Below are 225,892 nucleotides of genomic sequence, written 5' to 3' on the forward strand. Positions count from 1 at the left end.
TATGGACCGGTCCATGGAAATGAACTATGGACCGGTCACGTGCGTCCCGATCAAACTGCGCGTTTTTCCCAGCGTAAAATGATATTAGGCCCTACGCACGCGTTAATGTTTTCACGCGCTATAATTACGCAGAAATCGCAGATTGTAATCTGTGTGCCGTTTGCATTGAAACTATTAATTTCTCTTCCCAAAATCGATGCTTTTAACCAAACAGATGACAAGAATCTTAAGATTTGGTATATAAAACAAATATTGACTGCTTTTTATTCGGGGCATGGTTAACATTATAGGCCCGCGGTGATCTTGACTATCGGCTACGCGGGGCATAGTCATGGTTTTGAGATCACCTTGGGCCTATAATGTTAACCATGCCCCTCATAGCAGTCAATATTTGTATACTATCAGCAGCGCATTGATGATGAACTAAACTGCAATCAGTAGTAATGATGGCGTAGTGAAATTTGCCATCAGCAGCAGATATTTTACACAATAATAGTGTAAAAAGTGATCACCAAAAAGCTTTCATTTGGCGTTCATTTTGAAAATATTTCTAACGACTGAGGCCGATATCAGAAGTTTTTATCAGACACCCCCCGCAAATAACCATTTCTTTTTATAGCTGCATATATACTAGCAACTTAACTCAGTTTCGATGAACAGTGATGAATTAATAATTAATACTAGCATTTCAAGTCAAAGCCGCCGCCGCCCGGGTTGTGTTTCCTTCTTCATGTACCCGGTACTTGTTAGGGACCGTTCACAAACACTTGTAAGGGGGGGGGGGGCTGATGCAAAAACAAATTAAATGCGAAAAATTTTCGGCCCCCCTTTACAGACCTAAAATTTCAGCCCCCCCTTTTTTTACATGAAAATTATGGGTCAACCCCATAGAAAAGCATATAAACTCAATTTTTCCGGGAAAATTTGTGGTCATTTTTTTCAGGGCCCCCCTTAAGGGTTCAAATTTTTCAGGGCCCCCCTTTTTGCATCAGGTCCCCCTTACAAGTGTTTGTGAACGGTCACTTAGGGATTCAATCATGTTTCACCGTTGTTCATCACCGTTTAACAACGATGCAGCCGCGTCGTCTGCGTGGTTTACTTCGCGAGGGCAGCTTTAGCTGCCCGAGCGAAGTAAACCACGCAGACGCGCCGGACGCGAGTTGTTAAACGGTGATGAACAACGGTGAAACATGATTGAATCCTTTCAACAACGAAAAGAAGCTAAAGATCGTATAATTCACGATTATTTCACGGGGAAATGTCACTTAATCATTGTCACTAAGCCTTACAAAAACTTCAATGATTTCTCTGTTAATAGCATCAATAAAAGTACAGAATAAAACGGCAAAATTTAGCCGCTATCTGAAAATACTGAATTCAACTTGTAAGCTTGCATACGCACAAATGTTCCAGGCATGACGAATTTTACGCGCTCTCGCGTAACGCGTAGTCTCGCTCGCGTTCGCGTATACGCTACAGTAAAAGTGTGGATTCATCACGAATTAACAACGGTTGGCTCCTGTACAAAGGTATAGGAGGAGTTGTTGAATTATGGTTCAATATTTTATCATCACACTGTATAAGATACAAGTTTGTTGTAATAAAAATTCGTATAATTTATGGAATTCATTCCAAATCTTCAACTTCATTCACATGATGATAATATAGCATGATATAGCTATCATGAACAGCCTTGTGTTGTAGTGTCTTTGTATTCGTGATGATGTATGACGTCACTTCATTAATATTAATAACCCGCTCTACGTGATGCCAAAAAGTGCTGGCGGTAATTTTTGTAAACAGGCCAAGCAGGGAACGAAAAAAAGTATGGTATGATTTAATTAATGCTTTATTAGCCTTTATTATGCTTCTTCTATCTTTGTTTAATGTTAATATTTCTATCAGTATCAAGACAAGTTTAATGCTAGGGTGCCACAAATTTATGGCAGGCAAAATGGCAAATGATAAAAGTAAACTTTAAAAGTTTAATTTTAAAAGTTTAAGCTTACTGACTCACACTGTCACATCACACATTGTATTGACATTCATGAAATTGCGTGACATGCATTGACATTTATTGATTCACATAGCATGCATAGTGTGTTTCTATTGAGTCCCCTGCATTTTACCCGTAAAACTGTTCGCCGTCAAATAGCGGTGAAAGACGGATAACGGTCAGTTTCCATTGCACGCAGTGCCGTACTATTACGCTGACTTTCGTATTCGGCGAGGAGGACGATTTCGACCTCCTGGTTGTTTGTTTACAAACAGAGAGGTAGACAAAAAACGTTCCGCTTGTCCAAACACTCAAGTATCAGAAGGATGGTCCACAATAGCGTGATTCATGTAACCTGAATAGGGATTAAAAAGCTGTCACGTAGAACCATGTGCTTCTATTGTCCAATTTGCCATCAAGATTTCATATGGAAACAGTTCAGACCCAGTACACGATCATGTCAGAAATTAATATTTTGTTCTGGGTCTGATTATTCGGACTACATTGCACGTTGTTTACCGGTAAACACTCGATGAACAGCGTCGATTGACACGCCTCGAAAGTTTGCCGGCGAAAGGTCATGCACTGGGCACTGGCAGACATGCCAACTAGTATGGTTAAAAACGTGAAAAATACTTTAGTACGCGTACGGTCACCCCCCCCAAAAAAAAAAAATGCGGAATTCCAGATTTTTGACCAAAATAATAAAATGTGACGTGTCATGTCAAAAGGAGACACTTTTTGGGGGGCAGGATCGTAAATGGAAAACTAGCCAAAAATCTGCCCGGGGTGATTTTTTAACAATTTGGGTTTGTTGCAAATTTGTGATTTTATAAAATGTTAAAAATATTGTCTGCTAGTTTCAGACCGGAATATAACTGACGCTTTCGTTGATGACGTCAGCCCGGGGACACACAGTTACTTCCGGGTTTGATTGTAAACACAATGTCCATGCATTACTGTGGCATGCATCGGGCCAATGCACGAATTCACTCATTGGCCGATATCTCAATTTCCAATTTTATAATACCATAGCTTACGAACTCAATATCTTCGCTTAACCTCCAATTTCATTGGGGGAAAATGGTGTTGTGGAGCAAAATATCTCTTTATTTAAGATACATGTAAAAACCTCGAAATTGATAACCTGCCCAAAAGTGTCTCCTTTTGACATGACACGTCACAAATGTTGTGTCTTAAAAAGATAAACAGCTGCAAGATTAGACTACCGACTAAATTACTGGTATCATTTGACCACTTTCTTGGTCTGTTAAGGTGGAATCCCCACCGGTTTGGGTGATCTGGAATCTAAAGCTTGTATGGGTAAACTTAGTGAATGAAACTTCCCAAAACTAGGTGGCATGTATACCTTAAAACAATTTTTATTCAAATCCAATACTCTGATTTTTGGTCATATCACCCGCCATATTGGATTTGGTGAATTTCAAAGGTAGAGACCTTTGGAACATGATATCTCAAAAAGCATTTTATCAATAGAAATGGAATTTTGAAAATGTGTTCTTCATAGACAGGACTCGAATCTGAAGTAGAATTATGATAATCATGTGATGTCTTGAGGGTCTACCGGGAGGTCAAAGGTCAAATTCAAAATTAAATAATTATTGCTGTATGCTATTATGATGTTGCCATAGCAACAACATAGTTCCCAAGCTTGGAATTAAATACTTCTAGTCTAATTTATAGCCCTGCATATCAGCAACACTCAGTTCAAATTTGAAGTCCATACCTCAAATACTTTTTGAGATATTGCGCACCGTGTGGACATACGTTCGCGAAAAAATGTTTTCGAGATATCAGTAATTTAGTGAAATTTAGTCTAGAAACACTGTTTTTAGGATTTTTTTATATTTTAGAAACACTGTTTTACTTTTATTTTGATTTAGAAAAGACACAATTGAATTATCACAAATGATAGTGAAGATTAGAGGTCAAAATTTTGATTATTTTTTAAGATATGAATTTTTAAATGGAAAAACGTTAAAGGTGAACCTCATTGAAAATAAAGTTATATATCAATGGAAAGCTTATGATGTCAGGAAGCAGAAAAGAATATTTTTATTTGCCTAACGTACCAGGCTAGACATAATCTCCATGCAAAGATTGGATATTGGCACCCCCCCCTAAATAACAAAACGAAATCGTTCAAATTGGGCGCTTTCGTTGATGACGTCAACCCGGGACACACAGTTACTTCGGGTTTGATTGTAAACACAATGTCCATGCATTACTGTGGCATGCATCGGGCCAATGCACGAATTCACTCATTGTCAACTTACTTTACATGGAAAATATCTTCAATAAAGTAAGACTGATAACATGAAGGAAACATCATGATCAAATCAAGAATGAAGTTCCTGAATAAAGTGTGTGGATTTAAAAATGGGAAAAGTGCTGGCCGGGGTGATTTGGGATAGGCCAAGCCATCCACGATATCACTGATATGCATAGGGAATATTACAGTAAAGCTCGAAGAGCAAAGATTCGCCGAAGAACCGGAATGAAAACAGATTGCAAAAAATAACTGCTAGTGCTACCAGTTCAGATTGTCACACCAAGTTGAGATGAACTTATCACAATGAGAAAATGAAGGAATAGAATAAGGTACATGTACAGGATTTTTTAATTATTTCTTAGCTTTACAACCGGTCATGTATGATAGGCGAACTCGTGAGATACATACGGGATGAACTCAGTGCGTGACTGACCGAGACTCAGTCGCCGAGTCCGGCGCCGAAAGTGTTCAGTATCCGCGACTGTACTGTACTTGCAGACAAAATGACCGATTTTATATTCACATTCTGATATTTCCAACTTATTGCTACTTCATCAGCAAAATTTATTCCTGTAAATGTTCCAAATATAAGAACGATTGATCAAATCTACTGAAACACACGCAAGCAGGACGAAGCGAGTCACTGTGTTTGTGCATAAACCCTGGAACCACCTGTCGGGTCCTTTCTTCAGCAGCAATTTACGCATCATGTGCGGTAATCCATAAAACATGAATGTTTCACTTTTCAGTACCGTATACTGATTGTACTATCATTAAAGAATCGTGACACAAGTGACAATATTTTAATTTTATTCAGATTTCAGAATTCCATCAAATAATGGTCTATCAAGCCCAAATTGTATTTATTTTATAATAAAATATCTGTTTCTTTCAGTCGCGATTGTGTGGAAAGAATGTGTTACCGCAATGCGCTAAATATGAAAACCAAGTTTATATGGGCTGGATTTAATGAAATCATGCTTTTTGTTAATTTTTGATTACTGCAAAAGCGATATTTTTTTAAATCAGATATTTTAAAATGAATCAAGAATAGGGAATGTCACAAACAAGTATTTAATTTTGATTTTGATTTAAACTTTTGATCCAAACACAAGGAATTAATTCCTACCTCGGAATTTTCAGATGGTACTCCATCTTTCATCAGCGAGTGAGTGACTGTATCACTCGCTGATGAAAGATGGAGTACCATCTGAAAATTCCGAGGTAGGAATTAATTCCTTGTGTTTGGATCAAAAGTTTAAATCAAAATCATGATTTATACCAACACAGATGAACTTTCAAAGTATTTAATTTGTTGTTCGATCATGTTTATTCAGTCCATGACATGAACGGCAGCAGCAAGCATTTGCGCATGGAATTGATCCCAGCGCGAAATTCAAACTCAATTACCCAATTATACCCAGCTAGTTATGACTGATTTTGTCAAAAATTTACGGAAAATTTACGTGTTGACAATAATTCTATTATTTCTAATATATATAGAAGGAACCAGCAACTTGAAGATTCCTCTAATTTCAAGCTTTATTGTGAAAATCAGACTTGCCGGGCAGCTTGCAAAGTACAGGAAGCAAGTCTTGTTTACATGTTTCCGAGCAGGATCACGTGACTCACGAACCCTGAGCTTACGTCACGAGCATTCCCAAGGTCATAGGCGATTGATTTGGGTGCTTTTGGCGCCTTAAAAAGACCAAAAATTCATTCGTTTTTTTAATTTTTCAGCTTTATTGGCCATCAAAAAAATCGGAAAAAATAGTTTTTAGTATCCTGACATCATAAGCTTTCCATTGATATATAACTTTATTTTCAATGAGGTTCACCTTTAAATATCGCAGCTTGAGAAAACAATAAAATACATAAGAATTAATTTTTAAAAAGTTGCCTCACAAAGTTACATTTTTGAATATAACTTTTGAATGAAAGCTCCGATTGTTGTCAAACAAAAAGCAAAAGAAAGGTATTTTTACCTTAATTCCAATTTGTAAAGTTAATTTTTTTGACCACAACCGGGGGGATTCCACCTTAAAGTGGTTGCCTACATCGTTTTTCTTTCGCCTTACGATGACGCATGCACATTAAAAAAACATTATTTAATAGGCCTACAAGATGCTTTCCGAAATACTTTTCTTCTGACTTGCAGATTTTTCATGAGCATTAATATTTTTTATTTTAAAACCACCTAATGCTATGTCTTCTGAAGGTATTTAGCAGGCGGCGGATGACATGATCGAGCCGGCAACTCGTGAAACCGCCCGGCCGTATGGCATTTTCCATATACTCGGTTAGTTTTGTGGGGTTCATTATCGAACCCCAACGGTTTTAGCTTCTATTTATATTATTTATCAACATAGGCCTATTTGTTTGTGATATTTTAAGCGTTTTAAAATTTCAAAATAATCCCATTCAATTACACGGTTGACGATGAAAATTTACTGAATTTAGGGAATGCATGTCATACACCACCTGGTATTTAGTAGCTTTTAGTTAACTATTTAGCTCTATTGGTGCAAATTTGCAAAAGAATAAGCATACAAGAAAGTTTCAGACCTCCAAATCTTTTAATAATTAATTTTTAACTGCATCACATATATCTGAAAATCAGCTTGATCAGTCATGTGATTAAGGACATATGACGATTTTAAGTTGGCTGCTTTCCATGTAAAGTATAGCAAAGTAGCACTTTCAAAGAGTGGTAACTCGTAAAGGAAGCATCTTTTCTGTATTTAATTTATTACTTTAAAATGGAATGGTTCTTTGGTATTGCCAAATTTGATTGCAAATTCATAAGGCGGGCCCCTGGACCCCTGCCGTTACGTGCTCGGTCGCACAAGAGCTCCCTCGCAATTATGTGTTCCACTTTTGGGGTTTCTGGGGTTGGCAGGTCACACATATATAAAAAATACGGTTTTAGGGTGCAAAATACGGATTTTTGTTCTTCTGATTTCAAAGTTGGCATGTCTGTATGTGTAATATTCAGCCAACATTTTAATGCATCAATCAATGTCAATTAAAACACAAAACAGCATTGTCTCATGATAGTGTAGCTCGTTCATGTAGCGGTTTCGTTGTCCCACTGGCCTACTACTTATTGTCAATATTAATATTTTGCGACATTTATAATGAAAACAATTTAGGGGGTACTATACCCCTGCCCATTTTGTGCCTATTTTTGCATTTTTGTCAAAAATTATAGGGCGTTGGTGACAAATAAGATATGTATATCATAGGGCAAGGACTACAACTACTGCACTGGAAATTTTATTTCAACACAGACAACAGTTGTGGAGTTACAGTCAAAAATGAGGAAAACCAATTTTAACTACTTGCCTTGAGTTGCTGAATTTTCAGTGCAGTAAATGTAGTCCTTGCCCCTATAATATACATCTTGTCACCAATGCGCAATACTTTTTGAGAAAAATGCAAAAATAGGCACAAAATTGGCCAGGGGTGTAGTACCCCCTTAACACTAAAGACACCCTATGGCACCTGCTACAACTTGAGAACAAGTCCTCAAACGTTCGAAATTTGTAGTTAAGTCACTGATTGTAGGTATGAAAGGCAAACCTCAGTTAACACATTTGCTAGTCAGCCAAATTGGCCCAAATCAGGGCCCAAACACAATACATATTTTACACAGAAATTTAAAAGACAGGCTTGATGAGATATACTAAGTTATAGTCAAAATATTAAATTCTCGATCATGAGAGCCAACTTAGGTACGCACAGTTATTTGCGTCGAGCGTACTACGCAAAGACCAGCACTTACTGTGCAAACACAGCTTTTGAGAATTGACCAATCCCACGGTAGTTGCTAGGCAAGGTCAAGGTTCGGTCATGCAGGTCGCGCGATCGTGTTATTCTGTGAAAAGAACGCTGACGCAGAAGGTACATCCTCTCATGATCGAGAATTTGTTATTTTATCTATAGTACTTTTATATTATCTACCACCTCCAAAAAATTGGACAATAAAAATATTTTTAGTTTCCGGGCAGAGGACCCCAGAGTATGGTTCAAATGAAAGTTTTTCCATTTTGGGGGCCCTATAACTTTGTTTAGGAGCAAGATATGGATTTTATTTGAGCAAATTTGAAATCTACACACAAAAAAAAACCTGAGTAGAGCATTTGAATGTCCTAGGGGTGTAGTTTGGGAGTTCTGGTCCCTTAAAGTTGGACTTTCGTGTGACGATGCACTTTTCATGCCGACCCCCCTAAAATTGCCGCTGTGCGAAAACAAAATGGAGTTAGAGGCTCAAATTTTTAGGGTTTTCATTTCTCATTGATATCTATCAATAACTAAACTAAGAAAAAAATCCATGAGGTATGGTGTACACCCCTTGTTGAATTGGCATGGAATGACCCTTGTACAATGTAGCCTTCCCATCATGCTTTGCCAACTTTTTCTGTTTATTGTTGATTGGCAATAGAAATTGAATAATTTTGGTGCTCTTTTTTTATTTATCATCTATTACATGTTAACTAAAGCCAAGAATTCTCCACGTTGCGGAAATCACGAAATTAGGAGGTAAAGCGGAAAACGCATTTCTGAGAAAAAAATTTAAAAAATAAGCAAAAATGACCTAGAAAAAGAAAAAAAAATACAATTGAAAAGAAATAAATAAAATACTAAATGAAATGGGTCTTCAAAATTCATCAAAATAAAGTAAAATCCATCATAGATTTACCGTACAACGCCTGTCCTACCTCCCATTGCAGCCATGATACCCAATCACCCATCCCAACTTTGCAACATCGCAATGATCGTCACATTGGCCGGGCTGCAAGCATGCTGCAATGTGTAATTTTCACAGCTCGAGTATCCCACAATCCTTTGCGCGCCTGACTAAAAATAGCTCTTGTGGCTTTCCCGACCTTTTGAACGTGTTTCAACATGACTCAGACATGTGCATTGCGCTGCTGGAAGCAAACTATTTGTACTGCATAGGTTGAAGTTGTACACGGGTCAGCGGAGCGAAGTTACTGACTTTATCGCGGGCTTTTTAATCAGTTTATTCTTGGATTGTTTGCAAACAATTTCAAAATGCCACCGGAACCAAAGCTAAGTGCAAACTTGGGAGGACAGATTATGACGGCCAAGTATCTAGATCATCTGACCCGCAATTTAAAGGTGATTATTATGGTGAAATGTGCTAAAATTACAAAGCGGAATTTAGCATTTGTAAAGCAGAAAATTCTTGGCTTTAATGTAACATCTGAACTTCTTCTTGGTTGAGTCTACAGGGCTGTTATTATTTTATAGCATCGCATCAAATAAACAGGATTTATATAATTCCCGTCGATCATTCCACTGTTTTTCCACATCGCATCAACTTGACCTGGAACCTAGAATTGAGTACAAATATCAGAACCGGGGATGTTCCCCCTTCTCTTTTCAAATAACTCTGTCAGCCTCTGATGAGTCTGACACTTATAAACATGCACAGCATGAACTTCCTCTTCCTGTAAAATAAAAAAATTAAGCCAAAACTATGCTTTTAAATAATTTTGTATTAAAATCCAATTATCTAGGCCCTACTAATACAATGTGTATCAATCACAAATGTTCAATTAACTTTCAGTACCGGTATATTTTGCATCATAAATGTAAATGTCAGAGAAATTCATCCCATATAATTTGAATATATTACAAAATTGCTCTACATTTTGTGATTTTATCTTTCTTCTTAGATCAACAATGGAGGATAGCATGACCTTTGGATTGTCCACTATGGAAGGATCAATAACACCACCAGTGTCCCCTAGAGGAGAGGACTTCTTATTGGATGAAGATAGAACACCTCAGAAAAGAAGCAGACTAGAACTAGATGAAAATATGGGTATGTGGTACTTGATGGCAATGTTATAAACCTCATAGGATGGGCTTCTATTTTGCAGCTCTTGATTCTTAATTATTCCTGTCACTATAGGCCTGGCAAAAAATTAAATTGCACTTTTCACACTGCAAATATGGATTTGCAAGTGCGCTTTTGGACGGAAAAAATTACATTTTGCATTTTTTTGGAGGGAAATAATTGGTTTTCTTGTATTTTAAAAAAGTCCATTTTTTTGGTCCAAAAATAATTGCGTTTTTGGCCAGGCCCTAGCAATTATTCATTATTCAATTTGCTTGTAAACCGTAGTACAACTACCATGCATGTGAAAGCAGATAGACATTCTGTTAGACATCATTATTTGATTATGAAATAAAAGACATCTGTATTATAATTTTGTAAAAGATGAGTTCCTGTGCAAGTGTATCACCAATATTATGAGTATGGTAAACAGGCCTCAAAATTCACATAACAATTTCATACAAACTTAATACATATAAGCAAGAGATTGCACCCTTATTGTAATATGCATATAGGAAAAAACATGTTCTTTAATAATAAATAAGAAAGATATTAGTTACAATGTATAAGGCCAAAAACGAGTGGTTTGAAAACAAATGCGAAATGTGATTTAAAAAAAAAAATTTATTCCCGATTTTACAAATGTGCGCGAGAGCATTGAGACAAACATTTTGTGCGCGAGAGCATTGAGACAAACATTTATTTTGGCCTAATGTAAAAGTATTGGAAAAAGAAATCAAAGACTCTTCCAGGAGAGTCTTTGAAGCTATCCTGATCAAGAAGCAGGGACCTTCATTGAACCGAGACACAGGATTGGAAGTAGATCTTATGTGGGACAGCCTGATCAAACCCAGGGGCACCAAGGGCAGGACTTTTCCGACTTCTGTGACGTCATCTAGTGTGACGTCACCTGATCAGGTTGCTCTCTAGCCGTTTCCAAGAAAAACATCAGAGGAAGTTCCTCAAAAGTGCAAGTGAAATAAACAAGTAGTGTTGACTGTTGAAGTTGAATTTAAATTACTTTCACGATATTAGTTGTCATTTAAACATTTCTAGGGGTGTGATTTTCGGGTAATTTTGTGCCCGGGTACCGGCGCATTTTTCGGGCGGGTAACCGGGTACCAGAAATTGAAAAAAAAAAAGAATTTTTCATAGGTCAACCATGAATGATCCTAGCATTTAGGTCTAGGTCCAGGGACACTACAAAACTAAAAAAATAAATAACTTAACTTTTTTTAAATTTGGGTACACGGGCGGGAATTTCCTGCCCGGGTAGTTTCCTGCCCGGGTAGTAGGCTTCACGGGCGGGACTCGAATTCCCGGGACTCACGCACACCCTAAACATTTCACAATACTCATGTGATGTAATGAATATGACGTGCTTAACATTTGTCTCTTTTTGCAGATCATATAAAGCTTCCAGTTCATTTTGATTGTTCCAAATCACATCGCAGGCAGTCCATTTCATGGTCTCCATCGCCAGAGGGGTTTGTTAACTCGGGATTACTGACAAGGTAATTGCACCAAATATTTAAGAGCATGGAAGTCCGGGATAACACTATTAAAGGGGATCATGTGGTGTAAAAGTTTCAAAAACCATCGCTGTATAGGGACCCTAATACAGTTATCATTTAGCTTGGATTTAAAAAGTTGCATAGACCATCTTGTCTTAGCTAATAGTGGTGCACCACAAAAAATGAATCAAATAAAATAGTAGCCCATGGAATCAGGGGAATATTGATCGGTAGTATCGCAGAGGAAAATGGTCAATATCTGATATGCTCAAATCATACTAGCAGTAAGAGCAATGGGCTATTCCAGTTGAAATCCATACACCCTGGTATGGAAGACATGACCTTAATCCTCCACACAGCATGCACAGGGAGTGTGATACTATGGTCATTAAGGTGGGTGTATGGATTTCAAATGGAATTATGAGGCCACATGAAAAACAAATCGCTGGGTGATCATATACCAAGTTGTAAATTTTTCAACCTTGCATCTCAATCTCATTGTTCATGATTATTTCCCTCTCAGTTTGTTAGGTGATGCTGAGCTGTACCCTGGTCAGTTTGAGGAAGGGACATGTGAATTATTTGGCCATACTTACGTGACTGGGATTGCATTGATGGATAACATGCAACACCTGTTTTCGTTGGCTAGGTGAGTCGTAGGACAACAGTGAATAACAAAAAATGTGTTCTTTATTTTCACATATCATATTGTCTGTAATAAATGCTCCCCCTCTAATAAATGCCCCCCCAATTTTCAATGAAAATGGACAAAATGCAAAAATTTCCATGCCATATCGTGTGAGTAAGCTAAAAACATGCATCAGTTATGTCAGTGACGATGGCTAAATCACATGGACTAAACCTATTATGACTCAAACTTCCATCCAGTTCATTACCTAATAATTATGCCTAATTTCATCAGATTCTTGCTTGATGATGCACTTCTGGGTGTAATTTTGTTCACTGTGGGCGCCGCTATCAGTAGTAGTATCATAAATCCCTCCTTTCTACAGGAGCACCATCGGGAATTTAAACTTGATTTTGAATTTTTTCTCACTAAAAATTCACTTCTAATAAACGCCCCCTTTTGGAAACATGCAACGCCCCGGGTGTTTATTATAGACAATACGGTATTCAATTTATTTTGGCTTGCAAAAAGAGCAAAAGCAGAGTAAATGCCACAAGAAAAAGGTACTTGTAATGTAAGTTCAGTATGATGTTCTTTTTAAATGTATGGGAGACAGTTAGAAGAATGTAAATATAGCTGCCATTTCATAACATACATCATGTTAAGCTTTTTGTTGAGCATATAGCGGAGTAAATCTCAACTTGAAAAAGAGAACTCCATTTTGAAGGTAGCTGCCAAATTTTGAATCAGATGTCAGCAAATACCAATTCTCTGATCAATTACTTTGCTAATGATTGTCCTGGCCTGGTTTACTTAAGGGGTGGGGTATGAACATTTGGACAGTATTTATTGTGGGACATCAGACATATCGAATTGCATTCTGAATCTGAAGAATGTCCTTCTGATATCAAATAATTTTGATTTTTGAAATTAGCAATATAATACACATGTTATTCTAAATGATTAAAAATTGATATTTTTAATATTTAACAGTACTCGAAGTGAACTTTATAAATCTGATGATTTATACTTTTAAGTATACTTTAAAAAGTGTATGTAGGTGGGGTGAAAAGCCGACGATCAATTGAAAATTTTGACCTTTCGTATTGGAGATATGGATTTTTTCCCAAAACACCCAAAAATTAGGTCTTTTGATCTTCAATATGAAAGGTCAAAATTTTCAATTGATCGTCGTCTTCCAGCTACATACACTTAAAGAATATGTTGTTAGATTTACAACATTTACTGTGAGGACTGTTATATATCAAAAAAGTGAAAAGTATCAAATTTTAATAATTTGTCATAAAATGTGTATTAAATTGCGAATTTCAAAAAATCAAAATTATTTGATATCAGAAGGTCATTCTTCGTATTCAAAATGCAATTTGATATGTCTGATGTGCTCTAATGTCCAACAATAAATACTGTCCAAACGTTCATACCCCATCCCTTAAAGTGAACTGTATCCCAGAAGGATGATATTGAAATGGTTTACAAAGTGAATTTTGTCACTACAATGAGTGGCAATGGGCTATTCCAGTTACATTCCATACACCCCTATATGGAAGACATGACTTTAATCTTCCTCACAGGGAGTGTATGTTTCAAATGGAGTCATCCATGCAGGTATACCCCATTTGAAATCCACACACCCTGTGTGGAAGATTAAAGTCATGTTCTCCATAGGGTGTATGCATTGTAACTGGAACAGTCCAATTCTTGAAGTGTATTGAGAGATTGCACATAATGTTCTTTCATTTTTTCTTCACTGTTTCTATGTTTGTACCATCATTGATTGTCATACAGGCAAGCTGTGAGTAAATGTGAGCGTTTGTTGGGTCAAGATAATAGCTGGTCTCCGCTGGGTAAGTTGTGCATATCTGTTTGAATCTGAAAATAGTGAATGCATTATTGGGAAGTATTTCACTCAGTTATGGATACACCAACTGTAGGTTGCCTGATCCCACCACCATCATCCACATAACATCCACAGGGTGGTCTGTTGGATAGTATTATAGTGTCATAGACGGTGCTGGATCCTTGCCAGGGATCATGTTCAAGGAAAAGATATTTGGGTTGGCCTTCAAGCCAGGATAAAAAGCCTATAGATACAAGCATGCTGGCATGCTGAATAATTTTACTGTTAGCCTTTGGGACTTGGGTCAAAAGAGGAAATTCTTATTCCAATATCAACTGCGACAGAAGTAGTCAACTAAATGTTGTAGGGGTGTTTGAGCAAATGTGTGCACAATATCTGTACATGTGGGGGGGGTGGCGATTCACTGGGGCGATTCACGCACCCATGTTCCAACTGGGGAGATTTTTTCACACTAATCTGAAAGTAACCATCATACTGTGCAGGTCATGAAATCAGAAAATGATTCAGAAAATGAATATGGCTCAAAGACCCTGTTTTTGAGGTTATCTCAAACTGTGGAGCTCCACGGTTGCAAGCAGGCCCCACAGTTGGTATGTGGCAAAACATATGCACCTCCACAGTTTGAATGCAGTTACAAATTGCCCCACACTTGGCAGCATTTACAAGAGGGGGGTGTGTACCTGAAAATCTTGAAATATTTTGAAGCATCATGTCCATAACCAACTTTATCCAAATGCTTTAGCACATATTGATGATATTTGAAGATGCTTAATTTAATTTCTTCCCTTGCATATGTTTCAGATCCCATAGCAGTAGAAACAGCCCATCTCAGAGACCAAGTACTAATGTTCTTTGTATATGTGCAAACATTCATACAAAGGTGAGTGTCTTTATAAATGAATTGTCATCAAATTGAATTGTTTTGCATGATTTTCATATAGTATCTAGCAGTGTTGTAGTCAAGACCTCTATGTCCGAGACCAAGACCTGCCCATCCGAGATCGAGACCGAGACCAAACCTTCCGAGACCAAGACCACCCCTTCCGAGACCGAGACCGAGACCTTGGTTTAATCCGGGGAGATACTCAAGTTTGGTTTGGGTAGGGGTGTGCCGCTGAGAATTTGAAAGGGGACCCATCAATGTACCAATTTTTTAAGAAATTTGTCTTAATTTTTACAATTTTTCCTCCAAATTTTGGGAAAATTTCTAAAATGTATGGCTATATTGGAGGCAAAATTGGGCTATTTTCCGCAAACATTTAAAAAAATTTGAAAAAAGGACCCATTCATAGGTCTATACCAAATTTGGCCTAGAAAATGGGGTCATCGATATACCAAAAGGCTGAAAATGCTACCCATGTTTGCGGCACACCCCCCATATCAGTTCGGGGGCACTGCTAATTCAAAGACGTCTCTGATATCAAAGACGGGTCAGTGATTTCACATACGGGGTCTGTGATATCACATATGTCGTGCTTTTTTGACAGTTCGGCGCTAGATGCAGCAATTCGGCACGAAGGTGAATGTATCAGAATATGCTTTCCTATGTTTAGCAAATATCTATCTGTGCAAACATCATATCTATCTGCAAATTCTGACAAATGGTCTCAGAAAATACATAGATTGCAAAATCGAGCCATTTACGGCCCAAATCCAACGTTTTGAAGTAAAAAAAAATCCGAATTCACGGGGAAGGGGTGAATATTTTGGCAAGGAAAACATTCAAAACAATGTGGGGACAAGGAATTTTTTGCCAATCAACGAAGGGGGAGGGGAGCGATATTTGGCACGCATTGGGGCGGCACGCTGGCGGCACCTTTTCAAAAATATGTTCAAATATGTAGGCCCCTATGGAAGCTTATGGAAACATTCAGGCCTAACCTCGTGGCCTGACTCTTCTTGCACACGTGCATGGGGATGAATTCGGATAAATATGGCCACTTGTATTTTATTAATAGGGGTGGGGTTATGTTATGATCAGGTGGCTCAAAATAGATCAACAAATTACGGTAAACGGGTGGGGCTTTGGGGCCTGCAGCCCCGGGGTCTTAAAAAAAGAGGGAGGCAGAGAGAGAGAGAGAGAGAGAAGGGATAGGGAAGAGAGGGAGGGAAGGGGATGGGAGTGTCGGACAGAGAAGTGGCATAGCCAGGCCCGTACGCAGTATTTCTTTTAGGGGTGCTGATTTTAAAAGGTGGACCTTTTTCCAGGGGGTGGTGAGATTTTGTAAAAAGTGGACCTTCTACCCAAAACTTTGGACTTATTTGACTAAAAATCATAAAAACCTATTTGTTTTCTTTTTGCCACACCGCACGCCCTCCCCTTCGTGCGGGCCTGGGCAAAGCCAGTGGGGCAGTAAGGTATATAGACAGTGTCCCCTAAAAAATCGAAGGGGTGGAAAAGGGAGGGAAAAGGAAAAGGTCTAATTTCCCCAAAATTGAAAGAAATATCCCGAAAACTGAAAACAAATATAAAATAATACCATTACCGGGACGAAAATGTTACAAAAATCGGCACAAAATATTAGCAAAACTGGGATGAAAATTTTGTTTTGCCACAGCCACCTAGCCTCATTTCAATGTCCGGGCATTTTTAGGCAAAAGAAAGGCAGAAAAGTGGAAAGAAAACAAGGAAGTAAAGAAGAAGAGTACGTTCTGAGTTGTTGCGCATCATAATTATGTTCATGCTTGAAATTTGTGACACGGAAATCGCATCCACTGGAAATCCGTTCTAAAATACATATTATGCATTATCATGACATGATGATATGGCCTATATGCTATGCTTAATCATGATGGTCGGAAAAATAAGTTAATAATAGGGCCTAATGTAAAATGTTTTTAGTTTGAGGATAATATCCCCCCTCACAACTCGGGTCCGTTGAAATCTATTATGGCGAAAATAATACCAATAAATAAGTGTAAACTTTACACAAAATGACTTTATTGTGCCTTTCATTATTTTTTTTAAATTTCCCCAACTTCTGAGGGAGCACATCCCCCTCAGGTACCCTTGTCCGTCAAAAAGAAAAGGCTAACTTGCAAGTATCCATATGATATAGGCCTAATTGAGTAGGTTCATACCCATAATCGCCGTGGCTTAACAGTAATATTACAAAGCACATGTCGACCCGTGACTTTTTGCATCGAAAAGCTGTACGGTCTGGTGAAAAATCAGACTGGGATGCATACAAGGCTTGCCGTAATAAAGTAACTGCAATGTATGATTTTCTAAAAAGCAGTAATCATACTGTAAGTCAAGGTGCTGGTAATTCTAATAAACTGTGGAAAGCATTGAATGATATCCTTCCATCTAAATCATCTGCAAACCCGTCATCTATTGTTGTAGATGGTAAAGTTTTGTCTTCTAATGATGACATGTGTAATGGTTTTAATACTTACTTTGCCAATATTGCTAATGAATTGATTGACAATGTTGAAATTAAAGATGGAAATGATGATGCTAATTGTGTTAATAATATTGATGATGATATTTCAAACTGTGGTGATGAATTGATTGATAATGAATTGATTGATAATGTTAAAGTTCATGATGTAAATACAAATTGTGTTAATAATATTGATGATGTTCCAAATTGTGGTGATGACATTGAGGTAATAATACCTAAACTCAATTTACCATATATTACTCGTGAGTTTGTTAACAATGAAATTCTTAGTATGAATACTAAGAAGGCAACTGGTCTTGATGATATTAGTTGTAAATTACTTAAACTTGCCAGGCCTGTCATTGTAGACAGTCTAACCTACATTATGAACATGTCTTTGTGTACAGGTATTTTTCCAAATTCTTGGAAGGCTGCTAAAGTTGTGCCTCTTCATAAAAGGGGCGATTTGAATAACACCAACAACTATCGGCCAATTTCCATTTTATCATGTGTTAGTAAAATAATTGAAAAGGCAGTTCATAAGCATGTTTACTCTTATCTCAGTGAGCATAACCTAATTAATCAACATCAATCAGGTTTTAGACCATTTCACTCCACTGAAACTTCTCTCACTGATATGATTGATGGTTGGCTTGGTAATATGAACTCAGGTAAACTGACTGGAGTCGCCTTTATACATGTAGATCTTCGTAAGGCTTTTGACACAGTCATTCACGATATTTTGTTAAATAAATTGCACGGCATTGGTTCTACCGAGAACACTGTTAAGTGGTTTAGATCCTATTTAACGGATTTCTGAATCACTCGCTGTAAATACTGGTGTTCCTCAGGGCAGTATACTCGGTCCTTTGTTGTTCATAATTTTTATCAATAATATGTGTGATGTAATTAAGCATGGTAGCATTTCCATGTACGCTGATGATACCACTTTGTCTGTTGATGGTGATAATGTCAGTGACATTTCTAACAAATTAAGTTCTGATATTGACGCCCTTATAGTGTGGTTGCACAATAATAAGTTAATTCTCAACACTGACAAAACTAAGATTATGTTACTCGGTACAGGTGCTAAACTTAAGAATGTGCAAAGAAGTGACCTTTCTGTTATGATTAATGGTTGTGAACTTGAAAGTGTGCATAATATGAAATGTTTGGGTGTTTTAATTGACAATGAATTAAATTGGCATAAGCAAGTTAAGAATGTTATCCAAAAGGTATTTTGTAAGATTGCTCTTTTACGTCGTGTAAAACCTTACTTGGATGTAAACACTCTAAATGTTCTTTACAAAGCTTTAGTCCAGCCACATTTTGATTACTGTAACATAGCTTGGTATGGTCGCTTTAAAAATGACACTGCTAAACTTGATAATGATATATTACAGAAACGGTGTGCGCGAATTATTTGAGGTGTTGACTTTTTCACTCCTTCAGATTACATGTTTAATGAACTTAGATGGGAGCGGCTTTCAGTCCGCAATCAGTATTTTAAAGCACTTATGGTATATAAATCTTTGCATAATCTAGCACCGCAGTACTTATCTACGAAGTTCAATTTTGTAAGTGATAACCATGATCGTAATACAAGACAAGCTCTTCCACCACTCAATAATGGTTATGATATCGAGTGTTTTAAACATTCTTTTTAGTTATAGTGGTGTTAAAGTATGGAACCATATTGATCTATGTGTTAGAAATTCTCTAAATTTGCATTCTTTTAAGGAGATGTATAAGAGACATCACTTTAAACAGCACTAATTTGTTTTTTTGTATGGTGCTTATGCAGGTTGTCTCAATATATTGAGTTTATTATATTGTTGTTATAATATGAGTTGATATGTCATGTTGATATGGTGGTTGAAGTTAAATATTTTATGATATGTTGTTTTAAATTTGTATATATGTATTATTGCAGGGCCCCGGGTAAGACCAGCGGTTAGCTGATTCGGGCCTACCCTGAATAAAGATTATAAGTAATAATAATAATAAATAACATTTGCGGCCCAGAAGTCAGGTCCGCAGGAAATTTGTATGAATTACAGGCCTATCATTCATAAATATATGCCTATAAGCCTATTATAGCATATCCCCTCAAGCACCCTTTGCGTTAAAACAAAAAAGGCTACACTTAGGCTGAATTGTAGGAGTTATTAAGCACACGTATTCATTTAAAACTAAAATTTGCGGGTCAGTTGGAAATCTGTAAAAAGTACTATATGTTCCGAAAATAACCAATAAACATGTTGCACCAAATGGCTCCATTGGGCCTTCGCATTGAAAAAAATTGTCTAATTCGGAGGGGTGAGGGGGCACATCGCCCCTCAGACAACCCTAGCGGCGCTGCCGTGCCGATGTTCAACATTTTGACATTTTGTTCAGTTCAGCCCCGGCGGTCTCGGAATCTAGAAACGCCCTGTAAATAATAACGATGATAATAATTTTAGGAAATAAAAATGTTTTAATGAAATAGTGAATAAAAATGCTTCTAGTTTCTTCTTGGTATTGGTTGAAATTGTTTCCATGAGTCGGGGCCTGAACAATTAATTTACTACTCCCATATAATGTTGAAGTTCAAGTATAATACTCTATGTAGAAGTTTGGTGCATTCATCACCACATGTTGGGGTTTTGATGTGTACGGAGAATTGAAAGTTTGCAAATTTCGTCAAGGAAGAAAAGTTATTCTGCAACATTTAAGCTCAAGTTATGAAAAAGAGCAACACAATTTTTTTGGCATTCCCCGATTTTTTACGTTTACTATAAATAGTGTACCCTGAGCCTGCGCTTTAATTCATGAATTGGATAGTAAAATTAGCAGGCACTCAACTTGGGCTAGCTACAACCCTGATTAGGCCTACTCGCAAAATTATTCCTGCTGCGCCGGTTCACGTTCACCAACATTGACTAATATCGTTTGCGGCTGGGTTTTGAGACTAGGGAGTATGTGATTTATGAGACGTCTCTGAATTATAATACTGTCAGGTGTCTCGGCAGTGAAGAGTCTTTGATATCAGAGACGTCTTTGAATTAGCAGTGCCCCCGAACTGATATGGGCATTTGTACTGATACCCCCAGGGGCTTAATCAGAGTGGCGGCGGAAGCATTAGAATTGAGGAAGGGGTGGGAGGGGATATTTTGTTCCGGTTTTATTGGAACGTTTTTGCACACGCGAAGCAATTTTGGACTTTTTTGAACCCAAATTAATTATGATGGCCCAGTGCGCTTCGCGCACAAAATTAAGCAATTTTACCATATTTGGGCCAAAACATGGTGTTTTTCGTGCTGAAAAGAAGATACACACAGCACAGAGCAACTATTGCTTTATTTGTTCTTCTATTATGCTTTTTGGAGGATGTCCCCCCGTTGTAAAAGTTTAGTGGGAATGTATCCCCCGCTTCCGCCACCTGTCCAACTATGTTTAATCATGAACTGAAATTTGAAGTTCACATCCGAACATGCTGACTTATGATTCATATAACTCAACCCCATTTATTGTTAAATCCCTAAACTTATACATGTCACTATCATACAAATGATTTCTATTTCTTTATTCTTAACAATTTCTTCAACATTCATTGAAATTTTGGGTAATGAATATAAAGTAATGAACAACAACAGAAAATCATATCTTTTTCTTCAGGTCTCGACAGGTCTCGAGCTAAAAAACGTTCGAGACCGAGACTTTTGAGGTCCGAGACCGAGACTTTTGAGTTCCGAGACCGAGACCTTGACATCCGAGACCGAGACACTCGAGACCGAGACCTGGTCTCGAGACCTACAACACTGGTATCTAGACTTCGAATGACTAAATGCATTAGGTATTTCAAGTCCAATAATATAATTTACTCACGTTTTAGATGTTTCATCTTCCAATTGGAATCATGTATGCGATCAGCTACAACAAAGAACTGCCTTTTTGTGGTCATTTTTATTCTATAAATTCTTTATTTGTGTGCAAATTGAGGATGCTATTTACATAAATATTTTAAGTTGAATTTAGTCCAGTAATATAATATAAGTTATTCCTTTCATTTCATGATAAAAATTTTTAGAAAGTTTCCCTGCTTTTTGTTACTCATTTTTCTCATGTTTTAATGCACTACAAGTGTCTAGCCCTTGTAAAGATGCAAACAAAATTTAAGATAAATAGCGCCATCGGTGTTCAACACTGCTTAGAAATGAATACTGTTCTTCATGTACATGCCATCAAACAACCGTGTGTAATTCACTATAATAGTAATAACCATATAAATGACAACCTATTTTGGATCATCATCCCTATTATTTTTTTACATTTATCCTATAGGTTTGATACTTCATCTATTCAGCAGTCAACCAATAGCAACCAGTCTTCACTGTACATTCAAAAGCTGGTGGAATTTCCCTCTATGCTACTACAAGAACTCAAGACACTTTGCCTGTATGTTGGCAAGTTGTCAGATCGACACAAATCTCTGATTCACCAGTATGCTGCATTGCAACAAAGACAGGTTGGTAGCATGTGTCTAAATGACTGGGACATTTTGTCTCGACTGGCTGAAGGAGAACAAAAATTTATGTATACCTTAAAAACTCGACAGTTAGCATACAAAATGTATACAAAATGCCAGCTTACTTGACGAGCTTCACTGGCTTCCAGTTAAACAAAGGGTTCATTTCAAATTACTTCTGTACATTTTCAAATGCATTAATGCTCAAGTTCCAGGTTACCTGACTGATCTAATTCATCTCTTGAATAGTAGTGTTGCGCTTGGTCTCAGATCTCGGCTTTGTTCCTCATCTGATCTCACCCGCCTTTGTGTTGAACGTTTTTATCAATTCAAATAACAAATAACATGATGTGCTGCATCATGTACAGGCTAACCTCTCTTAATTTAAGTGGCAATGTGGAACTTGTTCTACCCATTTCAAGCAACTACAACAATATTGGCAATAATGCAATAATTTCATTAAGTCAAATATATCGACTGCTCAGTGCCAGAAGTGGGTAAGTGCAATAGCTGCCGTGCGTAGCTGCCATGTGTAGATGATTACAATATACTTTGTGTAATTGCCAAATGTTCACAGGGTAGCTATTGCACTTACCCACTTGCACTGAGCAGTCGATATGTTAATTAAAAAGGTGCGAGAGGAAGAAGGAAAAGGAACAATCCAGCCACTATTTAAAGTTTTACATAAAATACAGTGACTTCCAACTTTTGTTGATTTATGTAAAAATTCATAAGTTGTCATACGTCCCGTAAAGATTCGCCTAATTGTGCACTTGGGCTCCTTTTGCCTGGGGTAAATTTCATGACTGTGTAAATAGAGAGCTCCCTCCTCTAAAATACAAACAAGAATTAAGGTTCCGTGTACTTATTTGCTGGTGGAATTTTACAGGACACTTTTAGGTTGTGCCAAAAATTCCACTTATGTCAAGGGAGCCCATAGCACCATTATCTTTATGGTAGTTTGTCTTGTTTTTGGCCACTTCCCAATTCTTGCTGTTTTTCTTCTCCTGCCCTTTGTTGTCACCAATAGCAGATAGTGCCAATTGTATACTTTTGTCACAGCCTAACAGTAATATTTACAATCAACTAACAAAGGTGAACATTGCAAAATATTTTATGAACTAAAGGTTAGTTTTAGTCAGAAGTACATATTTTGTCTACTTTTCTTTCTAGGATTCATGTCATCATATGTTGGTACACCTTTATCTAGACTTACAATGGAATGTACTACAAGCTCTACATTTACTACACAACAAATTTATAGGTAAGAATTTAGATCGTTATAATACAGTTATGACTAACAGTCATAAAATTGGGCTAGTTGAAACTTAAGACAAAAATGGCATTTAAACATGTGACAAAATGTTATAAATTCCATTCAGGAGCTTCTCCACTTGCAGTTTTCTAAAATGTTGTCAGTCTTTTATATTTTCAAATCATGCATCAAAAAGTAACAAGGATATGAAAATTAAGTGGGTCAGCCTTTTTGTTGTCCCTTTTTCTTTTAGTGACAAATTTTGTCTCAAGTGTCATAACTTGGTGCTGGTTTCGTACTTTTCTGCCGTCTGCTGATCTGACAACGATTTTGCTTCACAGTGCAGCCGCACCAGAAACGCTAACTGGGACCAGCGGCAAGCCGATAATTATATCAATCACTCCACCACTTTGCTCAAGATGGTGAATTGCTGAGAGTCAACTCAGGAGTGGTGCCACTCTGATGTATGAGAACAAGATACAAATTTTGGTCAGAGAGCACATAGAGAGGCATTATTGGCTTTCAGAGTCCTGCCTCTGTGCAGCGTGCCACTTGGTGACGGCTGCTTGCAGGAAAATGCAAGCGGCATGATGAAGGGTTAGGGGCAAAGCGGCAGAAAGGTATGAAATCAACATTAATCAAGGGTATCCATTTAGGGCTTTTGCTGCATTACAGATGTTTACATGAGTTGCAATTTATTCTTCACAGATATGCAGCAAATGGTAGAACATCGGGTAGAAACATGAATTTTATAATGTATAAGAGATTTTAGTGACATTTCAGACTTTAGTTTATGTCACATAAACATAGCTTCAATAGTAGTACATTTTTTGTAGCTCTATTTACTTAGATTTTCCTGCTTGTTTCTTCCACAGGCATTCAACAGGATGCCATTGTGATGTTCCTGAATGACCATGTTGAACTATTTCTACAAGAACTTGTTACCATGGCAACAATTAGACATAATGTTGTAAGTTGAAAATTATATACTTAGTTCTCTGGGTTGATAGGATGAACAAATTTTAATCTTTATCCACACCAGCCAGCGCACATAAACGTTGGAAGAAAAAAATGCCAACGAAAAAAACCAGTGCATCTGGCCGGATTCGAACCGGCGATCTTCAGATTACTAGCTTAACGTTCTGCCAATTGAGCCACAGAGGCGCACTGGAGAAGAGCGGAAGATTTTAATCTATAGGTATTAAGTTTGAAAGGTGTTCATCGCATTCCTAGCAAAAGGCATCAGAGCTACATATTTTTAAAGAAATATACAAAATCACATTGGGATGAAAACTATATACTTAGTTCTCTGTGTTGATAGGATGAACAAATTTTAATCTTTACCCAGAATTGCCAGCGCACATGAACTTTGAAAAAAAAAACCCCAAAAACAGTGCATCTGGCCGGATTCGAACCGGCAACCTTTGTATTACTAGCACAACGCTAGGATGAACAAATCTGCTGTGCTATTTGGATTCCTTACACCATTTCCTTTCTTAAAATGTATACTTTTATGTATTTATTATCATTACTTTTAAAGATGAAATATAAAACAATGTCTAAAATTTCCCACTTAGAGTAACCCTGCATGCACCCTTGCCAATTTCAATGCACCATATTATAAGGCAAAAAAACACAACAAGTTTGTTTCCTGTAGTGCGCTACAGATTACGCTTTTTTGATGGCTTATTTTGCACATTAGATTTTTTTTACACTTTTAAAAGAAAAAAAAACCCAAAAGCAGAAAAAATCACAAAAAATAATATAAAACACTACTGGAGTAAACATTTACACATTACACAACAAACGAGCATAGTGAAAAACTACTTCAGAAAACATCACACATTTTTTTAAATACCTTTTTTAATCGGCAGGTTGAAAGGGGATCATAAATATTCTTGAATCATAAATATTCTTGAATATGATTTTTTTGTGTGTATCGGAGAGACCCACTGTAAATTCTCATTCCAATTTGCAGCAAAAAAAAGGTGTTTTTGTCATTTGAAGACATGGATTAAAAAGAACTGCATTTTGCATTATTTTGATGTAAACCTAAAATATTCACATTGTCATTACTGTATCTTTTCATATTACCTTTTTTATTCTTTATAATTATTTTGCCCTTTTTCATTTTGTGTAATTTGTCCATCATTAGCTTCCACGACGGGACTCAAAGGAATTCTTTGTCTGCAATTGCCATCAGGAATTGTGGCTGATATTGATCTATTTTCTTGATCATCGTCATGGAAAACATTCATCTTCTGTAAGTTATTACTAATGTCAGTTACAAGCTATACTTTGTTCAACTTCTATTATTAAAATAATAATAATAAATAATTGAAATGAAAAAAGGGAAACATTCATCACTTGCCGGTTTAAACCAGGTAAAAACAGGTTTTTGCCAGTTTTCGACACTTTGCACTTGCAGGCAAAAGTAGGTATTTTGCTGCCAAAAACCAAACCATGTTGCACAACCTAGCCCACACAACTGTTTTATATTGTTTTCCTTCCAGTCATTTTGGGGTAGTCTTCACAGTGTTCTGATACCTGTTCTAGAAGAAAATAACTCAGATGATATGATGGAGGACGACAGCTTCCCAACAGGTAACTCTACATAATAATTGTATTGGGGCTCAAAATACATTTTTTTTAATTATAAGGGCTATTTTGAACAGGTTCTATCAAAAGCAGCCCGCTTGTGTACTCTATTGCCACCGACAAATATTTTTCACAGAAGCTACTTTGTGAAATTCGGGTGCAAATTGCCCTTGGGTAGTGTGTTTTTTGAGCCTTCAAATGTACTGTCTGTTTACCCCTTCTGTGATTAGGCCTAAAAGAAATTGTTTGATTGGCGTAACATAAAAAAAATTTAGGGTAGGTGGGTTGGGATTTTTTTTTTTTTTTTTTTTTTTTTGACTTTTTAAGCTGTAAATTTCATTTGATAAAGGCTTTGGAACTTTTTTTTCTTTCTTTTTAAATTTATTTAAATTTTTTTTTTTTAATTTAATATTTTTTTTTTTTGCAAAAAAAAAAGAATAAAAGTTAGGGTCGGGCCAAATTTTAGGGTAGGTTGGGTTATGCCAATCAAACAGTTCTTTTTAGGCCTTATAGTAGTTCATGTGTTGGCAGTTTTTAATCTTGCATTTTCAACTGATCAGTCAATTAATCAGTCAATTAATCAATAAATCACTTGATTTATTGGATCAACCGACATCCATGAAAGTAATATTTTGTATCACATGATACAAATCCATTAACATGAGCACAGCATAACAAACAGTAGTTTTGCCTTTTTATAATGCCATTTTCAGAGATGGACAAGCACATGATCCAAATTTATAATAACACCCACTACCAAGCAATGCAGTACGGAATTTCATTTCATAAAGTGACATTTTTTCCATCTATTTGAGGGAAAACAGCGCAAGATCACCCCACACCTCTGACCCACCTAAATCATTTTTTTTCCATTTTCATTGATTCAATTTTTTTTTTTTTTTTGCAGTTAATGCCAATGATAAAGTAGGTCTTTGCTGGTGGATACTGCAGAATTTGGCACCTCTCTATCAATACAAGATGAATGGAAAACTGCAAACAGATGGGGTAAGTGTTACATATGTCTTGTTATAGGTTCATCTTGATTCTTAATATGAAGGGAGGGACACTCAACTTTTATTTGGTATGTGTTGCACAGGTTTTCAAAATTAGGATCTTGGAAACTGATTTTTCCCAAAAAAGAAAGTACTGGTATATTTACTCTTATACTGATTTAATAGATATAGGGGTGAAAGCTGATTTTATGGGTAATTTACAGGTATAAATACATGCAATCTACAACACATCAGGAGAGTACACACAGCACAGCAAATTGACCGATGAGTTAAGACTTCTGGTCGGGTCAGGTTGGGTTATGAATCACAGGGAAGTGTTGGGTGAGGGATCAATAAAACTTGCCCTGCAGGGCTCTTCTAAATACAACCTATGTTACTGTCTCTTTTTAGATTTCTACTATTAGAAGTCATTGGATATTGGCTGAGGATTTGTTAAAGTTATTTCTGACCAAAGTAAGTTTTAATTATTATCCATTTAGTTGTAATGTTGGGCATCAGATGGTATGACACATTGGGTAAAGTACTCAACCTCTGGTGCATGAGGCTGTGGGTTCGATCACTGGCAGTGGTAACATGCTGGGATATTTACTTATAAATGTCTGCATCTATCTGGCTTCTGGTGTGAGGACTCCCCATCTTTAAAACCCTGCCATAAATTGCTAAGCCTTGCTCTAATCCTGAATTTATAGCATGATAGTCAGTGTCCTTAAGACTTGTCGCATATATCGTATGTTTCAGGAAAGCAATGCTGACGAAGCCAAACTGCAGTGCTACCTGAAATCTTGCCTAGCTTTGTCTCATCTATGGGAACCTCATAACAAGATCCTCATCGCATTGTGGGATTACTACAGTAAACGACTGGTAAGTCTAGTATTGGGGAACTCACCACGGGACACAAAATCCACATTAATGCGCATATGTGACACAATCAGGTCCATGGGGGCCAAAGACAGCAAATTTGAAACTGAGATAAAGGTAAAAATATAGAAAAAAAATACATAAGATAAACATCAAAAAACTTCATAAATTTAGTGCCAAGTATGTTAGACCTTTGGTGTTTTCAGTAAATGGTAGCCTATTGTATATATAATGTAATAATTACAGTAACACAATTTCAAAAATGCCTCCTTTGGCCTCCATGGACCAGATCGTGTCGCATATGTGATCCGCACCAAGTATAGCAATTGTCTACATGAGCACTGTGATCCGCACCTTGGAAAGGATCGTGTAGTGAGCTTGTTTCTTGTAAGCATTATATGTTACAGTGCATTACAGTGTGTGGGCTGTGGGTATGAGGGGGCTCATGTCGCGATGTTGGATGCATGCACAAGAGAAGTCCCCTTCATATTTGCAATTTCGATAACATGCTTTTTTTGTGTGTCAACTTGAAGAAAATGTTCCAACACACCTTTTTACTGTAAATATCCAAATAACCATACCATTTACTATGTAAATCCTGTTAATTTTGATCTTTTTTTTTGTCTCATGCAAAGTGACAAAATCTTTAGTATTTTTTTGTCATTTGACATGTCTTACTACATATTTGGTTTTGATGTCAGATGTGAAATTTACATGTGAGGATAATTTCTTGTCCAGCGATAACTTGAAAAACCTTTGTTGTCTTGTACCATAACCATGCATATTAAAACACTGTCTGTTTCTTTCTTGTCAGAATCAAAGACTTCACATAGCATCACTTGGTCTACAGAATTTGACATCTGTATCGTAAGTATCAAAATATTTTGCTTAACTCCAGGCATTCCGGAGTGGTGCCTGAGCTAGTGGTGTTTATGCTCAAATGTTGAGAAAAATAAAATCCATGCACACTCACAAGGAAACATAGGTTCATTACCTGAGATCCCAAGGCTCATTGTAATGGTTTTTGTGTTTCCCCATGTGCATGATTTTGATAGTGAAAACTTTTTGGCCTATTATTTGTCATAATTCAATAACAGCAATACATATGTAAATATAAATGTGACCAGTGGCTTCCGTAACTCATTTCCAAAAAGATCAATGTATTACCCTACAGAAATAAACTATAAATTAAGCAAAATTACTGAAACTGAACAGGGAAAATATGGCTTGAAGGCCCTGACTTGCCTTAAGAATAAGTCGCCTAGGGCGGAAAACGCGGAGGGGCGCAAAAAAAGGGGGCAAAAAACTAAAAAATCGGGAATGGAGAAAGAAAATGGAAGAACAAATGAGGGCGGATAAAAGAAAAAAAATGGGACGAAAAATAAAAAGGGGGCGAGATATGCTTTGGTGCAGTGGTGTAGCAGCGGGTGCAAGGGGCACGTGCCTGGGCGCCACCCTTAGGGAGGCGCCAAATTTGTCAATTCAGCATCGATTCTGCGCCCTTCCAACCGATGAATGTCAAAATTTTCGCGAGCTTCAAAATTATTTGAAAGATCAATTTAAGACCGATATTCAACTTAATTATGACCAAAATTAATTAGTGGTAGGCACTAATTGTCCAAATTTCTCGCGCTACGCGCGCAATTGTTTCATGAAGGGGGCGGGCGCCATTATGTATCTTTAGCCCTGGGCGCCACAACCCCTAGCTACGCCACTGCTTTGGTGGGGCAGTAGGGAGAGGCTTTGCCTAGGGCGGCAAAATCACTAGGAACGGCCCGATTCAAACCCTATATTGACCCTTTGGACAGGATCTACCTGCAAAGTGCATGTTGTGTGTGTGTGCTTTAAATACCTTTGGAAAAGCCTTTTGGGGTGTTGCTAGACTTCTCCGTAGTCCACTTGCCAATTGTGCACTACTCTGGCTATTACATTTAAGCTTAAAAGTCTGATTTAATTAATGAGTGCACAATTGATAGATTTTCACAACTGATCTTTTCAGTCACCGTACGCCCTCTGTTTGTTAGCTTCCCAAGTGGACTACTGACTTTGCCTTGAGAGTTAGGCCAATTTCTGGCCTAACTAAAATTGGTGATGATGTAATGCATCTTTAAAAATGAATCTGGCTTGTGATTGGTCGCCCAGATCTCGTTATTGTTTAAATTCTCCCGACGCGTACTGGTACCATTATAACTATACATGGTACACAACTATCTAGGGAATGCGGCGCTTTTGTGCTGGTGGATGAACGTATGCATCTAGCGCGTATTGTACCACCATGCTTAGTCTTGTGGTTAGATTTTATTGATAAACAAGTATGATTGACAGTGTGTGAGTCCGGGGTAAAGTTCTGCTTAAAAGTGAAAGTCCATAGTCGGTTTTCGGATAATAAACTGGCAGATTCTAAAATTAGAATTGTTCAGTATTGAAGTGTCATTATAATTATATCATTATGATATGTTGCATTCAATAATATAAGCCTACGTAGGGCCTATACTTTACTTTTACTGTCACAAATATAATTATATAGCCTAAACGTTTTCATAACCATTTTATACTAGAATTTTATGTAGGCCTACTAAATATCAGTATAATTTCAAGTTCAACTGAATGCGTTCATCATGATTAATAACATTTGTATTTATCAAAAATCGACTATGGCATAGTCTAGGGTGTTGCTAGAAAGCGTGAAAAATAAAAATGCACTTTTCACGCATATATTTGCAGGGATAACCTCATTTTGGTAGCAAGATGGCGGATCCGTGCAAAGGGCGAATACCTTAATCAAGTTTTGACTAGTTAAATTTCTTTTCTCTTTCCCCCGCAGTAAATCAGCCCAAGCATGGTTTGAAGTCTGCAAGCAAAGATCATCAGATCACACCGGAAGGTAAAAAAATAAAATGATAAAAAATAAATTTTATCTTTGATTTCTTATATCAGGGATGTAAGTTTTCCAGGTTTTTTAACAGATATCCGGGTTTTTTTTTTTTTTTTTTTTTTCGGATCTAGAATCCGGATTTTTCTGGGATTTTTTTTTTGCTTTTGCGGAAGTGAATGATGATATTTTATCATAAAAAGAGCAAAAATAATTTTTTTTTAGAGGGTGATACCCTCATAGCCTATTCCCCGATCCCTGGTGTTCACTAAAACCGTTCGGCTTGCTCGTTTTACTCACACCGTTTCAGGTTTTTTTTTTCAACAGCTACTGTTATAAGTAATTATTTATATTAAATATGGGCATGCTGTTGATTTAATCGATATGTGGTGATTTTCCATTTGTATATAATTTTTCTCCATATTCTTGCTTTCTCAGCCAAGGTCATGAAAACAGCTTCAACATTTTCCTTCGTATCTTAGCAACCCAGCTAGGCAAAATGAAAGTGTCTGGTAATCTACAAGGCTGGAAGCAAGTACAGGGGAGGTAATATGGCTTGATGAATACTTGAAGAGTTAAGATGTGAAAACCAATTTACTCACCTTTCTCAATTTAAAATAGCAAATATAAATGGTTCAAGTTAAAGAACATACTGATGAAAATATATTTTGATCATATTTTTGTGGCAGATATTTCCCAGATCTTCCACAGGGGAATAGCCCATTGCATTGGTCATCGAGCAGATGGAAGGGGTGAAAAGTTGGGTTATTCTACAAGCTTGCTTTCTAGGAACTCTGAATAATCAGGCAGTTTACTTTAGTTGCTGAACTTTCTATCAGTATAATGCCAACCATTTTTGGAAATTGTTAAATATTTCTACATTGGGATGAAGGAATCTGATTAAGTAAAGAAAGTCATTTTCTAATACAGCTTCATTGTGATTTTTCAGATTTTATTCAAAGTTCCACAGTCGTAGTATGAAGGAGTTGGATGAAGTTGGACTAGATCGCTTTCTTGGACTGTTTTTGACTCTCGCCTTGGTTGCTGATTTGTCAGACGTGGTAAGGAGTTATGTTTGCAGTTGGTTGTTACTTTTGGGAGTGGGCTTCACTCAGTGCAAGTTTGTGCAAATTTAAAGCAGGAGTACGGGGGCCTAGCGGAGCGGGCACTGACTCATAATCGGAAGGTTGTGGGTTCGATCCCGGCGACGCCATCGTGTTGTGCCCTTGAGTAAGGCACTTTATCTCGATTACTCCTCTCCACCCAGGTGTATAAATGGGTACCGGCATTCTTAAATGCTAGGAAGGTAACAGACTTGTTGTAGAGAAGGTGTAGCGATCCCCCTATAGCAACATTACATGGAGGAGTCTGGCCCAATCGCCAATGAAAGAGAGATGGGCACTCCGATCACTGTTTATACAGGATCGTCTCCTTTACCTTTTTTTTACCTTCAAAGCGACTTACTATATTGTAACATGTTTTCTGCGTTTAACTAAATGTGTCATTTGCAATTGTAATTTTAAATACTTTTTTCCTATCTCTCCTTTTTTTACAATTTTTAATTTGTTTTGTATATTTAACAATTCTACATTGGCATTAATATCAGTAAGTGAAAACCATTCAATGGCAGAAAAATAGAGAATAGCGAATAAAGCCTGGATAAGTGAATAGCAATTAAGAATTTACTTTGCATATATCTGTAGACCTAACCGCTAAACTAAAGTAGAGGGTGATATATAGTATTCGTATTAAAGTTTGACATTTTTTGTGGATGTCATTTAATTTTTGTACTCTAGTTTGTGACACAACTTTTTTCTTTGGTTCTCATATATTTTTGTTTTTATTCAAGATCATATGTAGATCTCAATTTTAAACCATACTAATCATATTTTATGGTTTTTTTCCCCTTCCAGTCAAGCCGGGTGATTGATTTCCTAGATTTACTACCACAAGCCACATTAACAACTGGCAAACTAAAGCTGATATGGAGAGGTAAACACATTATCTATTGATTGTTTTTTTTATTACCCTTAGGGTGCATGCAAATATGTGTTATTGGATCGATAAATAATGAGGCCCTAAGCGTTCAAATCATGTCGCAATAAAGCATGACAAGTCCTACTGTTGCTATATTTAATCCTTGGACACATGTATATACATGCTTGGTGTTGTGTCAATACATGTGCATACTGCGCAGATGCTTTGACCTTATCGATTGGTTGCTACATTGCATATTGTGATTGGTTTATTGGTTTTTTTTAGCTATGCATGCATAGTTAACAACATTATTCGCTTGTGGGCAGTGGCGGCACCATGGGGGGACATGAGGGGGCATTTTCCCCCCAGTCTGAACTCTTTCCCCCTGTTGCCCCCAGTATAAACCCAAAATTACGAACATTTCACCTTTTTGCAGTAATTTTGTGCAAAATTTGTTGATTTTGCCCCCCCCCCTGAAATTCACTTTGTCCCCTCAATGCCCCCTGGAAAAAAATTCCTGGCGCCGCCACTGCTTCAAATGTTCATGTTGTGTTTGAGAATAGTACTTTATAGAGTGTTATGCATGGCTACACATTCAATTTTATGTGGGATGTTCTGTCACTACTTTGTATATGCTATGATACATTAAGAAATATTGGTATATTTTCTTTAAATCATGCTATTTGGGGGTAATATAATAGAAATAAAGAGTTTGCAGTATCCATTAAAGTTTAAAAAGGGTTTTTCTTTATGGATGAATAATATATCCTTGGCCACAAAAATATACAAATAATATGCTCATGATCAGCTGCACCTTGCACAGATTATTTATCTGTAATTGATGCAAACTTGTCAACTGCAGAAAAAAAACTTGATCTTGCAAGTTGTGACCCTACTTCTTACTGAAAGTGGCTTTTGGAGTCCCTCCAATCAGGAAAACTGTTGTAAAGTGTACTGTGACCTGGTAATGCAGTATGAACACCCAACATGTTTTATGTATGCTTTATATAGGATTGTTTACTCTATGCCTTATCCATGAGGAACACCAAGTGGATATAGCAGTTATAGCAGACACACTTAATAAGGGATTTGAACCAATAGCAAGGTAGGATTTTATGCCTCACTGCATATGTTATGTCCTTGGGCAAGACACTTAGTGTCACTTGTTCCACTCCACCCAGGTGTAAAATGGGGAGCTGTTAGGGGGAAGTCATAGTGTGTACCATTATTGCTTGCAGCCAACTGATGTAATATATCCATGTGGCAGTTGAATAAATGTAAAAGCACTTTGATAACTAAAGGCGATACAGTGGAAACTTGTTAATACAAGATCCTGGATCCTGGACACGCAGGTGAAAAGCCATGGTTTTTGATCAATCAGCGTGCATCTCTGAAAACAAAAGTATTATGTGTGAGATTTGTGTTTCCGCAAAAGAGATCAAGTTATAATTTGTTATATTTTATAGAAAATGTTACGGTGGAGTTGATGGTGCTTTAATGTGCAAGTAAATAAGCTCGGACTTCTATTTTAATGTTTACAGAGAATTCAGGCAGAAGGGCATTGATAGCAACAGAAAAAGTCAACTGTGGGCTCTCATCTGTTGTTATATTGAAGGAACTCAAGAGGTATTTGAGTCTAGTAATAAGCTCAGTCTGTCAGAGGACAAACTTATTGGTAAGTTATATCCATGAGCCCACTTCCAACTTTTTATGGATTGCGACATTTCTTAAATGTCAGCCCACTTGCAGTCGTCTGTCAAATTTCAAACATTCCATTCTTGCGACCTCATATTTTGTACTTGTGGTCCCATGAGGCCTTGTTTCATTTTAAAAAATTGCTCATCATTATTTGGCCTTTAATAGTCTATTGGGAAATTCAACTATTTCAAATGTGTCTCAATGTAGGTTGGTCGCTACTCCTAATATTTTCAGCTAATGAGTTCAGCTAAGATATAGTTAACCGAATGAGAATTCATGATCAGAAAGATCAGAGGTAGTTATCTCCCCTGTTACAAAACTCATAATGCCAGCTCTTCCCTTATAAGCCCATCCACCATTTGTATAAGTAACTGTCATCTTTGGAAGAAGCTGTCATATAGGGAGATGAGCTTATACTTGGATGATTACAGTAGTTTGTAGATGTTGATTAGGTACATTAGGTACATGTACAGACCTCAAATTAAGTTGTATTGCATCATCATTTGCGACGCCACAATTGGCTTGGTGCGAAATAACTCTCAAAACGTATAAGCATGCTATTGCTCCTCTTAATCATGTTCAAACAATATATGTGACACAATCTGCTCCACGGGGGCCAAAGGAGGCATTTTTGAAAATTGAGTTACTATAATTATTATCTTGTAGTAACATTAGGGTATCACATACTGAAAACACCAAAGGTCTAGCAGATTTGATTTCTAAATGTATGAGGTTTTGTGATGTCTATTTTCTTATATATTTTATTGTTTTTTATTCCATATTTTTGCCTTTATCTCAATTTCAAATTTGCCTCCTTTGGCCCCCATGGACCAGATTGTGTCACATATTAGAATATTGGACCTCACTTCATAATGATGATGCAGTTTGGTAGCTCAAGTTAGACAAGTTATTTCAAGACCTGATTAGGCCTGAAGAATGTATCTATTTCTGTTGACATTAAAATTGAATATTTCAGGTTCTGGATTCAGTCATCTGCTGCCGGCATGTTCAGAGAACGAGATGAGAATACTTTTGAGTTTCATCCAAACAGTTATGGCAAGACACAGGTAAAAATATCAGGATTAGAAATGGGAAAAGTATTTTGTAAGCAACGATTGAAATGTACAATGTATAATATAAACAGTAAGGCTGCATAACTTTCAGGCCTAGAAGAAAATTTATTGCAAGGGAGGGTAAGTAAAATTTCCAATGACAATAAAAAGTCCCCATATTTTCTATGCATTTCTGTATTTTGGGGAGCAAAATTTCCCTCCAATGACAAAATTTCCCCCCAAATGGCAAAATTTTCTTCCAAAATGCCTAAATTTAGAAGTGAAGTTCAAATTTTGTGTGAAAAATTTAAGTTACGGCTGAAACAACAGGTAATTTTGATATATATATATATATATATATATATATATATATATATATTGTACATATTAATTAGGAATAGCTTAGTTGAAAGATACTTCCTTTTTAATCTGCAGGAGCTTGTACAAGAGAGTACTAGAGAAGCAGACAAGATTGGTCTCATCGGACGTGTTAACGAACCCAGAGCAACTTCTCAAGAAATACACAGGTAATAAATTATTGATCATAGAAAACACACAGAGAGCTTACCATGCCATGGGGGCCCCTAGGTTTTATTGGCATGATAGAGTATGCCTTGCATTGATAATGAAGTTTACCACAGTTCTAAGCAGTGGTCTTGACTACTTTTGAGGGGTATCAAAAGTTTTAGAAATCGCCCAGAAGTGAAAGAGCTATATCAATGAAATTTTGTCAGTGCAATCACTAGTCCTTATGTACATTATGGTCCAAAAATGGTGTCATAGCTATGTTTACTTTTTTTACAGGTGGCACTAGATGCCAATAACCCGCTGCCACAGTTACTGCGCATAAACTGCAAGCTTGAGAAAATTGAGGCAAGCAGCTTTATTAAGATCCTGCTTTTAAAGGGTTGCAGTGCCTAGAAAATTGATGATGAAATGAAAGTTATCTTCGGTGGTGATTGTGATATGTCTCTGTCGCTCTTTGGAAAAGGAATTTTTATTTCATCACAGATTTTCTGGGCACTGTAACCCTTAAAATGGAACTTAATCATACTACATGCCTCAATTTTTCTCCATTTTGCTGGTTATGCGGTAACATAGGCAGGTAGTGACATCTAGCTCCTGTAAAAAAAAGTAAACATACTTATGAGACCATTTTTGCACCATAGTGTACATAAGGATCATTGATTGCACTGACAAAATTTCATTGATATAGCTCTTTTACTTCTGTGCGATTTCTAAAACTTTTTGATACCCCCTCGTACATCTGTCGTTGCTAGATAACACAATCAAATGATTGCAGAATGTGTTTCCAATCCAAACCCTCTGCAATATGGCATCTAAAGATCACAATTTTGTTGAACGAGGGACAAAGTTAGATACAGATCGCTCAGAGCAGATCAGAAAGACCCTTTGGTTAAAAACCAGTGTGGAATGTGAATGACTAATCGTGATCGCTATTGAGTGATAAATTTCCGCGCTTTTTTACAAAACCTTTGTTTCAGGTCTGCATTTTGTACCCTATTGCATGCTCAAAGTACAACAAAAAAGCGGTGTATAAATGGGTGTAAGTTGGAAAAAATTCACTGGGATACTACTGTAGAGAAAGGGTGCTATTTAGGTAGAATACATTACTCTGTTTTTACATGTTATTTATTTATTGCCAGATCTTGCTCAAGTTTTGTGGGAGTATGTTTACCCATTTGTAAGACAACATGCAAGCACACAAACACCGCCCTCAATGCTAGCTGATGTTGCCGCCAGCTTTACATTGTTGGCATCAGACATGTAAGTTGACCTTAGTTGAGGTATATTGCTGATAGCGATCAATAGGTAAACGTGATGCATGCTGGGAACAAAAAGAGCTTAAAAGCTCACCTGTCACGGCGGATTTGTGCCCTTTTCGTTCCCAGCATGCACCACATTCGCTTTCAGCAATATACCTTATGGCCAATAAGTCTTTTTAGACTTGAAATCAAGTAAAAGGTTGCGATAAAATTGGAAACTTGAAACACTTGGATTAGAGGGTAATAACTGTATCAGCTGTTTTTGAAGAGCATTGTGTAAAACTACACATTTGGCTATGGAACCCATGATTATCCAAGAGGTATTAAAAAGTGATTGCAAATTCAAAAGTTGCAATTTGCTCCATTGCAGATGTACACAAAGCGTTATTGAACAAGAGAACTAGCGCTATTCCTTTCATTGATTAGCACATTAAAACAAGCATCCATCAAGCTTTCATTGATTAGAACATGAAAACACAACTATTGATTTTGTTCCTTTCTTAGGTTTTAGATCACCATTTCTTTAATTCTCATTTAACCAATGAAGTCTAAAATCATAGCTAAAGGGTATAAGTAATGGTTGCTTGTTTTAATTTTGACATGTTTGCCTTTGTTTCGGATATACAGGGGTGAACATAACTGGTACATTAATTCTTTTGTACACTGTACTGCCTGTATCACAAGGTCATAGGTCAATCCATTCCAGATCAGGGGTGTCTATTCTTCCAGAAAATTGAAATTATTCCCTCACCCTACCGCGCGGTGTCACATCCGTCCCCAGATTCTTCCCCAACTGAAAACCCCCAAAATGGACCAAAAAGGAAAAATTTTAGGTTGGTTGCTATCTCCGAGGGGGGGGGGGCACTCCCATATAATGACATACGCAGTGAGCCCATGAAAAGACCCCATTATTTTTGGCAAATCCTACACCCAATGACCCTGGTTTTTTCAGTAGCCTACACTGAATGACCCCCTTTCTTGAACAATTGGTCCTCAAAATTGAAATTTCGGCGCACTTCACACACATTTTGAGCAAAATAAATGAGTTTTGTCTATGTTGTACTGTAAAATTGGGTAAAAAGCTATTTTAGATTGTCAATGATGTGAAATTTTAGGCGCTCCCATACAAAATCACTCCATTTTTTACATTGCCAACACCGAATGACCCCTTTTTTCTGAAAATTTCCACACCGATAGACCCCTAGTTTCATAAGCTGGTGGGCACAGGTATGTCACTTTCATATTCGAGTGCCTCCCCCGGGTGCTATCTACATGTACTTTTCCTTATTTTCTTGTTCCCTCCCTTCCCTGACTGAACATAGGTGTGTTGTGAGTTGTTCTATTCTGTCTTCCCTAAAAACATCAAATTCTTTCCTGGATGGTACAGTCTGGACACTGAACCATTACATCTAAGGACTAATGGTTCAAAGGGAAGACAGGCTGGTAAACACCTCTAGGCTCTTTATTATTTTGAGAGCTAGCTGTGATTTATTATTTACAGGGGTGTGAGAGTTCAGCTTTTTTGTTTTGATTTTCAGCTTTTTTTTGTACCAGTACACTTGCTCTGTATAAAAGTATAGGATCTTCCCAAATTGCAGCTTTTTGCTAGGTGTTTTGAGCTTTTTGCTATCTGGTTTTTGCGTCTTCAGCTCTTTTATATATGTGGTGACTCGCATGCCCCTGATTTATAAAGCCTTAGAATTAAAATTCTTCTATTGCAGAGTTCAGAGAATGCCAGTTAACTATTGCATCTAGGGAAGAATAATCAAGGATTTGGATCTGAAGCTGAGGTTTAAAAGGGAAGATAAACTTGGACAATAGAGCTGTTAACTAATTGATGGTTCTTCCCTTAGAATCCCAAATGCTTCCCTAGATAGGCAGATGTCCAAAGTAAAAAGAAAATGGATTTTGTATGAAATATGCAAAGCAGAGATCCCTTAATCTTAGTGTGCAAACTGTGCATTATTACCTATAGTATGACCACTAGTCACTATTGCCCAGGCAGGGAAGAATTATAACTGACCCAACTTTTCCCTGTTTTGTGATAAAGTCCATGGTTTCCCTCAAATAATTATTTTTGGAATGGGAATGGGTAAAAGCCAAGGGACCACTTACGAAATTACGAAATAAACATGCTAATGTTATGTACCCATTATAATTCTTCCCTAAATGACACTTGATGAATTCACCCACCCTGTAGAGCAGTCACTGCCAGCCAGTGACCATCTATTTCATTCCAAAAATACCATAAAACATAATAATACATGTTCCAGTTATACATTGTTTGTTTGTTTGTTTATTTCTTCTTTATACTGGGTCCATATTCAGGGAAATTTAAGTATTCCCTGTTCTTCCATATATGGCCCAGTTTTCCCCAAATTAGTTAATTTTATTTTTAATTTTCCTTGAATCCTGTTGACTTTCTGTATGTGTTTTTCCCCTCTCTTTTTTTTTCTTTTTCAAAATGCAAAATTCTTCCCCAAAGGGGTAAAATTATTCCCTCCCCTTTGGGGGGCGATTAACGGAAGAATAAACGCCCCTGTTCCAGATTACACCAAACGCTCATTTCAGATAAAGAATGTGATTCTGTCAGACTCGAGAGGGGCCACTGCCTGGAAAAAATGCTCCATGTAAAGTGGACCATGCTAGGGTCATTGCGGCTAGATTTTACTGCAGCAGTTTAGAATATTCCCAATTCCCCAAATGGGAGTAGAGCAATATTAGGCCAATGGAATCCACAGAAAAGTGGTAAAGCACTGGGTACATACCACAGTCTCATAAGGGATAAGATCCCTTCACTTCACTCATATAAAACAATCATATAATAGCTAAGGTGTTTTGTCTTGTTGGTCATGTGGCATTTAATTGTTGTTTTACTAGTTGTGTATGGAAATATTAAATCTATTTATACAAATGCAATTTCATACAAGTCAACAAATATGCACAAAATATACTTTGTCTACATGTATAATTGTATGTGGTCAAAAACCATATGGTCTATAAAGTAGCAAAGAAATATAAGAGTGGGTGGTTAACGTGGCTGTGTATACTCTAGACATTGTTTCTTTCGCGAAATTGAGCTTTTTTGAAATGTATTTATTTTGTTATGTTTTTTATAAATACAAGGAAAGAAAATCCAGATTTGTTAACTCCAACTGCTCTATTTTATGGATTTTATTTCACTATTTCACTTGTTTCCGCAATTTAAAAGGAAAGAAAATCTTTGTTGTACCATCGTGGTACACACGCGCAACAACGCATCGCGTTTTGTAGTCACGCAATTTGTTAACGCACAGATATGCTATGCATACGCAACGCTTATCTGTATTCGTGGCGCATCTTATGGAAGCACCACAGAAGCACTGATTTCACAAAAACCTAGCGGTCAAATGGCTCTGTTTTAGCTGATAAAATGTGAATTTTGTCAAGTTCTTTCCCCTGACCACTTTAAACTTCAACAGCCTTTATTTCAATGTTCATTTTCTCGGTAAAATGACGATTTAGGTACATGATAGCTCAATAAATACAGCATCTATAGGTAAGCAAATTATGCTCATCATAAAAAGCATGATCGACTTAAGGGATCTAAAATGAGCGTTTATTGCGTTTCGACAGTATTTTTTGTGGGACATGAGAGCACCTCAGACCTATCGAATTGCATTCTGAATACAAAGCATGTCTTTCTGATATCAAATAATTTTCATTTTTTGAAAATTACAATATAATACAAATTTTATGACAAATTATAAAAATTTGATATTATAAAAATTTTTGATATATAACAGTCCTCGAAGTAAATTATATAAATCTAATCAAAATTTTCAATTGATCGTCGGCTTTTCATCCCACCTACATACACTTTAAGTATAAATCATCAGATTTATAAAGAATACTTCAAGTACTGTTAAATATTAAAAATATCAATTTTTAATGATTTGCCATAAAATGTGTATTAAATTGCGAATTTCAAAAATCAAAATTATTTGATATCAGAATGACATTCTTCGTATTCAGAATGCAATTCGATATGTCTGATGTGCTCTAATGTCCCAAAATAAATACTGTCCAAACGTTCATACCCCAGCCCTTAAGAAACCGTTTTCTCAATTTTTTATATTTTGGGCTATTTCCGATTTTAGGCATCATTTTGTGCAAATAGGCATTTGTGAATTTTAAAAAGTTCATTGTGATGCCTTATATGGTCAATATCTCAAAAAATAAGGCCAATATCAAAAAACTGAAAAAATGTTTTTTTGGGATGGTGCCTCAAGATTAAGAAAAAAACAAAACAAACATTTTTGGAAAGAGTATTTTTTTGTTATGATGTACCGAACAAAAATTGCCAAAAATACACTTTTTTGTGATTTTCTTCATAATTGTTATTTTTACACCAAATCTGTATTTATGTTGAGATTCATTGATGTCTTGCCTTTATAAAAATGTATACTTTTATATGTCTTGCGTGAATAATTACAAAGTTATGGCACTTTTACTACATGCATGTCTGAGAGTACACAGCCACCTTAAAGAATAACCTCTGTAATCTGTAAACCTTGGAGTAAAATTTAATCAGATAACAGCTCTACACAGCTTTTTATTGAAGTTTTGGTTGTTTTCCCTTGATCAACTTCTAGCATAAACTTTTGTAAATTGAATCAAGCCAGACCAATCAATCTTCAACACCATATTATACAAATATTGACTGCTATGAGGGGCATGGTTAAAAGTATAGGCCCAAGGTGAGCTCGAAGCCATGGCTATGCCCCGGGGCATAGTCATGGTTTTGAGATCACCTTGTGCCTATAATTTTAACCATGCCCCTAAAAAGCAGTCAATATTTGTTTTATATACCAAATCTTAAGATTCTTGTCATCTGTTTGGTTAAAAGCATCGATTTTGGGAAGAGAAATTAATAGTTTCAATGCGAACGGCACACAGATTACAATCTGCGATTTCTGCGTATTTATAGCGCGTGAAAACATTAACGTAATGCGTAATATCATTTTACGCTGGGAAAAGCGCGCAGTTTGATCGTGGACGCATGTGACCGGTCCATAGTACATTTCCATGGACCGGTCCATAGTTCATTTTGCGGGCATAGTTAATTCAATGACTGCACTTTCAACCAATCAGATGACAGGAATCTATATATGAGGTATATAAAGGCCTATGTTAAAATTGCACAAATCAGAAAAATGCCTTGGTTGAAGACTGCGTAACTCTCATACTGTTACTTCAATGTCAGACAGAAATTCATTTTATTTTCCCATTTACTTTGTAGGGAGGGACAGCAGCTGATCCAACAGCCATCCACACCTAGTAGTCTGGGATTATTCAAATACTTTGGACTGGAGAATAATAAGGCCCATTACAGGTAACATATGGGTATAGTGCGTCTCCTCTCAAGTTGAGAGTAATGCCATATTGAATTTTGCAGTTGCAAATTCGAATCAGTGTGTTTACAGGGATGCATCACCAGCGTATGGACTAATTTGCGTTTTAACGCATAGGTATAAGCATCCCACAGGATTAGGTTAATGCACATGATTTGAATCTCCCACTGCGAAATTCAACATGGCATTACTCTCAACTTGAGACGAGATCGACAGACTATAGTATTCACATACTCACAGAAAGGATTATAATCCTGGAAACATTTGATAGACCTTTTGCTTTTTTTTAATTCAAAGAATGTGAAAAGGATTAGAATATTGGTAAACATTGATAACAAACATACCTTTTTCACCTATGCCAATAAAAGGTCTTGCCCATTTTAGGATTAAAGTTACCTGCCTAATGAGATCAAGGACATTTCTCCTTCTCTCCTTATTTAGGGGGTAACAATAATTCCTGGAATAGCATAATGCTTAACCGTCAGCACTCTGTGAAATTGTAACACATAGTTTATGTTCAAGGGTCAGACACGCTATGTATGTTACTATTCTTGCACATAAGATCACTATATTATGCTCATAGTTGTCAGGGTTATTGACATGAAATTTACATGTGATTTATGTATTAAGAGTCAGACATGCTGTGCACATGTAGTTATGCCATCCCATGTTAACCCACCTCCCACATAATACACTACCAGATTCCTATTCCTGCCGACCCCAGAGGTACATTGCTACCCAGCTACTTTGTGGCTACAATAGAGTACCAGTGCAGTTCCAGTATGTTTACTGTATGTGTGTGGGGGTGTGTGTGTAGAGTACCCACAATGAAGTACCTGGGCAGCAGTGTACCTCTGGGGCGGTAGCAATAGGAATTTTGTAGTGTGCTCTTAGAAATGTGATCACTATGTCAGGATCACAGTGGCGCAATGATTATTGATACAAAATGATTCAAGTGGGATTTGTGCCATTTGCTTCACTTTTTCTGCATAATTTATGATTTTCAGTTTTCAGTATATTTTAAACATACGACTCTATACTTTGATCAGTACCAAATTGGTGCAAACTGGGTCAATTTTCTTACATTTGAAATAACAGACCTAATTTTGTGCCATTATTATGCCAGTTCATTTCTGTTCTGAATGCAGAACATCCCGCTTTATCAATTTTCAGGTGCAATATCACTATGCAAGACTTTATTATTTATAACATGAAAAAACAGTGGCACGATCGACAGGAGTTGTAGAAATAAACATTTTTTTCATCAGGGTCCCCATTGCAGATAATAAAGGAGACAAGCAGAAAAAGTGATCCCGCCTGGGAATAGAACCTGCCCGGGAATCAAACTTTTGTAAACCCGATGTTCTGGGTTCGATTCCCTGGGCGTGATCACCTTTTCTGCTTGTCTCCTTTATTATTTGCGATAGCAAACCTGGTGAAAAATTGTGTTTATAATTTATATCAATTAAAAAATGATTTTATGAGAGCAGCATATTTGGGTCTGATTAGTGTATTTTGGTATATAGCTATTTCATACATGCATACAAATTGTGTTGATTATAACATTGATACACTTTTGCAGATATTAACAGATGATACATATTTTGCATGAAATTTATTAATATGTGATGCGATCAAGCAAAAACAGTCAGAAGTCGGAAATATTGACTTTGAGATCAAGCCAGTCAGAGGAAGTATTTCCTTTTGTATCCTATTGTTTTGGAAATGCTTTAACTGCTCACATCTTATGAACTGGTTGTCCAAATTCAATGCGGTTTTCTGCAAAATTAAGCTTTGCAAATGTTGTTTACAATCCTATAAGAAACTGAAAATTGAATATGTCCGACTTGAGACTGATTTTGCTTGATCGCATCATGTATAGATGAGTTGACCTCAATGTTTATAAACAAAGGCAAGGGACTGGTATATCAATATGTTCGAGCGCACTGCATACAACCAATACACTGTTCAATGGCCTTGTTGCGATGTGGCGGGAGTTTCAAAACCACAGGCCCTGAACAGAATATGATGCACGCGCATACTGCCAGGCAAAAAACAATGAAAATTGTATGTGATGATGCATGCGCCTACTGCCAGGCAATGACGTCAGAAGTCAACTCATCTATACATTCATAACATTTTGTTAATACATTTTTGCATAGTACATGTATATATGGGTATAAGAGCCTACAGTATAAGAGCATACATTACTGCAATCATAATAAAACCAGAAACACAACTATTAAGAGGGTACTACACACCTGCCCAATTTTGTGCCTATTTTTGCATTTTTCTCAAAAATTATAGCGCATGGGGACAAGTAAGATATGTATATTATAGGGGCAAGGACTACTACTGCACTGGAAATTTTATTTCAGCACAGACAACAGTTGTGGAGTCAAAAATGAGGGAAAACCAATAAATAATCAATCAATAAATCAATAACTACTTGCTTTGAGTTGCTGAATTTCCAGTGCAGTAGTTGTAGTCCTTGCCCCTATAATATATATATCTTACTTGTCACCAATGTGCTATAATTTTTGAGAAAAATGCAAAAATAGGCACAAAATTGGCCAGGGGTGTAGTACCCTTAACTGTTTGAACCTAAACTGAATATTAAGTAAATTTGCATTTAGAATGATATAAACTTTTAGCAAGTTAAAAATACAAATATAAGTATTGCTATAGCATCAACACCTGTACATATTTAATAATGTATAACAGTTTAATAATATTTGAACTAAATGTGTGTATTCTGTCAGTCCGTGTCACGTCACTTCCGGTTGATGATGTTCGAGTGAAAACAAGTCCCTGATTCGATTTTTGTTGATGATTTCTGTCATTGGTGTTATGTAAATTTCGACCGCAAATAGTCAGTGGAATCAAACAACCGTTTCTAAGTCTTCAGAGTGGAAGAAACTTACTTGATTTACCGTTTATATACTGACAAACTTAAAATTAAATTCCATGGTCGAGTGTCGTTTTTTCCGAAATTGAATGTCAATCCAACAACATCGCTATGTAGCCTCCTTCACAGTCGGTTTCTGTTGTTCATAACAAACCGTGAGCCACATGCAGTTTGGGCCCGAGACTAGAGATAGCCCGGATGTTGGACCGACAGAATAGTTTAAACATCCATGATCCCTGAAAACCCATTGAGAATACCTCCTTTAAAATTTAATAACATAAGTTTAATTTTTGTACGTTAATAAATATTGACTTAAAAAAGGTATGATAACAGTAAAAATATTTAGAGAATGTTTCACATGTTAAAATACACATTTAGACATTCTGGGAATGAAAGTAAGACTCTGACTTTAAAATGATATTAGATTAAAGTTTACCTTCATTTAAGCTGAATTGTTCAAATACATTTTAAGAATATTTTACTCTTTTTTTTTACAGTATCCGTGTTCGATATTTATGTCACCTATTGCCTAATCAGTCCTTCATGGAGAAAGTACAGAACCGACTCGAGTCTGGAAATTGGCCTTCATTGCTGATTCGTGCATGGTTTAGCTGTGCCGTCTATGTCACTAAACCTAGTGATCAGATGCATGAACTCACTAGGTTGGTTACTAAGCAACCAGAACTGGCAGCCATTTTGGAAACTCAGGTAAAAAAGCACAGACTACTGCAGACTATTCCAAACAACCAAAGTCCCTTTTCTTTGTATGCTGTTAATGCTCGCATATTCATGAGGGCAGATCATTAGATCTTGTATGTCTAACAAATAACGCCAGCGTTGCATGCCGCTGTGTTACGTGATAAAGCATTGCGTATCTACGAGAAAGACCATAAAAATATGTGGTACATGTATGTGCACTTCATGGAACGATTGGCCCTATTAACAGGTGATGCTGGAACTTCACCTGTGAATAGTCTGTAGTAGTCTGGATAAAAATACTACAATAAATCATTCTAGGTATTGATGGCTAACAGCAACCAGAAGGTTGCTGCTTTACAGAAAATTTACAACTTATTATATTTAGAACATAGATTGTAAACTCAAGTGTTGTAATGCTGCATGGTTTAATACTTTCATGTCACTTGCTGTTGAGTGGTATGATGCTTCATCACGCTGCTTGCATTTTCTCCAAGCAGCAGTCATCAAGTGGCATGCAGCTCAGCAACAGCGCTATTACTCTGAAAGCCAAAATCGACACTCTTTGCTCATTTGCTAAAAATTGTATCCTGTGCCATACGTTAGAGCGACAACATTCCTGAGCTGACTAGGAGTCAACTCCAAAACAATTTGCCGCTTTGTGCAAAGTGGTGGAGTGATTGATACATCGCCTTGCCGCTAGCGTTGCCAGTCTGATTGCGTAGTGACGTAAAATTTGTTGTCAGAGCAGCAAATCAGCAAGCGGCATGATAGTAGGATACCAGCATATATATAGGGCATACTCTTTTTTTTTGTAATTTCATTCAATGTAAAATTGTTCAAACAGTTGCTTAAAATAAATTTGAAATTAAAGCTTTAATAGCAAATATTAGTTATGATAAAAGTTATGCTAACTAATCAAATATAATAAAAAATCAAATTCAAATTAATTAAGGTTCAATTCTTTTTGTCACATTTGACAAATAATAACAATCTTTAAAAATCACTGTGTACATGTACAGCTCAGAGGAACCTTTTAAATACTTACTACTAGATCTAAAGGTCTAGTAGTTTTTAAGGACTAACAAGCCAAAATCAGGTGTTTATTTTGTTTACCATATTTTAATACATTTGACTATTCCATTTATTGTGTCTAGGCAGAGAATGTAATGCAAGCAAAGTCTCTCATTTGGGTGTAATTGATGAAAACAAAAACTCAGCATTTTTCTCAGTGAAAAACATTTTAAATCATGGAAGAATAATCATCTTTGAAAGTAGAATAAACATATACTCCCTGAGTTTAAAGTTGAAATCTCAGTACTTTCAAAGGGGACCCATAAGATACCTTTTGATATGTCGTGTCACATTTTAAGAACTGACAAACTCGTTCACATCACCTTCAAATGTTCTTGTTTAATTTAAAATCTAAATGTTATACAATGATACTTTTCATTTCAGGTCACTGATATGGATGTGTATCTAGACTCAGAGCCTGCAGGTGTTCTCAGGTTCATTATTGCAGCTGGACACTACTTTATGTCTGGTCAGGTGAGAATTGAACCAGGGTTTCCACAAAGTCTGCAGGGACTGCCTTTTGAGGAGAGCGAGAGCAATCACTCTACTGCTCTTCTAAAATCTGATATAGGAGAGTGATTTTTAGCTCTCCTTAGTTGGCCATTCTCTCCATACATTCTGTTGTAAATGCTCTAAGCAGCTCTCCTTGAAGGCCCCAGAAGAGCTATTTAATGCTCTCCTGCAAAATCCAAAAGGCAGTCCTTGAGACTGTTTGAAGAGTCAGTATGTTTTAAAGGGGCATTTCGTTATCCACATCCTTACCACCCCCCCACACTTTTCTCAAGAACAAGTAGAGATTTTTAAGGGTATACAAGGTATTGTTGGTCGAAGCAGCCAAAAAATTTTTCATTATCTGAATCAATATATTATTGAAAAATAACACTTTGGTGTTTTGCAAAAGTTCATTCTACAAATCATATACTTTGAAAACTTGCTTAATTTATTGTTGTTAATGAGTTATGTATGTTTTTCAAAAGTGTTGTTGTTTCAGCCCTCTTTACAACATACCTCAAGAACCACTGGACCTACAAAAGTATATCTGTGATATTTGAATTCTTCTACACGCTCGCTATGAATTGAGCAATGCAATTTTTGCTAAAGCTCACTACCATTTGCAAGATGCTGTGAACTACATTTTTTTTGCTGCTTCGACCAGCAATACATTGTATACCCTTAAACCACTGGAAACCTCTGGCTACATATTAAAATGTTTATGTACAAAAACATTTCCTGCAGATTAATATGTTTAGCAAAAATGTCATCAAATATTTGATTTACGTCCTGGTTAACAGAACAAAATTTTACAAGACAGTGGTCTATAGAGCAGTCTAATACACATAATCATGTATAACTTGAAAAATCGTAATCTGATGAAATTTTGGGAGTAAGCTTTTTTCATGGATATCTACTGAAATATGTCATAACAAAGAGGATGATAGAATCACAAAATTCTCCTTTAAATATTGACAAAACTTTTATCAAATTTGTTTGGCTTATATAAGGCGGAAATTGTTCGGATTTTATTACTGTACGCGTCAATAAAGTCCCAACCCGCACATTACGCAACTAGCTTAAGCACTACGCCCAACAGCCTTCACACAATTCTATATCTATACACACATGTAACAAGTCTTTTATTTTTTTCATCTCGTATAAGCCAAACAAACTTTAGTTTTACACATTCCAGAAGTTAGTGGTTTTCCTGAATTGAAATCCATGACATGAGTAACTTCCCAAAGTTGAAATCAACAAACAATGTTTTATAAAGGTATAGGCCTACAACCCTACATATAGGTAACAAATTTTCATCTTTATCATAGAATTTACAAGAGAAGTTCAGCAGACGTCAGCAAATTCTGGGGTACTTTGGCAACTTGGCACAACTATCACAAGCTGTGTTGAAAAACCATAAAAGTACTGATGAAATACAATGGTTATACAAGGTCATGGGCCACGTAGTACAGTACTGTGCTAGAATTATCTATGTTAAGGTAAGATTTTTAGCCCAACTGCATTCTAGATACGAAGAATGTCCTTCTGATATCAAATAATTTTGATTTTTTGAAATTCGCAATGTAATACACATTTTATGGCAAATCATTAAAAATTGATATTTTTGATATTTAATAGTACTCGAAGTAAACTTTATAAATATGATGATTTATACTTAAAGTGTATGTTAGGTGGGATGAAAAGCCGACGATCAATTGAAAATTTTGACCTTTCGTATTGAAACTATGGATTTTTTTCCCCAAAACACCCAAAAAATTTAGGTCTTTTGGGGAAAAATCCATATCTTCGATATGAAAGGTCAAAATTTTCAATTGATCGTCGGGCTTTTTCCTCCCAGCTACATACACTTTAAGAATATATCATTAGATTTATAAAATTTACTTCGAGGACTGTTATATATGAAAAATGTGTAAAATATCAAATTTTTATAATTTGTCATAAAATTTGTGTTATATTGTGATTTTCAAAAGACGAAAATTATTTGATATCAGAAAGACATTCGTATTCAGAATGCAATTCGATATGTCTGATGTGCTCTCATGTCCCACAAAAAATACTGTCGAAACGCAATAAACGCTCATTTTAGATCCCTTAATTAAAGGCCCATTTGGTGATTTGCTCATCCGGACAATTGTAAAAATCATCAAAATTCAGATTTTGGTACTTTGTTATTGTCATAAATGTGTTCACATGTCTACTAGTATCAAAGACATGTATGAAAGACAAAATGAGACATTTAAATCTGTAATTTATATACTATATATATAAATTAGCTATGTGTATTTCAATGGGGCTTCAACTTTGTCAATAATGATGTTTCCTTGTGTTTTTGCCCAAATTTTTGATTTCAGAAATACCTAATGACAATTTTAACAACTTATCCTTCTTTTTAAGGGATTTATACAAAATGTTTTATATACTTTCACTGGGATCACTGAATGGGACTTAATGCATATGTGACCGTACACCACGAATGAGCCGTAAATGTCCTCAATTGTATTCTGTGTTACAGTGTAAAATGGGCATGAAGGTCGTATTCATAGGTACCTCAATTTGGTGCGACGGGTCCCGCATTTGATGTGATACACGTAGCTCTAAATTGCAATACCTATGAATATGACCTTCAGACCCATTTTACACTGTAACTCAATACAATTGAGGACATTTACGGCTCATTCGTGGTGTACGGTCACATATTGTAAATCACTAGATCCCTATTCCAGAACAATACAGAACTAATTTTTTGGGATTAAAAAAAAATTATCCTGTTTTGCCAAATGAAACATAGCTAAATCCTAATCCTTTAGTTAGTCCTCACTGGCAATGAAAGTAAAATTTTAATATTTGGTTAATTTTTGGAAATAAAAAAAACACATTCATTTTTAGGGCATTTTTCGACCTTTTTCGTATTCTGTGACAATCAAGCCCCAAGACTTGAACAGAGACTAATTTCAAGTTATGCATTCTAATGTTTGGAAAACACATTTTCCAATCTTTTTTATAACCAATTAGCAAAAATAATATATAATATTAAAATTATAAGTTAACTCTTACCCTATACTCAAGATTTTGAATGCTACAAGTCTTACATTTTTGTGACTACAATTGTAAGAAAACCTGCAAACTTGCATGTTTTTGGACCATTTTTCCTCAAATTGCAAAAATATTAAAATTTGACTTTTATTACCAGTAGGACTAACTATTAAAGTATTAGGATTTAGCTATGTTTCATTTGGCAAAACAGGATGTTTTTTTAATCAAAAAACATTAGTTCTGTATTTTTCTGGAATGGGGAGTAATACTTACTTGATCCTAACTATTTTCTGTTTGTGTTACTGTAGGGTAAAGCTCAATCACAACTGCCGGATCTTCTGAATGAGTTGGTTCTACCTCATGTGTTGTACAATGCCAAGAAAGTCATGCCATCAAGTATGCAGAATGCAATCAGAGATAACTTACACCTGGTACGTATTGAAGAGGGGAAATCTGTAATAACTTTGAACTTGGTGGATATGGATAATAATAATAATAAATAAATTTCGGAATTTATATAGCGCTTTTTCCAGAGGATTCAAAGCGCTGTAATTTCGCTAACGTGGTGAATCATCACAATCAGATCGCATCAACTAGGCTAGTTGCAGCAGAACCCGGCGCAAACCTATCCGCACTTAGATTGTAACATCCACCCATTTTCTGCAGCTCCCCAAATTCCATTGGGTGAAGGAAGTTTTTGATAACGAAACAACTAATCACCGATTTTGAAAGCAGGAGGAAACCGGAGATCCCGGAGAAAACCTGCGAGAGAGCGAGCATGGATCGGGATAAACCAAATATATAAGCTACGCCAAAAAAGTTTCTTTATGGTTAGGAAATTTACCCACTATTAAAATCTAGCAACTAATTTTGTATGTTTGCTAAATAAATGCTTGCTGGGGATTGTCCTGCGCATTTTGACACCTCAATCACTACCCTACGACACTCCTGAGAAAAGATATGAATGTTTAAGTACCAAGAGGTCGACAAATAAAAATTGCAAAGAAGTCTATTCAATGGTTTTAGAGCTGATTCACTGATCCAAGACAGTTTCATTATTCGCACCTTTTCAATTTCAATGTAAAGCTTTTTCCTTGATGCATGTTGGATATAATCCTTTGCTTATTGTGCAGATGAATGATCAAAGACAAAGGTGAGTGGGTACTAAGACATTTCCGTTTTGAAAGATGGGTTTGGAAAAGAGATTCAAAACAGATCATGATTACAGCCAGGACAGCTGCATTCCTGGAAGCAGAAGGAATTGAGACACTTGAGTGGCCCTCCAGAATCCCTGATCTTAACCCCTAGCCCCTTGGAGAACATTAACAGCTCAAGAGACGAGTCAACAAGGAGATAAAGGCAGATACAACTCTGGTGGGATTGCGTCGCATCGTTATCAACGAGTGGAACAGGATTGAGCAAGGTAACATTCGACGCCTCATTAAGAGCATGAGACGTCGCGTGGCTGCTGTAAGGGAAGCCAATGGTGGACACACAAAGTACTGAAAGACTGGTAAAGAAAGAGATTAATCTCAAGTGAAGTTGGAAGCGGCAGTATGATGCCTGAAATGGGCTCAGCAAGTAAACAAAAAATGTTGTCTGCATGTTTGTTGTTTTTTGTGTTCTTTTATGCTAAAAACTTGAATAGGCCTTTTTGCAATTTTTATTTTTCGACCTTGTGTTACTTAAACATTCATATCTTTTCTCAGGAGTGTCGTAGGGTAGTGATTGAAGTGTCAAAATGCGCAGGACAATCCCCAGCAAGCAATTATTTAGCAAACATACAAAATTAGTCACTAGAATTTAATAGTGGTTAAATTTCCTAACCATAAAGAAACTTTTTTTGCGTAGTGTCCATGTATGTAAAGGCAATTGATTGAGCAATAGCCGATTCAGAAATGTTGAAGCCAAGTCTTAAGAGAAAGGCAACCAAATCTTAATTTGAACTCCAATTGTATGCCAATGCTAAACTCAATGCTCAATTCTCTTAGTTCTGACCCTAATTTTCTTGTTAATCATAACCCTATCCCAAAGCCTTCAGGTGGTATCACTTAGAAATATTTCCTTATTTCCCAAGTAATTTGGTCACCAGTAGCTACTTGCAACACTGCAATAAATTGGCCAAAAATACATACATTGTTGTATTTAATATTTGGGGATGACATCAAAACTCGTCAGGCGGTTGACTGCCTTCTGTCCAGTTTTTGTTGTTCTAAACAATGGAAACAGGGACAGAACCGGGTGGAGCCGGCAGTCAATTTTTGATTTCATCCCTTGCTTACTTAACAACTGAATTTTCTTTTTTGACAGTTTCTGGAAGGTCTAGGTAGCTTAGGATTGGAAAGGGATGAATTTATCCAAAGAAAGCTCCAAGAACTTGTTGTGCAGTACCTCCACAGATTCAATGTGGTAAGAGTTATTACATTTATCATGATTTTGGTCGTGTTTCAAAGATTTGCTATAATCACAAAACATGAAACTTGATCTACCAAGAGTCAAAGCTACAATCATGGAAAATAATGTTGGCACACTTAAAGTGTGTTAACAGCACAAGCTTCCTCTTTTTCCCCAATGCAAAGTACATCACAGCCATGTTTGGGGTTTCATCATAGTTTTTATACATATTATATCCCTGAGTAAATGAAGCCAGGGAAGATGAGAATCTTCTCTGATGAAACCTGCATAAGGCCTAAAAAAAAGTTTTGATTGGCGTAACCCGACCAACCGTAAAAATAGGCCAGACCCTAGACTTTTTTATATTTTTGCAAAAAAATTATATTTTTTTAAAATAAAAAACCTAAAATTAAAAAGAAAAAAAAAAAGAAAAAAAGCAATTTACAGCATAAAATTTGTGTAAATTTGTTTTTTAATTTCAGACCGAAAGACCCTAATTTTTTTTTTTTTATGTTACGCCAATCAAACAATTTTTAGGCCTAACTTTAATACAATGGGCTCTTCCCTCTTACCCTGTTTGGAAGATTAAGGTCATATCTTGTTTGGAAGATTAAGGTCATGTCTTCCATAAGCGGTGTATGGAATTGCCCAATATCAAGACTTATTCAAATGAAGAATGAAAGATGCGGCTATGCATTATACTCGCACATGGCGGCAATGTATGCAAAAAAAGGCAAACTATATACTGGTCCTTAGAATTCCTTTGAACATCTATTGTTAGATGTGCTGTTGCAATACTATGTGAATTTGAGAAGCATGCATATGCTTCTGTAAATTTAATAACTCATCCAGCACAAGATAAATGTTTGGATTAATAATATGTTACTAATTTGTCCAAAATATTGTTTGCTTATTTTTCATTTCAAAGAAACCCAATCCATTGATGTCAGCTACATCAAGCAGTGTATCTGCTAATCATCCTATACTGGTAGGTTGAAATGATCTGGTTTCTCTTTTTTTTCAGCTCATCATCGTCATCATCATCATCTTCATCTTCATCATCTTTTTCATCATCATCATCTTCATCATCTTCATCATCATCTTCATCTTCATCTTCATCTTCATCTTCTTCATCTTCATCTTCTTCATCTTCATCATCTTCTTCATCATCTTCTTCATCTTCTTCATCTTCATCTTCTTCATCTTCATCTTCATCTTCTTCATCTTCATCTTCATCATCATCATCTTCATCATCATCATCATCTTCATCTTCATCTTCATCATCTTCTTCATCTTCATCTTCTTCATCTTCATCTTCATCTTCTTCATCTTCATCTTCATCTTCTTCTTCATCTTCATCTTCATCTTCATCTTCATCTTCATCTTCATCTTCATCTTCATCTTCTTCATCTTCATCTTCATCTTCTTTATCTTCATCTTCTTCATCTTCATCTTCATCATCTTCATCTTCATCTTCATCTTCATCTTCTTCATCTTCATCTTCATCATCTTCATCTTCATCATCTTCATCATCTTCATCTTCTTCATCTTCATCTTCTTCATCTTCATCTTCTTCATCTTCATCTTCATCTTCATCATCATCATCTTCTTCATCTTCATCTTCATCTTCATCTACATCTTCTTCATCTTCATCTTCTTCATCTTCATCTTCATCTTCTTCATCTTCATCATCTTCATCTTCATCTTCATCTTCTTCATCTTCATCTTCTTCATCTTCATCTTCATCATCTTCATCATCATCTTCTTCATCTTCATCTTCATCTTCATCTTCATCATCTTCTTCATCTTCATCTTCATCTTCTTCATCTTCATCTTCATCATCTTCATCTTCTTCATCTTCATCTTCATCATCTTCTTCTTCTTCATCTTCATCATCATCTTCATCTTCATCTTCATCTTCTTCATCTTCATCTTCTTCATCTTCATCTTCATCTTCTTCATCTTCATCTTCTTCATCTTCATCTTCATCTTCTTCATCTTCATCTTCATCTTCTTCATCTTCATCTTCTTCATCTTCATCTTCATCTTCTTCATCTTCTTCATCTTCATCTTCATCTTCATCTTCATCTTCATCATCATCATCTTCTTCATCTTCATCTTCATCTTCATCTTCATCTTCATCTTCATCATCATCATCTTCTTCATCTTCATCTTCATCTTCTTCATCTTCATCATCTTCATCTTCATCTTCTTCATCTTCATCTTCATCTTCATCATCTTCATCTTCATCATCTTCATCATCTTCATCTTCTTCATCTTCATCTTCTTCATCTTCATCTTCTTCATCTTCATCTTCATCTTCATCATCATCATCATCATCTTCTTCATCTTCATCTTCATCTTCATCTACATCTTCTTCATCTTCATCTTCATCTTCATCTTCTTCATCTTCATCTTCATCTTCTTCATCTTCATCTTCTTCATCTTCATCATCTTCATCTTCATCTTCTTCATCTTCATCTTCATCTTCTTCATCTTCATCTTCATCATCTTCATCATCATCTTCTTCATCTTCATCTTCATCTTCATCTTCATCATCTTCTTCATCTTCATCTTCATCTTCTTCATCTTTCATCTTCATCTTCATCTTCTTCATCTTCATCTTCATCTTCTTCTTCTTCATCTTCATCATCATCTTCATCTTCATCTTCTTCATCTTCATCTTCTTCATCTTCATCTTCATCTTCATCTTCATCTTCATCTTCATCATCTTCATCTTCTTCATCTTCATCTTCATCTTCATCTTCTTCATCTTCATCTTCATCTTCTTCTTCATCTTCATCTTCATCTTCATCTTCATCTTCATCTTCATCTTCATGTTCATCTTCTTCATCTTCATCTTCATCTTCTTTATCTTCATCTTCATCATCATCATCTTCATCATCATCATCATCTTCATCTTCATCTTCATCTTCATCATCTTCTTCATCTTCATCTTCTTCATCTTCATCTTCATCTTCTTCATCTTCATCTTCATCTTCTTCTTCATCTTCATCTTCATCTTCATCTTCATCTTCATCTTCATCTTCATGTTCATCTTCTTCATCTTCATCTTCATCTTCTTTATCTTCATCTTCTTCATCTTCATCTTCATCATCTTCATCTTCATCTTCATCTTCATCTTCTTCATCTTCATCTTCATCATCTTCATCTTCATCATCTTCATCATCTTCATCTTCTTCATCTTCATCTTCTTCATCTTCATCTTCTTCATCTTCATCTTCATCTTCATCATCATCATCTTCTTCATCTTCATCTTCATCTTCATCTACATCTTCTTCATCTTCATCTTCATCTTCATCTTCATCTTCATCTTCTTCATCTTCATCATCTTCATCTTCATCTTCATCTTCTTCATCTTCATCTTCTTCATCTTCATCTTCATCATCTTCATCATCATCTTCTTCATCTTCATCTTCATCTTCATCTTCATCATCTTCTTCATCTTCATCTTCATCTTCTTCATCTTCATCTTCATCATCTTCATCTTCTTCATCTTCATCTTCATCATCTTCTTCTTCTTCATCTTCATCATCATCTTCATCTTCATCTTCATCTTCTTCATCTTCATCTTCTTCATCTTCATCTTCATCTTCTTCATCTTCATCTTCTTCATCTTCATCTTCATCTTCTTCATCTTCATCTTCATCTTCTTCATCTTCATCTTCTTCATCTTCATCTTCATCTTCTTCATCTTCATCTTCATCTTCATCTTCATCTTCATCATCATCATCTTCTTCATCTTCATCTTCATCTTCATCTTCATCTTCATCTTCATCATCATCATCTTCTTCATCTTCATCTTCATCTTCTTCATCTTCATCATCTTCATCTTCATCTTCTTCATCTTCATCTTCATCTTCATCATCTTCATCTTCATCATCTTCATCATCTTCATCTTCTTCATCTTCATCTTCTTCATCTTCATCTTCTTCATCTTCATCTTTCATCATCATCATCATCATCTTCTTCATCTTCATCTTCATCTTCATCTCATCTTCTTCATCTTCATCTTCATCTTCATCTTCTTCATCTTCATCTTCATCTTCTTCATCTTCATCTTCTTCATCTTCATCATCTTCATCTTCATCTTCTTCATCTTCATCTTCATCTTCTTCATCTTCATCTTCATCATCTTCATCATCATCTTCTTCATCTTCATCTTCATCTTCATCTTCATCATCTTCTTCATCTTCATCTTCATCTTCTTCATCTTCATCATCTTCATCTTCATCTTCTTCATCTTCATCTTCATCATCTTCTTCTTCTTCATCTTCATCATCATCTTCATCTTCATCTTCTTCATCTTCATCTTCTTCATCTTCATCTTCATCTTCATCTTCATCTTCATCTTCATCATCTTCATCTTCTTCATCTTCATCTTCATCTTCATCTTCATCTTCTTCATCTTCATCTTCTTCATCTTCATCTTCATCTTCTTCATCTTCTTCATCTTCATCTTCATCTTCATCTTCTTCATCTTCTTCATCTTCATCTTCATCTTCATCTTCATCTTCATCTTCTTCATCATCTTCATCTTCATCTTCATCTTCATCTTCATCTTCATCTTCATCTTCATCTTCATCTTCATCTTCTTCATCTTCATCTTCATCATCAACATCATCAACCTTACTGTCATTAAGATTGTCATCCCCATCACTATTGTCATCGTTGTCATCATCATCATCGTATCAACCTCTTCAGTCATCATCATCATCATCATCATCATCATCATCATCATCATCATCATCATGTAACCTCTCTAAGTAAAGATGGTTTGAACAAATAATGTGTTCACTATTCAGTGATTTATGCATCTCTCATGTGGCACAAACAGAGGTTGCCAGTTTTTCTATCACTTTCTGAAAGACATTTAGCAAAGCTAGGGTATTCCAAAGTGTGGATTTCCTAGTCAGATTTTATAATTTTGCTTTTCCCCACCCCATTCAAAATCTTTTTGTTTTTTGAATGTCCATTCTCATGTCATATATTAGCAAAATGTGCACTGAAATTGTTATGTGTATTTTCATCTATATACTTGTGTACCTTTCCATGTAGATTGCACTTCACAAATCCTGCAGTAGGCAGCCGTCTTCCACAGACAGGTAAGTTGTTATCAAATCATCTTGATATATGGACACTTGTTTGATTTTTGTGTAGAATTTGGATCTAGAATCAAGATCAGTCTGGTGATTCAGTGGTTAGCATTGACAGTCACCATGGACAAATCGCGATTGGCAGCCGGTCTAGGCTAGTGAATTTCCGTGTTTTTGTCTGAGGCCATTCACATCCCTGAATGTTAGAGTTATGATGAATTTGGTCAATGTGTCGCAATAATTCCCCTCACATGTGATGTGTTTCAGATACATGACATAAACACATCAAACGAAAGAAGTCCCCCTCTGAAAATTTTGTCATAACATCATAAGTAAAACTTGTACCAATAAAACTTACTTAGAAATAATTATATGATTGTTTACTAAGTGTTTTGTGAAAATGAAAGATGTCCATGACTTCATAGCTGAATGAACCCAAATTGAAGACAAATACTGCCCTTTCCAAAAGTCACAAAGTAGGCCTATGCTTGTTAACTGCAAAGCGTATTGGGACAAGGAATGGAACTGGCCATCTTATAACTCACTGTGCTGAACTCTGCACCAAGGGGATTTGCATGGCTGAATGATCAAGAATCGATACACATTACAGTAAATGTTCACTTGGTGAGGATTTTAAACTGCACTCAAACACATGGGGTTTTCCATTAGTAACAAGCCATGAATCAACTTTTGTGACAAGCATACATGTATGCCTACTTTGTGACTTTTGAAAAGGGCACTTTTTGCCTTCAATTTAGGCTCATTCAGCCCTGAAGTCATGGAAATCTCTCATTTTCACACAGCACTTAGTAAACAGTCATATAATTATTTCAAAGTTAGTTTTATTGGTACAATACGAAACCTTACAATGTTATGACGACATGTTCAGAGGGGGACTTATTTCTTTTGATGTGTTTAGTTAAATGTTTGTTACACTCTTCCAGTTGGATGCAACCTTACAACAAAAACTTGTATCCTCAATCATAAAAAATAGTGAGTATAAATATTGCTTTCCCCCTATTATTCCTCTTGCAGTGCATTTAGGCAATTTATCCTGCGTGTGATCCAGCAGAAGTTTTTAGCTTATCAAGGACAGTCTCCACCTCCACATCTTTCCAATACAGTCTCATTCCTCCAAGAACTCTTCCAGAGAACATCATCAACAGGACAGCTTGTCAGGTTGGTAAACATTTGAAGAGAGGATGTATGTACATACTTTTGTACAGAAAAAAACACACATTTTTTGGTGGTTTCAAACTAAGTTTGGTCAGATGAGGACAAGCATGAAGCAATTTTTGTTTGGCCTAATGTATATTATGTTAAAAAACACAACTTGACAAGCACAGATTTCATACAGGGTGTCATTGAATGCTTTGTACCCATCCATGATAATGGCACAGTATCCATTGAACAATTTTCCTTGTTTATTTTTATTTAATCTTTATTTTGGATGGACATGTTTAACATGATAATATCATTTCCTTAACATTCATAACATAAGACCCACGTATACTATAAACTTGTGCAAGATATTTAACTTAAACATTGTACTGATACAGAATTGTCTTACCAGTTTCAGTTCATTACTTACAGATTGACTTATCTATTTTAAGGCAATTGTAAGTTCCTTCTTAACCCTGGAATTATGGAAAATGTTGGGCCTCACAACTGCTAAATTATTAGTCTAAAGCATATAAAAGTTTACATATTTAGAATGGCAAAGACTTGAATAATCCATATGTGATGTCAAAGTTAGGCAAACATGCTCATGTTTGGAGAAAATCCCCCAAAACACTTTGTTTTTGGCCCAAATATTTTTGGAAAATGTATATTTTCGGACAACGTAACAAAAACATTCTTGAGTAACAATATTTTTCTTATTTTTTTATTTATTAATTCTTAAAAACTAAACAAAAATATCTAGGACCCATTTTTTTGAGTTTTGACCAACTTTGAAAAATTTGTACCAAAAAGGTTAAAAAGGCTTAATTTTGCCCAAAAATCATTTTAAAAAAGCCTGATTTTAGTCCAAATTTCTAATATTTTTCGTGAAGTTGATCAAAATTCAAATAAAGGAAAAAAGCAGGTCCTAGATATTTTTATCTAGTTTAAAAAAATCATGATGAGTACAGTATTGATTTCAAAGGATTCACAACTCAATTATTATATATCTTAATTAAAATAATGTGATAGCAGTTCCTTCCACAAAGTATCTTAAGGGCTGGGGTATGAACGTTTGGACAGTATTTATTGTGGGACATTAGAGCACATCAGACATATCGAATTGCATTCTGAATACGAAGAATGTCATTCTGATATCAAATAATTTTGATTTTTGAAATTGTAATTTAATACACATTTTATGGCAAATCATTAAAATTGATATTTTTGATATTTAACAGTACTTGAAGTAAACTTTATAAATCTGATGATTTATACTTAAAGTGTATGTAGGTGGGATGAAAAGCCGACGATCAATTGAAAATTTTGACCTTTTCGTATTGAAGATATGGATTTTTTTCCCAAAACACCAAAAAAATTAGGTCTTTTGGGAAAAAAATCCATATCTTCAATATGAAAGGTCAAAATTTTCAATTGACCGTCGGCTTTTCCTCCTTGCTACATACACTTTAAGAATATGTCATTAGATTTATATAATTTACTTCGAGGACTGTTATATATCAAAAATTTGAAAAATATCAAATTTTTATAATTTGTCATAAAATTTGTATTATATTGTGATTTTCAAAAATGAAAATTATTCGATAGGTCTGAGGTGCTGTCATGTCCCACAAAAAATACTGTCGAAACGCAATAAACGCTCATTTTAGATCCCTTAATAATGTGACAATATATACTCTCTTCCACAGAGACACAGTATTACTATTAGGCACAGTGTTGGATTATATGTTCCTGTGTAACGTCGCATCAGTGAAGAGACAGATGTCGTCCTTGCTGACTGCCATGATGGATGCATGTAGAAGAGACACACGGGAAACACAAGAGTAAGTTTGTTTGTAGGTGTTTGCCACCAAACGCAGATACCCAACTCTGTGACTGCAAAGGTGGACACATATAAAATTGTAGATGGTCCACAGTTCCTTTCATGTCCAATAGATTAGTATACGAATATCAAATGTTTATGAGTACAATGGTAAGAATATTTTTGTTCAGTGAAATATACAGGCATGAAAATATTCAGTGTTTTAGCTGATTTCTGTGTTTTTGGTTATTGTTTTCAGTGTTTTTAAGCCTATTTCTAATCAAATTCACAGAAAATGGTAAAAAAACATGGTTTTCAGTGCTTTTTTTTTTCCAAGGCCAGTTTTCATGCCTGAGGCTTTGCCGAGTTGAATGGAACAGTTCATATTTCACTGAATTATTCTTTCCATTGAATGAACAAAATCATTCCAATTTTTGTTTTATAGAACTCATAATAAATTCCTTTTCTTCCACTTAATTTTATAAATCATCAGGAAAACAACATAAATTAAACAATATCAAAACTATATTTTTAGAAGCAACACCCACACCTATAATTGGTGAGTTGAGGGGGTCACCATAGCAATCACATTTGTCAGCGTTGCCATGGTAGCTGCGCATGAATGCAATGGAAAATGGACTATTGCACTCGGGCAGAGTGCAATCGCGCAGAGTGTAATAGTTGTTTTGTTAAAAAAACTGCCAGTGTCACCTGAATAGCTGCAGGTGAAGCAATTATAAACCTCTAAATAACTATCACTTATTTATTTCCATTTTCCTATATTTCATTTACAGACAAGAATTGCTGAGTGTTCTGCGCGGTTTCCTCTCCCATCATATTTACGTTCACCAAGGTGCCGTCCTACACTGTCTGGAGTCAGTTGCTATTTTACACCCAGACCTTGTGGTTAAGCTTATTCCAGACTGCTCTAGGATCATAGGACAGAATGAGATTAAGAGAGGAGTAGGTGCAGATAATCAACTCAGGTATGTTTAAAGCCACGATTTCTCCGTGATACGGAAAAACAGAAAAATTCACAGAATTCGGGGTTTGCTTACGGATATTTGAAAATGCCACACAAACTGGTAAAAAAGTGTGTAAAATGTCTAACTTTTGTGTTGATTTGCAAAATAAAACAGAAAAGTGATTATTTAGCAGTAATCAACCATTAAAGAACCCATTCTAGCATTAATTAATTAATCTAGCCTACGATGCAAAATTCTGGCCATACTAGAGTAAAAGGTAAGACAAAACATGTTTGTTTTAACTTTTCAGTGCTTTATAGTGTATCTGACAATTTGAGGCATTGTGGCGCCAGAATTTTTTTTTTCGGGGGGGGGGGGGGGTGAGATTGGGATCACACCACTAAATCAAGTTCCTATTAAAACAGAAAATCACGGAAATCGTCCAATTTGTAACACGGAATTTAAATTTTGTAACACGGAAAAATTGTGGCTTTAGGTATGTTTATCCCCTGCTTGGACAAGCTTGGCCAAAACCAAATTTGATATGTTTGCATGCATTTTTATGGCAATACAAATAGGTTGAGCTAATTTCACCAGGTAATAAGCCAAATCGGCATTAGAAGTTTGCAATGCATTGTGGGACAGTTTTTGCATTTTTAGGACACTTTGTCCTTTGACCTTTCAATTTAAAATTGTTTTTGTGCATACAAAATATAATCAAAAAAGTTTTACTTGAATGAAAACAAATCCAAAAAATATATTTATTATATAAATTAATTATTTAAATATTTTTAATTGTAACATTATTAGAATAATAAAAAAATAAATAATAATTAGAGTAATTTTCCCGAAATGTCAGAGGTCAAAGTGTCCTAAAAGTGCTCTCAAAAACCGGAAGTCACAATGGCGATTGGGCTTATTTACTAAATATGGCACATATACCTATGCCATTTTTCACCCTGATGTGGCAGCTAGGTGGCGATCTGAGCAAACACTAGCAATTTGAAGCTGTGCCCAATGAAATGAGCGCTGATATCACTACCACAGCAGGATGAAAATGGTCAAATATGTGTCTTGGGCGCTTAGTCATTGTGATGGTCACTATGTTAATATATTTAACGTGGCTGTGTATTCTAGACATTGTTTCTTTCGCGAAATTGAGCTTTTTTGAAATGTATTTACTTCGTTATGTTTTTTATAAATACAAGGAAAGAAAATCCAGATTTGTTAACTCTAACTGCTCTATTTTATGGATTTTATTTCACTATTTCACTCGCTTCCGCAATTTAAAAGGAAATAAAATCTTTGTTGTACCATCGGGTACACGACGTTAACAACGCATCGCGCTTTTGTAGTCGCGCAATTTGTTAACGCACAAATATGCTACGCATACGCAACGCTTATCTGCATGCGCGGCGCATCTTATGGAAGCACCACGGAACTGTAAGACGCAGGTCAAATTCTTTTATTTCATGATGGTCTTCATGATTTTATTTAATTTTGTGTTCCAAATTCCACTACAAAGTGACCTGAAAGTACAGGGCTCTTTTAAAAACATATTAAAAAGATTTCACCTTTCCATTTTGCACCATGTCAAAGTGTGCTTAATTAAAAGTATCAGTTGAATACAAGGCGGAAGTAAGTGCATAGTAATAACAAAAACACATACGACCTTCTTGCATTCCAGTGTGCATATGATTTCATTTTAATTTATTATACTAAATTGTGATGTTGATGAAATGATTTTGTTAATTTCAGAAATGCTTATTGTGGTCTCTTATCACACCTTGGAGAAGCTGGGAAACGAGTCATCAACAGGGTGAAAAATGGAGAGGATCTGCTCTTATAGATTCCAACTGATTATCATCAACATGCTGGTTGCCATGGTTGCACAACTTGCACTTATACTTTGGATCAGGCAGCTATTTACTGCCCCTAATTGATGTACATTATTGAGCCCATATCATAATTTTTGCTAGCAACATATTGTTTGCTTGCATTAGAGGCAATATGCCGTGGCTGGTATCTTGACTCTTCCCATATGGGGAGTAGGGTGTGTACACAAATGTAAGCCCTGTACAGGGAGTACCATATATACAAGATTATGAACATTAGCAAAGATACCCTGATGGAAACCATCCAAATGTTAATGGGTAGAGAAGAGACACTGAAGGGATAACAGCAACTCTTATTCTCGATCATGGAATAATGTATTATTTTGTTTATAAAATCAGTTTGTCAATTCAGGATTTCTGATTTTCATCTATTTCTGATTTTCATCTATTTCCATTTTACTTTTGAGAAAAAAAACCACAATGGCAATAATAGAAACCCTATCTGTGACTTGTTGGCTATATTTCAGACACTGTATACGAGACCTCTGGAGGCTATTGTGATTTATATGTCATATTTGTCCCAGCAGCTCGGCTTGGACTCGATCCCCTGTGATGTCTAGCAGAGAGGAAGAATAGGTGTCCAGAACTATGAAGCTGAATTTTCTTGCACTCAGTCACAGAACAATAAGCATTTGATAAAGTAAAGCGCTTTTCCTAGTGCAACAGAAAGTGTGTTTACCTCACTCACTCTTAGCGACCAAGTGTAATGATATCACACATTTTGCATTGTCTGCATTACATATGTGACACAATCAAGGGAAATGAGTCGGATGTCGCTAATATTGATTTTGATTTTGGCAAAGAAAGTGTTAAAATTCTTTTGTTTTTTGTTGTTTTCAGCGATTGATAAAAAAGTCATATCAACATGGGGTTTTCTGTTTCTAAAAGCTCATTTTCGACATTCCCCTTGAACATGTCACATATGTCATAAATGACATCTTCAGCAAGATGTGGCAAAAGTAATTTCCACTTAACTTTGCATTATTTTTCAGCAGTAATCATCATTCAAATTTACTTTTACTACCTTTTTGAGGTGTGATCAATCATGGTGAGCATTTCAAAACATTTGCCCTGAAGATTCAAGAGTTGGGGTGGGGTGGAATATCCTCACACACAAAGCTCAGTTAACATCTACATTCTACAGTCAGTAAGCCAAAAAAATAAGGTACCAGTTACGTTCACCCCTGTATATCCTAAACAAAGACAGATGATATGTCAGCATTTTTTTAGCTCGTTTGTTGAAATTGTTCTAGAAATAAAAACACAATGATCCAAAAACCTAAGAAAGATGACAATTTAAAAGTTTTCTCCATTGCATTTGTACACACCAAGTTCGCGAACAAGAAAACTAGCGCTGTGCTTCCATTGATTAGCACATTAAAACTAATGTCATGCTTTCATTGATTAGAACATGAAAGTGCAAGTTTTGATTTTGTTTCTTCATTAAGTTTTAGATCACTGTTTCTTTAATTCTCAACAAATTTCAACAAATAATCAGAGCTAAAGACTACAGGTATTGTTTAATTTTGACATGTTTGTCTTTATGTAAGATACACAGGTACAACTGGTACCTTTAATTCTTCGGCTTACTGTATTAAGTAGCAATAAACGCTTCATGGGATTTGAATAAAAACTATGTGGTCAAAATTGAGAATGTCAAAAACATGAAAAAAATATTTGAAATTCTGTGAAAGTGATGGCCAAATAAGATGTCAGTACATGGAAATAAGAAATTTCAGGACAATTTTATGCCTTAGAAATTGACATATACACTGCAGAACATTTCAGGCTGCAAATTAATGAAATTTTTTATTCTTCTTGTATAAAATCTTAGCACATAATTCATACAAATTTATTGCAGGTAAAAAGATCTTAAATAACAAATAACATATTTATACAAAACACAGCACAGCACATTCTACAGGTGATTCAATTTCTGTACCTGCTTTGTAAATAAAGCGTGGTTTTTTTTTAAAAACTATGTCAGATAATAAGTGCTAATAACACAATTCCATAAACTGTATCATTTGAACTAATTTCCAAACAAAGGTTAACAATGATTAACTTTTGATATCAAATTTGGTATCAACCTTCAAAGGAAAGTGTATAGAAAATTATTATATGAATTATTTTGCCATAAACTCATCAGACTCTGATTAAATGGGGATGGAACTAGTGGAGACTTTTTAATTTGGCTGTGTTTAGTTTAAAATAACAGGTGGCATCTGACTGGACCAGATAACAAATTTTACCTCGATACATGCATAAGACAATAAATAGTAGTAATCTACAAATAAACTTTGATATATATAGGGATATATAGACTTTTTTTAAATTATAATGGACGGAAGTATAATAGTTTAGAAACATACAACCCTGACTAAGAAAACTAATGAAAAAATATTACACATCTGTATCCACACACTTGAATTTAAATATTGCTAATTTTACATTATTTTACACAATAGAGTGTGCAAAAAAATAAGGTACCAGTTATGTTCATCCCTGTATATCCTAAAACAAAGACAGCCAATAGTTGATACCTGTACTCTTAGGTCTGATTTAAGACCTCATTTGAGGAAATTTGTTGAGAATTAAAGAAATGGTGCCCTACGGAAGGAACCCAATCAAAAGTTGCACTTTCATGCTCTAATCAATGAAAGCACAATGCTAGTTTTTATGTGCTAATCAATGGTAATCACAGTGCTAGTTCTCTTGTTCGAGAAATAGAGCAAACTGCAACTTTTGAACAATTTCAATGAATGAGGTCTTAAATTCGAGCTAAAAGATCCAGCTATTGGCTGCTGGGTCCAATTATCTTTGTTTAGGATATACAGGGGTGAAAATAACTGGTACCTTAATTCTATTGTGCACTGTACAATAATAAATCTGCACTTACTGTGCATAGGTATATAAAGAACATTGAACATAATCACTTCCATTGATGAATTCTTGTTGAGAATACATGCACAAATAACCTACTCATCAGATATACTTCATGTAGGCCTACATGATTGCACCTTTTAAGTATCCAATATCCAGGCTAGATTTCTTTCACTTAAAATCAGGGGTGTCTGTTTATTTTTTTCCTCTCATTTTTTCCTTCTTTCAAAACACAAAATTCTTCCCCCAATAGACACCCCTGTAATGTAATGTAAATTATTTTCAAGGAAACCAGTTTCCCCAGTGTCTCCATTGATTTTGGATTATCACTGTCTTTGCACCTGTTTACACTGATGCTTTACCAGGTTATCCTCACAATATCTGGGCCAATTCCTATAATAAATGTTTGTGAGCCAAAAGTAATCAGGTTTCCTTGATTTTAAGATATTCTCATTAAATAAATGTATATGCTCACATCCAAGGTCTTAGCTAGGATTTGACAAGTGCCTGTTATTTTCACCAAAACTGCAGACATAAACCAGGCCTCTGTCCCTTCTGGTCTTGTTTTGACTTCACAGAACTAATTCAAGCACTATATATAGAATTTACCGTATTCACAGGCATCAGTTTTGCCTGCCAGGAGTAAAATGACGGGTGGACACGATACAAAAGTCAAATCTATTTACACATTTCATATACAATACATTATTATATAGAAAATCAAATTTATTCTCCATATTTTTTTATAAATTATACATTCTCTTGTTCAGAATTTTTCTTTGGTTCACTATGAATTATCAAGGCACTTGATATTGGACGGAATAATGTAAAAATAGACAATCTCTACTTAAGATACGCAAATATATTACATGTAAAAAGTACTATAGCAGTTAACTGTAAGAATATATATTTCCTTTCCAAATTATACATATACTGGACGGAGTAATGCAAGAAAATTGAAAGCTTAAAAAATATACCACATACAGTAAAACCTCTTTATAACGAAATCGGATACAAGAAAAACCCTGTTATAAAGAAGTATTTTTCCAGAACCAAGATTCAAAATTCTTTTTGTTATTTATTGTTTTTACAACCCTGATATAACGAAATTTGGATAATTATAAAGAACTAATTTCTCAGTCCCTGACAACTTCGTTATAATGAGTTTCCACTGTATATTCCTTAGAAATACACTTTGGTTCATCAATGAAGTCCAACTTCTGTAACTTCTCTTCTTTTCAAGCTGCAACATTGCTTTAGCATATAATCACTAAAAAATGCTATACAAAATAAATATTCTTGCATGAATAACACATATTTTGTATATTGGAAGGCTTAACCAAGCCAAAGGTAAGTTTGGTTCTTGGCCTGTTCCATTTCACTCGGTTTTGCCTCGGAAGTCCCAATTTGACATTTTACACCTTTTCAACATTTTTTTTTTACCTTTTGGTTTGTTTAGGCATTCATTTGTATAACAACTCATATAAATTCTTATTACTTAATTTTATAATTCACCAGGACAACAAAATGAAAAAAAAATCTAAAATTGTTTATTTTAGAAGCAACATACCATACCTGTAATTGGCGAGTCCATGTGGTCACCACACTTGAAAGCTAATGCTATATGCACCAGGGAGCACAGAATTTATATTTTCAGGCCTTGCCGTTTGAGGCGAGCGATCGCTCTCGCTCGCCCCCGCTCGATTTCTAGTGAGCGATTTTCCACTCGCCATAGACACTAAATATTCCTCGCTGCGACATCTCCCAAAATCAGCCATTTTGGCATTTAATCGACTTTGTGCCCCCCCCCCCCCCAGCATTAGAAAGTCAAAATTTTAGTGCGCCCAAATAAGTCACATTGTGAAAATTCGATCAATAGCCTAGAATCATGCTAGTCTTTAAAATCTAGACAACAAAGCCTGTATTTTTATGTGGGCTAATTTATCATTTTTTTCACAAAAATTGCTCCTGTCCTTGAGTGTTGTTCAGTTTGAAGTGAGTTACTTTAACAATTACGGGGTGAATCACTCCTGTATTCTTTGAGCCCTGGCGCATGCAGCATAATGATAAACATAATATTCCTATGATATGTGTGAACGCAGTGCACCAAGCACCAAGCACTACTAGATCATGGCATGCAAAAAATAAAACATGCACTCGCTGACGCTAAAAGTAGGACAAATAATCGTTACTAATTGACCACACAAATGACAAGAATCTTTGTACCAAAAAATATTAAATGCAAAAATATGTACAAAAATGTTAAATGCAAAAAATAAAGTTGATTTTGGTATGACAAATAACTAATAATTGTGATTGCAGCACATTTTATAGGCTATTCCAGATGAATTCTCCACCCCCTTGGAAGACGTGAAAAAATGGAAGACTGACATTTTGTGCAATTCCAGCTAGCCGAAATTCTGCAAAAAGCTGATAGTAATTCATTTGATACATGAGAATAAGTCCACAAAGAAAGACCCTATGACAGTGACATTTTGTGTATATTCTGGCTGAATGATGGACAAAATTAAAATTGCTCCAATTCCAGCAGTTCCTTCTTATGAATCCCATATCTCAATGATCCGATGGAAGACATTTACAATTCCATCTGACTGGAAAGGCCCATTATGCGCTCCAAGTCTGATCATGTACAGCTATCACATATCAAATCCAACCTGTTCAAATACCATTTCCATACTTTTACAATTCTGAATGCTCATGTAGGCGGGGTTCTTCTTTAGCACTCCGCCTGCGTCGCCTCCTCCTTCGTCTTGCATCGGGGTAGCTAACCTGGAAGCGTGCATAATCTAACGAGCTAGATACAAACGATGCGCCACCTTTGATGAGACCATGATGACTGTACATACCTTGATCAAGCAACATGGTGGAATCTGCAATAAAATCAATGGACAAGATATGACACATTCTGAAAGCAGCAACAGCTTACAGGTGGCATTTTTTCAAACCAATGCTCTTGTCAACCAAAGATGTAAATTCTCCTGGAACTGTCACCAAAAGACCCTTTATTTTTGCAATTTGATAGCAACTTCTATTCTGCACTGCTTTTATAATCATGGTTGAACAAATTCATCAGGATCGGTAGAGTAAAGTCAATCAAAAGGTCAATAAGAACCTTTTGATTCCTTTTATAATCACTTGCAGTAAACCTTTGACGAGCGTGTATTTTAAGCATACATCGCGTATTTACTGTGTTGGACGCACTTGTCTCTGATGGCTGCTGAGGCGATCTGCTGTTGCCGAGTGGAAATTTATGAATGAGCGCCGTACGCGATGTTAGCTCCGAATTTGCAACATTACAGTAGTCACGCTAGTCAAAGGTTTACTGCAAAATATTATAGTTCTTGTTTCAAATAACAAAGCCATTTAGAACTGGCAAATTGCTCAATAGTCTTGGCTCCTGTGAGCTTTTTTCGACCCTCCACCCAATGACCCCTTAATTTAGGTCCAAAGTCCATCCTAACCAAAGCCATCATTTTTTACCTTTTCCCTCATTGAATACCCTTATTTGGAGGTCTCATTCTTACACATGTATTAAAGTGCCATCCCTCTCCCCCTGGTAATTTGCCAAACTTTCCACAGGCAATGCACTAAACTAAGCCATCGCGCGTCCCTACAATACCTTACTATGCTTATCATAAACTCTGTATCCTATGTAGCCTTCTTAAAATGTTTGTCTCATCCTGTCAGAGCCCCTTAATCTTATCATAAACCTGGTACCCATATAATGTACTTACTGTATCCTTCGGTGTCCATATTAAAATGAGCATCCAAGAGATATTTATGGGTTTGTCTGTCTAATCCAGCTAGCTGCATGTGCTCGGTTATCTCACTATCTGTCAGCGCCAAACCCCAGATCCGTATCTAATGGAAACAATGGAATTAACACAGTTGTGAAGGTACATTCACTCATACTGACTTAAGGGTAGATGCGGTATTGTTGGTCGAAGCAGCCAAAACAATCGATTTTTATTGTCTAAATCAATATATTATTAAAAATAACACTTTGATGTTTTGCAAAAGTTCATTCTACAAATCATATACTTTGAAAACTTGCTTAATTTATTGTTGTTAATGAGTTATGTACATTTTACAAGAGTGTTGTTGTTTCAGCCCTCTTCACAACGTAACTCAAGAACCGCAGCACCTATAAAAGTATAGCTGTGATATTTTAATTCTTCTACACGCTCGCTATGAATTGATCAATGCAATTTTTGCCAAAGCTCACTACCATTCGTAAGATGCTGTGAACTACCAAATCACAACAGTTTAAAATAATTAATAACCTTAAGATTATAAATTGGATGCTAAGAAAAGAGAAAAGACACCTAAAAACTGGAGAGAAAAACACTTATAGTAAGAATAATGGAAACGATCATAACCAATGAAGATTCTTCATGGTACCATGAGTATTGTGGTGTCATCAAGCAAAATCAGTCTGAAGTTGGGGGTATTCAATTTTCTACATTATTGAATAAAGCATTTGCAAAGCGACATTTTGCAAAAACCCCATTGAAATTGAACATTTAGTTCCAAAGATATGAACAGTTGAAGTGTTTCCAAAACATAAGACAGCAAAAGAAATTATCTCCTTTGTTTGGTTGTATCTGAAAATCAATTCTGATTTCTGACTGATTTTGCTTGATCACATCACATATGTGCAGTAGAGTATAATAAGTCATAAATAAAGAAACTAGTTTGCGTCTGTCAATCAAACTCCCCATGGACCATGATGTTATAATTGAAGACTGAATTAAAAAGAATAGTTTACGTTTAATTTGGTCGTCAAATATAGTAGCATGCAAAAGGAAGGTTGATTCATCTGGTGCCTTCAACAGAGAATAGGAATCGCAGAAAATGGCCAATAATGTTGGTACTTTTACAAGCAACTTTTCTAGACATTGTTAACATGGTGCCTTCAGCAAACCAGGTGATATCAGACGTGTGTGTCTCATCTCAAGTTGAGTAACGACTTGTTAAATTTCGCAGTGGCATATTCGAATCGGTGCGATAATGCCATTGCATTACCAGCGTACAGACAAATTGCCCTTCTACGCATGAGTATACATCCCGCAGAATTAGGTTAGGCCTAAAAAAAATTGTTTGATTGGCGTAACCCGACCGACCCTAAAAATAGGCCCGACCCGAAACTTTTTTTCTTAATTTTTTGCAAAAATGAATAAAAAAATCCAAAAAGATTAAAAGAAAAAAAATCATGATTTTCAAAAAAATTAGCGACCGACCTACCCTAATTTTTTTTTTTCATGTTACGCCAATCAAACAATTTTTTTTTAGGCCTTAGCTTGAGTGACTCAAATCTGTTGCTGCGAAATCCAACATTTGACATTATCAAGGGGCATGAGTCGCATGTTAACTGTGGTCGAAAATGAGTATTGCATATGTTTCAAAAGAGGACATTTAGAGCTTTCAGAAACTGAAAACCCCATGTTGATACAGCTTTTCTTTGCTAAGTTACATCAATTTATATAAACAATAATAAAACAAAAGAATTTTAACACTTTCTTTGCCAATATTTCAAAATCAATATTAGCAAGCAACATGCGACTTATTTCAATAGATTGTGTCACATGTCTTAACTTGACACAAGACAGACTCGAGTATCTTTAATTCCAACATTTATTTCAGTTAGAAATGTTCTAGAAACACTCACCTCATCCATAATTCCTTCAAAATAACTGGTAAGATCTCTGCCTATATACAATTCTGTATCATTTACCTGCAATTGAAATAATGTTAAAATAAAAAAAAAAGTGAAAAAACAAAACAAGAAAATCACCAATGACAAAACATGTGCAGAGCACCGTGCCGTATAATGGTACTTCCAAAGTGTACAAAAAAGTTATATAGACAAGCTTAATGCTTACATTGCGCTGTTCGATTTGAAATCCATACACCCCCTATGGAAGACTTGACCTTAATCTCCCACACAAGGAGTGTGAATTTCATATGGGGTTACATGAATTGGTAAATCCATCTGAAATCTACACCCACTTTAGTGGGAGATTAAGGTCATGCCTTCCATACATGTGGGGGGGGGGTGTATGGATTTCGAATGGAATAGCACAGTAGTAATGAGGAGCTGCTCAACTCTACAGTAAGCACAGCCAAAGTTATGAACATTTCCTGCACTCATCATCATAAATGCTCTTCTCGTCAGCAGTTTGACATAACGCCATCAATAATGTTTCTCTAAGTAGGTATCTCTCTCTTGAAAGTTCAGTCGCATTCTTTATGGTTAAGTCTTCTTTGATTTCTTTCAGCTCTTTTTGAATTGCTGATATCCACATTTGGTTTCCCTCATGGTCGTTTTACGTGTCGTTCGTATTCTTGAAGAGCTTGCTTTGCTGGGGTATCATCAGGTAGTCTCAGGAGGTGTCCTAACCAAAGGAGCCACTAAATCAATGCAGCAATTGCTGACAAGTGTACTGAAATTGTTAGTCCCTACCACTAAATTCAAAATCACCACCATGTACTTGCAATTGCATGCACTACAGAGCAATGCAAGTTTTGGCACAGCTACTGTATGTAGTAGTGTTGCTTAGCTGAATTAGAATAATCCAGCACTACATTACATGCTCTAAGTTATTCTAACCAAAAGGCAACGAAAAAAGCCATGTTCTACGGGCCTGACTAACCCATATTTTGTGTAGTGGGATTTTTTTTCTTCACCTGCATGAAATTAAAAACAGCCTTTTTGGCCAAGGTGGATTGATATTGACACATTTGTGAGATTTCTGTTCAAATTTTTCATGCTTTCAGTGATATTCTAAGGATAATTTAGCCTCTTCCATGCTCAAAAAATGTCCCAACCGACCGACCCTACTTGGCAAGTCTGTCCGCCCGTGGAACAGGGAATATTTGTTTATTGCCTATCAATAATCTATAAAGAGCTGATACTGAAACAGGACTAATCACCACCTCAACTAAATAGCCCATTAACCCCATGATAACTACTTGCCGATTGGCCAAAATGAATATTGTGTCCAATTTTGAACCAATCAAGGAGGGTATTAATAAGATCATCTGCAAATGCAAGCCTAGTCATAATTGGCAATTGAAATGAGGATTCCAAGTTATCAACCAATCAGAAATGCTGTTAGATGACCAGTAGTGTCCAGGGGTTAACAACAAAAAATATGACTTACCCATGTAAGAGCTTGTACCCCACTAGCTGTTTGCTCCAAAGTCCCATTAACAAACAAGGATAATTCTTCATCTGAAAAGAAAAAAATTAAACAAATGTCTTAAAGGAGTATTTCGTGATCCTAGCATCCTCTTTTTATGACATTTTTCAGTAGATATCCACGAAAAAAAGCTTATTTCCAAAATTTCAGTTGATTCCGATTTTGCGCTTATGCGAGTTATGCATGATTATGTGTATTACACTGCTCCATAGACAATGTGTTGTAATTTCGTTCTGGTGCACCAGAACGAAATTCAAATTTGGCGATATTTTTGCTAAACTAATTAATCTGCAAGAAATATTTGGTACATAAACATTATGTAGCCTGAGGTATCCAGTGGTGTAAAAATCTCAACTTTTTTTGGGAAAAGTGGGGGGATGATGAGGCTGTGGATCACGAAATGCCCCTTTAATATTATTCATTAGCAACTATGCTTGGCTTTATACACAGCATGCTTTTGCAAGTTGACACTGTAAAAGTTGGAAATTTTCGCAAGGTTAATTTTAGTGCCAATTTTGAACTGTTTCACTTGGTTTTAATTAGCAAAATCTTCCAGTATATGAAAGGAATACATTTGCACATTGTTATTTTTGTGATGGCTGCTTGGTATGTGAAAATAAATTTCCACTTTTACATGTTTATTAAAAACATTACCTTCTAACATTTTAACAATAGATAAAAAAAGAAAATGCTAACTGCCACATTATCAATTTTCTTGACATCCATATCCACATCTTGATATTATATAAACAATCCAAGATTGCTCCCTCACTTGGTCTTCAAACATCAATATTTCAAACAAGAATTCTCCCATGTTATCAATTGGGAGGAGCCTAAGTTACTCCAGAAAGATGGAAACAACAAACAAGACTGATCAGAGAAGCAATTTGGATCAGAAGGCGGAGGGATAAAACATTCAACAGGGACATTGGTAGTTACCCTCTAGACCATGTACATGATCCACTTAATGTATAAGAACTAAGCCACCGAGGGATGCGAAACTTGTCTGAAGCAGCGGCCAATCCTGCGGGAAAAGTGGGATCCCAATGGTCATGCTGAAGAAGCCATCAGCCAAGATGGCGGAAGTCAAAATCTAGTGAGTATTAATTTATTTGTCTTTTCTTATTTTGAGTTCACAGAACTTATTCAAGTATTATTTTTAAAATTCAGTATACTGTAAAAGTCAATATTTTCGCGAGAAGATATTTTCGCGATTTTGAAGATTTTGTCAATTGCGCGAGAATTAAATTTCACGGTTTTGATATTGCTACAATAGAAACCTAATGCAAAAGGTTATTTTCGCTGAGTTTTTATTTTCGCGATTTTATGTCCACTCGCGAAATTCGCGAAAATAAAAACCTCGCGAAAATTTCTACTTTTACAGTATATGTCACAGGCATTAACTTTACCTGTCCCAGGATCAAACTGCCTATCCAAAATGGCAGGTGGATGGGTGGCTAGCTAATACTCTGTGCAAAAAACATAAAAGCTGAAACTTGATTTAAGCAAAAGATATCATATTTGATAACTTACTTTGAGCATCTAATCTCAATGCCAGATGAGTCCATGTAGTCTCTGCCACGACTGAAGAACTATTCACTAAGGAACCACCCAAAGCACCTCTTACATAGCTGAAACAATGAATAGTCATCAAAACTCATTAATTAGGAGATTTGCAAGATGCCCAGCATGCAGCATGTCACACTTCCCTTATTCCCAAATATTTTCATTCCCAATACATTTCTGTACACATACAAAATGGTTTTCTATCATAAATTTAAGTATCAGGATTATAGCACACTATCTGGCGACAACTCTCTAATCCAAAGGTTCCCTAGTCCAAGGCTCCTTAGTCTGAAGGTTTGCTAGTCCAAACACATAATTTACCATTCGTAAGTCCAAATTCTGAAAAAGGTTCGCTATAAAGGGTCTTTTAATTTGCCGTGCTAACATTGCCTTTTAATACTTTTAAGTATTAAGTAAAGATCTCAAAGTGTTGGCATTTAATTTTTTTTTTATTTATGTATAGGCATATCTAGTATAGGCATTACCAGCATGATCATCTTGTAGAGACTGCAGACAGGATTGAGCCCAGCTAGCTATTAACCTCCTTGCTGAAGCTGGCCTGAGGCTAGTCCTGCCAGCAAGACTTCAGTCTTTGTCATAACATAATGACATCTACTGACCTGAAGTCTTGCAGCAGTACATAGGGATGCACTGTACGTTTAAGAAATCCAAACTTCAAGCATCAAGAAATATACCTTGTATTTGTCAGTTTTACCTCAGAGATATTGTGGACCCTCTCTACACAGTGCAGAAACATCACAAGTACATCCAAATCATGAAAATTAAGACATTTTGCAGAGCAATATTTTGACCACTTTTGCACTATTACTCCCATGAAGTTTGCAGGTTTAGCCAACTCAGGGAATTTTAAACCCACCCAAAAAGATGAGATCAATGTAGATCAATTACCTCAACTTTGTGAGTATAGACTAGTACAGTGGGATTGTAATCATCCACGCACGTCCAAACCCTGGTACAATGGGATTAAAATCATCCATGCATGCCCAAACTGTCCTTGAGAGAGTTCCTCAGCTACATCCTTAGAGCCCCAAATGAGCCCACATATTGTGATGTTTCTTATTTGTGGAACAGATGTCAATAGATTGCCCTGTAACTCGGTATACCGAGTTACAGTTACTGGAACTAGCCTGAGGTGTGCTGGCAGAGATGTGTGCAGGGAGAGCATTCCATGTGGGCTATGGTATGTACAAAAGATCTTTAATAGCTAAAAATGTTTTATTGACTGCATGATTGTAGGATATGGGCCGTCAAAGACTAGGATCAGAGGTTTGTGTGTTTGGTATATAGCTGGAGAAGGGCCAAATGATCATCAGATATAATAAATGCAAACATGAAGGTAACATAGGCGTCGGAAGTGAGGGGGACATCCCCTCCCTAAATTATTGCAAGGGAGAGGTCCTCCCCTAAAAATCAAGATGGAAGAAAAATCAAGCATTAATTGCCCTGTGCATCTTCCTTTTTAGCATGAAAAACACTGTGTTTTGGGCCTTAAATTGTAAAATTCATTTGGGGCTAAACTAGTCTGAAATTGAATTTTTCGCATGCTTCATGTGCAAAAAAATCATGGTAAACCCAGAACAAAATAAGCTCATCCCCAGACATAAATTTGAATGTTTCTGCTGCTACTTGAAGGTAATACTAATCAAACCTATGACATCATAATTTTGAGGCAAAATTGTACCCCTTGGTATGGTTTTCGGTGATTGAATGAATCTGTGAGCTTACCTATCCTCAACATAGAGACATAGAGTACTTTCCAATGTGCATAATATAGGCATTTTGCCACTTGGTATAGTGTCTGGTGGATAGATCCAACCTTCCAGTGTAAAACTATTTGTGATCTGAAGATTCTGAATGGTTGGTAGAATAACATAGTCATCCGTCCCATCAAACTCCAATGCCTGGTTACTCCTGTGATGTAGAACAAAATATTATATAATGTGCTATTCCATTTAAAATCCACACTACCCCTGTGGAAGATTTAGCAAAAGTCTTCCACAGAGAGAGTATGAGTTTTGAATAGAATAGACAATTGGATAACTTCCATTTGAAATACTCACTCCAGTTGTGGAAGATATAGGTAAAGCCATAATACAGGCGAAGTAAAATGATTAACCCTGACCAATTACATATGAAAAACATACCCCCTCTGTGGAAGATATTTCCAAAATCTTCCACAGGGGTAGTGTGGATTTCAACTGGAATAGCCCAATATCAAAAAAAGAAAAGAGGAGAGGTTTCTGTGGATCTGCAGATTTTGGATCAAAATATTTGTTTCAAATTATGGTGGCAAAAGTTGATCTGTATGATCTATAATACTATAATATAATATAATATAATATCACAAAGATTCTATTACCAGTTGAAATCACTTAAAATCAGAGGGCGAGATGGCCGAGCGGTTAAGGCATTGCGCTGTCGGCCAGGAGATACGATCGACGAGAGTCTTGGGCTTGCCTTAGGTGAAATTCTCTTTCCTCCCAAAAAGTTCCTATATGGTCGGGAATCCTTCAATTGAGTTCAGTTTCATCACAGAATTTAATTGTAAAATTTCTTCTCGCCCCCATACACTGCTTAGTGTGTGTGCGATGTCCCGTGGTTCGGAAGTCACGTAAAGTCGTTGGTCCCGTGTTCAGGAGGATTCATCCCTGTGCACGTTAAAGTGTCAGAGCTATTCGAAAAGAGAAGGGGGACCATCCCCGGTTCTGATATCTGCACTCAATCCTAGGTTCCAGGATAAGTTGGTGAAGTACAGTATAACTGGCAATGCCAACTCAACCCTAACCAGAACCAGAACCAGAAAAGATGTTTTCCATTTAAATCATTTTGTACAAAAATTAAAAGATTGTCAGGACTACAACACACATTCCTTTTAAGGTTTTTAGAAATCCGCTATGCATAGAACAACAATGTATTTACTAGCATAAAATTTCAGTTGATTCCAATTTTGCGTATAGCTATGCATGATTATGTGTACATTAATAGGCTCCATATAGTGCACAGCACTATGTTGAACAAAGGGGAAGTCGTGCGATTTATTTGTTAAAAGCAATTTCTCAATTGATTTCATTACATTAAAAGGTAAAGATTGAAATAAAACATGTTTGCATTATTTTAAAGACCGTTTAATGCCTAAAATCCAAGATGGCCGCCGTGATTGAAAATTTGCCATATTTTACTCATAAATTGCGCTTTAGTAGGATACATAATGGAAGTCCCATTCTAGGGTTGAGTACAAGAAGTTTTGAAGGTGTTTCTTTATAGATTTGAGGACGCTGAATAAAATGAGAGGAGTCTGCACCATCGAAAAGTGTGGGGAACTCTTGGTAGAGGGCGTTTTTCAAGATGGCTGCCAAAATCCCTTAAAATCACCATAACTTGGTCAGAGAAGCACCCAGCAGCACGATTCTGATGTCTATACCCATGTTTTCAGGGTCAAGGAATCCAATAGAGTCATTTACAACTGCCTTTGACCTATCATTCCAAGATGGCTGGCAAAATTTCAAAATGGCCGCCAGTGAAAATTAATTTGGCTATATCTCGGGTGCAGAAAGTCCTAGAAGTATGATGCTGGTGTCTATATACCCATGTTTACAGGGTCTAGAAATCTATTGGTATAATCTAAAACAGCACAGGACCTTAAATCCCAAGATGGCCGCCAAAATATAAAAATAACCACCACTAAAATGTAGAATTTAGCCTTTATCTTATCTTATCAGTGGTTTATACAGCCCTATCCGGGCTTTACGATCCTTACCTGGGGCTAAGATACCTTAACCTTAGCATAACACAGTCTAAACCCCAGATAAGGTATCTAAACCCCAGATAAGGCGCCGTAACCCCAGATTAAGGGACATAGATTCCAGATAAAGCAGTCCAAACCCCAAATAAGGTGCCTTAACCCTAAATAAGGAACATAAACCACAGATAAGGCATCTAAACCCCACGTAAGGTGCCTTAACTCTAGATAAGGATCGTTAACCCCCGATAAGGGTCATAAACCCCAGATAAGGCATCTAAACCCCAGATAGGGCGCCTTAACCCAGATAAGAGACGTAAACCCCAGATAAGAGACGTAAACCCCAGATAAGGCAGTTTAAACCCCAGATAAGGCACCTTAACACCAGATAAGGAACGTAAACACCAGATAAGGCATCTAAATCCCACATAATGCATCTAAATCCCAGATAAGGCGCCTTAACTTCAGGTGAGGGACGTAAACCTAGGATAACATAGTCTAAATCCCAGATAAGGCATTTAAACCCCATAAGGCTCCAAATAAGGGATGTAAACCATAAGGGATGTAAAACCCCAAAAAGGGATGTAAACCATTATACATAAGGCAGTCTAAATCCCAGATCCATTCTTTAGGCATCTAAATCCAGATAAGGCGCCTTAACCCCTAATAAGGGACGTAAACCCCAGATAAGGCAGTCTAAACTCCAGATAAGGCACCTTAACCCCAGATAAGAGATGTAAATATAGGATAATCCAGTCTAAACCCCAAATAAGCTGCCTTAACCACTGATAAGGGATGTTAACTGGGGATAACACAGTCTAGACCCCAGATATGGCATCTAAACCCCAGATAAGGGACGTAAGCTCCAGATAAGGCAGTATAAAAAACCCAAATACGACACCTTAACCCTAGATAAGAAACACAAACCCCATATAAGGCAGTCTAAATCCCAGATAAGGCATCTAAACCAAGATAAGGTGCCCTAACCCCAGATAAGGGACCTGAATCTAGGATAATGCAGTCTAAACCCCAGATAATGTGCCCTAACCCCAGATCAGGAACGTGGATCTAGGATAATGCAGTCTAAACCCCAAATAAGGTGCTCTAACCCCGATAAGGGACGTGAATCTAGGATAACGCAGTCTAAACCCCTAAACCCATTACACTGTTGTCAATGGCAAAATGGCTGATTTTGGGTGAAATTTTCTCAAATTTAGAACTCTCACCTGCTTTAATATAGTTAAACGCCACCAATATCAGGTGAAACTACAACCATGGCCAAAATGTGTTGGGACACTTACGGAAAACGTACACTATATTATGGCCTTATTTCCGTTATTGTTAACGTGATAAAATGGAGGTTTCTTTGGTGACAAGCCTAAACCCTTTCCTAACACCCCAACCCTCCCCCTTCCCCACCTATCAATGTTGGGTGCTACTAGGCGCGTGTGACCAAAAAAGTAGGATTCAACATTGAACGGGGGAGTGGGGGGCTTATTTACATTACCCTATCAAACCGTCCCAACACTTATGGCCAACATTGTCTCCAAGGTACAAAAAATCCAATTTTAAAATGTGTGTTTTGGCCCATATCTCCTCAACCATAGCTTGGATTTTCATCAAATTTTACATGAAAATGGAGAAACTATTTATTTTTTCACTTATATAAAACTATTGGATTTTCTTCACGTGATATAAAGATACGGTCACTTTTTATATGCAATATCATGTATTTTACAGGGCGTGCTGTACATTATTAGCCTACGCGAACTACGTATTTTGCATAAAATGACGTTTTATTTTGAAAGAATAGTGATTTAGTCGCCAGAAATACATAATATTTGTTGACATGAATTGATTGAAGTCTTTTAAAAGAGTGACTTTAAAAAAAAATTAATACTTAAATTAAAAAAAGCTAATTTTTAGACAAAATAACAAACTTTAATAATTTTCATCGTTTGCATCAAAAATGTATATGGTATTTACCAGCGAGTACATGTATATCGTGTAAATATAATTATAGTCGGCAGGAGTGGGCTTAAATTACGCTTTATGACTGAAATCTATTAAAGCGCTTTCAAAGAAACTTACGTTTGAAAAATAACATAGCACATAAAAAGAGTAATTATTATAACATAACACATATTTCCAAAATCAGAATTTCATCTTCAGAAGATAGCAAACATCATTGACTATTCACCTTCATATCCTATTAGACTATAGTCGACTTCCTGCTGAGAAATAGAAGTTTTAGGTGCATTTTTTAGTTAAAAGCGGTATATATGCAAATTAGCAGGTCAAAGCATATACATTATTTTTGGTATCTGTGATACATGGATTCAGCATAGGTCATGCCGATTTTAAGGATGAATACTAACAAATATAATATTTCATGATTTAGAGATAAGTTACAACAAAAGGTGAATGATCTTCATGATACAACATTACCTATATAACACAACAAACGCAGTATATAATACTAAGAAGCCACAATAAATGCGCATAATAGTGACATTTTGCATTTTATTTAAAAAAGGAGTTTGTTCGTCTGCAAAGTAATTTGAAAGAAAATTGTCATGAAATAATTATAACAATAAAAAAATTGGATGGAGTCGAACCCGCGCTGTCTATTGGAGATGACCAGCGCTAACCAATTGAGCTATCGGAAACCACTGGTGTTCGTATGGTTTTGTTTATTGACAAGTGTCAAATTAATCATGATATTTAAATTGACAATATTGTGCTAAATAAGTTGAATTTCTGAAATGATCATATCGGTAATCCATATTGTTGTGAAAATATTGTGTCGATTTGTAAAACATAACGCCATGAATCCACGATATACCACCGTATTCTTAGAATAAAAGCAATTGACTATGATCAGACTTTATAGCAATGGTTTATCGATGGGATGCATTCATTTGTGTATGGTCATGATGGTGTTTAGTTGGTTTACCGTCGCATCCTTAATACAAAGTCCATACAATATATTTAAATTTCATGATTAGTCTTACTTTAGGAGCGAGACTGAATGCGGACATGCTTGAGTTCATGTCACGGTATGCACTATAATAAAAGAGAATCACTACTATCTCTTGATTCAGTTTACGAGTGCATACCGTGGGTTTCAAACTTTCTTACACTTTAAGACTCGATTTTCTTCAAAAGGTCTTGAATACCGTTATTACGTTTCATGTCCTAAAAGCAGCGGGTTAGTTTCAACACTTTTATTCCATTTTAATAGCTTTTATACCCAAAAATACTTCATAATGTCACTTGAACATGTTAGCTCACTTGATAAGTTGTCTGTCTTGTACTCAAAAAGTCCGAGTTCAATTCCTATTTAATTTTTTTTTTTTTTTTTGCTTTCTTTTTAAAATAAATAATTTCTCATATCACTGAATTTCTGTTGAAATGAAAATGTGTAGGATTTTTTTTTCATAAATAAGATCACAAATAAAAGCAGAGCATCAACTGAGCTAACACACTGTACTTGTTCATCCATTATTGTATGTAGTCTAAATTAATCCTAACAAGTTGATTTACTCCGTTACTTCAATTGAGGTAGACAGCATTAAATTGGAAAAACAAGTGTGCATTGGTTCGATTCCTTTATTTGTTTTTTGATCACGAGATGTTGTGATAACTTTTATTTTCTTCTATAACTTTAATATAAGATTTTAATTGGTGGAAACAATAATTTGTCATTTTAAAACCTAACTTTTTGACAGTTAAAGTGACGAATAGTGAACTTAAACATGGCCAAAAATATGGCTTTAAGATTTTTTAAATTTAAAATGTAGCCATTTATATTTTTTGTGGTCAAGCATAATCATAGGATCTCTTACTGCTCCAAATTTGGTGTCAATATCATAATTACTTTTTGAGTTATAAGCAAAAAACTGATATTAGATGATTTTTTTTCAACTTTTCAAATACAACCATGGCCAAAATGTGTTGGGACACTTACGGAAAAGCGTACACTATATTATGGCCTTATTTCCATTATTGTTAACGTGATAAAATGGAGGTTTCTTTGGTGACAAGCCTAAACCCTTTCCTAACACCCCAACCCTCCCCCCTTCCCCACCAATCAATGTTGGGTGCTACTAGGCGCGTGTGACCAAAAAAGTAGGATTCAACATTGAACGGGGGGAGTGGGGGGGCTTATTTACATTACCCTATCAAACCGTCCCAACACTTATGGCCAACATTGTAGATGATTTAATGATCAAAAATGATCAAAAACTCAACATAGGTTGAAATGAGACTTTTCTTGTACCACAAACAAAATGGCATTGCGCCCTCGAAGCTGAAAGATGCAATTAATTAGATAGGGCGAATATATGCTAAAAGGTGTCATATAATGAGAAAAATATACCATTTCAAGCATCAAAACCCAAAATGTACTTTTTGGCAATATAACTTGGTCAATTACAGTGATTTTAAACAGTCTTTTCAGATGCCACGCAAACAAATAGTTAATCATTTCCCATGCATCGCCCAGGCCTATTAGTGGTGTATAACCATGCACTAGTGCCATGAGTAGGTACTGTATCTGATATGTCGTCCATCTTGGACCTGGCAAGGGGTCTGGTCATGTAAAACATTGTGCTTTTGGTTTAAAGACATTATCACTTGGAAACGTGATCATAAAAACAAACTCATGCATTTATATACATTTAAGCAGTACCGGTATATAAGCAGCCATATTGGTCACCATATTGAATAATAATCATAATTCTAGAATATTTTGAGTGCATGACACAATGCTAGTTCCAGTGTTTGAAATTTAGATTTTGAGCATACTTTGAGAGAGGTATATGGCTTTTTTTTGCAAGTGTCAGTCAGTTTTACAAGATTTTGGTGGCCATCTTGGATTTTACCACTTACCCTGAAATATTAAATCTTTCTTTGAGTGTCTGACACAAGGCTAGTCGTTCCAGTGTTTGAAATTTACGTTTTTAGCATATTTTGAGAGCGATATATAGCTTTTTTTTTGGATGTGTCAGTCAGTTTTATAGGATTTTGGCGGCCATCTTGGATTTTACCACTAACCCCGAATCTTTCTTTGAGTGTCTGACACAAGGCTACATAGTTCCAGTGTTTGAAATTTACATTTTTAGCATATTTTGAGAGCGATATATAGCTTTTTTTGCATGTGTCAGTCAGTTTTATAGAATTTTGGCGGCCATCTTGGATTTTACCACTTACCCCGAAATATTAAATCTTTCTTTGAGTGTCTGACACAAGCCTACATAGTTCCAGTGTTTGAAATTTACATTTTTAGCATATTTTGAGAGTGATATATAGCTTTTTTTGCATATGTCAGTCAGTTTTATAGGATTTGGGCGGCCATCTTGGATTTTACCACTTCCCACGAAATAAAAAAATGAAAACATCTTTTTTCCCATTATTTACCCCCACAAGAGACAAAATCAAGTGAAAGTTTGCTTTTAACACCGAAATCACACGACTCGACATAGTGCTGAGCACTAATATGCCACTATGTTGTAATTTTGTTCTGTTAACAGAATATAAACATTTTGAAGATATTTTTGCTATGCAAATAAAATCGGCGAGATTTTTTTTACACATCAACATTTATATAGTCCCAGGTTTCTGATGGTATAAAATTCTCAACTTTAAAAAAAAAGAAATGTGGGTGTGTGAGGCTGTAGATTACAAAATGGCCCTTTCATAATGTTTGTTATGGTCTCTCTCATTCTTGGGATTAAAATTCAAATAAACAAATTCCATTATTGTCTTCTGTGAGGAAGAAAAAACATTTTTTATTCAATTTTAAATCACAGGTAATACTTTTCAAGCAATTACTTAACAAATATTTTACAGTAAGGCCTAAAAAGAAATTGTTTGATTGGCGTAACATGAACAAAAAATTAGGGTAGGTCGGTCGTTAATTTTTTTTACACACATTTTAAGCTGAAAATCACGAATTTTTTTCTTTTTTTCTTAAATTTTAATCTTTTTTGATTTTTTTATTAATTTTTTGCAAAAAAATAAGAAAAAAAGTCTAGGGTCGGGCTTATTTTTAGGGTCGGTCGGGTTACGCCAATCAAACAATTTTTTTTAGGCCTAATGCTTACCTATCAACACATTTGTACTTCATTTTTGACCATATAACATTTCCTTGTCCGTGCACATACACCCCAAGTCTACCGCCAACATATGTGGTGTCATATATGTCCCCAGAGTCCACAAAGGTTCCCGATGCTGTCTTGATTTCAACCCTGGGTGAAAAGGAATCAAAGATAACAGGCTCAATATCATCTGAAAATTATCTTTAATATTAATATTAATCTTTCATATAGCCTATATACCACTCATTTTTCAATACTGTATAGGAATTTACCATGCAAAATATGTTGATACTCATTTTGCAATATGGCATACCATGTGGCTAGAACCCTGCATGTAGAGGCCAATTCATTGCACAAGTCGTTGAGGTGCATTTGTTATATAATATGCAACACCAGTGAGTGTGATGAAGTTATGAAAAATAAATAAAGTTGGCATTCCAATAGCCCCAACATTTTAATTTTGTATTTTGGCACTCTAAAAGCATTTAAAAAGCTTCATACCCCATTTGTCATGAAAATATGAACCTTATTGAATTACCATGGCTCTTGTGGTACATTCTTTTATCCTTTAGTTGATAACAATTTTGTCCTCTCATTAGTCAAACACCACTTGGATAAAAATCTGTACTACCTTTGTACTCCTAATTAAGATAAAGCAGGTAATATAACACACGACTGCATGAAGAACATAACTCGCACGATACCCTAAGACTCACACATACTTTACGCGCAATAAAGAAACTGGCCTACTTTACAGTAAGATTATCAAACTAAATTCCTTCAACGCAGTTTACAAACAAGTCAGAAGATAACAGAATTCATGTTCACTTAAGGATAAAATTGTTACCACTTGTTTGTTCTCACGAAATACAGGAAAGTATCTGAGGTCTGGTTCCGTATTCTATATGAAGTCAATCAAATCTCACGAACTATGGTAAAATATCTACAGCTTCATGGAATATGTCACCAGACCATGCATATTTCCTTGCATTTCATGAACAAACAGGGGGTACCTAACAGTATCACACTCAAAGCCATGCATCCAATACTATGTGAGTACCATATTCGATCTAGACTAAAAAGATTATAAAATCAGCTGTGTGATAACAATATCAATATACCTTATTAGACCAATGGAAGGTCTGTGTTAATATGCCAACTATATGCATTCTTATATTCTCATCCCTGCATCAATATCAGCCTACCTTATTAGACCAATGGAAGGTCTGTGTTTAATATGCCAACAATAAGCATTCTTATATTCCCATCCCTGTATCAATATCAGCCTACCTTATTAGACCAATGGAAGGTCTGTGTTAATATGCCAACTATAAGCATTCTTATATTCCCATCCCTGTATCAATATCAGCCTACCTTATTAGACCAATGGAAGGTCTGTGTTTAATATGACAACTATAAGCATTCTTATATTCCCATCCCTGCATCAATATCAGCCTACCTTATTAGACCAATGGAAGGTCTGTGTTAATATGCCAACTATAAGCATTCTTATATTCCCATCCCTGCATCAATAATAACCTACCTTATTAGACCAATGGAAGGTCTGTGTTAATATGCCAACTATATGCATTCTTATATATTCTCATCCCTGCATCAATATCAGCCTACCTTATTAGACCAATGGAAGGTCTGTGTTTAATATGCCAACAATAAGCATTCTTATATTCCCATCCCTGTATCAATATCAGCCTACCTTATTAGACCAATGGAAGGTCTGTGTTAATATGCCAACTATAAGCATTCTTATATTCCCATCCCTGTATCAATATCAGCCTACCTTATTAGACCAATGGAAGGTCTGTGTTTAATATGACAACTATAAGCATTCTTATATTCCCATCCCTGCATCAATATCTGCCTACCTTATTAGACCAATGGAAGGTCTGTGCTTAATATGCCAACTATAAGCATTCTTATATTCCCATCCCTGCATCAATAATAACCTACCTTATTAGACCAATGGAAGGTCTGTGTTTAACATGCCAACTATATGCATTCTTATATTCCCATCCCTGCATCAATATCAATCACCTTATTAGACCAATGGAAGGTCTGTGTTTAATATGACAACTATAAGCATTCTTATATTCCCATCCCTGCATCAATATCAATCACCTTATTAGACCAATGGAAGGTCTGTGTTTAATATGACAACTATAAGCATTCTTATATTCCCATCCCTGCATCAATATCAGCCTACCTTATTAGACCAATGGTGTTTAATATGCCAACTATGAGCATTCTTATATTCCCATCCCTGCATCAATATCAGCCTACCTTATTAGACCAATGGAAGGTCTGTGTTTAATATGACAACTATAAGCATTCTTATATTCCCATCCCTGCATCAATATCATCCTACCTTATTAGACCAATGGAAGGTCTGTGTTAATATGCCAACTATAAGCATTCTTATATTCCCATCCCTGCATCAATATCAGCCTACCTTATTAGACCAATGGAAGGTCTGTGTTTAATATGCCAACTATAAGCATTCTTATATTCCCATCCCTGCATCAATATCAGCCTACCTTATTAGACCAATGGAAGGTCTGTGTTTAATATGCCAACTATAAGCATTCTTATATTCCCATCACTGCATCAATATCAGCCTACCTTATTAGAGCAATGGAAGGCCTGTGTTTAATATGCCAACTATAAGCATTCTTATATTCCCATCCCTGTATCAATATCAGCCTACCTTATTAGACCAATGGAAGGTCTGTGTTTAATATGCCAACAATAAGCATTCTTATATTCCCATCCCTGCATCAATATCAGCCTACCTTATTAGACCAATGGAAGGTCTGTGTTTAATATGCCAACTATAAGCAGTCTTATATTCCCATCCCTGCATCAATGGATCATGCCACAGCAACTCCACTTCATTATCAGTTGTATATGAATGCCACAGTGCATCTCCTAGTGTTTGACCAGGACCTGTAGCGGAGTCTACTTTCTGTTTACGGGTAAATATATAAAAGAAAAGAATTTAGGGTGGCAGACATAATGCACTGTTTGTAGAGAACCTGGACTTACAACATTGAAAAGGTGTCCAAAATGTGCGAGATGATTTTTTTTTTAAATATCCAATGACCTCTTGAAAATATATCTTTTTCACTGGTCGTACCAATTATACTTTGAAAGATCTACCTCTACGTGGATTTTGAGAATGAATGAATGAATGAATGAATCTTTATTTCCATAATAAAAAACAACAAAATACAAAGAAATTCAACATCATAAAAATAAAACAAGACAATTATGGAGGAGATGATCGAAAGGCCAATAAGGCCAGCATTGACCAACCCCTTACAGAACTTAAATTAATACAACAACAAACAAACAGAGTATATTAAGCCTATCACACAAGAACAAAAACGGGGCTCCAAGAACTAGTTGTAAAATGAGATCAGCTGTGTTTTATATTTGTTTCGAAAATGTTTGATTGAGTTTGCTACTTTAAGGTTATCATTCAGGGAATTCCATAACAGTGGGCCGGTAGTCCTGATTGAATGATCAGTGAATACTTTCTTGTTTCTTGTTTGATTATACTTATTACTGTTTCTTGTGTGATAGCTATGAATATCGGATCGTTTTAGAAAGAAACTGTCAAATGAACATGGCAGTTGTTTAATGGAATATTTATACATGTATACACCTAGTTCTAGTTTGAATATATCATATACATTGAGCATATTGAATTTATGAAATAGTGGTCCAGAATGGCTTCGATAATGGCTATTTGAAATGGTTCTCATGGCCCATTTTTGGAGCAAATGTATTTTATCAAGATATGTTTTACATGCATTCCCCCCTGTAAGTATACCATAATTAATATAAGGCAAGACAAGCGTACAATAAAGCGAGTGCAAAACATGCCCAGGTATAAAAAATTTCAACTTGTTTATCATACCTATATTCCGTGAGATTGTTTTTGAGATTCCGTTGATATGGTTTTTCCATGTGAGATTTTCATCGATAATTACACCTAAAAATTTGGTTTCGGTTACCCTTTGCAAGTTTGTACTTTGTATCCAAAGTAATATCTCTGTTTTCTTGTGAATTATTTATCGAAGTCATTCTAGGGGTACCCATAATCATGTAATTAGTTTTACTAGCATTTACAGAAAGTTTGTTTGCTTTAAACCAGTTACTCACTTCGGATAACTCTTTATTTATTAATGACATTTGATTATCAATGTCATTGCTTGAGTATAAAATTGTCGTATCATCAGCAAACAATACAAAGTCTAATATAGTCGAGGTATTCGTTATATCATTTATGTACAAAACAAATAGTAAAGGACCTAATATTGAGCCTTTTTCCCTTCACGACGTTCTTCCTATCTATTTGGAATTTTTATTATTGAAGTTCACATATTGTTTTCTATCACTTAAATAGCTCTTGAACCAGTCATAAACAATTCCTCTGAATCCAAAATGCTCTAATTTATGAAGTAGAATACTATGGTCAATAGTGTCGAAAGCTTTTGATAGGTCTAGAAACACTCCTATAGTAGTTTCATCATTTTCTACTGCATTATTTATCTTATCAACCAGATGCATAATTGCCATTTGAGTAGAATGATTGGCTCTAAATCCAAATTGTTTATCATTGAGAATGTTATTATTATTAATAAATTCAACACTTCTATTAAAGATCAATCTTTCAAGGATTTTGGAGAAAACCGGCAGAAGTGATATAGGTCTGTAATTTGAGAATATCTCGGCATCATCTTTTTTATAGATCGGGATTATCTTAGCTAATTTTAATTGGGTAGGAACATATCCTGTTGACAAAGACAAATTAAAGATTGCTGTAAGAGGTTGAGCAAGTTCTTTAGCTAGTTTTTTTACAACGAAGTTTCCTAAATTCACAAATTTTTAATCATATTAACGAATCTCTTTATACTATCGATGTGGGCACTGGACAATCAAATTCTGCGTCTGAATCAAGTCAAAATCCATGAAAAATCAGATTGAAAATCACTCCACTTGTACGAGGAAACTTGGGGATGGTGCCTCTTTATTAATGAAACTGCACTATCTAATCCTGCACATTATGACACCACATTGAATCCAATGTGACCTCACGAAGTAAAGTTACAAGCAATTGAATAGACAAAGGTCCGGTTTTAAAAGTGACAAACTGGCCTATACAAGACGCAAAAAGATTCCAACAAGCGCAACAAAGAGACAACACAGTTTCTCCAATGAAGCATTATTTAAAGCAGTTTTTATTTCAGTTTTTACTTCTCTGTACTTTTCATAACTTTCATTTTATTTGTCACTTCTTTTGTTTCAGTTTCCTTTTGTTTTAAATTAAAGCCAAACGCATAAATTAGCCATTCACCACTCTCAAACCAGATGTCTAGTCTGTGGAGTTTTGAATAGGCCACTTTGTCACTTTTAAAACTGGACCTTTGTCTAATCAAATACTTGTAACTTTGCTTCTTGAAGTCACATTGGATTCAATGTGGTGTCATAATGTGCAGGCTTAGATAGTGCATCTATTAAAAAAACAAATTTACCCCAATATCGTTCAGTTTGGAAGTTGTGATTATTTTTCCAAGTGTAAGGATACTTTATTGGCGCAGTATAGTACATGTGTGTAGTAAGCCTTTAGCGTGGAGACACATGATAACTACCTGGCAAATCCTGATTTAGCCAAAATACATACCTTGATTTGAACTCCTTTGATTCCAGCTTGATTTGAATTCCAGTTTTCATTCTCTTTCCTCCACATGACCACATAAAATTCCCTGTTGCTTTGGTAACCAAAAACGATGCCGATGTAATCGTTACCAGTATCGCTATTTACAAATAGTGTCCCAGTGAAGTCCATAGGTCCTAGAGCATCATAACCAATCAGCATTGATGGCATGTCTGTGTTAGCAGTTTGACGCACTTCCTTACCCTGTATAAACAATATTGTGTATTATATACTTCATTAATATAATTCCTGTTCATTGATTGGTTTAAAGTGGATCACATGACCAAAAATAGTTCTACCATCAGTACTCCCATCTGTAAATAGTACCTCTAACCCGTAATTAGTCTTTTCAGTATCCCGGATGAGCCGTAAATAGTATCTCCAAGCCATAAATAGTACTTTTGACAATGTCTTCCGTGTGCACGCATCCGATGCAATGGACCACTTCACACACACGCAATAGTATGATTTGTGACAAATGTCGAATAATTTTCTTTTAACATGAACAAAGAATATATTAATGAAGTACATAAAACAAATATATACTGCCTTTATTGAGGTTCTGGTAAAAATTATGGTCCCTTGTTGAGATAATTAATACTATTTTCCTCATCTTGGGCCCATAGTTTAAACCAAAACTTCTCTTGGCAGTATATATTTGTATACTATGATCAATTCTTAACACTATAAGGAATCCATGCTGATGAAGTTCATGTTGGTATTTCAACCCCTTTTAAAATAAGCTTTTGAAGGCCTCATAGAAATTGTGTATATAATCACTGGGTTAATTTTGCTTTACAAAATCCAAACAAAACATTTCTAGACTAAGCCCTCATACATTTATATTTCAAGGGATCATTGTGAACTAATGATACCAAAATCTTTTCTTTGATGCCGGAGCAAAATGTGGGGACTGGGTTGTTTTCGGACCATTCTCCTTAAAAGATATTTCAGTTTTGCCATCATAACATTTTAAAGATTTAAATTGTGTGATTCTTGCATGCACAGATGCACACAAGAAGTTTGATTGTGAAGTCATATCATACATGTTTATTTACACAAATACTAAGCAGGGTTGGCGATTTTTTTGATTTAAAAAAAAAAAAAATCGATTTATTTGATTTAAATCGGATTTTTTTTATTTAAATCGATTTTTTTGATTTTTTTAAATTCCAAGAACTGCTATACCCCATGATAAAGTCAAAAGAGACCAGTGGAATGCTAGACATATTCACAATCCTATCATGTATTTACAAAAAGTCAAAACGCATTTTCAGATGTGAAAATTTCACAGAAAAAATTTGGTAAAATCATGGGAAAAAACCTGTTGAATTCTGCACCTTGAAAATTATTTTTTTAGCAATAGATAAAATGACATCATAGAGGTATTTAATTGTACCCAAAAGGTGTAGAAGCATTACAAATGAAGTAAAACAGTCAATTCAAGGAAGAAATTAACTTAAATTTATCAAAAATGGTAAAAATTTAACAAGTTGATTTAAATCAGTGATTTAAAAAAAAAATCATTTGATTTAAATCGCGATTTAAATCGTGATTTAATTCAATTGATTTAAATCATGCCAACCCTGATACTAAGTAACTATTGCATTTTCATCAGCATCAAATATTCTGGGATTTAGATTTGACAGAATTGCAGTAAATAATACCTTAAATAAAGAGATATTTTTGCTCAACAACACCATTTTCCCCAATGAAATCGGACATTCTTAACAAAGATATTAAGTTCGTAAGTTGGAAATTTCGTTAAAATTGCAAATTGAGATATCGGCCTTTAAAAATATTATTCACAATTATATGTACATGCATATGTACAATGAAAATAATAAATATAAATAAATTTTGGATTTATAAAGCGCCTTTCTCCAGATCTTAGAGGACTCAAAGCGCTGTAATTTCGCTGCAATGGTGAATCATCACAATCAGATCGCATCAACTGTCTGAAAAATGTCTGAAAAAATACAAGATGCCAGTTATATTCCAGTCTGAAACTATCAGACAATATTTTAAAACATTAAAATTACAAATTTGTGCAACAAACCCAAAATGGGAAAAAATCACCCCCAGGCAGAATTTTTTGCTATTTCTCCATTTGTCCACTCCAACAAAACCAGACATAAGTCACTAATTTTGAAAATTGAGTTTTTGATGTCATCATTTAGTATAGGTCTTAAGCTTTCATTTGATACCAAAATTATGTTTCTGGGACATGTGGTCTGGGACATCTGGTCCTCATTCTAAGGTCTTTCAACAGGAAGGGGGGAAGTGACACATAAAGAAAAGGCAAATGCAAGAAAAATGGCTTTAAAGTTGTAAAATGACATGTTAAGGACTTATTTTGGCTCCAAAAATGCTAGATTTGGGTGCTTTAGACATAAAAGAATATTTTATTTTCAATGGTAGGTTAAAGTAAATATATTAAGGAATCAAAAAATAATAAAAATTGAAAAACAAAATCTGCAAGGTTTTTTCACCCCTTTCCCAACTATGACTCGCTGTATCTCGAAATGGCCGAGTGCGACTTATGGCGGGTTTTGTCAGAGCAGGTCACATTTACAATCCTCCCCAAAGTGTCTCCTTTCAATATACCATGTCACAAACATAAGTAGAGGGTTGACTGTATCTCTGTCAGAGATAACACAATTCATCCAGTGATTTATGAACATTAATTACGATGGAAATTGCATCATCTGGATTCACATTAAAGGAGTATTTCGTGATCCTAGTATCCTCTTTTTATGACATTTTCAGTAGATATCCACGAAAAAGCATATTCCCAAAATTTCAGTTGATTCCGATATTGCGTTATGCGAGTTATGCATGATTATGTGTATTACACTGCTCCATAGACAATACGTTGTAATTTCGTTCTGGTGCACCAGAACGAAATTCAAATTTCACGATATCTTTGCTAAAACGAATTAATCTGCAAGAAATATTTTGTACATAAACATTATGTAGCCAGAGGTTTCAGTGATATAAAAATCTCAACTTTTTTTGAGAAAAGTGGGGGATGAGGCTGTGGATCACGAAATGCCCCTTTAATTGTTGAAATACTTACACTATCTGTTATAACCCACTGTGTACTATTAGCTATAGCATTTAGTGATGATGTATTACTATTAGCATTTAGCGATGTATCCAGTTCCACTAATATATACTGCTGAAAATTTGTAGTATCCAACACATCACTATTAGGACAGATATCACTAACATCGTCTACTCCATCACCGTCGTAATCCGACTCGCAATCATCGCCGATTCCGTTTCCATCGCTATCTGCTTGACCAGCATTGGACACGTATGGACAGTTGTCACTAGTGTCTGCGACACTGTCACCATCATCGTCGTCATCACAAAGGTCACCTGTGCCATCTGAGTCTGTGTCCGTTTGCATAGGGTTGGGGATATCTAAGCAGTTGTCATCTAAGTCAAGTATGCTATCACCATCTCTGTGTAATAAGTATATGGGAAAATAAAATATTACAAAACAGTCTCAAAACAATACATAAGAGTAATCATGACAAAGTTTGATGAAGCTACAATGCGCCAAGTTATGCTGATTTCATACTTTCTGCCGCTTGCTGCCGAGCGGCGTGGTGCTTCATCATGCCGCTTGCACCTGTCTGGAAGTGGAGCCGCACACCGCTGAGCAGCAGCGGTATGACTCTGAAAGCCATTTTTGCTGCTAAGCACCGCTCCAAAATTGTATTTTATTCTCATACGTCAGAGCCGCACCGCTCCGTGTTGACTTGAATTTAACCCCCAGCGGTGCTGCTACTTACAGAGAGTGGTGGAGTGATCGATATATTGGATTGCCGCTGGTCACCGCTAGTGTTTCAGGTGCGACTGCGCAGTGAAGCAAATTCATCTTCAGAGCGGCAAAGTGCCAGGAAAGTATGAAACCAGCATTAGTCCTGAATAATTTGGAGCCATCATGAGTAAATGATCGAGTCTATGCCAGAAAATATGGAGCTCAACTATGGAACAATATCCATATCACAAGGATGAAAATTACAACTTAATCACATCTGTATGGTTTATAGCTACAAATTTATGGCAGATCAAAGGGAACACTATAATATTTGTAACAAGTGCTTCAAGTATACGAAATCCAATGGAGGTTCTCATAATAGCACAGACTACTACAGACTATGTATCTACAGTCCAACAATCACGCTAGCATTGCGTGACTTTGCATATACACGATTGAGCATTGCGTGTCTTCGCGTTTATGTGAAAAACCGTAAAAGAATGCATTACGTGCTAGAAGTCTTGCCTGTCGCATTTTATCAGGTGATGCTGAGACTTTGACTGCTTGGACAAGGTCTGTTAACTCTTTTGTCCATGCATAATAGATTCTCCTACTGACCATGATACATGATGGTGCCTCACAAACTTGTTCCCAAATCCCAAATCTTCCCAAAAGCCAAAAGGGTAGTTTATCACCTTGTTGTCTCTCGTGTCTCAATTAGTTACATGTACAGGACAATGCACTCCAATAAATTAATAGCTGTATAACAACCCCCCCCAAGTTTTTCCACCTTACCATGGATGTGGTTAAGTTTTTACTGTCCAAGTGCAGACTCATCCTATACCAGCAACTGTGGTCATTAGCTATATTGTCACGGAGGTATAAGTGTGTTAGTGTTATAGACCTGACGGGGAAGTCCTCTTTTGGTTTATACGCTAGCACGCTCGCCTCTTAAACCCAGGGTCGTGGGTTCGAGTCCCGGCAGGACCGGAAGTGGCTCGAGGAGGCGCAGGATATTTCCGTGAGGGGTTTGTGACGTAAATGGTGGCAGTGGTGGTCTCTGGTGTTTCTTAACACCAGGGGGATCACCAATTGGAAAGGGTTAGGCGTTCATAAAAATGGCTGGCCGAGTATGCCTTGTATCAAGGACAACCAGTCTGGCGAGTATGCCTTGTATCAAGGGCGACCAGTTTAAACAGAGGAAGTAAGGCGAGAGGACGGCGCGTCTTACGAGGAGGTGGTGCATATCACGGAGGTATAAGTGCGTTAGTGTTATAGACCTGACGGGGAAGTCCTCTTTTGGTCTATACGCTAGCGCGCTCGCCTCTTAAACCCAGGGTTGTGGGTTCAAGTCCCGGCAGGACCGGAAGTGGCTCGAGGAGGCGCAGGATATTTCCGTGAGGGGTTCGTGACAATATAACACTTTCTTATAACTCTAGGAACCATGGATTTACATTATTCCTGCATGTCCACTGTTGTATAAAGATTTCCCATGTACGTGTCCTCATTTGCTGGTGTTTTCACACACAATCAAAATAAAAAATAAAATTCAAGGATGTAGTTCTACATGTGCAGTACCCTTATGAATCAACAGTAAGGTAAACCATCACAGCCTGGATCAGGAGTATAACACACAATTCATACCTGTCTTTATTGGTTGCTCCAACCACATCACAGGCATCACCATAACCATTTTGATCTAAGTCAGTCTGTCCTGCGTTAGAGGTATCCACACAATTGTCGCAAGCATCACCGACACCATCCCCATCAGAGTCAGAGGCACCGGGATTTGAGACCAAAGGACAGCTGTCACTACCATCAGACACACCTATAAGGAAACATTTAACAGGGAACAGAAAACTAAGAAAAATGTTCTAAATTTTCTAACAATTGTTTTTAAGGGCCATTCAGAGATCAGTCAATCCCAAACTATATAATTTATTCCCCACACATGTCATTTTTTGTACACTTTTAGTTTTAGAATATTACTAGCTATAATAACTACAGAATGAATAAGCTAGACACTGCGTTTTTTATGTGAAGAGAGACCAATTTCAATTCTTTATACCCAGGCATAAGGAATTCTGTAGGGGATACCATCTCAAAGACTGATCTAACCTTTCAGTTTTCTGCATATTTTGGCGATGTTTCTGAAAAGAAAATAGTTTAAGGATATTGTCCCTATTGATCAACCTGTTCTTAGTGATATCAGAAATTTTAACAATTTTTTTGATTCTCGACAGATCTCTTAAAATACCTTTAACACAAAATTATAATTTACCTTAGTTTAAAGAATACAATATGAATTTGCCTTGAAATTCATCAAATAAGTAAGAAAAAACCATTTTCCCACCATACATGTATCCAGCATGCACCTTGAGGATGATATCCTAATATACACTACCAGATTCCTACTGCTGTCACCCCAGAGGTACACTGCTACCCAGCTACTTTATCGGTTTACTCTGGAGTACCCATTTATCAGAATCACATGAACAGTAATGCACTGCATGGTGCTCTGAGTAGCAATAAAGCAGCTGGGCAGCAGTGTACCTCTAGGGTCAGCAGCAATGGGTATTTGGTAATGTACTTTCAAATGAAAAACAATACAGCTGATATATCGGCTATATAAAATTGCTTGGTACCCATCAGTTTTGAGGTGTATAGAAAAAACCTGTTTTGGGGCTTTTTTAATAACCACAGTTGATAGTTTTATGACCTTTCATAATATCAATCTACAAATTAGGAGAATTGAATATAATGTGTGTGGCAATACTGTCCATTATCGCTGGAAACTAATTTTTGATATAGCCTGTATTTTCTCCTCATACCATCGTCATCATCATCACTATCACATTCGTCACCATCACCATCACCATCCGTGTCCAGTTGATCCGCATTGGCAACCGAGTCACAGTTGTCACAGTCATCACCGACACTGTCACTGTCAGTGTCAGCCTGGCTAGGATTACTTGAGAATTGGCAGTTATCCTGCAAAGGAAATGGGTAAACTTTTTTATGTTAAAACATTCAACAACATTCATTTTATCAACAGTGGCTTAGATTTCTTTTTGACAGTGGGGAAGTGGGGTTGTAAAATTTTTCTTGAAGTATATATAGTGAATCCAGCATCTTTTGGTGACAAAAGAAGTTAATGGTACAAATGCGCATGAAGTGCGCAACATTTTCGCATATTGAAGCTAAACTGGTGAAATATGGTACAAAAAGTGGATCAAATGCGAGGAAGTGCGTACAAATCGGGGTTTTAGGTTAAAATGGCCAAATATGAGGTTAATTTGGTCAGAAACCTTCATAAAGGCATCAACATTGGGGGGATGATTGTATGGACCATCGCTCCCTAGCAAAATATTATCCATCCCATCCCCCGGGATCTACGCCTATGTTTACCAACCCTCCTCATCCTGAAGGATAGTATGCACACATATGTACTGCTTGATTGGTCCATATATTATTTACAATAATAATATACCCCTAAGCATCCCAATTGCGACAAACATGACACATTTTAGACAAGAATCTTGCATCTGGTTATAATTGAATACCTGAGTGGAAGAAGGGCCCAACTCCATCAAAACTGTTTTTGAGATATTAGGAAAAAACTAAATATTTTGAAAAGTTTTATAGGCAGAATGTTTTCCTCTTCAGGGGACCTTTAATACATGAATATACAATATTTCATACATTCAAAATTAAATATGATGTTTCCATGGCAACGGTACAGGTCTTAATCTGAACTGGAGTTGGGCCCTTCTTCCACTAATATACTGCAAGTGCCAGTTCCGTAAGCAGATGTGTTATAAATAGCTACAGAAATTTGGCAATTATCCATTAATTGCACAAGTAGAAGCATGTCAAGAAAGTTTATTGTAGTGAAAAGCAGATTTCATGGATGAACAAAATTCCTCTTTAACCCAATATTTGTGGAAAAGGGCCCAACTCCATGGAGTTGGGCCTTTCTTCCATGAAAACCATGATTAAGTGTACTTGAAAGACTATTTGGAGAGTTGATTTTGGCTCATCTTTCACACACAAGGAAGAACAATCTGTTGGCAATAATATGCTGGGTCTAACTCATTTTTGTAAAAAATTGGAGTTGGGCCCTTCTTCCACTCAGGTATTCAATTGAATCATGCTAGTTTGCTGTACCAATGTGAGTTAGCACCTGGTATTCTCAACTGTTGATGGGGCAAGAGAGCTATGTTAAGTGAATCCCTTCCCATCCTTGCAACTTCATGACAAACATGTCTTTAAGGTTGGCCTTAACCCTGGAATTATATAAACTTTTGGGCCTCATAACTGCTTTAACAATCATATTTTGGGTTTCTTGAAAGAGTTCCGAGTTGCAATGTTTCAAGCAGTAGGTTTTGACGTATAATCATCTCACTGTATATGTTACATTTGGCTTTCATCCTATCAATACGTTTGGTACATGTTTTCAACATTCATTCAGTTTTAGGGATAACTTCAAAACCCAACTGTTGGTTGACAGCTGGCAGACTGGCAGAACCGGTTTCTATTCTTAGGAACAACAGAACACGTATAACGCTGGTTCTGCAAGGACGTTAGTGGCCAACCAGTGGTTGGATTTAAAGCCATCCCTTAGTTTCCTCACCTATTTTATGACTGAATTTCAATGAATTTCAAAATTAAAATTATACAGGGAAAAGAACCATGCATTTCATACAAACACATTTTAACATGAAATTATTACAATTGAAACATTACATGCATAGGCAGATATGCCAGAGAAAAAACTCAACTCTTGGTCTACCTGCTTGTTCAAATAATGCTTGAGGGATTTGAACTCCAGCTAGACCTTCAGCTATGATACATATGCATGTTCCCTTGTTTATTAAAATCACAAAATGATTCAATAAGCATAATACATAAATTTCCATTCTCGGGAAAAATCAGAATGTGCTACCATGGCAACTTACATTTGTATCATATAGATTATCATTGTCATCATCTAAATCACAAATATCCCCAATTTGATCCACATCATAGTCCTCTTGACCGCTGTTGGGAATTGTCGGACAATTGTCTGACTTGCATTCATCATCACTGCAAGGAAGCGTCGTTAGAGGGCGCCCATCCAAGTCTATGTCTTCTCCACAGACTTCGCCATTACCAGCAAAACCATTATCGCACTGTAAAAAAAGAAAGAGAACAACATTTCCTTAGGCCAAGATGTACTGACTTTTTATTCCCAACAGGGTTGTTTGATTTAAATCATGCCGATAAATCACTTGATTTTTTTTTTATAAATCATTGATTTAAATCACCTTTTTTCATTTTTTACCATTTTTGATCAATATAAGTTCATTTCTTTCTTATATTGACTGTTTTACTTCATTCCTAATGTTTCTGCAACTTTTGGATACAATTAAAATACCTCTATGATGTCACTTTATCTATTGCTAAAAATTCACTTTCAAGGTGCAGAATTCAACAGGTTTTTCCCCATGATTTTACCAAATTTTCTCTTTGAAATTTTCACATGTAAAAACATGTTTTGATTTTTTTTAAATACCTGGTAGGATTGTGCATATGACTAGCATTCCACTGGTACTCTTTTGACTTTATCATGGGGTATAGCAGTTCTTGGAATCAAAAAAATCAAACAAATTGATTTAAATAAAAAAAATCTGATTTAAATATTTAAAAAAATCTGATTTTTTTTTCAATCAAAAAAATCAACAACCCTGATTACCCAGATATAAATCATATGTACTTTATACAGTGGCAACATTTTATATTAGTTGTAGTTTGTATGTAATGTTAACAAAACAATGATGAATAGACCATTCCTATAATTGGTCTATTCCATTCAAAATCCACACTCCCCATGTGGAAGCTTTTGGAAATATTATCCACAGGGGGAGTATGATGTTCAAATTGAATGAACACATCAGGCAGCTCCATTTGAATTTCATACACCATCTGTGAAAGATTCAACCTGAATCTTCTACAGAGGGAAGGTGAGTTTCAAATACAGTTGGTTAATGTGTTAATTCCATTTGAAATTCATACTCCCTCTGTAGAAGATATTTCCAAAATCTTCCACAAGGGGCGTGTGGATTTTAAATGGAATAGCCCATTAGCGCTTTCCAGCCATTGATGGAGTGAACATCAGTATCATATCGATATCTCGTATGATAAAATAACGAAAGTGAGGCCAAGTGATTATTTTGTAATACCTACATACACAAATTTGAACTTTAATATCAGAATGCAAAGGACACCAAGAAATCAATACATACCTCACATACAAATGTACCAGCCCCTGTGGACACACATGTAGCGTTATTATGGCAGTTATCAAGGCCCATAGAGCAGTAATCACCTGGACTACACCCTATAAATCCATTGCCAATATATCCAGGGGGACATGTCCCACAGCTATAGCTGCCTGCTGTGTTCTCGCACTCAGCTGATTCATCACATCCTCCGTTATCTAGTGCGCATTCATCAATGTCCTCACAGCTCTGGAATCAAAACAACAAGATATGCTTAACCCCTGAGCACTACCTGCCGATCTAACATTACCTCTGATTGGTCATTTACATGATATCGTCATTTTAATCACCAAGCAGAATGGAGTTTTGCAAATAATTCACCCCAGTTTTTTTACATGGTGAAATTATTCTAACAATGTTGCTGATTGGTCCAATTGATAATGAAAACTCCTTTTTCACCAATAGGCAGGTAGTTCTCATGGGGTTAATAAAACTATTCAAGATTCACAATCTGCATAATTTGCAAGTAAATAGATTATCCAAGCTGTAAAATTGTCACAGAATATGGCATGATCCAAGCATACATAATTTGTCCCTAGAATCTGTAGTGAGTTATGGCCCATAAGTATGTAACATATTTCACATGCACCCACACCCATACATACCATATTGTTTGTTTTAAACGCTCTCTCTCAGATAAACACCCCCTACATGAAATTTTGATAATGAAAAATGCAAAAATTGCCATGCCATAACATGCATTGCATCAGTTATGTGATGATTGCTAAATTGCATGGACAAAACCTATTATGACTCAACCTCTATCCAATTTATTGCCTATTATGGTAGAATTTTTCTAATTTCATCAGATTCTTGTCTGATGATGCACTTTTGTAATTTTGTTGTATTTACAGCGAGAAAATCATGTTCCAAGCAGTTGTGTGTGCGTTGTTATCTTGAATTTGAACCTGGAAGTGAGTGATTCTTCAGAAGTTTGCCACTGATTTTGAAGCTTTTTTCACTGAAAATCCACTTTTAATAAATGCCCCCATTTGGAAAAATGCAACGCTCCCCGGGGCGTTTAATACCAACAATACAATATGTGTAAACACAGGCAATTTGCAGACAACATCTCTCTCAACTGACTTTTTTTACTATCCAACTGCTGATTCACATAGTTAAGATTTTTTGCCCATATAGAGTGTATGCAATAAACCCAAGCGGAACGAGAGTTGCTAAGTAACCGCTACCCGAACCATAAACACATGCATGATCAGACAACAAGTGTTCAATTTCCCCATAGCTTCCCACGTTGTACACATGTCAGTCGAATTTGGCGGTGTTGGTTTGTTTGTCCTCCAAGTTATAGCATTGTTCACTTTGTGTTGAACATTGTACGTGGGCCTCACTGTAATAACTCAAAGATAACTGCGATCATCATTTCAAGAGGTCACTCTCCCGATTTAGCTAAACAACCTATGTGGAGGAATTTTATGCATGAGCAATCACATCAATGACGTAGTAATGAATACCCTCTATTGGATGTGATTTTAGTTTTCACTATCCAAGTGCTGAGTAACCCTACACCCCAATTGCAGCCATTGATCTAGAAAGACTATCTAGAAATTGTGGATGTCTGCAGTTCCTGTGTGCAGGGTTGCCAAACCCGTGATTTGGTAGCCCAATTGGGCGACTTTTGAAGATTTTTCCCATGACTTTTGACAATTTCCTCTCCCATAGAAACCAATGGTTAAGAAAAAAAATTGGACGACTTTTCAACATTGGCTCCCGTGACTTCCGATAGTTTCCTGCCCCATAGAAACCAATGGTAAAGATAAAAATTGGATGACTTTTCGATTATTTGACCCGCGATTCGGGCTGAAATCTTTTGGCAACCCTGGCCTGTCTGTGTGTTCACTGTCACAGAGAGATTTCTTGTGTGTTTACCAGTGTTTACAAACATTAAATGCCCATACACATAACACTAACCTGAGGATTATTCTGTGCATGGTCCAGGCCAATTCCATGTGGGGTATTGCCTTCATAGCCCGGGGGACATCCACCACATTCATAGCCGGGACTCAAATTTACACAGGAGTCTGTATCCCAGCAAGGATTGGCTTCAGTACACTCGTCAATGTCATCACATGTCACGCCATCCCCCGTAGTACCATCAGGACATCCAACACACTGATAGCTACCAGAACCACCAGTGTTAACACACTGTACTCCTTCGACACATGGTCCTGGGGTGCTCATGCAGGGACCTATAAATAATAAACAATATCAAGGTTATGAATGTTTTGAGTCATCCAGTAGTATTAAAATAGACAACAATATGAATTTAATTCTGGACTCACCAACGTACAAAAATGTAATGTTACTAAAAATTGTTGGCGAGTCCAGAATTTGATTCATATTATTGTCTATACAATATCAAGGTTAAAAAATAGAAAGTCAACAATTATATTACTAGTGAAATTACTGGTACATAAGATCATTGTTCTTTGCAGAAATTGTAGACCAAGACACACATTATAAACCATTCAGCATCATTATTGGATGCAGCGCTACACAGGCAGTACCCTAACCAGCCTACATTTAGAGTAATCATCACAGCCAGGATATAGCAGTAAGCTCCATGAACTGCTACATGTAGCTCCATTTTTTCCCACAAGATTACATATCTTTAATTCAATCCAAATGTGAGCATCTGTCAAGTTGTTTGTATTTGTAAATGGACTATTCCAGTTGAAATCCATACACCTCTATGGAAGACATGTCCGTAATCTCCCACATAGGGAGTGTGAATTTCAAAATGGGTAACCTCAATGGGTGACTCCATTTGTAATCTACACCCCCTGTGTGGGAGATTAAGGTCATGTCTTCCATAGGGGTGTATAGTTTTCAACTGCAATAGCCCATTGAAACAGACAGCATGCTACCTAGTTACTCTTAAGAATTTCTTTGATTTGTACGGTTAGTTTTGAATTACCATGTTTGTTCCATTGACTGCCAGTGCCCAGGGCGCTTAACAAAATCATTTTGGGCGGATGCTAATGATTTTACATTTTACAAAAAAGGCCCAAAATATTCATCTATCATCTTCAGCGTGTCATATGTTTCAGACCATGATTCAGATTTGCATGGGCAGTTAATAAACTAATATTAATTTGCTTTTTGTAAAGTCACTGGATGGGCGCTTAAAGGGGCATAGGCAGTTAACGGAACAAATAAGGTGCAAAGAATATGGTACTTCATGAAGTTAATTGTGATTTGTTTCCTTCTTCAGCAAGTTAGCTTACAAGGCTGACACTCTATTTTGGCTATACTTACAATTACTTATGCTTGAGCAACTTTTACACAAGGTGCAATCTCCTGCTGAGTATTCCGTTATCTCACAAGGCTCACATTCTGTTTTGGCTTCTGTGCTGCGATAACCAGCTGAACAGCAATCGCAAGATGCCTGCCCTGACTCATTCTGGTATGAGCCAGGTGCACACTGCAGACAGAATTCTGAAAAAAAAATCAATTAAAAGATGAAACATTTAGAGCTTGTTAGGAGAAGCAACATCATCATAATACAGACTTGCTCATAAAGAGGCAAATGCCATAAACTAGCACATTTTTCTTTATTTGAATAAAATGTTATTTAAACCTAGTCACTGGTCCAACGCTGGTGCTCTGGCAAAACTGACAGTTTAACTGCATTGAATTGTTGCGAAGAATAGAATTTGGCAGTTCTGGGTTATTCCTTCATGTAATTTTACACGAAATTAGGGTTAGGGTTAGGGTTAGAGTTAGGGTTAGTTTAGGGTTAGGATTAGGGTTAGGATTAGGGTTAGGGTTAGGATTAGGGTTATGATTAGGATTAGGCTTAGGGTTAGGGTTAGGATTAGGGTTAGAGTTAGGATTAGATTACACGAAATAATTACATGAAGGATCGACCCAGTTCTGCCAGGGCCCTGGCAGTCGCCTGACAGGTCAGTACTGAAATCACTTTGTATATAGATAATTTGGATATAGATAACATGAATTACCTGAATTGGATCCTTCTGAATAGAATCCTGGTCCACATATTGACTGGACACCATCAAAACACGCTGTACCAGGATCACACACCGTACACTCCTCTGGACAATACTGAAAACATAAAATAGAAACACCAATGTTAGAAAATCTATTAAGCTTTTGGACAGACTTTTAGAGTTATAATTGAAGACTGGGTTAAAAGGTCTAGTTTGCGTATGACAAATTACGTCATGCTTTTACCCTGACATCAAATGCAAACTAGTATTTTTAAATTGTTCCTATAATCATTAATTAATACTAAGTGTTTTGAATTACAAACTCTGACCCTGGAGAGTAAAGAATTATTTTCAGTAAAATCTAATGGGGTACTACATGAAACATCATTGGATCAAGCTGTGAATCACAAGTCATTGTGGGATGAGTGCAATGACTATTCCACCTCCACCCCACATCCCAGTGTTATACTTACAGTTGTATTGCATGTTGCATGGGTGTATGTTGGACAAGGTGTAGCATAGCCATCCACGCATAACTGAAAAAATTATTGAAAAGTAAAAATAAGTACGATATAAATAGCAATAGTTATATACAATTTGGCCTCTTATCCATGATGTTAGCATACTAAATCCAGTTATTATATTATGTATACTGCTGTTAGATTTATCTTTAATTAAAGGGCAGGTCTATTGCAAAAACAAGTTTATCTCTATTTGAAGAGAATAATTATTACATTACAAGTTGACACTTGTTGCAATTTTTTTATGCATATTTCTCCTGAAAAAGGAGAAATTGTGTGGGTAAAGTTCAGCCTCGCACGTGTTCTTCCCCGCTTGAAGCGACGTGTTTCTCCCCATTTGGCTGATGCGGTAGGTAAATGAAGCGGACACTATATCATGCTCTCATCATACAATCACAATCAACAATGAGTTGTACTATCATTTACCATAACAATGCTGCATAACAATATGCAGACTATTGTTCTCATTTCGGAAACAAAGCCCACACAGTATTGTTACTATGCGTTTGCTTTGTAATATTTCATCAAACGGAAACTATAGCATTGCAATATACAGGGAAATCAGATACATGAGTTTGTGGACTAACACGGTTTATATGCTAGTCTCAGATGAAATTCTAAGCTCAAATTATGTATTTATTTTTTAGGCCTAATATTTCTCATGATATTGATATACATATGAATTGTAATATCACAATTTACTAATATATAAAAAAAAAAAGCAGCTGATTTTATCCGTATGTTTAAAACCATTAAATTTGTAATACTTAATTTGGATTTTTTTTCCTGTGAACAACAACAGTATACGTTCTGTCCATTGAGAGCGTTTACAGTCTGAAAGCAGGCACATCTCATTTCATGATGTCACCTTTTTTCTAGGCCAAATCTGTCTCGTTCGAAGGAACTCACCGCTTAAGTTGGTTTTTGTGGAATATCAATTTTAAACATCTTATTTTCTCAAAAAAGGAGTCATTTTCATTGTCCTCATAATATTAGCTTGCCAATGATATGATGTTGTTTTTGCAATAGACCTGCCCTTTAATAAGAGCATGATGTTATTGCAATATACACCAGGCACAAAAAGAAACTCGTCAGTTATAGTCATCTTTGCTGTTCAACAACCTAATAATTTTGGATTATTCTGAAATTAACATTTTGTTAATTGACTTTGTTTTTCATTTGACACCCTGTTTGTGAAAACCGAACTTGAATTGACCAAGTTATGCACCTCCAAAGCCTCAAACCCCAAAATCAAAAGTTGCAATTTCAAAGATTTTCAATGGGAACGCATCGTTGTATTGCACGCAAACACCACGGGCCAATCAATAAAACACACAATGTAACAGGCACAATTGAATCGTTAAAATTGCAACTTTTCATTTTGGGGTTTGAGGGTTTGAGGTGCATATCTTGGTCAGTTCTTGCTCGATTATCACGAACAGGGTGTCAAATGAGAAAGCAAAGTCCAATTAACAAAATGTATATTTCAGAATAATCCAAAATTATCAGGTTGTTGAACAGCAAGGATGACTATAACTGACGAGTTTCTTTTTGTGCCTGGTGTATATATTTCTAGGTCTTCAGGAGCATTCAATATAAACAGGCAACTACAATTATCAGTATTTGTAATTTCTATTCAACATCTCAAGTCAACTTTCTTAAATAATTGAGAAACTTCAAGATAGAGAATTCATTGAGAAAAAAAAAATCAAAATTTTGCTTCCCAATCACATGAAAGAAAAAGTTTAAATGCCAACTTCAACAAACCAAACTTTCCCTCTCTTCCTGTGCAAAAGACATTTTCATTTTTAAGCCTTAAATGCAACATTTGAGGCAAATTTCAGATTATGCTGGTGCTGCCACTATAGTGCAGTGCCATATTTTATTAATTTATTGAATCAGTAGTTATCCTTTTGCACAGGGGGGGGCGGCCAAGATTTACTGAATTTTGACGTCGTCATTGGTTTTACACGTAAACACAAAAATGTCTCAAATAATTCCAAAAGTGTATGCATGTTATCAAGCACTATTTTATCAGTCTAAATCCGTTGAGGTTCGACAATGAACCTCATTGTAAGTACTGTTTTTTTGAATTTTTTGTATGAATAACGCACAATATGTTACGATATATACTGAAAATTCCCCCTACGTATACCAATGCGACCTTGTGGTGTAATGGTTAAGAGTCTCGCCTCCCACGCAGAGGGTCCCGAGATCGATTCCCACCCCCGGCAATGGTTTAAAAAATGTCTTCTTCTTTTTTCTTTGAATCTAAAATTATTTATTTTCATGTGAAAATGTATACATTGCACTGGGAAATATATTTTGTGCATTTTGTTTCTGTAATGGGGCCAATAGAGCTAAAACGCATCTTGGCTCGGGAAAAAATAATTGCGTCCAACGTGCAGGCAGTGTTGCCGTCATATTGTCTGTTTTGTTTACGCTTTTGGCTGTGCCACATTGAATAATGTCGTCCACCGTCGCCTGCTTTTGCACTTGCAATTTTTAGTGCTTTTAAACAGTTTTGATATATTACATGTATGCAGGTGTCATTATTATTTTTATAATTTATATATGATCTCTTTGTTTGTATGTGTGAGTGAGAGCATGAGGGAGTACCAGGTGTTTTGGAGTATGTTTGAGCTCAGTGATATGTGTGGTGTGGCTGTGGTGTGAATTAGGTAGGGGTGTGTGTGTGAGTATATTGTGCGGGTGTGGGTGGCTGTTTTCTGTGGTGGTTGGGTGTTGTATGTGTTCAGAGGTGAAGGGACCATGTGTGCTGGGCATGCTGTTGTGTGTGCATCTGCATGCATGGCAGTGTGTGCACTCATGCTCCCTTCACCTGTGTACCCTTTTTCCACCCACACCCGACGCACACCTGCATGCTGATGTTGTTTGTGGCAATTTCCATTTATGCTTAATATGTGCAATATTTTTCATCTTTTATCTTGCATTATTTGAATTTAAATTTGTTGTTTATATATTTTGTATTTGTAATTTTGATGTCTTTTAATTATTGTAAAAATTGCTCAATTTGGCCTTAGGGCCACGATGCTTTTTAATAAAATGAAATGAAATGAAATGAAATAAATGGAATGACCATTACACAACTTGACATTCCACGAATCCCATGCCTAAACCTACCCATCCATTTGGACAAGTAGTGCATTCCGATGCATGTCCAAATGAGTGCTCCGTGGGGGATCTATTACATTCACCATCACCATCACATCGACCACACGGTCTCTGAAGTCCATCGCCGATGCAGTAGTATGTTGCCTCGCAACGTACGCATTCTGAAAGATCTATAAGAAAATTATAGATAGGGTAGCATTGTGAATACTCTCAATCATCTGGGAATCATACAATGAGAGAATAATTTCAATCCAGTCAACCAGATTATTCCAACATACCTTGGAGCAACCAACATTGCGGTCAGTACCACTGACCTTCAGCTGGGTTGTAATGTTAAACACTTTGTGATGTTAAACACAAATGACATCACAAGGCAACGTCATCGGGACTCAAGGTGTTTAACAGCCCAGCTGAAGGTCAGTGGTACTGACCACAATGTTGGTGACCGCAACGTTGGTTGCTCAGATTCAAATTATTCTCTCATTCGATAGATAGGGTGATGTGCATAAATTTATTTGTGACATAAAATCAATTTTCTATATCCATTATTAATGTGCGAGACAAGAATAATGAATATATAGACCACTTGACATCATTATTTATCAACAAAGGGGAGGGACTGGCCTATCGATATGCTTTAAAGAACCGCTATTGTTCAATGGCTTTCTTGTACTATATGAAATCTGGTGGGCGATTTAAAATGCACGTGCCCTGAGCAAACTATGATGCGTATGCACCATGCAGGGCAAAGAACAATGGAAATTGCCATAATTTGCGCGCATACTGCTGGGCAATGACGTCACATGTCAAGTGGTCTATATGCGATGCATGTGATCCAATCCTATTTTGTTACTTATAAACACACAGATGCAAATGTAGGAAATATCTCACAATTGCCTGTAAAGTGGGTAATTGTTCCAATATCACACATAAAAGATTTCTATCAAGATTTTTGACTGCTTTCTGTCCCATAAAAGCCAACATTTAGTGATAAATTGGACAACTTTTCCTACCCTGCTTTTCACACTGGGTAAATTTTAATAACAGCACCCTCAAAATCCATCATGGCATTACTCTCAACTTGAGACGAGACAATTGACCTTTTAGGTAAATCCCATAAGCCTTTGCGAGTACACCTTAGATGTCGTCATTTGACGTCAAACCGATCTGCACCGATGCGCACATCGTTACTGCACATTGCAAGTCGACGTGACGTCAAATGACAACATCTCAGGTATACTCACAAAAGGCTTATGGGATTTACTGAGAAGGTCAATTGTGCCCATCCACCACAAACTGGTCGTAAAGTCGGCATTCTCCATTTTGAGATACAATCAAAAACAGTATATGGATTTCTATGTAAAATATACTAGGAATTTGACCTTTGATGAAACATAACTTCACTTCCAGATGTCCGATGAAGCTGGTTGATGAGGTGTCATTTTAAAGCTGAAAGTGAATTCTTCCAAAATCTGCAATAAACAGAAAATGACCTAGAGCCGACTTTACTACCACTTTGTGGTGGATGGTCACAATTGTCTACTGCTACACACAGACTTATCACATGTGTGTCTTTGCTTACAAACCCCCCCCCCCACACACACCCCCACCCACTCACAACCAATAAACAAACAAACAACTTACGTCTGAATCTTCTTTCCACAGTGCAGCCTACAACTTCAATGCGTAAGCCTATCTGATTATTCCAGGTCAGTGGATAAATTCTAAGGTATCGTGCATAGACCTTGTCAAAGAATTGACTAACTACAGTCTTCTGATTGGAATTGCCTGTAAACTCCTGTACAAAACAATTAATCACAAACAAAAACAATGATTATTTGGATTGAACAACTGAATATCCAGGTGGTGGCAGATGCGATATCAGCATTTTTGATGTCACCATTGGTTTAAGGGGGTAATACACCCTGCCCAATTTTGTGCCTATTTTTGAATTTTTCTCAAAAATTATAGCGCACGAGTGACAAGTAAGATATGTATATTATAGGGGCAAGGACTACAACTACTGCACTGGAAATTTTATTTCAGCAGAGAAAACAGTTGTGGAGTTACAGTCAAAAATGAGGGAAAACCTATATTTGATCAATAAATCAATAACTACTTGCCTTGATTTGCTGAATTTTCAGTGCAGTTGTTGTAGTCTTTGCCTCTATAATATACATATCTTACCTGTTACCAATGTGCTATAATTTTTGAGAAAAATGCAAAAATAGGCACAAAATTGGCCAGGGGTGTATATAGTACCCCCTTAACACATAATCATGAAATCTTCACAAACAATTCTAAATATGTTATGTGGTGTCAAAGCAAAATTATATTATTCTAAAACTGTTGCGGTGTGACATGGTACCTCAATGTAAGTATGTTTCTGTCAGGGATTCTGTCAGTCAGCATGACATCACTCACAATAGATCGCTTCATCCCATTGGTTGTGAGATTCGGCTGTTTCATCTTGCACTCTCGTACACAAAGGGGACACTTACCATTGTACTCAATGGGGGAAATCAATTTGTATCAGCCAACTGTTTGTTTTAAATGGGCTGCCAGGCTTGTAGCCTTGTCAACCTCGTACGCCACATGTTGCATGTCCTATATACGGCTTGTGAATAGCATGTAACCTAGATCATTTTATTGGAATTCAAAGGAAGCCTACCTCCATGAATTCACAGGTGCTACCAGAAGTGAACACAGTGTCATCATGGAAATTTCTCCCAACGGTGATGAAAAAACTCAAATGAAATTTAACAATGTTCATTTGCTGTAAATGGTGATGAAGTCTTTGATATTCAACAGCAACAAATGGTCCTTTTGTGCAAAAATTGTTTTTAAATATCGATTCGTCCCTGACCCTAAACAAATCTTACTTTGTCACTGCCAGAGCCATCATCAATATAGATGAAGTTAGATGTATCATTTGCATAGGCAAGTTTATACGTTTCAACCCAGTATGCCACATCTCCGCATCCTTGAGTTCTTACTCCAGAGAAGATATAAGTTGCTTCCATGTCAATTTGAAACCACTGGGAGGTGTCCGAATTCCTTGGAATCCATCCTGAAATGAAGATGGATAAACAAATTGTTGAACATTTGAAGAGCTTGTTTCCAAACCATGTTAAGTCCACAACCACATGTTTCTCATTTACTTATTTGATACAATCACAATTACTTTGACATTAGCAACAATGAGTTGTACCATCAACAAGCCATTATTTACCACAACAATGCTGGTTAACAATATGCAGACTGTTGTTCTCATTCGGGAATCAAAGGCCTCACACAGTATTATTACAGTGCATCCATCCACTGTTCCTTTTGTAATGGTGCACCCAACTGAAATTACCATACCTATAGCATCACAACCCATTGCAATATCGCACAGGTAAATCAGAAACATGTGTTTGTGGATTTTACATGGTTTGGAACCAAGCTTATCATATGTGGCAAATTGATGAATATTATGCAACTCGCATCTGCATGCTTTATCTTTGCTTGGACATCTAAAGCTGCCCTCGCATTGTAAACCATGCAGACAATGCGGACACATCATTGTTAAATGGTGATGACCAAGGGTTAAACATTATTGAATTCTTAAATATGGACTTAAGGGATCTAGAATGAGCATTTTGAGCATTTCGACAGTATTTTTTGTGGGACATGAGAGCACATCAGACATATCAAATTGCATTCTGAATACGAAGAATGACTTTCTGATATCAAATAATTTTCATTTTTTGAAATTCACAATATAATATAAATTTTATGACAAATTATTCAAACTTGATATTTTTCACATTTTTGATATATAACAATCCTCGAAGTAAATTTTATAAATCTAATGATATATTCTTAAAGTGTATGTAGCTGGGAGGAAAAGCCGATGATCAATTGAAAATTTTGTCCTTTCATATTGAAGATATGGATTTTCTCCCAAAAGACCTATTTTTTTTGGTGTTTTGGGGAAAAATCCATATCTTCAATACGAAAGGTCAAAATTTTCAATTGATCGTCGGCTTTTCATCCCACCTACATACACTTTAAGTATAAATCATCAGATTTATAAAGTTTACTTCGAAAGTACTGTTAAATATCAAAATATCAATTTTAATCATTTGCCATAAAATGTGTATTACATTGCGTAATTTCAAAAATCAAAATTATTTGATATCAGAAGGACATTTTTCGTATTCAGAATGCAATTCGATATGTCTGATGTGCTCTAATGTCCCACAATAAATACTGTCCAAATGTTCATACCCCAGCCCTTAACAAGAAAAGAATTACTCATAATAACAAACAAGTAGAAACAGTACCTGCTCCAGCTGGAATCTCATCATCCCGTTTGATGCGAAGGCGCCCTCTACCCACATGGTACTCATTATCGTATGTACTCTTCGCTTTCAGCTGATAATCTTGAATGACACCAGTTTCCATTCCTAATGCATCGCGACAATCTATATAAGAATTAAATATAATTACTTAATGTTACGATGTATGTTCTCATGCAACATGACAAATGTGGACTCCAATAAAGCAATTATCATACCAGAATCTGGTGGAAAAGTCAGGCACTTTTTTCTCAGTCATCAACCCAGAAAGTTGATGAATGAGGGCAGCAGTCTAAGTACCAAATAGGAGACAATTGTGATAATTTTACAATGGACTATTCCATTTAAAATCCACACTACCCCTGTGGAAGATTTAGCTAAAGTCTGCCACAGAGGGAATATAGGTTTCAAATAGAATAAACAATTGGGTAAGTTCCATTTGAAATACTCACTCCAGTTGTGAAAGATATATAGATCAAGCTGTAATACAGGAGGAGTATGGGTTTCAAAATGATTAACTCTGACCAATTACATTTGAAAAACATACTCCCCCTGTGGAAGATATTTCTAAAATCTTCCACGTGGGGTAGTGTGGATTTTAAATGGAATATCCCAATGCCTGTAAAAGTAGATCCTTTTTGTGAAACTGACAAAGACGCAATAAATATTTGAGTGCAATATGCAGGAGCCAGTATTATTTCAATATGCAGTGTTATACTGTGTCTCATCTCAAGTTGAGAGTAACGCCATGTTGGATTTTGTAGTGGCAGACTCGTATCAGTGCATTTACACGGTTGCATCACCAGCGTATGGACAAATTGCCCTTCTACACATGTGTATATGCCCCACAGGATTAGGATCAACATGGCGTTACTCTCAACTTGAGTTGAAACACAGTATAGGAGGTCTGTCTGTTGATCAAAGTATAGGGATAATTGTAAAAATTGTTACCATCAAATTCAATCAATGTAATTATTTTAATAAGTTCTTAAGGACTTTACTCAGTGTTGTATCCTGGATTAAAAAAATTATCAAATTATACCATGGCTGAGAGATTAAGATAAGTGGTTTTTGTGTGATGTTTTTTAAGATTTGCCAATGCTATGTACTTGTGGTCATATATAAATAATGAAAACCTCATAATATTTCTGATCTAATCCGGAAAACCAGGAACATGTTGCCCCACCTCAAATTTTGCCACTGCGCAGCCCTTAAACTTTAGAAAAGGGGTATAAGATTTTGCATTGTGATTTATTATGTGATACCGGAATTATGTCTACTATAGCTACAAAAGCTATTTTGCAAGTAAGCCCAACATTAGGCAAAGGCAAAAAATAAATTTTTTGTTTGTCCACAACAACTTTTTAATTGATTTTTTTTTATTTTCAAATGCAGAATACACTACCTTGTACTGCAAAATCAACTGGTAATTGCTTGCTTGTTGTCCAGAAGTGCAAGTAATTTAAAACTTATATTAAAATTTAGTGTTATAAAACTGTTAAACATTATTTGGAAAAGAAAATGTAATGTCAAAGTAGTTTAAGAAAAAAAACTTTTTCCAAAATTTGACCATTTGGGTCGGTACAGTAAAAAATATTTTTCCAAATTTTGAAAATTATGGTCGTTCAGTTGTGGACAAACAAACAACGTTTTTTTGCCTTAGAGCTAGAAAACAACTTACCATACTCATATAGATAATATCTTGGCACTCGCAGATACACACCACCCTCCTCATAATCCACAAACACAATAGGGGTTACAGGATCACCTACAACATCTTCTAAACATGTGTCACTGATGGTGATGTTTACATCTGCTGTATCACCACGAGCTGGTGTGCCTTTATCTATCGCAGCAATGGAGAGTGACAGCACATAGAAGGAACTGTTTGTCTCTAATTGGCTGTAAAAAGAAGAAATCAGAAAGAATCTTTGGAGGTTTCTATGTTCCAGTGTACAATGTATATATAGCCTCTTCCGTTGTTTGTATGATTATATTAGGCTGGCGGGTAAGCATCATTAATTGATCTTGAACACTGATGTGTGTGTATTGTTTGAACTGTTTACCCTGACTACTCATATCCATAAGTACCAAGTACTGTTTATCATATCAGAGACAGTCTGTGTAGCTCAGTGGTTAGTGTTTGTCGCAATAGGGAAAGGTCTGGTGTTCAAGTCCCTGCACAGGCAGGTATCAGAGTTTTTTCTCTGGTTTATCTGCCTAATTTCATGTTTATCTGTGCTAGTGTGCGATGCATGATTCTTCTTTCCCTGGAGAAAGAATTCATCATTTGTTTTGGCCAGTATGTCATCTCTGATATAAACTTGGAGCTATTCCATCTTATACTTTGTTTGGATTATAATTGGCAAAAATTAGTAGGTTTTTGTTACTGTTTATGTCAATAACGATCCCTACTTACGCTTATGCAAATTTGTATAAGCGTGCATCAGTCACTCATTACGCAAAATTGCACTAGCAACCAACTCTATAGTCTCCTCCGCAGCCAGTTTGGTTACGCTCCCTCCACACAAACAGTCTGCCAATGGCCACTTATAACGCCGCTTCTGATTGGCTACACGTTTGTAGCCGTAGATAGCTGTACATACGGGAACTTGATTGACCTCAGTCTAGCTGGCGAGATGGCGGGTCAAACTTGCTCATGAATAATAAAGTAGCCGTCTAGCCGATCGACCAATTGAAAGCTTTGTTTGACGTCAAGCTGGATGACGTCGGCAGAAAACCGTTAGCGAATCAAAAAGGACCAGTTCGTGACCATTGGCAGACTGTTTGTGTGGAGGGAGCGGAACCAAACTGGCTGCTGTGGAGACTACCAACTCTATAACAATGGGCTATTCCAGTTAAAATCCACACTACCCCTGTGGAAGATTTTGGAAATATCTTACACCGAGGGAATATGTTTTTCAAATGTAATTGGTCAGGGATAAAATCATTTTGGAACCCATACTCCCCCTGTATTACGACTTTACCTATATCTTCCACAACTGGAGTGAGTATTTCAAATGGAAATTACTCAATTGTCTATTCTATTCAAAATTGATACTCCCTCTGTGGCAGACTTTAACTAAATCTTCCACAGGGTAGTGTGGATTTTAAATGGAATAGCCCAATACACGATGTCATATGAGTCTCATTTGTTTCACCAATTATAAACTGAACAAAGTATGGCTGTGTTGATTTAGTCATGCTAATAAATTCAGGGTAGATTTAGGAAATTTTTAGGAATAAAATGGAATTGAATGAAATGGAGCAAATAACATCAAAATGACTACAATTTACCTAGAATAAGATATATATTAAAGATCAGGACCAAGGTTGGAGCCTTGAGGAACACTTCACAGTTTTAATTGTCACTACAAAAACAACAACCATGATCCATCTTCTTACCTCACTGAATACGCTGAATAGTGGTAAGTAACATCCCCATTTTCTCCAGTATCTGCATCGGTTGCCGTGGTATTGCTTTGTGTGGTTTCTTGTAATACGGGTAGTGGGAAGAATTCATACGTGGCATTGGGAAGTATCGGGCAGTTGTCATTCTCATCGTCAATAGCAATCTGGTGGCAAGTACAAAATTAATGTAATGTTAACGCCATGAGAACAACCTGCCTATTGGTCAAAAAGAAGTTTTCGTTATCAATTGGACCAATCAGCAACATTGTTAGAATAATTTCACCACACAAAAATATTGCGGTGAATTATTTGCAAAGCTCCATTCTGATTGGTGATTAACATGAAGATATCATGTAATTGACCAATCAGGGGCAATGTTAGATCGGCAGGTAGTGCTCTGGGTTAAAGATTAATAAAAGTGATTCATATCTGCTGCTCCTTTTCATTCTGTATTTTCATTACTTACTGTAGCAGCAAATGAAACATCTAGAGTAACAGGTGATCTCTTCTAGTCTTATTGCATGGTAAAACGAAGACCTGGAAGGCAAAGAACTTCCTACTTGTCTTATGTACAAAAATGTTGAAAACGCTTTTTACTGCTGGATGCCATTACCAATTTAGCTTGAAATTATAGTATGCAGAGAAACTTTCCTGCTTCACAGCCGAATGAAATTAAATTAAATTAAACAAAAGCTGTTGGGTCACACCCTTCAACCATTTTTCCCTGTCATTTTACCTGCACTATAATGGATCCAGTTTGTGGAGGTGATGCACCAGTGTCTACAACAACTACTTTCAACAGATACAAAGTAGCTACTTCATAGTCCAGGTTGGTTGCTACAGTGATAAGAGTTTTATCAGTATTGACATCAAATTCTTGTATTCCTCCTTCATCTGGCTCTGGAACTAAAGGTACCAAATGGGGAAAAATAATGTTTTAACCCGATGAGAACTGCACCTGCCTATTGGCCAAAAAGAAGTTTGCATTATCAATTGGGCCAATCAGCAACATTGTTAGAATAATTTCACCACACAAAAAAATTGTGGGTGAATTATTTGCAAAGCTCCATTCTGATTGGTGATTAAAATGAAAATATCATGTAATTGACCAATCAGAGGTAATGTTGGATTGGCAGGGTTTACTAGTCACTTTTTGTGATGTCCTCTATTGGAGGAAGGAACCAAATGTACCAAATGGTGAAAATTGAAGTTTTGATCAGTTTACTACCAGTCACCTATTGAGATGTCCGCTATTGGAGGAAGAATGCAAAGCTATAATCGACCTTACAGAGAACAATGATATTGCTAAAGGTTTTGTCCATGCAGCTCAGGCTGAAACACAATATTTTGCTAGAGTGTGTGGACACGATAAGAAGAGGAAGAGGAACTACCAACTCTAGTTTTATCTACATACTTGATTTTGATTCTTAGTTGCTCCTCCTTAGAAATGCTTGTACAATTTTGCATGTATAAATAAATGCTGACCCAAATTTCGAAAAAATTTCGAAAAAAAGGCCCTCCCATCCGACCCTACTTGAATAGGGATTTTTGCGAGTTGACTTAGGTGGTTCCCCCTCTTAAAAATATTAATTGCAAAAAGAAAAATGGCAGTGTTTTTAAATAAGAAGACCTCAACCTCAAGAGTGGCCTCAATTTGGTCGCAAGCACACAAACCTTCTAAGTAATTCCAAGGTGGCGCCCAATATGGTTTATGCGGCTAACTTGAATAAAATGAATGAACACACTATGACCTGACGATACAGCTCTATACGCTCAATGTATGAATACAAACCACATATAATACAGTCAGCTAAATTGTACAATTACAAGTGTCGATCACACAACTTCATGAATATTGATTGGCAACCGATATGTCAGCGCTCAAATCGCACACAATAGATGAATAAAAGTTGCAGTCCGTTGGTGACAGTAACCAGTAACTCAAGTTTTTGACAACTTTGACAGGTCTTATGATGTTTTGCAAAATTCACAATAACGGTGTGAAAAGAGACACTTTTCTTACAATAAGTCAAGATGTTTTCAGAATGGTTACTAACGTTGATCTGCATGTTAACTCACTTACCTAGTACAGAAGGACTATCACACATGTAAAAATCAGTGCCATTAATGGTATGCAGCGTAGGTGGAGAGTCTGTTGTTGGTGCATCACCGTCGTTAATGTTCTCAGCGGTGTAGTTTTTCAGGGTGAAATGTCTTGCTTCATTACCTAAAAATGAACATATAATCAATTTTTACTCAAGTTTAGTTTGGGAGTGGATCCATCGCTGAATATAATTCTCCATCAGTATTCATAAGGGGTGGGGTATGAACGTTTGGACAGTATTTTTTGTGGGACATGAGAGCACATCAGACATATCGAATTGAATTCTGAATACGAAGAATGTCCTTCTGATATCAAATAATTTTGATTTTTTTAATTTGCGATGTAATACACATTTTATGGCAAATGAATAAAATTGATATTTTTGATATTTAACAGTCCTCAAAGTAAACTTTATAAATCTAATGATATGTACTTAAAGTCTATGTAGCTGGGATAAAAGCCGACGATCAATTGAAATTTTGACCATTCGTATTGAAGATGTGGATTTTTTTCCCCAAAACACAAAAAAAAATTCGGTCTTTTGGGGAAAAAATTCCATATCTTCAATATGAAAGGTCAAATTTTTCAATTGTTCTTCGGCTTTTCTTCCCAGCTACATACACTTTAAGAATATATCATTAGATTTATAAAATTTACTTTGAGGACTGTTATATATCAAAAATGTGAAAAATATCAAATTTTAATAATTTGTCGTAAAATTTGTATTATATCGTGAATTTCAAAAATGAAAATTATTTGATATCAGAAAGACATTCTTCAGTATTCAGAATGCAATTCGATATGTCTGATGTGCTCTCATGTCCCACAAAAAATACTGTCATTACAGATCCTTTAAAGCCCTAATATAGAGAAATTGGCACATATTTACTCAATTTCAACCAAACAATGGCAAATTTTGAAATAATGACCCATCTATAATGGGAATAACATAATTTGCTAGACAGGCAAGGCAATCTCTTTGTTTCAACAGGACAAACAGGAAATCAGCAGACAGTGGCGTGCGCAAAGGGGGGCAGGGGGGCATGTGCCCCCACTTTTGTTGGTCATTCAGGGGAAATTCGGGGGGAAACACTAAAACCGCACCGTACACACCTAAATCAGACTCCATTCGGGGGAACTGAACAACCTGGCCCCCCACTGCGCACGTCACTGTCAGCAGAAACACTCAGTTTTTGCAGTGTTAAATCCCACAAGGTGAAGTAAGGTGTCTTTTTCTGCAAAATACAAATCTCCCCACAATTCAATTTCTCTGTTGTAACTCTAATCATTTTGTTCAATTATGTATGATTTAGTATTGTCGACTTGTCCACCTTTTTCCATTTATCTTGATTTATATAATCTCCGAGTCCTGCAAAAGCCAAGGTATAGTCTTCTTTCTGGAAGAGGTTCATTTGGATAGTTCAATGTTCAATTAGCCCTAACGTCCCAGTTGCTTTTTGGCGAGGGGGAAGGAAAGAAAGAGGAAAGAAAGAAAGAAGAAGAAGAGAAAACTTTTTTTTCTCGTGTGCGGTTTTGAACCCCAGACCCTTCGGGTGCCACGCCCGTGCACTGACCTACCTTGCCACGGGGGAGTAGCTTGCCCGGCCAAGCTTTCCGTCCCCATATGACTGTTCGCATGATGACGCAATAGCATCACGTGGGATACCTGCTTGTGCCTACGCTTTCTGAATTGAGTTTTTTTTATGTTTAGTAAGGTTAGGGTTAAGGTAAACATATAGGAGGAAAATTAAGGTGTTATTAGCCCTAACGTCCCAGTTGGTTTTTGGCGAGGTGGAAGGAAAGAAAGAATGAAGAAGAAGAGAAGAGAAACCTCAGGTGCGGTTTTGAACCACCGACCCTTTCGGGTGTCACGCCCGTGCACTGGCCTACCTTGCCACGGGGGAGTAGCTTGCCCGGCCAAGCTTTCCGTCCACATATGACTGTTCGCATGATGACGCAATAGCATCATGTGGGATACCTGCTTGTACCAAGGCTTTCTGAATTTCTGAGGTTTTTTGATGTTTGGTAAGGTTAGGGTTGGTGGTTAAAGTTCTACAGAATGCATAAAACATATCCATATACAAAGTACTCACATTTTATAAACGCTTGATGTTTCGAAACCTACATTTCTGGTTTCTTAGTTATGAGTGATGACTTGATCCAGCAGCACTGGCAGTGTTTTTAGAATATGAAGTGTTTCTAGAATTGTTCAGGATCAAATGGTCATAAATGTGACTGAGGTAGAATGCTGCACAACAACCAATTAAAATGTTGCACTGGAGAAGTACATCTGCCTTGACTCAAAAGTAAAGGAACAAAGACTAATTACTTCAAACATCTTACCGTCTATAATAGAAACATTATAGGTTGGTCCTGTAGAGAAGGCATCTGCCACCCAAATAGTCTCCACAATCCCATCCAAATGAAATCCCTCCGATATCCTAGCGGTATAATCTGGAGCCAGAGACAACGACATGAATGCAGTTCCTTGGATCTGAAAGAAGAACTCTGACGAGCATGGCTCCCTGTTCCGTGTAGAATATGTCAAAGCGTAAGGATCGCCCAGGTAGAAATCTAAGTAGACTCTTTCTGAAGTTAGAGATGAAGTAATCACGCATTCACCATTTACAATGGTTCCTACTTGGGGCGTTACGTAACCACCACCTAAAAACAAAAAACAAAAATTTTAAATAAGAATATTTATTAACATATCCTTAAGCAGCCCATACACATCCAATTTTATTGGGCAACATCAAAGACCCTATGCAAAATCTATCATTGTGCACACGATCATTAATAGTGCACAATAGTAGATTTTGTATCTAGGGTCTTTGATATTGCCCAAAAAAATTGAATGTATGACCGCTTCAGACATGAACTTGTTTCTGTACAGTGCCACTACAAGTTCAGTAGTGATGTCAATGCTTTTCACAGTTGATCTGCAGCATACCAACAAACAACCCTTGTACGTGTGCGTATATGCTCTACATGACAAAATATGCATGTATGTCACCACCAAACTTCAGGTGAACCAAACAATTGCTTGACATCCCCTCCGAAAGACAGAATACACTCATGGTTCATAGGTAAAATTGGAAGAGCGGACGAGTGAATATAATCATATTACTAATGAACTTCAGACTGTTTCCAAGCCAATACCACAGCATATTACTACCACTGGGAAATAAACCTGGGGTCCATTTTACTAAACTTTTATCCCTTCGTAACTCCAGTAACCGTTCGTAAAGTTACAAATACCCAATATCAGACCTAACTTTACGAAGGGTCCCTGTAGAAAATCCCTATTACTTACGAAAGGTACCGTTCATAAGTGAGTTTAGTGAAATGAAACTTACGACTGGGTCGAAGTTACTTAATGATTTTGAGACTTACAAAGCTTCAGTAAAGTTGAGTGAAATGGACCCCTAGCATAACTCCCAACAGAAAATACCCTAACCTCTGCCATACTCTCCCTTATTTACATTATCAATGTTCCTTTAACACTCACCTTCGGCATTAGCCAAGCTGACTCTCTTACATACAATAGGATTCCCTGAAGCATCTCCATGGATCTGAAGTATGAGGATCTTGTTCACATACAGCCATAATTCCTCTCCCCCTCCCAGGGTGATGACCTCTGTCGTATTGTATGTAATGGCAGACCGGATAGCAAAAGTAAATCTGATGGATGAATAATACAAGAAGAAAAAAGAATTGATAAGAACAATTTTTCTAAAACTGATTACTTCTTATCGTTTCAACAAATTGAAACGTCTCACTCAGTAGTCGTTTCTCAAAAAAAAGTAAAATTTTGTTGAAGTGGCAAAAAGCCTCAACTCTACAGCAGCGACATGCATAAACCTGGAACTAACAAAACCTAAAATGTGCCCATTCTGAGCAAACACTTTTTGCCCACACAGCCACCCATCCATGCATTCACCCATCCCACTCACTCACCCAAACATTTACCCACCTATCCACTCACACACTCTTTCAAGCTACTCACGCCCACTCACTCTCCCACCGATCCATTATTTTTACATGCACAGAAACACTGCACACAAACACAGCATCTCTCAGTCTATCTCATTCAATTAAAACTAAACGCACTATATACTCTAATTACACTCTCTAGCTACACTATTTGTTATATCTTAAAGGGGGACTCCGGCAATCATAACATTATGCCTTATATGTGATGCGATCAAGCAAAATCAGTCGGAACTCGGAAATATTAAATTTTCAGTTTCTTACAGGATAGTAAAAAACATAAACAAATCTGGATTTTGCAGAAAACACCATTGAAATTTAACAACCAGTTCCAAAGATAAATTAAAGAGTATCCAAAACAATAGGAAACAAAAGGAAATCTTTCCTTTGTATGGCTATATCTCAAAATCAATATTTACGAGTCCCGACTGATTTTGCTTGATCGCATCACATATGTTAGAAAAATAATTATCAAGCACGAATCACATTGTTTTATTTAAAACAAACTCATAGTGACCATAAAAACGAATAAAAACAGTCGGCTCTCAACACGTGATATTCAAAATTCCCGCGCCGAAATTGTCTAAGTGCAATGACGTAATGGTTATTTGTGTTCAATTGTTGTCAGCCTTCATTGTATTACTGGGACGTCATTGCACTTGGCGCCCGGGAATTTTGAATATAGCGTGTTGAAAAACAGATGTTTTTATTTGTTTTTATGGTCACTATGAGTTTGTTTTAAATAAAATCATGTGATTCGTGCTTGATAATTATTTTTCTAACATATAAGGAATAATGTTGTGATTGCCGGAGACTTCTTTTAAGAAGCTCATATGTTTCAGGGCATACACTGTTTTCAAGGGAAAATCCCAAAAATTAAAAAAATGATTGTTAGCATGTATTTTTGTTAAAATATACTAATTAATATAATTAAATAATAAACAGTTATGATGAAAGAAATTTATTCATCATTCAAACAATTATTTTTCCAATCTCCCAAAAACAGTTTTCTGTTTTTTTCTTTTTTTCAATTGGACATACTATATAACATACCTTTGCATAATGAACTAGTGACCCTGTCTTATCAATTCTGGCTATATGCCCTGATCATGATGCATTTGAAAAGGCAATCTTTTATAGAGACCACATTATCTCTCTAGGTCTGAGAACATCTAGGTCACTTTTTCAATATTATTCAACTACAGTTCATTGAAGCAAAGGTCCAACTTGTGCCATTACTTTTCTTGGATTAATTGTTTTTTCTTGGAGAGTCAAAAAGGTAAGTGTATAAAGATAATAACTCTGCTACATTTATTTCACATAACAAAATGATTAATACCAATTTGCATGGCTATTGTCTTCTAACTATATACCCAGGCTAGCCTATAAACTTGAGTGCCAGCTAGTTTACTATCCAATTGGAGTACTGGCTTGGGGACACAATCATTTCAGTGAATGTGAGGTACCGTAAAACATCGTCTACAAGCATATATAGCGTTTTTGATGAAAGCTACTTAATACGAACCAGCCGTAAATATGCCAAAACAATATATTGGTCTTGCAATAGTATTTGTTTGCATATTCTTGTATAGGTAATTTATTTGCTCAAAAAACTCGATAATGTTATGTATTTGTCGCTGGATGGCGCCTGGATTAATTTAGCTTTCATAAAGAGCACTCTATATGCTTGTAGACAAGGTTTTACGGTATTGGGGAATAGACCACAGGGGTATCATCCCTTTTTATGATAAAAAATTATTTGTTTAAAAAAACTTTAATATAAAAATATTTGTTTGTGCCGGTTGATATACCTATTTTGGTTGGTAACCACATGTTTGTGTAACAGATTAAACTTCAATGATTAACTTTCCCTGTGGACAAATAGGGGTTTATGGCAAGAAGGTCTAATCTCCAATAGCTGCCTCATAACCATTTGACAATTTCTGCATTCTATATTGTATAAATTTAAAAATATGACACCTGGCAGCTATTGCAGATAGGGCCTTCTGGTCCTAAACCCTCAATATGTAGTATCCACAAGTATGTAGTATCCAAAAACTATGCTCCCCCCTTTGCACATGCCAAATTTTTGGATCCCAATTTGCAAACCTTAAATGGTCTAGATATATGTTGCGAGCACAGCGACAAGAAAAATTTGCAAATTAAAGCGTTTCTGTACTGTTTTCCTAAGCCTTTTTAGAGCGTTTTATTTAAAAGGCATGCCATGCACGTGCCAAAAATCCCTTGCCCCCCCCATCTTGGCTGGCCAAAAATTGCTTGTCCCTCCCCCCCCCCCCAATTTTATCCTCCCAACAGGGCTCATAATTATTGCACAGCCCCTGAATAACACAGCAGATATTGCATATTTTCCATGGGAGGTGCGAAAAACAAAAAGCTCAACTTTCTTGACCTTATATCAGAGAAAGTTTTCACAACCTGGCTGGCCTAGACTATATAGTTTGTTCCAGAAAAGATGCACAAATTTGGGATTGTGCCATATTGGGAATTGGATTGCAAACATTTCAACAGACTGTACTATATAGAGGGATATTTTAATGTGTTGATTTTTCACTATTCCGGTTTCTTTTAATCCATGATTAGATTTGAGATTTATTTATTTGAACATATGCCTTTTGCAACAGTGGCACACACATGTAAATATTCAATATTTTGAACAACTACACATTAATGGCCTATGGGTAAAAAAAGTGGTGTTTTTTAAAATTCTTAGTTCAGAAAATAACAGTGACTAGAAACCACAGTTGTGTTTGACCAAACACGAATATCTATGCCCGTGATGACCACACCTAACCCCCTTCCCCTATTCACAAACGAAAACTTGGTGAGCACCATGTGAAGCCCCTTGTTTTAAACTTTCGTTTGATATACATGTAATGCTCATTACACTAGACTGGCCCACACTCTCTCTAATACCCTACCAAGCCTTCACTCTCATTTATACCCCACCAGACCCTCACTCTCTAAAACACCACCAGACTGGACCACACTCTCTCTGATACCCCACCAGACCCTCACTCTCTCTTATACTCCACTATACACTCACTCTCTCTAAAACACCACCAGACTGGCCCACACTCTCTCTTATACCCTACCAAGCCTTCACTCTCTCTTATATCCCATCAGACCATCAATCTTTCTAAAACACCACCAGACAGGACCACACTCTCTCTAATACCCCACCAGACCCTCACGCTCTCTTATACTCCACCAGACACTCACTCGCCTAAAACACCACCAGACTGGCCCACACTCTCTGTAATACCCCACAAGACCCTCACTCTCTCTTATACCCCACCAGACCATCACTCTCTCTAAAACACCACCAGACTGGACCAGTCTCTCTAATCACTCACTCTCTTATACTCCACCAGACACTCACTCGCTCTAAAACACCACCAGGCTGACCCATACTCTCTCTAATACCCCACCAAGCCTTAACTCTCTCTTATACTCCACTGTACACGCACTCTCTCTAAAACACCACCAGACTGGCCCACACTCTCTCTTATACCCTACCAAGCCTTCACTCTCTCTTATACCCCATTAGACCATCAATCTCTATAAAACACCACCAGCCTGGACGACACTCTCTCTAATACTCCCAGACCCTCACTCTCTCTCTCTCTTATACTCCACCAGACACTCACGCTCTTACACCACCAGACTGGCCCACACTCTCTCTAATACACTACTAAGCCTACACTCTCTCTTATACCCCATCAGGACCCTCACTCTCTCTTAAACACCACCAGACTTGACCACACTCTCTCTTATACCCCACCCCTTAACCAACCACACTCCTTGTCCCATCATGACAACCTATTGAGGTGGTCCAAGGAAGCAAAATCAAAATGCCTACACATACCCTACCAAGCCTTCACTCTCTCTTATACCCCATCAGACCATCAATCTCTCTAAAACACCACCAGACTAGCACACACTCTCTGTAATACCCTACCAAGCCTTCACTCTCTCTTATACCCCATCAGACCATCGCTCTCTCTAAAACACCACCAGCCTAGACCACACTCTCTCTAATACCCCACCCCTTAACCAACCACACCCCTTGTCCCATCATGACAATCTTTTGAGGTGGTCCAAGGAATCAAAATCAAAATGCCTACACATTCCCTTTTCAGGGAGTTTTTGTCAAGTGATGAGTTTCCTTGACGTACGATTCAGACCTTTATCATTGCAAACACAGGTAGCTAACAAAATACTACCTATTGCGCTACACTGTGTTAATATGTCGTACCTAGTTTGCTTTTTAAAGCCTTTAGACTTTGACCTCTGGGGATGCGGCTAACATAGAATACATCTAGGGTCATGGGTCATCATTGTACCAAGTATGAACCCTGAGGGCGCTGTAGTTCTTGAGCTAGAGCTGTTTGAAATTTTACACATATTGCCCCCTGTAGCCCATGATCTTTGACCTCTGGGGTTGATGTTACTGCAGAAAATATCTAAGGGTCATGGGCCATCGTTGTACCAAGTATGAACCCTGAGGGCGCTATAGTTCTTGAGCTGAAGCTGTTTTAAAAGTTTACACATATTGCTCCCTGTAGCCTATGACCTTTGACCTCTGGGGTCGTGGCTACCCTAGGTTACTTCTAGGGGTCATGGGCCATCATTATACCAAGTATGAACCCCGAGGGCGCTATAGTTCTTGAGCTAGAGATGCTTCAAATTTTACACATATTGCCCCCTGTAGCCCATGACCTTTGACCTCTGGGGTCGAGGCTACCCCAGGAAATTTCTAGGGGTCATGGGCCATCATTATACCAAGTATGGGCCCCGAGGCTACTTTAGTTCTTGAGCTAGAGGGGTGCAAAGGACTGGTCTTACGGAGAAGAAGAAGGCGAAGACGAAGGAGAAGACTAAACACAACAAATACAATATCTATGCCCCGTTGCACGGGCATAGATAACGGGCATAGATAAAAAGGGCAAATATGAGTAATTACAGTGCTGTGGGTTAAATCATTGGTATTCAAGTACACTAGTGGTTGAAGTGGGATTGGATATTAAAGCTGTAATGTACTCGTCTTCTATAATGTGTTTGGTCAATTTTTTTCAAACCTGGTTTTTTTTTTTGGGCATATTTGTAATGTTTACACATGTCACAACTTACACCTAAATGGAATAGGCCAAATTCATTGTATTTTTAGGACAAATGAGCAGATTTGAATTAATGTCATAATTATGACTTGAAAGCCCCCATAGAACACCACAGTTAACGCGGCTGTGTACTCTAGCCATTGTTTCTTTCTCAAAATTGAGTTTTTATGATATGTTTGTACCTTGTTATGTTTTTTATAAATACAAGGAATGAAAATTCAGATTTGTAAACTCCAACTGTAATATTTTAAGGATTTTATTTCACTATTCCACTCGTGTTTGAAATTGAAAAGGAAAGAAAATCTTTGTTGTACCAGCAAGGTACACGCGCGCAACAACTCATCGCGTATGCGTATCGCGCAATTTGTTAACGCGACAAATACGCTGACGACACGCTGACGCTCATCTGCATGCGCGGCGCATCTTATGGAAACACCACGGAAGCACTGATTTCACAAAAACCTAGTGGTCAAATGGCTCCGTTTTAGCTAATAAAATGTGGGTTTTTTCAAGTTCTTTCCCCCGATTTAAATATCAAGTTATGAATGGATTTCGCTCAAACTTCTCAAGGGGCTGTGGATTTACCCGATGTTCACGTAATATAAGTTAGAGTGTTTTTTTGTTATGATGTACCTAACAAATATTGCCAAAAACTCACTTTTTTGTGATTTTCTTCAAAATTGTTGTTTTTACCCCAGATCTGTATTTATATTAAGATTTATTGATGTCTTGCCCTTATAAAGATGTATACTTTTATATGTCTTGCGCTAATAATTACAAAGTTATTGCACTTTTACTACATGCATGTCTGAGAGTACACAGCCACCTTAAGCAACTAAGATAGCGAGTTTTCTTTCATTTTACCCCATTGGCTTAGCTTAAGGGCGTACTACACCCATATATTGGTTTGATTGGTCTAAATAAATATTTTTTCATTTATAGCTAGGCGATATATGCACGGATCATGTGAAATAAAAAAAAATATGAAAAAAGAAGAAAAAAACGTGCTTTTAAACAATTTTATTAAGTCATTTTAGCCCTATATATTTTGTTTACTGTATCCTAGTTACTCAGAGATGCGTGTTTCATAACAAACCATGATTTATTCTATTCAGCATGTTCAAGTAGGGTACATGAATAGAATACATTAAATCCTTTGTTATACTCTCTATAGAAAATCTAGTGGTGCATGCAAAATATATAAACACTTACACAATGGATGTATAGTCATTAGTCAATAATATTATAATGTGTTGTTAGGAGAAGAAAAGGCTATTAGGTCACCGTATGTCAGGTTATAGGTCAATTGGTTCAGGTCAAATTTAAGCATCAATTTTGAATACACATGTGAGAGTTTGTGATATCATAATGAGGAATAATTTTGATATTCTGTCTTTAACTGGATATATATCGAGAAGTGCAAGGTGGATATACTAATAAACCTTGGGATGTAAATGGTGAGTACAATTTAGAATGCCTAGTTGCGATGGATTTCACAAATAAATATAAAATAGTTACCAAAATCACAAGCGTTAAGCTTACGGAAAACTACCCAATATGGTGGTATAGGTGACAAAGAAATACAATTTTTTCAACATTGCTGTAGTATGGTTGTGGTAACCTGTTACCTGTGGCTTAATTAAGTTTCAGTGAAATAATGTCGCAAGTTAAAAATACAAAATATAGCTCAACATTGAAAATAGAAGCATTTTAACCAGTTCCTTTTTTGATAGTTGTGGAGCACCAAGTTCATGAAGTCATAAAAGAAATCAGGAACCACTTATTCCCATTTTACATATCAACTTTATTTCCCTAACGTGTTAGCAACACATATCCAAAATTTTAACGAAATCCGTTGATAGTAAGCTTTCCAAAATGAAGTGAATTTAAATCATCAGTGATGTACCACCTTTTGGCTTCTACTTTTAAAAGCATGTAAGCTACGTTGATACCGATGCCACGAATAAAACGAGAAGATTTGCCCCTTCATTTTGCATACCACTTTGTCCATTTTTTTTTGTAATTTCTTCACAAAATGCAAAAAAATGCAAAAAAAAATCAATGGGTGTAGTACCCCCTTAAAATGACCAGAAAACTTTCCTGACAGTTGTTACTAATAATATTTGGCAAAGAATAACCAAATTAATGTAACACTATCAATGATTGCTGCCACCCCAAAGAATTCAGGAATAGGAAGGATTCCCGGGGTACTCAGTACAAAAGACCATACGGGGACGTGCCGCAAACATGGGTAGCATTTTCGGCCTTCTGGTATATCAATGACCCCTTTTTCAAAGCCTATTTTGGTATATGAATGGGTCCTTTTTCAAAATTTTCTCAATTTTTCCTTAATATAGCCAAAAATTTTCAAAATTTTCCCAAAATTTTGGGAAAATTTGTAAAAACTAAGACAATTTTGGTTAAATTCGGCCGAAAATTTTGACTTTTGGTATATCAATGGGTCCAAATTTCTTGAAAAATTGGTATATTTATGGGTCCACTTCCAAAATCTCAGCGGCACGTCCCTACCAAAACCAAAGTTGAGAACCCCCCCCGGGGAAGGATTAGGGCTACAGTTTTACAGTGAGAATTGGAGTTCAAAGTTTATTATACCTATACAAAATTATCTCAACTTTAACCATATCCCTTACACATCACAGCTAGGTTTCAAAATATGATTTTTTTTTAAATTTTTTGATTTTACAAATTCAGCTAAAATACATCAAAACGCAAAGTAAATTACGCAATACATAAAGGAAACAAAAGTAAAATAGACCCAATTGGCTAGCCTGGAAGAGTCAGAAGCATCAAGACACTGACTGTCACCAAAAGGTGTGACTCCTCCAAAACTGCATTTGTTTGTAATCTATAAGACTTTTACCATAAGGCCTAAAGAAAATGTTGTACTGGTAGAACCTGACAAACCCTAAAACCCATTTTGGCCCGGGGGAAAAAAATTGCACTATGGTGCTGAAACAATGAAAGTACGTAAACAACACCCAGTACGTGTAGCAAAGCAACAACAAAAGTAATTTTTAATGTCTTATGAATATTGTTCCAGCACACCTATCGACACATTTGTGATGGAAAAGGTATTATGTAAAAATATAAATAAGTTTTAAAAAATCCCTATCTACCAACCCTATTTCTGTTCAGCCCATTATGCCAATACAACAATTTTTTATAGGCCTACAATATTATATTTGTGAAATATCAGAGCAATGCCAAATTAGGTTCAACATAAATGAGCATACTTTATCCCATTGGGAGTTGATGGTGGTGTCAGTGTTTTTATAAAGTTGAGTCGCATGGTGTGCCAACAAATGCCCTTTTATGTTTGTGTTTACATTTACACTTTACATGATTAGATTAGCATGTGCGAACAACAAAATATACACATTCATCATGTTCAACTCCTGATGGGATTGGATAGGTGTAATAAATTTCAACTACTGTAGCTAGCATTGAAGCTCATTTCATTTTCAATTTGTGTTTTCTTCCTTTCACAGATCTAAATATGCTTCTTTCTGTTGCATTCTTGGCAATTGCCATCATCTCATCTTTGGGATCCACTCAAAGTCAACAAAGTCAACCTGAAAATAACTGTAATACTTGCTGTCAAGGCCCAGTGGGTATACCAGGCATCCCAGGGACAGCTGGACAGCATGGTCTTCCAGGACGGGACGGACGGGACGGAATGAAAGGAGACAAAGGTGAGATTGGAATGAATGTCAAGGGAGACAAAGGAGATGACGGACTTGGACAAGTCGGTCTTCCTGGACCACAGGGCCTAAGTGGAGAGAAAGGTGACAAGGGTTTACAGGGGGTAGGCCTCCCTGGTAAGACTGGACCAAGGGGACCTGTGGGTCCTGTTGGAATTAAAGGCATGGCCGGACAGGCTGGATCTGCTGGAACAATTGGGCAAAAAGGACAGAAAGGTGAATGTGGACAAGGCAGAAAATCTGCATTTGCAGCAGTTAGAACAACTGACCAAACTGGCAATGTGAATGATGTGGTCACATTTCAGGAGACTTCAGTTAATATTGATGGTCATTTCAGCCTCCAATCAAACAAGTTCACTTGCCAAGTCCCTGGCATCTATGTCTTCATGTATTCTGTGACTGTATGGCAACCTACAGATCCATTTATTGCACTTGTGAAGAATAACAATCTTGTTGTTACTGCACATACACGCATCTCTGCTAGTAATGATGTTGACCAAACCGGTAACTCTGCAATCCTGAACCTGGAGACTGGGGACCAAGTGTGGCTCAAATTTGATGTTCACAGCGGAAGGAAACTTCACGGTAATTCCCAACGGTATTCCAGCTTTTCTGGATTCTTACTTTATGAAATGTAACACTGAACTATAACATGTACACCAGCATTGAAATGAGTGTCTGCAGCTTGATATTAGTACAACATTATTGTAATATCTATGCTATCAGCTATATACACATACAACTTACAAACATGCACTTCCTTACTAAATCACCAATTGTACCAAAAACAACAACACTAGATTGACTCAAAATTTCAAAATAGGGGTTGATGAACAGACAGATTTATAGAACTTACCCAAAATTGTGAAGATTAAAATCACAGTCCCTTTGTCCTTCTGCTGCATATCCCCTGCCATCTACAGGGAAGAAGTTTTCAGAAAAATACCTGAAAATACAAAATAAAATTTGAAAAGAAAATGTTGATCAACTAAAAAAACATTGAACCAAAAATAGGGTAGCAGCTTGGCCAAGTAGCTCTCATAAGCCCCAGAGAAGATTTTGTACCCTTCCCAGAATTCTTTGCAACATGATACGTCCTCTCATTTCATCAAATGATACTCCCATTACTTTGTACAGGTTCCCTTTCCTTTCCTTTTCAGAACAGACTGGCTAAACATGGGTCGATAGTCAAGAAATAAACATATTTTACAAGATGTGGATGTGCTCTGTTCATTAAGGTATATTTCGTCACTATCAAATTGAAAATTGAAATGGAAGAAATGCATTATGGGAAGCCTAAGATATTTTCTCTACATAAGCCTAGATATACCAGAGATGTCTATGTCCAAAATTTATGTCTCTGGTTTAAAAGTGTGATTCTCTCAGAAAATTAAAAAACTCCAGCAAAAACAATGATCCTCCAATAATTGTCCTTGATACATTTTAAACATAGGGCTTAGACACCTCTAGAGCAGAGACCATGTGCAAGTTCAAGTTAAAAGGGTGAACCACTGAAATCATTCTGCCCTTAAGGGATCTAAAATGAGCGTTTATTGCGTTTCGACAGTATTTTTTGTGGGACATGAGAGCACCTCGGACCTATCGAATTGCATTCTGAATGTCTTTCTGATATTAAATAATTTTCATTTTTGAAAATCACAATATAATACAAATTTTATGACAAATTATAAAAATTTGATATTTTTCAAATTTTGATATATAACAGTCCTCAAGTAAATTATATAAATCTAATGATATATTCTTAAAGTGTATGTAGCAGGGAGGAAAAGCCGACGGTCAATTGAAAATTTTGACCTTTCATATTGAAGATATGGATTTTTTCCCCAAAAGACCTAATTTTTTTTCAATACGAAAGGTCAAAATTTTCAATTGATCGTCGGCTTTTCATCCCACCTACATACACTTTAAGATTTATAAAGTTTACTTCAAGTACTGTTAAATATCAAAAATATTAATTTTAATGATTTGCCATAAAATGTGTATTAAATTGCGAATTTCAAAAAATCAAGATTATTTGATATCAGAATGACATTCTTCGTATTCAGAATGCAATTCGATATGTCTGATGTGCTCTGATGTCCTAAAATAAATACTGTCCAAACGTTCATACCCCAGCCCTTAAGGAATCGGATAGCAATGTTTGCACAGTAATTTTTGTGGTATTCTGAATACGAGGAATGTCCTTCTGATATTAAACAATTTTTGATTAAAAAATTGACATTTTATATATTTTTGACAGTCCTCAAAGAAAACTTTATAAATCTAATAATATGTACTTACAATCTAATGATATGCAGCTGTGAGGAAAAGCTGTCCATCATATGAAAATTTTGACCTTTTGTAATGAAGATATACATGTGTTTCACAAAAGACATAAAATGACCCCTATTGCGCCAAATTTCAAGAACATCTGAGTAATTGTTACCCTTATTTTGTACTGGCTCTAAGCCCTTAATATATTTAAGGATATATGCTATACACATACTCGTAATGTAATAAATCAGCTATTAAAAACTGGTATTTATAGTGGACATTAGAATTATATTACTTCTTCCAGCGATTGCTTCGTTGTTTGTTTGTTTGTAGTGTACCCCACTGGTCTGCTTAAATTCATGGAAATCAAACCCATACAACATACATAAATGTGACATGATCTGGACCATGGAGGCCACAGGAGACATTTTTGATAATTGAGTTAGTATGCAATTGTTACCTTATACCAACATTGGGCTATCATATACTGAAAACACCAACGGTCTAGCATACTTGGTTCTAATTAAAGTTATTTAGTTTTGCGATGTCTATTTTCGTATGTATTTTGTTTTTGGTCCATATTTTTGCCTTTATTTCAATTTCAAGTTTACCGCCTTTGGCCCCCATGGACCAAATTGTGCCACAAATTAATGTTCCACAGAAGATGTACCAATGACTAAGTTCTCCTTTTAAGAACAAGAAATTTCATGTCTCATTTGAACAACAAAATGTTGGCAAAGTTGAATTATGAACTGAATTAAAAATGCTACCAATTAATTTCATACTTTTGTATCAAGTAACAACTTGTGCACACAGCCTACAATCCAGCGTACAAATCATTGGCACACTTCAAGTTGTGATTACTTAAATCAGCACAACCAGCAACTCAAGTGTTTCATTAGATGGAAACACTGAGGATACAAAGGGTCATTGGGACACTTGTTAAGGGTATACGAGGTATTGTTGGTCGAAGCAGCCAAGAAATCGATTTTCATTATCTGAATCAATATATTATTGAAAAATAATACTTTGGTGTTTTGCAAAAGTTCATTCTACAAATCATATACTTTGAAAACTTGCTTAATTTATTGTTGTTAATGAGTTTATGTACGTTTTACAAAAGTGTTGTTGTTTCAGCCCTCTTTACAACATAACTCAAGAACCACAGGACTACAGAAGTATATCTGTGATATTTGAATTCTTCTACACGCTCATTATGAATTGAGCAATGTAATTTTTGCTAAAGCTCAATATACCATTAGCAAGATGCTGTGAACTACATTTTGTTTTTGCTGCTTCGACCAACAATACATCGTATACCCTTAAGTTAACATATTCATTTTTTTTTTTTTTTTCTCCCTAAGTAAATATGCAGGTAGGGTTATCACATATTTGGTACTGAATTTTATCTGTTGTCATGGCAACTCACCTATTAATTGGATTTGACACAGATGATGTATTCAACCATGGCAACACCAAGTCCTCTTCAAATGCGCTGTTAACGGACGGATCGTCTCGGAACCATTTTGAGAAAGTGTCGCCTGTGGGATTATCAGATTTAGCAAGCCAGTTCCCATATGGGCTAGGGATGTATTCAGGTTGGTCTTCTCTGGTTTTCCCAGTGGTACTTTTAAAGTCGACATGGCTGGTACTGTAGGAAATTAAATATAACATATTAAAAAAAAAGTTTGTTTCCTGTACACCAGACACATTCTATTTAATTTTTTAATTTTTTGGAGCAATTTTAACACATTTGGGAATTTTTTTTATATATTTTTATTTGAAATATACTGATAGGCGGTATAATTGCTATTGTTATTTTCATGAAAACAAAAATGGCGGAATAACATTTCAAAACTGTTATTAAAAGATAACCATGCTAGCTGTGGAAATGATGATATCACTCACATATGAACAAGAAATATGCACCTATTGATGACAAACATGGGCCACTCACAGACTATAATATGTTCAATGAGTATGGCTATGTATTTAAAGTTGCATACACTTGAACAGAACTACTGTCTGTTCAATTAGCTTAGATTCTTGTATTTTTAAGATATTTGAAAAAATAAAAAAATTTGGTCAAAGTCATCAAAGATAAGTGTTAGCACAGCCTTAGACCCAATGTGATTTTAACTTTTCAAATTCCAAAGTTCAATTTAAAACCCCATTTCTTTTCAATTTTGCCTCATTTTAGGCAGTTACTTGGGTCCACCAAAAGGGTTCGCGACCTTTTCACAAATCGAGTGGGACGGTCCATTCTCAACTTAGGGCATAGACCCTATCCAATTTACCAAAACAATCTGTCCACCAATCTGCCCTGCCATTTCAATTGTTATGCCGTTCCGGTTATTGGATAGGGTCTATAGGTGATGATGGTGCACCGGTTTTGTTGCACGAGATTATATGCACGATTACGTTTTATGCATAACATTATGCTGAGCATTATTTTTTTCCTAAACAATGATATTAAAATTATGGACTTCGTTCTTATTTCAACTGGTTTACAATGTAAATTGAATTTTGTTTAATACCATCATTCCTTCCCAAGAATATCAGCATTAGCTTGACATATTCAGATACTTTACAAGGATTGTTTTTTGTAACCTCATTGTTTTAAATAATATTTTCTTGTACAAAAGTTATTTTGTTTCCAAATGTCCTTCGCATAGATTGTATTCAACAAACAAAACGGAGTAACAAATTGAAAATAAATGTGCAGTTTTATAATAGGCCTAGGCTTACACCTTCACAGACACAATAATGAATGAATGAATGAATTAATTAATTAATTAATACGCAAGGAATATATTTATATAAGCTGGGCCTATAATTCTGGAAAACCTTAGTTCATCTTCACATTTTTATAATAACATAATTTATTTATTTTTATTTATTACACTTTGTCACTGGTATATACAATAATTATAATATAACATCAAAATATATTGAACATGAATATTCAAAAGTACATAAACAAAACCCGAAGTAGATAAAAGTTTGCACCAATGAAAGGCAAGGACTAACAGGTGCAAAGCACATATAGGACAGTCCCACCAAAAACAATGAGACACCCCCTCCCCCTCCCCAAAAAGATAAAAATGTTTCAATAGTGGGGTTTAGGCCTACTGGCAAATATAGCTATTAACTGGACAATACTTCTTGATGCGGATGGTCGAATAAATACTATCTCAGCGCATCTAATTATTATGACATTCGTCCCCATTGCACTAAATGGATTGATTCAAAAAGTTTATGGTGCCCGGCGTTCTTGCTTTTTATAAAAATATCGGGAAAAGACCAAAATTGAAAAGAAATGGGGTTTCAAATTGAACTTTGAATTTGAAAAGTATAAATCACGTTGGGTCTAAGGCTGTGCTAACACTTTTCTTTGATGACTTTGACCACAATGTTTTATTTTTTCAAATATCTTAAAAATACAAGAATCTAAGCTAATTGAACAGACAGTAGACTATTTTTCACCTTGGCAAGTCAGTGACATCAGTGTCAATGTCAGGGTCAGCTTCAAATCACAAGCATTTGACATCACTAATTTGCCAAGAGAAAAAAATAGTACAGCCAATAAGCTGCCGACTTTCATAAGACACAAGGAACCAACTGGTGAATTGGGCAATTCCATTTAAAATCCACACTCCCCCTGTGGAAGATTTTGGAAATATTTTCTACAGAGGGAGTATGAATTTCAAATGGAACTAGAAGGCTATATATTTGTACACAAATACGGCTATACCCGCATGTTATCGGTTTACACAAACTTACAGTCCTTATTTGCTGAGGACTTAGGTTGCTGTTGTCAGTCTCTCTAATTCACAGTGAAGCTATGCAATTTGATAGATTGAAATTCACAATGTGCAATTTGATTAGGGAAAGCTATTCCAGAGGGAGTATGTAAATTAAATGGAACAGCCATTTCAGAGGAGTATGTAAATTAAATAGAACAGCTTTTTTTGGATCATTTCAGAGGGAGTATGTAAATTAAATGGAACAGCCAAAGGTATGTAATTTGAATGGAACAGCCTTAACGCTTCACACATGGTATTTCCAATTTTCATCATCTATAATTATTATAGGCCTAATACGCTATTGAAATTCACAATATGCAATTTGATTAGGGGAAAGCTATTCTATTCTAGAGGGAGTATGGAAATTAAATGGAACAGCCATTTCAGAGGGAGTATGTAAATTAAATGGAACAGCCTATTTTGTGGCCATTTCAGAGGGAGTATGTAAATTAAATAGAACAGCCAAATGGGTATGTAATTTAACTGGAACAGCCTTAACGTTTCTGTCATCTATATTATTATAATTACGCAATTGTCTGTGAATGGGATGGGGTGGGTGTTATTAACAATATAATTCGCAGGTGCAATCTGTGTACAAACTCCGAGCCCTGAAGTTGCTTTATTTGATGATAAACGGACAGCCCTTTTTAACATTTGGGGCCCTGGCCCATAATATTTGACTTATGAGGCTCATGTACACATGTTGAAGTATAATTCTCAAGTGCTATCAGTAGAATTAAGCTGGGCACTGTAGCTGCTTTATTTACTGAGTAACGGCTGGCCCTATGTTTTAGCGTTTGGGGCCCTGGGCCCATATTATGTGACATATGGGGCTCATATGTACATATAACAATATAATTCTCAGGTGCAGTCTGTGTACAAACTTTGAGCTTTGGTGAAAAATGGCCGGCCCTTTGCTTTAACATTTGGGGCCTGGGGCCCATAATATTTGACTTATGGGGCTCTGTGCATATGTTGAAATATACTTCTCAAGTGCTATCAGCAGACTCAAGCTGGACATTGTAGCTGCTTTATTTACTGAGTAACGACCGGCCCTATGTTTTAGCGTTTGGGGCCCTGGGGCCCATATTATGTGACACATAGGGTTCATATATACAGAAAACAATATAATGCTGAAGACCTATTAGTGTACCAAATCTAAACCCTGTAGCTACTTTATTTGCTGAGAAACGACCGGCCCTTTGTTTTAACATTTGGGCCTCTGGGGCCCCTAGCCTTAAACATCTGGGGCCAAAATGGGCAGAAGACACATTACAACTTAGGGCCCATACATGTGCCACATATGAGCCCTAGTGCCCTTGTAGTTTTATAGCTAGCCTTGTTAACCTGTTGCCCCTTATTTTAACATTTGGGGCCCTGGGGCCCATAATATATGACATATGGGACTCATGTATACTTGTATATATAGAGTACCCTGGCTCTATCAGTGTACCAACTCAGGGCCCGAGGCTGCTTCATTTAATGAGAAACCGCATGCTTTGTATTTTTACATTTGGGCCCCTGGGGCCCGTGACCTTTGACCTCTGGGCCCAGATGTGCAAAGGATAAATCTACGGGGTAGGGCCCATAAGTGTACTACATATGGGCCCTGGGGCAAATCTTTGTAGTTTTAGCGCTAGCTTTGTCAATCTGTTACCCCTTGTTTTAACATTTGGGGCCCTGGGGCCCATAATATATGACATATGGGGTTCATGTATACTTGTATATATAGAGTACCCCTGGGGCTATCAGTGTACCAACTCAGGCCCCTGAGGCTGCTTCATTTGATGAGAAACGGCATGCTTTGTATTTTTACATTTGGGCCCCTGGGGCCTGTGACCTTGGACCTCTGGGGCCAAGATGGGCAAAGGATAAATCTGACGGGTAGGGCCCATAAGTGTACCACATATGGGCCCTGTGGCCCTTGTAGTTTTAGCGCTAGCCTTGACAGAATGTTGTGTTTGATGGAGGAAGAGAAGGAGAAGAAGGAGAAGAAACCATAGAATGGCAATATACCCGTTCATGCTTCGCATGCGGGTATAATAAGCACATTAACCAACATCATGTTGAAACTCAACCACCCTCTACGGAAGATTCAGATCAACTCTTTCACAGAGGGTGTATTAAATTCAAACGGAGCTGCCTAATGTGTTCATTCCATTTGAAAGTCATACTCCCCCTGTGGATGTTTCCAAAATATTCCACAGGGGTAGTGTGGATGTTAAATGGAATAGCACATTGTTGCGAATTTATTAAATGAAACCATGGAAGAAAATGATGAAACTGACAATACATGTGGTTGAAGCAAAATTAGCAAACAATTACCGTATTTCCTTGAATAGTCGCCCCCTTCAAATAAATGCCCCCCACCACTTTTTTCAACCAAGATGTTTCAAAAATGCTGATATTTCCATGCTATCTTACAAGTGTGGTAAGCTAGTGCATACATGGTGTCAAGAGTTGGCGAAAATCTTATCGTTAAACCGAAAGTGAACCGGAAGTCATCATTCCTAAGTTCATAGTTCGTCATTTCAGCGTGAGTTTTAAGCTTACCTAATGATTTTAATGGCAAATTATTGTTCTAAAAATGACCTTTAATAAATGTCCCTTTTGGAAAATGCAACTCCCCGGGGCGACTATTCAAGGAAATACGGTATATAAATTCACTTACCTGAAATCGTAGTAGATAATAGCAAATGATAAGTCATTTCCTTCCTGGGTCTGGTTATTGGAAGCTGAAACAAAATTTATCGTAAAATTAATGCAAAGGAGCATTAAAGCCATGTTTTACACATGTCCCAACTTGCACCTAAATGGAATCAGCCAAATTTGTTGTGATGTAGGTCAACAGAGTAAAGTTTGACATAAAGTCATAATGCATACTCCTATAGAACTAAATGTGAAACGGTCAAAATAACCAGTAGGGTTTCTTTCCATTTACCTTGTTATTTCAGCTCGAAATGAACAGAAACCCTTCACAATTATTATTACTAGTATTATTTCAGCATTTTGAGTATAGAATAACAAATTTGAAATATGAAAGAAATCAAACAATAGGGCTTTAAAGAAGAGTTGAATTGTAAAACAGCTTAGGAGCCACTTAGACTTTTGAGAAAAACATGTTTTTGTGATTTTGCACTTCCGTTTATTAATGACTTGTTCTACTTGATTCATTTTGATTAGGGATTATGTTTTCATGGATAGGAACCAAAATCTAAAGATAATAAAAAGAAATTTCTCTAGATTTTAGAGCCACTTTAATTGACATTTTCCGGAAATTCACAAAAATTCCGAAAGGGAAAAATTGCGATATCTCAGGAAGGGAAGGTGGTATGAAACTCAAACAAGCACCAAAATATGTATTTTGACCGGCATAATAACGTAATGCAAATAACTCATTTTGATCAAAAGTAATAAGCTGTATTAAGGACAAATTAATTAAAGATAGCAATCAGTAAGTAGCTATTAACATTGTTTGGCCTCACTTAAACAATTTTTTATTTATTTATTATTATTTTTTTTTAAAGGTCATAGCCAAAACATGACTGTATGCCTTTAATTGGCTTAATATAAATAGCCCAAATAGTTGTGAATTGGTATATTTCTCTACTGTATACTGCTTCATCATGTTTTTAAAACAGTTTAAAGGTGTGTAGAAACTGTAAAAAACTTCAGGGTGTCAAAAATGTTGAAAGAAAAAAAACCTTTTTCTTGAATTTTCAAAATTAGGGTCGGTATTCATTTGTACAGTAAAACAAAAAAAATATTTTTTCCATATTTTCCAATTTAGGTTCGGCCGGTGGAGGACAATCGGCCGGTGGAGGACAAGCAACAATCTTTTTTTTGGCCTTATTGGAAGAGTCTTAATTCCCCCAGAGAAGATTTTTAAGCAGTCCCAAGATACAACTGAAACATCCGGGTACTTGAGAACCAGTCTAGCAATCACAGAGTTTCACACAATTGCTCACTGTTGATTCCCGTTCCAAAGACGTGATTTTTCAACACTCAAAATATGTCCAAAACTTGGGTCGATAAGCGTTTTGAGATGATCCCTGAAAAGAACATAGGTACCCTGTTCAAATGAGCTCTTTTTTGTTACTATCGACCCACATTTGAATGAGGAATAAAACTCTGAAAGTACAAGAAATTGGTATACTAAAAGTAAAAAATTTCAATTTAATGGACACAGCTGCCAATAGCTGTATGCGATGCGACCGATTTCGTATGTCGCGTATTTCAAAGTACAACACAAATGCACGACCATGGATACAATAATGAAAAAACTAACCAATCATGAGTGAGTTGGCAAGGTTGGATTCACTTCCGCGCAGCGCACACACGGGCATTCATCACACAGTGTACACAGAGAATAATAAAGCTTTTGACAGCTGTATTCATTCTCAAGTACCCGGATGTTTCAGTTGTATCATGGGACTGCTTATAAATCTTCTCTGCAATTCCCCTATCTAATTCAATGGGTGTAACCTACCTGCCATCTCCAGGGTAATAATCTCCACTGGACTATTTGAAGAACTGGTGTCATTATTCCTCAGAGTAGTAACACTGCAATCATATACTGTTCCAAGTTGTACACCATCAGTCTGGTCAAACAGATGTGTGGTTGTGGTAGCAATTGCTGTCACAGTAGATGCTGCTTGACTGGTACAAGTCACCTCATATGATCTGGGGGAAAATAATTGAAGTTACACACCATGTTGTATTGTAATCAAAGGTTTCTTGTGTGTACTGCTTATTTTGTGTCAATAATTTTACCGTCAGACTTATCCTTGACTTAAAAGCTATTCCTACTAATTTCAAATATTTTTACACCTTTGTTTGGATCACTTTTAGTAAGCACTGTCTATAAATCGATAATTAGAAGTTAATAACTTCGGATCGGTTATTTGGAGGGCATTTTGAAAAAATCTAAACATTCTGCCTTTGGAACCAAGGAATATATAATTCTTATAAAATTATATATTCTGTGGTCCGAAGAAAAATGTTTAGATTTTTCACAATGCCCGACATATTACCGATGCAAGCCTATTAACCGCATTCATAACCGACGAAAGGATACTAATATTTACGCTAACAGCACTGAGGTCCACTGTGACTGCATTCTGCATTTGTGTTTTGGCAAGTTAATCAAAATGTTGTTTACCCCTAACTGCCCCAATCTGTCCTGGTGCTGTTTAGATTATCACAATCAAAGTTCAGACATGATGTGCGCTGAAAGGCTGCTGCTTAGAGGGAGGGACTGATCCGATTCTGATATTCACCTTAAACAGCGGCACTCTTTGTAAAATCCCATATAAATGCTCATAACAAATAAATAATAAATATCAGTGGATGCCAAAATAAAAGTCATGTTAGAAATCATTTTAACTCAGCCTGTACTTTGTATACTTACAAGTCATTTGGGGCAGCTCTTCCAGGAAATATCTGTGTAGGTGCTTCCCATGTCACATTGATTTGCTGGAAATCTGGAGCACTTGCCGTGATTACATAGGGCGCTGTTGGGAACAATATTATTTTAAGTTTAAAGTTTAAAGAAAAATAACCTGTTATAAAGCTCTTTGTGATTCAGACTTTGTAATTTTCAGATATGTCTTTATAGCAATACAATGAATTTTAATGAAGCCCCAAATGTTGCCAAAGTATTAATTTTATATGCCTTATAAAAATAGTTTTTAATGTTCTTTGCACCTTATTTTCGCCTATATCTCAATTTCATCATTGCTGACTTTGGTCTGATTAGATGAGATTGTGTCACACATGCTTCTCATTGACAAAATATGTCTAAATTGGGTTAAGGGGTACTACACCTGTGGTAAATTTGTGACAATTTTTGTATTTTTCTCAAAACTAATAACACACTGGTAACAAAAGTTATGTATATTATTGGGGCAAGGAATCAATTACTACACTGAAATTTCAGTGACTCAAGACAAGCGGTTCAGTAAATATGATAGGAAATGAGGTACATCCCAGCGGTACCTCATTTCTTATCATAAATAACAAACCGTTTGTCTTGGGTCACTGAAATTTCAGTGTAGTAACTGGATTCCTTGCCCTATAATATACATAACTTTGTTACCAGTGTGTTATTAGTTTTGAGAAAAGTGCAAAAATAGTCACAAATTTATCGAAGGGTGTAGTACCCCCTTAACCCCACAGGCACTACCTGCCAATATATTGGCCTCTAACAACTATTTTGATTGGTTACAAAGACTGCTATATCATTTGTTGAGCCAATCAGAGATATGGTAAGAATGTTCAGTATGGCTGATGGAGATTAAGCTTAAAATTGCTGTGAGATCTAAAAGATCTATTTCAATTGGTTACTCAGGTGCTTTTATCATGAAATTAACCAATCAGAGGAACTGTAAGAAGGGCAGTAGTGCCCATGGGGTTAACCCATTTACTATTGCCGAATTAGTGTATCTGGCCGATTTGTCAACACTCATGGTGCCCTCATTAACATATAGTGTCTGCTGATATTGTCGTATTTTTTCCCTGACGAAGTGTCAAATTAGAAATCATGTGACGTCATGAAAATAACGATATAAGTATCGAAAAACAGACTAGGCTTATAAAAATTGGTAGCGTAAGTGTCTGATTCATGGTGCATTGTCTTTGGACCACAGGGTATTGCTGGGTGATTTTTTGATGGATTATTATACAATTTTTTTCTTTTAAGATGAGAGACCTTCATATTTACCTAGCATATTTATAATCAGACTTGCTTCATAATTGTGATAAATTTAATTGCAAGTAGCCCCTCCACAGTAGCCCTAGGCCCAGCCTAAAAAATAAGCTAGCTAGCTCGCTGGGCCTATTGGCATACTCGTAACTATGATTATCTGCAAAATTATTCCCATCGCTTTGCAATGAGCATGTTGAGTGCCAGAACACTACATCCACATATATACGAGAGCCTTGTCGTGCACCAAGATGAGCTCTCACTTATTCAAACTGTTTCAGTTGACCTGGCAAAAACCGATTCACAATAACTCAGGTGGCCTATTGAAAATCGATTATAAGCGTTTGTGGGTCGACCTGTCACTTTTTCCTGCCAGGTCAACCCATAACACTTTATTATTTGCAAGAGTATTCTATAAGAATTTCAAGCGTTTAAATATTGGTATGGCAACTCTATAGTTAAGGAGTGGGGATCAAACAGGTAGAAATAGCCTGTAATGCATTTGGTGGACAGATCCTTAAAAAGCTGAAGCTAAAAATCCCCGATTAGTGACAATCGGGGGTAATAAATTTTGTTCTACTGGTCTCCTTTTTCCAAAATTGAATACCAGAATCTGATCTGAGATACCACAACAGCTCTCGACACCTGAAGTGTGTTTCTCCTTTCACATAACACATTAACTTTTCAGCATGTAGTATGGTACGATACACACACAGTGGCCCATGTCAAGATGTGAATAGTGGCCAATGATGACAGATTGACCATTGTGTGTTAATATATACCCATTTATGCAATTACTAACTAATTACTGAAAAAAATCTGGCTTCACAAGTTTTTAGAACCATTTGGGCTATTCTATTTGAAATCCACAATACCTCTGTGGAAGATTTTGGAAATATCTTCCCCAGGGGAGTATGAATTTCAAATGGAATGAACACATTAGCAGCTCCATTTGAAACTCAGCCTCCCTCTGTGGAAGATTCACATTGAATCTTTCTCAGAGGGTGTATGAAATTCAAACGGAGCTGCCTAATGTGCAATTCCATTTAAAATTCATACTCCCTCTGTGGAATATGTTTCCAAAATCTTCCACAGGGGTAGCATGGATTTCAAATAGAATAGCCCATTTCATCACTGATACTTACAACACAGAAATTTGCTGGGGTTGGCACTGTAGTGATTTGCAGAGTAAGCGGCTGATGTCACAAAAGTTATGCCGTCTGCCTGGCTTGGTTCATCACATTCCCCTCCACTTATTGATTGATTGACGTATTCCAGACTGTAGTACATGATACAGTTGCAACCAAGTGGATTGTTGGACAGATCTCTGTTGTATTATAAAATATGGTCATTTTTTAATAATTTGGAATATTGGATGTGATTGAATCACCTACTAACTTGTAAATATATCACTCATTATACTGCATTTCTTATCCGTCTGTTTGTCCTCTATAGTCAGGCTGGCGGTACTCTGTACAAATTGCCTATACCGATTCCGAGGACAAGACCTGTGGCACAGTCACATCCCCTGCTTTATACGCGTCGACCCAGGTCACGGTCTGTGTACGTGACATACATACAGGGTCAGAGGACAGTTGCAATCTGTCTGCTGCCATCCCCGTAATATATCTGACAGTCACCTTTTTGTACCGTTCGCAGAGCGTGACGACTGCATAACAACAGCCTAATATGGGCATAATGGCTCCGCCCAATGAACCACATACATCGCTGTCAATCATCCTTTTCTTAGCTACGTCACATTATAGCTCATTCATATCATTACATATTCACAATTACCTTTGTCAAACAGACTCTTACACAGGTACCAAGCTCACACTGTCCACACTTTTGCTATCGAAGTAGCGCCTCTCTTAATTTAGTACTCTCAGCTATTATCCATATATCTACTTCGAGTCACCGGCACTAGCTTTGAAGTTCAGTGTGTGCTGCGTTGGCTTAGCGAGGTTTCTTGCGTGTACATATGCGGCATGTTGATTGCGTACGTAAAAGTATGTGCACACACCAAGTAACGCTAAGCTAACGCAGAACACGCTAAATTTCAACGCTAGTGCCGGTGACTCAAGGTAGATATATGGACTATAGTCTACTGCCCTCTCTCTTTCTCTCAGGCGAATAGCAAGAGCAAAAAAGTGGGGCAGCCAAAGTTACAAAAGTGGGGCAAAAGTTATAAAAAGTGGGGGGGGGGGAATGGTTTCCAGCTTGTGACATACACATAGTTATATACAAACAAGTAAAACTGCAAATGTGTGTCTCAACCTCATTAGCTCAGTTGGTAAAAATCAGTTGGTACAATTTCATGTTTTCAAAAGTGCTCGATAGTAAGCACATATGCTAACTCTTGAGTTTTTACGGTATACTGAAGCTTCCTTACGTAGCATAAGTTTTGCTTGCTTTACCAGCAAACTAGTGATCTCTATACTTACAATGAACTGAATGTAATTAAGGTAAGGTTGTCAAATGCATTCTCCTCCACATACTTGATCTGGTTGTCAGAAAGGTCCCTGTCAAATACAAATGTATAAACAGGAATAATGAACAATGAGATAGGCGAATGAAATGATGTGACGAAACCGGAAGATGTAGCCTAGGTCTAGGCATTAGGCGGCCATTAGCGGCCATTTTGATTCCTACATGATGTTATTCATGTGTCGTTATACTTAAGTACACAAATATATAAGTTGACAGGTTTATAATTTTTAAATTATATTTTGAGTATACAATATATTCTGTAGTAAATCGATCAAATGACGGTGACTGTTCAGGTATTATATGCTTGATAGAATTAAACTGTCTGACCAGCTGGTATTCTCCTCTGCCATCAGTGTGATTCCAGTCACTCCACATACCGAGTTGCGATGGTGGAGGAGACTAAAGCTGTATTGACGAACACGCATGCGTTAAAAATGATGTAGCCTAGGTCGAACAATAGCGTCAGGTGGTTCCCGACATTGCACCTATGAACTCTCACCCTCCTAGTATAAATTGATATCACTTTCATAGTATCATTTGAAGAGGCCTATTTGCTAGAGGAGTTATCGACACATGATTTCTAATTTGACACTTTGTCAAGGAAAAAAATACAACAATCGACACGTGTCAACACTCGTAATGAGATCTAAAAATGCTGAAAAAAGTCGATCGATAAGCTTAAAATCACGCCGGTAGAGTTACGATCGCCGACTTCCGGTGTAAACATACTTCCTGGTTCGTTCTACTTCCGGGTTTGGGTCAACCTCAGGAGGTAATTTTCTACTTGCCGATGAAAACATGATCGTACGGTAAGCTTATTTGGACAAAATAGCATGAAAAGTTCATTTTTTTCTTTTTGATATTTGTTGGAAAGTTTTGAAAAGGGACGGTTTATTTTGACAATGTCGGATTTAGGGTCATGTCGACGATAATACGACACATACAAAAATCGATAACACCTTCACTATTTGCACAGATTTTGAAAATAAATTGATATGTGATGCGATCAAGCAAAATCAGTTGGAACTCGGAAATATTGATTTTGAGATATAGCCAAACAAAGGAAATATTTCCTTTTGTTTTCTTTTGTTTTGGTAACTCTTTAGTTGCTCATATCTTTGGAACCGGTTGTTCAATTTCAATGGGGTTTTCTGCAAAATGCAGCTTTGTAAATACCTTTTAATATCCTGTAAGAAACTGAAAATTTAATATTTCGAGCTCCGACTGATTTTGCTTGATCGCATCACATATAAATATGTAAATTCAGGTAACAAAATTAATACCTTTGTTTTCAATAGATGGAAAATCTCATTTTAGTCATCATGCTTCAAAATAGACCATTTCATATCAAGATTGAAAAAGTTCGCAAAAATACAGCTTATTAAGCCAATGTGAACATGGGGTCATCCGTTTAGATATTTTCCTGGCATATTGAGCTAACACCTCAGCTACTTGGTTTTTCACAATGGAAAGAAATGATCAAATATTCACCATTTTTCGTCAGTTAAATTTGTTGTTACATAACATTTTTTTACGCATCACCTCTTCCACAAGTCAGTCTCTTACACAAGACATTCCACCACACACTTGATTGCACATTGAGTATCCTTGGCAAAAGTACCTCTCTCATCCATAATTGACCGTCGAAAGTTAATCATAGTTTAGAATGCCTGTTACACATTGGAACTTCGCACTGTACATGATGCTGAAGTGGTACCGTCATGCACGCACGATAAGGGAAATTATTTCATGCTTTGGGTTTTATCAGAATGACTCTGTTTGAAAAGGTCTATTAACATTGTTTTGTTTTGTTTTCTATACAGTAATTGCATATATTCACAAAAGTGTGCACTAGTCACACATTACACCAATCGCAACTACATTTTGTAGCATATATGCTGCACCAAACTGCATGCCTTCCATTCTACATCAATCCACGATATTTTTTGCTATTTATAGTTGAACACAGTGTAACAAACCTCAATTCTTTTAATTCCGCAATATACAGGAATGCTCTTTTACTTACAAAGTCTGTAAACTTGGCATATCAGGAAGTTTAGGAAAGAACTCAATCAGATTATTACTCATGTACCTGTTAAATAGGAAAGCAAAAATAGTTACAATATTAGAATATGTGATTAATGTTAATTTACACTGAAATTGAAATCAATGGAACTAATTGATTGTAAAACCCCCCCAAAAAAATATGAGGAAATTTGTTGACCAACTGAAATGGTAATACTGATATACGGATATTAAATTTTAAATATTGCAAAAGTTATTTACAACAGTTCAGAGTGCTCAATACATTACTGTAAAACCTAAATAAATATTATATACACAGATTAGCTATGAGCTGGTGCCCATGGTTTCATGCCTGCACAGCGATCATCAGCCAACTGATTGACTGAGCAGCACAATTTATTTCCCTTTCTTGTTTTACACAGTTGGGAAGTTTGTATGGCAACAAATGGAAACAAGATGAAATTTCTTATTGGTTATTGATAGCAAACATTATATTGATAACCTCTCTGAAATAGGTCATATCAGATGGTATACCACCAAAAAATTATCATGAAAACACACTTTCCCTTTCCGAATAGTAATACAAGCTCCCTGATTGAACTCATTAAACCCCATAAGCCTGCTAAAAGTTGGTACAGTCAAATTTGATTTCAATGTCATCGTAAGTAAACCTCTTGTTTGCACTATTTTATGGCCCAATTTCCATTATTTTTATGCCACTTTTTTGGTGTCTAGTCTAAACCCTTTCCCCACCAGTCAATGTTGGGTATTATATCACTCATACATAAATTCTAGACAGTTCATTGGTTGATAGCCATTTATCATTTTTACCATCAGCCTCTCCATGTGATAGTTTTTACCATCATAGTGCTGCGCCGTTGTGCGCCTGCGCCAAGCTGTGTGCTGACTCTTAGACTCGCCGATTTAGTTATGGGGTGGACACCAAAATGTTAAGTATGTCATGGACAAACATGGTGTTATGTTGATGAAAAAATGTATTCCCTATCTTAAATAGTATTTTTGAACTACAGAATTTATGTAGGAGTGATATAAAACAAATATTAACTGTCTTAAATTTGTGTAATGGTCAAAATATAATCACTCGCTGAAAGATGTATTGTTCCATTCCACTCGCCGTTTCCGGCTCGTGGAATGGAATAATCCATCTTTCACCTTGTGATTATATTTCGACCATCACACTCATGTGCATGAGCAACAATGCATGATTCCAACATTGTTCAGGGGGAATAGGAGGCTCATTTACATTACCCTGTTTGAAGTGTCCCAAAAACATTTGGCGAGCATTGTAGCATGTATTGGGACATACTGGGAAATGCATGCAACATATCATTGTGTAAAAATACAGGCCACCAACAGGATTACCATTAATTTTATCTAACACAAGTGTAAAAAAATACAAGTTCATGAGCATTTCCTGATATTTCCCACTGAGGACAATATTGATAGTATTTACATGACATGATGCCCATCAAGTGTTTCCTGCCTGGGTATTTACCAGCCAACCAGTGGCATAACAAAACCCTTGTCTGATGTCTTGCCCCCTCCCCCTTCCCTGGGATGCTGGCTGCCCTGATGTACAGGCACTCTATAAATGAGCTGCCCTGTTCATTTGATAATTATTTTACCAAACGTTCTGACATACATAACTACAAGACACGATATGTAAATGACCTAAATCTAACCAAAAATAAGAAAGTCTTTTCTGATCATGCCATACGTACAAGAGGTCCCATTCTTTGGAATTCTTTAGATAAAAATCTGAAAGCTTCAAAATCTGTTAAACATTTCCGTAATCAATTCAAAACAAAACTGATCTCTAAGTATAATTAATTTTTCCGTGGGCACCCCCCCTTCCCTTGTCTTTTGGTTATGTTATGTGATGTTGATTTATTTTTGTTAATTTCATTTGATTTCAGGGAAAGGCTAACTTTCAGACCTTTTTGGTCTTCCAGCCTTTTCCTCCATATGTACCATGTTTATATATATTATTTTGTATGTAATGTCTTTGATTTTTATGGAAATAAAATATGAATGAATGAATGAATGAATGAATGAATGATATTTACAATTCGCATGCCTTTTTTGTACTTGTAGTACATTTTCCCCCTTGAAAGTTGCCTTGCCCCTCAGAAAAGGTCCTGGCTATACCACTGCAGCCAACCTTGGTACATTTAACTGAACGAGGGCAGTGGCATAGATTTCTTTTTGACATTGAGGGGGAGGGGGATGGAGTTGGAAATTTTTCTTGAAGTATTGTGAATCCAGTACCATTTGGCAAAGCGCGTGAAAAGTTGTGCCATATTGAAGCTAAACTGGTAAAATATGGTACAAAAGTGAAATAAATGCGCGTAAAGCATGCAAAAATTGGGCTTTTCTATGTTAAAATGACCAAATATGAGGTTACTTTGGTCAGAAACCCACATACAGGCATCAACATTGGGGGATGATTGTATGGACCACCCCCTCAGTAAAATATTAAGGGGATTTACCCCCCCATCCCCTGGGATCTATGCCTATGAATGAGGGAAACAAGAGAAACAATAAAACATCCACTTACAGCTTTTGTAAGTTCACTAGAGGTTCAAATACATCACCTTGAAGACTGGTTATAGCATTGTCATACAAGTACCTGTACAATAAAGTAGAAAACATCAATAATATGTAGCCATTGTGGTTCCATATTGTTGGGTCATTCTTTCATACAGTGCCCCTGATTGGTTAGTTACATGGCATAATTATCTGAATAACATAGCTATTGTAAGCTAAACCCACTTTGGCCTTATTATCTACTGGCTTTTCTTACCATATCTCTAATTGGCTCAATACATGATATAACCCTCTTCATAACCAATCAAAATAGTTTTTAGAAGTTGATAATTTGGCTGGTAATGCACATAGGGGTGAGGTTGATATACAATTCTACAAGACCTTCTGAACCTTCTGAATGTTTAGTCAGCAGGGCGGTTTTCCGCAAGTCGCTAACTTGTGTGGGTTGCGCGCATTTAAATTGCAGGTGTGCCATCGTTTTGTTGTAAGTCTGCGTCAGTGTCATCATTCTGCTTGAAGTCTATTGTGTCTTTTTGCTTGAAGTCTACAGTGTCTTTGTGTTTGAAGTCTACAGTGTCTTTCTGCTTGAAGTCCACAGTTTCTGTTTGAAGACTCTTAAAATAGGTGGGGAAAATACTTTTCTCTGTTATGGAACATGTTGGCACAGCTGGTATAAGCTCTGCCTTGTAATCGGTAGATTGTGAGTTTGAGCCATGGCGGTGCCATCGTGTTCTGCTCTTGGGCAAGGCACTTTACCTTACTTGCCTCTACCTACCCAGGGGTGAACTGGGTAGCTCTTATGAATATTGTCCATTGAGCGCCACCCAAAGGTATGAGCATGCCTTGGGCATTTTATGGCAGCTGACATATTCCAACGACAGTTAACAATGTAAAGCACTTTGGTACATGTGCACATGTGAACGGCGCTGTATAAATACCAACATTTTATTTTTTTAGACATGATTACACAGGAGGTATTTTCCTACAAGAGTGTAGTACCGTAAAAACTTGATAGTTAGCATATGTGCTTACTACCAAGCGTTTTTAAAACATGAAAACATGACGTGTCCCATCCAGAAGTGCTTGATAGTAAGCACATATGCTAACTATTGAGTTTTTACGGTATTCGAGTAAGCTACCTTAATTACTTACAATTCTTGCAGAGATGTCTGTGATTCAAAAGCAGCAGCAGGAATGCTGCCAATGTTGTTGTTTTCCATAGAGATGATGTTCAGATTCTGAGTGGACAGAGCTTTAGCTGGGTACTGAGTCAGGAGGTTATTTGATAAATAGCTGTAAAAAAAGAAATACATAAAAAATTATAAGATAAAGTTATAAGAGGGCTGGTAAGGTTTTGGGGGATGTATTGGATTAATCCAGTTGCAATACATACACCCCTTATAGACGACATGACCTTAATCCTCTACACACGGTGAATTTCAAATAGGATTACCTGAATGGGCAAGCTCATTTGAAATCTATAACCCCCTGTAGAATAGACTTTATCTAAATTTATATTTGTGAATCAGTAAAAGATGATTTTAAGCACTAATTGGGCATCACAAAATTTGTTCTCATACATTTGTTACCCTAGTAGTCTTCTTACACAGCGATTTTCAATTCACTGACAGCTACAAACAGAAAGGTTCTTTCGTTTTGTGAAAAAAAACAGTCCCATATCGGCACACCTTCCGATTTTAAAACACCTCACTGCATGCAATTGTATGGCAAATTAAGTCCAATCAATTTCTGGACAAGCATTTATAAGACACAGATCTAATTCACAGCAGACATGTAACTCACAGTAGATACAGAATCATAGGAACATTCTCTCATACAACAAGTTCTTATTCTTGCGAATTAAGATATATTATAAGAATTTTGTGTTGAACATTGCAACACTCACACATGAAACAAATTACCATAGCACTGGGCAAAAGGCTAATCTGAGTCCCAGGACCACCCAATTTGAGGGGGGCAAAATTTTGAAATTGTCCCACTGACAGGTGTTTTTTGTCAACAACTGTTAATTGTTTCTCAAGAATCTAACATCCAATGCCAGCAGCAGCGCATAATAAAAATGTCTGTGATGCATTGTAATTTGTTGTAAAATGAGCCAAATTTAGGACAATTGCGGCCTAAAAACAGGAAAAAGGAACTTCAAAATTGTCCCGCTGACATACGTTTATTGTGAACAATTCTTAATTGTTTTCTCATGAATCTAACATCCAATGCCACCAGCACATTAAAAATTTGCTGCTGTAGCAAATATGGGCCAATTTAGGACAATTGTAGCCTAATAAACAGAACAAAGGAAAATAAACAATACAGCTAATTGCCCAAGTCATTTATGTAATTTTGAGAACAAAGAACAAAATGTGGTTCAAGCATGCATCAGTAATGTAAATACCATAATTATTTCGGATTGTTCTCTTTCATTTGTATCATTATCATTTGTTCTTGTGCAAAGATTGGTGAATAAATATGTTTAAATGGATGCTTGCACTATATTTTGTACTTTGTTCTCAAAATTACAAAAAATGACTTAAGGAATTAGCGTAGCAGGCTGACAAACTATTGGTCTATTTTGCCCTGGTATTTCTAGCCCTTTGTCCCGATACATTGAGGCCCCACCTCGGGTCGGTACGCATCTGAGTCTAATCTATGTGAACAAAATATATACATAGTGATAGATCTTACATCTTGTTTGCCGTCACTCCTTCAAATGTGTTGCCAGGTAGTGTAACCAGTTGATTGGACTGAAGTTGACTGAAACAAATAAACAAACAAATATTTTATTTATTTATTTTATTTATTTGGCTTCATACACTGGTTACAATATCAAATAACAAAATTAGATAAAAGATGGATAAATATATTGCACAAAGTAAAAGTATAAAAGACATATATATATACATGTGAATAAAACGCACCACGGATCCAGCACATGTAGGAGAGATACCAGTGTAGAGGATTGGGATGAACAGGTGCATATCACCTCTAAGACCATCCCACCTCAAAAATATCATATCAAATGAGAGGCAAATATTTAAAGATAGCAAAAAAGCAAACTAAAACAGTACCAACTGACCAGCAGGGAAACTTTGAATGGATCTTAAAAAGATTCAAGTAGTGTACATAACCAAGGAAAAGATAAACTGAAGAGAGAGAGAGAGAGAGATGGAGAGAAACAAAGACACAAATGGAATAAAAATACAGAGACATGAATATTCAGATACAGATACAAACACTGATGCAGAGACAGATTATGGTAAAAACTGGACATGAAAAGCATTAGGATTTGCCTCTTCCGATCTTGAGCTTGTTTCCACTTGTCCAAATACAATAGCACTATTAGGCAGAAAATTTCTAATTTTAAGCATTTTTTTTAATTTCCTCCTTCAAAAAAAATTCTGGTGCTGCCACGGATGACGAGAAAGCGACAGGCAGGGACTATTGCAAAGACCAAAACACAATTTGAGACAGTGGCACCTGAGACGAAAATACCTCAGAGTGGCACATGCTGAGAAAGAAACAGATGAAGAGCCTGCAAAAGAGACTGAGAGAGGGAGAGAGAGAGAGAGAGGAAGAAGGGAGAGACTGAAGGAAGGGAATTTGCAAGAAATAAATACAGTCCAACCTCTTTTATCCGGCCATGATGGGACCAAGCATTGTCCGGATAAGTGAAAAATCCGGATAAGTGAAAAATCCGGATAAGTGAATTACATGTAATTCTGTATTGAAAGTTCCAAGGACTGAAATTGTGACAACAAAAGATTGTGCTAATATGGGATAATAGCACTAAAAGATGGCTTTAGAGTGCTTTGTGCAATATAGATGTCATTCTAAGCATTCAGAGCATGGAATTAAGGTGTTAAATCATCAAAAACATGTTTTCCTCTGAAAATTTCACAGCCGGATAACAGAGAGATCCATATAAAAGAGGTCTGGATAAGAGAGGTTGGACTGTAGACACAAAAAACAGACAGATGAAACAAAAATTGCACACATTTGCCAAGTAAGGGGTAAAACCAAGACTCAAGAGACAACATTCAGTAACATTCAAAACACTTCACCCCCAGTTTATCTGATTTCTTACATTTCATCAATTGAGGAGCTATCTGCAAACATCGGCCCAACTACGTTGTTTATCAGGTTACTTTGAAGATTCCTGCAGCAAATAAAATGAACAAATGACATTTATTTTTGTCAATTTCAATTAGAATATTAGTTTTCTTCATTAGAATCAGTTATCACAATGTTAAATATAAGGTCTTATTTATAGTCGCAAGTCGTACATACCTTCATCAAATATGGGGTATGCATGCATGTATTCCACTGAATGTGACACAGGAGGATAAACGCATGTTTTGTTTACACCAAGAAAGTTGACTTGCCCTTATCGACCGACCCAAAATTCTGAAAAAACAAGGTCACCCTTTTTTTTTAATGTCAGATTTTGATATTTTGGGTTATAATTTCAATTTTTTTTTTATTTATGGTTAACTGCGGTATAAACAAATTCTGACTCAATTTCTGTGTTTGCGTTTCCTATAAACCCTGTGACTACGTTGAAAACATGCTCTATTTTATTTTTTGAAAGACATTAGTAATCACAACAAATTTCTGCAAATGATGATCTGAGTATCTAAGGCATTGAATGAAAAATAACACCACCAGGACGTTATAAAGAGCCAAGCGCTGAGATCACACTTCAATTACAGACACACTGTGCAGCTAGTATAGGAAAACGGACAATAAGTTGTAGCAATACGCATCATGTCGTATTTTGCAGACATTTTTTTTAAAAACTTAAATCGACCAACGGACCAAGGTGTTGGCACCTAAAGGGCAAGTCAACTATTTTTTTTAAGCCTTACCTCCAGTAGTAAAGTAGGTGCGGATTGAATCACAAGGCCAATAGCGCACAGCGTACGTGCCCACCACAGAGGAGTAAGATAAGACAGAGCGCGTACCACCAGTCAAAGTCTCCGCCTCATCCGATAATGAGGGCCGATTGTTCCATGAAATGCGACAGGCGAGACTGCTACGCAATTACCGCGTATTTTCATGGTCTATCGCGTAATCGCGAAAGCACGCAACACTCTATCGCGTAGGCACGCAGCGCTGGCGTGATTGTTTGACACAGCACGATCGAACAATCGGCCCTCATGAATATGCGAGAACTAGTACCATACAATACACGGGGACTTTGACTGGTGGTACGCGCTCTGTCTTATCTTACTCCTCTGTGGTGCCCACATACAAGGGTGGAAAAATATTGATGTCGCAACCAAACTTTAGGTGCACCAAATTATGGTGCCCCATGTCATTGCATCAGTACCTCCTTTGAGGATTAAAGATGTCTCTTTTGACTTTATCATCATATTCATGGATATAGACATTATTGAACTTACAAATAGTCGCTGACAGAAATACCAGCAAATGCTTCTGAATCAATCGTAGTTATCTTGTTAGAAGACATGTGCCTGAAAAAAAAGCATAAACAGGGAAGAAATACACACAAATGATTAATTACTTCTTCATTTTGCTTCAATGTCAATTTCAGAAAGTAACAATAACTATTTTGATTGGTTATAACGAGAGCTATATCATGTATTGAGCCAATCAGAGATGTCAGAAGGGCTGAAGAATTAAAGGCCCATTCAGTGATCCCAGCAAAAGTATAAACAAATTGAAATTGTGTACAAATTGCTTAAAAGTGAAGGATAAGTCATTAAAATTGTGTTGTTTTTTTGCAATGAAAAATTTGGCAAAAAACAATGAAAACAGCAGTGTTCACAAAGTTGAAGCCCCATTCAAATCCATATAGATAATCTCTATACTTAAATAGAAATAAACTGTCCAAATTTGTCTTTAATGCACAGCTTTTGTTGCAAAAAAAATGGAACAACCCTGATTTAAAGGTACCATCAGAGATAGAAAGTTATGTTACTTAAGTCATGTAATGAGAAAAGAGGACAGCATCGAAAAGCAGACCATTCATGGAGCAGTGGCAGGAAGTAGAGGGAGAGAACATCCAACAACATCACAGACTGATGATATTAAAAGAAAACTGTACCATAAACTAATCAATGGCTATATAGTTGCAGTGATAATAAAAACGACAAACAGTAAAAGTCCCAAGCTTATATACGTCCAAATAAAGGAGAAATTCTTAATTCCTTACGACAATCAGCGATCAGTTTGTAACCCATGGTGGCGGCCATATTGATACCCGATGTATTTTATTACGCTGTAACGGTACCCGATTTTGAAACCAGCGAAATCCGTGCCACGAGCCTCGCCCCTCGTGAACTTTGGTGACACGGCGAATACTACCAAAGTTCAGATTCAACATTCGTTCAAAAGAAAACACGACAATTTTTACCCATAAAACTACAGAAGAACATAAAAAAATGTATTTTAAGTAATATTTATGATCAACAATGTCTTTTGAGAACAAAAAGTAAAAACAGCACCAAAAAACAAAATTCGCTGTGGGGGTCGCGAATGCCATAGCAACACACGCTCGCCGCGGGTCTGTGTGAAAGGTTACACTACCGCTTGTGGCAGAAAGGATTCGCAAGCAGCTATCATGGCGGCTTCCATGAATCGCAGAAACGAAGGATTAAAAGTGCTTTTTCTTTGTTAGGAATATTCCGAAATTCATATTGACCGTCTGGTATGTTTAATTTAGGGGTATATAACTATATTAGCCATTGATTAGTTTATGGTACAGATTTCCTTTAAGAATGGCACAAGTGGAAGCATGGTAGTGACCACACACATGGCAAGAGACAGAAGTGGATGGCAAACTCTTAAGCTGAATTTATACTTGATCGCTGAGCAATTGCGATGCACCACTTTTGGAAAGCGATGTGCAATTGCCGAATTTTGCGATGCATTGCTCGTCGCTTTTGCATTTATACTTATCACGGCGATAGCAATTGCAGACGACATTATAATAATCTAAATGCCACAAAATAAATTTTTAGAACATCCATTACTGTAAATAATTATGGCTTTGAGTTAATTCATTACCGAATGTTAGTAATCGAGAAAGGTTAATTAATTAGAACTATAATAGATCCAGTTGATAGAAAAGGATTGGTTGATGCATTCATGTGTCAAGAGATATCAATCAAAGGTTGAGATTTCTTCAACTCGTCAAAGCGACGTCGTTTTTGCCTCGGCGATTTGTATCAATTGATCGGCTTGACGCTGAGCATGCATGAGAATCACTTTTCTACGAAAGCGACCGAGTATAAATTCAGCTTTTATAAGGGCAAAAGGAGCAGCTATGGGTGTCATCTGACAAGAGAATGACTTGGAGATTCAAAAACAAATTGTGGGATAGGCTTTTATGACGGGAATTCATAACAATTAGTGGGTTTTTTAGCGGGTTCGCCGTCGGACAAGTTTAGAACTGTCAAGCTTTCGTCAGGAGTAGCTCTGACTTCTTCAGGACAAAGAACCTAAGAATGAGACATGTAGACCACCCCTTGTCTACTGATGACTCTGAAAAGAGTCGTTCACTGAAGACTGCCCCTTGTCAACAGAGAACAAGCAGATCTCGCCTATCTGCTAATATATATAAAGGTTTTGGTGGCTCTGAAAAGAGCCGTTCACTGAAGACTGCCCCTTGTCAACAGAGAACAAGCAGATCTCGCCTATCTGCTAATATAAAGGTTTTGGTGGCTCTGAAAAGAGCCGTTTGCTGAAGACCCCCCCTTGTCTACAGAAACAAGCAGATCTCGCCTATCTGCTGATTTTGTAAGTTCCACCAAAACTTACAAAATCAGCAGATAGGCGAGATCTGCTTGTTTCTGTAGACAAGGGGCAGTCTTCAGCAAACGGCTCTTTTCAGAGTCATCAGTAGACAAGGGGTGGTCTACATGTCTCATTCTTAGGTACTTTGTCCTGAAGAAGTCGGAGCTACTCCTGACGAAGGCTTGACAGTTCTAAACTTGTCCGACGGCGAACCCGCTAAAAAAACCCACTAATTATTCAAAAACAAGTTAAAAAATGGCAATTTTTACTTACATTCTGGTGAATGAGCCTCCATTAAATGCTCGACTTGAGACACTGGCCAGTGCTGTAGAGTACATGTAGCTGTAAGGCAAATTAAGTAACAAAAACAACCAAATGCAATTATGGTAAGTAGGCGAAAGATGACCTAGCAATAAAAATTACAAATTTATTTCAAACCAACTTGCTTTATAAAGTGATGCAAAATCAAACAAAATGGGTTGCTTGTCACATTCCTTATCATTAGTAGCAACATGACCATCTTCACAATCATCTTCATTGTCATCATCATCGTAATGGTGACAACTCTCTAGTCCAAAGGTTCCCTAGTCTGAAGGCTCCTTAGTCCGAAGTTTCGATAGTCCAAACACTTAATTTACCATTCGCTAGTCAGAATTCTGAAAAAGGTTTGCTAGTCCAAATATCGGGTTCTCTAGTCCGAGATTTGCTAGTCCGAATAATAAATAAGGTTTTCTAGTCCGAATATAGAATAAGGCTTGCTAACCCTAACCCTAAACCTTATTCTATATTTGGACTAGAGAACCTTCGAATTAGCAAACTTAATTTGGTTTTCGGACTAGTGACCCTTCGGACTAGAGAACCTTCAGACTAGCGACCCTTCGGACTAGAGAAAAGTCCAGATCGTAATCCCAAATATTGTTGTCGTTGTCATCTTCAGCATCATAACATTATCTTCATCATCAGCATCATCACCACCATCTCATCATCATCATTAATTGGGAGCATTATCATCATCACCATCACCATTATCACTTTAATCCCCACTGTTGTTGTCACTGTTGTCATCACCACCATCACCACCATCATCGTCCTCTACTCCTTCAATCATCATCATCACCACCACCACTATCATCATCATTGTCATCATCATTATCACTTTAATCCCCACTGTTGTTGTCACTGTTGTCATCACCGTCATCACCATACTCCTCCTCACCATCAATCATCTTCTCTTCCTCCTCCTCATCATCATTTATCATCATCATTATCACTTTAATCCCCATTGTTGTTGTCACTATGTTGTCATCACCATCATCATCACCACCACCACTATCATCATCACCATCATCATCACCACCACTATCATCATCACCATCATTGTCATCACCATCACCACTATCATCATCACCACTATCATCATCACCATCATCATCACCACCACTATCATCATCACCATCATTGTCATCACCATCATCATCACCACTATCATCATCACCATCATTGTCATCACCATCATCATCATCACCACCACTATCATCATCACCATCATTGTCATCACCATCATCATCATCACCACTATCATCATCACCATCATTGTCATCACCATCATCATCATCACCAATATCATCATCACCATCATTGTCATCACCATCATCATCACCACCACTATCATCATCACCATCATTGTCATCATCATCATCACCACTATCATCATCACCATCATTGTCATCACCATCATCATCATCACCACTATCATCATCACCATCATTGTCATCATCATCATCACCACTATCATCATCACCATCATTGTCATCATCATTATCACCTAACCATAACCCCCTAAGGACTTTTTGGTGATGGGAAGGGAAAGAAGGAAAGAATAAAGAGAGAAAAGAAAGAAAGAAGTTGTTTGCTCTGGGTGGGATTCGAACCCGAGACCCCTCTCATGCCAAGCACTCTGTCGGCGACACTTTGCCACGGGTCTTGGGCTTCGCTGGCCAGCGAAACCGTGCCTATATATCACTTAGGGCGATTGCGTCATCACACCATGTGGGATGCACGCACGAACAGCACATATATCAAGTAGCATTTTGTAGTATACAGGTGGGTTAGGGTTAATCCCCACTGTTATCATCATTATCAGTGCCATCACCATCACCATAATTCTAATTGTCACCACAACTACGTATACTAAGTGAATAGTCATTTATAGTCAGGTAGAGCTTGAGTGTGAGTGCAAAGCTGGGTATAACTTTTTTTTACTTCAAATTTGATGGTAATTGAAAAGCCTGCTCCTTCCAAATGCTACTCAATCATGAGTATTCTTTGACAAAGTCTATGTAAAGGGAGGCTTGTGGGCTTATGCCTTGTGCTGCGCTGTGTCTATTTCTTTTGCTTGGGAGGCAGAGACTTCTAAATTGACTGATGGGTACCAATCATTTTGATACAGTCTGTATGTTGATTTATATGGTGTATAGAATAAGAATATTTCATTTCATTTCATTTTATTTAGCACTCAATATACATCAAAAATTGCAAACAAAAAGAAAATACAATAGATTGCACATTATGGATAAAATACTTTAAAATCTACTGTACATGTATGTAATTCAGGGTACCAGAATAAACTATTGCACGAGGTGACAATGGAATAAATACCAATGAGTACCAAGGATAGCCCAAAAAGCCTTCCGAAGAAAGCTTAATTCCATAGGGGTCCTTGTAAGGCAAAAAACAATAAAGCAGCAGCAGCAATGATTAAGGCAGGAGGACAAGCAAAACATAACAAAGACGAAAAACAAACGAGCAAAAAAGGGCCTAATAATTTTCGTAATACATAATATCACGCTCAGCTAGCCAAGCCTGTTCAGAAAGGTACTTCTTGACAGCACATTTGAATTGCGGCAAATTCCCAATTTCTTTGATTGATTTGGGTAACAAATTCCAATGGTAAATAGCAGTGAAATAAAAAGTATTGTATGCTTGGCCTTTGACTTTGGGGACAATGAAATTGACTGAGCTACCCCTGGTACTATATAATAGTAGCATTTTGAGATATCCCGGGTCAAAGTTTACACAGGGGTCACAAATTCAAAATTGTTCTGATTTGGTTAAAACCAACATATTCCTCTGGCCATGAAAATGATTCAGAAAATAATAGTTTGACCTGGTAAGTTGTAGCTCTGTAAAACAATATATTTCCTGAATCCTTATGACAGCAGGAATAATTTGGAATTGGTTTTAATCAAATCGGATCAATTTTGAATTTGTAAGTTTTGACCCTGGATATCTCAAAATGCTCAGGGGTATCCACCGGGCACCCATCAATGTCTTCATCTACATTTTGTACAAACCTCAAACTATAATTTAAAGGACATCAGTGGTCTTCACAACATTAAGCTTTATATGGTAGGAAAATAATTATGAAGCACATATTGCGAGGTTTTATGGAGAATGGATTTTTATTAAAAAAAAAAAAACGAATAAAAACGGCTACCTCTAGACCGGTGGTAATTTCGCTCGCGAAAGTGCCGACGTCATTGTTACTTTCTGCCTGCCGTAAGTCAGCACTGTGCCACAGGACCATGTACAAAATCCAATACACAATCGAGAAAATGTCAGTAGCGAGAAGACGTGATTTTCACTAATATAAAATTGTTTCCTACCCAAACTGAACAACATTCAGTGTAAAGTACACTTCAAATAGCATATATTAGTTGGTTTCATGAAACTTTAAGTTTGAAAATGCAATATTTTCAATGATTTTCTTCGTCATTTTAAGGGATCTAGAATGAGCGTTTATGGCGTTTCGACAGTATTTATTGTGGGACATGAGAGCACCTCAGACGTATCGAATTGCATTCTGAATACTGAAGCATGTCTTTCTGATATCAAATAATTTTCATTTTTGAAATTCACGATATAATACAAATTTTATGACAAATTATTAAAATTTGATATTTTTCAAATTTTAATATATAACAGTCCTCGAAATAAATTTTATAAATCTAATGATATATTCTTTAAGTGTATGTAGCTGTGAGGAAAAGCTGACGATCAATTGAAAATTTTGACCTTTCATATTGAAGATATGGATTTTTTTTCCCAAAAGACTTTTTTTTTGGGTGTTTTGGGAAAAAAATCCATATCTTCAATCTGAAAGGTCAAAATTTTCAATTGATCGTCGGCTTTAATCCCACCTACATACACTTTAAGTATAAATCATCAGATTTATAAAGTTTACTTCAAGTACTGTTAAATATCAAAAATATCAATTTTAATGATTTGCCATAAAATGTGTATTACATTGCTAATTTCAAAAATCAAAATGATTTGATATCAGAAGGACATTCTTCGTATTCAGAATGCAATTCGATATGTCTGATGTGCTCTAATGTCCCACAATAAATACTGTCCAAACGTTCATACCCCTTCCCTTAACAAGATCACAAAGCTATTCTGATACTCATGCGATATGGACCGATTTTGCAAAAATATGAGTCATTCCCAACATTACATTAAGTACAATACTTTGAGCTTATCTATCAGCTGAGCTACAGAAATATCAAGTACTTACAAATCATCTGCAGCTATATCATTGAATGCATAAGACTCCACACTCCTCAGAGGATTGTTAGTAAATGTCCAATCACTAAAAAATATTAAAATATACAATAATGACAATTTATATACAGTGCACAGTTCCATCATCAAGGTGCAAAAATAAAAATAAAAATATCTTAAACTATGATTTACCAAACCAGACAAGAACAATGTAAGAATAATCATTGCCGTAAAAACTCTATAGTTAGCATATGTGCTTACTATCTAGTTTTTAAAACATGCAAACATGAAGAGCCCCATCCACAAAAGTGTAAAGGGTTTTGAGCGAATCATCAATACACATAGTTATCTCATTAGCTCAGCATTAGGCCAGACTTTGGCACAATTTCATGTTTTCAAAAGCACTTGATAGTAAGCACATATGCTAACTATCGAGTTTTTACGGTATATACGATTACATTCATCTAAAAATAAGACAATTATTTTAATTGAGTTTCATTTTGTGGTAACATTCTCATTTTAAGGAAAGGCCACCTTTCTGACCTTTCATCATATTCCTTCTTAATAATATTTTTTTGCCCAAATATTTTAAGCTGCTTACATCAGAGTGAAGCGCTTTCACGTATCCACAGCACAAGTGATAGCACATATCATGGACAATTTTATGCATAACCTCACATAATTCTCTGCATAAAATGTGTATGCTTAACTACTTTCCTGACACAAGTAGGCAGACTTACAGAAAAAACATAATTTTTTGACCAAAAATGCGAGATGGCAACTGCAAAATGCGAGAAAAAGTGAGATTTATGCCCCAAAATTGGTGAAAATCTAAAAAAAAATCTAAAAAACAAAAGCCTTCTATTGACTCAATTTAACCATTGCATTGCAAGAACAGACCTGACACTGGAGGGGCCAAAAATACACAAATATTTCTTCATAAATCAGCTTTTCAGGTCAAAATACTAAATGATTTGTGTAGAATAATGAATATCACTTGTAATGTTACATGGATGTGCCAGAAAATGGATCGTTTTTGCAAACTCAAGCTGGAAAATTGGGTCAAACTTTAAGCTTATCAGTTGTAATGGTTGTCGAATTCTGCTTATATCCAACACAGGTCCTTGTAGCCCTAGAACTCTGGCCAGAGTATCCGTTTTTACTTCTACTAGGGCCAGAGGCACTTACATTGAAAAATTTGTTGGAGATGCTTGAACGATCCAGTACAAAAAATGACAGCATTTCAATGCTTGATCGAGGTCACTAATTAACATGATAAAACCCACTTGAGAACACACAATCGCCGGTCATTTCTAAAGATGCATTTATACTCAATCGCTTTTGGAGAAACCTGAATCGCACGCATGGTCAGTGTACTAAATCGCCGTCGATTTGCCTGCTGAGCATGCGCATGATTCGCTGTTTTTCAAAAGCGACACAGACCTATATTGACACCCTCTGTCGGTCAACGTTCTCTAAAATTGCACACATAACTTGTGTAGTTAGCGACAATGATTCAGTCTGGGTATAAACACAGCTTTACACAATGACTAATTTACATAGGCACAAAAGACCGTGTTCATGTACCGTTACTCAGCCAAACACGGCAGAGTAGGTCCCGGATCTTCTGTACATGTTCCCATCTCCTCAACGTTATACCTTTCCAACAAGGAAAGAGATACGAAAGGCGAACGTCTAGGTCCTTGGTACAATCTTTTAAAAGCAAGAAAAGCATCAAAAAGCGTGATTCATGGTGCAAAATGCAAGATTGCGTTTTCTCTCTAAGCCTGCAAGTATGGCACATTATTTCAATTATAGACGCTCATGTGACACATTTGGACGGATCACAGTGCGCGATTTTGAATATTGGACAGTGGACATAATAGAATAACTGATATAGTGATATACTTACGCACTGCCAGTGACGCCATTAAATGCATATGACTCAATGGTAGATATTTCATTTGTATCAAATGTCCTGAAACAAACAAAAATAGTTTGTTATAATTTGCTATTACATTAACAACCACATAGAAGAACAATTTGAAATGCCCGATAGAGTATCGCTGAGAGCCAGGCATAAACAATGTTAATGCCCAGATTCTTTATTGTGATGATCCCGGTATAGGAAAAATGTAGGGAAATTAATGTTACATCTTATTTGTTGTTATTATCTTATCGGTCAGGGATATGTCACAGATTGGAATTCTGGCTCCTGATTAGCCAGATATGGCTGTTCCAAGTTACTCACTGGAGTGACAGATTACCTTTGGAGTGAATGACCAAGTCAACATAATTTATCTTTACAGCTAAATTACTATATATCTGTTTGGAGTTGTTTCTCTGATATATTGTCAACAAATAATGTCCTACAAATGTACTTGAAGAAAATTTAACATTATTAAGTCCAAATTGGAAAATTCAGGACCACTCCATAGACATCTCATGAAAAGTTTCACTCTAGTTTAGTGAGTGAGCATGTGAAATTCTACAACCCCGGCCGACAGAATTTGATGAAATACAGTTTCTCATCAATTTTGTATCCTAAATGAATTATTACTTGATTTCAAATGCTGCATTCCTATTTTCCTCAAAATATTCCATACTAGCGGGAGACACGCGCGAAACGGGGGTGGTTAGTAAACATGGTAAACGGTGATGATAATCATGGTGTCTTGGTGTACATTATTCATCCAGTATAGTAATGATCATGTTAGCTTGATAATCATATGTTAGCATCTGTCATATTAAAGAAGCTAACCTTTAAGTGAATATCCAGACCTGTGATAATGTTGTTACTCACATAATCCCTCAGATTCCTTTTGAAACAGCTCGTGACAAAATGGTTGATTTGAACTCAACAAACATAAAACATTAATGTTAGAAGAGGTTGCTAGGAAAATAGGGTTATAATGGTATAAAACATGTAAGCAACAAGTTTAAAAGTTGCAGCAAAACATTTTAAGCGAGCCCGTGTTGTTAATAGCTAGGCCTACATTATTGCCAGGATTTATTTGCGGGGGCCGCAGAACTTCCAAAATGTGAACTTTCAACTGGTTCCACTAAAGTGGGCTCACCCATTTCCTCTGAAAAGTGGATATTTTTGCAAATCTGTCACCCAATGCCCCCCCCCCCCCCCTTTTCATCAGCTTACACCCAATGATCCCCCGAAATGGCTTCAAGGCCTTTGCTTTAACCAAGTTTCCAATTCTGAGGGGACACAGCCGGCTGCACGGCGCAGGACACAATGGTGCTTCGTGGCCATTCAAAAAGGTGTCAGCAAAAACTTCAAGTGTGCCCCCTTCCCAAATTCATGGATCCGCCACTGTCTCAGAGAAGCAGTCAGTCACGTACATACACATACGTATGCCTACGCGAGGTAAGCCAACATTAAGTGCGTCCATACCATGCGCCACAATATGCGTGAAACCATGGAGCCGTGTACGCGCAGGTGCGTGACTCGCCACTTACCGCGCGTGTTGGACACCGCTTGCATTTGACGCGTTGCTGTCATGACCAGACCCATAAGGTTATTGACCTCAACGGCCTATATAGCAACCAACCTTTTTTTTTTATTATTTCCATAGTGATTGAATAGTTTTGCAAAAATGAACGTCAGATGGTTTAATGGCAATATGTACCCGATCAATGTACGATTAAATCAGAGCTGAAAGTGAAAGCATCTCGGAGCCTGCTTCTGGACAAGATTTAGCGACTTCCTTTTATTTATATAGATATGCCATAAACTGAATTAAAAGAATAGTAAATTCTCAAAAAAGATAATATAGGACTACTATACTTTAAATAAAGCATATTTTCTGTACTTACAAAGTTGTATAGACTTCTGTATTATTAAAGCAATTACTTGGGATGGAAGTCAGTCGATTTGTACTCAAATATCTGAAAAGCAACATTAAAGATATATATATACTTTGAGATGACTCAATAATAACAAGGTTCCAGGCCTTGCCGTATAGGCTTAGATTTTAAAGGCAAGTGGTTGAATCACTCACTAGCATGATGCTTGGCGAGTGGTTGAATCACTCTCTACATCATATGTAGTGGTCAAATCACTCACTAGGTCTGAAAGATCATTCATAATATGAAACAATTACACAATGTTGACACCCTCTCTTTCGTATCCAGGGATTAAAGCGCATTACGATAAATTGAAAAACCTACATTTAAAATGCTGAAACTTGAATGTAAATTGATATTGGATTCAATGTTGGAAGATTCGCAGCAAGCGATATTTATTGTGGGAAATTGCTCACTAGAAATTGAATTTGGGTGAGCGGTAGTGAGTGAGAGTGATTGCTCGCCTCAAACAGCAAGGCCTGTGGTTGCTGCTGCCCATAAAAAGTGAGTCTGATGTGATGAGTTGCCAGTCTGATGAAGCCACTATACTTTGGTTCACCTCAAGTTTGGTAGTGACGTATGTGCGTATTTCGTTGGCCTTAGCAGTGAATCGCGCGCGTCAAGTTAATCACGCAAAGTGTACACTCACGCGCAAAAGAGCGATCTGTCGGCACGCTTGCAGCGCAATCGCGAAAAAGCATTGACGTCACTACCAAACTTGAAGTGAACCAAATTATAGAGTAGTGATGAAACGTCACTAAACATGAGTAAAAAATCTTTGTTTTACTTCTGACATGGAATTGTTCAAAATGAACACAATCCACACAGAATTCTGTCTGAGCTTCACCATTTGTATGTATTTAACCCCCTGAGCACTACCTGCTGATCTAACATTGCCTCTGATTGGTCAATTACATGATATCTTGATTTTAATGACCAATCAGAATAAAGCTTTGCAAATAATTCACCCCAATTTTTTCGCGTAGTGAAATTATTTTAATAATGTTGCTGATTGGTCCAATTGATAATGAAAACTTCTTTTTGGCCAATAGGCATGGGGTTAAAAATAAGACAAGATGGATCTAACAAGTTCTTCAATAAATTACAATTACCTTTATAGTTTTGAAACTTTTAAAATCATACTTACAAATGAGTTACTTGCAAATTGTGGAAGTCGCCACCAAGTGGTAAAGCAGTCAGTTCGTTATTTGACAAATCCAAGATTGACATTGACGTTAGATTTGCGAGGGCGCCATCTTCAATATACGCAATTTCATTTTGTTGCAAACGCAGCCACGAGGTCAGAGGGCAATCTTCTAAACTTGTCACAAGAATGCGTCCAATCTTATTTTGTGATAGAAAAAAAAAAAAAAAATCATCAAAATAATTAACAAAAAAACAATTATAACATCAAAAATAAAATAAACTGCTATGATTTTTATGTTGAAGAAAGTTTAACAACAACGTCACACAATGATACCAACTTTATTACATTTATTCCTGTTTAATAGTGACTACAAACACACAATTTGAGAATGCGATATTTTTCACACTGAAGGACGGACGGACGGACGGATGGACAGACAAGGCTGATCCTATGATCTTACTTCTTTGGCGTAAGACAATAATGTGATTGCATTCCGCTATTCTATTTGAAATCCACACTACCCCTGCGGAAGATTTTGAAAACATGTTCCACAGAGGGAGTATGAATTTTAAATGGAATTAGCACATTAGGCAGCTCCATTTGAATTTCATGCACCCTCTGAGAAGGATTCAACCTGAATCTTCCACAGAGGGAGGCTGAGTTTCAAATGGAGCTGCTAATGTGTTTATTCCATTTGCAAATCATACTCCCTCTGTGGAAGATATTTCCAAAATCTTCCACAGGGGGAGTGTGGATTTCAACTGGAACAGCCAATTTACACTCTCATTACATAATGTATTAATTCGCTGTCGTAGTGCACGTTAGAATATGACCATTGCTAGGTCAACTGGATCACGCTTTCTTTGTTACGAACCACTGATCGAAATGATCACAACACAAATCCTATGGCATATCAAAATTCGGAAAAGGTGTATGAGTCCAGGCTTGGATCAGTAACCAATGGTTACTAACGTGCACTACGACAGCGAATTTCAAGGACATAAGACCCAAAGAGAACCAATTCCACCATGTTTGTTGTATGTCTTTCATGGGGGCACAATAGTGTTTATTAGAGTCACGCGGTAGCATGACCAGCAAGTTTTTAAAAAAAACGACTGATAAAGAAGAATAAACAGATGCACCGCGAGACTATATTTACATCGGAACAAAAACGCTATTGTTCTATGATATTTTTCGCTGGGTACAAAATATATCTAAAACCATGCTAAATCTTATTTACTGTCCAAAGTGTCATATTTTAGTAACTCTTTATTTCAAAAAGTTACACCAATCTTACAGTCAATCCGATTGTTTGATAATAAACAAACATTCTTGCTTTATTTCACGCGGTATTTCATAGCCAAAATTAGTGGCAAATCATAGTTAATCATACTGATATCCACAATCTTTCGACACTGCTACAGCCATACATGGCTGTCACTGTCGCACTAATTTTTCAGATTCACTTTCAAATATACCCAGGCATTTTCCTGGATAGCCTACATACAAATTCTGGACCCCATTCGCCAAAAAATCAAGTTTTTCACAATTCTTTTATTCTTTCCGGACCACAGCATATATTCATATTAATAAATACTCCACATTCACACATCGTAATAACGGGACGTCCCCGTGGCGAAGTGGTTAAGGCCATGGACTTCTAATCCATTTATGATGTTTTGCTCAAGTTCAAAACTTCCCACCACTTTTTTTTAATGTTTTATTAACCAATTTATTGTCGTAAATCAAGAATAACACCATTTCGAACATCCATTGCTATTGTGATATTATATTTTTTTTCATCAAACAAACATGTTTGATTTTTTATTCACATTTAGGCCTAGGCCTAGGTCCTACTTTCACCATCCAGATGCTATCACCATGCCTGACTAATGACTATCATGACATCTTCGTCATTTAAAACACATTTATTAGTGTCTCTGTTCACAGCTCAGACTGAAATTATATTTGATATAAATATTATAAATTAAAATCACAAACCGCGAAAGGTCGCCAACAACTGCCGCTGAATATTGATATCCAACTAGATTTTCCCACAGGGCTATAAAGAACCACAAACCTTGAAATTTGGATATCAAAGTACATTGCCTCGCAGGGCTACAAAGAATCACACTCCACCTAAATATGAATATCCAACAAGCTTAAACTATAAATTAGCTCCCGATAGATGACAAGGCTTGATGAAAACCACAAACCATGAAAGATCGCCGACAACCGCCGCTTAATATGGGTATCCAACTAGATTGCCCCGCAGGGCTACAAAGAACTACAAACCGCGAAATTTGGATATCCAACCAGATTGCCCGCGAGGCCTATCGATTATAAAGAACCACAAACCATAAATATGGATAATTAAGACCACAAACCGCGAAAGATCGCCAACAACTGCCGCTCAATATTGATATCCAAGTAGATTGCCCCGCAGGGCTATAAATAACCACAAAACGCGAAATTTGGATATGGAACTATTGCCCCACAGGGCTTCAAAGAACCACAAACCACGAAATATGGATATCCAACAAGCTTAAACTATAAATTAGCTCCCGATAGAGAGCAGGGCTTGATGAGGGAAATTAAAACCACAAACCCCGAAAGATTACAAAGAACCACAAACCGCGAAGACTAGATTGCCCGCAGGCCTATCGATTATAAAGAACCACAAACCGCGAAATATGGATATCCAACAAATTAAGACCACAAACCGCGAAAGATCGCCAACAACTGCCGCTCAATATTGATATCCAAGTAGCTTCAAAGAACCACAAACCACGAAATATGGATATCCAACAAGCTTAAACTATAAATTAGCTCCCGATAGAGAGCAGGACTTGATGAGGGAAATTAAAACCACAAACCATGAAATATTACAAAGAACCACAAACCGCGAAAGACTAGATTGCCCGCAGGCCTATCGATTATAAAGAATCACAAACCACGTAAATACGGATATCCAACAAGCTTAGACTATAAATTAGCTCCCGATAGAGGGCAGGGCTTGATGAGGGAAATTAAAACCACAAACCACGATATTCAACTATATTGCCCCGCAGGGCTACAAAGAGCCACAAACCGCGAAATTTGGATATCCAATTAGATTGCCCGCAGACCTATCGATTATAAAGAACCACAAACCGCGAAAGATCAACAACAACTGCTGCTCAATATTGATACCAACTAGATTACCCGAGGGCTATAAAGAACCACAAACCGCGAAATTTGGATATCCAACTAGATTGCCCACAGGGCTACAAAGAGCCACAAACCACAAATATGGATATTCAACAAGCTTAAACTATAAATTAGCTCCCGATAGAGGGCAGGGCTTGATGAAAACCACAAACCACGACAGATCGCCGACAACCGCCGCTTAATAGGAATATTCAACTAGGTTGCCCCGAAGGGCTACAAAGAACCACAAACCGCGAAATTCGGATAGCCAAGTAGATTGCGCCGCAGGGCTACAAAGAACCACAAACATTAAAACACGATTATCTGGGGCATTTAGACGCTTCCGTAGTATAGGCTTAAATATATGCGCATTTACCAGTTCCGACATGAAGTAGGCCTAAATCGGATTTACTCTCTGTGTGTCTCTCTGGCATTGTCAACATTGGGTGTGTGTTGTTCATATTTACATTTTCTTTACATATTTACGTAGCCTTGAATAATTAAAGTATATTAAAATGTTTATTGATCATTATGTACGCCTCTGAACATTACAGTCACGCGTGACGAGCAAGTTTTAAAAATAAACGACTGATAAAGTTTTGTTTAATTATTTATTGTCATGAATCAAGAATAGCAACTTCAAACATCCATTTTTCGTTTTATTCGCTTTTATGGTGCACTTCAGTAACCTGATGACTTTCCAAGCTTGGAGCTGCTTGGTTGCATTCATAAAAAGAAAAGAAATCTACCAAAAAAACGTTGACAACGTAAAGAAATCAGCAAGTTTAAAAAAAACCACCTCGGGTCACTTTTTGAAACTTGGTCCCATTTTGAACACCAACAGCAAATCATTGTATTTATTTTATTTCAACAGAATACAGCGTTTCCAACAAGATTACAAGCCTACTTGTTATTCGTTTAATTCAATCATTAATCATGATATTATAAAACAAAACACAAAAGATATTGGCTTATCATGCAAGAACAAGATAATAACCTTTCAGGTCGTTCCAGAAAGCTTACAAATTAATATCGCATCTGTACATTAAAGATACATAACACTTCTGGAAATGTTTTAAATTGATATAAATATGATAAAGTTTAAATCAGTACCTTTTACAAATGGGACCAAGTTTCAAAAAGTGAGCCGAGGTGGGTTTTTTAAACTTGCTGATTTCTTTACGTTGTCAACGCTTTTTTTGGTAGATTTCATCTTACTGCAAGCCAACTTAGATTTAAAGTGCTTTATTGTTTGCATACAACAATTTTCATCGAACTCAATCCACTTTTTGCCAAAAAATGGTTGCATACATGCATCTGATATGGACAATTTGGGTCTGCTGGGTCTGCAGAACTTTTTTTTGCATACAATGTAATGCCAGCAAGTGATAAATCATCATAACAGTTCAATTGAGATAATTTGTTTTAAGTATTCTTTAACATAAATACAACGCCTAACCCTCCCTGATCCAACAAAATCCAACAGCACACAGCCATTGCGCATGGATGTACCATGAGTGAGTGTATATCGCAATCACCCCAAATCAATATTATATGCACGGTTTTGTTGGCCAGGCCAGCAAAACACATCTTTGTTTATCTTCTCTGTTTATTTCTTCCTTCCTTTCCATGACAATCATGTCAAATCAGAATTATTAAAATCATATAAAAAAATCAGAATTATAAAAAACAATGATAAAGGGCACCCTCATCAACAAACCTTACAAAATATTGCATTGGCCCGCCATTATATCTTAATCTTTCTTCTCTATAGGTTTAACCCTTTTAAATTATGAAGTTATGAACACTTAATTATGAAATAATTCTGAATGTGTGATACAAATGTTTTTCATTTTTAAATCTGTCGGGGTTTGAGTGTGAACAGTAGGGACTGTTTTGAATTTTATTTTTGCGACTAACGGTTAAAATAAATAGCCACATGACCTAGATCACTGCGAAAGTGAATGAGGCTGCCGTAATGGCCTCCATTGTCTACAGTATTGCTTTAAGTTGCAAGCTAGAGGACGGCAGTCATTCCCACATGTACAAACAAACATGGAACAGTTTCATCTGTTCTCTTTTATGTTATGTAACAGTTGTACACTAATTTCGAACCCTGGTGGTGCCTAGTATGCTCTCATGGAAAAATTGAGTCAGCTTGAAATTCCCCTGGACAAGGACCTCACTGCTAATTTGTCTCGTTGTAACCTGTACGAAACTCGGGGAGCTGATCCTGGTTGCGATGGTTATTTGTGGTATGTCTATAGTAAGAATTCTAATTGAATGAACGCAGCTTTCAACAGCTGCACTCGATCCAACCGCGATCGTATATCGCGTATTTCAAACTACAACGAGAACGCACGACCTTGGATACAATGCTATCCAATCACGAAAAGTGCGTTGGCATGGTTGATTCACGTCCGCGTTACTCACGCACAGTCGCACACGCTGGCGTACATCGCGCAGTGTACGCAAAAATTCGTCACGCTATTGAAAGCTGCGTTCATTCAATTGGATTTCCCACTATAGGGTGTGCGCTCTTGAAGCAGCAAAGTCCCTGAATTGTTGTTTAATGGTTTATGGAATGATGTGGGGCCATAGTGGTCAGCGACAACCTGTAAAGTGTGCTGAGGCTTGTGGATCAACGTCTAGGCGTTGTGCCTGTGTGTAGCGCACTATAAATCACTGTGCTTTTTTTTTTAATTTTTTTTTTTTAATTTACTCACAGAGTTGTCAGAGCAGTCAGTCCATCAAAAGCAGTGTCTGGTATGTAGTCTATCTCATTGCTACTTAGATATAGTGTCCTCAGAGATGACAAATTACGGAATGGATTCTCATGGAGAAAGTGGAAAGAATTATCATTCAACCCTCTGAAATTAAATAAAAACAATTATTAAGGGGGTACTACACCCCTGGCCAATTTTGTGCCTATTTTTGCATTTTTCTGAAAAATTATAGCGCATTGGTGACAAGTAAGATGTATATTATAGGGGCAAGGATTACAACTACTGCACTGAAAATTCAGGAACTCAAAGCAAGTAGTTATTGATTTATGATGAAATATTGGTTTTCCCTCATTTTTGACTGTAACTGTTATCTGTGCTGAAATAAAATTTCCAGTGCAGTAGTTGTAGTCCTGGCCCCTATAATATACATATCTTACTTGTCACCAATGCGTTATAATTTTTGAGAAAAATGCAAAAATATGCACAAAATTGGGCAGGGGTGTAGTACCCCCTTAAAGGATGTCTCCGGCAATCACGACATTATGTTCGAAAATTAATTATCAAGCACAAATCACATGGTTTTATTTTAAACAAACTCATATTGACCATAAAAACTAATTAAAACAGCCATCTCTCAACACGCGATATTCACAATTCCCGGGCGCCGAATGTCCTAGTGCAATCTGAAAATTACCTCGGCTCAAAACAAATTTTGCGCAGTGAACTCAAAACAGATAGTGCGCAGTTATTATTGTCTAAATAGTAAATGATACAGAATGAGATCCATAAAGGAGACAATTTTGAAAATGAAATCATTATCATCACCATCAACTTGCATAGTAACTAAGGTGCTAATGCTGAAATCCTTAGGGCTGTGCAATAATTATGAAGCCCTGGGTTTCCAAACGGCGTGCCAAACATGCTTGCCACCCCACCCCGTGGCCTGCCAACAAATCTTTGCCCCTCCCACCCTTTGCACAAGCCAAAATCTTTTTAGAGCATTTTATTTAAAAGGCTTCCCATGAATGCATACCAAAAGTTGCTCCCCCCCCTTCTCTCAGCTTGCCAAAAATGGTTTCTCTCCCCCTTCGGCTGGCAAAAAAATTCTTGTCCTCCCCAATTTTACCCTCCCCATGGCTCATAATTATTGCACAGCCCCTTAGCATACATGGTTGCAATGTTATACGCTTTTTCAATGCTATTTATTTCCAGCATTTTGTTTGTTTTATACTCCCTATTTTGTTTTCTCATTTTTATAATTGCCATCTTTCCCAGGTTGGATCCACAGCAGCTGAAGGGAGTATCACATTATGCTTTGCGGTACCGTAATAGAACTGAATGTGCCATAGAAAATGTACACAAAATCCCTCACTTCAACTTTAAATAACTCGCTTAAATCAGGGAAGCTTAGATTTTTGTTTGCAAAAATATGACCCCTAAAGTATTGTGAAACTATCCATAGCTCTTGATATTTAAGCGGCTCTTGTTTATATTTTGTTTACATTTGTTATGGGGCATGCAGATATACTGCAATGCATGATGGGATACTCCTTTCAGCTGCTGTGGGTTGGATCTGTCAAAAGCAAAACAAAATGGGAGGCACCTATCTCGATCATTTGTACTTTTAAAATTTGGCCCAGGACTTCAAAATATTTCGCCTGATACAATTATTTTACACACTCACATGGTTCGTATATCTTGTGGAAATGCCCCATCCTCTATCGCCACTATTCTGTTTGAGCCCAGGTATAAATATTGCAATGTGCTCACGTTGGAAAAAGTTCCACTCAGTAAGAACGTCATAAGATTGCTGCTTAACTCTCTGAAAAATGAAAATAACCCATTCATGATAGAATATTCTACATTTACATTTGAGGGCGCTATTGCAATATTGGATGTCCGAGTCTAGATTAGAATCTTTCAGTCATCTACACTCAGGGTTGCCAAAAGATTTCAGCCCGAATCGCGGGTCAAATAATCCAACAGTCGCCCAATTTTTCTCTTTACCATTGGTTTCTATGGGGCAGGAAACTATCGGAAGTCGCGGGAGCTGATGTTGAAAAGTCGCCCAATTTTTTTCTTAACCATTGGTTTCTATGGAACAGGAAATTGTCAAAAGTCGCGGGAAAAATCTTCAAAAATCGCTCAATTGGGCTACGAAATCGCGGGTTTGGCAACCCTATCTACACTATAGGTATGTATTTGCGTTATCCTTGTAGTGCTGACTGAAAAACTTATATCGCGCTGGACTCTTGAAAATATGCTTGCGTGACTTTGGTTGTGCGCCACAACACAACTGACCATCGGCGTCTGCATATCGTGAATTTGTGAAAGGATCGTGCTCTGTAGCTCCAAAAAATGAGTTCAAATGGTCAATTTGGACACAACTACCCAGCCTTGATGCATCCAGAATATGGTTGCCACTTTTTGAACACATAGGTTTCTCAGTCGCCGACCCAGAAAGTAAGGTTGACAAATAAGGGTAGCAGTCTACCTCTAGCTTTGAATCTACATGTATATGAGCATTTAGAATGTGTTGTGGGGCTTTATGCATGACATTAGTAACCATGTCAGACTGTCAGTAACACATTTTCACCTCGAAAACAGTCATCATTTTCTATATTTGGGTGTCATGTTCAGTAGTACATCTGATCATAAGCTTCAAAATTTTATTTTTAAAAATTAGTGAAATTATAGTCTGTTTTTTCGCAAAATAATTCATCAGTGGATAAAACAATGGGCTATTCTAGCTGAGATTCATATACCCTCTTTAGAAGATATAACCTTAATCTCTCACACAGGGGGTGTAGATTTCAAATGGAGTCACCCCTTCAGGTAACCCCATTTGAAATTCACACTCTCTGCATGGGAGATTAAGGTCATGTATTCCATGTCTTCCTGCTATGACGCACAAAGATTACAGGGATCCAGTGTATACTACATATTGTGTGCTGATCATAAATACTTGATCCTATTTTGATAAATATACTCACAGCGTTACGAGAGATGGAACTCTTTCTTCTAGTTTGACTGCTTCTGGAACATACTGAAATTGATTGCCAGCAAGATTGACATCATTTAGCACCAATAGGCACTGGAATGCCGTCTCATTCAGCGTGTTATCATTCAGTGGATTATTGGCTAATTGCAGTAGATTTAAGCTTTCATTAAAGTTGCATAGATCATTTGCATTTATCCCGGCAATTGAATTATCATGCAAGTACCTGCAATGGAAGAAACAATATAATGAATACTATTAGTTATTGGGTGAAGCACGGTGGCCAAGCGGTACGGGCTCTGACTCTTAATCTGAAGGTTGCGGGTTCGAGCCCGGCGCCACCATCCATGCATAGGTCATTTGCATTTATCCCGGCAATTGAATTATCATGTAAGTACCTGCAATGGAAGAAACAATATAATGAATACTATTAGTTATTAGGTGAAGCACGGTGGCCAAGCGGTACGGGCTCCGACTCATAATCAGAAGGTTGCGGGTTCGAGCCCCGGCAACACCATCGTATTGTGCCCTTGAGTAAGGCTCTTTATCTCGATTACTCTTCTCCACCAAGGTGTATAAATGGGTACCGGCATTCTTAAATGCTGGGAAGGTAACAGACTTGCTGTGTTGAGGTGTGGCTATCCCCCCACAGCAACATTTCACGATGGAGTCTGGCCTAATCACTAACGAAAGAGAGATGGGCACTCCGTCCTGTAAATACAGGCTTGACTCCTTTACCTTTTTATGGGAATTCCCATGTGACGAGTGTCATACTAGATCAATCCAAATGCTTAACCCAGTATGGCACAAGGTGTATAGTAATTCCAATAACATGTGGATGCTGAACCCAGTAACAAATTCATCATACCATAAAATTATTCGTAATATTTTAAACATAATATTTTTAGACTTTATGATCAAAATGATTGAAAAGAGCTTAATATTTCCATCTGTCCAACCTCATGTCTTACCTTTTTAGCACAATGGAGTCACCCAATGTAGAAAATACATGGTCTCAACCTACAATGAATCCATACTAGGCAGTGCACGCATAAATACACACAAAGGACCTTGTATCAACAATACAAGCAAGTTGGTACTTTCAATGTCAGGCATGTGATTAGGGAATTCCCAGAATGGAGGAAACTTGCGAAGCGGAACGAGCGTAGCGAGTGAAGCCCTCGCGCCTCACGGCCCGGGGTCCAGGGGCCCGCAAGTGCCCCCAGGGGTCGAGGGCGAAGCCCTGGTGGGTCGAGGGCTGAAGCCCCGAAACCAGAGGGCTTCTACACTGTAAAAACCCTATTGAGGCCCTCTCAGGAGAGCAATTTTACAGGAAAAAAAGACACATAAATGAAGACAAAATGTTTAATTTGAATGAAAAAATACCACTGGTAATATGGTCCGTTAAAGCAATTCTTCCCTTGGATCCATAAGATATCATGTCCCCACACAGTGAGCAATAAGCAATATACCGCACACCGTCGACGTCCTATACGATAAATATAAATTTAATACTCCGTTGGTGGGCGACGGGCGAGTGGTAGTGAGCGACAGGCGAGTGGTATTTCACTGAACGCAAGAAAAGGAGTTCTATCTGATTGGCTAGCAATCGATCGCTTAGGTCGCTCAGTAGTCAACTACAAACTCATGCATTCAATTCCCTTGAAATCGATTATTCTATTATTGACGGAGATAAAGAGCGTGATAGTGTGTCAATAATGTACATTGTATTGCACCTGGTTTTACCAGCATTCCTTTATAAAATAATTTTCTCAAAGAGTTAAATATTATCAAAATTTTTACAGCGGATTTCAAATGTTTTACATCAAAATTGCAGTTAAACATATCCACAGCAAAATACCGGTCCTCACTAATTAGTACATTTAATTTCCAGTTAGTACATTTAAACGAAACCTGTGATTTACGTGACAACAAATAAAATTTTCTTACAATAGAAATATCATATGGGATACTGATATGGTAGGTCGCAACCGCCACTAACGTGGAGCTGCTACGCAGTAGCTGACTTTTTGTTCCGTGGAGCCAAATTGACCAATCATGTTAGAGTTTTTCATTACTCGGAGGTAAAACTGACCAATCAAGTACGACTTACTCATTACGTGAAGCTTAATTTAGTCATTAAGAATTTGCCAGACGAGCTTCACGTAGTTGCAAGATATCCTCGGTCACGATAGTTATGATTCAAAAAGTAATTTATTATTAAGATGGACATGCACTCACAAGAAACTCATACAGTATTGTACACAACTATATAGCTAGGCAGAGTGGTGGTAAACCATGCACACAATTCTGCGATCTGCAGGCCTGCAGAATTCGACCTTCAGCAAACCAGTTCGGATTTACTTTATATACTAGTAGTAGGCCATACATACTGTAGTTACGGTACTGCCCGTTTTCCTATACACAATACTCAGTGCGCTCACCATTGACGCGTGACCTAGTGTATGTTAGAAGTATTATGCCATTGCCTATATGACGTCACTGTGTAAAAAATAACCAGTCAATATTTAAAGTATTCTCTGAAATTCTAGAAAATATAGTTTTGTAACATTTCCTAAATTTTTAGCTAATTTAGGTGTTTGGAAATATTGGTACTTTTGTGTTTTAGGAAGGATATGTAAACGACAGATAACACCAAAAAATATGAACAAATTATTTCTAAACCGTGTTAAGTCTGCAAACCATTATGCTTCTCATTTTCAAGAACGCTGGTTAACAATAAGCAGACTATTGTCTCATTTCGTAAACAAAAGCCCAGACAGTATTGTTACCTTGCGTTCAGCTTTATAATCATTCACCCAACTGAAACTATAATACCAGCTCATTGTTCATTGCACAGGTAAAACAGACACAAGTGCAGTGTGTATTTAACCAGAGAAGATCTGATGTAACATAGTTGAGCTGTTTTCATTGAGTGTTATCTTGGTTTAATAGCTTTTAATGGGGTTTAAGTCCTTCAAAGGTCGTGGTGAATTCTACTGTAGACATGACTGCATCATGATTATTTTAAAGTCAACAACATTCAACAATATGATCACCGTGATAGTATGACAGTATCAGTACCGTGGGTGTCAGTGATCCTGGCCTGACACAAACACGCCACACACATGGCACATGCATGCAAGGTAACATTGACTATACACTAATCAAACAATGGTATTGATCCTGTACAACTGTTTGTGGTTTATTTACATTCGATTCATTTAAAATCCACATATAGTAAACATTAATTTTGGCAAGAGTTTTTCTCTCTGGAACGATGATGCATCAACTGGCTCCGCGTAATGAAAAGATCTAACATGATTGGTCAATTTAGCTCCTGGTTTAAAAGTAAGCTACGCGTAGCAGCTCCACGTTGTGGCGGTTACGCCAGCCATATACTGATCATGCGAAAATCGTAAAACATAGAATAGAAACAGTGTGGCCGGCTCTCAAAATCTCAAATTGTTTGCATAGCCTGAGTCGCACGGCCTATCTCGAACAAAATAGCTCAAAATCACCATGCGTAGTTGTTAAAAAACGTGAGGATTTATCGTACTACCACGGCAATTTTTAACACGAAGATATAGGGATGATGACGGTGTGTACCGGCGACAGCAATTTTTTTGATACCATTTTCCTCCACCGTACAGCTCAATTCGCGACCATCTTTAACATGTATTACTTTCACTTCGTGATCCAGCCAGCTCCAGCGGAACTTGTTTTTCAGATCTTTATCAACTACGCCGATGTTCGCGTCATTTTTCTGAAGCGTTTTCATCTTGATTTTGGTTCGATACCGATAAACAAATCCTGTCGTTCACGCAATATCAGCATGTCAAAATTAAAGATGGCCGATCTAGATAGAATGCAAGCTTATCAGTGATTGGTTAATATCGGCAAGTGACGTCACAATGGACCAATCATAGAAATCGTTAGTACGGTTTTGCCATACGAGCTATAAAACCATCTTTGGGCGACTTTTAAAATAGGAATTCATGAATAATCGGCAGTTTTTCCATTCATGTTCGCAGGAAAAACGCGAATTTTTGCGTGTTTTTTTCAGCAGGTATTTGCATTACGACTTGGCAACCATGGCGCTACGGCGAAACAAGAAGTTCGTTAAAAAAAGAGAGATGCTCTTTGCCAATGTTCACGAGCTTAGGGGTGCCCCCCAAATGTCTCAACGGATTTACATTGATCTCAGGGGGTCGGATTTTGGTCTCAAATCCGCGGATTTCCGCGAATCCGCGGAAAAATCACATGCCTGCAATGTTTTGTGTATAAATGCTTAATGGTAACATTCAGATGGTTTTCATCACACCTTGTCTCTTCAGACTCACTGTTTGGATCAATGAAGTAGGACCAAAGAGTGCCCACTCAGCCATGTTTGTGTGAACACAAGGCTATTATGCTATGGGAGTGTTAATTACTCTCTTTTTATGATGAAATATCATAATCTAATCCACAAATATAAAAAAAATTGAAAACAAAAACCAACATTTGACCTTTGATACCACAAATACATTAATGTACCCATAGTGCAGCTATGATCCAAATTTGGTTGCAATAGGATTTAAACAGTTCACCTGTGAGCATTTAATCAAAACTTCAACAAACAATTTAACGAATTTGTCACATATACATCCACAGGCATATACTTACATCCACCAAGACATACAGGCGAAAAAGTGATCACATAGTCTCTTACCGTCAGTGAAACAAAAATTGGACCACCAGCTTTAATAAGTATGCTATTAAAAGGACTTTATTATATTCCGCCAATTGGGCTATTCCAGTTGAAATCCACACTACCTCTGTGGAAAATTTTGGAAATATCTTCCACAGGGGGAGTATGTTTTTCAAATGTAATTAGTCAGAGTTAATCATTTTGAAACCCATACTCCCCCTGTATTATGGCTTTACCTATATCTTCCACAACTGGAGTGAGTATTTCAAATGGAAGTTACCCAATTGTCTATTCTATTCAAAATTCATACTCCCCCTGTTGATGACTTTAGCTAAATCTTCCACATGCGTAGTATGGCGTAGCCCATTATTACAGGAATATTCACATAGATAAGATATACTTACAATTCCTTGACGTATCTTAATTTAGAGAATGGATTATGTGATGCCAAGCTGGCGTAATAGTACGTCATGGAAGAACCATCAAATGCATCGGTGGAAAATTCTGTGATGTTTGTGATACTGTTAGCATCAATATGGCTGAAAAATGAAAAAATATAAGCATCATCTGTTTTGTTGATGAATATTACATTGTCTCGAGACAGCAGGAAAGCACAACAACGCAAAGAATAGACTCCGCATTGCCCCCACGATCATGAGGACCATTTAATACACATAAGCTTATTTATAATAATTTCACAATCTCATAGAAATTAAGACTATATTGAGATAATAACAGATTTCATATCAATTAAGGGGGTCTACACCCCTGGCCAATTTTGTGCCTATTTTTGCATTTTTCTAAAAAATTATAGCGCATTGGTGATAAGTAAGATGTGTATATTATAGGGGCAAGGACTACAACTACTGCACTGAAAATTCAGCAACTCAAGGCACTTAGTTATTGATTTATTGATCAAATATTGGTTTTCCCTCATTTTTGACTGTAACTCCACAACTGTTGTCTGTGCTGAAATAAAATTTCCAGTGCAGTAGTTGTAGTCCTTGCCCCAATAACATACATATCTTACTTGTCACCAATGCGCTATAATTTTTGAGAAAAATGCAAAAATAGGCACAAAATTGGGAAGGGGTGTAGTACCCCCTTAAACAAATTATATACATTGAGATAATTAATTGCAGCAAGCATTTATCTTCATATAAATCAACAAATACACAAATTATTGGAAAAATGTGTACAAGCCAACCATACAGGCTGGACAAACAAAAGTTGACTTCTGAATCACATTTAACCAAATTTCATCTTAAGCAAATCTTAAGCATATCTTAAACAGATACCTCTTTGGATCAAACAGAGGATTGGATTGGAAAACAGCATTTTTAACCGCAATTAAATAATTAGAAATCTCCAAAAGAATAAACAATGCTAACACTAGCAAACAAACATTTTGTATTCAGCAAGATCCGGCATCAATACTTAAACCATTTACTGATATATAATATATTATTAAATCCACTGGTATTTACAACCAAGTAAATAAAGATACTCCAAATAAGCAACAAAGCATTTATAACCCTGGTATGAAAACGCAGTAGAAAGGAGGAAAGCATGAAGGCAACCAATAGCCCACTATAAAGCGCAGTAGAAAGTGGAGACAATCTACTGACGAGATTCTTCAGGTTTTGAAGAAACTCCATACAAAGCTTTCAATAGCCCAATAAAACCATTCAATACCATAAAACGCAGTAGAAAGTGGAGACAATCTACTGACGAGATTCTTCAGGGTTTGAAGAAACTCCATTCAAAGCAATCAATAGCCCAATAAAACCAACCAATACCATAAAACGCAGTAGAAAGTGGAGAAAATCTACTGACGAGATTCTTCAGGATTTGAAGAAACTCCACCACCTCTATAAAAACGCAGTAGAAAGTGGAGACAATCTACTGACGAGATTCTTCAGGTTTTGAAGAAACTCCACCACCCTCTATAAAAACGCAGTAGAAAGTGGAGACAATCTACTGACGAGATTCTTTAGGTTTTGAAGAAACTCCACCACCCTCTATAAAAACGCAGTAGAAAGTGGAGACAATCTACTGACGAGATTCTTCAGGTTTTGAAGAAACTCCATACAAAGCATTCATTCCCCTTCTATAAAACGCAGTAGAAAGTGGAGATAATCTACTAATGATATTCTTCCAGATTTGAAGAAATTCCATACAAAGCCTCTATTTTTAAGCATAAAGCAGCATAATTGGACATACCATTTTATTGGAGTATCTTTAACAATATTTAGTTAACTGATTCACCCTTCCAGCTTTTGGGAGGGTGGGTGGGATTTTTTGGTCCATCAAGATCGAAGGAACAATTGCAAGTGCATCACTAGGAGAACTATGGACATAACAAAGGAATGAAAAAATAAGACGGGAGACCTGAATGGCTGCACACCACTAAAGTGACAGCTGACTGGACAGAAAAACTGAGCTTGTTGCTATAACAACATAACAACAACCCCTAAATTAAAACTTAATTGACCAGGAGACCAAAAAACTTTAAGTGTACTTGAGAATGCTCAAGTGGGAATAAGAGGATAAGCCTCTACACCTAGATGCACATGACAGCCTAATGTCCCCTGCTGCTGAGACAATCTAGTTTTTAAAAGATTTGCAACTTTAAAAAATGGAATTACTTTAAACATTTAAAGCACATTTGAAAAGTTTGGGTCAAATTAACTTGACATACTGACGTTTCACAATTAACTCCCTAGACACTTGAAATGCTCATTTCATTTGCTAATTATAACTGGATTTATAACTATTCATGGTCAAACTTGTATTTGCAGATGATTTTATTAATACCCTCCTAGATTGGTTCACAATTGGACACAATATTCATTTTGGCCAATCGGCAGGTAGTTCTCATGGGGTTAAGATATATTTTTTGGCTAACTTACAGATATTCTAAACTTGAGTAGTCCTGCTCCGATAACACAGCATGCGGAAATGCACTGAGTGCATTGGAACTGATAAACCTATGGAGTAACAAAGAAAGAAAAGATTATACAGGTTATGAATTTACAGGAAAAATCTATAGTTTGTTTTACAGCACTATACATCATACTATTCCAAGTTCTGATCTTTCCCCAGACTGGATGGTCACTCTTATAAATGTCAAAAAAAGACATGTCCACTCAGCTGGAATCAAACCAATACATTTGGTTAGGCACACCAACATTTTTCACCATTAAGCCACCAGCACTAAGCATTAGATTAAATCTATAAGTCTTAGATTGAATCATAGCTCATCACATATATTTTACTTGTTTGTTGAGTTTCTTGCTGTCAGAAATGTATTGAGCTTATATACATTTCAGTTGAAGAGTTTGAACCGCATAGCATTACATTCAAGTAGCCTTAGGTATGTGAACTACAACTATGACAAAAATAAAGTAGTAACTTACAAGCAACTTACTATTTTCAGTAGTAACTTACTGCTTTCAAGCAAAAGGCACTTACACAAAGTAAAATAATTATGTGCTACACTTTGAAGTGCATGAAATTAAATGTGCAAATTCACTGCAGTAATTTTCCTAACAAAATATGCGCACAGACTGGTATGCCTTACACTGTACAGTGTACAGCAAGTTCATATGTGACCGTCCACCACAAAATAATCCCAAAATATCCTCAAAATAAGCTTTACAATGACATATTACATGTACATTGCTTGTTTGTTTGCGAGGTAGGAAAAATCAGTAAAATAAGTTAAATCCTTTATTTTCTATTGTTTTTGATAAATTTAATGGACTATATCTCAAAACAAGCTCTGCCAACATTGCTGCCCGTTCGTGGTGGTTGGTCACATATATGAAGTGACCCAGCCTTCTGATCTGGTCTGAGTATGTATACTTACAGTGTGGTGAGATTGCCATTTATACCTTTGAAAGCATCATACATAATGGCTGTCAATTCAGATCCTGGTTGCTGGTTATGTAGCATTCTGAAAAAGGAAAATCAATTCACGATAAATGTGAGTGATCTGTATACTTGTACCCCATATGTGACCTACTGCCACAAAATCAGCGTAAAGTCACAAGGTGTTAGTCACTCAAAACGCCCTGGCTACTGCGTTAGTGTTCACTCACCTGTTAAAGCGATAAGTATGTCTGTATGTCCTTTGTGAATGGGGTCATTTACAAAAGATAATACTACTGGCTAGTACAGGTATCGGCAAACAAAGAACATCAACTTAGGCAGACTAAATATCTCAAAACTACCAACTTAACAAAATGAGTATAAAGTCCCGGCGACTTTACGCTAATTTCGTGGTAGTAGGTCACATATGGGCAAGAGCAGGACAACATCACATGCTAGTGAAAATTAGATGATGCCAGTGAAAACCAGATGATGCCAGTGAAAACCAGATAATGCCAGTGAAAACTAGATGATGCCAGTGAAAACTAGATGATGCCAGTAAAAACCAAGCATCTGACAATGCTCTGAAAAGATTGGAGTGGTGTTTTTTAACTCTTCGGGCACACTTGTCTCAGGTCAACTCACACTGAATATATAACAGTAAAATCATTTTATTTGGCATTAAAAAAATGACAATAAATGCTCACAATATTCTTAGAATAGGAATGCATTTTAGCAAAAAGTCTTTAAATATATTTTGCCCTCTATTTTGACTGATTTTTATGCAATTATCAACAAATATTTGTCTGCACTCAAGACACATCCCATTCTAATATAAATATATGTATTCTTGGTGCATCTACTTACAATGTTCTAAGGAATGGTAGATTTGTAAACGATCTAGACTTCAACTTGGTCAACAAATTGTAGTTCAAATCTCTGCAGATGATTAAAAATACAAGATAATAAAGGGTTATAACTTATAATTGAGATTCTAATCACATTATTGTATGTATGAAGAATTGAAACTGCACAGTGCTATAAATGTACCATGAAGTTTTTAAACCATCTTCTACACCAGTTGGAATGGGATTGGGGGATTTACAGCCCTTTATTGTTGGCTAAAATCCTTAAAACCCTTGAATTTTTTGTATGCCCATGCTGAAAATTTAATAAGCAGGGGGAGGCCATTTTTTTTCCAACAGTATTTTTTTAGCCAAATTACTATAGCAATACAACATCTTATGCACCCAGGCAACTTTAACGGGTACACACCTGTTCGCCAACAGAATATCTCACGCCAGGCAATTCTGAAAAGTTGACAGCCCTGATTTTGGGCAAAACAAATTATCATTATCATTATCATTATCATTATCATTATCATTATCATTATCATTATCATTATCATTATCATTAATATCATTATCATTACTTACAGATGAAGCAGCTGTGGTATGTTGTCAAAAGTTTGAGGCGGGCAATCACTCAGCTCATTCCGATGTAATTCCCTGTAATTAAAATATTTATATACTTTTATTATATTTATCCATAAGGCATATACATCAAACTTATAACAATGCAATAATGCTGGTGAGTTTGCTGAGCTGCAGGGGAGCGCTAGGAAATCAATGAGCTTTGGGCTATTCCAGTTGGAATCCATATACCCCCTGCAGATGATATGATCTTAATCTCCCACACAGGGGGTGTTAATTTCAAATGGAGTCACCCATTCAGGCAACCCTGTTTGAAATTCACACTCCCTGTGTGGAAGATTAAGGGCATGTTTGCCATAGAGGGTGCATGGTTTTCAACCAACAGAGCCCATTGTCGCCAAAACATGCAGTGCTCCTAATTTAGAGGAACTCGGAATACAAATACAAGTAAATAATGACCATTACAATACAAAAAACAAACATATATAATCAGTGTCAGAATACCTTTAAAATTTCATACATATTAGGTGACAAGTGTCTATTAAGGTTAGCAACTCTTTTAAACTGTTGTGATTTGGTAGTTCACAGCATCTTGCTAATGGTAGTGAGCTTTGGCAAAAAACTCATTGATCATTTCATAGCGAATGTGTAGAAGAATTCAAATATCACATATATAGTTTTGTAGGTCCTGTGGTTCTTGAGTTATGTTGTTAAGAGGGCTGAAACAACTACACTTTTGTAAAACGTAAATAACTCATTAACAACAATAAATCAAGCAAGTTAGTTTTCAAAGTATATGATTTGTAGAATGAATTATTGCAAAACATCAAAGTGTTATTTTTCAATAATATATTGATTAAGATAATGAAAATCACTTTTTTTTTGGCTGCTTCGACCAACAATGCATCGCGTACCCTTAAACAAACTTGTAAAACCAGAGGTGCAAATTTTAAAGTTTACGTTTACCGATCAGGGCATTTTTCTTGAAGGCAAGTAATATATCCTGATTGACAGTATTATCCACCCCATCAACATCTGAAATTTTGGCATCTGAAGACAGCTCATGCTGTTCTCATAACCTCAGTAAAATTTCAGGCCATGATGTTTTCTTCCACTGGTAAAAAAGCACTGGTATGAACAACAAAAGAGGCAGCATCATTCCCCAATGGTGGTATACCACCCATTTTTTTCTATGGGCATTGTGATAGATTTTTATTTAAACCCCATGCGAACTACCTGCCGATTGGCCAAAATGAATATAGTGTCCAATTTTGAACCAATCAAGGAGGGTATTAATAAGATCATCTGCAAATGCAAGTTTGACCATAAATAGTTTAAAGCCCAGTTATAACTGGCAATTGAAATGAGCATTTCAAGTTATCAACCAATCAGAAATGCTGTTAGATGACCAGTAGTGTCCAGGGGGTTAAGTATCCAAGCTATTAGAGCATGTTAACTCAAAACTTGGAATCACATTGTTTTCATAAAAAGGCCTCCATATATCAGACCATCCACATTCAATGTTCTCCAATGTTATTCACCTTATCGGTTCATTTCACAGAACTAAAGTCTTGTATACAATTTTTTTAAATGGCCAAATCGCAGACAGATGTAAAGGGTGATTGACTATCGTCTGTCATATCTTGTAAAAACATATGGTAAACATGGTCATCAGGTTTCAGGGAATTTCAAGAAGAAAAGAAGATACATTCTTCTTTCTTTGATTTAAATAGACACTACTGAAGTTGACAAAATCAGTTTCTTATTATACTTACAAAATCTTCAGGGTTGTCAGTTGGGCAAATGCTTTTGGTGCAACGTAACTAATTTGATTATTACTCAAATTTCTGCAACAACAAAAAAACAACAACAATTTTGTTTTTAATGAATTAGTCAAGATTAAAAATGAAAAAAATGTGATTAGTTTTGTAAATACCCCAATATATCACCCAAAGCATAAAGTTGCCAATTTCAAGAGTGTAGATGAAGAAATTGATGGCTGCCTAATCGTAAAATGAGACTCATGACATTGTGTATTGATATAGAATGGCATACGCACAGTTGGGCGCATCATGATGTACGCTAGTTGCGCTAATGCATGGCTGGCACATGCTTATGCATATTTATGTGAGCGTAAGTTGGAACTTAACCAATGTGCACGCTGCCGCACAGTAACAAAACCTTTGCCAATTATAGAGTGTATGCAATAAACCCAAGCGGAACAAGAGTTGCTAAGTAACCGCTATCTGAACCATAAACACATGCATGATCAGACAACGAGTGTTCAATTTCCCCATAGCTTCCTACGTTGTACACACGTCGGTTGAATTTGGCGGTGCTGGTTTGTTTGCCCTCCGTTATAACATCGTTCACTTTGTGTTGAACATTGTATGTCGGTCTCACTGTAATAACATAAAGATCGCTGTGATATCATTTCAAGAGGTCACTCTCCTGATTAAACTAACAGCCTATGTGGAGAAATTTTATGCATGAGCAATCACATCAATGACATAGTAATGAATACCCTCTATAAGTTGAACAAACTATATACTTACAAGTGTTGCAAGGGACTATTGATAAATATTCCCAGGTTTCTCTTGGAGACAGACGTCAGTGAGTTATCATCCAATGATAAGAACGTCAAATTTGCCATGTTGACTAGAGCATCTCGAGGAAACAAGCTGATGCTGTTCATACTCAGTCCCCTGTAATAGTACAACATCACAAGTATGAAGCCATCTATACCACCAATAGGTTAATGACTACGCATCAGTTGTTATGGGGTATTGTGAAAAAATATTTTGCTTTGTGACCGAGATACCCAAAGGATATTCTGAGTTCCAAGCAAAATGTTTAGATATTTCACAATACCTGAAAAATAACTGATGCAAAGTCATTATCCTAATTCATAACCATCACTATTACCGTATTGGTCCGAGTATAGTCCCACCCGTTCAAATTCAATGCATTTTGAAATCATTAATAGAGTATGACATGAATACAAATTATTAATTTTCATATTAAAAACACAAAACATCATGCAATTTTTTTTTAGGTCAACCATGAATGATCCTAACATTTAGGTCTAGGTCCAGGGACATTCTAAAACCGAAAAAATTAATAATTTAAAAAATTTTTATTTTTTTTTACAATTTCTGGAATTTTTCGAAAAAATGGGGGGTGGGACTATACTCGAACATGGCACTATACTCGGACGAATACGGTAAATTGAATAATGAATTAACACCAAACTGGTATGCCTCTTTACCTTGAGCTTTTACACTTGAAATCCATATACCCCCTATGGAAGACATGACCTTAATCTTCCACACAGGGAGTGTGAATTTCAAATGGTGTTACCTAAATGGGTGACTCCATTTGAAATCTACCAATTTTGTGTTGGAAATTAAAGCCATAGGGTGGGTATATGGATTAATTGATTTAAATGTTCTTAAAGAGATACAGTGTACAAATGTCAATTCTTGCACAAAAGGGGTCTACTTTTCAGGCAGTTCTTAAATTATCCCCTAGCTGGTATAGTAAATTAACTACCAGTACAATAGCAACACTATTATTGGTTACATGTGTTAACTACAGGCAAATATGAACAAACATCTTTGCTCACCTCCCCCTGCACAAAATGCAAAAAATATTTTTGCATATCAGAACGTTTCTGTACTATTTTCCTCAACCCTTTTAGAGCCTAAAAAAGGTGTCAAAAGATATTTGCCAAAAATTACTTGTCCCCCCACCCTGAACTGCCAAAAATTACTCCCCCTCCCCCCGCTTTTGGCTTGCCAAAAATTGCTTTTGCTTGCCCCCGCTCCAGTTTATGCTATCTGCAAGGGCTCATTATTATTGCACAGCCCCTAAATCACCTACTCTCTAACACACCACCAGCAACTACACCCTCAATCTTACACCCCAACAAACTGCACCCATCGCAACTCCATTCCACATTTCACATCCCACACACTTGACAAATTAATGTATTACTTACAAGTATTCTATTTTGGTGTTTGCAAACAGTTTATTTGGCATCCAGTCTATTTGGTTCTCCATCAAGCTCCTGTGTACGTGAAACACATTCATTCATGTCAAATAATTATTATCTTTTATCTTATTATCAACTAGTACTTCATTGGCTAAAAGGCAATGCACCACAACTGAGCTGTTCCAGTTCAAATCCACACTACCCATGTGGAAGATTTTGGAAATATCTTCCACAGGGGGAGTATGATTTTCAAATGTAATTGGTCAGAGGTAATCATTTTGAAACCCATACTCCCCCTGTATTATGGCTTTACCCTTTATCTTCCACAACTGGAATGGGTATTACAAATGGAAGTTACCCAATTGTCTATTCAATTCAAAATTGATACTCCCTCTGCAGCAGACTTTAGTTACATCTTGCACAGGGGTAGTGTGGATTTTAAATAGAACAGCCCATTAGACTCCTTGATTGACTATATGTTTTTTAAACCTATCTCAGTGGCAATAAATCGTCGGCCGTATCGCATACTGACGTATTTGTAAAATACGCATTTCGAGAAAATCGAATTTGAAAATCTAGCGATTTTCATTTGCTGCATAATCTTGATTAAAATATTATTGTCAATTAAAACCAGGTTAACAGTAATGCAAATATACCATATTTTCAATATAATTCACTTGTCACCATCAGAGCATAACTTATTATGCAAAAAATCAATATTAAATAAAATACGTCACTATGCGAAAAGGACTAATGTTAACTTCACCGTTCAAATGACAAATACGTCGCGCAAATACATCAGTATGTGAAACAGTTGGCTTAAATACGTCAGTATGTGAAAAGGACAAAACAGCAATTTTGCGTGCATTGTTAGAATCGGCGCAAATACGTAAGCGCTAAATACGTCAGTATGTGAAACAGCAAATTCTTCAAATTGCAGATACGATATACTGGGCTTGCGCAGTATAGGCGATCGGCAAATACGTCGTTATGTGATGCAGACATTTCAAGGTTTTGTAAATACGACATAATTAAATTAATTAATATCTTACTAATTAAGCCACTTTGAGGCATGATTTTTGGTGAATATATAGAGTAGAACATAATAACCTATTGTACCAATTTTCTCAAAAATGTTAAAAATGTCGAATACCGTATTGTTTGTAATAAACGCCCCGGGGCGTTGCATTTTTCCAAAAGGGGGGCGTTTATTGGAAGTGAATTGTCAGTGAAAAAAGCATAAAAATCATATTCAATTTCCCGATGGTGCTCCTATTAAAAGGAGGCATTTACATGATGGCGGCGCCCACGGAAAATTATATTTTCGTGGGGAATACAACAAAATTACACCTGTAAGTGCATGGAATTAGTGAAATTCTACCATAATTAGGCAATGAAATGGTTGGGAGTTGAGTCATAATAGGTTTTGTCCATTCAATTTAGCGATCGTGACTGACATGACTGATGCAAGTTTTAAGCTTACCTACACGATATGTCATGGAAATGTTAGCATTTTTGTCAATTTTTCACAGAAAAATTGGAGGGGGGCGTTTATTAGAGGGGGAGCGTTTATTACAAACAATACGGTACGTCAGTATGTGATACGGCCGACGAAATGTCTGAAGTAATACTTACACCCATTTTAGAGAACCTGGAAATACAAGCGTCTCATACGTCCCCACATCAAAATATATTGCATTCCTAGTCAGATCACTGGAAAGAAAGTAAATAACAAGTAGACAATCATTCTAGTACATAAGTATGTTTGATAATGATGAAAAATTTACTCTTCCTGAGGGTATGTTGGTGCAGAGATCAGAGGCTAAAATGCTTGCAGTGCACTTGGCACAGTCAATCCCGCTGATAAGGGGGTGAGGGGGAAGTGGTGAGTTACCTTGGGGTCCAGGGTTGTTGAGGGTTCATGGATCCAGTCACAAGGGGTGATATATGCCTGGGGGTACTTAGTACAAATGATCATTGTATCACAAACATGGGTCTCATATTTGGTCATTTGGTATATCACTTATAAGGTTGATATTGGAATATGGAAATTTGCCAAATTTTTTTTTGCAATTTGCATTGAATTTGGTAAAAAAAAATGGTTGACTTTTGATATAACAGAAAAAATTAATGATGGTCCAAATTTCTTGACAAAATGGTACATGGATGGGTCCACTTTCAAATTCTCATCGGCACATCCCTACCCAAACTAAATGTGTATACTCCCCTGGGGTGTAGGGGTGTGTGTGCTGGGTGGGGGATTGTGTGTTCAAACTTACATCCATTCCAGACTTGTACATTGTGATACATCAGGGAATTCTGAAATGCCAGTATTGTGGACTCCCCTGGGGTGTGTGGGAGGGTGTATGTGCTGGGTGGGGATTGTGTGTTCAAACTTACATCCATTCCAGACTTGTACATTGTGATACATCAGGGAATTCTGAAATGCCAGTATTGTGGACTCCCCTGGGGTGTGTGGGAGGGTGTGTGTGCTGGGTGGGGGAGTGTGTGTTCAAACTTACATCCATTCCAGACTTGTACACTGTGATACATCAGGGAATTCTGAAATGCCAGTACTGTGGATAGTTCTGAAAAGCAATAATTCATAGAATAATTTCATATTGTTTATTTTAGTTGGTGGAAAGTTGACAAGTTGGGAGACACATCAGCTAGTGAATCCTTCATATTTTCACCCACCTTAAGGGGTGGGGTATGAACGTTTGGACAGTATTTATTGTGGGACATTAGAGCACATCAGACATATCAAATTGCATTCTGAATACGAAGAATGTCCTTCTGATATCAAATAATTTTGATTTTTGAAATTGCAATGTAATACACATTTTATGGCAAATGATTAAAAATTGATATTTTGATATATATAACAGTACTCGAAGTAAACTTTATAAATCTGATGATTTATACTTAAGGTGTATGTAGGTGGGATGAAAAGCAGACGATCAATTGAAAATTGTGACCTTTCGTATTGAAGATATGGATTTTCCCCCAAAAACACCAAAAAAAATTGGGTCTTTTTGGGAAAAAAATCCATATCTTGATATCAGAAAGACATTCTTCGTATTCAGAATGCAATTCGATATGTCTGACGTGCTCTCATGTCCCACAAAAAATACTGTCGAAACGCTCAAAACGCTCATTCCAGATCCCTTAACCTTATAGCTGCAATTTAGCTAAAATTGCAAACTCAAACACATATCCATAAAGAAGAGAATATATGTTGTGCAAACTCATTTAACCCCCTGAACATGAACACTACCTGCCGATCTAACATTGCCTCAGATTGGTCAATTACATGATATCTTCACTTTAATCACCAATCAGAATGGAGCTTTGTAAATAATTCACCCCAATTTTTTTTTGTGGTGAAATTATTCTAACAATGTTGCTGATTGGTCTAATTGATAATGAAAACTTCTTTTTGGCCAATTGGCAGGTAGTTCTCATGGAGTTAACCAACAGGGTGGACTTATCTGTTTAGATTACAAAGCCATGGAAAATTAATCGTTTGGTTATGGTCACCAGTCGCTCAGAAAGTACGGTCTGTTGGTCGCCAAATTATTTTATTTATTTATTTTGTGTGATGAACAGTTGATGAACAATGCATCACCCATACATCAATGTCTGGGACAGTGTTAGTGCTGTTACTGCACCATCACTTGACAAAATCGCTTTATCTTCCACCCAAGAACAATGCATCTGTCAATTTTGCTGCAAAGATTCAGATTTATATGTATGTGGATGTGAAAATTTGTATATTTTTGAATGCCTATACTAATAAATAGAATCTCTACTACCAGCTACAGTGAGCTGGGAAACCCTCACCAAACAATTTAGTTTCCACAGCCTAAGCACTTTGTAACTTTTGGTAAAGGCGCAATATGGGGTTTGAAGTATATTTAAGTAACTTTTATAATGTTCTTCATGATGATCTGGTTCTAATTGTTACTTACAAAAGAACAATAGTTCAAAAGTTAATATGTCAACACAAATCCAGGGAACCAGTGTGCATAATGTGGCCTACTGAGTGTACAACAAGTTTATTGTCTATGTAACCAAGAATAGACGCATTCACCTACAGGTTCATGTACTGTGTATGGAACATTGTAAACATGTTTTATCACATATCTCTCTTTGTCTATGAAGTGAAGTAGAGCATGGGCCACCTCTGAAGCATTATGTACCACTGCATTACATGTCGTCACTGGGTGGGAAAAACTTGTACTTTTTGCCCCTGAACATGGATGAAGCAAACCATTCAATATAAAGTCTACACCTACAAGGCTTTATCCATGTTCAAGGGCCAAAAGTAAATATGAGGTGTTTTCTGCATATATAGGCCCTACTTTTGGCACTGGGCGGGAAAAACCTTGTATGTACTTTTTGCCCCTGAACATGGATGAAGCAACCTCTTCAATATAAAGTCTACACCTACAAGGCTTTATCCATGTTCAAGGGCCAAAAGTAAATATGAGGTGTTTTCTGCATATACTTTTGGCACTGGGCAGGAAAAACCTTGTATGTACTTTTTGCCCCTGAACATGGATGAAGCAACCTCTTCAATATAAAGTCTACACCTACAAGGCTTTGTCCATGTTCAAGGGCCAACAGTAAATATGAGGTGTTTTCTGCATATACTTTTGGCACTGGGCGGGAAAAACCTTGTATGTACTTTTTGCCCCTGAACATGGATGAAGCAAACCATTCAATATAAAGTCTACACCTACAAGGCTTTATCCATGTTCAAGGGCCAAAAGTAAATATGAGGTGTTTTCTGCATATATAGGCCCTACTTTTGGCACTGGGCGGGAAAAACCTTGTATGTACTTTTTGCCCCTGAACATGGATGAAGCAACATCTTCAATATAAAGTCTACACCTACAAGGCTTTATCCATGTTCAAGGGCCAAAAGTACATATGAGGTTTTTCCCGCCCAGTGACGATGTTATAATCCAGCATTGTCTGTTCACGTTCCTTAATTATGTTGACCATGGTTTATAGATTTGACAGCCTCATTTGCACAAGAATAAAATGTTTCTCATACCAAATATCAGATTTTGTCTGATTGATTTCATGTGTACCATATGCATGTTTTATTTGAACAGCTTGTTTTCCAAATTACCAGAACTGAATTATTAGCAAATCACTAGTTGTCCCCCATAGGGACTCCCATTTAGAAGTGACGATATGTGCTTGTCATTGGGCCTCCTTTTTTGAAGTCAAATATACCTGATGACCCCCTTTTTTTTAATGTCATACTCGATTTTAGGTTCGTCTACCCAATGATTGCCCTTTTCCTAGAATTTTAATATTAAAATACCATAAAATAATAAGGACATTTTCTTATTTCTGCAAATTTGCATTATAAATTTGGGAAATTTGGAACAAAAAATTGAATTTTGCTTAATTTTTTTACAATTTTTAACTTGATGACCCTCTTTTTCAAAATTTTATACCAAATGACCCCCTTTTTCAAACTTTTATACCAAATGACTCCTTTTTTTTCAAAATTGTTATACCTGATGACTCTCTTTTTCAGCGGCGTAGCTGGGATTTTTTCTAGGGGGCAAGCCTGTATAGGGCGGGGGCCCAAATCCACCAAATTTCCCTGCGCTTGGGGGGCCCAAATAGACAATTTTGCCAGGCTTTTTGATAATAATCGATGGTATTGCATATCGAATGGATTCCCCATCTCTCTGCCCCTCCTCTTCCTCTCTCCATCTCTCCCCTCTTTTTTCCTCTTTTCTCCCTCCTTTTTCCTTGCACTAGGGGGCGGGGGCCCAAATAGGCAATTTTTGCCAGGGGGACAATTTCCCCCCTGCCTCCCCCGGCAGCTACGCCACTGCTCTTACACATTTTATACCAATAGGCCTCTATTTGTCAATGTCGGTAGGGACATATCCATCACTTCTAAAGTTGAGTGCCCACCCCCCATGATTGTCCCTACATGTCTAAGTGTACAATACTTACAATTTTGTGAGGCTGCTTAATCCCCAGAAGGTTGCGTTATGAATACCAGTCAGTGTGCCTCCAACAATGGTACTGTATAAGAAACAAATAAATGTCAAAATGATAAATTGTACTTCAAATATATCGCCCATCCCTCATTCAATGTAAGTCCAACATGCTCCAGGAGCATGTTTTGAATGCACAATGCTCCAGGAGCATGTCCTTGGAGCATGTTTTGAATGCAATGCTCCAGGAGCATATAACAAATATGCTCCTGGAGCAGTGTGCATTCAAAACATGCTCCAGGGCATGTTGGACTTAGAATATTACCCCAGATTATTCATGCTCCAGGCCTGGAGCATAATTTCGGGCCAAAATCTCACAGAAGCGTAGGGAAGGGCTTAGATTTTACACCAAAGAAATACTATGCAATGGCCTATTCCATTTGTAATCCACACTACCCCTGTGGAAGATTTACCTAAAGTCTTCCACAGAGGGAGTGTCAGTTTTGAATAGAATATACAATTGGGTAACTTCCATTTGTAATACTCATACCAGTGGAAGATATAGGTAAAGCTACATACAGGGGGAGTACGAGTTTCAAAATGATTAACCCTGACCAATTACATTTGAAAAACATACTCCCCATGTGGAAGATATCTCCAAAATCTTCCATCTTGGAATTTAACTGGAACAGCCCAATGCTACAAGCTTCTGCATATTTTAAGGCATGGATTATCATTTAAAATAGTGCCATATATGTCTGGAATCGTAAACATTATTCTGCCCTTTTAAATCCCCAATTTTTTTTTTCAACTTACATTTCTGTTGTATCTGGGTGAAATGTATCCTGGGTAATGTTGTCAAAATTGTAGTTCTTCAATGTGCTGAAAAGAATTTAACAAAATTAATAATGATTTTAATAGCTAAATATGAATAAGTCAACAAAAAAAATGTGCGCAATTCGACTTTGCCACTATGAAATCCAATGGCGCTCCTCTCAATGATCACGAGACGGACTATAATAAGCTATAATGCTAATCCATTACAGCATATAACCCACCACCATTCACCCATTGCACGGTTCCGCCATATGCGAGGGGAGCCTCGATTTAGCAGCATGCATGAATGGGAATTGAACCAGTCATATAACATTGCGTAAAGTTACGTAATAATTCCTTTCATGTTTATTGCCAGTTCGAGGCTCTCCCCGTATATGGCGGAACCGTGCAATAGGCGAATTATCTTGGTATCCTTTTCTTTCCTCTCAGCTCTCTTCTACCTCATTCTTTCCTTCGTCCCAATCCATGCCTAATCTTGCTTTCTCATGCAACCATTTCCACTCAATTGTTTAGGGAGAGCGTGACGCAATGGTTAGGGTACTTGCCTTTAGTGCATGAGGTCCCGGGTTCAATTCCCGGCGGTGGCGATTTGCTGGGATATTGACTTGGAAAAAAAGTCTGAAATTAATTGGCAACTTCTGTAGATTAAATTCAGACTTCCGCTCTCCCCATGGTTCACTTAGAATTGGGCAAATGAATCATGAAAGTACCCCGTCCTTTGGAGGGGACGTAAAGCCGTTGATCCCATGTGTAGAGAGCCACACCTGTACATGTAATTCGCAGCCAGTTTCGAAAAGAGTAGGGTGTTAATCCCTGACTGTTCCCAATCCGTCCCGGTGTTCAAATGGACCCCAATGGAAATAAGCTTCAATAGAGGCTTTCTTGGGTTATCCAGGGTTGTCAAACCCGAACAAATCAAATCAAAAACAAACAAAAGATTATATCAAAAATAGCAACAGAAGACATGGGCTACATGGTTATTGTATACAACTCTATAGCTATATTCATATCCCCGGAACCAAGGGGGCGCCAAAACATCTTCTTGTTTGATGTCATCCACATCTGTGACATCATCGGAGGTGTCTCAACAACATCACCAGCAACAACAAATCTTCAGAATATTAACATCCGCTGTAGACACCGGTTAACCCGGTGAAAGCGCTCAGGTGAGTGTACCAAATTCGAGTAGCGTTGGAGTATAATTTTGCTTTCTAACTCTATAGCTACAGCTAATACTTCTCCCAATAGGGCATAATTGCCAGGGCGTCGCTGAGACCAATATGATTTGGGGGTGTACAGCTTGTTTTGCTAACGGAAATCGATTTTTGACGCCCTTCTTCTACAGCCCGAAAAGGTTGACCCCTTTTTTTTTCGGTGGTTTGAAAAGTGAAGAGCAAAAAAAAAAAAATTAATGTGTACATACTATAACATTAACAATAGCTATATTACGGAACAACAGCAAAAATTCGTAACACATTAATATTACTGTAATGTGACTCGTGCAATTTGCCGATAATCACACATAATAATCGCCAAATGAAGCATTTTCCATATCAATGGGCCCACTTTTGGCTCAGTAATTCCTCAAATTGACTAATTGTAATACAGCATTGCAAATTTGTGTGCGCCAAATATAATTTTCACTGGGCCAGAATTGCGCCATACAGCCTCTGAGTAAACACTGCATACGTCTTTGACTACATTTGCCGACAATCACATGGTTTTGACGACAACAGTCAATTTTTGCCGCCAAAATAGTGCATTGGGGGGTGGTGTCGCACCCCCATACCCCCCCTAGCGGCGACCCTGATAATTGCTACTTACACAGTTGTTGTGCCAGTACAATCTACAGTGAGTTCTGCTTCATTGCAACTGCAAGTACATGTCCTTGATGAGTAATCCGAAACAGTTCTCCCATAGCCACCATTTAGGTTTGACTGGTCCGACCATAGACCATTGAACATATCCGAACCTGAAACAATTCAAACATGTTTATATACATGAGACACATACCACAGGACTATACTATACATGCACCTGTAAATGCAATAGTGCCGTTTTGAGAAAAATTAGTAAAATAATATTTTCCATTGAGATGTGACCAAGTATTATTGTGTTATAGATGCAATAGGAAGTTGAATTGAGTTAAGGCTTTATGATTTTAAGAATCTGTGGGTACTATTTAGTTTGGTACCAAAATCTCAAAATGGCCAAAAGTGAATTAAGGCCTTCTGTTTGTCAACCCTCGATATTTTCCGTTCAATACGGGCCAGGCATTGCAACACTGTCGTCAGGTCTTGTTGCTTGCCTGCCCAGAATGCAATTATTCCACATACCAAGGTATTGGATTGCAAATTTGGCTATTTATTCACATTTACGCTAAAAATGCTCTTGTTTTTTCACAAAGCAGCATAAAGAAGGCAATATTTGATATTATTATGTAATTTTAAAGACAATCCATATATCCAAAACCAAGAGGGTTACCCCCTTTAAGGGAAGGGTGTGGGAGTAGGAGTCAATGCCAATATAATCCCCCCTCCCCCCTTGAAGATCCAAAAGACCTACATGTATAGAGACTACAATATTACAAATCACATCTCCTCAGAGAGTCTAAGACCCCGGGCCACTTGTATTCCAAGGTAGATATTATGCTTGTGCAAAAAAAATGTGAAAATGGTAGTTTTGGTGTTGACAAGTGGGTATCATAGGCTTTCAAAATGCATGTATAAGCATTGCTCAGTAAATACACCCCTAAAAAGTATCATTTTATAAATAAATACATTTTTTACTCCCAAAGCAAGTAAATTATTCATTTTCTGAACTCTGACCCTGCATTGTACCAGGATTTGAAACAAAAATCACTGATTTAATATACAACTGACAAGGTCAGAAAGTTTACCTGATTTCATACAACTATTGAGCAGAGAATACCCTTTACTCCAATTTGCTTGTTTTACATGTATACCCTTCATATGTACAGTGCTTTTATCTTGAAAATTACTCATTTTATTTGAATCATTATTTTGATCAAGGATATGACCCATGACAGTGGCAACCCTGGATGGAAAATGGACTATTCCAATTGAAATCCATATACACCCTTATGGAAAACATGACCTTAATCTTCTACACAGGGAGTGTGAATTTCAAATAGGTGCTACGTGAATAGGCAACTCAATTTGAAATTTACACCTCCTATGTCTTACATAGGGTGTATATACTTCAACTGGAATAACCCATACAGAATTTCTTGCAATGGAAAAATGCACATCAAAAACTGTGAGACTTAGACTTGTCTAGTGGGCCCTTAGGGGCTATGTTTTTCTTCGGAAGGGGGATCCCAAATTTACAAATGTCAGCGTCAATAAAATTGCAACCCCCCTATTTTGGCAACAAAAAATTTATGACCCCACCACCGATACACTTTACCCCCTAAACAGGCTAAAATTGTATTGAAATCAGTCTTTTTGAATAATCTGTGGTAATCTTGTGACTCCCTACATTTTGGTCATCAACCACCCTATTTTTCTTTCCAAAACGTATGACACCCCCGCATATTTGGGACCCCCCCCCCCCACCTTCTGAAGAAAATTATAGCCCCCTTAGACTCTTACCTGTTGCATAATCAATACCAAGGTCATCATATCTGCTGTTCCAATATTCAGCCCCTAACCACTGTCCATCAACACCTACTGGTAAAATGCTACCAATAGTAATGAACGTAACACACATATGTACTAAAGCAATCTGTGAAAGACCCATGGTAGTAGAAGTCCTGGTAGAACTAGTATAACATGATCACCCCCAGATGTTCTGTTATTGCAATGATAACCATGTAAGATCAATAAGTATATGTATTATTGTTGATCTATCAATGAATGATTGTCATCTTTTTGTGACAAGTTTACGTTGTCATAAAGTCAAATTTTCTTCACATTGCTCTAACTTTTCTCAACAAGGAAGGTTTGGTTAATTGCTAGAAGCCCGTGTTATTTTATAAGCTAATGTGGTATCAATCTTTAAAATCTTCTTGGAATGTATTCAAATTATTGCAGAAATGGTCAATAACATCCTCCTCATCCAATTGCACCATAAATCAATCAGTAGAGTTCATTGCACTTGTCATCAAGACCGCATATTGAGCAATCATGGTAAGATCGCTTTTTTAAGAAAATGGAGCTGTTTGTTGGCGTATCACTTTCACTGTACTTCTGAAGCACCTGGATACAGAGAAATCAAACAAACAAACAAACAAACAAAAATGAGTATATATAAACGCAACAGGTGTCCGCCACTTTTGAAAAAAAGATTTCATCACAGGCGGGAAAAACCTCATATGTACTTTTGGCCCTTGAACATGGATAAAGCCTTGTAGGTATAGACTTTATATTTAAGAGGTTGCTTCATCCATGTTCAAGGGCCAAAAGTACATGCAGACAACACCTCATTATTTACTTTTGGCCCTTGATAATGGATAAAGCCTTGTAGGTGTAGACTTTATATTGAATGGTTTGCTGCATCCATGTTCAAGGGCCAAAAGTACATGCAGCCAACACCTCATTATTTACTTTTGGCCCTTGATAATGGATAAAGCCTTGTACGTGTAAACTTTATATTGAATGGGCAAGGGCAAAAAGTACATGAGGTTTTTCCCGCCCAGTAACGATATGAAAATTGAAATATCCAATGGGGTAAAAATAATATAAGGATATTCATGTACATACTTTTGTATGCTCTTTTTAGGTGCAGTGCAATAATTATGAGCCTGGGGTGTTTTGGCCCGGGTTTTGGCCAGAGCGAAAGAAAGGGCAATTTTAGCAAGCCGAGAGGGATGGCAAGCAATTTTTGTAAATAAAACGCTCTGAAAAGGCTGTGGAAAACCAGAATGCTTAACTGCAATGTATGTGATTTTGGCAGGCCGTGAGGGGGGAAGCATTTTTTGACCATTTGGAAATTTAAGCCCAGGGGGGCATATAACATGGGTCAATGTATATGTTTCAGGACAAAATATACAGGTCACAACCCAGCTAGGTGTGTTTCAAACCCAGGGGGGGGGGGGGTCACTCCCATTCTGCCCTGTACACCATCCGCGATAGTAAACTTTAGAAAAGCACCTTAAACAAGGATTTAACCCTTGGCTAAAACGATACCCTAAACAGGTAACACATGCCTGTTTTCACACTCTAAACAAGGATTTTATTCCTTGCATCAAATTTCATACCCTAAATTTCATTTCCGCGTATTAGCAATTGCAATTTTGCTACCCTTTTTTCAGATTTTTCATGTTTTTGACACCCTAAACACGATACGCGTGTATCGTGCCTACCCACGAAAAACTACCCTTTTTACGCGTTTTTATTATCGCGGATGGTGTACAGGCCACAATGGGAGTGACTCCCCCAGGGTTTCAAAATATTGGAAATAATGTGAAAGCTTCTTTCGGTCTCGAGTCAGAGATACTACGGCTTAATTTGTCTTAAAGGCCCATTCAGTGATTTGCTCATCCGGACGATCGTAAAAATCATCAAAATTCAGAGTTTGGTACCTTTGTCATTGTCATAGATGTGCTAACATAGCCTGTGAGTGGTTCAGCCGAAAGCCGTGTATTTAAGACAAAATAAGACATTTTACATGAATCTGTAATTTAGATACAGTCAGTATCTAAATTAGCTACATGTATTTGAATGGGGCTTCAACTTCGTCAGTACTGCTGTTTTCTTTGTTTTTTGTCAAATTTGTCATTTCAAAAATACCAAATGACAATTTGAATGACTTATCCTTCACTTTTTAGCAATTTATAAACAATTTTAATTTTCTTACACTTGCGCTGGGATCACTGAATGGGTCTTTAAGTACACAGCTTTTTGTTTAACCACTGGCAGGCTATGTTAGTAGCATGCTACCATTAACAACGGTCCAAGAAACTGAATTTCGGATGATTTTGTAGGATTTTTTGCCAGGATTTTTTGAATGAGTAAATCGCTGAATAGGCCTTTAATTGAGCTGGTAAGGAGTTGCCATGTCTGGCATGGCTTTTGAGAATGCTAACAAGCAACAATTTCTGAGCTTTTTTTTGCTGAAAACTCCATCACAATTGGACTTACGGTTTCAGATATATGGTCATTTTAGTATTGCTCAAAACAATGATATACAAAGGAAATGGAAAATGTACTATAATTGGCTCTTGTACTTTTGTAGCAAATACACAAATGTCTTCAAGGCTGTGTTATGAATGTATACATTGTACAATGTTTATACAACATACTCATGTGCTAACATTAAGAGAATAAGTACTTAATTGTTGTTGCACACCATGGTGTAATGTAACAATACATATCATTTGCTCATGTGCACTGTACAAATGTTGTACAGATGTTTGCTTGCCGTCAACCGACCGACCCTAATTTTCGAAATCAGAAAAAAGGTTTTTTTCTTCTATTTACTGTACAAAAGAATATCGACCCTATTTTTGGAAATTCCTGAAAAAGGTTTTTTTTCTTTTCAATTTTTTGCATTCTGAAGATGTAAAAAAAAAAGTATTTTAGAGCTTGTGTTCAACATTTTAGTTGTTTTGTAATGTTTAGTTGATTCATTTTGACACCAAAATTGTCAGATTTTTCATATTTTGAGCCTTAATTAATACAAACAGTAGAGTTTGCTAGTAATTAAAAAAGAAAAAAAAAATCCTGACCGACCGACCCAATTGTTAAAATTCATTTCAGGGCAAGCAAACAATTTTTTTTTTGGCCTTACTATGCATTTGTAGGTTGGACTTTTACAATACAAAAACAAAATAGAGTTGAAGCAACATAATTCTGTAGTGTAACTAAATAAGCTATTAGTACCACTAGTTTTCAATGTCCCAAACCATAGCTACACTTTTATTATTACATGTAGGTAATTTACATTAGAATTTTAAACAAACATTGCTATATAGACTTTGCAAACACTCATTTCTAATATTGTAAGCATGAATGTTGCTGGATCAATCGAATCTGGATTCAAACTTTAGACCAGGATTTGTTTGCAGAGTGGGGTGCGGAATTTCCGACTGCAGCCATTAAATAATAATTTTTTAATGTGTATGCATCATCGAAAGTCGAGAGAAAAACGACGTAGGCAACCACTTTAACAGACCAAGAAAGTGGTCAAATGATACCAGTAATTCAGTCGGTAGTCTAATCTTGCAGCTGTTTATCTTTTTAAGACACAACATTTTATTATTTTGGTCAAAATTCTGGAATTCCGTATTTTTTGGGGGGTGACCGTACTACCGTATTTTTCATGTTTTACCGTACAAAATACAGTGAAACCGTACTAGTTGGCATGTCTGTAATGCTGGTCCAATTTTGCTAAAATACCTAATAAATAAATAAATTATAAATAAAACCGTGGACCTTTTTCAAAAACAAACAATGTGTTTTTTTAAACAAATGATTTTTTCATCATATAAAAAGAGCAACAAAAAAATTTAGGGGGATGATTGACCCCGGAGCTTATTTCTCAAATACTTGCATACAGTCGCTTTCAGGCCCATAGCCAGGATTTTTTGTGGGGGGGGGTGTTGATTTTGAAAAAGTGGACTTTTTTCCAAGGGGGCAATTTGTGAAAAGTGGACTTTCTTCCCAAATTTGGACCTTTTTTGACCAAAAAGCTTTAAAAATCTGATTTTTTGGCTTGCTACGCTTGCAAATTCTTAAATTTGGGGAATTTTTGTATATTTTTGCAAATTGGGGGGGGGTGTGAGTTGCACCCCCAGGCTACGGCTCTGGTTGCTTTCACTAAAAAGATTGTGCCCTGAGGCAGCGCTCTAATTGGATAGTAAAATTTCCCGGCACTCAACTTGGGCTACATGTAGACTACCCCGTAGTCCACTTGCCCATTGTGCATATGATACTCTGGATATTGTATTTAAGCTTAAGGGGGTACTACACCCCTCGATAAATTTGTGTCTATTTTTGCAATTTTCTCGAAAACTAATAACACACTGGTAACAAAAGTATATTATAGGGGCAAGGAATCCAATTACTATACTGGAATTTCAGTGACCAAAGACAAGCAGTTTGTTATTTATGAGAAGAAATAAGGTACCGCTAGGATGTACCTCGTTTCCTATCATATATACTGAACCACTTGTCTTGAGTCACTTAAATTTCAGTGTAGTAATTGGATTCCTTGCCCCAACAATATACATAACTCTTGTTACCAGTGTGTTATTATTTGTTGAGAAAAATAAAAAAGATTGTCATAAATTTACCACAGGGGTGTAGTACCCCCTTAAACTCTGATTTAATTAATGTGTGCACAGTTGATAGATTTTCACATCTGATCTTTTCAGTCACCCTACTCCCTCTGTTTGTTAGCTTCCCAAGTGGACTACTGACTTTGGATTGCGGTTTACATGCTTAACGCGGCTGTCTATGAGCTTCTATGGATGAGATTGTCGGAAATCTGGCCTACTAAAATTGGCCATGTAATGCATCTTTAAATGGATCTGGCTTGTGATTGGTCGCCCAGATCTCGTTATGGTTTAAATCCTCCGGGTACCTGTCATTACCATTAATAACTACATGGTACACAAGTATGCGGCCTTTGTGTTGTGTAATTGCATGAACGCGTCAGTAGGTGCATGAGCGCGTCTTGTATTTGCTTGCGGTTAAATTTGATTGATAAACAAGTATGATTGACAGTGTGAGTGTTAGGGACTTTGCCCGTTCAAAATCCCGTTTAAAATTGAAAGTCCATAGTCGATTTTTAACCTGGAATTTTGCGATTAATAAACTGGCAGATTCTAAAATCAGAATTGTTCAGTATTGAAGTTCCAATACAATTATGACATTATTATGATATGTTGCATTCAATAATAAAAGCCTACGTACACTTTACTTTTACTGTCACTAATATAATTATATAAACTTTTTCATAACAATTTTATACTAGTATTTTGATGTAATAAATATCAGTATAATTTCGAGTTCAACTGAATGCTTTCATCATGATTAACATTAATAACGTGCTTTTATTTATCAAAAATCGACTATGGCATAGTCTAGGCTAGGCTACATGTAGCTACAACCCTACTTACAATACATGTAATGCAAAAAGTGGATATAACCCCCCCCCCCCAAACTTTTTGTTTGTGAACAGTTTAACCCCGAGTGTCATGTTAATGTAATAGATTAGAAAAAGTGCAAAGTCCTCCAATAATTTTTCTACTAATTTTGGACCTTTTTGGGCAAACATTTTAATAGTTGAAAAGTGAACCTTTTTTGGCACGCATCACAGCCAAAAGACCAAATAGAGCTTAAATTTTGTGTTGCATGGTATAGGAATTCAATTTATAAATATTTGAAGACTCTATAACTACTTGGATGACTACATTGTACAACTTTATAAACTGCTTATCGAATGCCTTCAACAGCTTTGGTAAGTGATGTTAATTAAATGTAATAAATCTCCACACCTCCTGCAGGGTTTATAAAGCATTAGATTTCCTTCAAACTTTAAATTTGTTCTTTTATACTCAAAATGCTAAAATAATACTAGTTATAATTGTTGGGATGGGTTTCTGTCCATTTTGAGCTGAAATAACAAGGTAAAGTGAAGGAAACTCTACTGCTTATTTTGGGTCGATCCTTCATGTAATTATTTCATGTAATCTAATCCTAGGAATGACCTTATTTTGGCCGCTTAACATGCAGTTCTATAGGAGGACATCTAGTCATATTAAATCATGATTTACGACTTTATGTCAAACTTTGCGCTATTGACCTACATACACAACAAATTTTGCTGATTCCATTTCTAGGTGCAAGTTGGGACATTACAAATATGCCAAAAAATCTGGTTCATTATCCTTCAGGAATAATGTGACTTTAAATTTGTTAGCCTTAAAATTTGTAATTTAATCTTTATCAAGTCCTACAATTCAGGTGATTTTTTTAGGAGCTAATTATTTATATGGTTGATTTCAACAAAATAAAATGCTAGACCACAACTGCGACATTGAAAAAGATTTTACCGTAGGTCCGTAGGGTCTTTATTTAGGGGGGGGGGAGTGCAGCTAGGGTCCATTTCCCTAAACCTTTAACCCTTCATAACTCAGGTAACCGTTCGTTAAGTTACGAATACCCAATACCAGACGTAACTTTACAAAGGGTTCCTTTATCATGTTAGTAAATCCCTATTACTTACGAAAGGTACCATTCGTAAGTATGGAACTTACGACTTGTCATACAATGCAAGTTACAAACGATTTTAAGCCCCAGGACTTCAAAATTGACATGTTTTCTGGAAAAGGAAAACCAGCTTATTATAATGCAAAAAGTAAAGGTGGTGGGCCAGCTCTCAGAGTTGTGCAGAATTTGCAGAATTGCTTGGTGTAATTCTTCAATATTCTTGTCTAAAATTATAAAGTTGCAATGAACATTGAATGATCATTTTTTTAAAATCGTATTTGGCACATAAGCATCGTGCTTGCCCTATGCCAGTTGTACTTGTAGTAACTACAAATTTCGAACGTTTGAGGACTTGTTCTCAAGTTGTAGCAGGTGCATAGGGTGGTGGATTTGTCTTTGAAATGTAATCATGTTCAAATGATAGTCATGAAATGAGATCGAACATAGTTTACTATGCTAGTAGTACACACAACATCACTGACATCCGTAACTCACTGTATTAAACATTAAAGTTGAGTTGACTTTTAGTTTTAAGCTTACCTATCAAAATAGTACAAGGAACTTATACGATGTCCTCATTCACAAACTGATACTATCTGTCCATGGCGAGCGGTCCGAATTTTGAGCCAATTTATAACAGATTGAAGACAACTCTTTAAATATTTTGAAGACCCCTTATTTTTGCTATTTTAGCCACTATAAAAACAGTTTTCAACATCGTGTGCGTTAAGTGTAAACAGAGGCTCCACTGTACCGCCATGACAGGTACTCACACAACAACAGGTGTCAATTAGCTGTTCTGTTTAATGATTTTCCTCCTAGGCCTACGTCATGTACGCGACCTCGCTCGGCCGTTGCATACTGGATGCCCACACACGTGGGGCGGAGTATTCCCAAATAAAACAGCCAAAAGTTCATCGTCTCTATTCCCTACTCCGGATCAATAAAGATTAGCGAAGTTGTCAGCATTGATATTGACGTCATGCCAGGCATCACTCGGATGAGATAGTTTCTATGGTAACGTTTGTACCGGGCATGAAATTCTGATAACGGCATGGTCTCTTCCTGTAAATAAAAAAAAATGTCAGGAGTTTCTTTTAAATAAAAAAAAATAATAATAATAATAAAAGGAAAAACATGTTGTAAATATACAAATATTGAAATTCTGGTACCGGTATTAAGGGGGTACTACACCCCTGTGGTAAATTTGTGACTATTTTTGCATTTTCTCAAAAAATAATAACACACCGGTAACAAAATTTATGTATATTATTGGGGCAAGGAATCCAATTACTAAACTGAAATTTCGGTGACTCAAGACAAGCGGTTCAGTATATATGATAGGAAATGAGGTACATCCTAGCGGTACCTCTTTTCTTATCATAAATAACAAACCGCTTGTCTTGAGTTACTGAAATTCCAGTGTAGTAATTGATTCCTTGCCCCTATAATATACATAACTTTGTTACCACTGTGTTATTAGTTTTTGAGAAAAATGCAAAATAGACGCAAATTTATCGAGGGGTGTAGTACCCCCTTAAATGTGGTGTGAGACTTCTTGTAGTTTTTTGGTTTTTTTAATTTCGCGTATAAAATTATAAATGTTTTGGTTCTCGTCCAGAGGATTTTCATGAATTGATCAGGGAGGGAGTTTTTTTTTTTAAACCCTTAAAGAAGTCTCATACCGATATACCGGTGCCAGAATTTCAATATTTGTATATTTACAACATGTTTTTCCTTTTATTATTATTTTTTTGTAAAATCTCGTCTCAAGTAAAATGAGCATTTTTAGTAGTTTCGGTCTTTTCCAACAGTGCTCGAGGAAAGGACGAGCCCCCCCTCTTTTTTTCCCCAAATGTGACAAACCCCATGGAGTACCACAAAAATCTTGGAAGTGATCCATGTTCTCTAATAAACTTAGTTATATATATAAAGTTCCCGGGATAAAGTTTAAGTCTAAATAAATTTGAAAAATCTAAAAAAAATTCTGACAAATCCCAGAAATTCAGGAGGAAGGGGACGAGAACCAAAACGTTTATTTTATTGTCACGTAAGTTTCATCAAAAATTTCAATTCTTTTTCAACTCTTTTTTGAGGTAATCAATTCCCCAATACATGTAACAAAATTTCTTTTTGAACTAAAAGGCGACATTTGCATTGTTTTATGCCACAACAATTAGTTTATGCATTGTCAACAAAAGTGCTTGCAGTTTTCCTTCCAATCTAATGGTAACATATGTTTCGTGACTTATTTTCTTTGAAGTTGATTTTGCCTCAAGAATTGACAAACGAAATTTTGTAAATGTGACATGTAGGCCTATCTTACAATATGACAACAATAATTGTCTTACATTTAATTGTTTTACTGTTTTTAAACATTAACATGTTTAATAACCCTTAGTAACGTAAGTTAAAGGAGTATTTCGTGATCCTAGCATCCTCTATTTATGTCATTTTTCATTAGATATCCACGAAACTTGAAAACCTATTCCCAAAATGTCAGTTGATTCCGATTTTGCGTTCGCGAGTTATGCATGATTAAAGGAGGATTTCGTGATCCTATCATCCTCTTTTTATGACATTTTTCAGTAGATATCCACGAAAAAAGCTTATTTCCAAAATTTCAGTTGATTCCGATTTTCCGTTTGCGAGTTATGCATGATTATGTGTATTACACTGCTCCATAGACAAATGTGTTGTAATTTCGTTCTGGTGCACCAGAACGAAATTCAAATTTGGCGATATTTTTGCTAAACGAATTAATCTGCAAGAAATATTTTGTACATAAACATTATGTAGCCAGAGGTTTCCAGTGATATAAAAATCTCAACTTTTTTTGAGAAAAGTGGGGGATGAGGCTGTGGATCACGAAATGCCCTTTTAAGTCACCCATTGAACACATGGCATTATTGAAATTGATGTAAAAAAAAGTTTACAAGGTTTACATCTTTTCCAGAATGAAACTTAGAAGGACTGCCTTTGATTTATGAATAAAAAGGAGTAGTTTAGTGATACTTATTTTTTGCCGATTTTTCATTTCCAAGTTACTGCCGATTTATCGGTTTTATAAATGTGATGCGATCAAGCAAAATCAGTCGGAACACGGAAATAAAAAAATTTCAGTTTCTTATATTAGAGTAAAAAACATTTAAAAAGCTGCATTTTGCAGAAAACCCGATTTAAATTGAACAACCCGTTCTAAAGATATGAGTAATTAAAGAGTTTCCAAAACAACAGGAAACAAAAGGAAATAATTCCTTTGTTTGGCTATATCTCAAAATCAATATTTGCGAGTTCCGACTGATTTTGCTTCATCACATCACAAATGGGCTATTCCATTTAAAATCCACACTCCCCCTGTGGAAGATTTTGGAAATATCTCCCACAGGGGAGTATGAATTCAAATGGAATGAACACATAGTAGCTCCATTTGAATTTCATACACCCTCTGAGAAAGATTCGACCTGAATCTTCCACTGAGGAGGGGAATTACAAATGGAGCTACTATGTGTTCATTCCATTTGAAATTCATACTCCCCTGTGGGAGATATTTCAAAATCTTCCACAGGGGTAGTGTGGATTTTAAATGGAACAGCCCAATGTGACCTGTCTCAGCCAAATACTCATTTTTTTTATATGATGTTATAATTCAATAGTAATTCGGTTAAAATTTGTTTTAAAAAATGCACTCGAAAAAAATGGGTTTCAACAAAGTTCCAGTGAATTCGTGTTTCCCTTCATCATTACCATTCATTAAGGGTATACGATGTATTGTTGGTCGAAGCAGCAAACAAAATGTAATTCACAGCATCTTGCGAATGGTAGTGAGCAGGCCCGTATCCATGATTTATATTTGGGGGTGCTGATTTTGAAAAAGTGGACCTTTTTTTCAAAATTTTGACCTTTTGGACTGGGGGCGGATTTGGACATTTTTAGACCAAAAAGGCATAAAAAAAACCTCTACATTTTCGCTCGCCACGCAAGCAAATGGGACTTTTTGGGTCAAAAAGGCATAAAAAAAACTCTATTTTTCGCTCGCTACGCTATCAAATGGGACTTTTTGGGTCAAAAAGACATAAAAAAAACCTCTATTTTTTTTTCGCTCGCTACGCTCGCAAATGCACTTTTTGGGTCAGAAAAGGGGATTTTTTTGGCCTTTGACATTTTTAGCAAAAATTGAATTCCTAAATACATAGCGAGCGTGTAGAAGAATTCAAATAACACAGATATAGTTTTGTAGGTCCTGTGGTTCTTGAGTTATGTTGTAAGGGACGCACCATTAGATTCTCAGGGGGGGCATGGGAGTTTGGGTCAGGCAGAATTTTTTTTTTTTTAATGTATACTTTCATACAAAGTTGGGTGGGGGAAATTTTTTCACTATTCTCACTTCTCACGCTCGCAAATGGACTTTTTGGGTCAGAAAAGGGGATTTTTTTGGCCTTTGACATTTTTAGCAAAAATTGAATTCCTAAATACATAGCGAGCGTGTAGAAGAATTCAAATATCACAGATATAGTTTTGTAGGTCCTGTGGTTCTTGAGTTATGTTGTAAGGACGCACCATTAGATTCTCAGGGGGGCATGGGAGTTTGGGTCAGGCAGAATTTTTTTTTTTTTAATGTATACTTTCATACAAAGTTGGGTGGGGGAAATTTTTTCACTATTCTCACTAGTGGGCAAAGTTTTTTTTTTTCAAAAACTCCCATCCCCCCTGAAATCTAATGGTGCGCCCCTAAAGAGGGCTGAAACAACAACACTTCTGTAAAAGTAAAACGTACACAACTCATTAAGACCAATAAATTAAGCAAGTTTTCAAAGTATAGACGAATCCAAATACACGCATTCCTACACCTGACTAGCAGCCTTTAGTTGGGTAGCCGTCGGCTACAATGCACTCAAAATGTGAAATGATTCGGCCTTGGCGGAAATTTTAAACTGCATTCCATCACCCGTTTTACACCTTCCGCGAAAACACAGGTAGACAAAAGAATAACACAATACAGTTCCCTTCGACAAAACACACAGCATGGTCTATTCGTTGTTGAAGTGACATAATAATCGGATTAACTATACGCGATATCTATGCATTGATGTACTTGCGAACAAAAGGACTATGTATATGAATAGATGCGACAGGATTATCTCCATTATATATATTATTAGCTATTATTCTATTAACCCTCCTCGTCCTTGCATCTTCTCCAGGTGTTAGGCGGCTTTTATTTGCACAATTGGACGCTCAAAACACCAGGTTGGTGCTAGCGGCTACCCAAAGATGTCCGACCAAATCCTGACCATGACTTGGCTACTTGGATTCGTCTATATGATTTGTAGAATGAACCTTTGCAAAACAACAAAGTGTTATTTTTCAATAATATATTGATTTAGATAATGAAAATTGTTTTTTTTTTGGCTGCTTCGACCAACAATACCTCGTATAACCTTAAGGCGGATGGTTTTCCCGAATCACAATGGCTTTCACAATAGGTTTCTGTTCTGCGTCGCTGTCTTGAAATCTTTTACTTCCAATCCTGTGTCTTTCTTATACTTGTATTCAGTAGGTAGAACAAAAAACCACATGCAATTAAAATTATAAACCAAAACAAAATGTAGCAACATTTGAAATTTTAATTTGATCTACAGAAGATAGCACACCAGTAACATGATTCTATAAAATATCGCTTTAGGGTTCATATACCACTAAACCCGCCGCGTGAAGCAGTTTCCGGTAAAAGTTTATCACGCTGTGGCGGGACGGCCGATTGCCGAGGAGAGCACGAATGTCTCAATGTGGTTTTGAATGAATACCTGATTAGCTGTAAGTTGGTATATGAATGTCAGGTGGCCCAAAATGGGAACACGAAAAGTTTTGCACGAGACGTGGGCAAGTCGTGGGGGCAGAACCCCACTGTCAGAGTATCTTTTACAAACAGAAGTACATCTAAATAATTATCACGTAGTAGCTCTCCTTTTAACTTCAACAGTAATTTATTTACTCCAGACTATAACATACAATACTCAGCCACACCCCTATCCTACACTTTAGCTTCCTACTCCTACAACTACCTCTGCAGTACTATACAGCTAGCACCCCCTGCAGCAAAAGATGAGAATGACTGCAGCAAAAGATGAGAATCAATAGGAAAAATGTGTTAATACAATTTAACATGAAAGGCCTACAAAAATCTAAGTTATTTCGGTACTAAATGAAAATTTGGACAGCATGGCTCCGCTAAGCGCATGCTAATAGTAATGACACTTACAAACACATGCAAGCATGTATTGGTAAAGTATCATCATAATCTCTATCGAAAATCCTATAAAACACAACTACTTTTTGCCAAATGAAAATCTGGTCAGCATGGCTCCCCTCTAGGTGCTGACCAGATTTTCAATAATACATAAAAAAATGTCACACCTGAGGTATGCATCTTTATGTATCATCATCTCCTAAATTTATATCATAATAAAACAATACGATTCCAACAGAATGTGCACTAATCACATACATAATAAAAATATACATGACTCACCAAATAAAATCCTCTCTTGTTTATAAAATATAACTCACCAAAAGGTACTCTACTCAGGATTAACCCCGGGCTTCTCGCAGGGCCAGCGTTAACCCCTACTTCTCCATATTAGTTGATAATCCACTCAGGATTAACCCCGGACTTCTCGCAGGGCCGACGTTAATCCCTACTTCTCCATATTGGTTGATAATCCACTCAGGATTAACCCCGGGCTTCTCGCAGGGCCGGCGTTAATCCCTACTTCTCCATATTAGTTGATAATCCACTCAAGATTAACCCCGGACTTCTCGCAGGGCCGGCGTTAATCCCTACTTCTCCATATTAGTTGATAATCCACTCAGGATTAACCCCGGACTTCTCGCAGGGCCGGCGTTAATCCCTACCTCTCCATATTAGTTGATAATCCACTCAGGATTAACCCCGGACTTCTCGCAGGGCCAGCGTTAATCCCTACTTCTCCATATTAGTTGATAATCCACTCAGGATTAACCCCGGACTTCTCGCAGGGCCGGCGTTAATCCCTACCTCTCCATATTAGTTGATAATCCACTCAGGATTAACCCCGGGCTTCTCGCAGGGCCGGCGTTAATCCCTACTTCTCCATATTAGTTGATAATCCACTCAGGATTAACCCCGGGCTTCTCGCAGGGCCGGCGTTAATCCCTACTTCTCCATATTAGTTGATAATCCACTCAGGATTAACCCCGGACTTCTCGCAGGGCCGGCGTTAATCCCTACTTCTCCATATTAGTTGATAATCCACTCAGGATTAACCCCGGACTTCTCGCAGGGCCGGCGTTAATCCCTACCTCTCCATATTAGTTGATAATCCACTCAGGATTAACCCCGGACTTCTCGCAGGGCCAGCGTTAATCCCTACTTCTCCATATTAGTTTATAATCCACTCGGGATTAACCCCGGACTTCTCGCAGGGCCGGCGTTAATCCCTACCTCTCCATATTAGTTGATAATCCACTCAGGATTAACCCCGGACTTCTCGCAGGGCCGGCGTTAACCCCTACTTCTCCATATTAGTTGATAATCCACTCAGGATTAACCCCGGACTTCTCGCAGAAAAATCGGCATTAGGCCGACTGTAGAGCTATAAAGAAATGTAAAAATGACGAAGCTGACCAAAATTTAAAACGGCACTTATAAAGCAGAGATTATCTATTTTTACCTATCCCGCCTTTTTTTGTAATAGCGCGGCCTATAGGCCGAATGCCAATTTTTTTAATTCGGGCAGAGTAACCGTGCGCGTTTTAGGATTTTTTCGCTATAGGCCTATCTACTGAAGATAGCATTTAGAATCTCATCCCGAGTCATTGCATCTTTCTACTCTAGAAGTAATGTTTTACATTATTTTCTCTAAATTTTTACTTCATCATGTAGCGGCGACTTTTTTCTTTCTAATACATCAGTCCCGATCAGAAAGTTTAAAGCGATATTACAGACTCATCACTTTCCGCATCTGCCTGTTTCTCTATTTTTACCTCTTTCCCCCCCCCCTTTTTTTCTTAATAGTAGGTATGTCACAGTGGCTGCTCAATTATTCTGCTACACTGTGCATGCAAGCATAACAGTAAATTGAAAAGCTATAAAGAAATGTTAAAATGACGAAGCTGACCAAAATTGCTATCTTCAGAAGATAGCAAGCAAAAAAAAAAAATAATAATAATATTTAAAAAATAAAAAAAATAAAAACATTGCCTAGCACGCGTTGCAGATGATGATTCAGTACGGCGCGAAACGGCAAAACTGCATTGAACGTGCTTAATCAGTCAGAGAAAAAGCGGCCTTAGAACGACTGCAGAGCTATAAAGAAATGTAAAAATGACGAAGCTGACCAAAATTTAAAACGACACTTATAAAGCAGAGATTATCTATTTTTACCTTTCCCCCCTTTTTTTGTATTAGCGCGTGCCTATAGGCCGAATGCCAATTTTTAATTCGGGCAGAGTAACCGTGCGCGTTTGAGGATTTTTTCGTTATATCTACTGAAGATAGCATTTAGAATCTCATCCCGAGTCATTGCATCTTTCTACTCTAGAAGTAATGTTTTACATTATTTTCTCTAAATTTTTACTTCATCATGTAGCGGCGAGATTTTTCTTTCTAATACATCAGTCCCGATCAGACAGTTTAAAGCGATATTACAGACTCATCACTTTCCGCATCTGCCTGTTTCTCTATTTTTACCTCTTTCTCCCCCCTTTTTCTTAATAGTAGGTATGTCACAGTGGCTGCTCAATTATTCTGCTACACTGTGCATGCAAGCATAACAGTAAATTGAAAAGCTAATAAAGAAATGTTAAAATGACGAAGCTGACCAAAATTGCTATCTTCAGAAGATAGCAAGCAAAAAAATAATAATAATAATAATATTAAAAAATAAATAAATAAAAACATTGCCTAGCACGCGTTGCAGATGATGATTCAGTACGGCGCGAAACGGCAAAACTGCATTGAACGGGGTTGTGCGCTCAGAGAAAAATCGGCATTAGGCCGACTGCAGAGCTACAAAGAAATGTAAAAATTACGAAACTGACCAAAATTTAAAACGACACGTACTTATAAAGCAGAGATTATCTAGTTTTACCTTTCGCCCCTGTTTTTGTAATAGCGCGGCCTATAGGCCGAATGTCAATTTTTTTTAATTCGGGCAGAGTAACCGTCTGCGTTTTAGGATTTTTTCGCTATAGGCCTATCTACTGAAGATAGCATTTAGAATCTCATCCCGAGTCATTGCATCTTTCTACTCTAGAAGTAATGTTTTACATTATTTTCTCTAAATTTTTACTTCATCATGTAGCGGCGAGTTTTTTCTTTCTAATACATCAGTCCCGATCAGAAAGTTTAAAGCGATATTACAGACTCATCACTTTCCGCATCTGCCTCTTTCTCTTCCTCTTTTTCCCCCCTTTTTCTTAATAGTAGGTATGTCACAGTGGCTGCTCAATTATTCTGCCACACTGTGCATGCAAGCATAACAGTAAATTGAAAATCTAATAAAGAAATGTTAAAATGACGAAGCTGACCCAAATTGCTATCATCAGAAGATAGCAAGCAAAATAAATAAAATATAATAATATTTAAAAAAAAAAAAAAAAATAAAAACATTGCCTAGCACGCGTTGCAGATGATGATTCAGTACGGCGCGAAACGGCAAAACTGCATTGAACGGGGTTGTGCGCTCAGAGAAAATCGGCATTAGGCCGACTGCAGAGCTATAAAGAAATGTAAAAATGACGAAGCTGACCAAAAAATTTAAAACGGCACTTATAAAGCAGAGATTATCTATTTTTACCTTCCCCCCCCCTTTTTTTTTAATAGCGCGGCCTATAGGCCGAATGCCAATTTTTTAATTCGGGCAGAGTAACCGTGCGAGTTTTAGGATTTTTTCGCTATATCTACTGAAGATAGCATTTAGAATTTCATCCCGAGTCATTGCATCTTTCTACTCTAGAAGTAATGTTTTACATTATTTACTCTAAATTTTTTACTTCGTCATGTAGCGGCGAGTTTTTTCTTTCTAATCATCAGTCCCGATCAGAAAGTTTAAAGCGATATTACAGACTCATCACTTTCCGCATCTGCCTGTTTCTCTATTTTACCTCTTCCCCCCGCTTTTTTCTTAATAGTAGGTATGTCACAGTGGCTGCTCAATTATTCTGCTACACTGTGCATGCAAGCATAACAGTAAATTGAAAAGCTAATAAAGAAATGTTAAAATGACGAAGCTGACCAAAATTGCTATCTTCAGAAGATAGCAAGCAAAAAAAAATAAATAATAATAATAATAATTAACAAAAACAAAAACAAAAAACCCATTGCCTAGCACGCGTTGCAGATGATGATTCAGTACGGCGCGAAACGGCAAAACTGCATTGAACGGGGTTGTGCGCTCAGAGAAAAATCGGCATTAGGCCGACTGCAGAGCTATAAAGAAATGTAAAATTGACGAAGCTGACCAAAATTTAAAACGGCACTTATAAAGCAGAGATTATCTATTTTTACCTCCCCTTTTTTTTTTTTTAATAGCGCGGCCTATAGGCCGAATGCCAATTTTTTAATTCGGGCAGAGTAACCGTGCGCGTTTTAGGATTTTTTCGCTATATCTACTGAAGATAGCATTTAGAATCTCATCCCGAGTCATTGCATCTTTCTACTCTAGAAGTAATGTTTTACATTATTTTCTCTAAATTTTTACTTCATCATGTAGCGGCGAGTTTTTTGTTTCTAATACATCAGTCCCGATCAGAAAGTTTAAAGCGATATTACAGACTCATCACTTTCCGCATCTGCCTGTTTCTCTATTTTTACCTCTTTCTCCCCCCTTTTTCTTAATAGTAGGTATGTCACAGTGGCTGCTCAATTATTCTGCTACACTGTGCATGCAAGCATAACAGTAAATTGAAAAGCTAATAAAGAAATGTTAAAATGACGAAGTTGACCAAAATTGCTATCTTCAGAAGAAAGAAAAAAAAAAAAATAAAAAATAATAATATTTAAAAAAAAAATAAAAAAATAAAAACATTGCGTAGCACGCGTTGCAGATGATGATTCAGTACGGCGCGAAACGGCAAAACTGCATTGAACGGGGTTTTGCGCTCAGAGAAAAATCGGCATTAGGCCGACTGCAGAGCTACACAGAAATGTAAAAATGACGAAACTGACCAAAATTTAAAACGCCACGTACTTATAAAGCAGAGATTATCTATTTTTACCTTTCCCCTTTTTTTGTAATAGCGCGGCCTATAGGCCGAATGCCAATTTTTTTAATTCGGGCAGAGTAACCGTCTGCGTTTTAGGATTATTTCGCTATAGACCTATCTACTGAAGATAGCGTTTAGAATCTCATCCCGAGTCATTGCATCTTTCTACTCTAGAAGTAATGTTTTACATTATTTTCTCTAAATTTTTACTTCATCATGTAGCGGCGAGTTTTTTCTTTCTAATACATCAGTCCCGATCAGAAAGTTTAAAGCGATATTACAGACTCATCACTTTCCGCATCTGCCTGTTTCCGAATGCCAATTTTTTTAATTCGGGCAGAGTAACCGTGTGCGTTTTAGGATTTTTTCGCTATATCTACTGAAGATAGCATTTAGAATCTCATCCCGAGTCATTGCATCTTTCTACTCTAGAAGTAATGTTTTACATTATTTACTCTAAATTTTACTTCATCATGTAGCGGCGAGTTTTTTCTTTCTAATACATCAGTCCCGATCAGAAAGTTTAAAGCGATATTACAGATTCATCACTTTCCGCATCTGCCTGTTTCTCTATTTTTACCTCTCCCTCCTTTTTTTTAATAGTAGGTATGTCACAGTGGCTGCTCAATTATTCTGCTACACTGTGCATGCAAGCATAACAGTAAATTGAAAAGCTAATAAAGAAATGTTAAAATGACGAAGCTGAAAAAAATTGCAATCTTCAGAAGATAGCAAGCAAACAAAATAAAAATAATAATATTTAAAAAAAATAAATAAATAAAAACATTGCCTAGCACGCGTTGTAGATGATGATTCAGTACGGCGCATAACGGCAAAACTGCATTGAACGGGGTTGTGCGCTCAGAGAAAAATCGGCATTAGGCCGACTGCAGAGCTATAAAGAAATGTAAAAATGACGAAGCTGACCAAAATTTAAAACGGCACTTATAAAGCAGAGATTATCTATTTTTACATTCCCCCCCTTTTTTTTTTTTAATAGCGCGGCCTATAGGCCGAATGCCATTTTTTTAATTCGGGCAGAGTAACCGTGCGCGTTTTAGGATTTTTTCGCTATATCTACTGAAGATAGCATTTAGAATCTCATCCCGAGTCATTGCATCTTTCTACTCTAGAAGTAATGTTTTACATTATTTTCTCTAAATTTTACTTCATCATGTAGCGGCGAGTTTTTTCTTTCTAATACATCAGTCCCGATCAGAAAGTTTAAAGCGATATTACAGACTCATCAATTTCCGCATCTGCCTGTTTCTCTATTTTTACCTCTTTTTCCCCCCTTTTTCTTAATAGTAGGTATGTCACAGTGGCTGCTCAATTATTCTGCTACACTGTGCATGCAAGCATAACAGTAAATTGAAAAGCTAATAAAGAAATGTTAAAATGACGAAGCTGACCAAAATTCCTATCTTCAGAAGATAGCAAGCAAAAAAAATAAAAAATAATAATATTTAAAATAAAATAAAAATAAAAACATTGCCTAGCACGCGTTGCAGATGATGATTCAGTACGGCGCGAAACGGCAAAACTGCATTGAACGGGGTTGTGCGCTCAGAGAAAAATCGGCATTAGGCCGACTGCAGAGCTACAAAGAAATGTAAAAATGACGAAACTGACCAAAATTTAAAACGACACGTACTTATAAAGCAGAGATTATCTATTTTTAACTTTCCCCCTTTTTTTTGTAATAGCGCGGCCTATAGGCCGAATGCCAATTTTGTTTAATTCGGGCAGAGTAACCGTCTGCGTTTTAGGATTTTTTCGCTATAGGCCTATCTACTGAAGATAGCATTTAGAATCTCATCCCGAGTCATTGCATCTTTCTACTCTAGAAGTAATGTTTTACATTATTTTCTCTAAATTTTACTTCATCATGTAGCGGCGAGTTTTTTCTTTCTAATACATCAGTCCCGATCAGAAAGTTTAAAGCGATATTACAGACTCATCACTTTCCGCATCTGCCTGTTTCCGAATGCCAATTTTTTTAATTCGGGCAGAGTAACCGTGTGCGTTTTAGGATTTTTTCGCTATATCTACTGAAGATAGCATTTAGAATCTCATCCCGAGTCATTGCATCTTTCTACTCTAGAAGTAATGTTTTACATTATTTACTCTAAATTTTTACTTCATCATGTAGCGGCGAGTTTTTTCTTTCTAATACATCAGTCCCGATCAGAAAGTTTAAAGCGATATTACAGATTCATCACTTTCCGCATCTGCCTGTTTCTCTATTTTACCTCTCCCCCCTTTTTTTTTCTTAATAGTAGGTATGTCACAGTGGCTGCTCAATTATTCTGCTACACTGTGCATGCAAGCATAACAGTAAATTGAAAAGCTAATAAAGAAATGTTAAAATGACGAAGCTGACCAAAATTGCTATCTTCAGAAGATAGCAAGCAAACAAAATAAAAAAAATAATATTTAAAAAAAATAAATAAATAAAAACATTGCCTAGCACGCGTTGTAGATGATGATTCAGTACGGCGCATAACGGCAAAACTGCATTGAACAGGGTTGTGCGCTCAGAGAAAAATCGGCATTAGGCCGACTGCAGAGCTATAAAGAAATGTAAAAATGACGAAGCTGACCAAAATTTAAAACGGCACTTATAAAGCAGAGATTATCTATTTTTACCTTCCCCCCCCCCTTTTTTTTTTTTTTTTTTTTAATAGCGCGGCCTATAGGCCGAATGCCAAATTTTTTAATTCGGGCAGAGTAACCGTGCGCGTTTTAGGATTTTTTCGCTATATCTACTGAAGATAGCATTTAGAATCTCATCCCGAGTCATTGCATCTTTCTACTCTAGAAGTAATGTTTTACATTATTTTCTCTAAATTTTTACTTCATCATGTAGCGGCGAGTTTTTTCTTTCTAATACATCAGTCCCGATCAGAAAGTTTAAAGCGATATTACAGACTCATCACTTTCCGCATTTGCCTGTTTCTATTTTTACCTCTTCCCCCCCCCCCCTTTTTTTAATAGCGCGGCATAGGCCGAATGCCGATTTTTTTATTTGCGCAGACTAACCGTGCGCGTTTTAGGATTTTTTCGCTATATCTACTGAAGATAGGCCTAGCATTTAGAATCTCATATAGTCCCACATTAACGCCTACAGTCCCAAATTAAACCAAAACAAAATATCGTAACATTTGACATTTTAATTTGATTCTCAGTAGATATAGCACCAGTAGGCCTAATTCGATTCGAAAATATATATTTCGCGCAGGGGACAATGAAAACATAGGCCTGCATTTTATTTCAGCTATATACTTGTATTCAGTATAGGTAGAACAAAAAACCACATGCAATTAAAAGTATAAACCAAAAGAAAATGTAGCAACATTTGAAATTTTAATTTGATCTTCAGAAGATAGCACACCAGTAACATGATTCTATAAAATATCGCTTTAGGGTTCATATACCACTAAACCCGCCTGTGAAGCAGTTTCCGGAAAAAGTTTATCACGCCTATAGTCCCAAACTTTGCATACAAATTCTAGAAAATCGGTACAATATTAACAATAAAAGTGTTGAAAATCGTGTTTTACTTAACTTGTGAATGTGTTTTTACAAATTCGAAAAGAAAATAATGTACGATTATGTGCTCATGAACAAACGAGGTCAGAACGTGGTTAGCAGTCGGATGTGAACACGGGAAAATGTGGCCTTTTTATATAGCACTAATTTTCTCAAAAATTAGTCGGACCTAAAATGTGTAGTCATTTTCAGAAATGTTATGCAGAATTTTGTTCTAATTAAGATGATATCAAATATATATTTCAAAGTTGGACGTAACTCGACTTATGGCCAAAACGCGACCCCTATTTAAGTCTCTGGAAAGCTTTTTTGTGGTATGTACCCTTTATCTCGTTCAGCAGACAAAAACGACAACCAACGGGCATTTACGTTTGAGCTATCTGCAGTTGATAGCAATATCACACGAATCCGACAAACACTAAAATGACATAAAACAGATAGAAAAATGTAAAAGCTTTATTTCAAAGTTTGTTTCAGCGTCATACGGTATTCGGTTCTTGAGATATTTCAATTTTAATATTACCCATGTAAATCAATGCAGGAGCTCTATAGACACCGGCACCAGAATCGAGCAAATTACTGCATGTCTTGCCACATTTTCTTTTGGTATAAAAATCGGCACTAGGCCGAATGCAAAGCTATAAAGAAATGTTAAAATGGCGAAGCTGACCAAAATTGCTATCTTCAGAAGATAGCAAGCAAAAATAAAAAATAATAATATTAAAAAACCCAAAAAAACATTGCCCAGCACGCGTTGTAGACGGGTGATTATGGATGGCGGAAACCTTTAAAATACGCCTAAGAATACGCCTAAGAATACGCCTAACCTTAGACGTCTAAGATGCAATCTTAGACGTCTAAGATGCATTCTTAGGCGTCTAAGATGCAATCTTAGGCGTCTAAGAAATTCGCGGTAGACTTAAATAAACGAATCACAGGACTAGAAATCCCAAACAACCAATCATCTTAGGCGTATTCAATTATTGACCAATGAAATCTTAGACGCCTAAGATTTTACACGCCTAAGAATTCTTACACGTCTAAGATTGACCATTTGACCGTTACTAGTGATGGACGGTATCGCAAATTCGATCAAAACGTACAACGGACGCTGTGCGCCCGGGCTGTGCGTTAGAGAATATTTCGAACAATGGCTGGGTGGCGTGTTTTTAATAAACTCCTTTTCTCTCCATAGCCACCCGCGTCAATCCCAAAGAGAAAGGGGTGATGGGATGTGAGGGGGATAACACGTATGCTATGACTGAGCCAAAATACACAGTTAAGAGACCTCGATACCTCCATTCAACAAGAAAATTAACCTGACGGTGTAGGGTATGATGTGTTTATATCCAATACGTTCAGAGGTCAAGTTATTACTGCACACACATTATAAGGTCAACCAACTATGTCTTTGTAATTCGAACAGCGTGTGACATATTTTCGCCAAGGTCAAATCGTCTTTTATATTATTGAAGGGATCAGATATGCATAATTTCAGTCCGCAAAGTGCAAGAAGACAAGAGGTCAAATTTTCCATGTTAAAAATAGAATCATGGAGGTATATAAATATATGCTAGGCATGTTTGTTCCTCTTTGTTGTTTGTGTATTAATTTTCATCATCATCATCATCATCATCATCATCATCATCATCATCATCATCATCATCATCATCATCATCATCATATCATCATCGTCGTCGTCGTCGTCGCCGTCATCATGCTCATCAACATTAATACCTGACTACTACTAGCCACACCAAAACAGCACACCAAACCAACGAAAATAAAATCAAACCAATTAATCAATTTTGCTGCAAGTCCTCAGAGAAAATCACATTGGTGATACCGTCCATCACTAAAATATCAATCTTAGACGTGTAAGAATTCTTAGGCGTGTAAAATCTTAGGCGTCTAAGATTTCATTGGTCAATAATTGAATACGCCTAAGATGATTGGTTGTTTGGGATTTCTGGTCCTGTGATTCGTTGATTTAAGTCTACCGCGAATTTCTTAGACGCCTAAGATTGCATCTTAGACGCCTAAGAATGCATCTTAGACGTCTAAGATTGCATCTTAGACGTCTAAGGTTAGGCGTATTCTTAGGCGTATTCTTAGGCGTATTTTGAAGGTTTCCGCCATCCATAGGTGA

General features: G+C 36.8%; 3 protein-coding genes across 3 annotated transcripts; 2 read left to right on the forward strand and 1 right to left on the reverse strand.

Annotated features, from left to right (window-relative positions):
* Positions 1-1,773: 1,773 nt before the first annotated feature.
* Positions 1,774-64,273, forward strand: LOC140166669 (protein MMS22-like). The gene is made up of 36 exons (XM_072190167.1): positions 1,774-1,830; positions 9,995-10,143; positions 11,564-11,672; positions 12,196-12,321; positions 14,107-14,165; positions 14,981-15,059; positions 21,889-22,072; positions 23,246-23,336; positions 24,203-24,297; positions 25,483-25,590; positions 25,841-25,931; positions 26,833-26,930; positions 27,329-27,391; positions 27,677-27,799; positions 28,611-28,663; positions 30,621-30,680; positions 31,107-31,214; positions 31,618-31,729; positions 32,582-32,660; positions 33,657-33,750; positions 34,187-34,320; positions 35,320-35,410; positions 35,831-35,922; positions 37,063-37,183; positions 42,464-42,556; positions 45,981-46,191; positions 47,638-47,727; positions 49,074-49,244; positions 51,108-51,230; positions 53,110-53,208; positions 54,122-54,181; positions 58,273-58,319; positions 59,346-59,489; positions 61,181-61,315; positions 62,088-62,279; positions 64,017-64,273. Exons 2-36 carry the CDS (start codon positions 10,002-10,004, stop codon positions 64,105-64,107), a joined length of 3,768 nt encoding a protein of 1,255 aa, XP_072046268.1. The 5' UTR covers positions 1,774-1,830; positions 9,995-10,001; the 3' UTR covers positions 64,108-64,273.
* Positions 64,274-69,617: 5,344 nt separating this feature from the next.
* Positions 69,618-209,728, reverse strand: LOC140166670 (uncharacterized). Its single transcript, XM_072190168.1, has 64 exons — positions 209,485-209,728; positions 202,381-202,986; positions 200,591-200,738; positions 198,746-198,811; positions 197,946-198,017; positions 194,480-194,545; positions 193,593-193,670; positions 191,964-192,032; positions 190,519-190,668; positions 189,739-189,810; positions 187,967-188,038; positions 187,398-187,469; positions 186,529-186,615; positions 185,570-185,647; positions 183,062-183,196; positions 177,963-178,193; positions 176,654-176,791; positions 174,971-175,113; positions 169,055-169,271; positions 167,878-167,949; positions 165,962-166,027; positions 164,063-164,137; positions 159,760-159,828; positions 157,131-157,202; positions 155,813-155,884; positions 154,414-154,482; positions 152,866-153,006; positions 151,724-151,795; positions 149,147-149,212; positions 147,075-147,152; positions 145,776-145,957; positions 143,338-143,440; positions 142,417-142,610; positions 140,599-140,662; positions 135,551-135,772; positions 132,704-132,793; positions 122,506-122,678; positions 121,341-121,661; positions 118,977-119,120; positions 117,630-117,799; positions 116,888-117,057; positions 115,164-115,384; positions 113,468-113,608; positions 112,022-112,209; positions 110,784-110,937; positions 109,149-109,309; positions 105,957-106,019; positions 105,496-105,598; positions 104,792-104,971; positions 103,445-103,722; positions 101,480-101,704; positions 100,154-100,366; positions 98,027-98,186; positions 96,840-97,023; positions 94,503-94,893; positions 91,391-91,627; positions 88,494-88,666; positions 85,693-85,836; positions 77,572-77,757; positions 75,793-75,890; positions 74,221-74,291; positions 72,726-72,791; positions 70,792-70,918; positions 69,618-69,927 (listed from the first exon to the last, which is right to left on the reverse strand). The coding sequence occupies exons 2-64, from the start codon at positions 202,526-202,528 to the stop codon at positions 69,737-69,739; spliced, it is 8,682 nt and encodes a 2,893-aa protein (XP_072046269.1). The 5' UTR covers positions 202,529-202,986; positions 209,485-209,728; the 3' UTR covers positions 69,618-69,736.
* Positions 131,643-133,461, forward strand: LOC140165501 (uncharacterized). Its single transcript, XM_072188792.1, has one exon. It carries the CDS (start codon positions 131,643-131,645, stop codon positions 132,483-132,485), a length of 843 nt encoding a protein of 280 aa, XP_072044893.1. The 3' UTR covers positions 132,486-133,461.
* Positions 209,729-225,892: the final 16,164 nt, after the last annotated feature.

This window comes from Amphiura filiformis, chromosome 12 (genome assembly GCF_039555335.1).
Source record: "Amphiura filiformis chromosome 12, Afil_fr2py, whole genome shotgun sequence".
Taxonomy (NCBI): domain Eukaryota; kingdom Metazoa; phylum Echinodermata; class Ophiuroidea; order Amphilepidida; family Amphiuridae; genus Amphiura; species Amphiura filiformis.

Bases quoted from the DNA above. Each gene is read 5' to 3' on its own strand.
- LOC140166669 (XM_072190167.1), top strand. From the start codon at position 10,002: ATGGAGGATAGCATGACCTTTGGATTGTCCACTATGGAAGGATCAATA. The intron at 32,661-33,656 runs GTAAACACATTA...TGCTTTATATAG, and splicing joins ACTAAAGCTGATATGGAGAG to GATTGTTTACTCTATGCCTT. The intron at 51,231-53,109 runs GTACGTATTGAA...CTTTTTTGACAG, and splicing joins TCAGAGATAACTTACACCTG to TTTCTGGAAGGTCTAGGTAG.
- LOC140165501 (XM_072188792.1), top strand. From the start codon at position 131,643: ATGCTTCTTTCTGTTGCATTCTTGGCAATTGCCATCATCTCATCTTTG.
- LOC140166670 (XM_072190168.1), bottom strand. From the start codon at position 202,528: ATGGGTCTTTCACAGATTGCTTTAGTACATATGTGTGTTACGTTCATT. The intron at 166,028-167,877 runs GTAAGTACAGAA...TGTTTGTTTCAG, and splicing joins ACAGAAGTCTATACAACTTT to GACATTTGATACAAATGAAA. The intron at 94,894-96,839 runs GTATGAATTGTG...CTTATTACACAG, and splicing joins GGAGCAACCAATAAAGACAG to AGATGGTGATAGCATACTTG.